The 288,358-nt window shown below is 41.9% G+C and overlaps 6 protein-coding genes and 2 pseudogenes across 30 annotated transcripts; 5 read left to right on the top strand and 3 right to left on the bottom strand.

Moving 5' to 3' along the window:
* Positions 1–10,532: 10,532 nt before the first annotated feature.
* On the bottom strand, positions 10,533–68,765 carry LOC113915098 (annotated as a pseudogene).
* Positions 49,265–51,507, top strand: PATE3 (prostate and testis expressed 3). Its single transcript, XM_027580832.1, has 3 exons — positions 49,265–49,313; positions 50,746–50,868; positions 51,383–51,507. The coding sequence occupies exons 1-3, from the start codon at positions 49,265–49,267 to the stop codon at positions 51,505–51,507; spliced, it is 297 nt and encodes a 98-aa protein (XP_027436633.1).
* Positions 68,766–84,929: 16,164 nt separating the features above from the next.
* HYLS1 (HYLS1 centriolar and ciliogenesis associated) lies at positions 84,930–99,952 on the top strand. 13 transcript variants are annotated; one of them, XM_027580827.2, is made up of 5 exons: positions 87,161–87,204; positions 90,210–90,259; positions 90,713–90,790; positions 95,654–95,771; positions 98,652–99,952. In XM_027580827.2, exons 4-5 carry the CDS (start codon positions 95,758–95,760, stop codon positions 99,574–99,576), a joined length of 939 nt encoding a protein of 312 aa, XP_027436628.1. In that variant the 5' UTR covers positions 87,161–87,204; positions 90,210–90,259; positions 90,713–90,790; positions 95,654–95,757; the 3' UTR covers positions 99,577–99,952. The 13 variants fall into 13 exon arrangements, with proteins under 13 accessions (XP_027436630.1, XP_027436623.1, XP_027436621.1 ...); XM_027580825.2 differs by lacking the exon at positions 87,161–87,204 and adding an exon at positions 87,379–87,584; XM_027580826.2 differs by lacking the exon at positions 87,161–87,204 and adding an exon at positions 88,059–88,205.
* Positions 92,376–102,066, bottom strand: PUS3 (pseudouridine synthase 3). The gene is made up of 5 exons (XM_027580818.2): positions 101,964–102,066; positions 94,724–95,148; positions 94,046–94,611; positions 92,963–93,153; positions 92,376–92,819 (listed from the first exon to the last, which is right to left on the bottom strand). Exons 2-5 carry the CDS (start codon positions 95,096–95,098, stop codon positions 92,509–92,511), a joined length of 1,443 nt encoding a protein of 480 aa, XP_027436619.1. The 5' UTR covers positions 95,099–95,148; positions 101,964–102,066; the 3' UTR covers positions 92,376–92,508.
* Positions 102,067–103,288: 1,222 nt separating this feature from the next.
* DDX25 (DEAD-box helicase 25) lies at positions 103,289–122,448 on the top strand. Of its 2 annotated transcripts, XM_027580816.2 has the most exons (13): positions 103,306–103,437; positions 103,642–103,854; positions 104,058–104,124; positions 104,428–104,472; positions 104,986–105,121; positions 106,883–106,975; positions 107,060–107,162; positions 108,629–108,743; positions 109,719–109,896; positions 117,123–117,360; positions 118,432–118,594; positions 120,673–120,861; positions 122,151–122,448. In XM_027580816.2, exons 4-13 carry the CDS (start codon positions 104,445–104,447, stop codon positions 122,210–122,212), a joined length of 1,305 nt encoding a protein of 434 aa, XP_027436617.1. In that variant the 5' UTR covers positions 103,306–103,437; positions 103,642–103,854; positions 104,058–104,124; positions 104,428–104,444; the 3' UTR covers positions 122,213–122,448. The 2 variants fall into 2 exon arrangements, with proteins under 2 accessions (XP_027436616.1, XP_027436617.1); XM_027580815.2 differs by lacking the exon at positions 103,642–103,854 and having other exon boundaries at positions 103,289–103,437.
* A 6,001-nt stretch (positions 122,449–128,449) lies between these two features.
* LOC113913719 lies at positions 128,450–132,702 on the top strand (annotated as a pseudogene).
* Positions 132,703–145,925: 13,223 nt separating this feature from the next.
* Positions 145,926–155,028, top strand: VSIG10L2 (V-set and immunoglobulin domain containing 10 like 2). Its single transcript, XM_035723117.1, is given in 15 exon segments — positions 145,926–146,007; positions 147,487–147,593; positions 147,595–147,842; positions 148,070–148,314; positions 148,317–148,346; positions 149,905–150,138; positions 151,041–151,170; positions 151,172–151,272; positions 152,570–152,893; positions 153,254–153,370; positions 153,373–153,551; positions 154,220–154,343; positions 154,646–154,670; positions 154,749–154,801; positions 154,931–155,028. Coding segments are annotated over 15 exon segments (2,097 nt in total).
* A 1,059-nt stretch (positions 155,029–156,087) lies between these two features.
* On the bottom strand, positions 156,088–254,435 carry CDON (cell adhesion associated, oncogene regulated). 12 transcript variants are annotated; one of them, XR_003517588.1, is made up of 22 exons: positions 237,693–237,827; positions 219,132–219,259; positions 217,182–217,454; positions 215,566–215,712; positions 214,570–214,713; positions 213,641–213,928; positions 211,642–211,911; positions 205,574–205,924; positions 199,654–199,943; positions 198,171–198,345; positions 196,257–196,385; positions 192,493–192,696; positions 190,538–190,719; positions 189,640–189,745; positions 184,268–184,390; positions 180,745–180,966; positions 178,559–178,839; positions 175,623–175,702; positions 165,735–165,918; positions 162,692–162,723; positions 162,471–162,604; positions 160,697–160,818 (listed from the first exon to the last, which is right to left on the bottom strand). XR_003517588.1 is itself a non-coding variant. In XM_027580811.2 (21 exons), exons 2-20 carry the CDS (start codon positions 219,208–219,210, stop codon positions 159,778–159,780), a joined length of 3,783 nt encoding a protein of 1,260 aa, XP_027436612.1. In that variant the 5' UTR covers positions 219,211–219,259; positions 254,237–254,435; the 3' UTR covers positions 156,088–159,561; position 159,777. The 12 variants fall into 12 exon arrangements, 7 of the variants coding, with proteins under 7 accessions (XP_027436612.1, XP_027436609.1, XP_027436611.1 ...); XR_003517589.1 differs by lacking the exon at positions 160,697–160,818 and adding an exon at positions 161,529–162,296; XM_027580811.2 differs by lacking the exons at positions 162,471–162,604; positions 162,692–162,723; positions 165,735–165,918; positions 237,693–237,827 and adding exons at positions 156,088–159,561; positions 159,777–159,941; positions 254,237–254,435 and having other exon boundaries at positions 160,544–160,818.
* Positions 254,436–288,358: the final 33,923 nt, after the last annotated feature.

The raw sequence follows: 288,358 nt of genomic DNA on the forward strand, positions 1-288,358 counted from the left end.
CAGCTTTGCTTTTCTCTTTCAATATTCCTCTGGCTATTTGGGGTCTCTTCTGGTTCCATACAAATTTTAGGATTATTTGTTCCATTTCTTTGAAAAAGGTGGATGGTATTTTGATGAGGATTGCATTGAATGTGTAGATTGCTCTAGGTAGCACTGACATCTTCACAATGTTTGTTCTTCCAATCCATGAGCATGGAATGTTTTTCCATTTCTTTGTGTCTTCTTCAATTTCTTTCATGAGCATTTTATAGTTTTCTGAGTACGGATCCTTTGCCTCTTTGGTTAGATTTATTCCTAGGTATCTTATGGTTTGGGGTGCAATTGTAAATGGGATCGACTCCTTGATTTGTCTCTCTTCTGTCTTGTTGTTGGTGTATAGGAATGCCACTGATTTCTGTGCATTGATTTTATAGCCTGCTACTTGACTGAATTCCTGTATGAGTTCTAGCAGTTTTGGGGTGGAGTCTTTTGGGTTTTCCACATACAGTATCATATCATCTGCAAAGAGTGAGAGTTTGACTTCCTCTTTGCCGATTTGGATGCCTTTGATTTCTTTTTGTTGTCTGATTGCTGTGGCTAGGACTTCTAATACTATGTTGAATAGCACTGGTGAGAGTGGACATCCCTGCCACGTTCCTGACCTTAGGGGAAAAGCTCTCGGCTTTTCCCCATTGAGAATGATATTCGCTGTAGGTTTTTCATAGATGGCTTTTATGATATTGAGGTATGTACCCCCTATCCCTATACTCTGAAGAGTTTTGATTGAGAAAGGATGTTGTACTTTGTCAAATGCTTTTTCTGCATCTATTGAGAGGATCATATGATTCTTGTTCTTTCTTTTGTTAATGTATTGTATCACGTTGATTGATTTGCGGATGTTGAACCAACCTTGCAGCCCAGGGATAAATCCCACTTGGTTGTGGTGAATAATCCTTCTAATGGACTGTTGGATCCTATTGGCTAGTATTTTGGTGAGAATTTTTGCATCCATGTTCATCAAGGATATTGGTCTGTAATTCTCCTTTTTGATGGGATCTTTGTCTGGTTTTGGGATCAAGGTAATGGTGGCCTCATAAAAGGAGTTTGGAAGTTTTCCTTCCATTTCTATTTTTTGGAACAGTTTCAGGAGAATAGGTATTAATTCTTCTTGAAATGTTTGGTAGAATTCCCCTGGGAAACCATCTGGCCCTGGGCTTTTGTTTGTTGGGAGATTTTTGATGACTGCTTCAATTTCCTTAGTGGTGATAGGTCTATTCAGGTTTTCTATTTCTTCCTGGCTCAATTTTGGTAGTTGATACATCTCTAGGAATGCACCCATTTCTTCCAGGTTATCTAATTTGCTGGCATAGAGTTGCTCATAATATGTTCTTATAACTGTTTGTATTTCTTTGGTGTTGGTTGTGATCTCTCCTCTTTCATTCATGATTTTGTTGATTTGGGTCATTTCTCTTTTCTTTTGATAAGTCTGGCCAGGGGTTTATCAATCTTGTTAATTCTTTCAAAGAACCAGCTCCTAGTTTCGTTGATCTGTTCTACTGTTCTTTTGGTTTCTATTTCATTGATTTCTGCTCTGATCTTTCTTATTTCTCTTCTCCTGCTGGGTTTAGGCTTTATTTGCTGTTCTTTCTCCAGCTCCATTAGGTGTAAGTTTAGGTTGGGTATTTGAGACCTTTCTTGTTTCTTGAGAAAGGCTTGTATTGCTATATACTTTCCTCTCAGGACTGCCTTTTCTGTATCCCAAAGATTTTGAACAGTTGTGTTTTCATTTTCATTGGTTTCCATGAATTTTTTAAATTCTTCTTTAATTTCCTAGTTAACCCATTCATTCTTTAGTAGGATGCTCTTTAGCCTCCATGTATTTGAGTTCTTTCCGACTTTCCTCTTGTGATTGAGTTCTAGTTTCAAAGCACTGTGGTCCGAAAATATGCAGGGAATGATCCCAATCTTTTGGTACCGGTTGAGACCTGATTTGTGATCTAGGATGTGATCAATTCTGGAGAATGTTCCATGGGCACTAGAGAAGAATGTGTATTCCGTTGCTTTGGGATGGAATGTTCTGAATATGTCCGTGAAGTCCATTTGGTCCAGTGTTTCATTTAAAGTCTTTATTTCCTTGTTGATCTTTTGCTTAGATGATCTGTCCATTTCAGTCAGGGGGGTGTTAAAGTCCCCCACCTTATTGTATTGTTGTCAATGTGTTTCTTTGCTTTTGTTGTTGATTGCCTTATATAATTGGCTGCTCCCATGTTAGGGGCATAGATATTCACAATTGTTAGATCTTCTTGTTGGATAGACCCTTTAAGTAGGATATAGTGTCCTTCCTCATCTCTTATTACAGTCTTTGTTTTAAAATCTAATTTGTCTGATATAAGGATTGCCACCCCAGCTTTCTTTTGGTGTCCATTAGCATGGTAAATGGTTTTCCACCCCCTCACTTTCAATCTGGTGCTGTCTTTGGGTCTAAAATGAGTCTCTTGCAGACAGCATATTGATGGGTCTTGATTTTTAATCCAATCTGATAGCCTGTGTCTTTTGATTGGGGCATTGAGCCCATTTACATTCAGGGTAACTATTGAAAGATATGAATTTAGTGCCATTGTATTGCCTCTAAGGTGACTGTGACTGTATATTGTCTGTGTTCCTTTCTGATCTATGCTGCTTTTAGGGTCTCTCTTTGCTTAGAGGACCCCTTTCAATATTTCTTGGAGGGCTGGTTTTGTGTTTGCAAATTCCTTTAGTGTTTGTTTGTCCTGGAAGCTTTTTATTTCTCCTTCAATTTTCAATGACAGCCTAGCTGGATATAATATTCTTGGCTGCCTATTTTTCTCGTTTAGTGCCCTGAAGATATCATGCCAGTCCTTTCTGGCCTGCCAGGTCTCTGTGGATAGGTCTGTTGCCAATCTAATGTTTCTACCATTGTAAGTTACATATCTCTTCTCCCGAGCGGCTTTCAGGATTTTCTCTTTGTCTCTGAGACTCGTGAGTTTTATTATTAAATGTCGGGGTGTTGACCTATTTTTATTGAATTTGAGAGGGGTTCTCTGTGCCTCCTGGATTTTGTTGCCTGTTTCCTTCCCCACATTAGGGAAGTTCTCTGCTATAATTTGCTCCAATATACCTTCTGCCCCTCTCTCTCTTTCTTCTTCTTCTGGGATCCCAATTATTCTAATGTTGTTTCATCTTATCGTATTGCTTATCTCTCAAATTCTGCCCTCGTGATCCTGTAGTTGTTTATTCCTCTTTTTCTCAGCCTCTTTATTTTCCATCATTGTGTCTTCTATATCGCTGATTCTCTCTTCTGCCTCATTTATCCTAGCAGTTAGTGCCCCCATTTTTGATTGCACCTCACTAATAGCCTTTTTGATTTCAACTTGGTTAGATTTTAGTTCTTTTATTTCTCCAGAAAGGGTTTCTCTAATAACTTCCACACTTTTTTCAAGCCCAGGTAGTATCTTTAAAGTCATGATTCTGAACTCTAGGTCCGACATCGTACTAATGTCCCTATTGAGTAGGTCCCTGGCAGACGGTACTACCTCTTGTTCTTTTTGCTGAGGTGATTTTTTTCGTCTTGTCATTTTGTCCAGAGGAGAATAGATGAATGAGAGAACAAAATGCTAACAGGTTAACAATGTCCCCAGCAAATATACTCTATACAAATCAAAGACCTTAAACAAGGTGAAAAGAAAGAGAAAGAAAGAAAAAAGAAAGAGAAAAGAAAAAGATAAAAACAAACAAAAACAGAACAAAACAAAAAAAACAGAATATGATCAAATATGATCAGGCTAGTGCATAGATCAGTGCCACACACTAGATTTTGGGTGTATTTTGGTCTGTTAGAAGAAAGTGCCTCCTAAAATTTTAAAGGAAGAAAGACTTATCTATGTACAAAATAAGGGTTGATACAATGAAGGGATGGAAGATGACTGTAAAGATGAAAATTATAAAAGATTTTATAAAAGGAATTGATAAGATAAGAAGTTGTTTGAAAAAAGAAAGAAGATTTAAAAAAAAAGAAAAAAAAAGGGAGAGAATGTGATCAGGCAGGAGACTAGAACAAAGCCATACACTAGTGATTTAGGGTATATTTTGATCCGTTAGAAGAAACTGTATCTCAAAATTTTAAAGAGAGAACAACTTATATATATATATGCCAAAAATAAGGGCAACTACTATGAAAGGATAAAGTATGAGTCTAAAAATGAAAAATAAAAAATATTTTTTTTTAAAAAAGGGATTGATAAGATGTTGGTTGAAAAAGGGAAAAAGAAAAATTCAAAAAAAAAACAGCTAAAAAAATATTAACTTTGAAAAACTAATGAATCATGGTAAAAAAGCCATGAATTCTATGTGCAGTATTTCCCTAGCGCTGGAGTTCTCCCATTCTCCTTGATCGGTAAACTTGGTCTTGGCTTGCTGGCTGTTCGTGCTGATTTTCTGGGGGAGGGGCCTGTTGCCGTGGTTCCCAAAAGTCTTTGCGGAGGCAGAATTGCCCCGCCCTTGTCGGTCCAGGCTAAGCAAGCTGCTCGGGTTTTCTCTCAGGAGCTTTTGTTCCCTGCAAGCTCTCGGTACAGCTTTGGAGGACTAGAGTGAAAATGGTGGCCTCCCAATCTCCACCCGGAGGAGCTGAGAACTCAGGGCCCCGCTCCTCAGTGCACCCCCAGAGAAAAGCAGTCACTCCCGTGTCCCCGGTCTCCGGCCGCACTCCGTGCTCACCCGGCCTGTGACTGAGCATTGCTATCTCTGGCACCCGACCCCGTGTGGAGTCTCCAAACCCAGCAGATCCCTGCGGTGCGTTCCCGCGCTGCTCCTCCTGGGGGAGGAAGGGGAGTCTCCCTGGATCTGCTGCTTGTTGGGTCCCTGCTGGCGGAGCAGTAGCCTGACTGGGCCGCGGATCACAGTTTATGGCAACCCCGAGCTGAGAGCCCGCACCTCGGCTCCGTCTCTGCAGCCGGCTTCCCCGCTCCGATACCTGGGAGCTCTGCCGCACTCAGGCACCCCCGGTCTTTCTGTGACCCCGAGGGTCCTGAGACCACACTGTCCCGGGAGGGTTCCACCCTCAGCTTAGCCACTGGAGTGATGTCCCTCAGCGGAGCCGACTTCTATAAGTTCCGATTTTGTGCTCCGCGGCTCTATCACTTGCCAGAAGCGGCCGATGGCGACCCCCTCCCCCGCCATCTATCCTCCCGAATATTGCCTCAGATTCACTTCTCCGCACGTCCTACCTTCCAGTAAGTGGTCGCTTCTCTGTTCAGAGAGTTGTTGCTACTCTCTTCTTCGATCTCCTGTTGAGTTTGTAGGTGTTCAGAATGGTTTGATCCCTATTCAGCTGAATTCCTGAGACCAGAGGAAATCCAGGTCTCCTACTCCTCCACCGACTTGCTCTGCCCCCCTACAGAATACACATTCTTTTCAAGTGCACATGGAACATTCTCCAAAATAGATCACATATTAGGTCCCAAAACAGGCCTCAACAAATACAAAAAGACTGAAGTCATAGCATACAACTTTTCTGACCACAATGCTATGAAACTAGAAGTTAACCTAAGAAAAAATGTGGAAAGGCCACAAATACACAGAGGTTAAACAACATTTTATTAGACAATGAATGGGTCAACCAGGAAATCAAAGAAGAAATTTAAAAATACATGGAAACAAATGAAAATGAAAACCTTTGGAAGTAAGAGGGAAAGTATATGGTAATATAAGCCTACTTCAAGAAGCAAGAAAAATTTCATATAAATAATCTAACCTTATATCTGCAGGAGGTAGAAAAGAAGAAAAATGAAGCCTAAAGCCAGAAGAAGGAAGGAAATAATAAAGATTAGAGCAGAAATAAATGATATAAAAACTAAAGAAAACAGAACAGATCAATGAAACTAGGAGCTGATTCTTTGAAAAAAAATAACAAAAATGATAGATCTATAGCCAGACTTACCAAAAAGCAGAGAAAGGACTCAAATAAATAAAATCATGAATGAAAGAGGAGAGATCACAATTAATGCCATAAAAAATACAAGTATAAGAGAATATTATGAAAAACTATATGACAACAAACTGGGCAATCTGGAAGAAATGGATACAGTCCTAGAAACATATAAATTACCAAAACTGAGGGGCACTTGGATGAGTCAGTTGGTTAAGCATCCAACTCTTGGTTTCAGCTCAGATCATGATCTCAGGGTCATGAGATCCAGCCCCCTCTTTGGACTCCACACTGGGCATGGAGCCTGCTTAAGATTCTTTCTCTACCTCTGCCTCCCCTGCCGCTCATGCTCTTTCTCTCTCAAAAAAAAAAAAAAAAAGAAAGAAAGGAAAAAAATTACCAAAACTGAAAGAGGAAGAAATAGAAAACTTGAACAGACAAATAACCAGAAAAGAGATTGAATCAGTAATCAAAAACTCCCGGGGCACCTGGGTGGCTCAGTCGTTAAGCGTCTGCCTTCGGCTCAGGTCATGATCCCAGAGTCCTGGGATCGAGCCCCGCATGGGGCTCCCTGCTCGGCGGGAAGCCTGCTTCTCCCTCTTCCACTCCCCCTGCTTGTGTTCCCTCTCTTGCTCTTTCTCTCTCTGTGAAATAAATAAATAAAATCTTAAAAAAAAAAAAAACTCCCAACAAACAGAAGTCCAGGACCAGATGGCTTCGCAAGTAAATTCTACCAAACATTTAAAGAAGAGTTAATATCTATTCTTCTCAAACTATTCCAAAAAATAGAAGTGGAAGGAAAACTTCCAAATACATTCTATAAGGCCAACTATTACCCTGATACCAAAACCAGATAAAGACATCCCTACAAAAGAGAACTGCAGGCCAATGTTTCTGATGTACACAGATGCAAAAATTCTCACTAAAATACTAGCAAACCAAATCTAAGAATACATTTAAAAAAAACATCCATCACGATCAAGTGGGATTTATCCCTGGGTAGCAAGGGTGATAGTAATGTGATATACCACATTAGTAAAAAAAAAGGATAAGAACCACATGATCCTGTCAACAGATGCAGAAAAAGCATTTGACAAAGTACAGTATCCATTCATGATAAAAACACTCAACAAAGTAAGTTTAGAGGGAACATAAAACATACTAAAGGCCATATATGAAAAACCCACAGCTAATATTATCCTTAAATGGAGAAGAACTGAGAACTTTTCCTCTATAGTCAGGAATACAGGGATGTCAACTCTCACCACTGTTATTTAACATAGTACTGGAAGTCCTAGCCACAGCAATCAGACTATAAAAAGAAATAAAGGTCATCCAAATCGGCAAAGAAGTAAAACTTTCCAATATTTGCAGATGACATGATACTATATATAGAAAACCCAAAAGATTCCACCAAAAGACTGCTAGAACTAGTAAACAAATTCAGTAAAGTTAGAAGATAAAAAATCAATGTACAGAAATCTGTTGCATTTCTATACACCAACAAGGAAGCAGCAGAAAGTGAAATTAAGGTATCAAACCCATTTACAATTGCACCAAAAACAAGAAGATACTTTGGAATAAACCTAACCAAAGGGGTGAAAAACCTGCATCTGAAAACTATACAACACTCATGAAAGAAATTGAAGATGACATAAAGAAATTGAAGGACATTCCATGCTCATGGATCAGAAGAACAAATATTGTTAAAATGTCTATACTACCCAAAGCAATCTACACTTTTAATGCATCTTAGTAGCATTTTTCACAGAACTAGAACAAACAATCCTATAATTTGTATGGAACCACAAAAGACCCCCCAAATAGCCAATGAAACCTTGAAAACAAAAAGCAAAGTTGGACACATCAAAATTCTGGACATCAAGTCCTATTTAAAACATGTAGCAATCAAAACAATATGGTACTGGCACAAAAATAGACACATAGATCAACAGAACAGAATAGAAAACCCAGAAATGAACCCACAACTATATGGTCAATTAGGCTTCTACTAAGCAGGAAAGACTATCCAATGGGAAAAAGACTGTCTCTTCAACAAATGGTGTTGGGAACACTGGACAGCCACATGCAAAAGAATGAAACTGGACCACTTTCTTACACCATACACAAAAAGATATTCAATATGGATTAAAGATCTAAATGGGAGACGTGAAACCATAAAAATCCCAGAAAAGAACACAGGCAGTAATTTCTTTGACATGGGCCATACCAATTTCTTTCTAGATATGTCTCCTGAGGCAAGGGAAACAAAAACAAAAATAAACTATTGGGACTACATCAAAATAAAAAGCTTCTGCACAGTGAAGAAGCAATCAACAAAACTAAAAGGCAACCTACTGAATGGGAGAAGATATTTGCAAATGACATATCTGATAAAGAGTTAGTATCCAAACTGTATAAAGAACTTATAAAACTCAACACCCAAAAAATGAATAATCTAATTTAAAAATGGGCAGAAGACATGAATAGACATTTTTCCAAAGAAGATATACAGATGGCCAGCAGACACATGAAAAGATGCTCAACATCATGCATCATCAGGGAAATGCAAATCAAAACTACAATGAGATATCACCTTACACCTGTCAGAATGGCTAAAACCAATGACACAAGAAACAACAGATGTTGGTGAGGATGCAGAGAAATGGGAACCCTCTTGCACTGCTGGTGGGAATGCAAACTGGTGCAGCCACTCTGGAAAACAGTATGGAGGTTCCTCAAAATGTTGAAAATAGAACTACCCTGTGATCCAGCAATTGCTCTACTAAATACCTAGTAAGGTATTTAACCAAAGAATACAAAAATACGAATTCAAAGGGATCCATGAACCTCGAATGTTTATAGCAGCATGATCTATAATAGCCAAGATGTGGAAACAGCCCAAGTGTCCTTTGACTGATGAATGTATAAAGAATACATGGAATATTAGTCATAAAAAAGAATGAAATCTTGCCATTTGCAGCAACGTGGATGGAGCTAGAGAGTACTATGCTTCATAAAATAAGTCAGTCAGGAAAGACAAATGCCATATGATTTCACTTGTATGTGGACTTTAAGAAACAAAACAAATGAGCAAAAGGGGGAAAATAGAGAGAGAGGGAGGCAAACCAAGAGACAGTCTCTTAACTATAGAAAACAAACTGATGGTTACCAGAGGGGAGGTGGGTGGGGGGGTTGGGGGAAAATAGGTGTTAGGGATAAAGGAGGGCACTTGTTGTGATGAGCACTGGGTGTTGTATGGAAGTGTTGAATCACTATATTGTACACCTGAAATTAATTTTAACACTGTATGTTAACTGGGAATTTAAATAAAAACTTCTTAAAAAGCCACAAAGCTCACTGTTCTTACCAAAAGTCTTTCTAAAATAAACTTCTCAGAGTGTTGCAAGCCTGTGGTTAATATCCACAGTTTGAAAAAAGTTGATTTCGGCCATTTTTGCTAGTGTTCTCACTGCTTTTATGGAGAAGCACTCTATTGGTGGTTCTTACTTTACCATTCTGGAAGAGCTTCTCAGGACAAGCTTTTGAAAGGAGGAAGAAAGAATAACATTTTGTTTGCCAGTTCAGTTAACTTTATAGCTTCATTGATGAGAAGGTAAAATATTCAATATAAACATGAAGTCTTTTTTTTAAATTTAATTTTGTTATGTTAATCACCATACATACATCATTAGTTTTTGATGTAGTGTTCCATGATTCATTGTTTGCGTATAACACCCACTGCTCCATTCAATACGTGCCCTCTTTATTTTTTTATTTTTTAATAATTTTTATTGTTATGTTAATCACCATACATTACATCATTAGTTTTTGATGTAGTGTTCCATGATTCATTGTTTGTGCATAACACCCAGTGCTCCACGCAGAATGTGCCCTCTTTAATACCCATCACCAGGCTAACCCATCCCCCCACCCCCCTCCCCTCTAGAACCTTCAGTTTGTTTCTCAGAGTCCATAGTCTCTCATGGTTCGTCTCGCCCTCCGATTTCCCCCCTTCATTTTTTCCTTCCTATTATCTTCTTCTTCTTCTTTTTTTTTTTTTATAACATATAAGGTATTATTTGTTTCAGAGGTACAGATCTGTGATTCAACAGTCTTACACAATTCACAGCACTCACCATAGCACATACCCCCCCCCAATGTCTATCACCCAGCCACCCCATCCCTCCCACCCCCCACCACTCCAGCAGCCCTCAGTTTGTTTCCTGAGATTAAGAATTCCTCATATTAGTGAGGGCATATGATACATGTTTTTCTCTGATTGACTTATTTTGCCTAGCATAATACCCTCTAGTTCCATCTACATCATTGCAAATGGCAAATTCCGTTTTTGGAGGTTCCTCAAAAAGTTGCAAGTACAGCTACCCTACGACCCAGCAATTGCATTACTGGGTATTTACCCCAAAGATACAAATGTAGTGATCCAAAGGGGTATGTGCACCCCAATGTTTATAGCAGCAATGTCCACAATAGCCAAACTATGGAAAGAGCCAAGATGTCCATCAACAGATGAATGGATAAAGAAGATGTGGTATATATTTACAATGGAATATTAAACATGAAGTCTTTTTTTTTTTTGGTTGTCAAATGATCCTTTATTGAAACATTTTCCTTTGTAGTTAACTAGCTGGGCATTCCACTGCACCACTGTTGATGTCATGAGGGTGGTGGCCGTCAACATTGCAGCCCACAGACTGGGCAGTCCCCAGTATTTCTTTAATGGTTACAGAGAGTGCTCTGGCTAAAGATGGTGTTGCATCTGTCAGGCAATATTGACAATCTCATCAAAAGTAATATTTCTACTGTGCTTAATGTTTTTCTGCTTCTTTCTGTCTCTTGGTGGTTCCTTGAGGGCTTTGATAATCAGGGCAGAGGCAGAAGGCCACTTCAATCCGTGCCTGTCTGTTCTGAATAGTCAGTTTCACCGTAATCCTTAGACCCTTCCAATCACTGGTTGCCTTGGCGATGTAATCACCAACCTTTTTTGGAGACAGACCCAGCGGGCCGATCTCCGGGGCCAGGGCAGACGTGGCACTGACTTCGCCACCGGTGCACCTCAGGTACACAACTTTGATCTTGTTGGGGTCGAACTGAGGCGCCATGGTGGAGGTGGCTGGTGTCGGATGAACCCGGATTCGGGACGACTGAAGAAAGTTGCACCTTTGCCTCCCTGAGCCGAAAGCCAAAAGTAAACATGAAGTCTTAAATAATAGATCTGTAAAAACATGAAATAGGTTGCACAGGTAGGTAATTAAACTGGATTATCTTTCAGTTACAATTTAACTCTGATTTCCTGTGAGTTTTAGTGCCTGGTTTTATTCAAGTACTCAATAAGTATTTTTTGGAAAGAATCCTCATTAATATTTAGAATATATCAGTTTGTTTTTCTAATTTCTTCCTAACCTCTCACTAAAATCTAATTCCATAATTTACTAACATAGGTAGGGTTGGTTATAAGAATCTTTATTATTTTATATGTGGAGATGAGACTGACTTGTAAAATCTAGAACAATGAAATTCTTGTTTTTAAAATTGTCTATTACCAATAGTCAAATTTTGGGGCACCTGAGTGGCTCAGCCGCTAAGTGTCTGCCTTCAGCTCAGATCATGATCTCAGGGTCCTGGGATTGGGCTCCCTGCTCGGCGGGAAGCCTGCTTTTCCCTCTCCCACTCCCCCTGCTTGTGGTCCCTCTCTCACTGTGTCTCTCTCTGTCAAATAAATAAATAAAATCTTTAAAAAACCCAAATAGTCAAATTTGGTATTTGCCTGTCTCTATCTTGTTTAATGTCCACACCACTGACTAGAGTTTGGCAAAGAGAATTTTCCATAAAACTTGGGATGCCTGAGTGGCTCAGTCGGTTAAGCATCTGCCTTCAGCTCAGGTCATGATGCCAGGGTCCTGGGATCAAGCCCCACATTGGACTCCCTGCTCAGAGGGGAGTCTGCTTTTCCCTCTCCCTCTGCCCTCACCCACACCCCCAGCTCGTGCTCTCTCTCTCGCTCTGCTCTCTCACTCTCAAATAAATAAGTAAATAAAATCTTCAAAACAAAGAGAATATGCCATAAAATTCAAGAGCATTCATTGAACATGCTATGTGTTAATTTGCCATTTGTTGCTCCAAAATTTCAAAAGGAAAATAATTCATATATAACTTGTAGGTTTTGAGTACTGTGAAATAATATTTTTTTGCAATGGTATATTCTCATAAGTTATAACTCACTATTCAATTCCCACTTTATAAAATATTTGTCAAGTGAAAGGAAACTACATAATCCAGCTACTGATCTGTTTATCATGATTGCTTCTGATCAATACCGAAGAAATGTCACTTTAACCTCAGTAGTTTGTCAAGAACATTTCACATATTCCTTATCTGGAAAATCAAAGTAGTTGTCTCTTATAAGAGATTTGTTCATGCTTCCCAATTCAAGATTGGGAAGCAATCAGTATAGCTTCCCAAGCTATATTCATGCTTCCCAGTTCAAGAATGAATATCTAATTTTCTGGGTTACTGGGCAATTTAGTGGAATTGTTAATAACAGGGAATCTAGGTCAGACAGATATTGAATGCATTCTGGCAGTGCCTTTGCAAATTGTTTTTTTTCCTTAGAAAACTTCAATATCTGGGGGCACCTGGGTGGCTCAGTGGGTTAAGCATCTGCCTTTGGCTCAGGTCATGATCCTGGGGTCCTGGGATTGAACCCTGCCTTGGGCTCCCTGCTCAGTGAGGAGTCTGCTTCTCCCTCTCCCTCTGCCCCTCCCTCCCACTTGTGTTCTCTCTCTCTTTCAAATAAATAAGTAAAATCTTAAAAAAAAGAAAGAAAGAAAACTTCTATATCTATAAGACTCAGTTTCTGCATCTGGGTAGTAAAGACGATGAAAATACCCATCTGTGTTTTAGAAGGTTGAGATGAGATGTATGTACATTGCTAAGCACTTGGAAAGTGCTCAAAATACTTTAAATTATTATCTGGTTCCTAGAGCAATAAAAATGATACTGAAGTTGGTGTGAGTTGGCTTTATACATACCTATACAATGATAAATGGAACTGAGGAAAAATTTTGGTAGTTCCAGGGTTTTGTATTATTGACTGGTCTTTCATCGGTACCTTTGCTATGCTTGCGACATGAGTGATGATTTTATTATCTGTTTTTACCAAGCCTAGCAGATTACCAGCAGTATCATAACTGAAAAGAAAGCTAAACAATCTTCTACTTTGATGTCTCTGATTCACTGAATAATATGGTGTATTCCTATTTAAATTATTTATATCCTTTATTTAATTTTTAAAATAAAAATCAAGCTTCTGTTTTGGGGGGCAAGACACACACAGACTGCCCTGAAGTGTCAGAACCCTGGGAGGGCTCCCAGGGAGTCCGCCTGTGTGTTCAGATGGACCAGCTCCTGAGCACGTTGCTTCTTCCTGCACCTGCTGCCCTCCTGTTTCTATCCCCTCTAGAATTGGTATGAGCAGGGGGGCACACAGCCCATTAAAAGAAGAAAAGAAAAGAAAAAAGAAGGAAGGACAAAAATGTAGAGTACCTATCATATTACTATTATAGGAGATTTTTGGTCAAATGGTTCCTTATTATACTTTTTCACCCCTCTGTTGAGATTCCCTACTGTTCATTCATGTCTCTCTTTTGCTATAAGTTCTTGAGAATATAATAGGAATTTAAATTCCTTTTCTGTTAATTCCACCATCTGGGTTGCTCTAAGGTCTTTTTATATTGATTCTCTGAAACTTTCTCCACGGCTTTACTTTCATAGGAAAAGAAAATAAACTTATGCTAGAAAAGTGTATCACTCAATGCTTAAAACTACATTAAATAGATAATGCATTAAAAATGTACAATTTTCCACTATTAAAATTTGATGAATTAAAAAAAGTTGATTGAGAGAGAGGTAGGTAGATAATAGATTTTAAATGAAAATGGGATTAAACTAAACTATTTTAAAACCTTTTTTTTTACTGAGCATATTCTAACATGTTTTCAAATCAATAAATTTGTATTGAGGGGCACCTGGGGGCTCAGTTGGTTAAGTGTCTGCCTTTGGCTCTGGTCATGATCTCCGGGTCCTGGAATCAAGCCCTGCATTGGGCTCTCTGCTCAGCAGGGAGTCAACTTCTCCCTCTCACTCTCCCTCTGTGCTCTCTCTCTCTCTCAAATTATAAAACAAAACAAAACAAAATTTGTATTGATATTATATCACTTCTAAGGATGCATGGTATTTCAGTATATGGATGTATCATATTTGATTTAGGCAATCCTGATTATTTCTACTTTTTGACTTTTATTACCAACACTGCCATAAAGCTTGTTTCCTCACGTGTATTTTTTTATCTTGTCTCATTCTTTCCCCTCAAATTAAAATTATTTTCTTGTGATTTGTTTTTAATTGAGGTATAATTGACATACAAAGTTATACTAGTTTTAGGTGTAAAACATCATGATTAGATATTTGTATATATTGTGAAATGATCACTAAATAAGTCTAATTAATATCCATCACCACATACACAATTTTTTTCTTGTAATGAGAACCTTTAGGATTTACTCTCTTAGCAACTTTCAAATATGCAAAACAGTATCATTAACTGCAGTCACCATGCTGTACATTAGATCTCCGTGAGTTACTTATTTTGTAACTGGAAGTTTGTAGCTTTTGATTCCCTTCACCCGTTTCATCCATCCCCTACCCTCTACTTCTGGCAACCACCAATCTGCTTTCTTGTTCTTTGCATCTATGAGCTTGTTTTGTTGTTTTTGTGGGTTTTCTTTGTTTTGATTTTAGATTCCACATATATGTGAGATCATGTGGTATTTGTCTTTCTCTCTGTCTGACTTATTTCACTTAGCATAATGCCCTCAGGTTCCATCCATGTTGTTGTAAATGGCAAGGTTTCATTCTTTTTTATGGCTGAATAATATTCCATTTATATATATATAGTGACTCACACATACACGCACACATATATATATGATTGATAAAGCTTCACCATGTCAATTTAAGGAATTATGGGCTCTTGACGTTGCCAGTTGTTCCTGATTGGCCCTTTGATATATGTGCATGTATACATACACACCCACACCCACCCACACACACACTTCTGTATGTGGTCAAATCTATCAAACTTGTCCTGTTTTGTGATTGATGTTCTGATTAGAAAAGCTTCTCTGTCACTAGATTATATGAATATTTATAAATATTTTTAATATAGTAATGAGCTTAGAATAAGAGAGCACTTTGGGATTATGTAGATATTGGATCCAACATCAGCTGCGCCATTAACTAGTTGTAACAAACTGTATTTTCCGAAGATGGCTGCAACAATTTCTCCCATACCACAGGCTCTTCTATAACTTTGCTATGCTCCCATCAAAAAGTGGAACTTGGCCAGGCTTGTGACTCACTTGTAAGCAATAGACTGTATCAGAAGTAATGATGCATGATTTCCAAAGCTAGCCTATAAAATGTGATGCAATTTCCACTTTGTTAGAATACACACTTGCCTTTAGAGCCCTAAGCTTCTGTTTAAGAAGTCTGGAGGCTCCATGCTGTGAAGAGGCCCAAGAAACATGAAGGGTCCATATGGAGGTATTCTGACCACCAGCCCCCAGTGACATCACAACTTATACCAGCATCAACTATAAAGACATGTGAGTGATCAATATGATTCCAGTCTCCAGTTCTTGAATCACCTCCACACTCTGAGTCTTCCCAGTTGAGGTCCCAGACATCATGGAGCAAAGACAAAGTTATCCCCACTCTACTTTCTGAACTGTGACCATAGTACCAGTCAATACAATAATATTTTTATTCAGCAATAATAACTGGAAAACCATGTGACACTTGTCAAATTACTAGACTTGTCCAGACTTGTCAACTTATCCAGTTAGCATCTGGGAAACCAATCTGTTCTTCAGGTTTCTCCTCTATTAAATTGTCTTACAATAATAGCTACTTCATAGGGAGCTGTGAAGATTAAATGAGATCATACATGAAAAGTACTTAACATGTGTCTAGCACACTCTAAGAGGTCAAACAATAATAGTCATGACAGTACTTAAAAGTAAGGTTTTTTGCTTATTATGTTTAAATCTTTAATGCATGTGAAATTTATTTTGGTCTAATATGTAAGGTTGTATGAATTATTTACCAGTTAACTCTAAGCTAACACTTAGATTAGTAGTCAAATTACCACCTTTTAAAAGATATGCAAAGAAGTTCCTAGGTGGCCCAGTCATTAAGCATCTGCCTTCAGCTCAGGTCATGATCCCAGGGTCCTGGGATCGAGCCCTGCATCGGGCTCCCTGCTCAGCAGGAAGCCTGCTTCTCCCTCTTCCACTCCTCCTGCTTGTGTTCCCTCTCTCGCTGTGTCTCTGTCAAATAAATAAATAAAATCTTTTTAAAAAAATAAAAGACATGTGAAGAAAATTCTCCTGCATCACTATGTGCAGATATGGAAGAAGAGCATGTGTGTATCAGAGGAGTGATACTTGGGGGTCGTATCATGTGGATAAAGAAATTTTCACCTAGGTCTTATTGTGTTCATTTGTTCAAGTTGGAAAATGGAACTAAGAAGAAAATCCCAAGATGGGGTGAGCCAAAAGAAAATCTCCAAGCTTAGAGCACTTTTATCTAGGCAGTAAGGAAACCCAATAAGAAAGATTCTCCTCATTCACGAGGAGGAGTGCATTGACACACCTGTACACACTGTCACTCTTAGGTGTCAAAATATAACTTCATTTTCTAACCTAACTTATCTTGTTTTAGAGCTCCATTCCTAGTGATGGTGGAAAACATTTGGTCTTCTCAGCTTACAATTTTGAGGGGGTGGGAACGGAAGCAAAAGAGGTCAGGGAGAAAATGTTAATAAGAACACGGTCTCAGCTGGAGATGGGCTTTAGCCAAATCTCATGGAAAAGCTCTGAAACACAAAATGCGCCACAGACTTAGTCCCATCTTGATGCAAGGAGTCAGCCGTTTATTGGCTGAGGTCTTTGCTCACGTTGGGAGCTTAGCATCTGGGCAAGGCAGCTCCCATTTGGCAGAGGGCAAATCTACAGAGTAGTAAATAGCTATGAGATACCATGAGCTAACTATCAATGCAGCTGGATGGCAGAAGCACTGATCAGCTAGGAGGATTTGGGCTGGATACCAAAACTAAATGAAAATCATTCACTACATTAAAAAAAAAAAATTCAGTGCTCTGATGCTGAGAATGCCAACATTTACTCTTGGACCATCGAGGAAAGATTTTATAACTAGAACCCTCTTTTCGTTCAACAAAGCCAAGCTTTGTCCAAACACTGATTCACAAATATTTTTAAAGTCTGTTTTGAGACCCAATGCAAAACAATGATCTCTCTCTTTTTTCCCCTAGACTGATGTCTCCCATCCCCAATGATTCAATGGGTGAGTGAGCCCATACACAACTAGGAATAAAAACATGTTGTTTCCCTAACTCAAAATATCCATGTTACATTGGCTTTTCCAATCTGCTTGTCCATTTTCAAAAGGTTGTCTTCGTGTCTTTCTTCATCCTGGCTCCATAAAAAATCCCAATTGAGAATTCCTCAGAAAGGATCATATTCTCAGACGCAGACAGAGCACACCAAACTACTCAAGTAGAGGGGTGGTTGGTTTACTGTTAAAAATTTTATGTGGCCTAATGAGGGAGGAAAAAGCTCATGGAAATCCAGGACCAGGAACTTCAGTGTGCCTCATAAGGAGAGAAATGCCAGAGTTATTCTGTACCCAAGGAAGCTTCACCACCTTGGCCACACTCCATCATCAGTGCTACTCCATTTATCTCTGCCTATTTACTTCACTCAGTGTCTGCTGGCTTCTCTTCCCACCACTACTAACTTCTGCTCTCTTACACCCTCCGTTTACTCATAACTTCATCTTATAGGGGACACTTTCTAACTATAACACTACCTATGGCATCTCTGTTCATTCTATTATCTTCAACTACCATGCCATCTGCTTTATTATTCACATTTTCTCCTTCATTCTTCCCCTGCTCCTTCATTCTTATAAGGAGTACTGGCCATCTTTGCACAAGGTTTCCATTCCCAATTAAATCACCTAATTCAATCTGCAGCTGGATGGCCACCTGGCCAGCCCGGGCCCTGATAATTCAAGCCAATTTTACCCACACCAAATTGTCTCTCAAATCTTAGTTTCCACAAACTGAAAGTTCCCTACAATTTTCTTGATGCCTCATCCCTATGCCCGTCCAGGTTCTTTCTGCCTGAGATTCCCTTCCTCCAAGAGCTCTACCAAAGAAAGATATGACTCATGTTGCCAACAAATTGGGAAGCCAGCGTTATTCCTCTTTTATCTCCATAACCCATGGGTAAAAGGAGAGCACCAAGAGATGTTAGGGCTAATCTAAAGAGAATCTCAACTCCAACCAGAGGAGTGGATATAGAGGAACATAAAGCATGGTCACAGAGTTCTCAGTGCAAGTTTTGGATTATTTTGACCCAATTCTTTGCATTACCATATAGGAGATAATAAATAACCAGTTCCAAATCGAACCCTATCTGTGGCAACCCTATTTCCATCATAAGGAAATCAAAACTGCCGGATGTGAGCAACAGAGATTTGCAAAACTTCAGTCTAGTCTAGTCCTCCATCATTAATGAGACTCAGCTACCTTCCACTCTCTCTCCTTGTGACTTTCACCAACTGGCTTTCTCACTCTCTACCATTGGTTGGAAAAAAAGATCAAAGTACAGGTTTGGGGGAAGAGATAAAGGGGATGGTTGCTTGAAGAATGAGCCAATCCAAGAAAGATGCAGAACTAGACTCCCTCAGGGAGGTTGCAATAGTTACTATGTTTGCAACATATGAGCTCTGTTCTTTTTTCAAAACTCAAGAAGTTGATGTCCTCACAATTGGTCATACATGACAGTTTGGAATAATAATACATACTCCGCCCTGAGGAAATGAAAGAGAGAGAACAGAAGTGTAATAACTCTATTTCCTCCTATCATGTTCCCAGGCATGACCTCTCCTCAGAGCTTCACTAACCTTTTGCTAAGCCCAAATGAGCTACAAGGCTGAGTCTATTCAGAAAATGGATTGTATTTCCCCAACTGATAAGAGACACCAACCTTTCCTTTACCCAATATTGTCTTAAGGAAAAGTCCATCTTTGCCATCCCCTCCTCAGGACCATCCCATCTTTACCCACCCACTCACTCATGCACAGGTGGTTATTTCTTGGCCACTCTCTACCGCACCTTACCTTTTCTCGTAAGGAAGTAAAGGTTCTCAACAGCACAGGACTGTTGGTACTTTAGGGTACAGGTCTTCATGATGTCATAGCATAACCCAAGATGATATTTTTCACATTCATAGCATGCCTTTGTAGTCTCTGCCAGACACAGAAAGAGGTGCTTAAAGGATGGAGTCTGAAGATTCTCCAGGCCTGTGGGTTTCTCTGTAGGAACTTATTATTGCCTAGGGGTTCCTAATCTTTCTTTGACCATTGACTTCTTTGATAATCTTTTGAACAACAACTTATACAGACATGAATCAATTATTGTATCTGATCTCAAAAGATCAGAGTTCCTATGAAATTTATCTATGGACCCATTATTTAACCTGATGGTATCATCCAGTAATGCAGAAAAGGAAGCAAAGAAAGAGATTTCAGCTTCCTTCTTCCAAAAATGGACTAAATTAGTTTGCAAAGAGATAAAACTCCTAGGATTGTAGAGTAAGAATGGATTATAGCCCTCTCTGAAGATTGAGAGGTTTTGTCTTCAACATGTCACAAATGACCTGTTTCCCGAGGACTGTAGATTAGACATAGTTGTACCTCTCAGATATTCCTGCATTTCACCTGGGGGGAAAAAAAAAGAAAAGTCTTCTTTGTCATAATCTCACACATATCTGCCAAAGGCTGAAAAACCAACTGTGGAAATTTCCCCTTCCCCAGCCCATCTCTTAATCAACAACCAGCTCTCCCTCTACCTCTAGGACTTACCCTTACTTGAGCAGACCAGAAAGATTATGCCGAGCAGAAACACAACAAACATCCTGGAACTTTTGTCATGTACAGTTTTCTGTGGAAAGTCCTGGTTGATCTCCACCAGTGATCTGTCCTTGGGCTATTCATCCAAATCACATAATCATAAAATTTCAAGGACAGATAGTACCTCAATGTTCCCAGACTAAGCCACCAACTTGTCTCACTACCCCTAAGGCATCTAATTTTTTTAGATTATTTATTTATTTGAGAGAGAGAGCATGAGCAGAGGGGAGGAGTGGTGGGAGAGGAAGAAGCAGATGCCCCGCTGAGCAGGGAGCCCGATGTGGGCTCGATCCCAGGACCCTGAGATCATGACCTGAGCTGAAGGCAGATGCTTAACCAATTGAGCCACCCAGGTGCCCACCCCACTCCGCAAAGCATCTATATTTAAAAATTCTCCTGAATGATAAGATCAATGGTACAAATTATATAATCTATACTATTATATAGAATATATTATAATATGTAACATATAATATTGTTATATTTTATGTTATATATTATTGTATTTATCATGTTATTATTTTATATATTGTTACATATAACAATAATCTATATTATAATCTAAAATATAATATATACCATACTCCACTATAATATATAATATACATGTATATAATTTCTAAGCCTTGTGCTTTGCAAGTAGAATCAAATTTCTCTCCTACATTTTAATCTTTCAGGTGTTTCAAGACAGGATTTGGACATCTAGTTCTTTTTATCTCTCTTCACTAACCTGGTCACTCTCCTCAGAATAATTTCAGATTTGTCTTTGTCTCACAGAGACTGAGGCACCAGGGACTAAGCTCAGACTCCAGGTGTAGTCTGGATGTGGGGGGACCATTGGAGTACCCCTTTTGTGGTGGAGGAAAGGGAAACTTCAGGAAAAAGGTGAGGGAAGGTAAAATTTGTCTAGTTTGTCCTCAGGTGTTGTCAACTAATTGATTTTTTTATTGATATTCTAATTAAATAATTTCTAAGCATATACCAAATGCCAATATCACAGGAAGAGAAGATGCCAAGCAACCAGGACATGAATCAGTGGCCTCACAGAGGTTAAAGTCTAGTTAAAGAGATCAAAAGGACATCAAGCACAGTTGGCTGCAGACATCTAGATGAGGGACATTCAAACTTGACTGCCTGACCGGGGAAAGTTTCCATGAAGAAGGGGGGTTGAGCAGGACTTCGAGGGCTAGCAATGTGTTAGCTGGAAAAGGTGAGTAGGGACAGGCACCCAAAGGAACAGAAAAGTCAAAAGTACAGAGATGTCAAACAGCCTGTCACACTGCGAAGAGAGTGGGTCATGTGGCTGCAGAGACATGAGTGAGCTAGAAACTCACACCCAGAGGGACACCGCTTGGTGGATGTGATGGTGTATGGGTGAAGGGAGGGGTTCAAGGGGACATTGCACTGGTCTTGCTGCTGAGACTCCTCGCTTATAGGATGAAATTTCTTGCTCACTACTGTGCAATTGCAAGATGTCAGTGAAAAGAGCCATTTTTCCTAGAGTGGGGAAAGATAGGAAAGTACCCACTCCTCTGCACCAATACTGAATTCTGGAAAGGACCTCCCTTAATCCCAAACTTAAGTTTGTGACACATATAGGCTCAAATTCTGACTCTGCTGTTTGCCAACAATGTGTCTTTAGGTGAGTTACTGATGTTGAGACTAATTGTCGTCTCTCATAGGATCAGTATTAGGATTATACTAAAGTTTGTGAAAAAAAGAAGCTCATATCTGTTAAGGTCCTAGAAACCATCAAGCACTAACTCCCTGTGCAGTGCTTACAATTTCAGAAGCAGCATGGGCCCTTTCACCAGGATAGGCCTCAGAAACTTCCATCATAAGGGGTCATATACAGGAAAGGACATCTGGCTAGGAAAGGCATAGGGTTATGGCTTATAGCTGTGGTTTTGGCATTCAAGGGGCAAGAGCCTGGCTGTGAGGGTGGTACCAGGAGCATCATGTCAAGGGTTAACTTTCAATAAGGCTGACATTAGGTTTTGGGCGTTCAAAAAGATGGGAAGTTAGTAACCATCTCTTCTAGAATGGACTTTGAAGACAGAGAGTCAGATTCAGAACTAGCTGTCTAATTTGCCTTGGGTAAGTGAGCAGCGAGGAACAAGTTGAGTTCTGACTCACTAAGATTGGGTAAGAATTGGGTCCATTCATATAGCTTAGGGTATGCTCCATATGTCGATGACATGCAATTTTACAACTGTCTCAGACCCCTATTCTGAGTTCCAGACTCCCGTCTACAAATAACCCTTCCACTTCAGAAGGCTCCCAAGTACCATAATTTCAGACTGTCTCAAAATGAAATTGTAATCCTTCTGATTCACTAAACCTACTCCTACTTCAGAGTTTAAGAGTCTCGATAAACCTGGGAATAATTCTTTATAGATCCCTTTGCCTCATCCTCAAAGAGAATCTAACAGCAAGTCTTCTCCATTCTACCTACTAACTTCTCACATGGGTTTATTTTTCTCTGTCCACTGCCACTATTATAATCCAATCTGTCTTCATCTCTTGCCTGGTCCAAGCAATAACCTTATTTTTTGGCCTGCCAGCTTCTACTCTTGCCCTATTATAGTCAATTCTCTATAAGGGAGTCAGAGAGCCCTTTTATAGATCATACATAAATGCCGCACTCCTGCTCAAAACTCTCCAGTGATTTTTCCTCACACTTTGAAGAAAATCCAAAGCTGCTCCCACAGCCTACAAAATCTTCCCCAATCTGAGCAAAGGCGACTCTCTCTCTCTTATTTCTTGCCACAATCCCCTTGCTCACTCATATGTCACTCTCTCAGTCCTGGTGAATCTCTCTGTCTCTGAAAGACATGTATCATATGTCTCACTGATATGAGGAATTCTTAATCTCAGGAAACAAACTGAGGGTTGCTGGAGTGGCGGGGGGTGGGAGGGATGGGGTGGCTGGGTGATAGACATTGGGGAGGGTATGTGCTATGGTGAGCGCTGTGAATTGTGCAAGACTGTTGAATCACAGATCTGCACTTCTGAAACAAATAATGCAATATATGTTAAGAAAAAAAAAGAAGATAGCAGGAGGGGAAGAATGAAGGGGAGTAAGCTGGAGGGGGAGACGAACCATGAAAGACAATGGACTCTGAAAAACAAACTGAGGGTTCTAGAAGGGAGGCGGGTGGGGGATGGGTTAGCCTGGTGATGGGTATTAAAGAGGGCACATTCTGCGTGGAGCCCTGGTTGTCATGCACAAACAATGAATCATGGAACACTACATCTGAAACTAATGATGTAATGTATGGTGATTAACATAACAATAAAAAAATTTAAAAAATATCTCTGTCTCTGTTTTAAATATTTTATTTATTTATTTATTTGAGAGAGCGCATGCACAAGCAGGGGGAGAGGCTGAGGGAGGGGGAGAAGCAGACTCCCCACTGAGCAGGGAGCCTGACGTGGGGCTTGATCCCAGGACCCTGAGATCATAACGTGAGCTGAAGGCAGATGCTTAACTGACTGAACCACCCACGTGCCCCTCAGTCCTGATAAATCTTTAGAAAATGTCAACATCCCTTCTCCATCCTTTCCCCTGCTTTACTTTTTAATTGTAACTCTCACTACCTGACCTTACATAACTATTTGGTCACTTGTTTGATTCCTTGACTAGAACAAAGCAAGAACTTGGTTTTATTTACCACTGCATCCCCAGCATCTGGAGGCTTGGAACATAGGAAACACCCCCAAAATATTTGTGGAACAAATGACTCATAATCTTCCCACATGCACTCTTGCATCCTTCTAGTCCGTTCTTACAGAGCAACCAGGTTTATCAGATTGATTTTTTTAAAACTATAATAAGGAGGTAAAAGTGAGGCTCTGAGTTCCAGCTAGGATCCCAAAATGCTTGTAGGTGGCAAGTATTTTTACATTTCAAAGTGAAGTGTTGTGCTACTTGTGCAGATTGACAAAGAAAATAAATGAAAACCAGTTTCAATATCTAGGGCCCTTTGACCACCTAGAAGGAGTAAAGATATAAACACTAATGTGTCAAAGATAACAGGAGGGTTTTTTTTATAGTCTTGGGGGGGATGCCTTTCAAGATATGGCTCAAAATATATAACCATAAAAAACTGTATATGTTTGGCTACATTTTAAAAAACTTCTGAAGCCGGGGGTGGGGTGGGGAACCAACCACTAAATCGTAAGCAAAGTCCAAATAACAGCTAAGCAACCAGTTACAAAATATTTGCAACTCATAATGCAGACTGAGGACTAACTCTTCCTATGATACAACAAAATCCTAAAAATTGATTAGAAAAATATTAACAATTCAAGAAGAAAGGTAGATGGTTAATGATAACATTAGCTCACAGAAAAACAAATAAAAATGGTTCTTAGGCATATAAAATGTGCTGAGCCTTACTTATAATTTGAGAAATGTGAATTGAAACTAAACTCAGATACTATTTTGACATTACAGATTGGCAATCATCGGAATCTGATAACACTCCCAAATTGGTGAGATTGGAATAAAGCCACACTCTCAGACATTGCTATTGGAGGGTAAGTGAATACATCAGTAAAGAGGAAAATTAGACAGTGGTTATCAAAATTATAAAAATCTAGTGATCTGACCCAAGTCATTCTGTGGAGTTAGCCTTGCATATCTGTGAAAAGGTGAATATACCTAGTTCTTTATAGCTTGATAATTGCAAGATTGAAAACAACTTATACTGATCTCATTTACATGTGAAATCTAAAAAGAAAAAAGTCAAACTCATAGAAATAGAAACTAGAATGGTGGTTACGAGGGGCTCAGGGTGGGAGAAATGAAGATGTTGGTCCAAGGGTACAAGCTTTTGGGTATAAGATGATGTTCTGGGGATCTAATAATGTACAGCATCGTGATGATTGTTAACAATAGTAGATCTTATAGCAGGAGGGGAAGAATGAAGGGGAGTAAGTCGGAGGGGGAGAGGAATCATGAGAGACGATGGACTCTGAAAAACAAACTGAGGGTTCTAGAGGGGAGGGGGGTGGGGGGATGGGTTAGCCTGGTGATGGGTATTAAGTAGGGCACGTTCTGCGTGGAGCACTGGGTGTTATGCACAAACAATGAATCATGGAACACTACATCAAAAACTAATGATATAATGTATGGTGATTAACATAACAATAAATATATATAAATAAAAAAACAATAGTAGATCTTAAGCATTCTCACCACATATATATATACATGCACACATGTGTGCACGCACACACAAAGGTAATTATGTGAGGTGATGGATATGCTAATTAACCTGATTACGTGATCATTTCACAATGTTTATGGATAGCAAATTATCACATTGTACATTTTCAATATGTATAATTTTGTTTGTTACATATAACAAACAATAAAGCTGGGGGAAGAAAGAAGAGAAAGTCTATGGACCAGTTGGGAATAGCTAAATAAATTATTATACACCCACACAATGGAATGTTATGCAGGTAGAAAAAAAGAATGAAAAAGGTTTTTTTGAAGTGAATTTTAGTAACACATCAAATATACCTTTTAGGCTAAATGAGCAACATCTTATTCAGCTGAAGCTGAATTTAACCATCATAAAATAATCTAGGAAATGAGGATAAGGCTGAAATTTTATCAAAAAATCATTATGAAACTATTACATAAAAATAGAGATTGATTTGAAAAGCTTGCTATTATAGTTCAAGTACAGTACTTTCTCAACACCATCAGCTTTTAAATTACTCCTCTGGCCACTATTCTGTATATTTGCAATACTGAATATCAGCCCATTTTTAACTGAATTTAGTAAAGGAATAAAAAAAACTGTAAGCCAGCACTGCCAGTCATAGATACTGATGAATGTCATATTACTATCTGGATTTGGGGCATTTCTTTCCTTCTAATAATAATTAACTAAAAAACAATGATCTCTTCAACTCCTGGTCAATGGTGATGATGCAATCTCACTGAAGTCATCCCATAAACTGAAACTCTGCATACTGCTTCATCATCCAGGTTAAGAAATAGAACTTTGGGGGCGCCTGGGTGGCTCAGTCGTTAAGCGTCTGCCTTGGGCTCAGGTCATGATCCCAGGGTCCTGGGATCGAGCCCCACATCGGGCTCACTGCTCGGCAGGAAGCCTGCTTCTCCCTCTCCCACTCCCTCTGCTTGTGTTCCCTCTCTTGCTGTGTCTCTCTCTCAAATAAATAAATAAAATCTTAAAAAAAAAATAAATAGAACTTTGCCAGTACCCCCAGAAGCCTCTCCATGTTGCCCATCCCAGTCTCAGCCCTTTCCTTTATTCCCAAAGTATCCACTATTCTGAATTTTGTAGGAATCACTTTTTTCTGTTTCTTTATGATTTTATCACCCAAATATGTATCCCAGGAAACTATAGCTTAATCTCACCCAGTTGTTGTTTTTCTTTAATTTAGTACGCTTTGGAGACTTTTAAATTATAGGTACTTGAAATTTACCTATTGAAAAATCAAGACTGTTTGATCTGTACAGTTTCCCACAGCCATATTTTGATGACAGCAAACTCATGGTTCAGTTAAATACGTTCTTATGTCCTCATATTTCTAGTTCAAACCAGATCCATAGGCTTGATCAGACTCAGATGCGATCCCTTTGGAAAGACAACAGGTGATGCATTGTTGTTTAATCAAGGGACAGAATACATCTGGGCTTCTCTTTCTTTGTGATGTTAGCAGCCATTTGTGCTTATTATTTAGATCCATAATCCATCAGATTTTCAAAATGGTGATTTTTTTTTCAAGTTTTTATTTAAATTCCAGTTGGCTAATCTACAGTGTGATATCAGTTTCAGGTGTACAATTGAGTGATTCAACACTTATGTACATCATCTGGTGCACATCACAAGTGCCCTCTCCTCCGGTAACCATCAGTTTGTTCTCTATAGTTAAGAGTCTGTTTCTTGGTTTCCCTCTCGTCCCCCTCCCCCACATCATGTTCGTTTGTTTTGTTTATTAAATTCCACATATGATTGAAATCGTATGGTATTTGTCTTTTTTCTGACTGACTTATTTCGCTTAGCATAATAACTCTCTAGTTCCATCCATGTCATTGCAAATGGCAAGATTTCATTCTTTTTGATGGGTGAATAATATTCCCTTTGTATATCGATACCACATCTTTGTATCTCTTCATAAGTTGATGGACATTTGGGCTCTATCCATAATTTGACTATTGTAGACAATGCAGCCATAAACATCGGGGTGCCTGTATCCCTTCAATTACTATTTTTGTATCCTTTGGGTAAATATCTAGTAGTGCAATGGCTGGATCATATGATAGTTCTATTTTTAACATTTTGAGGAATTTCCGTACTGTTTTTCCCAGTAGCTGCACCAGTGTGCATTCCAAAATGGTGATATTTAATCTCCCAACTTATTTTTAGTTGTTAGCAGGAATAATTTTATAAAGAGACACTTTCCTCATCTACAATTTGGTTATCCAGTGGTTCCATTCTATGGCTCTCTTTTTTTTAAGACTTTATTTATTTATTTATTTGACAGAGAGAGACACAGCGAGAGAGGGAACACAAGCAGGGGGAGTGGGAAAGGGAGAAGCAGGCTTCCCGCAGAGCAGGGAGCCCAATGTGGGGCTCGATCCCAGGACCCTGGGATCATGACCTGAGTCGAAGGCAGATGCTTAATGACTGAGCCACCCAGGGGCCCCCATTCTATGGCTCTTGATTACCCTCCAAAAGTAACCAATTTTTTCTTTTTCTTTTTTTTTAATTGTTTATTGTTACATTAATCACCATACATTACATCATTTGTTTTTGATGTAGTGTTCCATGATTCATTGTTTGCGCATTAACACCCAGTGCTCCACGCAGAATGTGCCCTCTTTAATACCCATCACCAGGCTAACCCATCCCCCCACCCTCCTGCCCTCTAGAACCCTCAGTTTGTTTTTCAGAGTCCATCATCTCTCATGGTTCGTCTCCCCCTCCGATTTACTCCCCTTCATTCTTCCCTTCCTGCTATCTTCTTCTTTTTCTTTTTTCTTAACATATGTTGAATTATTTGTTTCAGAAGTACAGATCTGTGATTCAACAGTCTTGCACAATTCACAGCGCTCACCATAGCACATACCCTCCCCAATGTCTATCACCCAGCCACCCCATCCCTCCCACCCCCCGCCACTCCAGCAACCCTCAGTTTGTTTCCTGAGATTAAGAATTCCTCATATCAGTGAGGTCATATGATACATGTCTTTCTCTGATTGACTTATTTCACTCAGCATAACACCCTCCAGTTCCATCCACGTCGTTGCAAATGGCAGGATCTCATTCCTTTTGATGGCTGCATAATATTCCATTGTGGATATATACCACTTCTTCTTTATCCATTCATCTGTCGATGGATATCTTGGCTCTTTCCACAGTTTGGCTATTGTGGACATTGCTGCTATAAACATTGGGGTGCACGTACCCCTTCGGATCCCTACATTTGTATCTTTGTGGTAAATACCCAGTAGTGCAATTGCTGGATCGTAGGGTAGCTCTATTTTCAACTGTTTGAGGAACCTCCATGCTGTTTTCCAGAGTGGTTGCACCAGCTTGCATTCCCACCAACAGTGTAGGAGGGTTCCCCTTTCTCCGCATCCCCGCCAACATCTGTCGTTTCCTGACTTGTTAATTTTAGCCATTCTGACTGGTGTGAGGTGGTATCTCATTGAGGTTTTGATGTGGATTTCCCTGATGCCGAGCGCTGCTGAGCACTTTTTCATGTGTCTGTTGGCCATTTGGATGTCTTCTTTGGAAAAATGTCTGTTCATGTCTTCTGCCCATTTCTTGATTGGATTCTTTGTTCTTTGGGTGTTGAGTTTGATAAGTTCTTTAGAGATTTTGGATACTAGCCCTTTATCTGATATGTCATTTGCAAATATTTTCTCCCATTCTGTCGGTTGTCTTTTGGTTTTGTGGCCTGTTCCTTTTGCTGTGCAAAAGCTTTTTATCTTGATGAAATCCCAATAGTTCATTTTTGCCCTGGCTTCCCGTGCCTTTGGCAATGTTTCTAGGAAGAAGTTGCTGTGGCTGAGGTCGAAGAGGTTGCTGCCTGTGTTCTCCTTTAGGATTTTGATGGACTCCTGTCTCATGTTTAAGTCTTTCAACCATTTGGAGTCTATTTTTGTGTGTGGTGTAAGGAAATGGTCCAGTTTCATTCTTCTGCATGTGGCTGTCCAATTTTCCCAACACCATTTGTTGAAGAGACTGTCTTTTTGCCATTGGACATTCTTTCCTGCTTTGTCAAAGATGAGTTGACCATAGAGTTGAGGGTCCATTTCTGGGCTCTCGATTCTGTTCCATTGATCCATGTGTCTGTTTTTGTGCCAGTACCATACTGTCTTGATGATGACAGCTTTGTAATAGAGCCGGAAGTCCGGATTTGTGATGCCGCCAGCTTTGCTTTTCTCTTTCAATATTCCTCTGGCTATTTGGGGTCTCTTCTGGTTCCATACAAATTTTAGGATTATTTGTTCCATTTCTTTGAAAAAGGTGGATGGTATTTTGATGGGGATTGCATTGAATGTGTAGACTGCTTTAGGTAGCACTGACATCTTCACAATGTTTGTTCTTCCAATCCATGAGCATGGAACATTTTTCCATTTCTTTGTGTCTTCTTCAATTTCTTTCATGAGTATTTTATAGTTTTCTGAGTACAGATCCTTTGCCTCTTTGGTTAGATTTATTCCTAGGTATCTTATGGTTTGGGGTGCAATTGTAAATGGGATCGACTCCTTGATTTGTCTCTCTTCTGTCTTGTTGTTGGTGTATAGGAATGCCACTGATTTCTGTGCATTGATTTTATAGCCTGCTACTTGACTGAATTCCTGTATGAGTTCTAGCAGTTTTGGGGTGGAGTCTTTTGGGTTTTCCACATACAGTATCATATCATCTGCAAAGAGTGAGAGTTTGACTTCCTCCTTGCAGATTTGGATGCCTTTGATTTCTTTTTGTTGTCTGATTGCTGTGGCTAGGACTTCTAATACTATGTTGAATAGCACTGGTGAGAGTGGACATCCCTGCCACGTTCCTGACCTTAGGGGAAAAGCTCTCGGCTTTTCCCCATTGAGAATGATATTCGCTGTAGGTTTTTCATAGATGGCTTTTATGATATTGAGGTATGTACCTTCTATCCCTATACTCTGAAGAGTTTTGATCGAGAAAGGATGTTGTACTTTGTCAAATGCTTGTTCTGCATCTCTTGAGAGGATCATATGATTCTTGTTCTTTCTTTTGTTAATGTATTGTATCACATTGATTGATTTGTGGATGTTGAACCAACCTTGTAGCCCAGGGATAAATCCCACTTGGTCGTGGTGAATAATCCTTTTAATGGACTGTTGGATCCTATTGGCTAGTATTTTGGTGAGAATTTTTGCATCCATGTTCATCAAGGATATTGGTCTGTAATTCTCCTTTTTGATGGGGTCTTTGTCTGGTTTTGGGATCAAGGTAATGGTGGCCTCATAAAACGAGTTTGGAAGTTTTCCTTCCATTTCCATTTTTTGGAACAGTTTCAGGAGAATAGGTATTAATTCTTCTTGAAATGTTTGGTAGAATTCCCCTGGGAAGCCATCTGGCCCTGGGCTTTTGTTTGTTGGGAGATTTTTGATGACTGCTTCAATTTCCTTAGTGGTGATAGGTCTATTCAGGTTTTCTATTTCTTCCTGGTTCAATTTTGGTAGTTGATACATCTCTAGGAATGCACCCATTTCTTCCAGGTTATCTAATTTGCTGGCATAGAGTTGCTCATAATATGTTCTTATAATTGTTTGTATTTCTTTGGTGTTGGTTGTGATCTCTCCTCTTTCATTCATGATTTTGTGGATTTGGGTCATTTCTCTTTTCTTTTTGATAAGTCTGGCCAGGGGTTTATCAATCTTGTTAATTCTTTCAAAGAACCATCTCCTAGTTTCATTGATCTGTTCTACTGTTCTTTTGGTTTCTATTTCATTGATTTCTGCTCTGATCTTTCTTATTTCTCTTCTCCTGCTGGGTTTAGGCTTTATTTGCCGTTCTTTCTCCAGCTCCTTTAGGTGTAGGGTTAGGTTGTGTATTTGAGAACCAATTTTTTCTAATATCATTTTGAACTCATGAATTCAAACATATTTTAGCAGTTTCAATATACTACATTTCTCATCATTACTAAACCTCAAATTATCACATCTTTATGGGAGCCATTTGAAGTTGCCTCTATTTAACCCTTGAGCTGTTTGATAATTATCCAATTATATGGTATGGAAAGATGTTCCAGTCATCTTGTACATTGCTTGCCCCTGACTTGAAATTCAAGAAATTCTGTTCTTTTGTAGTCAGAAATGCTATTTCAGGACCAGAATCTTTTTACCTCTGAATTGATCATTATTCCTAAAATTTTTCAGGGAATAAATAGATAAATAGATGTTAAATACCTTGTGAGTACCATCTGATATTTTCAATTCAAATACAGGACAACAAAGGTTTTACTCAACTTCTTTTATTTTATAAGTATATCTCTCTTGTTTCACACTGAAAATTCTGGTTTTCAAAGACATAGAATAAAATTAGAATTATCTATAACATGCATAACATAAAATTATATTTATATGAATTATAATATTGGAATATATAAAATAGAATAAAATTAGAATCGAATACAGTTAGAATATCCCATAATCAATTGTTTGCTTTATCCCACATTACACACACAACGGTCTAAAAATAACAATGTTAATATTACCACCACCAACTATGATTACTAAAATAGTTTTAAAATTTTGCATATGCTCTCCACTTCCCAACAATCATCACTTTTTTTTAAATGATTGTATTATATCTGCCTCCTATCCTAGAGCCATTACATGCTATCCTCTCTGGCTTTTAATTTTCACTGAATCTTTGTTCTACTAGCAGGTTTACACTGAAACTCCACCAGTAATTCATATGTTGAGGTCTCTCTAGTCATTTCCTTTATTCAAAGCATTTTTTTTCAATGGATTCTTTAGAAATGGCTTATGGGAATAATAATTCTGAAATTCCTGTATGTTCAAACAATGTATGTTTTTTGCACTTGAAAGTGAATTTTGCTAAGTACAGAATCCTTGGTTGACATTTTCTTCCCTTACATACCATAAACATATTACTTCCTTCACAAAGGTCTAATGATTAACCAATTTTCTGTCCCTTGTAAGTTATGGACATTGGTCTAAAAGCTCAGAGGATATTTTTTTCCTTTTTTTTTTTTTTAAGTTTGGTAATTTTACAAGAATATGTCTTGATGTTGAGCTAAGTTGTTGTCTAAGTTGCTAGCATCAGTGACACAGTGGGCTGTTCCAGTGTGAAGTTTCAAGTCTTTTAAAGTCATTTCAGAAAAGTGTTTTATTATGATTATAAATTTTTATTATTCTGTTCTTTTTCCTTGGTTTTCTTTTTTTTAGGAGCTTCTCTTATCTGTATATTGAAACTTTTTGTTTATTTAAAAAAATTATAATCTTTTGGGGTGCCTGGGTCTCTCAGTCGTTAAGCATCTGCCTTCAGCTCAGGTCATGATCCCAGGGTCCTGGGATCAAGCCCTGCGTTGGGATCCCTGCTCCGCAGGAAGTCTGCTTCTCCCTCTCCCACTCCCCCTGCTTGTGTTCCCTCTCTTGCTGTGTCTCTCTCTGTCAAATAAATAAATAAAATATTTTTAAAAAAATTATAACCTTTTAAAATCTATAAACCTCATTTCTTTTAGATTTTAAAATTTCTACCTTTCCCACTTTCTATTTTTCTTAGGTCAATATTTCACTATTTATGCTTATATTCTTTAACTTTGGTTAGTAGAGATGGTGCACCATGGACCCTGAGCATCACAAGGGTCTTCTTTTTGGGTGTATCAAGATGCAAGGCCTTGACCATGCTTTTCTCAAGCTATCACTCAGGGTTGTGTTCACAGAGAAAAATGTTGAAGGATGCACTAACATCTCCCCCAGGACAAAGAGCAGGCTTGCTTCTACTTAGTAGGTTAGTGGTTGATTCCTTAAGCTCAGTATTCCCCAGCTGTGACACAAACCCACGGTGAGTGACATCTACCTGGCTCTCAGCTACACTGCACTGTGGGACTCAGGTAACCTGGGCAAAATGGCGCTCTGGCTTCTGTTTTCACCATGAGAATAAAGTCCTTTGTCTCAACATCTTGCTCCCAGGAAAATAGGGGGGAAAAGCCACAGTAAAAAATTAAGTAAACATGTAGACTATAAAAATCCCACTTCTATGATCATAGTATAAAACTGTAACCTTTTACGTCTGCACATGGACTAAAACTGGAAGTTGTATTAGAAAAAATAAAAATACTATCTTTAACTTCAAAAAATAAATAAAGTCCTTTGTCTCTGATCCAAGAGTTTTGTTTCTCCTACCAGCATCTCTAAAACAAGGACAAGCCAGCTTGTTAGCTTGCAAGTAGGGTAAAACCCTAGACCCTTCACTGTTCTTGACAGTCTGGCAGATGAGGATGAGATAGTGACAGGGACATGGCTTTCTGGAAGATGAAGGACAAGGGTTCCAATGGGATTGGGTTAAGAGAAAGAGAAGACAGCTTGGGGTCCATTAGCAGGTGCTCTCACCCCAAGTGGAGGGAAGTAAGGGAACCCCCCCTTCTCCTAGCTGTTGGTATTACTTTTCTATTGTTGCCTAACACATTACCATTCACACAGTGGCTTAAAACAGCACAGATTTATGATCTCACAGTTTCTGTAGGTCTGAAGTGTGGGCACATTGTGACTGGATTCTCTGCTCAGGGTCTCACCAGGCTAAAATCAAGGTGTGTGATTCTCATCTGAAGCCAACAACCAGGGAACAGCTCAATCTGTCAGCCACTATGTGAGCGAGCTTGAAAGTGGATCCTCCCCAAGTCGAGCCACAGATGACTACAGCCTGGCCAACACCTTCATTATGTTTGTGAAAGGCTCTGAAGCCAAAGACCCAGCTAAGCCACACCGATTCCTAACCAAAAACTTTGAAATCATACATTTTGTTGTTTTAAGCCTCTAAGGTTTGGGAAATTGGCTATGGGGCAATAGGTAATGAATATATTAGCATGTGTGGGGACAAAGGCACAGAGCCCCAGAGACTGGGAGTTATGTAGGCGTGAGGGGGGCACCTACAATAATGAGACAAGGTGCCGAAGAGGGAGAAGCCTCCCACTGCTCCAGCCATCCCCTGCAGACGAGCTTCTCTTGCTCCCTGCGTGCACCACACTCCTGACCAGAGAGAAGCAATCTCCTTGCAAGTGTGTGTGTGTGTGTGTGTGTGTGTGTGTGTGTGTTAAACAATCTTGTCTTTTTCTTTTTCTTTTTTTAAATTTGATTTCATATGGATTTTTTTTTAGATTTTATTTATTTATTCATGAGAGACAGAGAGAGAGAGAGAGAGAGAGAGAGGGAGAGGGAGAAGCAGGCTCCCAAGGAGCAGGGAGCCCGATGCGGGACTCGATCCCAAGACCCTGGGATCATGACCTGAGCCGAAGGCAGACGCTTAACCATCTGAGCCACCCAGGCGCCCTTGTCTTTTTCCCATAGGGGAAAAAAAAAGCACCTGGATTCAAATGGCAAGATTTGGGAAAAACTTGCAGTGGGGCCCAAACAACCCAGCTGTGTTGGAAGATGTGCACCTAACTGTGGTCTACTCTCCACCTCTGAGCCCACAACACTAATGGCCTCTTTGAGCTACAGGTGCTATGACCAATGACTGTCAGTTGGAGCTTCTGGCAACAAAGAAGCAACATCCACTGGGAGATACTCTTTGGAGATTTGAATTTGTCACCTCCTTGACATGGCTCTAGCTCTTTTGAAAAGCAGCTATTGACCTGCTACAGAGTGCTTATGAAAACTGAAGGCGGATCCAAGGGAGCCTTGTGATATATTTTCTGGCCTGATATTCACATATGTGAGTGAGTCAACTCAGACTCAATAACTCGGTAGGTGGGCAGGGCCCCAAAGGCCTCACTAATCAAAGGAAATGGTATATTCATGAGACATGGGAGATATCTTCTCCTCAACTGTGGCTGACCTTTGTATTTTCTTAGTAGTGATTTTTAAAAATCAGAAGACTTACCTTTTGATGAAGTTAAATTTATAATCTTTTTCTTCTGTAATTTGTGCTTCCAGGTTCTGTTATAGAAATCTTTGTGTACCTGAATGTTGTGAATATTTTCTCCTAAGTTTTCTTCTAGTGGATTTATCATCTTAGTTTGTACATATCAGTATATGATCCATTTAAAGTTAATATTTCTGTACAGTGTAAAGGAAAAGTTACATCTTTTCCCATATGGATATCCAGTTGTTCCAGCACAGTTTGTTGGAAAGACTACTAATTTAATAATTCACCATTAAGTGGATTTTTATAGACACTCTTTATCTAATTTAAAAAGTTCTCTTCTACTGTTATCTGATGATAATTTTATTATAAATTGATATTCAATTTTATCATCGTAGTTTTGTTTTTCTTCTTCCAAGAATGTGGAGAATTAAATTGATTCCTTCCTCTAATGTTAAACAACCCTTGCATTCCTGAAGTAAATCTTTTTTTTTTTTTTTAAGATTTTACTTATTTGGGCGCCTGGGTGACTCAGTTGGTTAAGCGACTGCCTTCGGCTCATGTCATGATCCCGGAGTCCTGGGATCGAGTCCCACATCGGGCTCCCTGCTCTGCAGGAAGCCTGCTTCTCCCTCGGCTTGTGTTCCCTCTCTTGCTGTCTCTCTCTCTCTCTCTGTCAAATAAATAAATAAAATCTAAAAAAAAAGATTTTATTTATCTGACAGAGAGAGGGAACACAAGCAGGGGGAGTGGGAGAGGGAGAAGCAGGCTTCCGTGCAGTAAGGAGCCCAATGTGAGGCTCAATCCCAGGACCCTGGGATCATGACCCGAGCGGAAGGCAGATGCCTAATGACTGAGCCACCCAGGCGCCCCGCATTCCTGAAGTAAATCTACCTGGTCAAAGTAGATTATCCTTTTTGTATATTACTGAATTAAGTTTGGTAATGTTTGTTTTGGAATTTTTGCATCAGAGTTTGAGAGATCAGTCTCAAAAAAATTTTCCAACATCCTTATCATGTTAAGGTTATCCTGGACCCATAAAACTAAGTTAGGGAGTGCTTCCTAATATTTTGTTCTTTGAAAGAATTTGCATGAGGTTTTTCCCCTTGATGTTTGAGAGAAGTCACCAGTAAAGACATCAGAGGCTACGATTTCCTTAGCAACAGAGTTATAATTATGGATCCAATTTCATTAGTAGTAATATTTCTTCTTTTGACAATTTTCACAAGTTAATTTTTTTCAAAAATGTTGTGTTTTGGGAAATTGTTAAATTTGTCAGTATAGGTGGATGGTTATACTATTCTCTTCGTTATCTTTCAAATGTCTGCTGGAAATGTAGTGATATACCTCTTTATTCCTGTTATTTCTTTTGTTTTGTTTTTTTGGGTTTTTTGCATTTGCCTTTTTAAAAATCTTGTTTTTAAAATTTATTATTCATTTCTTTTTGTTGCAGTAGAACTGACGCGCAAATGTTACATTAGTTTCAGGTGTACAGCATAGTGATCTGGTAGGTTTATACATAATGTTAGGCTTGCCACAGGTGCAGTGGCGACCACCTGTCACCCTCCAGCGTTATTAGATACCACTGAGCAGCCCCTGCTGTGCACTTGATCCCCGTAACTTATGTTCATTCTATGAATGGAAGCCTGTATGTCCCACTTCCCTTCACCCATTTTGCCCGCCTCTTCCCCCTTCCCATCTTCCTGGTATGCTCAAGTTTTGTGTTCTCTCCATTTTTCTTCATTCAAGCTGTGATTTTCAATTTAGGATTTGTTGATTTTGTCCTTTGAATATTTACCTCTGCTCTTCTCTTTATTTCCTTTCTTAACATTTTTGCCTGATATGATATGCTCTCCTTTGTCTAGCTCCTTGAGGTAGATATTTATATAGTTAATGTTCTGCATTATTTCTTTACTACTATATCCATTTTAAAACTATAAACTTTCCTTTTAGCCCTGTTTTAGCTGCTTCCCATAATATGAATGTCACATGTTCATGAGCACTCACTTCTAATTTCCATTATGATTTCTTCTTTAATCCATCAGTAATTTAAAGGTTCTTTTTGTTCCAAACAGTAGGGAAATTTTCTAGTTTTATTTTTATGATTGATACATTCCTTAATTCCACAACGGTCAAAGAATATATCCTGAATTATTTCAATTTTTTGGAATTTTTACATCTTGATTTATTGTCCAATTTTAGTAAATATACCACATGCACTTAAAAAGAATAGGTACTCTGGGGGCACCTGGGTGGCTCAGTTGTTAAGCATCTGTCTTCGGCTCAGGTCGTGATCCCAGGGTCCTGGGATCAAGCCCCACATCGGACTCCCTGCTCAGCGGGAAGCCTGCTTCTCCCTCTCCCACTCCCCCTGCTTGTGTTCCCCCTCTCACCGTCTCTCTCTGTCAAATAAATAAATAAAATCTTAAAAAAAAAAAAAAGAATAGGTACTCTGCCTTTGTTAGATGCACTATCCCGTAGATGTCAACTAGTTCAAGTTTTACTACCCAGATAACCTATATCCTTACTGATTTTTTTGTATGTTTATTCTATCAGCTATTGAGAAAGGTGTAATAAAATCTCCCCTAATGAGATACCTCGTAATGAGATGAGAAATAATACCTAATTCCCTTATTAGTCTTGCCATTCTTTTGGTTTCTATATTCTGATGCCATGTTATTAGGTGCAAAAACACTTTGAATTATGGTATCTTCCTGTAGGTTAACCTCTTTTTCATTATGAAAAGTCTCTCTTCTTTCTTGCCTGAAAGTATACTTTTTTGATATTTGTATAACTATGCCATTTTTCTTTTTTTGAGTTAGGGTTTTCATGGTATGACTTTTTTTAGTCTTTTACTTTCAACCCTCCTCATTCTTGTTTTTGATGGAGCTCATAAATAGCACAGGGTTGGGTTTTTGAAAATACCATCTGACAATCTTGGACTATTAATTAGAATATCTAATCTTTTTATGTTTAATTACTGGTGTATATAGAAGAGTATATTTAGCACCTAATTTTTTTTTCCTATTTGAACTGTTTTAGGTTCTTTTAAAATTGTTTCCTGGACTGCTTTTGGATTTCTCAAAAATATTTATTATTTCATTTTCATGTACTTATTTATTTGCTGTACTTTTTATTTAAACTCTTTCTAAATTGTTACCTTGATATTACTGATTACATCTTTAACTTATTACAAAAAATAGCCAATTATTCCTTTTCCCACTTTACCAGTAATTCTAGGACCTTAGCATACATTCATGTAGGCCTACCTGGCTTTTGCCTTATTGTTGTAATTATTTAAATGCTACACAGCCAAGGAATAATCAGTGAGCTTGGAAGATATGTCAAGAGTAACTTCCATAACTGAAAAGCAAAAAGAAAAAAATGAAAAAGATAGAACAGAATAACCCAGACTGTGGGGTGATTAGAAAAGGTGTAACATGCCTAGTAGGAATACCAGAGGAAAAGAAAGAGATAAAGGAATGGAAGAAATACTGCAAGTAATGACTGAGAATTTTCCAAAATTAACTAGAAACACCAAACCACATATCCAGGAAGATTAGAGAACACCAAGCAGGATTTTAAGAGATAGTAATAACAGACAGCTGCTCCGTGAGCCACAATTCCCAGTCCTCCTTCCCTGCTGCCCACATTGGCATTCCCCCAGACTATGAGATGCTCAAAGAGGAGCACAAGGTGGCTGTACTGAGGGTACCCCAGAGCTCGGCTCTCATGGCGACCACTGTGATCATCCTAGAGATAAAGAGGGGCATTATAGACTTTTAAATGGGTCAATTCTCCAAGAAGACATAACAATCCTTAATGTGTATGTGCCTTGCCACAGAGCACCAAAATATGTGAGGCAAAAACTGATAGAACTGCAACGATAAATAGATGAATCCACTGTTATCGCTGCAGATTTCATTTCCCCTTTATCATTAATGGATGATCCAGTAGGCAGAAATTCAGAAGGACATGGCTGAGCACCAATCAATCAACTAGATCTAATTGACATTCACAGAATATTTTATCCAACAGAATACACATTCTTCTCAAGCTTGCATGAACCATTCACTAAATAGACATATTCTGGGCCACAATACCTCATTAACATATTTAAACGAATACAAGTCATACAGTGTATGCTCTCAGATCTCAATGGAATTAAATTAGAAATCATAACAGAAAGATAGCTAGGGAAAAAAATCCCCAAATACTCAGATTAAATAACGTACTTCTAACTTCCGTATGGGTCAAAGAAGAAGTCTCAAGAGAAATTTAAAATATTTTGAACTGGGGCGCCTGGGCGGCTCAGTCGTTAAGCGTCTGCCTTTGGCTCAGGTCAGGATCCCAGGGTCCCGGGATGGAGCCCGGCATCGGGCTCCCGACGCAGCAGGAAGCTTGCTTCTCCCTCTCCCACTCGCCCTGCTTGTGTTCCCTCTCTCGCTGTGTCTCTCTCTGTCAAATAAATGAATGAAATCTTAAAAATAAAATAAAATATTTTGAACTAAATGAAAATTAAAATATATTATCAAAATTTGTAGGATGCAGAGAAAGCAGTATTTAGAGGCATGTTGAATATTGCAGGATTGAATGCATATATTAGAAAAGAATGAAGATTTAAAAATCAGTCATCTAAGCTTCCACCTTAGGAAACTAAAGAAGAGAAAATAAAACCAAAGTAAGCAGAAGAGAAATAATACAAATTAGAACAGAAATCAATCAAATTAAAAATCAATAGAAAAAAATCAACAAAATTAAACACTGGTTCTTTGAAAGAATCAACAAAATTGATAAAGCTCTAACCAGAGTAGCTGAGAGGAGAGAGAGAGAAGACAAATTACTAATATTAGAAATGAAAGGGAGGCCAGGATTCCTGATTCCATGGACATGTAAGTGATAATAAAAGAATATTATGAGCAACACCATGCCTACAAATTTGCTAACCTAAATGAAAAGGACCAATTCCTTAAAAAACATGATCTGTCAAAACTTACACAAGAAGAAAGATATAATCTGCATAAGCCTAGATCTATTAAAAATATTGAATCAATAGTTAATAACCCCCCAAAACAGAGAGCCCCCCCATACTCTCTATAGGTTCACTGGTGAATTTTACCAAAAACTTAAGAAATTATACAGATTTTCTACAATCTCTTCCAGAAAATAGAAGCAGAGGGACTATTTCCTTAAAAATATGGAATAAAACTACTTATTCTACAGATTTTTTAAAACAATAATAATGAGCATTATTAACAACTTAAACATACACAACGTTATATGTCAAGTATGTGCCAATAAATCTGAGAAAATATTAATGAAAGGGGCAAAAGATTGGAACTCATTAGGGAAATGCTAATTAAAACCACTTCACCCATTACAAAAGCTAAAATTAAAAAGTCTGATCCACGCAAGGGTTGGCAAGGATGGGGAAGGGCTAGTGAGTGAGCACTCTTGGTGGTTATGTAAAATGGTACAACTTCAGAGAATAGTTTGGTATTTTCTTAGAGTTAAAATTATATTTACCATTTGACCCAGCTATTCCACTCCTAGACAATTCCTTAAGAGGAAAGAGTGTATGTCCATACAAAGATTTATACATGAATGTTCATAACTGCTTTATTTGCGATAGCCAAAGTCTGGAATCAATTCAAATGTCCATCAACAAATGGATAAACAAATTGTGGTAGGTCCATTGGATAAATACTACCAGGCAATATAAAGGGATAAACCATTGACTCAATAATGTGGATAAATCACATAAAAAATATGCTGACTGAAAGAAGCCAAACCAAAAAAAGTACTTGCTGAATAATCTCATTTTATAAACTTCTAGAAATGCATACTGATCTGAAAGTACCAGAAAGCAGCAGATGTTAGGAGGCAAGGCAGAGATAGGAGAGAAGCATTACAGAAGAAATTATAAAGGGTTACATGGAAACTTCTAGACCTGATGAATGTGTTCACTGTCTTGATTTTGGTGATGGCTTCACAGCCATGAAATGCCAAATATTATCAAATTGTACACTTTAAATAAGTGCAGTTTTTTTGGATGTCAATGACACCACAATAAAGCTATTATAGAGAAAAATATTTTAAAATAAAACGTAATGTATTTTAAAATTATCATTGAGAGACAGATGGACATTTTGTACTCCCGATATGTTACAAAGAAGGACACAATATCACCTATGCAGTATTTCAGCCTAGAATGCATAGTATCTAAGACTAATGATGAGGAATTATCAAATGAACTCCAAATGAATGTTCCACATAAAAAGGAGGGAGGACTGTATAATATATATGTATGTACGTAAATGCCATGGAAGACAAAGAAAGCCTGCAAAATTAGAATATGAGTGATCAAACAGATAAAAGTATTGTATCAGTGTTAATTTACCAAAGTTGATAACTGTTACTATGGTTGTGTAAGACAATAACTCTATTCTTAGAAAATAAACACTAATAGAATTTTAAGCGCTCTAAAGCCATGATGCAGGGTGCCTGGGTGACTCAGTTGGTTGAGCAACTGCCTTCGGCTCAGGTCATGATCCTGGAGTCCAGGGATCGAGTCCCGCATCGGGCTCCCTGCTCAGCAGGGGGTCTGCTTCTCCCTCTGACCCTCCCCCCTCTCATGCTCTCTCTCTCTCTCATTCTCTCTCTCAAATAAATAAATAAATAAAATATTTAAAGCCATGATGCTGGTAACTTAACTAAAACAGTTCAGCAAGTGGGGAAAGAGGTGGGGCTGAAGGGGGCAGCAAATGAGAAAGAGCACACAGCAACTGGAAAAGCAAATGGGATTAAATGTTAACAATATGTGAACCTGGGGGAAGGAGAAATGGTGTTCTTTTTTTTTTTAATTTTTTAATTGTTATGTTAATCACCATATATTACATCATTAGTTTTTGATGTAGTGTTCAGGAGAAATGGTGTTCTTTGTATTGTTTTTATTTTTGCAACTTTTTCTGTAGGTTTGAAATAATTTCCAAATTAAAAAAAAATTTTTTTAATTTTAACTACAATAGGAGAAAGTGTTTTATCCTCAAACAAATGAACCCATCTTCAACTCTTCTATGGCATTTTAGAAATGATTTATACCAGAAATATATAAAACATAAAGTATTGTGGGGGCACCTGACTGGCTTAGTCAGTGGAGCATGTGACTCTTGATCTTGGGGTTGTGAGTTCGAGTCCCACATTGGGTGTGGAGCCTACATAAAATAAAATTTTAAAAAAATGTTTTAAATATGAAATAGTGTGATTCCTGGACTCAACATTAATGTCATCAAGATTGAAATGACTTTCAAAAGACTTCTGGGGAATTTCCAGATGATCATGGATTTCTCCTTTCAAATAAATTGACACAGAATTTTGTATCTCAATTCCATTCTGGTAAAACTTTTTCCACAGCACTTGAACATTTGCAAGGGGGAAAGGGGGGAGATACTGGTCAAAGAGTACAAACAGAGTTAGAAGATGAGCAAGTTCTAGGAATGTAATGCACAACATTGTGATTACAGGTAACAATCCTATACTACATTATTTGAAAGTTGCTAAGAGAGTAGATCTTAAATGTCCTCACCACAAAAAAGAAATGGCAATTATGTGTGACACAATGGAGTCATTAGCTAAGGCCATCCTACTAGTTAGCTAACAACCACCACTGGGTTGAATCCTATCGCAATATGTAAGTGTATCAAATCAACACACTGTACACCTTAAAGTTACACATAGCTGTATGTTAAAATTATATCTGAATGAAGTTGGGGGGAAAACATACATTTGCAAGGATATTGGCCTCTACCTTTTTCATTCATATTGGCGATTTAGCCAAGAAAGCTTTGATTTTTTCTTTTTTTAAAAAATTTTTAATTGTAATGTTAATCACCATACATTACATCATTAGTTCTTGATGTGGTGTTCCATGATTCATTGTTTGTGCATAACACCCACTGCTCCACGCAGAATGTGCCCTCTTTAATACCCATCACCAGGCTAACCCATCCCCCCACCCCTCCCCTCTAGAACCCTCAGTTTGTTTTTCAGAGTCCATCGTCTCTCATGGTTCGTCTCCCCCTCCGATTTACTCCCCTTCATTCTTCCCTTCCTGCTATCTTCTTCTTTTTCTTTTTTCTTAACATATATTGCATTATTTGTTTCAGAAGTACAGATCTGTGATTCAACAGTCTTGCACAATTCACAGCGCTCACCATAGCACATACCCTCCCCAATGTCTATCACCCAGCCACCCCATCCACCCACCCCCACCACTCCTGCAACCCTCAGTTTGTTTCCTGAGATTAAGAATTCCTCCTATCAGTGAGGTCATATGATACATGTCTTTCTCTGATTGACTTATTTCACTCAGCATAACACCCTCCAGTTCCATCCACGTCGTTGCAAATGGCAAGATCTCATTCCTTTTGATGGCTGCATAATATTCCATTGTGGATATATACCACTTCTTCTTTATCCATTCATCTGTCGATGGACATCTTGGCTCTTTCCACAGTTTGGCTATTGTGGACATTGCTGCTATAAACACTGGGGTGCACGTACCCCTTCGGATCCCTACATTTGTATCTTTGTGGTAAATACCCAGTAGTGCAATTGCTGGATCGTATGGTAAAGCTTTGTTTTTTTCAGTAGCAGTTAACAGTAACTTCAGGACCTTGAGTGCAAACATTTATCACATTCAGATGGTTTACCATATCTTTGAGATGAGCCAGGCCATGAATAAAGTTCTCTTTTTCAAAATGCTCCAAGCGTGGGTTTATTTTTTCTTTAAAAAAATAAACAAATAAATAAAACTTCTTTTATCAAAATTGATACTAAATTTTGCCCCTTCGAAAGCCAGAGAACTTCTGTGTGATAGAGATTTTCTTATTTTCCACAAGAATATTTTTTAAATGTGATGATTTAGAAACTTACTTTGGATAAAGTTGATGGCTCTTTCAGCTGATGACAGAATTTCTTTCAGAGTTGTTTGAATAGTCTGTTGTCTGTTGTGCATGTAAGTCCTAAAACGAGTGAGTGGCGAGGATGTGAGGAGATTCCTTTCTCACTGAAGTAGGAAAACCAGATGGTCACCAAGCATTGTAGGAGTTCCATCTGCAAAAAGGGAAAGGAAGCTTTTGTTTCAAAGTTCTGCATGATAAAACCACCTTTTTACCATTGCCAAAAAGTCATTGACTTTTAGAGTTGCCAAAAGAGACTCATGATCTAAGAATTCTTTGACGGCTTCAGCATGCACAGAGCAAGCAAAACCAAAAGGAAAAGGAAAACTGGTAACACTGAAAAAATTTCCTTTAGTTTTATCCAATTGTAAAATGAAGGAGTATGGCAAAAGTGCCAATTCCTCAATGACTGCTTCAAATTTTTAAAGAAATATCAACTATCCTATTTGACAAGGAAAATGGATTATGGATTTTTTTTTCCTTTGTTGCAGGACACAAATCAGTGCCAACATGGTTCATTAAAGTTTATCCAATATAAGTAGAGCTTCTTTTCATCTAGCAAGCTGGTAAGAAAATGTATGGAAGGGGCACCTGGGTGGCTCAGTCGGTTGGGCGACTGCCTTTGGTTCAGGTCATGATCCCCGGGGCCTGGGATCGAGCCCCGCATCCGGCTCCCTGCTGGTGAAAGTCTGCTTCTCCCTCTCTCTCTGCCTGCTGCTCTGCCTACTTGTGCTTTCTTTCTGTGTGTCAAATAAATAAATAAAATCCTTAAAAAAAAGAAAGAAAGAAAATGTATGGAAGCCCCAAGAAAAGGGTTTTGTAAAATGGCACAGCTCCATTTAGAAACATGCCAATTTTTTCTCCTTTTTTTAAAAGCTTTTTTAATTTACTCATTGGAGAGGCATGAATGGGGGGGAGGGGCAGAGGGAAAGTGAGAAACAGACTCCCTGCTGGGCAGGGAGCCTGATACAGGGCTTGAACCTAGGACCCCGAGATCATGACCCTAGCCAAAGGCAGATGCCCAACCCACTGAGCCACCCAGGTGCCCCAGAAACATGCGGTTTTTCAAACTGAGCTTTCTTAGGAAAAATTCCTAATCTTCCAGACAGACAGAAGTGAGATGCACTTTCATTTTATCTGGCTTCATACTTGCATTCATGAGGATATTTATACACACACACACAACCACTGTGGCCTTGTGTCCTAGTAAGTTCAAAGATGCAAATGAAAACATCTAATTCCTGTTCTTTCACTTACTTCTATTAGTAATAAAGTCTTGGGCACTGTTAACATTTTGCAGTTTGTTGCCAACATTAAATATGGAAGGAAATGATAAATATCCTTTAAAGTGTAGGAGCCAAGAGCAGGCCACCCCAAGATGGACTATTTTGGCATGAAGATTATTTTGAGTCAAAAAGCAATCTGTCAGGGCTCCTGGGTGGCTCAGTTGAGCGTCTGCCTTTGGCTCAGGTCATGATCTCAGGGTCCTGGGATCCAGCCCCACCTGGGGCTCCCTGATCAGTGGGGAGTCTGCTTCTCCCTCTCCTTCTGCTCCTCCCCCCTAATCCTGATCTTTCTCTCTCTCAAATAAATCAATAAAATCTAAATTTAAAAAAAGCAATCAATCACAAGCCAGCAGATTCAGGAAAAGTTCTTTACCCACCTCTCAACTGCCTAAAAGAATTTAGATGGAGCACCTGCTCCAGGAAGAGAGCTATCACTGTAGATAAAACTACAGTATGATAAGAACTGGGTATGGTAGATGGGGAGGAACCTAGCCCTCATGTCCCACTGTTTCTGAATGACCCAGCAAACCTGTTTACTAAACATTTACTCTTTTTTTAATGTTCCAGTAAATTGCATTCCTTTCCTCTGAAGTCCCAGACTCCTACCTCCTTCTCCTTAGTTTGGGTGGACATATATACCTCATTTTGCCTGTCTGTCTTTGGAATTTCCGTGTCTGAGGGGTTCCCCATATGTATGCTATTAAATTTGATTTTTCTCCTGTTAATGTTTCATGTCAATTTGCTTTTTAGTCTGGCCAAAAGGACCATGAAAGGGACAGAAATTCTTGCTCTCTGACAAGAAGTTAATGAAAAATATAAAATTTTCTATCAAGGTTCATAGAACCCATGAAACTAAGAGGACCCTAGACCCCATATTAATAAATTTTGCTCAGGAATGAAGGTAAGGTGCTAACAAAAATCTGCAACTCACCTGCATAAGATCAGTCCATAAGCAGTTCTGAAAGGGTTTTTTGAAATTTTTCATTAGCCACTGGGACTTTTCATCTAAAGCATTATATTAACAGCAATATTGTGAATGAAGCTAGAATTTTAGTGACACTGATCTATGCTTGAACCTCAGCTGGGCTCCTTGATAGACACTTCACCACCAGGGTGTTGTGAGGGCTCCATGAAACGATCTAAGTAGAAGTGGCTAGCATCGTGTGTGGCACATAGCAAAGCACTCAGTAAATGCTGGTTTTGTTCTTCTTTCCTTCATCTCTTTTCCCACCAGCAATTGGAGTGTAAGGGTAATTTCCCTCTCCACCGGAGTTTTTAAATGATCATTATCTCACACTCTAGTCTCTATATACCCTCTGGAAAGTCATTGCTGCCCCTGGGAGCCCAGGAACAAAGTAGCCCGGTTTCTGACGCTGTGCCAAGGTCCATTCCCCAAAACAAAGGGCAGCACTTAGAAGTACAAGTTAAGAGGGTTGCTCATCTGTGGTATCATCAAGATCTCAGTTACCCACCCTGAAGCCAAGAGAGACCATGAATATGAGGACACAATGTTCTGCTTTCTCCTCCCCAGAGTGGGGCAAATGGCATCTATGCTGAGTGGATGGCCGTCTTATCATGGAGTGCATTAATTTGGGACTCTGTATCAGTGGGATAGTGGATAATGGTATCATGTGTTGTTTATCCTTCACTCATTCCCTCCTTCATTGAGCTATCATATGTTCAGCACATCATCACGTGCCAAGCAAACTGCTAGGTCAGAATAACAGAACTTGGTACCCATCCTCATAATTTACATTATGAAACCATAGAATGTTATGGTTGAAATATAACATCACAGATAAATGCCTTGCTAAAGATGCCGTGAATTACATAGTAATCAACCAAAGGTCTCCAGACTCCCAGGAAAATCCTCTTTCCATTGTACCACACTGCCTCCAGTAGTTCTAATACTTATTCTTTCCTATGTCATACTAAATTAAGAAAGAAATTGTTTTCAAGAGAAAATCTGATGGATGAGGTACTGGGGGAAGATGAGGAATAAGTCAGAGGACCCCAGTGTTTGGGTAGAATTGCAAAATTCCACAATCCTAACTGGAAATAATCCAGTAGAAAAGAGATTTAAAACTCAGTGGGCTGGGGGAGATGAACCATGAGAGATGATGGACTCTGAGAAACAAACTGAGGGTTCTAGAGGGGAGGGAAGTGGGGGGATGGGTTAGCCTGGTGATGGGTATTAAAGAGGGCATGTTCTGCGTGGAGCACTGGGTGTTATACACAAACAATGAATCATGGAACACTACATCAAAAACTAATGATGTATGTATGGTGATTAACATAACATAAAAAAAAAAAACTCAGTGGGCCTTTCAGAAAGCATCTGCCAAGGAAGAAGAGTAGGCACTGAAAACCAACTGCAGTTTAACCTAGAATGTCCTTTGCTTCCTTTGCTATGATTTTAGAGTCATTCTCTTTAAACAGATAAAGCAGAGAAAATGGGTGACAAATGAAATGCTCCGATAGCCTTGTAAACCCAAGCACCAAAGGCTTAGGGCTTTGCCTTCTTGATAAGCCTCTGGAAAGTCGTGAAAAATGCCATCCAGTTTCTAAGATTCTCTCCTACAATATGACAGAATAGAAAATTAGGTTCACCATCTTGTTCTCCATTCTACAACCAATTCTTTTCAAAGAAACCAATTCCCTGTCTGAGGCTTTTGGCTCTCTTCTTAGGCAAAGATGGGCTCTACACTCCGAGTGGTGATAGAAAAAGAATATTGTCAACTCTGTGGCATTTGAACTAAGACGTATGTCACCCAATCCTCACCTGATGTCTAAAAATGTCAGACTTGATATGTTTTAATGAACATATTGTTCCTACAGAAAAGAACATGTCATTAAATTAGCTGTGTATGGAAGATTCCTATATTCCAGCCAAGGTGCCATCAGCTCACTGACAGGTTTAGGAACCCTAGAATGCCAGGACTGGCCAGCGCTTTACCCATGGTGAACCTTAACTGAGTTAACTTTTGTAGAGACAGATACCTAAATCATAGAAAAACCAGCTGGTTTACAATATAAATTTGGTAAAGATCATGTTGTGTGTTAATTCTAAGGGGGATTTCATAGCCCTACAGAATAAATGGTCTCTGGCTGTGGAGAACAGATTTCTGCTAAGGTGAAGTAGTCCTGGGCTGAGAATCAGAAGTTCTAGGTTGAAGGCCCAGCTTGATCATAGATTCTCTTTCACTCTGCTGTTTCTCACCCATAGGGTGAGGAACTACATAAGCTTTCCTGACTTATACATTGTCCTACTTTCACACATGGGACTGTGCCTGGAACACAAAAGTTCCCAGTAAATGTTTGCTGAATGTATGAATAAATCTTCAAGAGGCAGGGGCGCCTGGGTGGCTCAGTTGGTTAAGTGACTGCCTTGGGCTCACATCATGATCCCAGGTTCCTGGGATCAAGTCCCACATTGGGCTTCCTGATCAGCAGGGAGTCTGCTTCTCTCTCTTCCTCTCCCTCTGTGCTCTCTCTCACTCTCTCAAATAAAAAAAAATAAAATCTTTAAAAAAAAAACCTCCATGAGGTATTGAATCAAGGTGGTTACAAGTGTGGCCTCCACTCACTATGTAATCATGGGTAAGATGCTAGACCTCACCAAGCCTGTTTCCTCCTCTGTAAAATTAGGATAAGAATGATAACATCATAACTATAACACTAATTACTATGAGAAAGATTTTATTAAAAAAACAAAGTTAGCTTAATGTAAACCCCCAAATTTATCAATTATCATTATAATTTACTATGGGGGAGAGAGAGAATAAACTTGAGCTTCCAGAGGAAACCTTGTGTGATTGGTTCCCTTTAGGCATGAATAATCCCTGCCCTATGATGAAGGTTTCGTCCCTATAACCTGAAGAGCCGTTCTTGCAGTTCCTGGCTTCTTCCTGTGCAAGGGACTTCTGGCTCAGAATGGACAAACATTTCTTGATGGTTTTCTTCCTTTTCTGCTTCATTGTAGGTGAGTCACAGACCTGAGAAGTGGGCTCCAGAGACAGGCTGTAGGGAGCCCCTGGAAACTCTACATGTACTGTAGGTACCCATGGAGGGCTGAGCCTTGACCATATTTATGAGGGAGGGGAAGCCATTCTTCAGAATGCTCCTTCTGCCTTATGGGCCATCTTTTCTGACCTCAACATTCTGCCATTCCTCACCAGGGGCTCAAGCCTCTATGGCTGCCCCTTCATATTCTTTCTCCATTCTGTCTCTACCATTCTCTATAATTCAAAATCCCAGCAAGATTTTTCTGAGGACATCTTTTCATTCATAAATCTGTATCCCATCTGCTGACATAGCTGGTCAGTCTATAATGGATAATTTTGTAGCTTGTTTCAGTGCTGAACAATGGCTTTTGATACCCTTATCAGGGACTTTATATGAAAACAAATGATTATAGGAGAGGAAATATCGGATGCTCTAGAATCAGAGGTGTTTTGTTTGTTTGTTTGTTTAATGCTTCAGTCGCTGTCTTAAAATCTCTGTACCTTTGGTTGCTCATCTGAGAAATGGGGAAATACAAAGTTTTTGTGATAATTAAATCAGATACAAAGTAAGAGAACATGGCCCAATGAAATGCTTGATAAAAGCTACTTTCCTTTTGCATTTAGGCGCACCAGGGAGAGGTTTTTTGCTTATTTATTTCTTTTATTAAACCTGTATTTCAGGGGCACCTAGGTGGCTCAGTCATTAAGCGTCTGCCTTCAGCTCAGGTCATGATCCCAGGGTCCTGGGATCGAGTCCCACGTTGGGCTCCCTGCTCAGCGGGAAGCCTGCTTCTCTCTCTCCCACTCCCCCTGCTGTGTTCCCTTTCTCGCTGTGTCTCTCTCTGTCAAATAAATAAATAAAATCTTAAAAAAAAAAAACCCTGTATTTCAATGAGCTCACCCCACAATACCACATAAAATGCCACTACCTATGTCCTAATTCATGAGGACTTTACATATTCAGTTCGAAGTTCAAAATTACAGAGTATATTACCTAACATTATCTAAACAGCAAATGTGAGCAACACTAGCTTGGCGTAAAATATTTTCAAGCACTCACCCTCATTATTACACTCCCACTGATCTACAGTGCTGTCAGTCAGGTAGGCTAGGCCATCATTCATAGAACCATTTTAAAGCTGGAAAAACCAACGCCATGGAGGCTAAATCACTGCTCTAAATCACCCCAGTTAGAAGGGCTGAAATAGGGACAAGAAGAATCCTTTTCTTCTCACAATGGCATTTCTCTGGGATAGGAAGTTGGTAAGAGCTCCCAACTTTTTACTACCCACCACCAGCTCCTCATCTACCCCTTGGACCCCACCCCCACCTCCCACAATCAGGTCTAGATAATTCCAGCTCCTGTGAAAGTCCCCCTGGTCTCACTCACAGCAGCTCTCCGCTCTCCAGCAGTGACACCACTGAAGTGCATGACGTGCCACCTTCGCACACGGACAGATCGTTGTAGAAGAGGCTTTGGTTACTGTGTTGCCCAGAAGTTCGAGTCATGCATGACTTTAAAGATCTTCCAGGGTAAGTTAGAGGGTCAGGGGAGGTAATGTGAGATTCTTGGAACATTCTTAGGCGAGTACTTCAGCAATTTCATATCTCTACCCAGGGTAATCCAGGAGAGGAACCAAAGAGCAGAATGCCCCTGAGCTCAGGTCGCTGTGCATGCAGACAGAAGAGGATGGGGGACAATGAGACAGGAGGAAGAAGGGTGTTCTATATTCCCAATAAAACTGACCAAACAGATCTGAACTCTGCAGACACTGAAGCACTAGTTGCTAATCTTCTACCAGGAATAGGAATGAAGCAGCTATAGAGAATTGAGCGTTGTTAGGGACCCCAGGCAAACAACTGTGAAGGGGGTCAGTGATTTCTGCATCTCCCTGCCTCTGTCCTTTTGGTAGGTGTAAGCTGCAAAGCCATCCCTTAACCTACCCTGATGCCTAATTAAATTTTCAGACAGGACTAGTGTCAGGTTTGACCTGTCTTTACAGAACTTAGATCACTGGGTTATTTTCTATGTTCCTTCTTATTACAGATAACGTTCTGCAGTTATCATATATGGTGTGTCAGAAATTCTGCAGAGACTTGACCTTTGATCTCAACAATCGGACTTATGTTCATAAATGTTGCAAGCACAATTTTTGTAACCTCAAAATCTAAAATATTGGCCCTCCTGAGGTCTCACTTTAGAATGTTGTCGACATTTCTCCCCCTTCATGCTCTGCATGCCCTTGCTTTCCCGTCTTGTCCATCTTCGATGTACGGCAGCTCTCTTTCCTTCAGTGTCATCCTTCCTGGTGCCTCCAGCTTGGTTTCTACCTCAGTCAGAGGATAATGATCCTGAACAACAGATTTCTCCCATGACAGGGAATGGTATTTCCATGCTCCAAGAAGCCTGTCCCAAGAGGCTCAGTACAGCAAAATTTAAAACATGACTGTTTTCAAACCTTATGATTAGCTTAAATTAGTTGAGGCGGACTAGAAACACTTCAGCTGATATTTGGATCTAAAACTCCCATTTACTGTTTACTGAAATTAAGCAGAAATAGCAGCCAAATGGATGGTGGACACATGATATTTTCCTCTATGGACATATTACTTTCCCAAGTGGACCATGTTCCCTTCAAACTCCGTTATGACTTTCTTGGCCTTTGCAGAGTACATCCATATACAATGTCTGTACAAATCAGAAAATAAGGAAATCCCTGGCTCTGTGATAGTCATAGCTCACATGCGGCCACCTGTAGGTCTGTCAAGATGTGCACTCAAGATACATCGCAACTCTCCCTTCTTCTCCTTCCTCTCCTAATCTTTCTCTGTTCCTTTCCTCTTTTGCTATCCACTTCCACTATCACCTCCCCAGCGACCCACACCATTGCTGTACAAATTCTCCCTCTCTGAATACCCAAGTCACCTTATGGATACCTTTTTTGACGCTCTCTCTCAATGAATCATTTCTCTGTTTGTCTTATTTGCCCAGTATGTTACAAATCACAGCAAGAACAGATCCCGTGTCTTACTCATTTCTGCTGCCTTTAGTGGGCCAGTGAAAGTTTACTGTGTTTAACTGAATGGCCAGTGATGTTGATGAAATTTTTCTTGTGCATCTACTTAGTTTGCAGGACTTATGATGCTTTTATGCTTTTTCTGGCTGCATACCTATTTTTTTGAGTGTATAGTAATGGTAATCTCTACTCCCTACCAAACAAAGAATGTTCACTATATTATGTTTTCCTTGAAGGGATTATGCCAAAGACATTTATTTTTATGGGACACTTCAGTATTCAAATATCTTTAAAGTTTTTTTTTTTTATTTATTTGACAGAGAGAGAGCAAGGGAGCACAAGCAGAGGGAGTGGCAGAGGGAGAGGGGAAAGAAGGTTCCCTGCTGAGCAGGGAGCCTGTTGTGGGGCTTGATCCTAGGACTCTGGGATCATGACCTGAGCCAAAGGCAGATGCTTAACTGACTGAGCCACCCAGGCACCCCAGTATACAAATATCTTAACCAAAAATTATTTTTTTAAAGATTTTATTTATTTGTCAGAGAGAGAGAGAGAGAAAAAGAGCACAAGCAGGGGGAGCAGCAGGCAGAGGGAGAAGCAGACTTCCCGCTGAGCAGGGAGCTTGATGCAGGGCCGGATCCCAGGACCCTGAGATCATGACCTGAGCCCAAGGCTGACGCTTAATGACTGAGCCACCCAGGCGCCCCACCAACAATTATTTTTGATGGGATTCTTCCAAAACTCATTAGTTAATCTTACTTCAAAATTCATAATCAATACTACTATTATAAAATAGAGGTGTAAGTTTAGAAAGGGTAATCTGACCCAATTCTATTGGAAATATCTGAAGGCACAGGTTTTCCTAGTTTTAATGATGTCAAGATTGATCACGTAGATATTTTTGTTCTCAGATTTATTTTATACAATATACAGTTTCCCTTCAATCTTTTATCTGACAGCCTTAGTCTCCATTGATTATTATTAACTAGATCCAACATTCATTATGAGTTGAAATATAACTATTTTATCTTCTTTTTTTTTAGAGAGGGAGGGGGAGGGGCAGAAGCAGAGAGAGAATCTTAAGCAGGCTCCACACCCAGCATGGAGCCCAACGTGGGGCTCCATCTCACAACTCTAAGATGACCTGAGCCAAAATCAAGGGTCGGATGCTTAACCGAATCAACCACCCAGGCACCCCGAATTACTTTATCTTCTTAATTGGAGTATAATTCATATATAATAAAATAACTATATGTTAAGTATACAGTTTGATGTGATTTGATAAATGTATAAACCTATATAACCACCATCCCAGATAAAACACAGATTTCCATTAACCCAGTGAGTTTCTTCAGGTAACCACCCACTCTCAAAGTTATTGTTCTAACTTCTATCATCATAGTATAATTTTACCTGTTCTTGAATTTATGGACTTGAACAAATGAAAGTATATGAAAACTACTCTCTCAAGTCTGGCTTCTATCAGTCTCCAGATATTTTTAAGATTAATGCATGTTTTTCCTTCCACGAAGAGTTCTTTTTTTTTCCCATTGTATACATATACAATAATTTATTAAATCAATTCTTGTATTGATGGACATGAAGTTGTTTTGAGGTTTGGGTTATTGTAAATAAAGCTATTATGGACATCCTTGTAATAAGAGTTTTGGTGGACATACACGTTCATTTCTCTTGCGTAGGTAAAAAAAAGTAAAATTTCTAAGTCATAGGGTAGCCATATAGGCATATACATAATTTCGAAAGAAACTGCCAAAGAGCTTGTGAAAGTAATGATACAAATATATAGTACTACCAGCACTGTATGAGAGTTCCACATACCTCCCATCACCAATTATTATCAGTCATTTAAATTTTAGCTGTTCTAGTGGTTGTAAAGGGTATCTTTCACTTTCCTGATAATTAATGGAATTCAGCCACTTTTTATGCCCCAGTTAGAAAATAATTTATGCATGTTTCCTTCTAACACTTACATTTAAATTAACACTCAAATTCTCCATTTGGAATTTATCCTTGTAAGAAATTGATCCAATTTTATGTATTTCCACATAGCTATCCAATTAGCTCAACAATGTTTATTTAAAAGTTTATATTTTTTTTCAACTAATTTGAGATGCTCCTTTCATAGTACACTGCATTTCCCTTAGCACTAATACTAATTCTGGGTCCTCTACACAGTTAAGTTTTTCTATCCATTACCTCTATCTTATAACATGCACAAAGAACAAATTCAAACCGGATTATAAGCTGAATATGAAAAGTACACAATAAAACTAGAAGAAACCATAGCATGCATTTATAACTTTGGAAGAGGCAAAGGTTACTTACTTAAACATAACCTAAAAAGCAAAACCATTTTTAAAAAATGATAAATTAGACCACATTAAAATGAACGATGTCTGTTCATCAAAATGCATCTCTAAGAGAGTAAAAGGCAAGCTAAAGACTTACAGGAGATATCTGCAATACTTATATCTCCCATAGAACTTGTATCCAGAACATAAAAGTAAGTCTTACAAAAAACTGAGGGATTTTGTCACCACTAGACCTGCCTTGCAAGAAATGCTGAAAGGAGCTATTCAAGCTGAAATGAAAAGATGCTAAAATGGCATCTTTAATGGCATCAATGGCATAAAAACATACAAAAATATACAACATGCTGCTATAGGTTAATATAAAAGTCAGACTTAGAAAAAAGACAGAGGGGCAAAGAAGCAATATAAATACAAACCAACCAGAAAACAATAAGATAGCATTAGTAAGTCCTTACATATCAATTAACAACTCTAAATGTAAATGAATTGAATTTCCCAGTCAAAAGACATAGAGTGGCTGAATGGATAAAACAAGACCCAATTATATGTTGTCTGTAAAGACTCATTTCAGTTTAAAAAGAAAAAGAAGACTCATTTCAGTTTTAAGGACACACACAGGCTCAAAGCGAAAGCAAGGAAAAAGATATTCCATAGAAGTGGAAACCAAAAGAAAGCAGGGTAGCTATACCTATATCACACAAAACAGACTTTAAGCCAAAAACAGTAATAGGAGACAAAGAAGGTCAATACATAATGATAAAGGAGTCAATTCATCAAGAAGATACAATAATTATAAATACATACAAACCTAACATTGGAGCACCTAAATGTATTAAACAAATACTAACACATTAAAGGAGAAAGAGACTATGATACAAAAGTAGCAGGGGACTTTAATACTCCACTTTCAGCATTGGATAGGTCATCCAGACAGAAAATCAACAGGTAAACAATGGACTTAAACCATACAAGATGAAATGGACCTAACAGACATTTATGGAACATTCTATGCAACAGAAACAGGATACACAGTCTTCTCAAGTGCACATGTAACATTCCCCAGGATAGACCATATGACAGGACATAAAATAAGTCTCAGTAAATTTAAGGAGACTGAAATCATACCAAGTATGTTCTGACCACAATGGTATGAAACCAGAAATCAATAACAAGATGAAATTGAAAAATCTACAAACATATGGAAATTAACACCATCCAGAACAACCAATGACTCAAAGAAGAAATCAAAAGAAAAATTAATAAACCGACAGCTAGCAGAAGCAAGGAAACAGCAAAGATCAGAATAGAAATAAATGAAATAGAGACAAGAAAAACAATCTTAAAATCACCAGAACTAAGAGCTGGTTTTTCAAAAACATAAACTAATTGACAAACCATTAGCTAGACTAAGAAAAAAAGAAGATTCAAATAATAAAATCAGAAATGAAAGAGGAGACATTACACTGATAACACAGAAATAACAAGAATTATAAAAGACTACTAAGAACAATCATATGTCAACTAATTGGTGAACCTAGGCAAAATGGGTCAATTTCTAGAAACATACAACCTACAAGTCTAAATCAGGAATGTCTAAAAAATATCTAAATGTCTAAATAGACATTTTTCCAAAGAAGACTTCCAATGGCCAACAGGTACATGAAAAGATGTTCAACATCACTAATCAAAGAAATCTAAACCACAATGAGCTATCACCTCACACCTGTTAAAATGGCTATCATCAAGAAAAAAAAAACAGATAACAAGTGTTGAGAATGTGGAGAAAAAAGGGAATTCTTAGGCACTGTTAGTGGGAATGTAAATTGGTACAGCTACTATGGAAAACAGCATGGAGGTCTTCAAAAATTTAAAAACAGAACTACCATATGGTTCAGCAATTCCACTTTTGGGTATATACCCAAAAGAAATGAAAACAGGGTATCAAAGAAATATATGTACTCCCACATTTACTGCAGTATTATTTATAATAGCCACGCTATGAAAATAACTTGTGTTCCTCAATAGATTAATGTAAAAATAAGAGATGTGATACCCTCCTCCCCGCCACACACAGGAATATTGTTTAGCCATGATAAAGAAGGAAGGAAATTCTGCCACTTGTGACAACAGGATGAAACCTTTTTTATTTCAGTTTTTAAAATTTTTAAAAAAGATTGTATTTATTTATTTATTTGACATAGAGAGAGGAGAAAGCATGAGCCGGGGGAGAGGCAAAGGGAGAAGCAGACTCCCCACTGAGCAGGGAGTCCAACTCGGGGCTTGATTCAGGAACCCTGTGATCATGACCTGAGCCAAAGGCAGATGCTTAACTGACTGAGCCACCCAGGCGCCCCAACAGGATGAAACTTGATGGCATTTTGTGAAATAAATTAGAGAAAGACATATACTGTATGATCTCACTTATATATGGAATCTAAAAATTCCATACTTATATATGGAATCTAAAGTAAGAATAGAGTAAGAAAGGTGGTTACCAGGGTCAAGGGGGTGGACGAATTGAGGAGATGTTGTTTAAAGATACAAATGTGCAATCAGTAAATAAACAAATCCAGGACATCTAATGCAAAATTAGTGATTTCAGTGATTACAGATGATACTGTATTATTAACTTTAATGTTGCTAAGAGACTAGATCTTAATTGTTCCCACCACAAAAAAGAATGATGATAATGTGACATAATAAAGGTGTTAGCTAATGCTTCGGTGGCAATTATATTGTAATATATAAATGTATCCAAATTGACACATCATACACCTTAAATTTACACAATGTTCTATATCAATTATATCTCAATAAAAATTTTAAAAAGAATTCTTACAAATCAATTTGATAATGAAAAACTACCCAACAAAAAAAGAGGCAAAAGACTTAAACAGGTCCTTTACCAAAAAGAATACCCATATGGTCAATAAGCATCTGAAAAATATTGATGAGACTGTAAATTGGTATTTTGAAAATAATATGATAAGTATATTCTCAACCTCATTATTAGGTGCATCCTATGATTTAGCAGTTCTACCCTATGTAGCAAATGAGTGAGTGGTCCACCAAAAGATGTTTATAAGAATATTCAGAGGAGGAACAGGACAAGAGAAATGACAGAATTAACATAAATCACACAATCTGAAGTCATAATTATAGCTCTAATCCCTCCGATTCTAAAGACTCATCTTTGTTTCATGTCACTGTGGGCGACTGGACAGACTTACAAATTCCCCAGAAAGTATTTCTTTCTTCAATAGAAAGTAGCTCATCGGAGGGCCAATGTGTAATTTCCATTTGAATTCCCCTATGATAGGCATGTGACTAAAATGTGTTACATTTTAATCTTTAAAACCTGTAAGGAATTATTTAACAGTTTCATTGCCTGCTACTTTTCAAGAATGCAATTTCATTTAAAACCCTAAGATTCTTGAGCCCTTTAACTGTTCCCAACCATGTTCATCCTAAATCAAATTAGGAAAATTTTTAATCATTATTTCTCATGCGTTTAGAGCACTTGATATAGCTATTTTGCTTCCTCCGAACAAACAACCCACATAGAATCAATTTTTTTTTAATCAGTGCTATTTTCTAATGAAGGATTTGCCATAAAAAGAAAAAGGAGGAAGGAGGAAGGGGTGGGAAGGTTGGAGGAGTAGGAGGTTCATGACTGCTTTATTTGTGACAACTAAAAACTAGAAACAACCCAATTGTTCATAGACAGCAGAAAATATAAAATGTGGTGTATTTATACAGTGTAACACTACACAGCAGTATAAGGACTGAACTATTGCTATATGCAACAACATAGATAACTTCCAAAGACATAAGGATGAAGAAAAGAAGCCAGGCACAAAAGACTACAGTTCATATCACTTATACAATTCCACTCATATGAAGTTTAAAAACAAGACAGAAATATGGTGATAGAATTCAGAAGTGTAGTTATATTTGAGGGTTATGACACAGGAAGGAACAGAGAAAGCATTACTTCAATAAAAATTGTTTTGACAGCCATTTAAATCATCAAGGAAATCTTTTCAAGAAGTTGTCCTCTTTGTCTATTCATGTATTAATACCATGTTGTCCTAATTATAGAAGCCCCATTGTTGATTTCAATATTAGAAAAAGCGAGCCCTCCTTCATTGCTCTTTGTCTTCAGCATTTTATTGACATTTCTTGTTTGTTTATTCTTTCAATTGATCTTTATAGTCAACTTGTCTAACTCCAGGGTAAAAAGTTATGGTATGCTTTTATTGGTATTTTTCATTGGTATCTTTTATAGGTTTTTTTTTAAATAGTTTTTTTATAGTTTTCTTTATATGGGTTTTTTTCTGCTCTAAACGAGACATTCCATTTTATATTCTAAGTAGTTATTATATATGTGAATGCTATTGATAAATGAATGTTAATTTCATGTTCTAATACTTTAATAATTTTTCTGTTATTCATAGCAGTTTGTCTATTGATTCTTTGGTTTCATCAGATATACACCCTTTCATTTGCAAAAGAAAATAGTTTTGTCTCTTCCTCTCAAATTCTAAGGCCTCTAATTCCTTTTTCTTGTCTAATTACATTGATTAATTTTCTAATATTATACTAATTAGCTGTATATGTAGTGAACGTCCTAGCCTTGTTTCTTATTTTAGCATGAAACCATCTAATATTCCCTATTAAATAAACTACTGGCTTTTGAACTGAGATATATATAATTTTATCATGTTAAAGGCATTCATCAATTCCACTTTTGAGTTTTTTTATAGATGAACAGGTGTTGAATTTTGTGAAATGACTACTTGTTACCCTTTAGGATGATAATCTGATTTTTCTGTTATTATATTATTACTTGATATTTTTAACACTGAACCACTCTTGCATCCCTAGAATAAGGCTCACTTGGCCATAATGTGTGGCAGATTGCATCATCTGGCCCCAATTCTTCACCCCTCCTTTATGTGTACATCCTTTAATGTGCAAATTTTCAATGTCCTCCCATTTTCGGTGAGATTACCTGCCCAGTTTCCTAACTCCAGGCATGGCCATGTAACTAGCTTTGGCCATTGGAGTGTTAGCAAATTTAATGTAAGCAGAGGTTCAAATGGGTTTGGGTCTTGCTTTCTTATGCTTGTGCCATTGCCATGAGTAAGACATGTCTAAGCTAGTCTATTGGTCCCAGGAGAAGATGAGCATGCAGAGCAGAGCTCAGTCACCCTAGTTAAGGCCAGGCTAAATCAACCAATCTCCAGCTACCCACTAGACATATGAGTGAGCTTGGTCTCACTGAGATTAGCAGAGCTGCCCAGCTGAGCAAATCGGGATCATCTGAATTCCTCAGACACAGGAAAATAATTTATAATTTTAAGCCACTGAGTTTTGGAATGGTTTGTTACTCAACAGAAACGAAATAATTCATTTTATGTTATCCTTTTAACTGATATTGAAATTTGTCTGCTAATACTTTGTCAAAGATTTTTAAATTGATGTTTATAAGTGAAATTTTTTTATGTCAGACAAGATAGACTTTTTTTCATCATCGAGTCTTTTTAATGACAATCTCTTCCAATTCTTTTTTTTTTTATTATTATGTTCAGTTAGCCAAAAAAAGTGAGATTTTTATAATGCTCTGTATTACATAAACTCATTTGGATTTGGATATTATTTGTTTAATAAAAAGAATGTTTCCTTTCCTTATCTATACTCTGAAATCGTTTAAGTAGCATTGGAATCATCTACTTATTAGTTTTTTTGGGGGGGCACCTGGGTGGTTCAGTCGGTTAAGCATCCAACTCTTGATTTTGGCTCAGGTCATGATCTCAGGATTGTGGGATCAAGCCTCACAGCAGCTTCCATGCTGGGCATGGAACATGCTTAAGATTCTCTCTCTCCCTCTCCTCTAACCTCCCTAAAAAAAAAAAAAAAAAAAGGTTTTTTGGAATTCTTCCGTGAAACCATATACATGTAGTGCTTTTTTTGGGAGGTGACAGGAACTCTTTTATAATTTTCTCTATTTTTTATTTTTTAAAGATTTATTTATTTTAAAGAGAGATATATAATCAAAAACTAATGATGTAATGTATGGTGATTAACATAACAATAAAAAATTTAAAAAAGAGAGAGAGATATAGAGATCAAGCACATGAGTGGGAGGGCCAGAGGGAGAGGGAGAGAGAATCTCAAGCAGATTCCGCCCTGAGCACAGAGCCTGCAGCAGGGCCTGATCTCAGGACCCTGAAATCACGACCTGAGTCGAAAGCAAGAGTCAGTCATTTAACCGACAGCACCACCCAGGCACCCCAATTTTCCCTATTTTTTAAAATAGAAATGAGTTGGTGTAGCCTTTCTAATTCTGCTTGGGTCAGTTTGGGTAAAAATTCTATTTTCCTAGAAAATTACTTATTTCAGCTAGATGTTTATATTGATTTGCATAGGATTATACAAATTAATTTTGAAATTTAAAGTAAATATTTTTTAAAATTTCCCCAGTTTGGATGTTTATTTCTCCTTCGCAGTATCTAATATTTTGTATTTGTGCAGTCTCCTTTTTAAATAACAGGTTAACTTTGTGATTTGCTTAAACTTTTTATTTGTTGTATTTATTTCCTGTTTTCTACATGTGGCGGACATATCCTAAGGTATGGGATATACCCAATGAGTCACCCCTTGAATAACACCCTCCCCTTGAGTGTGGTCACAACTTGTGACTTGCTTCTAACCAATAGAATGTAGCAAAGGTGATGGAATATTATTCATATTATTATGTTACATTATATAAGACCGGATTTTAGCAAACAAGAGAGAGACACTCCCACTGGCCTTGAAGAAGTAGTGATGTTGTAAATTGACTATGGGGATAGCCACGTGGTAGAGAACTATGAATGAATGGCCTTTTGGAGCTGAAAGAGGCCTTAGCCAAGAGCCAGAAAGAAAATAGGAAACTCAGTTATACTACTACAGAGAGATGAATTCTACCAACAGGCCAAGAAGAGTTTAGAAGTGAATTCCTCCTAAATTAAGTTTTCAAATGAGAACATGGCTTGGTCTACCCCTTGACTGCAGCCTTGTGAGATTCTGAGCTGAGGACCCAGCTAAGCTCTGTCTGGACTTCTGACCTATAGAAACTGTGAGATAATGTGTGTGTTTAGGCCACTAAGTCTATGGTACACAGCCACAGAAAGTACACGGCCATATGGAATGAATACACTATCTCTGAGATTTCTGCTTTTAATTATTGCTAGTTCTTTCCTTTTTTCTGCTTTGTTCTTGGTCTGCTATTTTGAGTTGAGTGTTTAATTAATTACTTTTTAAATTTTATGTGTAATTAATGCTATGAATTTTCCTCTGATAAATGCTATAGCTGTATTCCATAGTTTTTGATATGTTTTCTGTTAAGAAATTCCGCATTTTTTGGAGAAAGGGGAACCCTCCTACACTGTTAATGAGAATGCAAGCTGGTGCAGCCACTCTGGAAAACAGTATGGAGGTTCCTCAAAAAGCTGAAAATAGAGCTACCCTATGACCCAGCAATTGCACTACTGGGTATTTACCCCAAAGATACAAATGTAGTGATCCAAAGGGCTATGTGCACCCCAATGTTTATAGCAGCAATGTCCACAATAGTCAAACTATGGAAAGAGTCTAGATGTCCATCAACAGATGAATGGATAAAGAAGATGTGGTATATACATACAATGGAATATTATGCAGCCATCAAAAATTGAGATCTTGCCATTTGCAATGACATAGATGGAACTAGAGGGTATTATGCTAAACGAAATAAGTAAATCAGAGAAAGACAATTATCATATGATCTCATTGATATGAGGAATTTGAGAAACAAGACAGAGGATCATAGGGGAAGGGAGGGACAAATGAAACAAGACAAAACCAGAGGGGGAGACAAACCATAAGAGACTCTTAATCTCAAGAAACAAACTGAGGGTTGCTGGAGGGGAGGGGCCGGGTAGGAGGGATGAGGTGGCTAGGTGATGGACATTGGGGAGGGTATGTGCTATGGTGAGCACTGTGAATTGTGTAAGACTGATGAATCACAGACCTGTACCCCTGAAACAAATAATACATTGTATGTTAATAAAAATAAATAAAAATTTAAAAAAATTCTGTATTTTTTTTTTTTTTTTGCCTGGATTTTCCTATTAAGAGCTCCTTGATAACATCTTTCTGTATTTCCAGGTTGGGGTACCTTTCTGGTCTTGTTTTTAACTTCTACTTTATTGCATGTGGTAAGTGAATACTGCTTATATTATTTCTATTTCTTGGCATTTATTGAATATTTCTTTGAGGCCTTGCAAAGATTTCCCAAATTCAGATATCTGGAAAACCTCATCAGACTTCATAGAACACACTTACTCTAGGAACATATTTATAGTGCATATTGAATACAGCTTTTATTTAAAGACAAAGGATACAGTGCAGCAAAAGGAGAGTGCGGACAAAAATTGGGAAATCCAAGAGACATTCCATGCACAAGCTCCCAGGAGTCCTCATTTACATACAGATGGCTCTCTGTCACTGGATTGCACAATCAAAATCTGTGTGAGGAATCTCAGCTTCAGGGCTATTTTAAACAGTTCTTTTTGTTGTTGTTGATTTCTTTTTTTTTAATTTTTAAAATTTTATTGTTATGTTAATCACCACACATTACATAATTAGTTTTTGATGTAGTGTTCCATGATTCATTGTGTGTGACACCCAGTGCTCCATTCAATACGTGCCCTCTTTAATACCCATCACCAGGCTAACCCATGCCCCCACCCCACTCCCCTCTAGAACCCTCAGTTTGTTTCTGAGAGTCCACAGTCTCTCACGTTAAGTTCTTAATGAGGGTGCATGTGGTTGGTGGGGAGGGGTGGGGTTATAATGTCTCTGACCACGTGATCAAGCCAGGCTGGAAAACAGTTCATTTGTATCAGTAAATAAAATGATGCTGGGAGTCACCAGGGGAGTTTCAGACTTTAAGGAGCACGTCATAAAGGTTTTTATCCTGGCCAAAATTCCAAACATGTACTGAGAAAAATATGGACATTTTACAGTTCAGATGTAAATCAACTCTATCCTCCACAGGGCAAATATATGTGACCAATCTTTGTGAATGTTCCATGTGCATTTGAAAAGCCATGTTCTCTATTTCTGGGTTCAGGATTAGATATAGTTTTATAAGATCTACCTTAATAGTCATGTTGTATATGTCTTCAATCCCCTTGCTAATTATTTACCCACATGATCTGGTGATTAGCATGCATTTCTTTTTCTCATCGTATCTCCTATAATTTCTATAGGAGAGTTGTTAAGAAAAGTTGTTGCTGTGGTATTGGCTGCCTGTTTTTATTTTTTTTTTTTAAAGATTATTTTATTTTGAGAGAGCGAGAATGAGAGAGAGAGAGAGTACATGAGAGGGGGCAGGGTTAGAGGGAGAAGCAGGCTCCTCGCTGAGCAGGGAGCCCGATGCGGGACTCGATCCAGGGACTCCAGGATCATGACCTGAGCCGAAGGCAGTTGCTTAACCAACTGAGCCACCCAGGCGCCCTGGCTGCCTGTTTTTAATAATCTATATCTTTATTGTAGATTAGTGACTTTAATAATGTAAAGTATATTATCTCTTTTGATGATTTTAAACCCATAAATAGGCTCATAATCCATATGGGTTTTTAATATGTATTTTCCCATTCATTTATATTTACACATTTTGAATTGTTTTGACTTGGTCATATTTCTAAATCATCAGAGTGTTAATTTGGTTGATATGTTTAATCAATGCTGTTATAATGTTTTATGGTGTGTGTGTATTTGTGTGTATCTTTTCTACTTTTTGGTCTATTCCCTTTTATACTATCTCTTTTTCTTTTCTCTTTTTAAAAGTTTATTTATTTAAGTAATCTCACACCCAACATGGGGTTTGAACTCACAATCCTGAGATCAAGAGTCCCATGCTCTTCAGACTGAGCCAGTCAGGTGCCCCTATACTCTTTCTCTATTTTAGGGGGAGGGGAAAGTATTATTTAAGAAGACATGTGTTCCCATATGGTTTAAAATCTTAAGCATGTGTTTATCTTCTGTTTTGTATCACATCAGTCATGTTATCTATCCCTTTTCCAAATAAAACTGTAGTATCTAAATTTATGTGGCCATTATTACAAAAGTCATTATGATTGCAGCAGTGTGTTTCTCTCAGTAAGTCATGGTATACTTGGACCATTCCCTCTTCACAAGGTTTACAAGATAGTTGTGTGTAACGATACAGAGATCTCCCTAAAGAGAGAAAAAAAGCAAATGTGATCACCTTGCTTAATCACACCATTTTCCTAGCAATGACATCTCTCCAAAACCTCATTGGTTTTCTGTGGACAGGAATGAGCCCCCAAAGCTGTGCCTACATCTCATCTAGGTCTCTCTAGATAGAACCAGGCAAAAGACATCTGCCTCCCACACAGGCACCACCCCAGGTGGGTATATGGAGAATTCCACTTTCTCCAGTCTCTCCCGTGATCCCAGTTTCCCTCTACACCTTGACTCCAGGGAAGGTGGGCACCATTGGTAACGTTTTGTGTCTCTCTATAACCTACACTTACCTGTAATTCGATCACTATAGTAGTAGTGATCTATGGAACAACTCCTGTTGTAAACTGTTAGGTTGATCTTCCAGCACCTTCTCAAGCCAGTGAGGCATCTGTATCCATTAAAGTGGGCACACTGATAGCAAAATCGAATGACTAAATAGAGGAAAAATTTAAAGCAGAGCTCTAGGGAAAATAATTCTGCTTCAGAAGCCTACCCCACTATCAACACATACACTGGTGAGGTGTAGACCTCACAAAAAGGAAGTTAACACCCTTCCCAACTTCTGCCAGGGGTCCTTACTCCCTTGAGTAGGTGACAGCTATGACCCCAGGGATTCAAGCCTCCTCCTCCCTTCACCCAAGGCTGGGGGCAGAAAACAGACACAAGAACAGTGAGTGAGGATAGCAGAATGTAGTCAGGGAGGATAGAGAGACAATGTTTGAAAAAATCAGGAATGTCCCCTCTCATTGTGGCATTATTTATCCAAAAATTGCAAACCAACTGCACCATACATTTCGATGTCAGGACTCTGTCTCCTATGAAGAGAAGAAAAAAATCTCCTTAAGCCATTTTACAGCAGCCCAAAAAGTCAAGGTTAGAAACCTCCTTTTTCTCCCCACATAAGCTCTCACCAACCATCACTGCCTCCCTCACCAGGCTTTACCTTCATCCATGAAGAGCACTGTGAATATGCTCAGCAGAAGCAAATGGAACATCCTGGGGCCCATTCCTGAGACGGTCCCAGAGGGAGGCTCCAGCTTTATTTATTCCCATCACGTGCCCTCAGGCATCCCACTAGATCACAGAATCATAAATTTCAGATCAAGCCACCTGAATCCTCTCTACAATGTTCCCAGAAGACGGTACATCCTGTCTGCATTTGCATTCCTCCAGATACTTAGAACTCAGCCCATCCAGACACCCCATTTCATTTTATTAGATCTAGCATAAGGTACTAATTAACACTGGCAGAGAATCTCTCTCGCTAGTACCTCTTCACTTCGCTTGTAGTTCTGGATGTTGGCCTACAAAGAGCGTGTCTAACCCCACATCCACAGGACTGCCTTTCACATATGACAAAGCTGGGATCACTGAGCATCTGTGAGGGAATTGCTCCATCCCTTTCAAGTAGAACCATCTGGGACACTGGCCTCAGTGTGACCTCCAGCGGTACTACACCCCTGCCAAAGTGGGTCATCAGGACCAGAGCCTGATACTCCAGATGTGGTCCGACTGCCCAGTGTAGCACCACTCTGAGAGATGGATGGGACACTTCAAGAAAGAGGGGTGAAGAGGTTTAGATGATCTGTTTCCCTTGAGCTTTATTCATTAATTTGTCCAAGGGAGACAAAGACCAGAAATGGTTACAGTGGGAGAGACTTACACTGGGGATGATGGGGAGAGAGCAACACATATTTGGATTAGTCACTAGAAATGGGGTATGAGGGAAGGAAAGGAGCAGGGAGGCCTGGAAAGGAGTTTTCTCATCAGTTCTCTGCCTTTTTACCTCCCTCTTTCAACTACTAAGTGTCACTTGATTAGTGAGACTTGCCAACGTACTCGTGGGTAAACAGGAAATACTTGGACATATGTGCAAAACTCCCTGACCACGCTCGCCATGTCCCTTTCCTGTTTTCTCCCACATGTTTAACCTGGTTTGTCATTTGAAGGCTTTTCCTTATTTATGTTTCTTGTCTCTTTCCCCTCTCAAGGATGAAAGTGCCATGAATGCAAGATATTTCTGTGTTGTGTTCACTGCTTTCTCCTCAGCACCTAGAAAGAGGCCTCGCACCTATGAGATAATCAAAACTATCTGGTGAAAACATGAATGCATCGTTGGCCTGGTTAACCTGAGAGGCACAATAATTCCCAGTTCACAGGATGACACTCCTTGCCTACCTTGTGGTTGGTGGTCACCATAGAGAAGACAGACATTGATAATGGCAGGTTCCCATCTTGCGGGAAAGAGTGTGGGGCCCATTTATCTTGAGTGAATTCATTCCCAGACAGAGTCAGACACAGGCTGCCCCAAGTGTGATCCCCCACCATAATCTTCCCCCGCACATCGGGGATGGAAGGTTAAGTGTGCTACCTGCCTACTATGTGATCTTAAACAAGTGACTCCCTTCTCTGTGCCTCTGGGACCTCACAGGTGGAAACAAGAGGTACTCCCAGAGGTACATCAGATGTAGTTGTTAGGACTTAAGAAATTCACATATGAAGGGGTGCCTGGGTGGCTCAGTCGGTTAGGCATCTGCCTTCGGCTAGGGTCGTGGCCTCAGGGTCCTGGGATTGAGCCCCACATCAGGCACCCTGATTGCTGGGGAGTCTGCTTCTCCCTCTTCCTCTGGCCCTCCCCTGCAACACATGCTTTCATTCTCCCTCTCTCTCTCATAAATAAAATCTAAAAAAAAGAAAGAAAAAAGAAATTCACATGTGGATAATGGTCAGGACGACCCTACTTGGTGTCAAACATTCTTTGGGCATGTTACGCACTTGATTTCTTTGAATTCTCTGAACAATCACATAGGTTAGAAAGAAATGACCTCATCTTCCAGTTGAAGCCCAAGGGCACTTAGAGAGAAAGTATTTTTCCCCAGGGAACAAGGTGCATATCTGTTTGATTGGGTTGGCCATTATCTTTCCACTCTACCATGCTGTTTCTTTCTCTTTACAATCTGGAGAAGGGTTCCCAGGATTGGAGATGACTGTGGGGAGAGAGGAAGGGAGAACAGGTAAGAAAAAGTCTGTCTCCATTAAAACATAAAATAAAAAAAGAATCTCTCTCTGCCTGGCAGAGACAATATTCACAAACTAACTCCCACTGAAACTAGGGCGTCCTGCAAGCCTGCCTGGGATCTCAGGGACCACATTCATGAGTCTTGCATTGGGAGCATGTGAGACACAGGCACCAATCCATGGATAGAAGTCCGGAGGGTCTGAGTTGGGAGAACCAAGCTTATGCTTGGAAGCAAAGGACCCCGTGTTCTGGCTGGGAAGATGCTCCTGCACCATGATCTGGCAACCAGGGATTAAGATCGGCCGTGAATTCCAAGCTTTGTGCATCGTGTCTCTCTCCCTGTGTTCATCCAGGCAACTTTGAACAACATTCTATTTGAAATAGAAGTAACAGAAATTGTGGAAACACACCAAACTTCTAAGAAGTACATAAAACTCCCTTTGTGCTTCCAAATCTGAGAAAAACTGTGAACATTTGCCATTACCTCCATACGAGAATACTTCTGTGCATATACCACAAGTTCACGTTCCTAACAACTGTCATAGTTGACACGGTATGTGTGAGGTTGTGATTTGTTATTGTGGGAAGGGTGCCTTTATCACCGGACCTCTCTTCCCCTCCTAGAATGTGAGGCCCAGAGATGGCGGGAGGTTCAGGAGCTGGTGCCCTGGTAACTCCCTTTAAAAAGGTTAACACCAGAGTCTGCCTTCCAGACTCAGCCAGGAGCTTTGGCCAGCTGCTTAGCCCTTCAACACCTCTCACCTGAGGATCTCAGTGTGGGCCCCAGACAGACCTTGGACACCTGTGGCCACCTCTCCCTCCCACAGATAGAGAGGATGTGCTCTGTAGCCATTCTTTCCTCCCGCCTCCATATTTGAGCCCTGGAAGCAGGTTCCCAGCCCTCCGCGCTCGTGGAGCTGAGAGTCTGCACCTTCTCCCCCCTCTTCTGGCTCCTGTTCAAAGCCCTTCCACCCTGCTGTCCCTTCCTCCATGGGAGGTTGTAGGACATGCTGTCCTGCTCCTGCCCTGCTCTTGCCCTGGCCAGAGGCTCACTCTGTACCCATGCTCTGTGCCTGCAGATGGAGAAGGCAATGGACTTGAGTCCACATTCATTTCCTTTGTAGTCAGCCTGAGGTTGGGCTCACCTTGCCCCTGCAGGAGGACCCTGAAAGGGCAGGGGATGCAGGGAAAAAGAAATCGTTAGCCATCAGGGAAATTCAAATCAAAACCACACTGAGACACACCTTACACCAGTTAGAATGGCAAAAATTGACAAGGCAAGAAACAACAAATATTGGGAGAGGTTGTGGAGAAAGGTGAACCCTCTTACACTGTTGGTGGGAATGCAAGTTGGTACAGCCACTTTGGAAAACAGTGTGGAGGTGCCTCAAAAAATTAAAAATAGAGCTACCCTATGACTCAGCAATTGCACTCCTGGGTATTTACCCCAAGACACAGATGTAGTGAAAAGAAGGGCCATATGCACCCCAGTGTTCATAGCAGCAATGTCCGCAATAGCCAAACTGTGGAAAGAGCTGAGATGCCCTTCAACAGATGCATGGATAAAGAAGATGTCCATATATACAATGGAATATTACTCAGCCATCAGAGGGGATGAATATCCAACTTTTCCATCAACATGGATGGGACTGGAGGAGACTCTGCTAAGTGAAATAAGTCAAGCAGAGAAAATCAATTATCATATGGTTTCACTTATTTGTGGAACATAAGGAAGAGCATGGAGGACATTAGGGGAAGGAAGGGAAAAATGAAGGGGGGGCAATCGGAGGGAGAGATGAACCGTGAGAGACTATGGACCCTGAGAAACAAACTGAGGGTTTTAGAGGGGAGGGGGGTGGGGGATGGGTTAGCCCGGTGATGGATATTAAGGAGGGTGAAAACAATGAATCATGGATCACTGCATCGAAAACTGGTGATGTATTATATGGTGACTAACATAACATAATAAAATAAATTTTAAAAAAAGTTATTTTCAGGGCTGTTGACCTCAAACAGTAAATAAAGAAATAAATAAAAGAAAATAGAAACAGAACCCACCTCCCCACCGATCCCAAAGAAAGTTCCCTGCAGTCAGCAATATCCTCTTCCGCCAGTTCTGCCAACCTCCAACCAGCACTTCCCTGGCCCTGCTCAGCAGGGAGCCCACCCAAGTGGGATCATCTGATCCCAGGTGAGCTCATGAGAAGAGGGAGACTTGCTCTGTGACAGGGCTCCCTCCGAGCTCCCACACAGGCAGGAAGAAGGAAGTGTGTGATGGATGTCCAGTCCCATTTCTTCTCCTGTGACCATTTCTTCTGCACGTGACAGCAAACCTGCCTCACTCCCAGGCCTGCAGGGGACATGGGGTCTGGCTGACTAGCTCTCCTGGCCTGCAGTCCACCTAGGCCTGCCTCAGACCCACGCTCCCCCTAGCGGCCGGACCCACCCCACCACACTGCCCTGCATGGCTGGGTCTCACCCCAGAAACCCTTGGCCCCCTCCCCCTTCCTCAGCCCAAATCAGCCTCCTGACCCAGCCCCACTTCCCCCTTTAACTGTCCTCCAGACTTTCTAGCCATGGGTGGCCTGGAAGGTACCATTTTCCCAAACGAGTGAATGAGTTGGGCATAGAAGCCACAGAGCCCCATGTCTTTCTTTTATGCCTAAGAGACAGGACTGAACTGAAATTTCGTGACAATGTCAAGGCAGAGGGAGATCCTGAACTGGGTCCTCTCAGCTGTGAAGTCAGGGATCATGTCTGACCGGTGACAGAAGCAAGGAACAGGAATTCGGGCTCAGACATGGATTTTTGGTCACCCCTTCTCATTGGTTCAGCTCCTACCACATGTGCTGCTTAGGACCTTAACTCACCTAACATAGTTGACAGGGGATCGATTGTGGGGAGGCCAGGAGTAACGAGGGACTTCTTCACCAGGACTCCTCCTAAGCTTTCTGCGTGACCCCCTTTCCTGAGGCTCTTCCTAGATGGAGTCAGCAGGATCTCAGTCTCCAAGGCAGAGAGGGCTTTGCCCTGAGGCATTCCCCAGAGCCCTGTTCCACTGCCCCAGCCTACTGCCTTCCAGCCCCTTGCTCCGGCCGTTGCCCACCGCATTTCGGAGTAATGAGAACAGAATGGGAGGCTCCTGTCAGCCACCCCCAAACAGCAGTTCTAGACCAATTTCCAGGACTGCAGTCATAGATGCTCATATGCTCTTCCTTTTTTTTTCTTTTCTAAGTTTTTATTTAAATTCTAGTTAACATATAGTGTAATACTGGTTTCAAGAGCAGAATTTAGTGATTCATCACTTACATAGAACACCTAGTGCTCAACACAAGTGCCCTCATTAACACTCATCACCCTTTCAAGTCTTCCCTCTACAGGCTGCTGGGACATTGACAAATCAGGCTGGAGAAGTGGGAGGGGACGTTATACTGCCCCCTTGCTGTCACTTCTGTCGTCTACCAGAGAAAACTCAGGTGTGATGGCAGCTGAGAGAACACTGACCCACAAACTTGTTATAGAGTTATACTGGGGAAAGGTGGACCCACCACTGTGCAACGTAACTGTATGAAATTCACTATTTCTCTTTCCCCAAGCAAAAGTGAACAGAACATTCTGTCTTATATGCTCCTGTAATGCCAAAGCCCAAGAACATAACTGCGGTAAGATAATGGAAGATTTCAGTGTGTGAGAATCTCGGGAGCCACACACCCCCGTAGCCTGAGTAGGTGGCAGATGACTCAGCCAGCAGACTACCCTCAGAGGTCAGCTGTCCAAAGAGGCCATAGCCCAGGGGCTGCAGCTGAAGCTTTGTGCCACGCAGGGAGACAAACCTGGCACGGGGCTAGTGTAGGACTGGCCTGCTAAAGTTTAAGTGTCTCGGAGGCTTATATTTGTCTCGTCTGGGAGTAAGCCCTAAGATCAAGAACAGTTTCTTCTAGAATGGCCTTTGAAGTCAGGGACTCAGGTTCAGAACAGACTGGTTTCTCTCAGATAAGTGAGCAGCATGGAAATCAACAGAGTTCTGACTGGTCCTAACAAGGTGAGATCTAGAGTTCTACAAGCCAGCAGGACCCTAAACTGAAGAAATATCCAAAGGATTGTGTAAATCCCTAAAAGGAGCTCAACTGAATTGTTCTGGGGATGTTCTCCTTGTATCTCTTTCCCCATCTCCAGATCTCCCTTCCCTTTGTGATTTTCTGGGAATTTCCAAATGCCTTTCTAGATGCCAAACTCCTAGGCACCAGTAGTTTCTTCTAGAAGGCACAAGGAGGCTAGTTTGGGATGGTTAGAAAGGACTCCATTCCCAGACCAAGCCCAGAGTCAGACACAGCTTCCGGGATTTTGAATGCTGAGTCAATTCCACCACTCCCCGTTCGCTTTCCCAAAGGCCTGACCCTGGGTCTCTCAAATCTCCCTATTTGGGGAGAGACAAAATTCAGTTCTTCAACTCTTCCCACAATGAGTGACCGCATGAGAGCATCCAAGTCAGAGAACGACTGATCACAGAGGGGCACAATTCCTAAATGCTGCGCTTCTGGCACCTGTAAGGGCATGCTGCATGCTGCTCACCTTCCGGGGACTCACCGAGTGACACTACAGCAATCTCTGTTTTGTATCCCTGCCTCAGCTGCCTGGCCTTTCTTTCCTGACAGGGGCTTTTGTCTCTAATTAATAATATACCTCTTCCCACTGAAACCGGGCTGCAGCAAGGGTGATATTAACGATAGTTTCTTCTCTGCTTACCTGGCTGCCAAAGGGGAGGACTTCTGGACCACAAATTGTTCCTGTTATTACAAACAACATGTTCTGCCCTAGGGCACAGAGATACCATTTAAGAATCAAAACTGTTACTCTCTGGACAGCCAAGTTCTATAAATTTAAAGCAGCTGCTCTGGAAGCTTTTGGTTGCATAAGAAAGTTTGGATGGTCTGATAACCACTGAGTTACCAATGTTTATACAACTGCAAGAGCAGCTCCCACTTCTACCTTTCTGACTTGTGAGAATAATGATCCATCTTGCTGTCTCCCTTCTTTCAAAGAGAATATTAAGAATATCCAGTCTTAAAATGTGGTTCAAAAAATAGCAGTTTCAGGATTTCATCCAGGCCTTTTTTGTAGCCATGGGTTAGCAATCAATCACCAGAGACTCTGTTGCTTGAAAAGGATAGGATCCACTGAGCAGAGAGCCAGCTTCTTCTTCCTCTTCCTCTGCCCTCCCACCCCGCTCGTGCTCTCTCTCTCTCTCTCAAATAAATAAAACAAATCTTAAAAAAAGAAAAAGAATTACACTAATTATAGTAGAAATTCATACTAGTAATTAAGTTAATTAAAAAATAATTACACTAACCTCAGGGATTTTGTGACAATGAAATTTGATGATTCATGTAGATGGTTTAGAATAGCATCTACTATAAGAATATGTTCATTAGATGCTTATGATTATGATTAGGACAGCTGACCCTTGAACAAGAGGTTCAAGGAGGTTAGTGGCACCAACCCCTGAGCAGTCAGAAATATGCATATAACTTTGACTACCCCAAAACTTAACTACTAATAGCCTACTGTTGACTGAAAGCCTTACAGATAACATAAATAGCTGAGTAATACATTTTGTATATTATATGCATTATATACTGTATTTTACAATAAACGCAGAGAAAAGAAATATTAAGAAAAACATAAGGAAGACAAAATACATTTATAATACTATAGGTATACTTATTGAAAAAAGTCTGCATATAAGTGCAGTTCAGACCCGTGTTGTTCAAGAGTCAACTGTACAGCCAAAGAATTCCAGAAGTGGCTAAGATCGAGTTGAGTAAGAGTTCCAGTGGAGCAGAAGCTAACATGGAACATCAACTACTGCATTTAACTGGCATAGAAGTGAAGATAATACAAGTCCCCTTTGCTGTCACATCAACTTGCAAGCGAAGCCCTCTATAGAAGTGTTTACAAGAAGCACAGACACCAAGCCCAGGGAAGAGATGTTCGAGACGTTCCCGGATCCAGCCACTGAGGTGGTCAGCCCTGGGGCCGAGGGGCAGCCAAGAATGGGAGGAAGCCTCTGAGACCTGGATTCAACACTGCCTATGTTCCAAAGCAGCTGATGGCAACCACTTAACAGCCCTGGGATGAGTATCTGGTCTTACGAAGAGTAGCAGATATCAACCTGTTCCATTTCTGACCACGTATCTGAGAGAGAGAAAAATGCTCTGTGTAGTTACTGAGGTTTGAGAAATGGTGTTACCTACACAGAGGAGAGAGGGCAGTGCACACAGCACTGAGGAAAGTGATGGCTAATGGTTTTCACAGTAAAATATCATTATGGAAATTTAGATTTCTGAAGAGCTCTGATAATTTCTCACTGTTAATCTGAGAATATATAAGGCTTAGAACTGATATCCTAGGCTTAAGCTTAGCTTTCTTTTTTAATTTTTTATATTTTATTTTGCACTGCATTGCACTACATTTTTCATCATGATAAGTGTACTCTATAATCCCCTATATCACTTATTTTACCCATCCCCCCACCCAGCTCCCCTCTGGTAACCATCAATTGGTTTTCTAGTTAAGAGTCTGTTTCTTGGTTTCTCTTCTTTTCCTTTGCACGTTTGTTTTGTTTCTTAAATTCCACATACGAGTGAAATCATATGGTATGTGTCTTTCTCTGACTTATTTTATTAATATTCCTCCCAGCCTTGCCCAAAGGGACCTATGGCTGTTTACCAGGGGAACTGTGCACTGGGAAAAAGGAAATATTCAGGGGCGCCTGGGTGGCTCAGTCGGTTAAGCGTCTGCCTTCGGCTCAGGTCATGATCCCAGGGTCCTGGGATCGAGCCCCGCATCGGGCTCCCTGCTCCACAGGAAGCCTGCTTCTCCTTCTCCCACTCCCCCTGTTTGTGTTCCCTCTCTTGCTGTATCTCTCTGTCAAATAAATAAATATTTTTTAAAAAAGGAAATATTCAAACCTTTCAGGGACTACTAGAAACTGGCTCTGAATTGACACAAATTCCAAGAGACCCAAAACATCACTGTGGCCCACCAGTCAGAGCAGGCACTTAGGAAGGCCAGATGATTAATGGAGTTTCAGCTCAGGTCCATCTCACAGTGGGTCCCGTGGGTCCCTGAACCTTCCTGTGTTCAGATAAGTGATTTACCTGATAAAGAGTTCAAAATAATGGTCATAAAGATTCTCACTAGGTTTGACAGAAGAATAAATGAACAAAGTGAGAATGTTAACAAAGAGATATAAACTATAAGTACCAAACAGAAGTCACAGAGCTGAAGAATACAATAATGCACTGAAAAACACACCAGGGGGTTCAAGAGCAGACTAGATGAAGCATTAGAAAGTATCAGTGGAACATACCCACTGAGAGCATCAAAACAAACAAAACGAATTAAAACAAGTGAAGATAGCTTAAGAGACTTATGGGAAAACATCAAGCAGGCCAACATTCACATTATAGGATCCCCAAAGAAGAGAGTGAGAAAGGGACAGAAAATTTATTTAAAGAAATAATGGCTGAAAACTTCCCTAACCTCAGGAAGGAAACAGACATCCAGATCCAGGAAGCCCAGAGTATTCCAAGTAAGATAAACCAAGAGACCCCACCAAGACACATAATTAAAGTGTCAAAATTAAAGACGAGGAGAGAATCTTAAAAGCTGTGAGAAAAAACAACTTGTTATGTAAAAGAGAACCCTCATAAGACTATGAGCAGATTTCTTAGCAGAAACTACACAGGCCAAAAGAAAGTGGCATAATATATTTAAAATGCTGAAAGCAAAAACCTGCCATCCAAGAACACTCTTCCCAGCAAAATTATCCTTTAAAGTTGAAGAAGAGATAAAGAGTCTTCCAAAAAGCAAATGCTAAAGGAGTTTATCACCACTAGACCAGCCTTGCAAGAAATGTTAAAGGGACTTCTTTAAGCTGAAACAAAAGGGCACTAATTAGTAACAGGAAAACATGTGAAAATCTCACTGGTAAAGGTAAATATATAGTAAATTTCAGAATAATCTAATGTTGTCAGGGTGTTGGGTCAATCCCTTATAAAGCTAGTATGAAGTTTAAAAGACAAAAGTAATAATAAAAAAAAACCTGTAACTACAACAATTTGTTAACGGGTACACAAGATAAAAAGAAATAAAATGTGAGATCAAAAACATAGAATGTGGGGGTGGAGAGTAAAAATGTAGAGCTTTAGAATACATTCAAACTTAAGTTATCAGCTTAAAATAGATTGTTATAAATATAAGTTGTTTTATGTAAGCCTCATAGTAACAGTAAACACAAAGTAAAAACATATAGTAGATACACAAAAGATAAAGATAAAGGAAACTGAGCATGCCAGTACAGAAAATCATCAAAGTACAAAGGAAGAAAGCAAAAGAGGAAGAAAGGAACAAAGGGATTACAAAATAGCCAGAAAACAGTTAAAAAATGGAAATCAGTATATAACTGTCAATAATTACTTTAAATGTGAATGGACTTAATTCTCTAATCAAAAGACACAGATTGATTGAATAGATTTAAAAAAAAGCCTATATGCTGCCCAGAAAAACTCACTTCAGGTATAAGAACACACACAGACTAAAAATAAAGGGATGGAAAATGCTATCCCATGCAAACAAAATGAAAAGAAAGTTTGGGTAACTAAACATATCAGAAAAACAGATTTTGAACAGCCAGACTACAGGGACACCTGGTGGCTCAGTTGGTTAAGCATCTGCCTTCGGCTCAGGTCATGATCCCAGAGTCCTGGGATCAAGCCCCTCATCAGGCTCCCTACTCAGCAGGGAGACTGCTTCTCCCTCTGCCTGCTACTCCCCCTGCTTATAGGTACACTCTCAGTCTCTCTGATAAATAAATAAAATTAAAAAAAAAAAAGACAGACTGTATAAAAGACAAAGAAGGTCATTACATAATGGTAAAAGGCTCAATCCAACAAGAGGATGTAACATTTGTAAATATTTATGCACTCAACATAGAAGCATCTAAATACATAAAGCAAACATTTACAGACCTAAAGGGAGAAATAGACACCAATACAATAATAAGTAATAAAGTAGGAGACTTTAATAAAAATAAAAAATAAATAAAGTAGGGGACTTTAACACTCTGCTTTCACCAAAGGATAGATCATCCAGACAGAAAATCAGTAAGTATACACTGGCCTCAAATGACACATTAGACCAGATGAATTTAAGACACATATACAGAACATTCCATCCAAAAGCCACACCCTTCTTAAGCACACACGGAGCATTCTCCAAGACAGATCATAAGTTAGGACACAAAACAAGTCTTAATAAATTGAAGGAGACTGAAATCTCATCAAGCATCTTGTCCAACTACAATGGTATGAAACTAGAAATCAATTACAAAAAGGAAACTGGAAAATTTACAAATATATAGAAATTAAACAACATGCTACTGAAGAGCTAACGAGTCAAAGAAGAAATCAAAACAGAAATCAAAAAATACCTTGAAACAAATGAAAATGGAAATACAACACACCAAAACTTGGGGGATGCAAAAGCAGTTCTAAGAGGGAAGTTTACAGAGATGAATGAAAGAAACAAGAACAATCTTAAATATACAACCTAACTTTATACCTCAAGAAACCAGAAAAAGAAGAAATGAAGCTCAAAATTAATAAAAGGAAGGAAACAGCAAAGATCAGAGTGGAAGTAAGTGAAATAGAGACTTAAAAGGCAATAAAAAAGATCAATGAGGAGCTCGGGTTTTTTTTTTTAAAGAAGCAAAATAGACAAACCTTCAGTTAGACTCAAGAAAGAAGAGGGAATGCAAACCGATAAATCACAATGGATTTCTAAAAATTGTTCATGTAATCTACATGAAGGCAGGAAAAACTAAAAGACAAATGAAAAACAAAAAAAATAGAAAACAAAATAAATCAAATGGCTGACTTAAAGCCTAAAATAACAATAATTATCTTAAATGTAAATGTTCTAAATACATCAATTAAGACACAGAATGGCAGAGTGGATTAACGAACATGATGCAATTCTGTTATCTATAAGAAACTCACTCTAAATATAATATTAACAGTAAAAGGATGAAAAAGACATAGCATACAAATAATCAAAAGACAGCAGTTCTTAACAGTAGATAAAGTAGGCTTTGGGTCAAAGAAAATTACCAGAGACAGAGAGGAACATTCTATAAAAGGGCCAATCCATCAAGAAGGCAGAGCAATTCTAAATAAGCATACATCAAACAATAGAGTGACAAAATATGTAAAGCAAAAACTAATAGAACTGAAGGAATAGACAAATCCATAATTATAGCTGGAGACTTCAACATCTGTTTCTCAAAAATTGATAAAACTACACAAATATTTAGCAACACCACAATCAACCAAAAGAACCTAACTGACATTTACAGAACCCTTCAACCAATAGGAATTCAGGTCACAGAGAACATATACTAAGGTATACCACATCTGGGCCACAAACAAATCTAAACAATTTAAAAGACTTGAGCTCACACAAAGTGCATCCTCCAACAACAATGGAATCAAACCAGAAACTCATAACAAAAAGAAAATCTACAAACACTTGAAAACTAAACAACTATGAATAATCCACAGATCACATAAGTAAGTAAATAATCCATGGATCAAAGAAGTTTCAAGGGAAAAAATTTTAAATGCATTGAATTGAATGAAAACTAAAATATGTCAAAATCTGTAGAAAGGAGCTAATGCAGTGATCCTTTTATAGATCCTTTTATAACACTAAATGCATACATCTGAAAAGAGGAAAAGATATTAATACTCTAAGCTCCCATCTGAAGAACCTAGGAAAACAAGAGCAAATTAAACCCTAAGCAGAAGGAAGGAACTAGTAAGAGAAGAAATCAATGAAAATGAAACAGAAAAACTGAACAAAAAAAGAGCTGATTAAGGTCTATAAACTTTAGAAACCTCTAGTAAGACTGAAAAAGTAGAGAAGAAATATATTTCCAGTAACAGATCAAGAGTCACATGCTTTACTGACTGAGCCCGCCAGGCGGCGCTATTTCCAGTATCAGGAACGAAGCATGAGCTATCACTGCAGACCTTGCTGATATAAAAAAGATAAAAAGGTAATACTATGAACTACTCTATACAAATAAATTTGACAACTTAGACAAAATGGACCAATTTCTCAAAAATTAGAGACTACTTCAACTCACCCAATATGAAATTATTTTAATAGTTCTATAACTATTTAAAAAATTAAATTAGTAATCAAAACCTTCGCATCTTATTCTATGAGGTCAGTACTACACTGATATTAAAACCAGACAAGGGCACCTGGGTGGCTCAGTCGTTAAGTGTCTGCCTTCAGCTCGGGTCCATGATCCCAGGGTCCTGGGATCGAGTCCCACATCGGGCTCCCTGCTCGGCGGGGTGCCTGCTGCTCCCTCTCCCACTCCCCCTGCTTGTGTTCCTGCTCTCGCTGTCTCTCTCTGTGTGTCAAATAAATAAATAAAATCTTTAAAGAAAAGAAAACCATTACAGACTTGTCAAATCATATGTTGTACACCTGAAACTAATGTTACATTGTGTGCTAACTGTACTTCCCTGAAAAATGTAATAAAATAAAAAGAAATTGGGCGCCTGGGTGGCTCAGTCGTTAAGCGTCTGCCTTCGGCTCAGGTCATGATCTCGGGGTCCTGGGATCGAGCCCCGCATCGGGCTCCCTGCTTCGCGGGAAGCCTGCTTCTCCCTCTCCGACTCCCCCTGCTTGTGTTCCCTCTCTCGCTGTGTCTCTCTCTGTCAAATAAATAAATAAAATCTTTAAAAAAAATAATAAAATAAAATAAAAAGAAATTATTGACCACTATCTCACATGCACAGAAATACAAAAAAACTCTAACCGATATTAGCAAATAGAATCCAGTAATATATAAAAAGAATTATGCACCATGACCAAGTGGGGTTTATTCTGGGAAGCAAGACTGGTTCAACATTCAAAAACCAATCAATGTAATCTACCATATTAACGGATTAAAGAAGAAAAAAATCATATGATAATACCCATCAATTCAGAAAAAGCATTTAATAAAATTCAAAACCCATTCATGATTAAAAAAATAAACTCCCAGAAAAATAAAACTAGAGAGGACCTTCTTCAGCTTAATAAAGAGTAATCCAGGCGTCTGTTAAGCGTCTGCCTTTGGCTCGGGTCATGATCCCAGAGTCCTGGGATCGAGCCCCACATGGGGCTCCCTACTCAGTGGGGAGCCTGCTTCTCCCTCTCCTTTTCCCACTCCCCCTGCTTGTGCATGCGCTTGCACTCTCTCTCTCTCTGGCATATGCATATACATAAATAAATAAATAAAATCTTAAAAAAAAAAAAAGAGTATCCCCCCCACACACAAAAAACCCCTACACATAATATTATGCTTAATGGTGAAAAACTGAATGCTCTCACCTTAAGATTGGGAACAAGGGAAGGATATTCTCTTTCACTACTCTTATCAATATAACACTGGAAGTTCTACACAGTGCAATAACGCAAGAAAAGGAAGTAAATGGACTACAGATTGGAAAATAAGAAATAAAACTGTCCCTATTGGCAGATAATATGATTGTCCATGTAGAAATTCCCAAAGAATCTACCTAAATAAATAAATAACTAATAAGTAAATTTAGCAAGGCTGCAGATACAGGATAAATACATAAAAGTCTGTTGTATTTCTGTACACTAACAATGACTATGTGAATATCAAAATTTAAAACATAATACCATGTATCATTAAATAAAACAATGAAATACTAAGTTGTAAATCTAACAAAACACATTCAAGAATTATTTGCTGAAAACAAAATACTGATGAAAGAAAGCAAAGAAGATCTAAATAAACTGAAAACATACCATATTCATAGATTCAAAGATTCAAAACAGTAAAGATGTCAATACTTCCCAAATTGATATACAGATTTAGCACATTTCCTATCAAAATCTCAGAAAGATTTCTTGTAGCTAGAGACTAGATTATTATAAGATTTATATAAAAAGCCAAACAAACTAGAATAGCCAGCTAGAACAATTTAAAAAAATAATAAGGGCAGGAGGAACCTGATTTCAAGACTTATCACATAGTTACAGGAATGAAAACTGTAAGATACTGGTGGAGGGACAGACACATAGATCAATAAAACAGAACAGAGATGCCAGAAAGAGACTAACATCATTATGACCAACTGATTTTTGACAAAAGGGCCAAATCAATTCAATGAAGGAAACCTTTTCAACAAATGATACTGGAATAATTGAACATTCATAGGAAAAATGAAATTCAACCTAAGTCTTAACACTTTATACAAAAATTAACTCAGAATGGATCAGAGATTTAAATATAAAAGGTAAAACTATAAAACTTTAAAAAATATTTGGGCTCTAGGGCTAGGAAAAGATTTTTTAGACTTGAAACTAAATGTATGATCCATAAAAGGGAAAACTGATAAAATGGACTCAATCAAAATGTAAAACGTTTGCTTGGTGAAAGACCCTATTAAGGGGGTGAAAGACAAGCTACAGAGCAGAAGAATGTATTTGCAAACCACATGCAATTGACCCTGCAACAACAAAGGGGTTGGGGCACCAATTTCCCACACAGTCGATAATCTGCATGTAACCTTTGATTCCCCAAAACCTTAACTAGTAATAGGCTACTGTTGACCAGAAGCCTTACTGATAACATAAACCATTGACTAACACGTTTTGAACGTCATACGTATTATATACTGTAGTGTTACAATAAGGTAAGCTAAAGAAAAGAAAATATTAAGAAAATCATAAGGAAAATATATTTACAGTACTATATTTAGATTAAAAAAAAAAACCCTACATTATCAGTTGGCCTGCACAGTCTAAATCTGTGTTATTCAAGGGTCAACTGTACTATATACTATCTATAATGCAGCCAGTTGTTATTTGGTAGACACTACACTAACATGCATTTTCCCACTTAATTTTCACAACAACCATATGAAAGAAGTCAGATTATCATCTCCATTTTAAAAGTGAGAAAACTGAATCAAAGAGAGGCTATATAACTTGCCCAAGTCACAAAACTAGGCAGTGGAAGAGTCAGAGTTTGAGCCCAAATAATAAGACCTCAGAGCCTACACTCTTAACTATTATGCCATATCCTTCCCTATCATTAAATGTGTTACTGAAGGAATCTAAAAATGAAATAATTAGGGCTGAACTAGTAATTAGTAGTAAAAAGGGAATGGAAGTGAGAGAGATGAGGCTTTAAAAGGAAATAAATGGCAGAACTTAATAACTGTAAGATATATGGGGATGAGAAAGCGTAAAAAATGATAATTTCTTAAGTGTTGGAAGCCTGGGGAAATGATGATACCACTGAAAGGAATATGAACATCATAAGGGTGAGTCCAGAGGGAAACGATGAATAGTATTTTAGATATGTTGTATTGGGAAGACAAAGATATTCATGTAGAAATCTTAGTACACAGCTAAGATACATTTTAGAAACCAGGAAAGAGGTAAGAGTTGGAAATAAAGATTTTGAAATTTTATCTCACATAAAACGAGTAGTGGAAGCAATAAAACTATGAAGCTCTTGGGGCACCTGGGTGGCTCAGCCAGTTAAGCGTCCAACTCTTGATTTCAGCTCAGGTGATGCTCTCAGGGTTGTGAGCTGGAGCCCCACGCTGGGCTCTGCACTCACTGGGGAGTCTGCTTGAGATTCTCTCCTTCTCCCTCTGCCCCTCCCGCCACTCTGTCTCTCTCTCAAATAAATAAATAAATCTTAAAAAAAACAAACAAACAAACTATGAATGCTCCCGAAGGGGGTGAAAAAGGACCATACTTTGGAAACCAGCAACGGTTGACAGTCAGAAGGGGAGAGGTGAGAGGGGAACCACGACAGGGTAGTCTCAGAGTTCACCGGATGAGTTTCAAGAAGAGAGTAGGCCGCCTTCTCCTTTCATTCCATATTCTGTCTTGGAGATCTCATTCCCACCCATTACTTAAATAACTACCCACCCACACACAAATATCACAAGGCCATACCTCGCATCTAACCTCTACACTCGGATTTCTAACTGCCTGATTTTACCTCCACCTGGATATCTCAAGGGCATCTCAAATTCACCATGCCCAAAATCTAACTCTGTCTCTCAAAATGTGGTCTTCTTCCAGTATTCCCTATCTCAGAAAATGGCATCCAGTTGCAAAACCTAGAAACTTACAAATAATTCGTGACCGCTTTCGTACATCAACCCCAGCCAATTCATGGTCACGTCATTTAGGGTTTTATCCACTAAATCTATCTGTCCTCTCTTTGCTGTCTCTGGCTATTACCATCCTAGCCTAAGCCACAACCATCTACCGCCTAGAATACTGCAACTGCCTCCTATTTGGACTTCACATCATCTTGCCCCCCTCAAATGCATTCTCCTCAATGCAGCCAAGATAAAATTTCAAATGCACACCTGGGTATGTCACATAACACTTCTCAATCTTCACTTTAGTGAGTTTCCATAGTTATTAGGACAGAGAGCGAAGTCTTTGTCTTGGCCTACGTGACCTACATAATCTGGCCCTTGCCTACCTCTCCAGTCTCATCTCTACCCTGTCTCTTTGCTGGTCTTTTTTCAATTTCTTGAATTTTCCAAGCTCCCACCCCCAATAGGCCTTTGCAAATGCTCTTCCCCCTGCCTAGAAATCTCCTTTCACCCCCACCTCTCCCCTCCACAACATTTCCCCTACTCATCCTTTAGCTCTTTGTTCAGTGGCACTATGTTAAATTTCCCCATTATTAGATGTTTTTATTAGACCATTTGCCTCTCCTTAGCACTGAACACAGTTGTTATTTTACAATAATTTGTGATTGTTTGATGTCATTTTCCTCAATCCAACTGGAAGCTTCATAAAGGAGGGGGATCATGTCTTTTTATGTATCATCAAATCACTAAGACATTGCATAGTATCTAACACAGGTATTGTGAAACCAAATAAAGGATACCTCATTTAAAATGGAGCTGAGGGGCCAGAAAGGAAAGGTCTCGTGTCCTACCTCTACTGTCAACTGTAGATCCCCAACAAGAAGAGATGTGTCTTGCATTCCCAACAAGAAGCCTATATTTGACTACACCAGAAAGAGGAAGGAGGCTTTTCCTACAAGCCTGGCAACAGCCTGGCCAATGAGAGACTATCACAACTCAGCCAATGAAAATCCACAATACTTCAAACTCCCAGTTTATCCCAATAAACTTTTTGCTTAAAACAGCCCCTCCCAACTTCCTCCTTTTCTTTATAAAAAGAACATTCCTCTCCTTTGTTCTCTGTACTTGCCCATCATTTTGCTATACCTTGCATATCCCAAGTTGCAATCCCCGGCTATTCCCAAATAAACATGTTTTTGCTGGCAAAATAACTGACAGTTTTACTTTTAAGGTCAACAGTGTTCAATAAATATTTACTGAATAAATTATCAAACACTCTCAAAAAAAAAAATAATAAAAGAGGATGGGAACCGAGCAAAAATACTGGAGATGACCCTTAGGAAGATCCTTAGCAACATCTGAGAGTACAGTTTGAATATACTGATGAGGGTGGAACAACAGCAATGAATATAGAGCGAGGACAAGTGTGGGGGGAGGGGCAGCAGCATCCAAAGAGCTGTTTTCATTTTGCTTTTCCTTAGGCCAGTGTTGTTCTATTTCCAAGACTAAAAGAAGAATGAATTGCAAATGTCAGAGACAGGAGATAAAGAGTCAGATAAGAGAGGGCTACTTTGAAGGAGTTGGAAAATGTCAGCAAAGGGGTGAGGTAAGCAAACATATCATAAAGGGGGGATTAACTTAAGCATGACAATATAACCAGTTGAAAGTAGTATTTCAACACAAAGATAAAGATGTTGCTGGGTTAATAAACAGCTAAACCTAAGCAGGGAAAGCATCTGAAAGAGAGCTGAGCTATAACCAAGAGGTAAGGAAACCATATTAAACGGCATTAATCAGCAAAATCCAGATTATGGGAAACTCCACAGGACCAACAACATGGTTCCTTCAACAAACTGCACAAGAAGAAAGTGGAGGAGGAACTTATAAAAGAAACTTAAAAGACTGATCAACCAATCACAACGTGTGTACTAGACTGGATCTTGGTTCAAACAAGCAAAGTAAAGAAAAAAAAGGGGGGGAAGGTAGAAAATTAAACACTGGCTATTTGATGATATTAAGGAAATACCTTAGATATTTTAGGTGTGATAATAGTATTGTGGTTATGCTTTTAAAAAGTCCTTTTTTAAAGAAATCATACAGTAATGTTTATAGATTTCAGATGCCTGATATTTGCTTCAAAATAATACAAGAGGAGGTATGTGGATAGTGATGTAGAAGCAACAAGATTGATCATGAGTTAATAATTATTGGAACTAGGCACTGAGTTCATGGGGCTTCCTTATATACAACTTTTTTAGGTGTCTGGAAATTTCCTTAATGTTTTTAAGGATGCAATTTGGTTTTCAAGAATAGGATTTTTTTCCCCATATACTCTTATTTTAGATGGCCTTGGTTAAGGTTTCTTGACCTAGGTTCAATGGATTGCAGAGAATCATGAAGATTATTAAATCACAGCTAGGCAAATTTGGAGCATGAAGTGATCCACCAAAAAACAAGAATTGAGTTGAACAAAAGATACCACTTGAAATATGACAGGAGTTAGATCCTGCAGGTTGTTATCGATTAAAGGGTTTCAAAGATCAAACTTTATCATAAAGGATAACAAGAAAATAATTGGGGGTGGAAATAAGGAGCACGTTGAATGATCAAAGCAGTAGGTAAGAAAAATGACTGCTCTTGTTTGTACAAATTGGGAAAATTTTGTCAAAGAAAAAGTCATACAGGTATAAAATGACCAAACTAGAACAAGGGACATTTGCTCATGAGGAAAGAAAAGAATGTGTGGCACTAAAGTAGTGTTGATAGTGGAGATCTAGGCGTAAGGGTCATTCAAATCTTTACAACCTACATTGTGCCATCTTGTTTATTCCTTTTTCTTCCCCCACAACAAATCCAAAGTGACTTAGAGGTCGTCCAAAGGCCCCGAGACTAAGGGGAAAAGTGTTTGGAGAAAAAGGATTAAATATTATACTCTCCCTCTCATTGAATCCTGGATTTAAGAAATAATATAAATTTGTCAACCAGCACCTGCCTATCTGTGTGAAGTGAGATACAGAACGCTCAGACGGGGGAGGACCAATTGTTTAGCTATGTTGCAGGACAGTGACTAGAATACTGAGTCCTGGGGACCTCTACGCATTTTCTTTTCTAGGTCTCATCCTCAGCGATTCCCAAAACGGGTACATATACCAAAAAATTTTTTTTGTTCTTTAAAGAGTGAGATATGGAAAGGGGGGTAGACGGGAGCATTCTGGAGGAAAGCCGCGAGTGCTGTTCTAGCAAGGAAGTCAGTGTGGCTGGAGCACGGGTGCAGAGGGACGTCGAGAGGTGCAGAGGGACAGGAGACACAGCAGGGGGTCAAACAGCCTTGTGAGCCACGGAAAGGGCTCAATGCGCGCCTCGGTTTTTAAACAGAACCTGTGTGGGTCAGACCCCAGGTGGATCTTCTAAAGAGGCGGACCGCTGGAGATGGCTCCAGCTGAGCTCCAAGAGCCTTCCCTTCCGACGCCACCCACCCCCTCAGCCGCCTGGAGTTGGGAAGGGTGGAGACGCAGTCCACTCAGGTGGACTGAACGCTAAGGCGCCCCTGCCAAAACCCAGCTAACTAGCGTTAAATAAGTTTAAAGCGTCCCCTCCTTCCCTACCCGTGCTCCTGAAGGCGACGCAGATACGGTTCCGGGTAACGCGCCAGTGCAAGGCGGGGTTGGAGCACTTCCGAATCCATGCCTCAAATCCCGGGCTTTCTCCCGCCTGTGGGAGAAGGCCAAGAGAAAATGAGCACCAATCAGAATGTAGACTTGGAAGACGCTCTCCCTCAGAGCCAATAGGAGGGCTGGAGGGCGGTGCCGAGGGCTCGGGTTCGCTCTTCTGGTTTAAACCGCGGCTGCCGGGCGGTTAACTGCGGCCTCGGCGCGTGGGCGGGCTGTGCGCCTGCGCGAGCTACCGGACGCTAACGGAACCGTGCGTAGCTGCGCTAGCCGGGGGGCTGGACTTGGTGCCGCGAGCGGACCTCGGCGGGGCGGGTAAGCGGACAGGGGCTGGAATAGGGGGCGCACGGGCCCGGGAGGGCCGGCTGCCCGCTGCTGTGGAGAGGTCGGGTTTTGAACAGGGCGGAATGGGAGTTCCCCCCGCCCGGCGCGGCTGAAACGCCTGAGATCCTGCTGAACCCAGGTTTACTGCTCCCCAAGGCAGGTGTAAGCTCTGTCGTGCTGTGCCCTTGGAGTGCCTGCGTCCCTAGAGGTCACTGTGGGCGCCCGCGGCGCGTCCGGCGTCCACTGCCTGCCTGGTGGCTGCAGCGGTGGCCACGTCCCTGGCCCAGAGGGTGGCGGGGGCGGTGCCGCCGAGGGAGCCGGGTTCCCGGGAGGCCGCGAGCATCCGAGGCGACAACCACGCCCGGGGCCAGGTGGGCACACGATTGTCTTTGTTGTCGTGCGGGGACCAGAGTCTTCCCAACCCCTGGTTACGCCCTTTGTGAACTTCTGGGTGTAACCGTGCGTGCACCTCTCTCCCTAATGAGTTAGGATAGCGTGGAAAATCTAAGAACTCTATAGTCCTACCCCAGATGAAAATACACCTTTTTTCTGACTATAAAGTTATACAACCCCATTGTTTTTAGAAATAAATCCAAGAAGTACGAACGTATAAAGAAAAAAAGGGAAGGGAAGAAAATACTAGATATATTCCATCGGCCTCAGATAACCGTAAAAAAAGAAAACTTCATATTTGGGTTTCCTTCAGATATATTCGTTACGAATATATATTTACATGATTATGCTCATAAAATATTTTTATATAATTGTCTATTTTGAATATAATAAAGCATATTCATCTTAAAAGCCCATTATGCCTTAGAATTTTCGGAACACGTGTCTGTCAAATACAGATATGCTTTACCATTCTTAATGGATGTATGGTATTTCTTGCAGTTGCTGTACTGTACAGTATATTATTTAACCAATTCCCTAATGATGGACACCTGTTTTTCCAGTTTCTTCATCATAAAATAGCATGATGGTTGTTACGTGTATGTATACATATTTGCATTCTTGTTCAGTTTATCTCCTTGGGGTAATTCTTGGAAGTGGATTATGGCTTAGAAATTGTGGTGCAGTTTAAATTGTGATTCATGATGCTAAGCTGCCCTCTAGAAAAATTGATATCCTCCACCCACCCAGGCATACAGTGTAAGGGTGCTTTTTTCTCCACCCTCTAACTGGCACTGGATATTGAAAAATCTTACCAATCTAAAAGGGTATCTTAATGTGTTTGTGTTATTAATGAGATTAAACATCCTTTTCTATGTCTATTAGTCATTATTTCTTAAATAATCTGTAAATGATCTGTCTTTATTCTGGTGTGTGTACCTTTTAATAGCTTTCTAAGAGGAATTTGAATTTGTCATTTTTAATCTGTTACAAGTGTTCCCCCCAGTTGGTTGTTTCTTTGGATTATGGTTGTCTTTTGTCAGTGTTTGTTTTGTTTTGTTCTAATGTTGTGGTTCTTTAAGCTGCGTGCTTACCTCCCCAGAGTAGAGGAATTTGTTGTAACTCTGCAGTAGCCGCCCTGTAATGGTTAGAATCCAACTACTATCCCAGTTTAAAATCCTCCCCTTCCACCCTTGAAACCCTTTCACTTGCAACTACTAAGCCTGGGACACTGACTTGCCCCAGATTGTTGAAGAGAAGGTACTGTTGGGTATTTTGGTCAATATTATCAGAATCTGCAAAATATAAGCTGCTCTAGCTTCTATGTGAAAGTTTCCCCCTAAGGGAAAGGATTATCAGGTCTTTATAGAAAAAGAAAGAATGAACAGTTACCTGTGGGCCTTAGTAAAGTTTGTATTTTGTTATTTATAAATGCCCATGTTCATACATTTAAGAAAAAGAATGGGAGTGTGCCATAATTTAAATGCAAAGAAGATAACAGGTTAATCACTCTACAGTATAGGACATATGCCATAAAAAAATCTCTTTGGGCTTTAGTGTTGGAGATCCTCCTAGCCCAGAGTCCTATTCCATTTCTATCCCTGCTTTATTATCTTTTTAATAGGTAGTTTTGTATTACATGAACATTGAAATAAATGGTGTAATACTTCTCACAAAGCACCATTTTATTTATATATATGTAGGTTACATATATATTACATGTTATATATTTATATATAACATGTATAATCTCATTTAAACCTCACCACCTATTGGAATAATTCCATTTTCCCAGAGAAGAAAGGAAGATCTAAGGCCTATTTCTAACAGTTATTAGTCCCTACCTTGAGTCAGAAGCTGAAATTTATAACAAATCTTCCCTCAGATAACTTAGGTACTTTTGCAAAGTTACATTTTGGGATTCATCATTGCTTCATCTATGACGATTGTCCTGAGTTTATCTATAGTAACATGTTATCAAAAAATATTATCACTAAATACTTATTCTACTAGATTTGATAGTATAGTCTTGTTAACCTTGAAAGGATTTTACTTAAGATATAAGACCTTGATATAACTCCTTTGCTTCTATAGAATCTCCGAAGCATGGCTTTTTAGTTAGTGTTTTTTGTCCCATGTATCATTTCTTTAGAGTTGATGTTTTTTATTTTTAATTTTTTTTTTTAAGATTTTATTCATTTGACAGAGAGCACAAGCAAGGGGAGTGGCAGGCAGAGGGAGAGGGAGAAGCAGGCTGCCCAACGTGGAGCTCGATCCCAGGACCCCGGGATCATGACAGGAGCTGAAGGCAGTCGCCCAACCGGCTGAGCCACCCAGGCGCCCTTACAGTTGATGTTTTTAAAATAGTGATTTCAGGGGCGCCTGGGTGGCTCAGTCATTAAGCATCTGCCTTCAGCTCAGGTCATGATCCCAGAGTTCTGGGATCGAGCCCCGCATCATCGGGCTCCCTGCTCAGAGGGAAGCCTGCTTCTCCCTCTCCCACTCCCCCTATTGTGCTCTCTCTCTGTCAAATAAATAAATAAAATCTTAATAAATAAATAAATAAATAAATGGGGATTTCATAAACGCTGTTCTCGTTCCAGGTTTTTCTTTAACTCAAAAACTAATGGCAGTGGAGGTACACTGAAATAAGGTAGGAAGTTGAAAAAAATGAAGTGTTTTGGTTTGTCCTTACATCAAAATAAAGGAGAAAGCAATACTTTAAGAACATTCAAGGCATTATGAAATGTTGGCAAATCAGGTTCCAAAAACCAATGACCTGATTCAAAATCCAGATGACCTGGATTGTGCAATTGGCTAGTAAGAATAAACCTTAAGTTATTTTGTACCACAATTTTTCCATCTCTAAAATGAGGATCTTTTCCAGTTCCTACTCTGCTAGAATGTAAAAGCTATTGTGTGTCTTCTTTAGTACTACAAGGTCACTTGACTTTAACTTACACTATTTTACATCCTAAACCTGGAACTTTTTCAGTTAAGTCTTGTTTCCGTGGCCCACCCACTACTAAGCTTCTGTGGCACTTACACAGTCTCAGTTTACTCTATATGTTAATATTGTTTGTAATTATCTCGTATGTTGTCTTAGCCAGCAGCTTGAGGATATAAACCATATTTGTATCCCTATGGTTTTGAACCTAAGTAGGAACAAACTGTTTGTTGATGGGTAAGTAAAACTTTGAATCTCGAACATACAGTATAAATATTTCATAAATGTACAGAAGTATTACACTCTGCCGTGATGAAAATTGTTATTGAGGCAGAACGTCTGAGTTCATTTGATGTTTATTATTTTAATGGCTATAAGAGCTAATGTACCATTTTAAAAGAACTTTGAACTCTTTTGAGTAAATATTGGGGTTAATAATATTTTGAGGATTACTTCTCATCTTTGAGAATAAAGCCCCACCTTATTTTCCTGACCCTTGGGTCTCAGATGTGCTTAAGTCTGAAACCTAGGTGTTATCCTGAAAGCCTCCCTACTTTTGAACCTCTCGTTCACTCAACCATAAAACCCTGTTGCTTCTCCTTTCTTAATTTCAAATTCATCTACTTCTTTCCATCCCCCTTACTACAAATCTAGTCTAGGCCATTATCATCTAATTCTTTGATTACTCTAACAGCCTCCTAACTGGTCCCACTGTCTTGCCCTCTTCCAATCCACACCATACCCAGAGCAATATTTTTGCTACACAGTCCCGGCTTGTTTTTTTTTTTTTTCAGTGGCCTCTCAAGATAAAATGTAAGCTTTTTTAGGAAGGCCTACACGACTCTACAAACATGATCCTTGGTTACTTTTCTAAACTATGCTCTTGTCGGTGTCAAGCTGTACTCCTGTATTTACAATTACCTGCAGGTAAATCTCTCAAGCTTTATACAAACTGCATCTTCTGCCTCGGACACACTTAAAGTTCTGCTTCTTTATCCCCACTTTAATGGGCTCCTACTTGTTCTGCAAGATTTAGCTTGGAAATCTCTTTATAAGAATTCTCCTAAACCACTACATCAGGGGGTGGTAAACTCCATGGCCTATTTTTGTATGGCCCCTGAACTAAGCTAAGAATGTTTTTTTAACATATGTAAAAATGTTGTGAAGAAGAAAAAGATGGGGGCACCTGGGTGGCTCAGTCAGTTAAGCATCTGCCTACAGCTCAGGTCATGATCCAGGGTCCTAGGATCCGAGTTCCCAAATCGGGCTCCCTGCTCAAGGGGAGTCTGCTTCCCCCTCTCCCCCTTCCAGCTGCTTGTGCTCTGTCTCTCAAATAAATAAAATCTATATAAAAATTAAAAAAAAAAAAAAAAGACTGTAACCAAGACCATTTGTGGCTCACAGCACTAGACTGATAAGCTTTGTAAGAGATGCTGTGCTTTTATTCAGTTAGGTCACTTTCAGGTAGTGTGCCTTTCGTAAACTAATGTATGAAATATTTAACTGACTAAATTTCTTATTTTTAATTTCTCTTAAAAAATAAGACACTCAGGCAAAGCTCTTTGGAGAATTCAGATGAGTAATGAATATTTCATTTGCTTTTTAAAAAGACAGCATAACAGATTAGACACTTGCAGAAGCAGGCTTTAATGAATTTGAACACAAGGCACAGGTTTCCATGTGTATGTAAACTCCTCTCCATTTCACAGTTGCTTCTTGCTTCTTCTATCTCTTAATCCTTCTGGGGAAAGAATGAGAATGTTTGAACTCTTATTCAAGCTAGAACTTCCTTTATAGGGCTTAATGGTCTTTGGGTTTGGGAGGGGGTATTTTTTTTTTTTTTTTCAAAGAACTGATCATCTGAATTTTAGGACTTCTTGAAGTACATATTATCTTGTATTTCTGTTCTATTCATCTACTACTAGCTAGTTGTTGCCTCCTAGATCCTGTTATGGTTAACTGATGCTTTTAATTTCTGTATCAACACAGACTCTCTTTGTTGGTTTCTCCAAAAGAGTATTTTCTTCCTCCATTGTATCATTACAGTCCCTTTTGGCTTTTGTTTCTTCCTCATGGAATAAATGTGGGTGCTCAATGCGTCCCCTACGTGCAAAATGCTGGATCCGGGTTTCTAATCCTTGGCATTTGGGACGATCCATTAGGGGTTTATATGTGCGCATTTTCACTCCTTCTACAAAGGCACTGGTCTGCTTTATGACAGAGGGCTTAACATTTCTCCATTCTATCACTCCATCCATCTTTGGTCCTATAATATATACAATCAGATATTACACGGATGCTTTACCACAATAGAATCACCTCCAAACTTTATATAAATCTACCTCTCCCCATGCCCCACATAACTTTGGTTCTAGTAAATAACTGTATCCTAGGATTTTCCTGTCATACCTGTCCCACAGGGTACTGCAATGGAGTCCAGTCCTTGTAGCATGCTATACAACATGTGTGTTTTAACAGCATGATTAGCCCATAGTTGTTGTAGATGGGTAACATTGAACTCCTGAACCTCCCGGTCATAAATCCACTTAATATTTTCAAACTTACAATCATACAAGACTAGAGGAAATTCTACGGCCATACTAGAGAGAAAAAGAGACAAGAAACAGTATGAAAATACACAGCAGCCATCCAACAACCTTGTATTTTAAGATGGGGGGAGGGTAGGTAATTGGGTTAAAAGGAGGGGAAAAACTTTGTCAGTATTGATAACAGATTAAGGAAATAAAAAGACGATCCCTAACCTTGAACAGCTTTATAATTAAAAGAAAAAAAAATCAAACCATGGATCAACCAGTTAGGCTTGATCTATAGTAGGGTAAATTTCAGTGGTAACAGGTCACCTGGAAGTGAGCTGACTTGTCTCAACCATAATGCTATAAAATTATTTTTTATATTTTTCCAAACTTGTTAATTTTGTATGGTATGAAGTAAAAAGTAGATCTCATTGCTTAGGAATGAATTGTTGGTTTATCTGACCTCAGCCTCCTCTCAAAATAAAAGTCTGACTATTCTTCCCATCTTTCCTACCATTTTAGACACTGAAAATTAGGAAAAATTCAAAAGTACAATAGTATCACTACCCAATAATATAAAACAAGGAAGATTTAATATGAATAGTTTGCTCACTTTTAAACTTCACCTAACAGAACCTAACAATAATACCTCTCAACATAAATTCAGGGGAAAAAAAATTTAGAAATGAAGGTTATTTTATTTAAGGGGCCTGGTCCAAACACCTATTTCTTACTAATGGGACAGAACAAGAGAATAAAAAGATAGCCCTCCTGTGTGTTCATAACATTCTACAAGATAGATTAAATTCTTCATGAAGACAAAATAAGTGACCTAGTTAATCAGACAACTGTTGGGAGAGGAAGATATGTTAACCTTCAATCATTTAAAATATTTAATATATTTAAAAATATTCTAAAGGCAACACTTGTTTTTTTGTTTGTTTCATTTTTAACTTACCTGTACTGAGGTTTCTGTGGGTTTTTCTCTATGTTCAGCAGCTCATCAATAATCTCTGGCTTCTCCATTCCTTGGCCAATCAGAAAAAGGATAGCCATCATACAGCGGACTTGATGATAAAGGAATGCCTGCCCAATCACTTCAAACTGACATAACTGGAAAGGTTCTTGCCATCTCTCATTATCCAGGCTCTGGCCCACCAGCTGTACTTGAGCAGACAGAATAGTCCTCTGAAAATTAATGACTCCATTGGCTACATCCATTTTACATAAGTTCCTAAAATCATGTGTGCCAACATACTTCTGAGCTGCATAGTTCATGGTTACAATGTCTAAATCAGCACGAGGGAAAAAATAGCGGTAAGTCCGCTCCAGACAGCTGAATCTAGCACTGAAGCTGGGTTCCACAGGGGCCCAGGCCAGTACACGGATGTCTGGGGGGAGTACCCGATTGAGAATGTGGGTATAGCGAATCTCTTTAGCAGCATCGTTGATTTCATCTTTTACATTAAAATCCTCTGAAGTCCTGCCCTTCAGAAAGTGAGAACGAAGGTCAAGAGAAATCACCTGTAGAATTAAAGAGAGATGTTTGTGTTGGAGACACAATCTGAACCCTTAATATGTACACCTAGAAGATGTTGGTATTGCTTACTTTGAGAAAGAGTATAGTGGCCCTTACCTGTCCAAAGGCACTAACTCCTTTGTCTGTTCGCCCACACCGGTGATAGTTGGATGTCTGTCTGCTTTCTACTAGTCGAGTCTTGGTTAGAGCCTCAAACAGTTTCTCTTCAATTGTATTGTTTGTGTTTTCCTGACTGGCAAAGCCCTGGTATCCCCAGCCCAGATAGGCTATCTTTAGGGCTACATGTCTTCGACCATGAGCACTGAAATCAAATGCACGCTTAGCTTTTCCAGCTCCTAAAGAATTTTCTCTAACGTGCGAGTTTTTGTTGTTGGCCTGTTCTTTTTTAAGTCTTTGTACCTCCTGCTCCAGTTCTTGTACTCTTTTTAGGAGTTTCTCAGTCTGGATTCTATCTATGTCATTTTCAGCCATGATAAGACAAGCAACCCCAGGAATAAAGGAATCATATAGGTCCACTCGACCTGAAAAGAGAGTAAAAGGATAAAAGTTTCAATGTGGATTACTTTGGTGATGTCAGTATCATTCCATTATGTGCAAATAATACCTAAGATTTAATTTAATGCCTAAAGGATATATTTTGCTTCTGTCCAGGGAGACAAGCATTAGCCTAATTGTTATGGGTTGATCATCCACAGATACTCTTCTTTTCCATCCTGTCTGGCCAGTTCACAGGGGAAGAGGAGGGGGGAATAAGAAAGAGCTAGCATCGTTAAAGTTTAATCAGGGAAAATGTAGATCCCATTTCTCTCTTTTTCATTAGCTGAGATTATTTAAGGACTGATGTTACTGATATTTCTTCATTAAAACATTTCCTTTTGACTTTTCATTACACTTGTCCAATCTTTTTAATCATAAAATCTGTTCGTATAGAATATATGTGTCTATTTTTTTTCTAATTTTCCAATATTGCAGATAAAATTAGTGGCTTGTATGTTCGAACATGTAACACTCAGCTCTGTCTTAAAGGTGCTACAGTGGAGACTAGCCTGATTGATGAAACTTATCAATGATTGTACTTCATATTGGATATAGAGCCTGAAGTCGAGATTTTCCCATTATAAGCAGTTTTGATGGCAGAAAAAAGGTAATTAAGCATCATGATCCTTTTTTTAAGTCAAATTTATGTTCTGTACCTCCAGCAGTTAGAAGAGTCAGTCAGGAAAATGTAATTAAGATGTTGAAATTCCTGTAGTACGAATGTACTACATCCTTAAAATTGGGACAGTGCTAGACAATCTATGACTGACAGTCACTTTAGTTATGGATTATCTCCAAATCTCTTCTAAGGCCATGTTATCTAATTCTTGGTAGCTCATTTAGTTTTTAGCCTTTGAGAGTTTCTTATATCTATGATAGATTAAAAGTTTAAATACAAAAAAATGAAACTATAAAAGTACTAGAAGAAAACCTTTTTTATAGTCTTGGAATGGGAAGGGGATTTCTAAGTAAGAACTGTAGAATCGCAGAAACTGTAGAAAACCAAAATTGTGACTACCTGAAATTGAAAGTTGTACCAGCAAAAAATAAAATCAGAAGGTAAACAACAAACTTGGAAGAAAAATAATTATGGCAAAGGGCTAATTTGCTTAATTAAGAAGTATTTTATGAATATATACATTAGTTTTAATTTAAGGATCAAAAAGTCCAACAACCTGAGAGGTGAATGGGAAAGGAAAAGCATTTCATACAAAAAGGGGGAAAAAAAGCTTATAAAAATGTATGAAAAGTTGTTCAGGTGTACTCAATTTAAATGCCATTCATATGAGAACTATTTTTTACCAAACTGCAGAGAAGGTTCGATAGTGCACCACTTTGGAGAGGGAATGAAGAAAAAACAGGCTCTGGAAGATGCCATCAGTACAGCTTCTTCAGAGGGCATTTGACAACAGCCAGCAAATTGAGCACACACATCTTTTGACCCACCTACTCCATTTCTAGAAATTTTACACATACACTTGCACAAGTATGAAAAAACTTAAGAAATACTCATTGTAACATTCGTTTTAACAAACTGTAACCTAAATTAAATCAGGGACTGAATGAATAAATGATGGTATATCCATATGTCAGAATTCTGTGCAACTTTAAACAAAATGAAGGAAGTCTACATGTCCTGATAGAGCTGGATCACCAAGACTGTCTTTAAGGTTCAGAAGAGTTGTATAATATGCTCCTTTATGGTGTAAAAATGTACATGTGAGGGGTGCCTGGGTGGCTCAGTTGTTAAGCGTCTGCCTTCAGCTCAGGTCATGATCCCAGAGTCCTGGGATCGAGCCCCACATTGGGCTCCCTGCTCCGCGGGAAGCCTGCTTCTCCCTCTCTCCCTGCTTGTGTTCCCTCTCTTGCTGTGTCTCTGTCGAATAAATAAACAAAATCTTAAAAATGTACATGTGAATATGGAAAGATTTTTACTAGAGAAAGCATAAGAAACTGCCTTTGAGAGTGAGACTTGGTAAGGGGAAGGGAGATCCTTACTTAAATTACATGTGCAGGACAGCACAGGGAAATAAAGTCTGTGGTATTGTAATAATAGCGTTTTTTGGTGACAGATTGCAGCTATACTTGTGAGCTTAGCATAACCTTGTCAGATGTACACCTGAAACTAATGTAACATTGTATGTCAACTATATTTTATTTTTAAAAAATTACCATGTGCATGTACTAGTTTTTCAGTTTAAAAAGAAAAATTACAGGGTATAAAAATCCTTTAAAAACAACAACAGCAAAAAAGAAAAATTGTAGGGATATAGGAAACAGTGGGCAGTAGTTATCTATCCTAGATCCAGTAAGGAAACGAGCACCGGTATTTGGTTGATTTGGGTTCTAAAATTTATTTCAGTGACAGGGTACCGGGATGAACAGATTTAGCCTGGCAACTGAAGATGTATTAAAATCACTTAAACATAGAGGGGCAACTGGGTGGCTCAGTTGGTTAAGCATCCTACTCTTGATTTTGGCTCAGGTCATGATGTCATGGGTTGTAAGATCAAGCCCCATGTTGAGCTCCATGCTCAGCGCAGAGTCTGCTTGTCCCTCTCCCTCCTCCCTTCCACTTGTGAGTGCATGCGTGGGTGCTATCTCTCAAATAAATAAAATCTTTAACAAAAAATTTCTTAAGCATAGGAGTGTTTATATGTATATCACTGCTTTTGTGATGGTTTTGGATTATGTCACTCATAGTCAAAAGGACTCTGAAGCCAGACTGCCTGAGTTAGACTTCCAACTCCACCTCTTACTAGCTGTGTAACCTTGTGCTGTTTAACCTCTTTATGCCCCATGTTACTCATCTTTTGAAAGTAGATAATAAGAGCACCAGTTCCTCACCGGTGAGGATTACATGAATTAAAAAAAGTTAAGCACATACAACAGTGCTGGATATATAAAGTGTCCTCCTAAGTGTAAGCTGTATAATGTCTATTAAGCATTATGCCCCATATCATGTAGTCGCAAGTTTTGTTTTTTGTTTTCTTTAAGATTTTATTGAGAGAGAGAAAGAAGAGCGTGAGGAGGGAGGTGGTTACGGAGATAGAGAATCTCAAGCTGACTCCTTGCAGACGCAGGGCCTGATCTCAAGACCCATGAGGTCATGACCTGAGCCAAAACCCAGGAGTCAAACACTTAACCAGTTGAGCCACCCAGGTGCCCCAAGTCACAAGCTTCTATAATGCCAGAACTCACCTGTCCTGTCCTTGGAGCCACTAAAGGTAGCAGGAACTGCCAGGCATTAGAAAGTGGGAGCAAATAAGAAGAGAGTGGAAATGAAAGCAGATGATGGTTTCTCTGGAGCTGAGTTAATGCTCCTCCAAACTGCTACCATATGACCCTGTACTATAATCTATATTTTATAACTATTAGTTTATGATTGCCTTAGCCATTCTTTCTTCATCTGACTACAATAAAATAGGGAATTAATAATTTAAGAACTGGGAATTACCAGAAATCTGATCAGTATTTTTTCTTGCAGAAGGTCCTACAGTGGAGGGGAAGCAATGGAGGAACTCATGGGACCCAATGTACAAAAATGGGCCAATGTAGATCCAGAAGAACGAATGTTGGCAGCCGCTACAGCTTTTACTAATATCTGTGCAGGGCAGGGTGAGGGAGATGTCAGGAGAGATGCCCAGCCTATCCAGTATGATCCCTACAGTAAAGCTTCAGTAACCGCAGGAAAGCGACCTACTCTTCCTGTGCAACTGCAGTACCCACATATAGAAAGTAATGCAGCTTCAGAAACATTCTCCGAGGCCTCCCAAAGACTCCGAAAGCCAGTGATGAAGAGAAAGGTGTTGCGAAAGAAGCCAGATGGGGAAGTATTAGTGACCGATGAGTCGATTATCAGTGAATCAGAGTCTGGTACAGAGAATGATATGGATCTCTGGGACTTAAGACAAAGGCTCATGAGTCTACAGTTCCACGAAGATAGGGAATCCCCAGATGACATTTCACAAAAATTTAATTTACCACATGAATACCAAGGAATTTCTCAAGATCAGCTCATTTGCTATCTACGAAGAGAAGGAATGGGCCCTCCGGCTTATGAACAAGACCTGATTGTTGCCAGCCGACCCAAGTCCTTTATTCTCCCAAGGCTGGACCAGCTGAGCAGAAACCGGGGCAAGGTAGACCGGGTAGCCCGATATTTTGAGTACAAACGAGACTGGGACTCAATGAGGTTACCTGGTGAAGATCACAGAAAGGAATTACGCTGGGGTGTGCGAGAGCAGATGCTTTCTCGAGAACCCCAGTCCAAGCCTCAGCACATATATGTTCCAAACAATTACTTGGTGCCAACTGAGAAGAAAAGATCTGCCCTTCGCTGGGGTGTTCGCTGTGACCTTGCAAATGGTGTCATGCCCAGGAAGCTTCCCTTCCCTCTTTTTCCTTCTTAAATATTTTTTTAACGTCTTTTATGGGATTGTTTGGGGGTAACCTGGTTCTTTATCTCTGTCCTATTTAAATAGAAACAACTAACTTGAAAGCCCATGGAACATTATACAGTAAGGACTTCACCCATCATTGGTCTTTCCTAGGTGTGTACATTGGTATCAAATACCACTTCACTTCCAAATTACCACTCTCAAATCCACTAATTGCAAGAGAAGTCATGCCAAAGAAAGAAAAACGGACATAGTCTTTCCACTTTGTCAGCACCGTTTCTGTTCTCTACTGTTTTTAACCTTTGGCCAATGTGAGTTGCTGTTTTTAAAGTTGCTGGGCATTAAGCTTTTTCATTAAAGAATTGGGATTTTGTGAACTTGATCTTATTTTTACTTACTAATACTTCGCAAAGTAAGATGATCTCAAAACTGGGTTATGACTCTGCCTCCAATCATTACTCCCCATCACACTCTCACCACTTAAATATTGAGAGCCAAAGGAAAGGAACAAACAACTGTTTATGCACACAATCCTAAAGGAACAAAGAAAAGTAACATATCTCCATTACTAAAGGAACATAGTAAATCCAGAAAATTTAAATGTTTTTTAATAGACAATAACAGTATTACATGACATACAGGATTCTAACCCAAGTTTTATTTCAGAATTACTTCAATAATTTATTGCCCTCCAGTTGTCACTTCTAGAATACCATGCTTTTTATAATTTGCCACTGAGATTTTCTTGGAGATGATGCCTGTCACTGAAAAAGAATTTACTAAATCTGGAACTAGATGTAGACACAAATACCAAAATGAACATGGCATATTTGGGTGCAGACCAAAACAGTAATTCTGTTCACCTTAAACTGGATCTATTCTTGATGCTTCTAATCCAGTGAGGATTATCTAAAATCTGGAGGTTGTGCTTTAGCATCTGAAGCCATTAGAGTGACAGCAGAAATAGTTTGCTTGTTCAAGGGAAAATAGCTATACAATGTAGAAATGAGTTACTTTGACCATTACTCTCTGCTAAAATATATCCTCTCCGTAATATTCAAGCTGCATCATTCATCCGGTTCCACTGTGAGACATTTATCAGGAAAGAAAGAATCAGTGACTCAAATATAGATGTAGGATCTGCTCACTGCAAATAAGTAAAAACTGCAAACTATCCAACAATAGTGAAATGATTCAATGGAGTATCAGTCATTGAAAATAATGGGAAGCTAATGAAAAAGTGCAAATTAAATGAAACAGGTTGTGAACTATACGATCACAGTCATGTGCACATACAAAGCACAAGGAAAAATCAAAATGTAGTGGGATTAAAGGTTTTATGCTTTTAAAAAACTTAAAAACCACATGGCATTTTTATATGCAAATTACACCAAAGACTTAACTCCTTTAGATTATCTCAAAGCCCAACAATTACCAACGCAGAGATTACCTAGTTTAACCCTTTTTAACCAAAGAACTAGTTCAAAGGGTTTAACAGGTAGTTAAGATTTGTGGCAAAAAGGACTTGAGCTCAAGACTCATGACCCAGTAGAGCTTCCTCCAGCACACCCTAAGCTGACCTAACGCTTGGAAAGGGGCTGCCAAATTACCACAACGAGGGAATTGGTGTGTGCGCTGAGCATCGACTGTAAACAAGCAGCTATCGCTAGAGTTTCAATACATTTTTTTAAATTTTCTATTTATTCATTTGAGACACAGAGATGGAGAGCGTGAGCAGGGAGAGAGGCAGAGGGAGAGAGAGAAGCAGGCTCCCCGCCGAGCCAGGAGCCCGATGTGGGGCTCGATCCTAAGACCCTGGGACCATGACCCGAGCCGAAGGCAGACGCTTAACCATCTGAGCCACCCGGGCGCCCCTCAATACAGTTTTTGAAGTTAAAAGATTTAAATCTCAAAATATTTGTAACTAGTAGAGTAGGAGAACGCATTTTCCATGATAAACCTTATTTTAAACCAAAGAGGGAAGGAGGAGGAATAGCCATAAGGATCAGGAGACACGCACTATTTATCAGTAACAGTGAAAAGCAATCTCCTAATTTGAAAAAAGTCGCCTCGCCTCCCTCCCCACATACTACCGGAATCCTGACCTCTACCGGTATTTAGTTTTATGAGCAAACAATTGTGAGGCAGCCGACTTAACTACAAGTCCAAGGGCCCTCTAAGAATCCAATTGAAGTTTCTACTGCTGTGAGTTTCTGCCAGGAGCTGCAAAAAGCACCAGATACAAAAACACGGTCCTAAGCAAGATCCCACTTCCACCCATCAATGCTTTGAAGATCAAGATACGGAAAAGGGGAAAAAAAGGTCCAGCTCTTTGTCCATTTATCCGTTCCTCTTTGTATAACCCAGAAAATAATTCATCCCCAAATCCCCTTCCTTACCTTCCGGTTGTCGACCACGCAGCTTTTAGCGAGACAGGAAGCTGTCTCTTTGCGTCTTCCGCGCGCGCGCCCACAGTCTCATGGGAAATGTAGTCCATCCTTGTGGGAAATGTAGTGCCAAGAGACGGAGGTGTAGGCTTGACGCTGAAATCTGCCTAATATTTTCTAGTCTGGCCACCACTTCTCCACCTCCGACAAAGCAGAATCTGGGGCCTATAATAATACAAGAATAAAAGGATAAATTCTAGTGCGATAAAATAACGGAAAAGCAGTTTTTCAAATGTCTGCTATCCTTATGTGAAATTAACATTAAAGAACCTGAACCGATTTTATACCTACTCAAGTTAGTAGAAAGTTATCATTGCGAGAGAAAAACATTTGCTGTTAGGATCCACATGTGAAGTTTGAAAAGGAATTTGATAACCTCAAAACAAACGATTGAGGTGCCTGAGAATGACCGAACACAGAGGGGGGAGTCTTGCTTCAGCACCACGGAGAGATCATAACTAGGTTTTTGGTTTGTGGGTTTTTGCAGAGATGCTGATCTAAATCTCAAGATTCCAGTTAGAAAACTGAAAGAAATCTAGTTCTTCTGTCCAAATTTAACAGTCAGTAACACAAGGAATCTATGGCAGATTATGCAGATACGGGTAGGAGGTAGAGGTTGTACCGCAAGGAAAACCGTTATCTCAGGATTGCATTAGCAAAAGGGCATGTACCAGCATTAAAATTAAAACAAGCGGGTATGTGGAAACATCACAGGTATTAGAACAGGGGCAACAGTTAGAACTTGAACAACTTTACTTCCTCTTCTCATCTTTCGCATTTGAATTAATTTGTCAGGTGAAACTCACCCATTTTGACCCTCTACTTTCCTATGAAATTCTCTGGTCTTTCTGACATCTAGTAACGTAGAAGCGGATATTTCGGGGAAGCATGGGCAGGAGTGCTTGAAGCCACCGGGCGGGGGCGGGGAGCGGGAAGGGTCCAGCCTCATCGCCCGGAGAATTGCATAGTAAGTGGTGGGTAAGGGAGGTAGGTCTCTCGAATCAGTGCGAAAATTGCTGCGGCTTAGAATCTCAAGCTGTTGCTGGCTTAGCAGAGGTCAGGAGCAGGCGAGTGTTCACGACACTGGCGCCCCGTCGCGGGTTTCTAACACCTGGCGCCGAGGCGCGGCTGGTCAAGTGCAAACTTGCCTCTGAAGGCTGTTCTCCTTCCCCCGCAGCCCCCACCTCCTCTCCTGGCTCCGCCCCCCTCTCTGGAGCTCCCGCGCCTGCGCGCCGCGCCGCGGGTGGTCGCGGGCGCGTCAGCCTGCCCCCAGAGGAAGCCCATTGGCCGCTGGCTGGAGCCGGGCGCTGCCTCGTGCCGGGGGAGGGCGCACGTGCTGGGGGCGATAGCTGCGATCGCGGCTATGGCGTCGTTACTTTGGGGAGGCGACGCCGGGGCGGCGGAGAGCGAGCGGCTGAACAGCCATGTAACCGCCGCTGAGCCGGGGAGGGCAAGTGGGCGGGGGCCACAACCGCACTCTGAGAGGGAGATGTGCCAGGGAGGGCGGGAGGAGAGAGCCCCGCTAGCGTGTGGAATGGGTGTCAAATGGTGCAGGGGAGATGTGGCAAGGATGTGGGGAGGGCCGGGGGCAGGAGACCTCGAGAGAGACACGAGACCTTTGGTTTGAAAGGGCAAAATGAAGACCCCTAGAAGTCCCGGGAGAGAAAGCAGCTGATAGTCCCAACTAGACCTTGGAGTTTTCTGCTCTCCCAATTTGACCATTGGGCCTCGGCTAGCTTCCATCTTACCGACCACCACGCTTTGCTACCCACATCCCTTCCTCGTGCTGTGACCCCCAAGGACTGCCACATTTAGATTAGAGGACTATAAAGAGGAACTTAAGGTACAGGGGCAGCAGAAAGTCTCCTTCGATTTTAGCATAATTCATAGCGGTGACCTATTCCTGAAAAGAATCCAGTGTCAGAATTAATACCTGACACTGCAAAGGAGACAATATTCGGGTGGGTCCCTCCCTGCTAGGGGGGTGCACTGGGCTGCTTGGTGGCTTGCTTCCTAATATTGGTTGAAATTTGTGTCTTTCAATAGTTTTCAAACCTCATCCATCCCCGGAAGAACCTTCGGGGTATTAAGAGTACTACAGTCTCAAACATAGGTGAGTGCTATTAGATAAAGCAGATTGGCTTTTTATTAATTAAAATTAATTTTATTTATTTATTTATTTATTTATTTATTTATTTATTTATTAAAAAGCATTGCTTTCCTCAGGTCCCTGGCAACTGAAATGCCTCTGGCTCCCATTAACTGTCAAGGTCCTCCACTACCTTCCCAGTCTTTTAACCCACTCCCTCATTGAATGACCCTTGCTGTCAGTGCATACTGTGGAGATGGTGAGATACTGGGATCATACACTTTAAATTTCTGTTTGGTATTTATTGTTTCTCTTCCATTCTTTTAGATGGTTCTATTAATAACATGGAAGAAGATGTTGAAGAAGATGTAGGTAGGAGATAAATTTATTTGCGTGTAACCTAGCACTCTGTATGAGTTAATCATGATTTTTCACAATGGGAGCGAATAATATAATCTCAATTGGAAAAGAACTGTCTTCTGTTTTCTTTATAAATAGTGACTATCAGAAGAAATACTAAATGAGGAGTAGGCCATATTTCTTTAGGGGAAGTTGAGATGGAATAATGCAGCAATGGGTTAAGAGTTTTCAGCTGGCAAGGAAAAATTAGGTCTGGTGGTGATAGATTAAAATTAAAAAATTAGGTCTGGTGGCTTGCTCAAGGTCAGAGGTTGGTATAGCAGCAGAGCATAAGAAACTGGATTCTTGTGTAGAAAGGAATTCTCAGTGTTGTCATTCTTTCTAGAACCTCCTTTTAGAGGGAAGATGGGAGTAGGAGCAGTTGCTTGACACACAGTCTCTGATTGGGAAGGAGCAATTTATTAGATTCATCTAGGAGGCTAGATTTTCACCTGCAATATCTCCTTTTTAATTTTTGCTTTCTAGTGGATTTGGCAGCTAATTCACTCTTAAACAAGTTAATCCGGCAGTCCTTAGTGGAATCCAGTCACCGAGTTGAAGTCTTACAAAAGGATCCCAGCTCTCCACTCTACTCAGTGAAAACATTTGAAGAGCTGCGGCTGTGAGTATTTTTACTCATTTATTAGGGAGAAATTCCAGAAAGAATGGTACAGAACAAAAAAAATCTAACAATAAAAACTCTCAGAATCCCCTTCATGTTCTAATAGTCAATATTAAAATGAGATGTGTACATTTTGCATGCAGTTGAAATATTCAAAAAGGAGGACTAGGGTACCTGAGTGTGCAGCAAATTGAGAACATCTTGATGGTAAAATATTTTAACCTTGCCATGCTAAGGGGGATAGTTAAGCTCAACACAGCCATATTGCTATTCTCCGTACCATAATATGGATATAGGGACATTGATGGCCCACATACCCTCCCTCACCCCCTTTAGATAAGTTATAAGCTTTTAACTTCCTAATTATATTTTGTTTCAGATGGTATTAAAATGAGTAACTTTCCCAAATGGGTTTGCATTTCCTAGGGATCTATCAATTAGCATTAAGGAACTGTATTTTAACAGGAAGAGTTACTGATAGGGACCTATGTAGAGGGGAAATATCCAAAATCCCAATGCCCCAACATTTTCTAAGTGGAAGAAGAAACTTACCTATGATTAATAGTTGGCTGCCAGTAATCTGCCAAGTAACCAAATACAAAATATACATGTTGTTGAAGGTGGAAGTGTTCCAACCTAATTCATTTTCTCTTCTTTCCATCATCTATCATGAGACCCCAGGAAAGATGCATTTAAAAATGCTGGCTCAGGGGTGTGTGGGTTGCTCAGTCGGTTAAGCATCCAACCCTTGATTTCAGCTCAGGTCATGATCTCAGCGTTGTGAGATCAATGAGCCCTCCGCTGGGGTCTCCGCTGGGCATGGAGCCTGCTTAAGATATTCTCTCTCTGCCTCTGCCTCCCAACCCAACCCCCACTCATGTGTTCTCACTCTCTCTCTCTCTCTCAAAAAAAAAAAAAAAAAAATGTTGGCTCAAAAGGATGAGGTAGTATTGTGTCTTCTGCTCCTAGACAGAACTGATGTAAGAATTACCTCAATAAAATTTTGTCTTCTCTGAAAATTACTTTAAAGAATCAAAGATTGTCATTAATTAAAAAAAGTTAAACAGTATAGGCATCTGGCTGGCTCAGGTGGAAGAGCATGGGACACTTGATCTGGGGGTCATGAGTTCGAGCCCCATGTTGGGTGTAAAGATTACTTAAAAATAAAATCTTTTTTTTTAAAGATTTTATTTATTTATTTGACAGAGAGAGACAGAGCAAGAGAAGGAACACAAGCAGGGGGAGTGGGAGAAGGAGAAGCAAGCTTCCCGCCGAGCAGGGAGCCCGATGCGGGGCTCAATCCCAGGACCCTGGGATTATGACCTGAGCTGAAGGCAGACACATAATGACTGAGCCACCCAGGCGCCCCTTAAAAATAAAATCTTTAAAAAAAAAAAGAATTAATACAGTAACTCTCAGTTTTCTGCTTGTGTGGAAAATAAGACTCTTCTGGCAAATTGATATACTTCTATCAGATGAGTTTTTCCTTTTTTGCTTGGGTCAACCAAATGTTCCATGTTAGGCTATTATTACTGTCCTCAGCCTAGGCTTAAAGCATAGTTTATTATTTGAGTGGTCCAACGGTACAGGCATGATTGTGTATGTTTGGGAGTTGAGGTGTAAATTGTATATTTCTAGATATTACCTTTGAAGCTTAGTTGCAGAGTGGCTTAATTTAAAAATACACCTTTTGAGTTCATATTTCTGAGGCTACTGACCAATCATAGGGGCTTTAAGTATGTGCTTTTTTTTTCTTGATAGGAAGGAAGAGTTATTAAAAGGGATCTATGCAATGGGATTTAACAGACCATCCAAAATCCAAGAGATGGCCCTCCCTATGATGCTGGCCCACCCGTGAGTTTCCAGGGCAGTGCTGTTCCAACTTGGTTTTTAGTCTGCTGTATGCAGTTTATGCCCAGGTGTCTCTCTTTTCTACAGACCCCAGAACCTCATAGCCCAGAGCCAGTCTGGAACAGGAAAAACAGCTGCTTTTGTCTTGGCAATGCTAAGCAGAGTTAATACCTTGGAATTGTTCCCACAGGTAAGAAAAGGTTGAGGGAGAAAGGGGAATGCTTGCAATGCCAGTGATATTTTAGTAATGGGCGATATTACTGCCATGGTGTGATAGCATTTCAAATAGACATTCTTTCATAAAATCCCAGAGCATTGGGCAGCAGGATGGAACAGTGATAGGAGCACAGGCTTTATAGTTTGGTTTCAATCCCAGCCTCTCTACTTACTAGTAGAATGTCTTAGGTGAGTTAGTAGAGCATTTCAAGTCTGTTTCCCTGTCTGTAAGGATAACATCTATAAAGGCATGGATCATTCCTGACTCTGAGCACAGTGCCTGGCTTGGTGAATGAATGAATGCCTCATAGGATTGTCCTATAGATTAAATAATGTACCTCTTTCACACTGTGCTTGGTCTGAAGTAAGCATTCACTAGTGGTGGCCGTATAGCTGTCGGACCAAAGAATCACCCCGTCCGCTGCTTCCTTTAGCAGAGGGGAGACTGAGGCTTGGAGAGGCACGTGTCTCACATGAGGTCACAGATGTCCGAGAGTGGCTGAGCAGGGACAGGGAGTGCACTTGCCCTTCTCTTGGTCTAGCTTCCACTTTTGGAAAGTGTCTGGTATTCTTTCCCTGTTATTTCCACGCTGTGCTCATCAAATCATGTGACAAGCTGACGACCTGAGTATTGAGCGCACCCCATGCAAAGGGTTCTTTCGGGAAGCTTACAGTTTGATCAGCAAGATAAGCTGTGGGCGTGGGTGACTGATGCCTGGTGTATGAAATTTTGTGCTTTATTAGATAGGTTCACTGAAATACATATTCAGGGTTTGGTACTATGAATAAAAATTCTTCAGGAAAAGCTGGGCTTAAACCCATGTTGAGAAATGTGTGTGGAAACAGTTGTTAGTACCTTGTTTTCCTTTTCTCTGTATCACAGATCCTTAATTGAAGCCCATAAATGCATTAAGTATCATCAGTTTCTTCCATCAACATTTTCCTTCCTCAGCAGCCACCAGATATAGGGGGTTGGAGGTAACAAAGGAAAGAATTTTAGGGAATATTCTGCCAGAGGTGTATACAATCGATTGGATCAAGCAGGGAGTGTTCTGGAAACCAGCAGACTTTTAATAGCAGGCAAGAAATGTTGGGGGTGACACTCAAGCAGTGATTCACCTTGCATTTCCTTTTCTTCTTGACTCCCAGCCTCCCTGCACCCCACTCTCTCCCACAGAAAAAAGCAGGATCTGTGGTTCTTCATAACTCTTTAGAGAGGAATATATAAAAGGTATTTCTCTGTCCTTCAGCCCCTTCTCCCTTCCCTTACTCGACATTCACCTCAGATCTATCAGCTGCTAAATTGTGTTCAACTGAAAATACTTTATTCAACCAAAATCTCCCAGTTTCACCTGTGTCTCCCTGTACGAATTTTAATTGTACTTCAGATTTGTACAATGGCTTTTGTGAGCCTTGTGACTTGCCCCTTCTCTCTCGCAGTGCCTCTGCCTAGCTCCTACTTATGAACTGGCTTTGCAAACTGGTCGTGTGGTCGAACGGATGGGAAAATTCTGTGTGGATGTTCAAGTGATGTACGCCATTCGAGGGAATCGCAGTATGTACCAGTAAGCCAGGCCTGGCGGAATTTTTAAATCCCGACTCGACCACCAGCAAGCATGTTCTGTACCTTCTCGGCTTTCTTGTCTCTAAAATGGGAGCTATCACAGCACCTGTGCCAAAGAGCTTTGACTAGAATTAAATGAACTGATGCAGATGCAGCACTGTGTACATGCTTGACACGTAATAAAGACCCTGTACATGTTAGCTGCATCACTTCCACATCCTGCAAAGATGATGGTTTTGGCTTTTTTTGAGGCTCAGTTGTTTCGTGCAGAATAACTTGTACTGTGTTACGTTTTCATTAAAGTATTATGTGCGTGTAGCTGGAAAAGAAAGTCTTTAAAACAGAGAAGGTCAGAAGGTAAAGGTCTCGTCCTCCAAAAACCTGTTTCCAAGGATAGTAGTTTTGTTCACAGACTTTTGTGGTTTGCTTTCTTTTTTCGGTTCATACACATGTGGATGTACATGTATGTATTTGTTTTTGTAGAGTGTTTATGAAATTGGGAGCATTTTTTTCATAGTGTCTAAAAACGTACATGTTTTGGACATCATTCCATGTCCATTCATATAGTCCCACCTGATTGTTTTGACTAGCTTCATAGTATTCAATAATTTATTTAATGTAACCCATTGATAGACATTGTGTTTTTTTTCCACTTGGGGACAGTTGGTAGGTTTCTCACCACTGTGCCGGTGTTTCTGTAAGGCGGTGGGATTGCTGGAGGGTGGCTTTTTAACTGACCATGGCGCAGAATCCAATAGGCAGGACTATTACTACCCTAAACCTAGAAACGGGGGGTTTATCCTAAAGCTCTGCAAAATCCAAATCCGCGATGACTCTCAGGGTTCACACCTGGAAAATCGTCACGAAATATACCTGCGCTTCACAGCCCAATGTTGCATGGCCCTGAATTGTGGACTGTGAGGGTCCTTTGCATCTGAAGGAGTCAATCAACCCTTTTCTCTCTAGTTCCCAGAGGCACCGACGTCACCAAACAGATTATAATTGGCACTCCTGGAACTGTCCTAGATTGGTGTTTCAAGCGAAAATTAATTGACTTGACTAAGATTCGTGTGTTTGTCCTGGATGAAGCAGACGTGATGATTGACACACAAGGATTCTCAGATCAAAGCATTCGTATTCAGAGGTAAGTTTCACATTCATCCTTTCTCTTCCTGGATCTTCGATCTGGAGGGGGAGTTTGATTTGTCTGCTGCTCCCAGTTGTCTTCACTGCTTGATTCCCCGCTTCCTTTGCCTCTAAAACAAATCTGGGTGTTCAGTATTTTCACCAGCTCAGCGGGCCCTTAGACTGCTGTCATTTTCCCACTTCTTTAGTTTGTCATCTTGCCTGATTGCTTTCACTGTTTGCTTTCATTGTTTTCACTACAGGCCTGTACGTGGAACCCAGCAAATCGTGCCACTAATTTTTCTAGTAAGAGCAAAAGTCTAAAGAGAATTTATTGAAGTCTGAGACGGCTACTGTGAGGCTAACTGCTAGAGAGAACACAGTAACCTGGAATCAGGAGCCCCGTGATCTAGTCCTGACTTTGCCTCTCATTTGTCAAGTAAATCCTCTTGTTTTCCTAGGCCTCTCTCTCAGGATCACCCAAGGGCCTTAAAATTACAGATTGCTGGGGCTAACCTGAGCCTCACTGGTTTAGAATTCTGGGATTGGGCTCTAGGAATCTGTATCACTTATTAAATTCAAATAGTACTAAGGGGTGCCTGCATGGCACAGTCGGTTAAGCATCTGACTCTTGGTTTCGGCTCTATCTCCCTCGGCCCCTCCCACTCATGCCCACCCCCCAAATAAATAAATAAATCTTAAAAAACAAAAAACAAAAAACAAACAGTACTGGAAGACCTGTAATGAAAAACAGTGCAGTGGTCCTTCTAGAGAATGCCTCTCTGTTCTGGTATTAACCCTCATAGTTTAAAGAGTATGCTCAAATGGCTATTTCTTAATGTGTCACTGTCTGCTGACTGCTAGTATAGGAAGTGGGAATCCAGCTCTTTTGTCCCACACCCTCTCCCCACCTTCCTGTCCCCTCTCCCACCTTGCTGTGGTTACAGTATAAGAGTTGGCTACATTAATAGTGTTGTTATCATTAGGACATTATATTGTTCATTGTCACACAGCACATTACTATGATTATGTTTCTTCTTGTACAGCTGTTTCCCCTAGAATTAATAATTGCCTGTTTTCCTTCGTTTGGTTAGCATCACTGGGTAGGGACCCTTAATTTTTCTCTGCCCATTTCATCATATGTGTCGTGTGTCAGTGATATCTCCAAATAGGCAAATACATTTACAAACTCTGTCAATGTCTTTTTTTCCTGAAACTCTCACAATCTCTGTCCAGTTTCAGTCCACACTGGTCATACAACAGTCACTGTAGGTCTCCCTGGCCCTCATTTACGGTTTGGAATCTCCTGTTTTCTGGGTGTTTTTCTTGGTTTACTGTCAGTTCACTCACTATCCAGGAGTATATCCTCTAGTGGCTTCCTTAAAATAATGTTGGGAAGTTCACTTTCTATCTCCCACATGTTTGAAAATGTCTTCATTGTGCCTGTAAATCTGATCTTTTGTTTGCTTGGATGTGAAATCCAAGTTAAAGAATTCTTCCCGTAAATTCAGAGTCAATGTTGAAAACAAAATTTTTTTTTTAAATACTGTAGTTAATACTCTCAGTTCCAGTGTTGTTGCTGACAAGTTTAATGTCTTCCTGATCCCCAAACTTTTGTAGGTGATCTGCTTTTTTCTCTCTAGAAGCTTTTGGAATCTTCCTTCTTCACGGTACTCTGAAATTTCTCAATGATATGCATTGGCTTGGGTCCTTTTTATTCTCATCCCTTGTTCTAGACGTATAGTGCACTCACCCTGTTCATTTGTAAAACTTGTGCCTGTCAGATCTGGGAAAATTTCTTAAGGTCATTTCTTTCCCTACAGTGACCAACGTTTTAGAAAGCAGGACACAGTCATGGCAGACAAAAAAAATATATAATAATATAGAAAAAATAGTCATACACGTGTGTTATTAACATAAAAATATGGGAAATATATGTTTCTTTTAAATTATATATCACCCTATATTTTCTGTTACATAAATGCTACTATTTAAGCAAAACAACAGAACTAGTTAACAGTGGCAATTAGTCGTAATTATTAGTATGACTAATTAAATGAATAATATGTATGAGAAACATAATGATATTTTATAATGTCATCTTTGACAGCAGTTTATTTTAATCTTTTTAAATTCATTATTGGATGCTTAAATTTTATACTCTGTGCTGTTGTATATTCTTAAGATACTCAAATATAAGACTTCTTACAAGGAGAATGTCAATACAGTAGGACTAATTAAAGAGCTGTTACCTGTGTTTAAAGACCCAACCAGCGGTGACCTATTTCTTTTTGTCTCGTAGTGAGGTAGGCTATTTCTACTCTTTCCCTTTCCTCTTCCAGTAATAATTCTTTGAACTACCTACAGCCTTCTTTTTTTGTATGTGGTGGGAAAACTGAATACAGTCCAATGTAAAATTCATTTTGACTTGGTAGCTCTGCTCTTAGCAAGTTCATGCTGACTCCTGCTATTAGTCCAGTGTGATGTCCTCTTCACAAAAGTGTTCAAGCATGGATTATTTAAGAGTTTACTTTCTAGCAACACTAGGTTTTTAAACACACAAGAATTCGTGTCTAGCTTTCTAGAAATGTCCACATCAACTCTGCAGGCTTGTTTAGTAGATCAGTTGTTTGTCGCTCTGATCCCTTGTGCTGAAAATCCACCATTTAGGTTACCCACATCTAAAATGTCCATCATTGGGTTGCCTGGGTAGCTCAGTTGTTAAGCGTCTGCCTTCAGCTCAGGTCATGGTCCCAGGGTCCTGGGATCAAGCCCCGCATCAGGCTCCCTGCTCTGCGGGAAGCCTGCTTTTCCCTCTCCCATCCACCCTGCTTGCATTCCCTCTCTCGCTGTGTCTCTCTCTGTTAAATAAATAAAATCTTTAAAAATAAAATGTCCATTATTTTCAAAAGCTCTGAAGTACATTAGCTACCATTGTGGTTCTCAGGGAAAATAGTGGTGAAGCACGTAGGCAATTTAGGCTTGGGAAGTCAAAGATGGATTCCAAGTTACAGTTTTTAGCAAAGGAATGAGAACGTCTTGTTCAACTGGGCTGCCCTTTCTTTCTTTCTTTCTTCCTTCCTTTCTTTCTTTCTTTCTTTTTTAAAATTTATTTATTTGACACAGAGAGACACAGCGAGAGAGGGAACACAAGCAGGGGGAGTGGGAGAGGGAGAAGCAGGCTTCCCGCGGAGCAGGGAGCCCAATGCCGGGCTCGATCCCAGGAGCCTGGGATCATGACCTGAGCCAAAGGCAGATGCTTAACAACTGAGCCACCCAGGCACCCCTGGGCCGCCCTCTTCTGGTGACATTTTTGAGTTCTGCAGCCACCTTATTTCCTAAAAAATGAGTAATTTTGTTGCTACGAGTGTAGGTAACACCAGATAGCTCAGCTTATCGTTTCTGTTTTCCTATCATCCTTTCCTCCATTCCCATCTTCAGTGTATTTTCAGATGATTAGAGAAGGACATTCTTTTTTTCTCATACTTTGAAGATACGATATTATGACTGGCCAACATTTTAACTCTTTTACATGGCCTCAACAGTGAATGTATCTTATAGGCAGATGTTCAAGGTGACGCCCTTCTTCCATTTCCGTACAGGTAAAAATCTTACTAAGTGTCTCAGCAAGTTTTGAGGAAGCTGAAAAGTAAGCAAAAACTTTGATAACGAAAGCTCAGTATCACAGTTAAGCAAATGATTCGCCTTTTAGAAATGCTATTCTCAAAGTATGTGGGGTATTTAGCTGGCAAGATCTTTTCCTTTTCTTTGATAAGTTTATAGGCTGAGTGGAAGCTGCCAGAATTTACATTTGCACTGTCCGCTGCACGTGCAGACAGTTGCTGAGAAGCTAGTTTGTATTTGGATGTGATGTCAGCAAGATTTAGATTTTCTGTCTTATTAAAACTTCAAAGAAGTCAAGAAGATATTTTGAACTCCCATTTTTCAAATCCTCAGAGATAGGGGGAATATATTTTTTGTTGCTGTGATTTGACATATCACCTGGTATAGTGTACAAAGCATGATCATTGGTAAGATCTTACAGAATTAGCTCTCCACTGAAAGCGGTAAGACCATCGCTGCTCAAAATGTCTCCATCTGTTCACCTGCAGGACATTTTATTTGCAAGTGCTGAAGCAGGCAATGTAACTTTACTCAGCTTCCTAGAGATTTCAAGGGAGGAATGCAGTGATGCACGTCTGTCTGTGCGGTATGGCCAGACAAGTTCAGTATCCACTGTTTCCAGCTGAGCACTGTGTGCTTTCAAAAGGCAAAACAACTTTGAATTTAGAAATGTTGCCTGTCTCATCCCGAACTCGGGAGGTTCAGTCTCCCTATCCACTTTTCACGCCACCTTGCCCCCAGTTCTTCCTTCATGCGGTACAGTTGCTCTGGTTCTGGTCTTTGCCTCTTGCACCCAGTTGAATGTGTCCTTCTGTCTGTCGTTAAAATAACAACAGTCGTTTGCCCTTCTTTTTCTGTCTTGTGTGGGTTATCCTGCCTTTCTCTGTTTCTGTTCTGTAACTTCCTTTTCTTGTTATGGATGCAATATGCTGCTGTTGTCTCTCTGAGAATATTAATTATAGTATTTAAAATTTTTTTCTGCTCTCAACGTTGGTTCTGAGTTATCTAAGTTTCTTCTTGTTTCTTTGCTACGTCTGTCTCTTGTGGTGGACCATCCCCCCTCGTGTCTGGTGATACCTGGCTGGCCTTTCATAATCTGTGGTTAGGAACCAAGAAGCTTATTGACAGCTCGAGTGCATGGTGGGGCTTGTGCCTCGGGCAGCTCCCCTCTAAGATGATCGTTACTTGCAGGTCATTAGAACTATGGAGTATCTCTCCTCTCCTCCCTAGGAGACATACACTTGGTTGCTGGCCTCCCGGGAGCAGGGCCAGGGAATGGGCTGCATACTCTCATATGCATATTTTCACTTACTCCCTATTTTCAGCTTTCTGCTTTACTCTCACCTTCGGCTGAGGCTGGCATCCCCAAGGCTGGGATTTCTGTACAAACTAAACCTCTAGTCTCCTACTTGTACATGCTCACCTGCCTGAAGTAAGGTGGGATACAGCTGTTCCTTATACACATTTTCAGCCAGCCTTCCTATTTAAAATAATTTTGGCCAGGGGCACGTGGGTGGCTCAATCAATTAAGCGTCTTCCTTCAGCTCCGGTCCTGGGATCGAGCCCCGCATCAGGCTCCTTGCTCAGTGGGAGCCCTCTGCCTGCCGTTACCCCTGCTTGTGTTCACTCTCTCTCTGTGCCAAATAAATAAGTAAAATCTTTAAAAAAAATAATAATAATTTTGGCCAAAGATCAAGTGAGACTCCCTTCTTGCTATCCCTTGCCAATAAGTTGGTATATTTATGTATAACCAAGAATGAAAGATTCAGAATTCTGGGAAAGATGCAGTAGTCAAAAAGGGCTTTCTCTTCAAGAGAATATTAAGTAATAATTAGGGCATTTATGTTGGTTGTTCATCCCTTCGTTGTTGATTTTCTTCTTTTGCTTAAAAAAGATTAAATTATAGTATTGTCCCATAGAAATATAATGCAAGCCACATGTGTAATTTTAAGTTTTCTAATAGCCACATTTTAAAAAAGGTGAAATTCATTGTTATATTTTATTTAACCCAACATATCAAACAATAGCATTGTAACAAGTAATCAATTTAATCAATATAAAAATTATTAATGAAATAGTTTACATTCTTTTTCTCATACTAAGTCTTCGAAATCCAGACTGTTCTGTAGACTAGCCCATGTTTCCTTCCTTGTGCAATCTGTGTACATTGTCTTTTTGGAATGAAATGGGCAAGTCTTGGGATGCCAGTCCTGGCGCCATCTTTTTCCAGATGGAGGACTGTGTTACGGTAGACAGCCAAGAGGTCCCCCCCTTCCTCCCGGCCCCCACCCCCCACCGCAGCAAGCTAATGCAGAATTTTCCTCATATCTTCTCACACACCACTCCTGCTTTCTCTGGCCCCTGGTGCTCGTAGCTCCGAGCGCTCTCACAGGTTCTGAGGGAGCCACTGCCTTTGCAGCCCAGCCACCATCTGCATCACTGTTTCCATCTGTACCACTCACATGAGGGCGTCATCCGCTTTCTCATTTACCATGCTTTCCCATCTTCCAGAAATACGTTGACATATCTCCAGTTTCTCCTCTTCTGTTCTCTGTGTTGTTGTGGGTTCATATCTTTCTATCTCTTTATAATCGTACTCGTGGTGTGTGGGAAGCTGGGGAGGTACGCATGTAGACAGTCTACTGTAGTTGCCCAGAAGTCTGTCAAATCATTACGTAGAAAAACTCCCCAGATGACCCACGCCCCAGGCTTGACGTAGTGCCTGGGAGTCCCTGGACCCCCTGATCTCCACCACTCTCTTTTAGCACTAATGCCGTATCTTCTAGGTGGTGTCTTCTCAAAAGTGGTGATTTCTGTCTGTTGAAATCAGATTAAATTCAGATTTATTGATGTATAAAATATGTTCAGAGAAATACATGAATCACAAGTATGGAGCTGAGTGAAAATTCAAAGAGGCTGTGTTCAGACGATGGCCCAGACGGAGAACTAGAACTTTACCAGCACTTCTAGAGGTCCCCTATGGCTCCTTTCCTGTCACCAGCCTCCACCCACCCCCATCCCCACCTGCTCCTCCCCAGGATTAACCTCTGTTCTGACTGCTGGCTTCATAGATTCATTTTGCCCATTTTTTAAACTTTATGTGAATCAGCCCTGTGTTTGTTACGGGTTTCAGCTCACATTTTGCATGCAGTAGCATTTCCCCTTTGTTCCCCTTTTGTTTCTATCCAGGTCCTTCCCATCCCAAAGAAAGTTAGTGTGGCTGTTGTTCTTTCCCTCCCAAGATATATAACACCTGCCATCGAATGACTAGCCTGTTTCTTTCCTCCCATTTCACTGTGTGTGAGGCGGATACCATGAAACAGTATCTAGACCAACACTCGGGGCTCCTGATTCTGCCTTGCTTAAACAGAAAATCGGCATGAAACGCCCCAGACCCTCCAAAATACACATCTAAACTTTGCTCTTGAGCTCCACGCTCAGCTCCTGTGTGTTCCCAAATTCTTGGTGGCAAGGAGGGGCAGGACACGTGGCCCTTTGCACAGAGGTGGAAGGCGGCACATCCCCTGCTGACCCTGGTGGCAGTGGACAGGACATGCTTGACGCCCCGAGGAGAGCGGCAGGGATGGCAGTGGCTGACGGCGTCTTCCCTGCCCCTTACAGAGCTTTACCTTTGGAGTGCCAGATGCTTCTCTTCTCAGCGACCTTTGAGGAGTCTGTGTGGCAGTTTGCAGAGCGAATCATTCCAGACCCTAATGTTATCAAGTTACGAAAGGAGGAGCTGACCCTGAACAACATCCGACAGTATTACGTGCTGTGTGAGAGTAGGAAAGACAAGTACCAAGCCCTGTGCAACATCTATGGCGGCATCACCATCGGGCAGGCCATCATCTTCTGCCAGGTGACCATGTCCCGGTCTGTCTGCGCCGTGCCCGGGCTTACCCGCAGAGAGTCCGACAATGGAGGGGTCAATGATGCCAATAAGGGCCAGGCACCCCCTTCAGCAGTTTGGGTACAGGAGGCTATTTAATCTTCAGAACAAGTTGGGACAGAAATGAATCTGTATGGAAAGAGTAAGTGATGGAGTAAGACTTCAAGATGATGTTAAAAAAAGGACATCCTTATTTCAGAAGGATGGCTTCTGACGTTTCTCCATATAGGTTGATGTTTATTGTGGGGTTTTTATAGTTCTCCTCAATCAGATGAAGAATATTCTTGTCTAGTTCCTAACTTACTATGAGGAAAGTAGCCACTCAGTCACTATTAATATTACCCTATTTTTATTTTCGTATTTATTTTTTGCTCTCCGACATGTTTCACGTTCACGTGTTGGTTTTATTTTCTCTCTACCACGTGAACACTGTAAACTCCATGAGCGCAGGACCTCATCTGTGTTACTTACATAGCCCCACTAGAATGGCACCCTCCTGGCACAGGGACGGCACTGAAAACCTTATCGAATAAAAGAAAGCTCACTTCTGCCACGGACTAGCCATGAAAATCTTGGGCAAGTGACTCCATGTTTTTAAGCTTTGGGTTTGGGGTTTGTTTGTTTTTTTATTTTTTAAATGAAATCAGGTAGCTGGTTCATCAAATTGTTGTGATAACAATGACCATAATGCATATAAAGATCTGGACAAGACACCAGGCAGACAGGAAGCAGTCTTACAGTGCCTGAGGTTGTCTTCACTATGTTATCCCATTTGGGCATCATCCTACCGCGTGCGGTAAGTGAGCATTTTATCTCTCCTTCATGGCTGAGAAGGCAAAGTTCACACAGGTTGAGAGGACGTGACCCTGAGAAGCACAGGAGGTACCGCATTAGAAGGTTCCTCTAGGGCTTGAGGGAGAGGTAAAGCAAAACTCCTGTGCAGCCCTTTCCGTCTTCCTCACCATGCATATGTGAGCATTGCAAACACAGCCGGTCTGCTTGGACTTGGGGTGCTATGCTGGGTTTTGTGTTTTCATGTAGACTCGTCGAAATGCCAAGTGGTTGACTGTGGAGATGATGCAGGATGGCCACCAAGTGTCTTTGTTAAGTGGAGAGCTGACCGTGGATCAGCGAGCCTCCATCATTCAGAGGTTTCGGGATGGGAAAGAGAAAGTTCTTATAACAACCAATGTCTGTGCTCGAGGTGTGTGTGTGTGTGTGTGTGTGTGTGTGTGTAAACATTTAAAGTCAAGTTTATTGAAGTATAATTTACATATGATAAAACTCACTGATTTTAAGTTTACAGTGAGTTTTGACAAACGTACAGTCGTGTGACCATCACCATACTCGAAGTACAGAACAGTCCACGCTCCCTCCAGAACTTTCTTGTGCTCCTTTGCCGACAGCCTCTTCCTTTTATCATCTGACCCCTGGAAACTACTGATCAGATTTCTGTCTCTGTATTTTTGTCTCTTCCAGATGCTGTGTAAGTTAAATCATATAGTAGTTGGCCTTTGTGTCTGACTTATTCCACTCGACATTATGCTTTTGAGTTCATCCGTCTTGTGACATATATTAGTAGTTCAATCCTTTTTATTGCCGGGTAGTATTCCTTTGAATGGATGTACCACACAATTAGTTCGTCCATTCACCAGTTGATGGACATTTGGATTATTCACAGTTTGGGGCTATTTCGAATAAAGCTATAATAAACATTCATGTATAGGTCTTTCAGAGACATGTTCTCATTTCTCTCGGATAAATACCGAGGAGCAGGATATCTGGGTCATATGGTAAATGGATATTTAGCTTCGTAAGAAACTGTCTTCCAAAGTGACTACCATTTTCTATTCCCACCAGCAATGTAGGAGAGTTCCAGTTGCTCTGCATCCTTGCCAGCAATTGGTATTGTCACTCTTTTTAATTTTAGCTGTTCTGGTAGATGTATGTGGCATCTCATTGTGTTTTTAACTCAGGTTCCCTAATGATGTTGATCATCTCTGAGGTGTTTTTAATTTCAAAACTATTGACTACTGAGGGGAAAAAAATCTTTGGTTTTTTTTTTAAGAGAAGGGCCTTCCTACGGCTTTCAGCCTCCCTATGCCCTTGCCTAGACCCCATACTTGAACCTTGTTTCCTAATTCATTCTTAGTTCAGCAGATAGAAATGAGGACCTGCCGTGCGTGTAGAGCTCGGCACTGTGGAAGAGTAGCCTGAAAAAGGATGAGGTCCCAACCCCTTGGGAGCTCAGTGCCTGGACGCTTACTATCTAGCCCAGTGATACCCAATAGAACTTTCCACATTAATGGAAATATTCTACTCTGTGCTGTTCAGTTGGTAGCCACTGGCCATATATGGCTGCTGGGTACTTGAAACATGGCTAGTGTGACTGAGGAAATGAATTTTTAATTCGGATTAAAGTTAGATGGCCATATTGGATGGCGTGACGCTGGACCTAGGAGGAAAGAGAGCACCAAGGGCTCCAAAGAGGACAAGGCTTGTGACCCAGACAGCTTCCTAGTGCCGGGGGCCGGAGGTACTGGGGGGTCACAGAAGTCTTCCTAGGGAACATCAGATGTGAAAGGTTTTGAAGGAAGGGTAGGGAATCCAGTTTGGTAAGAATTGACAGTTTGCTTGGGAAATGGCAAGACCATGTGACTGCAGCGTTGGATTTGAGTCAGGAGAGGAAGAGATGAGACTTCACATGGTGTGGAAATCTGGAACTGTTTGTTCTTCATCCTGTGCAGTTGGGGCAGTCAGGTCCTGAACACAAGTGTTCTGGACGTTGCCATGGTGACTGTGGTCGGAGAGATCAGAGGAGGAGAGAAGAGGGGGAACCCGGCTGGAAGCTGTTGTAACAGTGAGGCAGGGGATAAAAAAGACCTGGGTGGGATGATGACCAGGGCATGGAGCGGAGTGGGGTCCCCTGAAGGGTAGAGGACTCTAGACGGGGGGCCTGCTGGGGACTTAGCACGGCAGGAGGGGAGAGGAGGCCTGATCTCTGTGGGCTTGGTGAGAGCCCCTGTCCACAACACACACACAATCTCTGTACATATTTAGACTTCTGTGGAATGAGCTTCTACTGGCACTCTTAAATCTAGCATCCTAGACATACTGTGCAAGCAAACTGCCTGACCAAAGTATCCACTTCCATGATGTAAAACCAAGTTTTATTTGTAAATTGTGGCTGTTACATGAGAATTCCCTTGGCAGATGTGGTTTGCGAATAGCTATGTCCTAAGGAAACAGTTGCAGGACCCTACAGCATCTCTCCTCTTCTAGGGATCGATGTGAAGCAGGTCACAATTGTTGTGAACTTTGATCTCCCTGTAAACCAAGCTGAGGAGCCAGACTATGAGACCTACCTTCACCGCATAGGGCGGACAGGACGCTTTGGGAAAAAGGGCCTCGCCTTCAACATGATTGAAGTGGATAAGCTGCCCCTGCTTATGAAGATCCAGGATCACTTTAGTAAGTAGCACCTGTCACAGTGGGAACCGTGGACCCTGCTGATGTTGACAGTGATGGCGTGTGTCACAGACCTTATACCCAGAGGCTTAGGGTAGCTCCGGGACAGGAGCCAAGGAGTGGGGGGCTTTTAATTCACAGTGCCAGGGTCCCTACAGAGCCCCTATGGTTGATTAAATCATCCGTATATGGTAGCTAAAGAACAATGGAAGAATCCAGTGGAAGGAGTATGAGTTCAGGTTTGTGTTATTGCCCATTGTGGGACCTGGGGCAGCTTTCCACGTCCGGTAAAGCACCGCCTAAACAAAGTAATAAAGTCCTTTAGGATTATATTCTGTCCCCAGCTTCCTCTCTTATTTACATTTTTCCCTTCCTCTGGCCCCACCCTAACAGCTAGGATGGTCCTGAATTCTGAGATCTGCTGTCCTTCCTCCAGCCCCCCATCCAACAAGGCATGCTCCAATAACCTGCTGGGGCTCTTGGACTGGCAGCTTGCCCTCTGATGGAAACTGATGGAAAGCGCAAGAGTGACCTAAACTGTGGTGTCCACCTCTCAAATTACCCCATACCCCAAAGCCCATGGATGTGGCTGGGGAACAGGGGAAGAGGAACGCCCAGATGACCCCAAATATATCTTCACCTTTTGGGAAATTGGTACTTAACTTGGCGGGAAGCAGTGGACTCTGTCCTGGGGAAGTGCACAGAGACATGTATGCAGTCTGAAATACAATTTTGAAAAGTCTACAGACTGTAGCACGTCCATGGCCCCTTCAGGGAAGTTGATTAAGCACCCCTGTGTTAGGAGAAGCAAGGAGGGATGGGGGAAGAAAGAACGTTACGATCCACTCTTGCTATGGTCAACGCCGTATGACCTAGTCTTGGGAAGTGACCTCAGTGGAGGAGCCCCCCTCCCTGTTGCCATCCTGCACCCCACCCTCCCTGATACACTCACCCCCACACACAGGCCCACTTTATTCCTCCTAGCACGAGCAGGCCCCTTCCCAGGCTCCCCTCCCTTGCACTCTGGCCTTTTTCCTGCCCAAGTATCTAGACACACATGTTCTATTGTTTGGTGCATTGGATGCTATTTTAGTCAGTATTAACTGGTTATTTTGATACCATCTCTTCCTAAACTGATCTCGAGAACGTTCCTCTCTCAAGGCTTTCCATGCAAGGGGTCACAGGAACACATATTTGCAAAGGTGTCACTGTCTTCAGAAATTCACAGTTGAGTGGAAAGAAATTCCATTTAGACCCTGGGCTCAGACTGATTCCATTCTCTCTCCTTCTAGACAGCAGTATTAAGCAACTCGACCCTGAAGACATGGATGAAATTGAAAAGATTGAATATTGAAGATAGAACTCTATTGCTTGTGAAATATCCTAGTTTATGTGAGAATGTCCCAGTGGGTTTCAAAGGTAATTTTTTTCCGTTGGGGCTTTTACAAAGTGAAACTGTTAAATATGGCAAAATAAATGTCATGGTAGCCTTAGTCTTAAGACCTGAGGTCTTTCTGAAACCAGATTGGCGTGAAGCACATGATCTTTTTGAATAAAAAAGCAAGATTATTTCTTATTCTAATCTCATTTACAGGTAGACATCTTTGTGTGGGCCCTGGGATGTTGCGGGACTTCATTTCCAGGATCTGAGCACACCGTGCCGCCTGTGAACATGTCAGGGTCCACGAGATGGCAGTAGGACCTCACTGGTTTGGGAAGGTGAGCTAGCGGGCCAGAGAAGCCCTCCAGCTCCAGGCCTCCCTCCCGGGCCTGCTCTCCCATGCAGGCACGTGCGCGCACATACACCCCTTAGGTGGGAGTGCAGGGTGAAACCTTCAAAAAGTAAAACAAATTTGAAAGAGAACATTTTGCTTTTTTAAATGTTTCAGTTGACATACAGAATGTGAAAATATTTTCTCTGCTTGGTTTCTTAATGTCTTCAAAATAGAGTAGGTTTAATCCATCATCAGCTATCTAATAGTCTCTGAAAATGTGTCTTTGTTATAGACATTTCTTCAAAACAGGCCAGGGAGGGGAGGACCCATTCGCCTTATTAAAGAAGCCACACTTCATTCAAGGTATATCTGAGAATCCCAGACGTTTTCCTATAAGTCCCATTGAGATGCTTTTCATTTCTCACATTTGCTGCTAACAAGTGAAACAGTGGGCTTGAGGAACCCGGGGAAATTGATACTCCCGCAGAAAGCTGGAGCAGGTCTGCAGTCTGCAGCTAGAGCCCAGGCCCTGGCTCTGTCTGTCCCACTGAGCCCCACCGACAGCCACAGAGACTGCCCCCATCACCCGGGCCTGGAAAGGTGTTTCTGGCATATCTGTTTTGGTATTCCACGCACGGAGCTCTCTGCCCGTGTTTTATCCCCATGAGCAGGGCTCAGAAATACATGAAAACCATCCAGCTGCCTCGCTCCCTGGCGGACGTTTATTGTGCACCCTTTACGCCAGACGCCAGCGAAAGGGAGATGAAAAAGAAGTTACAGTCGTCTCAGACTTCAGAGTAACGGCAGCCTCAGAGGAAGACAGCAGGGTAACAGACTGTGCCGAAGGAGGGAGGGGTGTGCAGGTCACTGGTGCTGCTCGGAGGAGGGGCCCCGAACACCAATGGGGCCGGCTTCCCAGAGAAGACACTGTCTTCTTTCACGAGAGGGAAATACGTATTGAATGGTGCCTCTGGTCATGTCCTCAGGGCCGCCTTACGCTTACCTAACATGGGCCCAATGAGGCAGCCTTCCGGGTCCAGCTCTCCCGCATGTGGTCAGTCTTCCTGTCCACTCAGTACCCAGCCCCCCAGCACAGTGCCCAGCACATAACAGGTGGTCACTAAATATTTGTCGAGGAAATAATCCTTTGCCATTTCTTCATTCACTAACATTCTTCCCTGAGGTTTTCCATCCAGAGTTTTGAACTGCAGTTGTATGGCATAAGATGACTGTAGGAAGTACATCAAGACGTCCTGCTCTCTCTCTTTGAAGTCAGTGGGACCGTGTGTCATACTCACCTCTGCACTGGGGAGTTCTAAATGAAACTACCATTTCCCTATCCAGTTCAGATCTCCCACAGACTCTCTACCGGTTACCCTCACAAACGTTTTCAGGGATTTCCCTTTGGCAACTGTTCCCACAGGGTCTGCAAATAGTGGGCATTCTTCAGCCTTCCCCTCAGCCCCTCTCCTCACATTCTTTTGTCTCCAGCAAAGCCGTCCTGTGTTCTGTGTGCATCACAGCTGTCTTAACACTATAGCTGTCCAGTTTGGTGAGTCAACAGTCTGGAGGCTGTTTTGCAGGGTGCAGCTCCTTGCTGGGAACTGCAAGCAATTTCACATCTCCGTGCAAGGCCTGGCCAAGGTCATCTCTCAGTTGATGCCTGCCTGAGGAAGGAGTCCATGGAGAGGCAAGGAATAACCAGATGATTTCAGTGCCTCTGTGGGCTGGGTTAATCAGCTGTGTATTACTTGGCACCAAATACTAAACCAAATCCATTAAGTTGATCTTGGCCAGCTTGATACTGTTAGCATATTGAAATTCACAATTACATAGAGCAGGGCTGTGACTCCCAGTGGGAGTTGTGAGTGAACACCTCGCCTGGGGCACAGCTCCTATGATGTTAGGTGCTGGATCTAAGGCAGCTAAGTTGGTCATCATCTGGTAGGATGTCTGACAGCCCTTCTCAAGAGACGTTACTGCTTTTGGTCCTGAGGAAGTGTGGATCCCCCTAGCAAAGCTTGGTCCCAGCGGTCTCTGCACATGTGACCAACAGTGGAACGTCTCAGAGGATCGCTGGCGGAGGGGGGACGAGCAGTACCTTCCAGCTCTGGGGAGGGGAGCTGGTTGGGTCCAGCCTTGCTTCTGCTCTTGGTCCTCTCCAGGGCCCCGTCTCCTTCCCTTTGATTCAAGGAGGGACCGCACTGAAAAGAGGACCCGAGCAGAGACTCCACAGCTGTTGGAGTGGAAAGTGAGATGGGCGTTCAGAGCAAGGACCTCTCTGTGGGCCTGCACTTCTCTGCCCTCTGAGCTTGAGGGCCTTCCCCTGATCTTTCCTGCTGTTGTAGGGAGCCCATGCTTGCTGATCCCGCGGGCACATGGGGCCCAGCAAGTGGGCCTAGGTTAGTTTTACCACAGGACTAACAGAGTTGGGTCCTCTTAAATCCTACCTCCCTCACTCCAACCCTCCCTCCGTGATGGCAGGGAACCATGTGTATTAAAGACACTCATAGCATTGTAACCCATGGACTATGAAATATCTTGGTCTTGCTTGAAATATCTCAGACTGTGCTTCAAAGAATACCAACTTTATATTCTTGGAAGAATCCCAAAACAACTCGCCCCAGAATTTTGTATACTTTTTTTTTAACCCATGGCTGAGAGGAGAGTTAGACCTTGCCCTTCTTACTTTTCTGTCTGCTGACCCCCTGGCCCCGCTAATGTTTTCGGTTCTAGGTTCTGCATTCTCCCGGGTTCTTGGCTCTCCCGTGCTCCCTGCTGTCGAAGGAAGGATGGGTCAGCCAGGCTCTAGCCTTCCCACACCCCTCCCTCCTACCCCAGCTGGACTGCCTGGTGCCCCTCAGAGGCAGGCTGTCAGGGCCATGGTCTTGAGACACTGCCCTCTCCCCCTGGTATTCCTTATTGCTTTGTGTCTCAGTCAGCTCGGGCACCAGAACAAAACACCACAGACTGGGTGGCTTAACAGAAATTTCTTTTCTCACAATTCTGGAGGCTGGAAAGTCCAAGATCAAGGTCCAGCAGCGTTCAGTTTCCGGCAAGGACTCTCTCCTCCCTTTGCACCGTGTCCTCACGTGGCAGAGAAAGAGAGCGCTAGCTCAGTGCCCTCTCTGGTGTCTCTAATCCCATAATCCCACCACCAGGGCCCCTCCATCACGACCTAATCACCTCCCCCAAGCCTCACTTCCAAATGTGGTCACATTGGGACTAGGGCTTCAACATAAGAGCTTGAGGTGGGGGTGGAGAACAAACGTTGTGTCCCACCTGCCAAATAACACTTAGCAATCTCCCATTTTAAAACTATCCATATCCAGAACACTCCATTCACTGTCATTTAAAACTTGCGGTGAGGTTGAAGCACCATTATCCTCTTACAACGTGGTTTTCTACCCCACCATTAAACAAGCAACTCTTAGACCCTTCTAATGTAATACAGGGACCGCACCAGAGATGGGATGATTCTTGGTGAAGAGAAGGAACAGTATGTCCTGAAAATCTACAGAGAGTCCCACTGCCCCGGTAGAGCTGTCAGCCCTCCTCCCCCGGTTAACTTCCACTTCTGCTTGGGTTAGAGACAACCAGAAGCTCTAATATATTAAGAAAGATGAGCACTGAAAAGTTGACCCCCCCCCCACTCTTGTATTCCAGAAGAAATGAAAGAATTTTTTTAAGAGATTTTATTTATTTATTTATTTATTTGAAGGAGAGAGACACGGCGAGAGAGGGAGGGAGAGGGAGAGGGAGGGAGGGAGAGGGAGGGAGAGGGAGAAGCAGGCTTCCCGCCGAGCAGGGAGCCCGATGCGGGGCTCGATCCCAGGACCCCGGGACCATGACCTGAGCCGAAGGCAGGTGCTTAACGGCTGAGCCACCCAGGTGCCCCGAGAAATGAAAAAATTTTCTAAATGAGAATCTTTACAGATCTAAAGTCTTTAGTCCTTAAAGAGAAGTGTGGGCCACTCTCTCACTCTCTTCTTTGGGAATTCATCTTTGCCCATGATTTTTTTCTATTCGGTAGAATGGCCATGGGTTTCTATATTCCCATTGCTAGAATATATTTTTCATGAGGGAATAAAGTCTTATTTTTTTGTAAAGATTTTATTTATTAGAGAGAGAGAACATGAGTGGGGGGAGGGGCAGAGGGGCAAGCAGACTCCCCGCTGAGCAGGGAGCCCAACTCGGGGCTCCATCCCAGGATCCTGAGATCATGACCTGAGCTGAAGTCAGATGCTTAACTGACTGAGCCACCCAGGCGCCCCTAATGTCTTATTTTGAGCTTGGTATCATGTTAGGAAGAATGATGTGGTTTCACTCTAGTCCCGTAGTTTGTGATTTGTGCCTTGGAATCCCAGTTGGAAGGAAATGATTGACCAGGACGCTTTGCTTTTTGTGAGGTTTAGAGGCATGGTCAAGTATAACAGCCTCAGGCATGATTTAGAAGGTAGAGCCTGAGCAGGCTACTTTGTGAAGTAATGAGCTCCCCATTCATGGGATGATTGTTCCATCACTCAGAAGCCTCCACTAGGGTCACTTGCAATGGAGACTACTTCTGGTTCTTGAATTAGCTGGGAGTTTGGAATACAGTGATCTCAGAGACCCTGTCCATCCTAAAATACCATGTTTCCATGACTGCACACAGCAGAGCTATACACGTGGAAGAACATGAGCCATAGAAGCCTTGCACAGAAAATTGTTTTCCACAAAGGAAAAGAAAATGGAGTGATTAAGTTGTAACTGCACTCTGTCTTAACTTTCAGATTCACGGGCTTCTTCCCCATGGGACCATCCCTTTATATCTATCTTCATCAACTCATGCAGAATGTGGATTATTTTTCACTTAATATTTATATCATAAAAGCAATAAAACAGCAAATAAAAGTAGGAGGGGGAAATTACCAAAAATATCATTACTTCATCATAACAATTATCTTGATGTAGTCCTTTCCATCTTAGTATGACTATTTGTAGTTAATCATAGTGCATATATGTTATGTCTCTTTATTTGAAACATTCAGATGTTTTTTCCTATTGCTGCATAGTCTTTGGAATTATTAAAAATAATAATGGACCAAACTACTCTGTCAGGTGAATATAACACAGTGCATATTCCTAGCTTTGTTAAACATTTATGCGGTGTCCAGTTTTTTCAACATATCGTAATGATAAATAATCAGTAAATCTTCTTGCCCATTATTTTGAATTACTTCTTGGGATTGGAGATGTTCAGTTTTGAGTATTAGGTAAAAAACAGGCACATTTTTATGGCTTTTGGTAGATGATGGCAAATTGCTTCCGGAGGGCCATGACCACACCAGTTTATACCATCCCTCTGATTTCACCTCATCTTATCAGCAAGGGGTATTTTCATTTTCAAATTGCTAGGTAACTTTTTCTGGTTCACATTTCTTTTAATACAAACAAGAGTGGATTTTTTTTTATATATGGTTCATTGTCTGAAAGTCATCTGTGGTGTCCTTTGCCCGTTTATCTTGTGAGAGCTTAATGTCCTTATCAAGTTGTGCAAAATACATGTGTGAATTGATTTTTCCAAATAAAGATATTAACCATTTTTCCTAAACCACATCTTTCCAGTTTGCCTCTTTTGTTTATATTATGGCTTACCCACAAAATTATCTAATTTTTATAGTGGAATGTATCAATAATTTTGTGAGTTTTGACTATTGGTTCAATAGCACTGCTCTAGAAAATACTCAGTCTTGGGAGCGACGGACCAGTAGGGGAGCTGACCCCAGCGGTTTGCTCCACTCTGTGGAGGAGAGATGGGGAGGCGCTGGGCCTGAGCTGAGGTAGGAAGGAGCCCGCCCCTCGATGCCTCCCGCAACGCTAGTCCCTGAGCCGTGATGCGAGCGTGGGTCCTGCTCTCCGCGGTGCTCTGGTACCTCCCTGGAGGTGGATGGCAACGTTCTTCTGAACGTACCGGGAAAGGCCTCATTTATGGCAAGCCCGGCACCCAGTGAAATATATGTAAAATTACATCACAATAGCCCAATCCTCGCCTATATGGATTTTAAACGTGCTAAAAAAGAAGCAGTGGACCCCACCTACTTATGGATTGGCCTAATGAAAAGCCATTAACAGGAAATAAATAAATATAACTAAAACAGGAAAGCTGATGATGGAAGATTTTCTGGAGGCTTTGTCTGGACTTTACTTACAAATGTACTCTCATAAGACTGTCAGAGCGGAAACTCAAGAAGAAATGATAGTGAAGCAGAGATATGACTTTACGATCTTTGCCTATCGGGAACCTGATTATTCATATCAGATGGCTGTACGTTTTACCACAAAGTCTTGTGAAGGAAGATACAATGACCTGCTTTTTAGAATGCTGAAGAAAATCTTGGATAATTTAATCTCTGATTTGTCATGCCATGACATAGAACCATCATATAAATGCCATTTTGTTAAAATTCCCAAACATGGCCTCATGCATGAGCTATTTATAGCCTTTCAAGTTAATCCTTCTGCACCAGGGTAGAAAGGTACATGTAATGATTCTGCTGATTGTGAAGATATCACTAATCATAATATCCTCCAGTGGTTTGTAGTCCTGGGACTTTTAGTCCTGATGTTGATGTTACTTGTCAGAGCTGCATTTCCATCTGTATTTATGGAGCTAAATCTTGCACATAAACTTCAAACAAAAATCATATTATGAAGACCAGAAGTGAAAGTATCGTTACTTGCTTGTGGAAGTGGGGAACATAAGATAATTTGTTCACATCCTGGAGCAACAGAGATTCATTAAGACCAATAAGACCAAAACATTGGAAAACATACATTTTATAAACTTCAAAATGATAGTTGACATGGCATTTCTAAGAAGGAATCTAATATCTCCAGTGGACAAAAGAAAGTGTATTAGTGGATGATTTTCAATGAAATATGTTTTGCTGTTGGGCGCCTGGGTGGCTCAGTTGGTTAAACGACTGCCTTCGGCTCAGGTCATGATCCTGGAGTCCCAGGATCGAGTCCCACATCGGGCTCCCTGCTCAGCAGGGAGTCTGCTTCTCCCTCTGACCCTCTTCCCTCTCGTGCTCTCTATCTCTCATTCTCTCTCTCTAATAAATAAATAAAATCCTTAAAAAAAAATGTTAAAAAAAAAAAAAAAAAAAAAAAAAAAAAAAAAGAAATATGTTTTGCTGTTTACAAACTGAATCTGTTGCTCTGTACCTAAGCCTATATTACGGTCAAGAAGAGTAGCAAAGTATAATATAATAAAAACTTTATACTTTCCATATATTAATTTGTTTGAAATCACTCTGATATGCTATAAGGCGTATATATTACCTTTGTAATTAGAACCAAAAAAAAGTTGTTTCTTTTGGTCCCTTTGCTTTTAGTTTGTTTTTTAAATAGTTTTAAAAGTATAGTGTTAGATTTATAGAATAATTGGGCAGATATTACATAGAGTTTCGTATACCCTGACCCCTCCCCAGTTTCCCCTACTATTAACCTATTGCGTCAGTGTGATACATTTGTTACAAGTAATGAACCAAAGTTGATACTATTATTAACTATAGTTCATAGTTTACATTAAGGTTCATTCTTTGTGTTATACAGTTGTATGGGTTTTGACAAATGCATAATGCCTTGTGTTTATCATTACAGTTTCATACAGAATAGTTGCACCACCCTAAAAATCCCTTGTGCTTTACTTATTCATCTCTCCCTCTTGCTCCAGAACCCTTGACACCACTGATTTTTTTAATGTCTCTCTGGTTTTGCCTTTGCCAAAATGTCATGTACTTGGAATTATACAGTATGTAGCCTTTTCGGGCTGGCTTCTTTCACTTAGCAATATACATTTAAGATTCCTCCATGTCTTTTTGTGACTTGATCATTTTTTAGTGTTGAATAATATCCCATTGTATGGATATATGAAGGACGTCTTGGTTGCTTCCAGTTTTTGGTGATTATGAATAAAGCTGCTGTAAACATTAAAAAAAATTCAGTCTTAGTCTCCATTATTATTGTGATTTTTATCTTTAAAAAAGATATTTGACTTTAATCCATCTGAAATTTATTCTGGTGTGAGGCATATCAAACCAATCTCCTCTTTTTTAAAAGTGTTAATAATTCCAACACCATTTATTGAGCGATCCTTTCCTTTTTCCATTTTCTTCTGATATCTCCCTTATCACATTAAATTTCTATACATTTATGCACATATAATAGGATTCTGACCACCTACTTAATTCCAGTTTTTTCTTGTGCCAGTACCACAGTTTTAAGTATTGTTACATAATGTGTTTTAAGGACTTGCTCCTCCTCTTGGTTACTGCAGTTCCCTCTCATTTTTTAAAAAGATTATTTAGAGAGAGCAAGCACGCACTCGTGAGCCAGGGGAGGAGCAGAGGGAGAGAGAATCCCAAGCAGACTCTGTGCTGAGCCCAACACAGGATTCGATCTCACAACCCTGAGATCACGACCTGAGCTAAAATCAAGAGTCGGACGCTTAACCGACTGAGCCAACCAGGCACCCTCTCCTCATTTTTAAAAAATATCATTCCCAGTTTTATTTTTCAATATTAATTTGAGATCCATTTTATCAACTTCCAAAACACCCTCTAGATTTGGTTTGACTGCATCCATTTGGCAGTAATAATTATTCAGTCCATACTTTAATTTGTGGAGAATTGACTTCTTTGCAGTATTTTTTTTAAGATTTTATTTATTTATTTGAGAGAGATATCTCAAATAGAGTCTCAGCAGACTCCCCGCTGAGCAGGGAGCCCGATGCAGGACTCAATCCAGGGACCCCAGGATCATGACCTGAGCCGAAGGCAGTCGCTTAACCAACTGAGCCACCAGGCGCCCTTCTTTGCAGTATTTAATTACATGGTAGGTCTTTTCTGTCTCAATGTGCAGAGGCCTGCTGGGGGTACGGACACAGAGGGAGGCTGGGATTGCTAGGGGATATGGGTGTTGAGAGGACTCAGCGGGCTGTACCTGGGCTGGGCCATGCATGCCTGCATGCCGACCTGTCTGCCAGAGAGGGAGTCCAGGCAAGGGACACCGGTGTAATCCTGCCGAGATCAGGAGACCTGGCGACTCTGATACCTGGCATATTGTTAGCCCATTCTGCTAACCGAGGATCCTTCCAGCTCTAAAACCCTCTTCACCTCTGCCCCATGTGGTGGAAGACCCCGCAGTGCCGTTCCTGCCTCACCTCTGCTAGACCACGGGGCGGTGGGGGGGGAGGCGGAGACCCTTCTCCAGGATCCTGTGGATCCTAGCAGCCCACCGAGGGCCGACCCCTCACAGGTGTTTCGCGCCGGCGGGGAGAAGGGGCGGAGGGCAAACCTGTGCAGCCCCAGCGTAGAGAAGAATTTTGTCTTAGCTGATGCGTTTCAGTGCACCCGGTCTCGGACTGCAGTGTAAACAGAAATCACCCAGAGACCGTGGGACTCTGCAGCTCCCTGAGGAGTAGGTCTGGACGGCGTCCGTGCTGTTTGTCTGTAGACCACACCTTGAGGAGCAAAGTTTGAGAACACAGATCTATGTGGGAATTCCTGGCTTAAAAAAAAAAAAAAAAAGTGAGTTAGGGGACAGGGGTGGCTAGACTCCTAGTCACCATTGTGCTTTCAAAGTATGTGTATAGGCAAGGAACACAAAGCCGTTTGATACATTATTGGGAGAGTAATGGGATGGGAGACTTTCTTCTACGTGTGTGTTGCTTTAAAGTGTTTGCAAAGAATAAAAACTGTAAAAAATATTTTAGTGAATGGGAAAAACAAAAGTGGTTCATCTTGCAGCCACAAAGGATTAGCTAGGCCACATCACTTGCTGTCCCTTCTCTGGGTGACTGTCCTCCTGAGGTATGCTTTCTCTTTTGCTGGGGTGGTTTTCGAACAGCCTGCTTGGATTTGCTCTCGTCTAGAAGCATCTGAGGCTGTACCCACTGCCCAAAGGGTGAAGATGAGGCCTTTAGAGATGTCAACAATTCCCTCATTCCTCATCTAGGGTTAACCCGCTGCCAGACCCAATGACCAGTGACGCCCTCCACAACCACCGAAAGCATGAAGGAAAATCTCGGAGTTCAAAGTTTGCCTTTCTTACTGGAAGAATTTTTATTAGGCCAAAGCGTTGACAAGTTTGTCATTCCCAGAATCTGCTAACACCCTCCCTCCATTCCCTTCAATTTTTAGTGCTTTTCCCCTCCTCATTTTTAGAGGGGAGGAAAAACTGTCTTGAACAAGCAGAAAGTTTTATCCAAGGTGTTTGGCAATGAGTCCATGTGCTGGGAAAGATTTATGTCTCCGTTCTCTGGCACTGCCTGGTGTGAGCTCACTTAAAACAACTGAATAAATGAGTTCACTTTATCCTGTCAAAATGGAACTGAGGGCGGCATGGTACCCAGCTGGGGTCCACGGGGACCCTGAGGCAACGTTCATGTCTCACTCACTTGTGCTGAGCTCAGCCGTTTTTATGTCTGTCTGAGATCATTAAAACGAGGAGGGCAGGGAGCAGAAAGACCTGTGGAATGAATGGTGTGATGGAAACACCACTCAAAGCCCACAAGGCTCAGCCAAAAGCCTGAATTTAGGGGTTCACTTACGAGGCTGCCTCCCTACCAGTCTTGTCTCCACCAGTTAGCAGGCCTTCAGACGGGAGCAAGACCCGTTGGCTTGACCAGAGCTCCTTGAAGGGACTCCCCAAGCGAGATTTCTTCATGCTGATGGTCACAAGAGTATTTGTTTCCCTTAAGTCCTATTGTGTCATTCTTGTGGCCCTACGACCATTAAGACTGGACCCGTTGAGACAAGGCCTTATTGTAGAAAAGGAACATGGATTCTTTCCTGGATGGATTGTCTGGGCCAGGCTCAGTTCCATCCGTTTACATGGGTTGGGGCTCGGGATGCTTTGTTATTAACTCAAGGCAGCTGGCCCCAAGGGAGGGCTGGTGCTGCTTAGTCCCGGGCAGAGGGCACCTGGCTAGCTGGAGGGCCCAGGATGGCCCATCTGGGAAGTGACTGCATGACTCTCCACTCTCCCCAATGCTAGGACTTATTCCTCCTTCTAGAGTCCTCCAGCTTCAGCCAGAAGGAGGGGTGGTTTCTGTCTTAGGGTGGGGAACCTGGGGCTGTAATAACCCCTAAAACTTTCTTGGCATTTAAAGGTGACAGAGTGTGTCCCCTAGACTGTAGAGGGACCATAAGGGTGTGGGGATTGTGCCTTCTTCCAAAAGAAGGAAGGAGGGGGAGGGAGGGAAGGAGGAAGTAGATCCTCTCAAGTCCTGGGAAATTCCTGTGGGAAGGTAATAATGCCATTTTATAAATGTGGAGGCTGAGAGGTTGTGATTTATATATGTAAATATATCCTTTAATCGATTTTTTACTTAAAAATGCAACTAGTTTGATGTGTGCTGGTTATATTTTTCCAACATGCATTAAAGCACAAATATGCCTGAGACAAAAATTGTCATGGGTGTATCACCTTGGATGCTGTGCAGAGTGCCCTCATCCCACGAGGGCAGTGGCTCTCAGAGTGGCCTCATGACCACAGAGCACACGAAAGCACCACATAGATGTTAACTCAGACCCAGCCTTTCACAGCTTAGTTAAGAAAGACAAGCAGTGTCATGTGAATAACATCTGCATCAAGGAAGACAACCTGAACCTTACACATACGGGTGCAGGGAGCCAATGCTGGCTCATTTCTCTCTGACTCCTCTGGTCAGAATTCACAAGAACTGACAAGGAGGACTTAAGCAGCTAGCTCCCCATTGTTTAGAGCAGCTCTGTCCAGCAGAACTCTCTATAGTGATGGAGAATTTCAGTATCAGCATGGTACTGGAGACAATTCTCCACGGGTCTTTTGTATGTCTACACAGTTTTCAAGCAGAAGCACTGACTACCTTTTTCTGTACAATTTTCAAGGACATTTGTGTAGCCAACAGCCTTGGACAGTAGAATTAATGTCTTCCTCCAGAGCACAAAAACAAACAAACAAACAAAAACAACCAGCTGGCTTCCTGCCCATTATAAAAGATTCGGGTTCCCTAAAGTAGGGTTTCCTCTCTTGTATTGCTACCCACTGCATATGCAAGTATCCTCTGGCCCCCCCTCATGAGAACCAGAGCTCAGGAAACTGGAGCAAGAAAATGCTGATACTCTGGCTACCGATGTTGCTATAAATAATAACGTCCTTAGTCTTCTGCGAGCATTTGTGAAACTGGCAGATTAACTTGTTAGCTTGCACCTAGGGGAAGATATGAGATTCTTCACCTTCCCCAACACATTGTCCAACACATGTGGCTATTGAGCTCTTGAAATGTGGCTAGTGTGACTAAGAAACTGAATGTTTAGTTTGAACTCATTTTTCCCCTAGTTTTTTTGAGGTGTAATTGACCAAAAAATTGTATCTATTTATTTATTATTTTTTAAGATTTTATTTATTTATTTGACAGAGAGAGACAGTGAGGGGGGAACACAAGCAGGGGGAGTGGGAGAGGGAGAAGCAGGCTTCCCGCTGAGCAGGGAGCCCGATGTGGGGCTCGATCCCAGGACCCTGGGATCATGACCTGAGCCGAAGGCAGAAGCTTAACGACTGAGCCACCCGTGCGCCCCGGATTGTATCTGCTTAAAGTGTACAATGTGATGACCTGATACAAGTAAACATTGTGAAATGATCACCACACGATCGAGTTAATTAACATATTCATCTCAAATAGTTACCTTTTGTTTTTGTTTTTTTTGGTGAGGACTCTTAACTACTCTCAGCAAATTTCAGGTATATAATACAGTATTATTAATTATAGTCACCATGCTGTATGTGAGATCCTCAGAACATATTCACCTTGTAACTGAAAGTTTGAACACTTTGATCAATATCTCCCTCTTTCTCTCAACTTCCAGCCTCAGGCAACCACTATTCTACTCTGTTTCTGTGAGTTTGACACCCGCCCCCCTTTTTTAGATTCCACATATAAGATTCCATATATACCATATAGTATTCGTCTTTCTCTGGCTCATTTCATTTAGCATAATGCCCTCCAGATTCACCCATGTTGTCATAAATGACCGGATGTACTTTTTTATGGCTGAGAAATATTTCACTGTATAATTAGACTGCATCTTCTTTACCCCTTCATCCCTTGGTGGACCCTTATTGTTCCCTTATCTTCGCTATTGTGGATAATGCTGCAGTAAACATGGGGGTGCAGATATATCTTCAAAATACTGACTTCACTTTCTTTGGATGTATACCCAGATGTGAGATTTATTTTTAAATAGCCACATGAAGCTGGGGACTATCCTATTGGACCACATAGCTTAGAAGGTTCAAGCATCAACCAACCTGACCAGGTAGAGGGATTTTCTACATTGAGAAGAAGTTGAGACTTAAGGCAATCGCTATTTTCAGTATTTGAGCGTTGATGATTCGGCAGCTCTAGGAAGAATGGAATTTTTTATTATGTCTGGAGGAGTTTCCTGGTACAGCTCAGAGGTGAAAGGAAAGAGAAATTGGGGCTGAGTTCGAAGCTTGGGGATGGGGAGATATTCTTGCTACAAGATATATCTTCTGGAAGAGGCTTGGAGGCTAAGAGAGAGACGATATGGACACAGGAGACAAGCAGACCAGTGGCCCTTAAGGAATTTACCCTGCCCTCCCCTCTACCCCTCAGCTTGAGAATATTCCCCATTCACCCCTGGCTGGTCAGAAACCCCTCTGGGCCTTTTCAGCTCCCCAGGCTCTTGCCCCCTTACCTCCTGGCTCAGAACAATCACTTCTTTGATTGCTGGCTCAGGTTCTGCTGACAGGTCAGGTCATATGTACCTAATCAGGAGGAGCTGGGGCCTGAGGGATGATAAACGGGGCTTCTCATTTCAATAAAGTTTGTACAGAATATTGGAAACAGCTGTGGGCCTTGGCTGGCGGTGCCAGAGCCCATGGGGGCCTGGTGTTTGGGGGAGGAGGGTTGAAATCGGGAAACACCAGGGTGAGAATCTAAAGGGTGCTTTGCCACCCGAAAGCTGAGAAAGCTAATGAGCCTAGTTCAACACCAGGTCCTGCTGGAATCCTAGGCTTTGCGGGGGGGGGGGGGGGGGGGGATGGGGAGCACTCTGGAATCAGAGGGCTCAGGTCACACCAGGCAGGTCTGGGTTACCCACCAGGCATTTATTCACATTTATGTAAATATGCCATTCATTTCCCAAATGCCACCTAGATTTCTCTGCAAGCTGCTTTTCTCACCTAACGTCGTGAAAATCCTCCAAAGTGTTCTTTTCCTTAAATTGTGGTAAAATATATACAAAATTTACCATCTTAATCATTTTTAAGTGTACAGGTCACTAATGTTAAGGATATTCACATTGTCACGCAACAGACCTCCAGAAATTTTTTACCTTACAAAACGGAAACACTGTACCCATTCAACAATTCCCCATTCCCCCTTCCGCCCCAGCCTCTGGCAGCCACTTTTGTCTCTCTCTCTTCTTTTTCTTTCTTTTTCTCTTTCTCTCTTTCTCTCTCTCTCTCTTTCTCTCTCTCTCTCTTTCTTTCTTTCAAGATTTTATATATTTATATGTCAGAGAGAGAGCACAAGCAGGGAAAGTGGCAGAGGGAGAGAGAGAAGCAGGCTCCCTGCTGAGCAGGGAGCCCCACATGGGGCTCGATCCCAGGACCCCAGGATCATGACCTGAGCCTTTGGCTCAGACGCTTAACCTACTGAGCCACCCAAGCATCCCAACCACTTTCCTTTCTGTCTCTCTGAGTTTGACTACTTTAGAGGTCTCTAAAGTAGAATTGTACAGCATTTGTCTCTTTGTAATTTACTCTCTTTGATAGTTGCATAACATTACAGTATGTCTATCGTTCAACCACTACTAGTATTTTTGCCCCTGCAAAAAAAAAAAAAAAGGTATCAAAACTTTTTATGCGTATCCTTGCATACTGGAATTTGCTGCCTTTGTTTGTTTGTTTGTTTGTTTGTTTGTTTTTCTGTAGGATAAATTACCAGAAATGACATAGCTGGGTCAGAGAGATACATATTTTTAGGTTCCATCCAGATCCCTTTTCCAGAAGTCCGGGTAATCCCCATATTCACAGGGTGATTGCTGCTTCCCCCACATCTCCTCCAGCCCTGGCTCTCCTCACTCTAAGTTTTGCTATTCTGATGAAGGAAAAGTGGTGTCACACTTTTATTTTATTTTATTTTTTAAAGATTTTATTTATTTATTTGAGAGAGAGTGTGCATGAGAGAGAGAGAGCTCATGAGCAGGGGGCAGAGGGAGAAGCAGACTCCGCACTGAGCAGGGAGCCCGATGCAGGGCTCGATCCCAGCACCCTGGGATCACGACCTGAGCCGAAGGCAGACGCTTGACTGACTGAGCCACCCAGGCACCACGCTTTTCAAGTGCACATTTCTCTAACTACTGCTGAGGTCGTGCACCTTTCCCTAAATGCATTGGCCGTTTACAATAGAAATACAGATGCATCGTATTTGTGTGTTTTGTCCATTTTCCTGCTGACTTTTTTTTTTTTTCATCGTGTGGAGGAGCTCTTTGTGTGTTATCCATGTCAGATCTCTATTGCTGGTAGATCCTGAAATATTGTCTCCAGTCTATAATTTGTTTTTTGACTCTCTGCGATCTTTGAATCCTTTGAAACTTAAAAAAAAATGTACATTTATCTTTTCCTCTCTGGCTTCTGGATTTTCTGTTTTGTTTAGAAAAATCTCCTCAAACCGGAGATTGCATAAATATTCTTCTAATGTTTTCCTCGTTAAATTGCTTCAAACAGTGTTTAAATTTGTTTAAAATATTTCCTCATGAAATTGTTTAAATATGGAGAACAATACATAAATTGTTTTACATGTATAAATTTAAATACACTTAAATCTTTCTTCTATTTGGAATTTAGTTTTAGTAACTTGTGAGATACAGAGGTGAACCTTGTTCTGTTTTTTCAGGGAGCCAGTGGTGCCTACACAATTTATGAAATAAACCATCCTTTCCCCCACTGGTTTGAAATAGCACTTTTATTGTATATTATCCATATGTACTGGGGTAGATTTCTGGACTTGGTTCATTTTCTGTCCCCTGGATCTGTTTATCTTGTCCTTTACCCTTAATGTATGATTTGATCACAGTGATTTAGAGTCAGTGTTCCTAAGGCCGCTCTTACCTAATTTTTCATTGTTTTCATTGTTAAGATTATACAAGTCCTTTCCAGCTGTCACAGCCCGTGAATGTCGGTAACTTTTCAAGACAAGCCAGAGTAAGTCCGGGAAAGCCTGCCCATGTGCGCGCTCAGGAATCAACCATGGCAGAGGCTGGACGATATTAGATGTGCATCTACTATGTGCTCGGCACAGCTCTTTTCAGTAAAGCTGGGGCTGGAAGACCGGAATTTCCCACACTGCAGTGACTCATAATACTTTAAGGTTCTGGCTTCTCAGCTCCAGACCTATCCTCGATACACTGCTTTGGGAAGGTGGCCTTGGGCCCTGCGAATCCCATTTCTGCTTGCCTGCTGTTCCCTATTTGATCCTTGTGACCAGAGCCACTAGAGGGAGGCTTGCGGGCCAGAGGAGGAAGGGTGAACACGTTCCTTCCCTTTGCATCTGAGTGTTCCCTGTAAGCAGAACCCCAACCACCTTCACCCCAGCAGCAGGCCCGTCCCGAGATAGCAGCTGAATGCTTGCAGCTTCTCCAACACTCACAGCTTCACCATCCACCACGCACCCCATACTCCTCCTCCAGGTGCCCCTTCCTCGGAGTCTGGGCACAAGCCCGGAGGTCCTTCCTTCCCATGCAGAGCCTCCTCCCCAGAGCTCTGGGTCCCTCCTCAAATGTCTAAGGGCTAGTAGCGGCAACCTCTTCATCTGGTTTCCCGAGGACACCTGAGCACTAGTTATCAATTCTTTATCCTTTTTTCTACTGACTGGTGTGATTTCTGTCTCCTGACTGGACCCCAACTGACACAGGTAAGGGGGAATGGAAGTTTTCTGGGGGCTGAGGGTTGCTTCTCTTGGCCACCCCGCAGGGAACTCTCCTCCCTCCTCCTTTCCCAGAATTATTTGGCCGCTGGTTGTCAAGGAGATGGCTGACAATTTCCAGTTTGCAAGCCTCCCCCAGGAGCTCTACAGAGACATTCTGGAAACTCCCTACTCCTTCCTGCTCCCCAGCCAGGGAACTTGGAGAATCTCGCCAGGTTTGGGCCGGGGGTGGGGGGCCAGGGCATGGGAGCGGGAGAGGGGTGCTGGCCAGGCCTGCAGATGGAGAGGGCGAGACAAGCGGTTTCCTTGGGCCCTGGCTTCATCCATGGACTTCAAGTGCCCGGCCAGCTCTGCTGGCCCTGTCCAGACAGATACCTACTGGGTCCAGACAAGGCCAAGTTCTCTCACCAGGCCCTGAGCCACGGCAACGTGTCTCCTGCCATGACTCCAGGCATGGCGGGAGCCCCTTTGCCAGCTACGGTGAGGAAGAGCCTGGAACCTTTTCTGGGGAGGGACCTCAGCCATTCCTAAGTTCCTGTCCCTGAAACAGGGAGCCGCACACACTGTTGCCTGGCGTCATGCCCCCGGCTCTGGTCTATTTCATAGTAATTACTGTGGCAACACGATCGTCATAGCAGGGAGGTGGGTGTGAATCTCACTCTATTAAATTCAACTAAAGCTGACTCCATTCCTGGGATCCTGCCCCCACACCAGAGCCCCACCAGAATCATCGAGGCTTATGTACAAAGTACCAGAAATAGGGAGACGGTTCTAACCCCGGGCCCATTGTGGTTGCTGCTGACCTTTTCAGTGGCCGAGCTCTGGGGGGCTTTCCTTTTCTCTGCCCTTGTGGGTCATGGGCCTGGCCTCTCAAGGTTCATCCTCTCCCAGGGACCCAGGGACCTCTGACCTCTCCCCAAACTCAGGGAAGTCTCTTCAACTGCCACCAAAGGCATGCTCCTTACTCCGTCTTACCACTTCACGGAGAACACCTAACACAACTTTTCAGTGATTTCATGCTTCTAAAAAAATAAAAAAATGTTAACTTGGGGATGAAGCAGCTTTTTTTTTTTTTTAAGACTTTATTTACTTATTTGACAGAGAGAGACAGCGAGAGAGGGAACCCAAGCAGGAGGAGGGGGAGAGGGAGAAGCAGGCTTCCCGCCGAGCTTGGAGCCCAATGCGGGGCTCGACCCCAGGACCCGGGGACCATGGCCTGAGCCGAAGGCAGACGCTTAACGACTGAGCCACCCAGGCATCCCTAAGGCAGCTTTTTTTTTTTTTTAAAGATTTTATTTATTTATTTGAGAGAGAGAATGAGAGAGAAAGAGCACATGAGAGGGGGAGGGTCAGGTCAGAGGGAGAAGCAGACTCCCCGCCGAGCAGGGAGCCCGATGCGGGACCCGATCCCGGGACTCCAGGACCATGACCTGAGCCAAAGGCAGTCGCCCAACCAACTGAGCCACCCAGGCGCCCCTAAGGCAGCTTTTGCATCTGCTCTGCAAACATCCTCGAGGCAACACAGAACCGAAGACCTGGCTAAAGCTTCATCTGTTTCATTTTTGCAGAAGTCTCATAGAGTAAAGGAAGACACCCTTACATCTCATCCCCAAATGTTACAGTATTAAGAAAAGTAGAAACATTGTCTTACGTAATTGCAAAACCATTATCTCACAAAACAGAACCTTTCTCTAGCGTTGTCTCATAACGAATCAGCCTCATTTCCAGGGAAGACCTGAGACCTGCAGCGGGGAAGGAACGTGCTTGGGGGTGCCTCGGCTGGTGGGCCACAGAGCTGGGATCTGAACACTGACCTGGTTCCAAGCTCTGCTCTTTCCACACCCCCATGTTTGCACAGTGCTCCGCGCACCCACTCCTCCAGCTCTTACAACAGCCCCGAGAAGCCCCTGGGCCAGCATGACAACCCCGTTTTTAACGGATCGGGAAACAGAGACCTGGAGAAACAGAGTGTCCTGCGCACAGTGGCACGGTGGGGGGGAGGGTAGCTGGCTGTGAAAGTCTCCGGGAATGGTAAAGCAGACAGAAGGAGGGTTAGCTACCAGGCAGAACTGGCATGGAAACCAGGCCTCCTTCTTGTGCCCCAGGAGGGGCTCTAGCCACCATCGCTGCGCCTCGATCTCGTCCTCCCCTGCCTCCCCTGTCTGCCCGCCCTGGTCTGCTGGTCTCCCTTTCTTCACCCCTCTATCTAGGGCCTCATTCATTTCCTCTCTGGTCTCCAAAGAGCAGTTAACAAAGTGACTAAGCAGTGACCCCTGCAGGGCCCTCTGTCCCTCTTGCCCTTCCCCTCCTCCTCTCAGCCAGGAACACAGTGGGAGCCGTGTAGGGCTGCGGAGCCTCTGGCCCATTTCCTCTCCAGTCCTCGGCTCATCTCCTGCCGGGCTCCCCAGGGGGCCTCCGACAAGGCACACATGGACACATGTGGAAAAGCTATTTATTTCCAGGAGCATCTGCTTCCTCTGCTCCAGGCTAGCTGTCCCTCTCCTTCCACCCTCTGCTCGCCCCAAAGCCTGAGGTTTCAGAACCAGGATTCAGAATGGTCACAACCGGCTGGAGCAGCGGGACACGCCGCTGCCCATAGTGAGGCCCACGTCTGCCAGAAAGTGAGGCGACAGCCCGGAAACCTGAGCGCCCGTTGTTGCCAGACCACTACCTCCTCAAAAGACCTGGGGAGCCCCCATGGAGCCGCCATTTCCTCTCAGAATACGAAGTTCTGTCCAGACTTCCTCGTAGGCCTGGGTGAGGACGCAGGCATGCAGAAATAAATGTTAACTGGATGGAGAAACAAAACTCCAACACAGTGTGTGACTGGAGAGGGATTTTGAGTCTTCTTGTCAGAGAGAAAAGGGCCCTAGTGGTTCCACAGGCCCCTGACCAGCCCGGAGGGGACAGTCTCAGGTGGGGACCAGCTGGAGAACAGCCAAAAGGGTGAAGCTACAAGGGGCGCTCGGGGGAAACAGTGGAGAGGGCCTGAGCCCGTTGGTAAAATGTGGAGAGCAATACTATTACATGGAGTGTGGAGAACACAGCACGTGCCGGGCGAGAAATGGTAACTCGTATTATTATTCAGGCAGAGAATAAAAAGCCTGGACACGCTGTTTCAAATTTCGAATGACTTTCATTTGGAAGGGGGTAATGAATAGTTTTGCCAAGTTTCGGTGAAAGAACTCAACCCAGACATTAGAAGTATGAGGGAAGCAGATTCTAGTTCACCCTAAACAGAAAGAGGGCAAGAATGAATGTTTATTGAGTGTATGCTAGGTGCTAGGTGCTTACAAGGTGCTTGATATGTGTGGTCGCATCTTACCTGTCCAAAAACTTGAAGGTGTAGTCAGTATTATGCTCGCTTGAAAGATGCAGACAAGGAAGCTCAGGGCGCGTTGCTTGCCCAGGGTCACGTGGCTCTTGCGGTGCCCACCCACTGTTGGTCAATGGGAGGGCTGAAGGGCCATCTTCCCAGAAGGCTGCAGATCTCACCCATTCAGAGCCCTCAGCCTGGTTCTCCAAAATCTCCACTCAACTCAAGAGTCTGGATCCTCAAGTCCATCCTTGTAACCTCTTCTCTTCTAAGTTGAGCTGGGAGAATACTCCACTGTTGGCCTCTCATCGCTCCTAACTCCACACCAACCCCTCTTCCTCCCTCCAGGATCTCCCACAGCAATGATGCAGGTGTTGATGTGAGCCCTTGGGACACAGGTAGGCTGTCAATGGAAGCCCCACAGTGAGGGGGCCTGCGTCCACTTGAGCAGGAGGGGAAGATGGGAAGCAGGCACCAAAACCTGGGGGGCCTACAGCCTCACCTGCCCCTGGGCCTAGGCCCTGAGCATGCCCAGAGCAAAGCACAGTACCAGGTTACCCTGGCTTGGCTGACGTTTTTTGGGAAAGAGGAGTAGGGAGAAAGGGAGGGGTCCTGCCATATACAGCATGGTGCCTTGCACTTAGCAGATGCTCAAGAAATGTTTGTTGAATTAATTGTTCACATTCTTCAGGTCAAGACGCATAAATAATTTTAATAGGCAGGTGCTCTATGTGCATAACCTCATTTATTCTTCTCAGGCTCAGAGGGGATAAGTTACATGCTAAGATCACATGATAATGGAGAGGCAAAGCTATGTTCTGACCACTGTACTTTCTTGTCTTTCCAAAATGGAAGACCTTGCCTCTCCTGGTCCCTGAGCTCCCACAGCATCAGAGACAGGAGATCTGGACCTGCTCTCCCATTCTGGTCATGCCTCCTCTTCCCTTCCAGATGGGACTGCAGCTCTGCCCTGGCCGGGGGCGGGGGGAAGGCTAATTTTATATGTCAACGTCACTGGGCCACGGGGTGGCCAGATACTGGGTCAAACATTATTCTGAGTGTGTCTGTGAAGGTGTTTCTAGAAGAGATTAACATTTGAATGGGTGGACTAAGTAAAGCAGATTGCCCCCATCCATACCATGTGGGTGGGCCTCATCCAATCAGTTGAAGGCCCGGATAGAACAAAAAGGTTGACCTTCCCCCAAATAAGAGAGCACTCCTTCTGCCTGACTGCTTTGAGCTGAGATATCAGTCCTTTTCTGCCTTTGGACTAGGACTGAAGCATCAGCTCTTCTTGGTCTGAAGCTTGCCAGTTTTCAAACTGGAACTTACATCATAGGCCCTGCTGGGTCTCTGTCAGCTTGCTGACTGCAGATCTTATAATAAATCTCTTTTTCTATACACACACACATCCTATCAGTTCTGTTTCTCTGGAGAGTCCTAATACACCTTCTTCCCTGACTCTCCCTTCCAGAATCTCCCTTACATGGGAGCCTGAATCTCAGGGACCATCTGCCATTCTGTTCGAAGCCAAGTTAGGAGGGACTAGGGGCTCATGACCCTAAGGAGGGCATGGAAGGGTTCAATGAGAGTGGGACAGGGGTCTGTCCACTAGCCTAAGACAAGTGAGAAGCCGAGAGAGCCATGGTGGGCACCTCTGGGCCCAGGAGGAGCCTGCGGGGCACTCAGCTCCTGTCCCAGCTGAGCCCTGATGAACCTGACACCAGACATCAGAACCCCCATCTCACTGGGGTCCGGGAATCTCACCCTATACCCAACCCCAGAGGATGGAAAACTGACCTCATGTCAGGCTGTCTGTCAGAGACCGCCAGGGAAGCAGGAGAGCTGGTCTCTGCTCCAGCATCAGGGTCTGCACTTCGTAGATCAGATCTGACCGGGGAAGTGAAGGATGGTGCACCGACTACATGCTGGGCACTGTTTGCCCTAGTGCGTGCGTGCATGTGTGCAAGTGTACGTGTGTCCGTGCAAGAGAGAGACAATTTTATCAAACATTTGTAAAAGTTTATACAACAAAAATGTACAGCTTGATGAACTGTAACCCCGACCCAAGTCAAGAAATAGGACATTACTAGCACCCAAGAAGGCTCTCATATGCTAATACAAAGTTTTCACGTGATATCCACAATCATCTTTACAAGAAAGGAGGTGTTATTATCCCCATTTATCTGGAAAGAAATGAAAGTTCAGAGATTCTGAAAGTTCAGAGATTCAGAAATTTCCTAGTTTCGTAGTCCATCAGTCAAACCCGAACTCTGGCATTGTGTTTCACCCCCGAGCTCCTTCCACCCTCTACCAGCTTCTCCCAACAAAACGTGAGCAAAACACAGAGGGGAGGAAGGGCATTTGAAGGTGTGTTTGAATCTCCTCGACGCTGAGGTCTGGAGGACTGCAAGCAGGGCTCCCACGCCGGGCAGGTGGCTGGACTCGCTGAGACTGGGGCCTCTTTCAACTCTATGCTCAGTGACTTATTTTGTTTTATTTTATTTTATTATTTTATTTTATTTTATTTTATTTTATTTTATTTTATTTTATTTTATTTTTTAAAGATTTTATTTATTTACTTGTCAGAGAGAGAGAACACAAGCAGGGGGAGCTGCAGGCAGAGGGAGAAGCAGGCTCCCCGCTGAGCAAGGAGCCCGATGCAGGACTCCATCCCAAGACCCTGCGATCATGACCTGAGCCGAAGGCAGCCGCTTGACCGACTGAGCCACCCAGGCGTCCCTCAGTGACTAATTTTATACTATCATTAAAATGAAAATGCAGGGAGCTCAGGGGGTGTCCCGTAGATCTGTCCCCGCCAGATCTTGCCCTCCCCAACTCCGCATTATGAATGGAGTGAATCATCTGGTAAATAATTCACTTGTCATCGGGCCAGTGAGGGTAACAGGAGAGCGGGGGTGGAGGTGGCAGAAGGCTGAGGTTGGCAACCCGAGCCAGACCCCCAATCCTTCTGGGGCTGGGCTTTGCTCTGGAGAGAGAGTGCCGAGTGTCAGGCAGGAGCCCCAGATGGACAGCCACCCGGGGAGATGAAGCCATGGTGGGTCTGAGGGCTCTGCCCAGACCTCTCTGGCTCCTGCTGTTGACACCCCTCTGCCTTCTGCATGTGGGGGCCTCCGGTGAGTGACACTCAGGCCCATTCCCCACTCACATCCTGCTATTTCTCCGCCTGCCTTCCTCGGGATCTCCCTTTAACACTTGCGTGGCCATTCAATGAAGTCCATCAACTTTGTTTATCCACTAGACCTTAGCCAGCGTGCCCTGAGTGACCACTCTATGCCAGGCAGGGGAGGCAGGGCTGGAGCAGAGAGAGCATGCTGCCTTACCCTCCCAAGTCTGGGGTTGTCCCGACGGTCCCTGTCGGGTAGTAAGCATGGAGCGACATGGTCAGATCTGGGCTTCCAACTGTTCCCTCCAAAGCGGATGGTCTTCAGGTTGCTGAGAGCCCTTGGGAGACCAACAGTCTAGCTGAGAGATGCTGGTAGCTTGGGCCAGAGCAGTGTCCACAGGGTTGGGAAGAAGCAGCTTCCTTCCGGGTTAAGTGTTGTTCTTGATCAAGTGAATGGCAGAATTTTGCCCTCGGTCCCTCCCCTCCAGCTTAATGCCTGTCTTCTCTTCTCTCTCCGGAGAAGCTGCGAGCAGTGGGGAGAGCCTGAGATCGGGAGCTAGGCTCCACTCCCAGCTCCACCACCTACCGTGTGGTTCTAGATGAAGTGACTTCATGCTCAGAGTCTGAGGGGGATGTGATTACTGGGTAAAGGTAACGCGGGTGCAGGGCCTCACACAAAGGAAGCATTCAACAAATGGAAGCTAGTGTGAATCATTCCTGTGCCTTGTTTGTCATCTGAGGCATTTATTGTCGTCCATGTGTGCTGAAGCTCTGCACCTTATAGTTACCTGGCCACGGGGGGACAGGAGAATGTGGGGCTCAGGCACATGCTGGCGTTCCATGCTAGGTCCTGAGCAGAAAAGAACACCGTAATGACTAATGTCACACTCCCTGATAGACTGAAAGCTCCAGGGAGCAGGGATGGGGCAGCTCATTTGTCATCGTTAACCCTGGCACCTGGTACGGGGCAGGCACCCCATAATTGGCAGTTGACCACTGAATGCTGGATGGGCTGACGGCAGGCTGGTGTCACCTTTCTCTGCTGTAGTGGGTCTGGAATCCCCCGTAGAATCTTTACACAGAGACCCCCAGAACCTGAATTGCCAGTGGCCGTGCAGAACTCCCAATCTTGGGCTGATCATCAGATTGACTTCCGGAAGCTTGTTAAAAATACAGATTCCTGGGCCCCGATGCCCTGGGGATGCTGACTCTGTGGTCTGGGATGAAGCCCGGAGTATTTATTTTTATCAAGCCCCCACACTGGTCTGATGGCACAGGGGATGGGAGCCTCAGCTCCAGTCTGTTCCCTGACCTCAGTCAAGGATTCCCCCAGGCCGCCAGCTCCCTCAGCACAGAGAGGAAACTCCGAAGCTCACTCAGAAACCGTCTCTTCCCCACCAACTCAGAGGAGAAGGAGGAGGGGCCCAAGGAGGGGAAGGAGGAGAGCCCAGCCCAGCCCCGATGTCCTGCATCGCCGCTCTGTCCCTAGGGCAGCCCCGCCTGACCCACCGAGCCCCTGACTAGGAGGCCACGTCCATTCAAGGAGTGCGGGGTGGCTCTGTGGAGCTGGCCTGTGGCTCCGGACCCTCACCCCGACCCCCCCCCCCCCCCCGCTCCACCGCCAGTGGTCTTCTGGAGCTTCACTCCCCTGGGCTCGCTGACTCCCCGGCCTGTGGCTGTCACCAATGGAGCGGAGTCCAAGGGGGAGGCCGGGGCCTTGGCTCTGGGGGCCAAGAGTCTGCGGGAGCTGCAGGAGGGTGCCTGAGGCCGCTTCCCATGCCAGGCCCTGCACTCGGCCAGGGGCCGGCTGCACACCCCCTACTCCGGCCTCACTCTGGCCGTGCTGGGTGAGGGGCCTAACTGGGACCTGGCTGACCTGAGTTGCTTTGCCTCTACTTGCATGTGCTTCCCGTTGCATGGGGCTGGGCCCACGTTCCACAGGGCCTCACGTCCAGGGACGGAGAACACCTGGACTCACAGGGAACAGAGGGCCAGGGCCCCGTGGGCAGGCCAACCCCCCAGCCGGGCATGGGTCTGTAGTAACAAATGCAGGGCCTCTCCTGCCTCTGGCCTGTGCCCGTATCAAAGCCTTGGGTGAGGCTGAGCGACCTGTCCCCTGTGGAGGGGACCTCTGTGGTGGCCACATGTGCAGTCTGGGAGGGCACAGAGCCTGTGACGTTTGCCTGGCGACATCGGGCACCTCGAGGCCTGGAGGAGGAGCTGGTGGAGGTGACGGAGCGATGGCTTCAGCTAGACCGGATAAACAGGACACACCTGGGCTGGTACATATGCAGTGCACACAACGCTGTCAACCGGCTGAGAGTGATGGGACCTTCCCTGATGTCATCTGTGAGTCAGACTGGGGAGGGGGGGCGGGGGGTGTGGTCAGGGCTGGCCCCTACCTTCCCATCTGCACCCTGCCTCCCGACACACCGCAGGGCCCCCAGCAATGCCCCAGCCCGCTGAGCGGCTCCAGTAAGCGAGAACCTCAGGGCACTGTACCCCCTGGGACCAGAAACGGATCTAGTACAGGGGTTCCAGCCTTTTCCAGGTCGTGAGCCCCTCTTCCCAGGAAAATGAGCATACATTCAGAGTCACAATTTTACCTATAATTATGGTAAAAGGGGTGGCCCATGGAGCCTGTCTTTGGGTTGAGCCGGAAGGCCGGGCAGGGACCAACTGAACCCTCAGGAAACCAGGGAGCAGTGGGCAGGGAGGGCAGCAAGTTGGTCCCAAGTCAAAGGCTGAGAGACTCAAGTTAGAAATCAGAAGTCTGTCTTTAAAGCACTTGAAGAGGGGCGCCTGGGGGGCTCAGTTGGTTCAGCATCTGCCTTCGGCTCAGGTCATGATCCCAGGCTCCTGGGATAGAGCCCCACGTCGGGCTCCTTACTCAGCGAGGAATCTGCTTCTCCCTCTCCCTCTGCCCCTTCCCCTGCTCCTGCACTCTCTCTTTCTCTCAAATAAATAAATAAAATTAAAAAAAAATAAAGCACATGAAGAGCAAACAAAGGATCACTTCTCAGAACTTATAAGGAACCCCAAAACAAGCAAGGAGAAAGAAGTAGCAACCGAATACAAGAGTGGACAAAAGTTCTTTCAGTAAAGAGAACAAATAAAGCTAATGAACTTTTGCAAATTAAAAAAAAAGTAATTTAAAAATGGAATGAGAAGTCTGTGAGAAGGAAGGAGACCAGGATGGCCTAGAGCTACGCTGTCCAACGTGGCTGCCGTTCACGTGGCTCCGAGCGCGGCAGATTTGCCTGAATCAAACAGCTGTGCTCAGCCTACCAAATGCACGCTGGATTTTGGAGACTTAGTCTAAAAAAGAACATAAAATAGTCAAATAGCTCATCAATAATTTTTATAATCGATTACACATTGAAATAACATTCTGGATGTATTTGGTTAAATACAAAATATTGTTAAAATTATTAAAACCCATTGGTGCTTTTTGCTTGGTTGGGTTTATTTTTTCTTTTCAGGATTTGGCTACTGGAAAATTTTAAAAATCTGTGGCTCGTATATATCTGTTGGACAATGCTGGTCTAGAGGATGTAAAAAGCCAGGACTAGCGACGTCTTGTCTTGTGGGTGGTGGTTTGTGGGATTGCAAACTCAGGACCATGGAGGAGGGAACCTTCCCAGGTGGGGGCTTCCAAGGGCCTCTGGGATTCCTCAGGGACTCCGAACTCCTGCTCACCCACTCAGCCCCTGCCCCCCTGACCTGAGAGCTCAGCTCTTCGCTCACCAGCCCCTCAGAGGAATCCATCTTTCCCCGCCCACCCACTTCTCCCTACTTCTCCTATCCTTCACCCTGTGACCTCTGGGCCCCCCGGGTGGGCCTCGGGACCATGGTGCACTGGTAGCGAAGTCTGTCCAGCCCCATCCTCACCCACTTCTCCACCCAGATCCCTCCTGTGCGGTGCTTCCCATCCTCGGGGCTGTGACTTTGGTCTGCACCTGGCCTGGGAGGCTTCCAACTGCCCCGCTGCAGTGGGAAGGGCCCCAGGGAACCGGCCCTACCGCCCTTAGCAACGTCACCTGGAGTCAGCCAGCCATGCAGCTCCCAAATGGCAGTGTTTTCACCTGTGCTGGCCGGCCCCCAGCCCTGGCGCTGCCCACCCTCTGCAGGATCATGCTGTGTGAGTGGACTCAGGACACAGCAGGGCTCTGATGTTCCAGGCAGAGGTGTGGGTGGGGGCCAGGGGAGAGCCCTCGAGGGGCATTGGACTCCAAGACTTGCCATGTAACAAGGAGGTGGGCAGCACTCAGCTCAGACCTCCCTCCCAACTGCTCTCCGCTCCAGCCCAGTCTCCACCACACTGCCCTGTCCTCTGCAGCTTGGGCTTGGAGCCCCGTGACACCCTCCTGTCTCCCAGCCTCCAGGGGCAGCAGGCTGTCATTGACCTCACACTATTACTGCCCTCTTGCATGTTGGTTGGTCTTGAAATGTGCCTTTAGCTTTCTCTCTGCTTTGAAAACTTCTATCCGCCTCCCAAGACGAAGTTCAAATGCCAGCCTATTTTCAAAGTCCTCCTCCCTGAAGCCCCGGTTTGTCTCTGTACGTGTACTCTAGCATTCATCAAATTATATTATAATCTTGTCCTTGGTGTCTGTTCCCACGATTTCTCTGGCACACGGTCAGCCCTCCATAAGTGGTGAATGAACAAATGAATGTGTCACTGAGTCAGTGGGGGAATGAGTGAGTGAAGCAATAAACGAAGGAAGGGGGGCACCTGGGTGGCTCAGTTGGCCAAGTGTCTGACTCTTGGTTTTAGCTCAGGTCATGATCTCGGGGTCATGAGATCTGAGCCCCTCAGAGGGCTCTGCACTCAGTATGGAGTCTCCTTGAGAGTCTCTCCCTCTCCCTCTGCCCCTCCTACTTGTGCTCTCTCTCTCTCTCTCTCTCAAATAAATACATGAAAATGTGAATAAACGAAGGAAGGCGGGAAGCGAGGAAGGAAGGGAGGATGGGGGGAAGGGCTAGGCCTACCAAGCCCCTCTTCCTCCTGTAGGGCCATGCTGAGCCATCATTCCCCTCCAGAGGGTCCCCTCTGAAGCCCCACCTGCTGGACCACAGCCACAGTCGGAGACCAGTTCATCATGCTGAGCTGTGAGTGGCTGGGAGGCGAGCCCCCTGCCCTGCTGAGCTGGCTGGACGGACGGCAGCAGCCCCTCGCTGGCCGTCCACCTCCTGCAGGCTCAGGGAGACCTGGCTGGCCGAGAGTTCACCGGCCGGGGCACTCACCGGCTCAGGGCCCCGGACCCCCCTGCCAGCTCCAGCCGGGGGAACCGGGCTGGTGGCTTGGTTCTGGGGTGGAGGCGGGAGAGCAGCCCTTTGGAACCAGGAGGAGGGGCTCGGGGGGCTGTCTGTGCCAGAATGCGGAGTGAGTCAGGAGACCGAGTCATCTCATCTCCCGGGGACTCAAGTTTTTTTCGATCCATAAGATCAGAGGGTTTGGTCTGGGCCTGTGTTGTCCAGTAAAAATATAATGTGAGCCATATATATAATTTTAAGTTTTCCAGTAGCCACATGTGAAAGAGCAAAAAGAAAACAAGAGAAATGTTTTATTGAACTCAATATATCCAATATATTATTACGTCAATGTATAATAATAAAAAAATTATGAATGAGGTATCCTATATCCTATTCTGTCCTCAGAATCTGGTGTGATTTGCTACAGCACATGGCAGTGTGGGCCGGCCACAGCATGAGTCACTCGCGGCCGGGGCTACCGCCGTGGGACAGCTCCCGTCTGGCTGCCCCGGGACTCTGTCTCCCTCATTTGCATCAATTTGCATGAGAGGTGCCTGATCATATTCCTGCCTCGCATCAATCGGTATTTCAGGCGCCAGAGGTCTCTACCTCTCTCACTGCCTCTATGTGTTTTGGGTCTGCTTTCTTTCTGTCTTCATCTGGCCCCGCCAGTCCTATTTATTGCCAGCTCAAGAAAAAAAAAGAGTTAAATATTGAAGTGAAAAATGTGAGAAAAGCACACAAAGGAGCAGGTACATATAAAGGTTCTCACAAAATGATTCACGTCTTGGTCTCCCGGGGCTCCCAGGAGGCCCTCCGCTGGGAATATTTCCCTCCCTCCGTCTCGGGGCTGGAAATTCCATCCTAGGAGATTCACTGACACCTGAAGTTCTGAGTCTTTAGGACTCAGTCCATAAAAACTAAGCACCTGCTCTGGGCCCAGTCCTGTGCCCGGGGCAAGGAACTGATGGGCCATTAGGGAGAAGGAGGCTCCATGGCAGGTGCTAGGAGGGAGGCGGTTAATACAGAGGTGAGTAAGGCAGGGGCCCCACCGGCGGGAGCTGAGACAGGAGTGGGGTAGCTGAGGGGCATGGGTGCACATTGTTATTCTCAGGGAATCTTGGAGCAGATGGTGGTAGGATTCGGGCATAGAATGGGATCCTGGAAGAAGCAGCAGACTGGCCCAAGGCAAGCTTCACTATCAACTCCGCTGGCCCTGTCTTCTCACTCTCTTCCCCTCCCCTTCCCCTCCACGGTTGGCCAGCACCTCACCCCCAAGCCTTCCCACTAGCCCGGGCGCCGGGGACCCCTTCCAGCCTTACCCTCTCTGTCCCCGCAGAAGCTCCGCAGTTGGCTCCGTGGCACAGTGGCTCAGCCCCGGGTGTCCGTGCTGGAAGGGGGCGAGGCCTGGCTGGGCTGCACCCTCCTGGGAGGCATGCCGCCTGCCCAGCTCCTGTGGCTGGGACCCCAGCAACAGCAGGTGGAAGCCGGCACCCCTGGATTCATGCTGCACCCTGAGGGTGCCCAGCTCCACCTTCGCATCCGGGATGCTGACCCAGCGCGCCACAGGGGCGCCTACCAGTGCGTGGCCCGCAACGCCGTGGGCAACAGCAGTCGGAGCGTCCTGCTGGAGCTCCGGAGTGAGTCAGGGGTAGTGGGCGTTTGTGTGGCGAGGGGCAGGGGCAACCTCCAGCCGTGGCCCTAAATTAGGGCGAAAGGCACGGGAATCCTCTGCTCCAAAATTTGGACACGCGAGCTCCGCAGGCCCCGACAGGCCCTCCCAAGCACGGACTCAGATGGGCTTATGTGAACGGGACTCTGCCGCACCCTCGAACGCAGGCAAACGGTTCCCCTTGCTGTCAGAATCATCTTTTGCTCAGTTTAGAGATGAGGAAACCCGTGCCACGCTTCGGGTTGCCTCTCCACGAAACGGGAACAAAGTTGGGTGCGGGGCTTGCACGCACGCCGTGCGGTTGTGGGGGTGCAGGCACCTCCCCCAGGATACCCAGCTCCTCCCAACGTCACCATCCGCCGCCTGACCGACGGGAGACACCGGAGAGACGTGCAGCTGCGGTGGGCCGCCGAGGGCCCCGGGAACCTGACGGGCTTCCTGGGGCAGCCAGGGCCAGCGTCCCAAGCCCGGGAGCCGGGGCCCGGGAGCCGGCAGCCAGGGTCAGGGAGCCTGAGAGCAGGGGCCGGAGGCTGGGGGGCGTGGCCCCGGGGGGCCGCTATGCCTTCCGCGTCCCGGCTCTGAATCGCCGCACGGCTGGACACCCCTCCGAGGTGAAGACACCAGGCGCTGGGGCTAGCGCCGTGGAGGGACTCACCCTTTCTCCACAAAACGGAACCCCAAACCCCGGTTCATCTTCCTCCTCACAGGGCATCCTTTACTCCACTCCTTTGCCTCCATCCCAGGCGCTTTCCTGTCCTCCACCCTCCCCTCAGGCCATTCTCCACTGCTGTCTTTCCCATCCCTCCCTGGGAGGCTCTGGAGGCCCCAGGCCTAGGGGTAGGAGCTACAGTTCAGCTTGAATCAGAAGAAACGGGGATGGGGGCGGGGGGTACAGGGTACTGGTGATTAAGTAAGAGTAGGGGCCCAACTCTGTGCCTCAGTCTCACCGCCCAGGGCACAGGTGGGCTCTCGGCTTCCCACTGCTCCCTCTCCATTCTGGGAACTCCGTATTTCATGGTGTCCTTCCCTTCAGGCCCAAGCTGCCAAGGTAATTGGCCTGCTGCCTTCTGTGCCAGAAATGGGGGACTTGGCTGGGGACTCGAAAGCCCAAGAGCACGAGGCATGCAGAGCCCTTCTTTCCTTGGGAAAGACTTGACCTCCGATTCTGTGGGTCCAGTAAGTATTGCCCTTGATTGCCTACCATGGGGCATTGCCTGCTTGCTGCCCTCGAAGGCTTTGCTGTCCAGTTCAGTAGTGGTTCCAAAACCAGGTAAGCAGCATTCTCCCCTCTTAGCGGAGCCCCTTCCCCGTCTATCCAGCAGTGCTGGGTGCAGCGGGCACAGGAGCGGTGGTGGCAACGGTAGCCTTCCTACTGGTGTTCCAGTATCCTGCCTGGCACCGGAGACTTTCCCCTGTGAGTGGGAAGCTCAAGGGCAGGGTTGCTTGACTCCATAGGGGGCCAGGTCTAGACCTATCTAAGGAGAGATGCAGACCCCCCCCCGCCCCCACCCCGGGCAAGGGATCTAGGCTCTTCCTTAACTGTGACCTCTCCCCAATGCTAGCTGTCCATCCGGGCTCCGACTCCCAACCTTAGGCATTTGCGGCCACCCCTCTCTGGGTTCCGGGGTCTCTAGCACACAGTCTGTTGGGGAAGGGAGGGTTATTTTCCCGGAACCTACACTGGGTTGCTCAAGTACTGCAACTTCTTTTCTTCCTACAGGCCTTGGCCAGTTGCTTGTTCCCATGTGAGTGTAGAACCCCAGTCATCCTGGGGGTTGGGGAAAGGAAGGCCGGGGAGGTGCACTCTTCCGCTTCACCCTCAGGGAGCCAAGTCACCAATACAGGGATTCAAGGGAAGGCCTGGAGGCACAAGCAGGTGAGCATGATTTTATCCCAAAGATAATTACTCATATGTAAGGAGAACAGTCCTGAGTTTCACGCGTAATGCTCAGTCTCTGGTCCTGAGAACAATCTGGGACACCTCTAAGGCGTCTGTCTTTTGTAGGCATCGAACCAACACCCACCACCCCAGGTTCGGATCCTGCACAAGAACCCACGGATGCCCCAGTTAGTGTCACCATCACTGTGACTGCAACGCTGTGAGCCCCAAGGGGAGCACCAGATATGCATGGACGAGACAGGTGGGAGTTGGAAAGATCCCTGTGTCACACTTGGTCTTAAAACCAAGATGGCTAAGATACTGGCTACCTTTCCCTGCTTCATACCCAGTCTTCACAGGAGGACCAGGCTCAGCTGCAGGGCCTCTAAATGACCCGGTTACAAGAAAAGTCCTGGCCCAGCTTGTGGCAGAGAGAGGTGGAAGGATGAGGGAGACACACAAGTGGAGAAAAGACAAGCCGGGTGTCCAAGGCCACGTGAGAAGGGTGGTCCTGGGCACGGTGCCTGGTGCGTTATGAGCAAGCTAGCCGCTTCCACACAAAGCCTGTGAACTGAGCAGTTGCTGAATAAATCCTACTCAATGCAGTCACTACGAGAGGGCTATTTCAACTGCAGCTCCCACAGGGAGAGGCTCAGCCCAGCGTACGTGCTCCCTTCATTCAACGGTAGCAAGAAATGTGCCCTTCTAGTTCTTGATTTCCCAAATCTCAAATTCCTTCCCCAAGAACACAAGCTTCGGTGACGGGAGGGACCAGCTTCATCAGAGGGGCAGTGGAGTCAGGTGCCCATCCCTGGGTCCCTGTGGCTCTTTTCGCTTTGGTAGAGGGGTATCCCCGAGTCTGCAGCAGTCAGAGGGACGCACAGTCACTGGACTGCGAGAGTGTGTGCCAACATGACAGAGCAGAGGTATTCCAGATGTTCCTGCCTGCCACCAGGCCTGGGGGGAGCTCGCTGACAGGGGATGGGGGCTGTTCCGGAGTCGTACTCTGTCAGCTGTCAGCATGACGCATGGGCTCCAGTGTGTGTGTGTGTGTGTGTCTGTGTCTGTGTGTGTGTGTGTGTGTGTGTGTGTGTGTCTGTGTCCCCGAAATCTGGGTGAAACACAAATGAATGCTTGTTCAACCGACTAGAAGAGTCGGGACTCCAAGCTGCCTCGGCAGGGGCCTCAGAGGAGAAGTAGCAGCAAGAACCAGAGGACGACCTTGCCAGCAACGAGTGGTGCCTGAGAGGAGACGGGAAACAGACAGAAACGGAAGTTGCTTCTTAGGTTCTCACAGATTCAGACTTTATTAGAAAAGGGATTTCAAGTTCTCTCAAGGCGCTCAGGACTGGAGCTAAGGTTTAAGGGAGGCTTAGTTCAACATGGGGAATGAAATATGACAAGGCCCCACCCCATGCCAAAGACCCTGTTGGCTGTCTGTTCAAAGCAGCCCAGGCACTTTGATTTTTTCTTTCAGGGCTGCTTTTCTTGAGGAGGCTAAGTGTCTGCCCAGGAGTTCACAGAGATGTTGCTCCAAGCGAATGGTAAACACAGACAGCAGGCCAGAAGGCCCACTCCTCCCCATGCTCCTCAGGCTGCTCTCCGTCCCTCCTCTCTTCCTTCCAAAGAGATAGAGATCCCTACCACCCCCCCCAAGGGGACACCTGGGCTCAGGTATTCTCCCAGCCTCCCCATAAAACACCTGCTGGCCTAGATCCTGTTCCTTCAGGGTCTGGATCTCTGCGGTCAGAACAGAAGGGATTAACTCACGTGGCTCTGGGATGTACGATAGGGATTTTCAGGAGAGGACGGGGATGGCAGTTCCAAAGAATTTCCAAGGAAGACGTACACCCACCCCGACCACAAGCTATAAGCAGCTTTCTACAAACAGGGAGTATCTGACGGTCCCCATCTTCACGTGCTACTCTACAGGAAAGCAGCATTCTCTTTTAATATAAAGTCATATCAACCAGGTAAAACCTGTCAACGCTACATCATTTAAAATATGTACAGTTCCAAACATAACATTACAACTTTCAGGAAAAGAAAACACACTTTTCAATAGGATACAAAAACATGCATCTCAAAGCCATTACTTTAAAAAAACAGAGCAACACAGGTGGAATGCACCACGAGGTCAAGTTCCTGGCAGTACTCCACCTGGAATGAGCTCTCTGTGACATGGTCAGCCTGATACAGACGTAGTGGTCTTCACAGACTCACTGCACAAACACAAAGCCCAGAAAGAAATGCTTTTGGAAAAGACCACTTCACAAGGTGTTTAAACATTGCGAGTTCATGTACATCCTCCACAGCACCTGTCAGCCGACTACCAGTACCTAGTGGGTAAAAGGACACAGTGAAATGATACAACCGGAGCGGGGGCGGAGTTTGACGCTAAAACAAAGAACCACAGAGAATTCTAAGACGAGAAGGAACATGAAGAGGTCTGACCAAAGATGTGCTCACTAAGCCCAGGGACGATCCCGTTCCCGGGGGGGCAGCGGCGGTGGTGGGGGTGAGGGCTGTCACCGGGAGACTCCGGGAAGACCAAGTGATAAGCACGGAGCTCTGCCCGCGTGGGACAGAGGGTAACTTCTGGGCTTCAGGGTCACAGTCAGAGGAACCACGCGGCAGGGGTGGGCGAGAGCGTGCGGAACTGGGCTGGCTCCATCGCAAGAGGGAACCGCATGCTTTTGGAAAGCAGTCTGGAAAACTGGAAGGAGCTCAGATTACGGCTCCGGGTAAATCGGGTTGAAAGGCAGGCTCTGTGGTGGGGGGGACTGTGTTGGAGATTTGTTGGGAGGGTTAACGAGAGAGCACACAGCAGCACCGAAAACGGAGCCTGGTACACAGCAGTCACGCCACAGATGCTGCTGTGTCCTGACTTCCTGGGGAAAGCGACACCAGGCAGGACTGTTGTTGGTGACGGTGTAGGTCATACAAGTTCCGAACAACTCAAGGTTAGGGAGAATGCATAACTCCTCAACGGTAAGGCAATTATATATATATATATATATATATTTATATATATATATATATATATTTATATATTTATATTTATATGTCTCAATATATAAAAGCATTTTTTATAAATAAAATACAATAAAAGGGATAACACTTAAAACAGCGTTACTAATAATATAAATAAAAGCAGTCCACAATGAGATTGCCCTAAAGATAAAGTCGTCTTCTCTTCCTAGTGGACAAATCCCATATTCAAACTCAATCTTTAAAAGCAGTTTATGACCTAAGGCTCATGCTAGTACACCTCTGTTTCCTGAATCAAAGTGACTGCCCACAGATATCTACTCCCCAGTTTTCTAAAACCCCCTTTGTGACAGCATGGCTGTATCTTGGTTGGCAAAACACAGGGTATGTTTTCATATTCTGTGCACTAGGACTCTGTCCTTTGTTAGTCACACAAGTAAGGGAGGCAGCTATCCCCCTCCAAAGCTAATTGCATCTACACCACATGAAGAATAAATTCAGTATACTCTAAGTACGGACATTGGGAATGCAGAACTTGATTCTACAGTATCCCTAAAACCTGACCCTGAAATCATACTCACTACATTCTACTCAAAGTCATTCTTGCATAGTGACCCAGCTCAAACAGCGTATTTCACTAACAGCTCTATTTATAAGATACGTAGGCATATATAAGGGGATACTGATTTACATAAACAGTTGATTAACATAGTATTCTAGTCTATTTCACTGCAATTTCTGGGAAACTGTGAACTTTTTTCATTTATGCTGAAACTGCCTGACTCTACATAAAGAGAATCATTTTCTAATTTTTTCCCCAAAGGGATGCACAATCCAAAAACAAGCAGTGATCTACTGAAGCTTGACTCAAGCTATTAAAATAGCTATTAAATAGGAGTAGTGTTTTCTCGTGGGATTTTTTTTTTTTTTTTTTTTTAGATGTGGAGAAGAAAAGCCTTCCAAAGGCAGCTGCAAATGTCCTTGTCACTCAGAGGGAGCCGTAACTATGATTTATGGGCTCTGCTAACCAAAGCTTCAGGTGTGTGTTTACAATGACGACATTCTAAAAAAAGTCAGGAAATTTCAAACCATACCCCTTTCCCTCCAAATTAAATCTTTTCTGACACTCACATCTTCCAAGTGTTGCCCATGTTGGAAGCTTGAAAAATAATAATTTTCGGGTGGCATGACACCGGGAGCACAATGTGCGTCTTTCTTTCCAAGTCGCCACTTTAAATTCATTTTGTCCTACTCTTAGAAACAGTCAGAAAGAGCCCTACAGTGACAATCTAATAAACCAATCCAATTTTAATGCAGTGGGACCTGACGGCTATCTTTTTCTCTCCAGCCGTGGTCCCCTATCTGCATACAGCAATAACCCCACAGACCTTAACCTCAACCATGTTCATGACACCATCTGTGACTAGTGCCTAGAAAACCAAACATCATTTGTGCTCGTGTGCAGACGGAGAGTCGACAAGTCACCTATCACTTCTGTGGAAGGCACTCATACAATTCATAAGACACCTGCTATTACAAACACTAGGTTACAACTGAGCGTGACTTCCAATGTTCTCAGAAAGTCTGATAACACAATACATCAAAGAATAGCTTTCCATCTGAAAACTTCAGTTCCCTCTTAGCCACACTGGCCAATAGGTTGGATCCTTGCAGGAGGAGCTCTTATGGCCACTGAGGTTCTCAGAAACATGGAATGATCCCACCGCTCTCAGATGATTGAAAACTACACAAAACTAGGTTGTTTCCTACGGGAGGGGGAGGAAGGAAGAGGGAAATTTTAAGGCATAAATAATACAAAAGGGCACACACTTTAAGATACATTCATAGGACATTACTACTACAAAAAATAAATAATGATTTTCTCTGACTTGAATTCATGTCCTTCACACACAGTCCATCCCCAGGCCTGTTTTGTGCAGTTACTGGCTTAAAGTGGGAACATGACTGGTCATTTGCACACCTCAGGTTTCTTGGGGTTGCTGAAGGATCCCTGCAGGGCTGTCTAAAGGAATGCCAGGAGGAGACCAGGTGGTCTTTTCAGTAAAGTCCTTGGACACAAGGGGCAGAATAAGAGGATTCCAACTTAAAATTTTGTTCTCTGTTTCTGAATGGACACAGCTGTCTCCTGAAAAACACAAAGGTTTGGGAGCATTATGAAATCAGAAAGGCAGATTTTGACAAAACAGTCTCACAACATTACTTTGAGCAATAAAGAAAGAGTAACGAGTAAATGTAGAGCCCAGTTACGCTGAGTTTGACTTTGAGAAAGAAAGTAGGTTTCAAAGATTTAAAATAAGGTTGGGCTCTCATGAACAGTTGTACAATTCACCTGAGGGCTAAAGCAAACCCCTGAAAATCCCGCAAATAACCGCTTTAAGGAAAGGCTACAACTCCAGAAGCAACTCAAATGATAAAAAAGGCCCATGGTCATAAAATACATTCTTCCAGCAAGTCTACTGTTCAGGCACAAACCAAATCAAAGCCCATTTGGATTTATTCTCCAAAATGTAATGGGATTAATAGCCTGAGATGAAGGACATGAATAACAGAATTTCACAGAATTCCTTATATAGTCACTTTTTCAAAGTCCCCAATACCTCCCACCCAATTTTTAAAAAATATGTGAGTTGATCACAGAGAGAACATCCTGAAAGCAACTGTCCTCACATAGGTCTTAGCTAACTGAAGACCAGCTAGAAACTTAAGATTTATAATGTCTCCCGGTACCTCTGTTGAACTCTGCTGTATCTTCTGAGCACTCAGAGTTGATCTCATTCCTACTGTCCCGACAGCAAGCATGCTGAGCAGGTCTCGGTGCCATGTCGTCTTTGAAACTCTCCTCAGGTGACTGGCCACCGTCGGGAACTGTGGAAGCCAGACATGCAGGCATCTTCATGTGACTGAGGGGCTTCATTTCCAAACCATCCTGAGGATAAGGTGCTACCACTGGGACCACAGGAAGGGGGCTGACGCTGAAAGTGCTGTTAGTTTTGGTGAAACACCTACGAAATACAACCAAAAGAAACAGAACTGTGTCTAGAGGGATCAATAATTAAAATACACTTAAAAAAATAATTAAAATACGCTTATTTTGAAGTACCACTTGGTATTTTGTATTCACAGATTCTTAAGAAAGATTAGTGCTCAAAAATAATGAAATGATTCACTATGATTTGAAATATTAAGAACTCAAAAACTACAGTTCAAATGGAATACAGCAGAAGAATACACCACTTAAGAATAAAACCATATGTGGGGCACCTGGGTGGCACAACTGGTTAAGAATCCGACTCTTGGTTTCAGCTCAGGTCATGATCTCAGGGTCATGAGATCAAGCCCCGAGTTAGGCTCCGTGCTGAGTGTGGAGTCTGCTTAAGACTCTCTCTCCTTCTCCCCCTGTTCCTCCCCCACATCTCTAATAAATAAATAAATCTTAAAAAAAAAATAAAACCATATGTGAGGACCTATCTCACAGGCTTCCTTTGCCTTCTGAAATTGTCTTCCACTTCATAATTAACTGGTTCCTGAATATAGCACACAGAAGAAAAAGGCCGTTGGCCACTGGAAGGAATGGGGGAGAAAAAGAAGAGAACAGAAAGCTAAGAAACCTATGGCCACATGAGAGGACTAATCTCATGAAAGCCAACAAAAACGCACAGCTTTGAAATCAGATAATACGTTCCCTCTCACCCTTGAAAAAACACTACATGGATTAGACATTCAAAATCCAGGTTTTGTTTATTTTTAAATTTTTTTCTTTGCAGAGCTAGTTGCTAGAATTTATTAGCACTGAGCATTTCAATTCTGCTCTACTTTTATTTCCTGCCCTCATCTAAGATACGTGTTTTCTTTTTTTCTTTCTCTTCTTCAGACTGGATAATTTCTATTGATCTTCTAGTTCCCTGATTCTTTCTTCTGTTGTCTCCAATCTGCTGTTAAGCTCATTCAGTAAATTCTTCATTCCAGTTAATTGTACTTTTCAGCTTTGGAATTTCCATTTGGTCCTTTTTATAGTTTCTATTTCTCTGCTGCAATTCCTCATATGTGAATTCATCATGTGTTTATCTTCCTTTAGGTGCTTGAACATATTTATAATAGCTGCCTTAAGTTACCGCCTGCTAATTGTGATAGCTGTGTCACCTGAGGGTCTGTTTCTATTGGCATTTTTTCCATAAGTCTCACATTTTCCTATTTCTTCACACGTATAGTAATTTTTTTTTACTGTTTTTTCCCCCCTCTAATTTTCTGGTTGTTCTGTTGGTCTTGAACTCCATCCTCTGACACCTTCTGTTTGTGTCCTTTACCCAAGACTGGAGAATGCCCTCCTGCAAAAATCCATGAACAAATGTCAGACATTGTCTTTCAAGTTTAGATTTATTCAGTTTCTGCCTGCTTCTGGTTATTCTCCAATACTTCCAAATGGTCCAGATTTCATCATTATTACCCTTGGATGATTGAGTTATTCCATCATTAACAGAAGCTGGAATTACAGAAATATATTTTTTATTTCCATAATTTTAAGAAGAGTCTCACGAAGACATTTCATTTGGTTTTGATTTAGGTATGTTAGGTAGGAAACACATAGCACTGACTAGTAGTATGATGTAGCTAGGCAATGTTAGGGAATAAAGGTAAGAATTCTTTGGATTTCCACCTTTTTAACATGGAATGGTACATTTCTGGGGCATATGAAAATCAGTAAAAGGAATCCAAGCAAATGTTACTAGCATCTCTGTTGGTTCAAGTTATTGGAAATACCAAATGCTAGACAGGAAGAAAGATCTGAACCTGAAAGAGAGTAAGATATCTGTCAGTAAACCAGATCCTTAATTTAAGTAAGTCCAATATTAATTTCAAATAGAGAAATATACTTACTATACATTTAGTGGAATTCAGATACTCGTCACCTGAAATGAAAGCAAAGTATGTGAGGCATTCATTTGTACAGAATAGTTTGAGTAAAAGATTATTTAATAGGACTGTATTTTAAGTTTTAATAATATAGAAATATATACCTGATTCAAATAAAACCCAACTGTTTCCATGCATGTCTTAAGCCAATAAAAAATGAAGGAAGCACGAGTATAGAAGGAAGTTTGCTGGAGGCAGAATCAGAGCTTTGGACTAGATAGATCATGATTCCAGGAGAGTATGGCATTCCTTATTTGTCCCATGCTACATTTTATTCTATTCTCAATTTTAAAAGCTTTCCTGGGATGCTGGCAAAGGTGAGCACTAATCTCCTGACAGCCTTTAAATAATGTCTGTGTTATTGGGTTCTTTCCTTCTTGGATTTTGTCAGGTCTCTTCCACTGTCCCAACACCCAGGGAACCTGAGAATCCCCCTGAATTGTTTTCAGTTCATGGGGATCAAATACAGACTCTAAGTAAGGTATTTACCCAAAATGTGGGGCATGGTCAGAGGCAAAAACAAAAGAAAACAAAACAAAAAACAAATAAAACAAAAAACCCACAAAAACCCCACCTTTCTGAATTCAGACACTACTAATGAAAATTTAATGGATACTATCCATTTATATAAATAACCTTACCTACAAGAACCTTTTATTCTAAAAGCATCTGCTGAACAACTTCTAAATGTCAGACACTGTGGTAGACACTAAAAATATAAAGGTAAATACAGCATATTTCCAGCTTCCAGTCAAGCAGAGGAGATGGGACAAGTAAACAAATGGTTACAGTGTGATGCAGTGTTATATAATAAGATATAAAAGACACTGTCAGCACTCACCTGTGAAATGGGTAGTAGTATGTGTGGCTGATGAGAAAGAGCACTTCCCATGTGACCAACTAGAGACCAGTGTCTATTCTTTCCTACTCAACTGTCTTATAGTCAAGGAAATTACGTTAGGTAGTGATTATTGAGTTAGAGAATAAGAAGGATTCCGATTTCCCAAAACCAGAATTATCTCTGTTCAGGGCTATCTATGTGGCTACCATGATTTGTTGGAAATAACTTCTAAAAATTAAATTGCTGGTTTCTAGCTATGACTGATTAGTTTGTATCAGAAGAACTCTCCTGCCAAGGACAACTACAAAGGATGGAGAAAGTTTTATTTTATTTTATTTTATTTATTTATTTATTTTTTTTTTGAAAGTTTTATTTTAAATCTGCTGAAGTCATCAGAGGGCAACTACCAAAGCAAGCACCTGAATGGCTGAGATTCCAGAGAGAAGGTAAATGTAAACCTGAGTTTCAATACCACTTTTCCTCTTGAGGCATTTGCCCAATTCAGTGCAAAAAGAAAAGGCTAAGACATCAAGCAAAAGGTGGTGGCTGCAAAGCTAAGAAGCCAAGCAGGACTCCCGACACTTTCATGGCACTGGGAAGATAGAAACTGGAGTTCAGAGTCTCCTAAAGAGAAAAAGATGTTCCACTGGGACCCTTGAAGGTTTATGCTATAAAAATAATGGTGAAGTAGAAATAGACAATGCTTTTATAGACACTGAAACTCATCAGTAAAACAGGTCCATCCCTAATTGGATGAAAATCATTTGCCCCTTGCCAAAACCAATCCTTCTCTGGAGGGAGAAAACCTCCTCCAGAGCCTCTGTGAGTTTTTATATGCAATGCCCAGAATTCATAAAAAGTTACCAGGCATTTCAACAGAAAGAAACAAGAGAAAAATAAGTGATGCATATACTGACTTAGGAGGCAAAGACTTTGAAAGACCTGGATGCATATATTCAAGAAAACCAATGACAAGACAAAGAATTTTAACAGAGACCTAGACTCTACTATTGGGATATCTATACTAAAATGTAGAATAACTGAAATTGAGAACTGAATACACGGGGTGAAGAGCTAACTGGGCACAGATGAACAGAGGTCCACTGCACATGAAGCAGGCATTGCACACCATTCAGACTGAAGTATAACAGAAAGGATGGGAAATATAGAAGGAAGCTTAAAAGACATGTGAGGCATAGTGAAAAGCTCAAAAATGTATATAGCTGGAGTCTCTCTGAAGGAGAGAAAAGAGAATGGGACAGAAGCCATATCTGGAGACATAAGGGCTAAGAATTTGCTAAAACCAATGAAAGCTCCAGCACAGATTCGAGAAGTCATATGAACCTCAAGCAGAATAAATACAAAGACAATTACACTTTTGGACGGGAATAATTAAACTGCTGAAAGCAAAATACGATGTGAAAATTGTAAAAGCAGCCAGAAGAAACAGACGTTATTACTTTAAAAGGGAACAGTACTAGCTGCACAGATGATTCTCTTCACCAGAAATGACAGAAGCAATAATGCAACACTGTTAAAGTACAAAAAGAAAGTAACTGCCAGCCCGGAATTCAATAAACTACAGAAAGGGTCCTTCAAAAAGGAAGATGAACTGAAGGCATTTTCAGACCAAAACACTGGGAGAATTTGTGACCCTCAGATCTGTATTATAAGAAATATCAAAGGCAGTTTTTCAAGTTGAAGGAAATGAATGCCAGCAGACGCAAGAAAGGAAATACAGAAAGGAACAAGAAGAAAGGTAGTGTTAGGAATTCTGAATAAATACTGACTTCAAAAAACAGGAACTGTAATGTCATAGAGGGTTTTAATTATTTGTAGAATGAAGACCTGTGACAAAAATAACACAAAACCCTAGAGAAGGAATGGAGTTAAAAATGGTCTAGGAAGTGGTAAAGTACTATATATACGGGACTCTGATTCAAGTCATAATGTCCAGCACCAAGCACATAGTTCATGGCACACCGTATGACCTCGAAAACATCAGATTTTTTTTTTTTTACTATCCTTTTTCTTAAGTAAATTCACTATCGGGGGGTAGAGGGGGCCATGACTAAACTAATCGGAAAATACCTTGTAATACCTTGTTAATGCCCAATACTAAGGTAAGACATGTCCATTAAAGTGAGAATGAACAGATACACTTACTCCTGAAGCTTCTTGTATCCCTGTAGTAGTTATCTCCGTCTCTGTTGTCTGGGTTTCCTTTTATCTGTTGGTTTCAAAGTTGTCTGACTTAGAACTTCAGTCTCCTTGAGGGCAGGCAATGACTGTCCTCAGTGTCAGAGAAAGCTCTTAAAACAGTGAGACATACAGCACACACGGTCAGGTCCTTAAAAAAAAAAAAAAAAAAAAAAATTCCCGACGGTGATGCTGTAAAACTAACTGAGCTTCTGGCTTGATGCCTCATTTCTCCGCAAGAATCTGGAAGTCACGCAGAGGTCCTAGAAACCTAAAAGACCAAAAGGGGTCATCAGGTCAGAAAGGAAAGTTTTCATTTAAAAGAAGCAAAGTTAAACGGTAGGGAAAACAAAAAAAATACTTGCCAGAATTAGAAAAACCAAGGAAGTTCCCTAAAAACAAAATTTTATAAATTAATAATTTGTTTAGGTAGATAGAAGATGAATGAAATTTCATCATGTTAACATAAAATAATGAAGACTCACCGGATAGTAAGAAGCCTTAAATTCTTCTGTTTCTTTCCTTCTAGTTTCTTTTTTTCTGTTCATTTCTTGCATTTAAAGCAAAGGATGAGATTTTTAAATGAAGTGTAAAGGCGGCCCTAACAGTCTGAGTGTGAGGCACCTCTGTGAGGCAGTGGAGGTGAATTGCATGGGTGGGGCAGGACCGAAGGGATGGCCAAGACAGAGGGGCCATGGCCAACTATGACGGATGATAACCCGGTTTTTCTGTGTCGGAATAAACACACAGATTAAATACACAAGATGTTTTAAAATAAATGACATATATTTAACAAGAAAAAAAAAGTACAATTTTACTATTCCCTGTTCCTTGGTATCTATTTTTCAGCGAAGTGAAATAGGAGATGACAGTCGCCGTTCACTTTTGTTCTGAATTGTGACTCTCAATTCACAGAACGGTGTTGAGAGTAAGATCATCCTTCGAGTTAGATGACCCACTTTCCAACAGGATAAACCAAACTGATTTAAAGTTTTCTAGTACACCAAATCCTGACTCCTAATCATCAGGAATTAACCATTTAGATAACCACATGTAAATAATTCCATTCTATTCCAGGTATCTACATGTGTTGGCATAAAAATGGCTTCAACTTAGGGGTTATGTGCTAAGACACAAGCATAGAGGACAAAGTATATAAAAAAGGAATAGGGGCGCCTGGGTGGCTCAGTTGGTTAAATGTCTGCGTTTGGCTCAGGTCATGATCCTGGAGTCTTGGGATCAAGCCCCGTGTTGGGCTCCCTGTTCAGCGGAGAGTCTGCTTCTCCCTCTGCTCCTCCCCCCTGCTCGTGTTCTCTCTCTCTCCTTCACTCACTCTCTCTTTCAAATAAATAAAAGTCTTTATAAAATAAAATTAAATTTAAAAAAATAAAATAAAAAAGGAATATAATACCTGTTCTGAATAGAATTAGGAATATAGCATGTGAGAACAATTTTACTGATTAATACTTGAACTAAAATTTCCAAAGCTTGTCAGGTAATCACATAAAAAAATATAAAGACCCAAATCTATAGGCAGTGAAAAAGAACAGGTCAAATGAGTCTATCTGCAAATATCTGACATTCATCAAGATGCTCTTATAGTGCACATCTTACAGTTCATATAGTCAAAGAGTTTGTAATTTCACTGCCTTAGGCTTCTCAAATAACCCTTCAATTGCAGTTATTATTGGCTTAAGGCAGAGTGAAGGTTTTCACGGAGTTGTCTCTGGCTCAATGAAACTACTTTTCTTAATTTTAAGTTTAAAAACACCGAGTAAATAGAACTCTGGACATCTTGCCACATACAAAAATGTGTGCTAAAATGAATTCAGGTGGTCTTAGTTTACCAAGATATCTTTCAGTTAACAGGAAAGACCTGACAAACCTGTAAGATGGAAAAATGACTATTATAGTGTCATAAAAATAATATTCTTGAACCCACCATCTGAAGAGCACACACTAGGAAACAAGAGATTGGAGTAGTGGCATAGAATTGTGCTTGGATGAGTATGTTGCTTTAGTATTTGACTAAATGTATTTTGGACATTCTAGCAAAATTATCTAGGACCTCTGAAATATTTTCTAGTGAAGTGTTCCACTTCTGTATACACAGTTGGATATTTGTTAAGCATGATTACATACAGAATTACTCCGATTAGACACCTGCATAAACTGTGAATTAAGTTTCCTCTTTTCATTATCCCTAGAGGGCAAAGACTGGCTATCCATGAATTTCTTGGATGTGTGACACTTACGTTCATGAGTATGTTCTTGAGACTTCTGAAACGGTCACATCTTGGTGGTGGTTTGTATTAATATTCAGCTCACTTCTGTTTCCTCTTGCCTCAGTGTCTCTGTCATTTTGCTGGCCCAGCCCTTATTTTTGGAGGCTCATCAGTTACTATGCAACAGAGCCCTGATGACATTCCCCGGTGGCCATGGCTGTCCCCCACTCTCATGGTATACTCTTTAATGGGAGCTGCCCTTTGGGAATTACCTTACTGGGGATTGTCACATAATAGGTGACAATAAATGACTGAGTACATTACTGAACATGACAAGTTTACACGCATGCTATCTTACAAATAAAAAGACCAAAAAACAAAAACAAAATATCTTATCCTAACCACCTGACTTCCTGACAACGGGCCCTCGGTCTCCATCTTTTAAGTAGGAAATATAGAACTTCCCCAAAAGGAAGGTAATGAGCAATTTTAAAAACCAGACACAGTGCTGTGAAGTTTTTTCCTAGGGGACCAGGCAAGATTACCACAGATGGAAAAGAAACGAAGTTTTAGGTTTTGTGTGTTTTCTGCCTTTGGTTTTTATGGCTTAGTTCTGAAGTAGCTATGTGATCAGCCACAGGAGACGGATTGAGTCATAACAATTCACTTGCTGGAAGAAAGGATTTAGGCATACTCAACAAGTAGTCATTTTCACAAACTTAACAAACCAGCTGGGTAGCTCAACTCGTAGGCCAGAAAGAGCTAGTACTCTAACGAAATGTTTGCATGCTCATCTCTACACACTATTTCTATCTACGTGGAAGGTTCCAAGTTGGTGAAAGAGTGTCCCCAAGCCCAGCAACACACAGACTTTCAAGGTCGTCATCAGCAAAACCTTGGAGATCATTCATGGTATCTGTGCTTCCTAAGGCACTAAGTAATTTTATTTTTCCTTTTGACCATCAGCCATGTATAGCTTGCGCTTTTTTCCCCAGATGGATTATATACATATTTCCAAGCTGATTTTTACTTGGCTACTTCCTGCCCACTTCCAATCTCGTTAGGACCCTTAATTTCTTATTCCTTCCTGATGGGACCTCTCACTTCGTTCGTCTGTGAATTCCATCAGTGTCCTCTCTACTCTTTTACAAATTATCAAGACTGATGGTAAACAGGCAGGACTTAACGTCAATCCTTTCCCATTAAACTCGCCAAGCAGCTGACAAACCCCAGTTGATTACATATCCAGAATTGTGCCACTGCCTTTTAAATTGAGGAGAGGAGAAGAGAGGAAGGAGAATAGAAAGCTTTTGATTTATTTGATTAAAATCTGTTACATTCTTGAAATGCACAAGGATTTCTCAATTAAGTCTTTAGTGTAGGGGTCTGGCTCCTCACAAAGCTGCATTCTATATGCCTCTTTCTAGCTGTCCATGGTGACCTATTACATATCATTCTTAAATTGTGAAAAGCGTTCAAATTAACTGAATACAGTGAAGCAGGCAGTCATTTACAACATGCCACAAAAGCACGAGAAGCAAATAAAACTCCACAGATGCTGGAATGTACATTCCCCTCTTACTTGTTCTCACATTTTCACATCAGTACTCCAATTTAGACAATAAATGCAACATTTTCTCTCCAGACAGTTATTACCAAAACAGAGGGGATGATAAAAGGGGTCTAAGGCTGGCACTGACTTGTTTCTTAAGAGCCCACTCTACAAAATATATTTAAGTTTAAACCCAAGAAGGCATGGCAGGACACTGTGCAGCTAAGATTACAGAGGGGGCAAGCCCTAAGCAAGACTCCCTCAGTTCTTAGGCACCTGTGGAATACGAGAGCCACCCTAGGTAAAGGTGAGTTTGATGTGGTGTCTAAAAGGATGACTCCCAAGGGTGTGCCAAGGGGTAAACAGTTTGTCCTCCTCTCCTGCAGTGATTCCTAGCTCAGTGGGTGCACGCAGTTACCTAGATAGCCCGCTGCCGGCCTCCTCAACCAATCCCTAGTGTCTTTTTTTTTTTTTTTTTTAATTAGCACCTCTTAAATCTTGCAAACTCATGTACTTCTCTTCATGTCTACCGCAACCGTCCTAGGGCACAGCTTCTCCTCTGCGCTATTGCAACAGCCATCTCACTGGTCCCCTGTATCCTCTCTTGCCCCATCCAATGTATTCTCCAAACTCCATCCAGAATGTTCTAGCACAATACTGTCATTCTTAAAATCTCTTGCTGACTCACCACGGCTCTGTATGACCTATTTGCACTCACCTTTTACCTCTGACCCCTTCGCTTGCTTGGTTCCTGCCACATTAGTCTTCCTGAAGCTCTGTTTGGATCCTGGCATTCTGCTTTACAGGTTTTGCATAAATGGTACCTTGGACAGTTTTAAACCTATCCCCTTCTCTTTTACCTAGTTTTACAAATTCTTCAGAGTTTCAGAGCAAAATGTCGCTTTTATGATTTATTTATATCATTTTGAAAAAAGGTTATGTCTCCCCATCAAACTATAAGCTCACTTATAGTGAGCAAACCAGGCAGGGACAATGCCTGATTTGCTTACTGTCCTCCAGGACCTAGCTGGGTGTCTGGCCCACTACAGACTTTCAACAAATGTTTGCTGAATGAATAAATGAACACCTTTTCCTTTCACTCTCCTTATGCTATCACACCCCTTGCATCATCTCCTCGAAGACATTTCAAATAACAGCACCAGAATCTGATGCTTTATTTGTTGTTGTTATTATTACTATTATTATTATTATTTTAATGTAGGCTCCACACCCAGCATGGAGCCCAACATGGGGCTTGAACTCATGACGCTGAGATCAAGACCTGAACTGAAACAGGCGTTGGTGGTATAGTGGTGAGCATAGCTGCCTTCCAAGACCTGAACTGAAACCAAGAATCGGATGCTTAACCGACTGAGCTACTCAGGCACCCCTCCTCGAAGACATTTCAAGCCCATAAGCAAAAAATAATAAAAGAGAGAACGCCTTATAAAAAGGATGTCTAAGCACTTTAAATATTTATGAAATAAGGCAAAAACAATGCCTTAAATAACTAAAAATAATCAGACATAATTACTGTCTCCCTTGGTGATCCCACCCATATTTAAGTTTTATCACTTAGATGCAAATGACTCCTAAGCATGTCTTATAGTCCCGATCTACCCCCTGAACCCAACAGCAGCATTTTCATCTGTGTCCTTGCTTAGATATCCGACTGGCACTTAGAACTCTAAATGCCCAAAACCAAATCCATCACCTTTCCTCAATATGTCATTTTATTAAGTTCCTTCTTTCTTTCTTTTTTCCAAGATTTTATTTATTTATTTGAGAGAGTGAGCAAGCACGAGTTGGGGTGGGGGCAGAGGCAGAGGGAGAAGCAGACTCCCCCACTGAGCGGGGAGCTCAGAGTGGGGCTCAGTGCCAGGACCCTGGATCACGACCTGAGCTGAAGGCAGACGCTCAACTGACTGAGCCACCCGGGCGCCCCTTAAGTTCCTTATTTCTATGACTATTACCATGGCAATTACCATGCCATCCATGCTTGAAACTTTCTATTCATCTTGAGCCTTTCTTTTTTTCTAGATCCCTACCAGACAATGGCCAAGTTCTAAAGATTCCCACTCTACGGGCGCTTGGGTGGCTCAGTTGGTTAGGCATCTGACTCTTGATTTCGGCTCAGGTCATGATTTCAGGGCTGTGAGATAGAGCCCCACATTATGCTCCACGTTCAGAGGGGAGCGTGATTGAGATTCTGTCTCTCCCTCTGCCCCTCAATAAATCTTAAAAAAAAAAAAAAGATTCCCACACTAGAACCCCCTCATCCCTTCGTTTCTATCCCCACTCCTTACACAAAAGCTAAGGTCTTTTGTTATAGAAACCATCAGACTGGTCTCCTCCCTGCAATCCCATCCGTGTACTGCCACCACTAATCAAGCCTAAACACATCTCTCAAATACATGGCTCCTCTTCTCAAAATTCTTCCGGAGAAATATGATGCAATTAGCCCATTGTTTTTCAACATTTAACCAATATCCCCCACTCTTGATTAACACACACAAAAAAAATCTCACATCCCTCCTGCACCTTTATTATTGAAACAATAGGGATTTTTTTTTCCATTCCTTAAACGTAAAACTGCAAGATTTAATGTGCTTCTTCAAACCCTACTCACTGTATTTGGAGCTCTGTTGTGAATCACTATGATTAGACTATGGGCTCTCTGGAGGTGGGACCTAGGCCAGCACCCAGTATGTGGCAGGCGCCCAACAAATGTTTATTAAATAAACTATTAAACCATGACAGGATGACCCATGACATAAACTTGGTCCAGCCTTCCATTTTAAATCCTGCTACCCTGTACTTGTACTTCACCAGCCCAATTATTCCAGTGGTTCTTAAAACATGGTCCCACGACCAGCAGCATTAGCATCAGTAGGAATTCATCAGAAATCCAAATTCTCAGGCCCCACCCTATACCAAGTGAATCAGAAACTCTAAGGGTAGAGCCTCATAATCTGTGTTTTCACAAGTGCTCCAAGTGATTCTAACATATGCTGAGGTGTGATAACCAGTGAACCACACTATCAGCATACCTTGGGGAGAATGAGGTTTGCTTCCAGACCACTGCAATAAAGCAAATATCCCACTAGAGCAAGTCAAATGAATTTGCTGGTTTCCCAGTGCACACAGAGTTATGTTAACACTCTAGTTTATAAAGTATGCAATAGCATTATGTCTAAAGAAACATGTATATACCTTGATTAAAAAATACATTATTGCTAAAAAATGCTAACCATCATCTGAGCTTTCAGTGAGTCGTAATCATTGATCGGGTCACTGTAACAAATAGAATAATGAAAAAGTTTGAAATACTGCAAGAGTTACCAAAATGTGAAAGAGACACAAAGTGAGCAAATGCTATTGGGAAACGGGGGCCAACAGACTTGCTTGATGCAGGGTGGCCACAAACCTTCCATTTGTCAAAAAACACAGTATCTGCAAAGTGCAATAAAGCAAAGCACAATGAAATGAGGTGTGCCCATATTCAGCCTTAGGTAAGCCCTCATATAACTTAACTGAAATTATGTCTCTTTTTGTGCACACATTAGCTCAACTGGCATTAGGAAATGCAAATGTACTGTTAGTAATGTCAATATTCTAAAAGTGTAAATTGACTAAAATTCTGCATAGCTACCTCTCAGCATTCAAAGTTTATTATAAATTTTGCCAGTTGGGGGATCTTAAGCAAAGGTACCTGTTTTCAGTTTCAAAGTCAAAAGAGTTAGAAGCTTTAAATTTAATGATTCCAATTTTCCAGAGTTGAAGGTAGGTACTTACTGATATTTATCTGGCCAATCACTAAGCATCAAACTCACATAAGGGCGGGCGCCTGGGTGGCTCAGTTGGTTAAGCGACTGCCTTCGGCTCAGGTCGTGATCCCGGAGTCCCGGGATCGAGTCCCACATCGGGCTCCCTGCTCAGCGGGGAGTCTGCTTCTCCCTCTGACCCTCCCCCGTCTCATGTGCTCTCTCTCTCTCTCTCTCACTCTCTCTCTCAAGTAAATAAATAAAATCTTAAAAAAAAAAATCACATAAGGGCTCCTGGGAGCCAGGTGAGACATCGGGCTAACCTTGGAGGCAATGCAGGCAAGCCAAGACTTGCCCTAAATAGGCAGACTCTCAGGTAGGAAGAAGTAAATTTAAGCCAGGCAGAAACAGAAGCTGGTTTTCTCAGGCTAAAGAGAATGCACCTATGTTCCCAGATAAAAGTAAAACCCCCACACATGAAATGCAAGAAGTCATCAACTTGAAAAATTAATAGAACTATAATTGTCCATTGTCTTAAAGGAAAAAAAAAAACAACAAAACCAAGTATAACAAAAGCCCCCAATACTATACACATATACTCACTCACACACACATTCACTCACACAAATATACAAATGGCCATGAATGCAAGATGGTACATACTGGTCATAAAAATTCTTTTAAGGAAATGGGATGTCTTATTGGTAACCAGGATGATAACTTCATCATGAAGACGTGATTAGCAGCAAATTACCAAAATCTATCATCAAAGTATGTTGGGATGATTTTACATTTCCTAGGGCAATTTTCCATTTTTCAGATAAGAAAATAGCCACAGAGAGATTATATAACTTTCCCAAGATCACGGATTTAAGCAGTGGCAAAGCCTATGTCTGTCTACTTATTCTCAAGCCAGAGGTTCTCTTGCAACATCGCTTTAATGCCAATGTTGAATTGAGATCTGCTGATGGCCACAAGATTCACAAAAGAAAATACATTACGTTTTTAGGCAATATCATTTGTTTTAATTAAGTCTATTTGATTACTTACCAGGTGTATGAAGCATCTTTAGCATGTTCCTAACAAAATGTGGTAAAAAGCCTACCACCAGCTCAGGACAAAAAATATGGCTTCAATGTTATAAACATCTTAAAATGTGGCTAGGTCAGAACAGAATTTTAAACATGTAACAAACAATCTTAGTGCACAAAATAGGCAGATGGCTCTTGCTAACACAGACACCCTAAGATGGGCTAAGTAAATGATAAGGACAAATCTCCAGGAAGATTTATTGCTTTTGCTCTGAAACTCTCAAAACACATGCTGAGCAATGCATTGCCAAGTCTATAGTTGATTAGTTGACTGGCTACTTCCAAGTTCTGGTTTTGGTAACTTCCAGACAAACTCTTAACCTTGTAATTGATTTAAAAAATATAGGTCGCACCCCCATTTCAATAATGAAATATCCAAACTCCAGTCCACACTCGTTATTTAATGTACTAACTCTAACACAATTGTTAAATTGTAGAGGTTTAGAGCTGGGCAGGGCTTCTGAGACCATGTCACCCAATACCATTGTTACGGGAGAAAAAGAACTAAGGTTTCTGATGGACACAACTTTAATACAACGGAAAATCTGATAATCTTTTGGAGTTACTATGTCTAGAGGCAGCCTGAAAGCTTCCTGGATATTGTCAAAATTTAAATGGACATGTTACTCTACACAGTCCTATCTTGTTTGAAATACTGTGAGTACATAATGCCTCTTACAATTTTTTAAACCCCCCCAAATGAAAAGAAAGGGGAAAGAAAGTGAGATTTTGCTACTTAGTTATCACACAAGGTTTTAAGAATTAAAAAAAAAAAGTACTGAATAATCCAGTAGGAAAATTTCAGTAATATTACCATGAAAACACATTACTTTATACACAGGGTTTGTCCCCTAACATTCAAACGTGCTCTCATTCATAACACAGAGCGGAAAAGAACAGGTGAGAAAGAAGACAAAGTCTGCATATAGAAATGACTCTAAAGATTTCAGAAACATCAAACCTTTTAATAACATCTCAGTGTTATTATTAAAGTGTCAATATTGAAGTGTCTTTAATGTTGTCCATCTATCTCAAGACCCCAGAGCCCAGAAAGGTGAAAATTGTAAAGCAGGGTTAAAAAATTGGGAACAGCCCTACACTTAAGTCTCCATATTCTGAGATTTATAACCTACGTAAACTGTCAAGAACTTCCTTAGGTGAAGGGGGCAAAAGAAGAGTCCTACACTGTATTCCCAACAACCCTTGCAAACAGAGCCGTGTACCTGTTGTTGTTCCGACAGTTTCGACAGCTAACGCACTGCAACGGGTCCGTCCGAGGTACTGCTGTGTACATTGCACCACCCTGGTCAGGGCAGAAGTACAGGGAAAGAGAGAAACACACATTGTGAAGGTACCACAGACTCATAACCAAACAAGGCTATGCTTGTCATTCTTCACCAATAGTTACAAATGAGTTCCATACAACACTGAAACTACACTCTACAAACTAACTGCCATGGTTTTTTTCCATGTATTTTTGTCCTGAAAGGAGCCAAAGAAATGGAGAAATTTAGTCACTTCCGTTTCAGTGGTTCAAATCTACTGGGCCCCAAATACACTGTACATTAGAACCTCCTGTTCATTTTTACTTTTCTAGCAGTCACAGAAGAATTTTACGCGATGCCAGTTGGAGAAACAGGGTGGAAATCTGTTTGAATGATGTCACAAGATAAACCCATCTTCATTTTCCTGTAATTATTTCGATTAGGTCTGTTCACTTGACTACACTAAGTTTTAAAACATGTTTTATTTTTCCAGATGGAGTAGATTCTCAGCCAGCAATGACTTGGAGGGGAGGATTAATATTTTGATGTTGCTTTTGGCGGAAACTGCCCGGCAATTAAGAAAAATGCCCAGATTAACACATACCTCATTGTAAAACACTTGCTTGACATATACAATGGCAAGAGTTCTTCACAACTGATGTTCAGAATTGAACCAGCTTTTGGTCAGAGTAAAAATTCTGCTTTCAGATGAAAAACAGAACTGAGTCTGATAAGGGTGGGAGAGGTTGTCACACTGCACCCAAACCCAGAGCAGTTCTTCAAGGTTAGAGAAAGTTCAGGCAATTGTTTTTCCCAGAATACTTTCCATTTCCATTCATCTCATAACAACAGCCAGAATCTAAGCAAACCAAAAGCACTGAAAATGTCTCTCAACATTCCTGATCCAACTAGCAACAGGAATTTTTAAGAAAACATTGCGAGAAAGAATATCCTCTGCTACGTTCAGTCTGTGAGCATGAGCTCCAAAGCGTCACAAAATGAAGTTAACCTACGGGGTAATGTGATTAGTTGAATCACTAAACATATCAAAGTTAATTTGATGATTTTTATGATCGCCAGTATTTTGAAAATTTCCCCATTTCTTCCCACCCAGAAAAGACAAGAAAACTAGTGAGTAAAAACCACAGATGATAGCCTCTAAAACCGTACACCTAAAGGGGCAACCATTATTTAAATAGCAATTCATTGTTCAAAAAACCCAAACTGCTGTGTCCAAATCCTCAAACATCAGATTTATTTTTTTTCTTCTCATGGAAATAGCATGTGCTATTCAAACCTTAATGTTTTCTCCTTTCGTTTCTTGGACAATGTTAGTAGTCTGGACTAGGAATGGTGACCAAAAAAGTTTACAAAGTCTGAATATGAGCCATGTCTTTCCACGTAAAATAATGAAATCATTATTCTCTTTTGGCAATGAGATGCACTCAAGCAAATTAGGTATTTTTCTACAATACACTAAAACTAGATCACACAAAATGCATTAGATGTCCAGCTTTAAGATACAGATATATATTATAGTTTTGTTCTCCAAATGTAATATTTTAATAAATCTTTGTTGAAGTTGAGGATGAAAAACTCAAAACTTTTTCAAATTTTAGCACCTCGTGGGTTATGGCAAATTTATCTGTAATCAGAACAATGACAAAAACTTCAATGAGTGCTTAATTGCACAATGAGTGCAACTAAACGTATCACCCATTTGATTGAAAAATAACGTGGATGCACATCATCCAAACAATGTAATAAATCAAACTTCCTAACGCAGAGAACCACTAACCAACATAAATGTAAAATATGCTAGTCATTCTATTCCCATTTCAAAAATTAAACTATATCACCGAGTTACCTGTGAAATAAAGTATTTTTCAAGGTCTATCACTCCTTGTGGCTAAAGAACACTAATATTATAAAAGGCAAAAATCCCAGGGCGCCTGCGTGGTGCAGTCAGTGAAGCATCCATCTCTTGGTTTCAGCCCAGGTCATGATCTCAGGGCGGTGAGATCAAGCCCCGCGTCAGGCTCTGCACTTGGTGCAGAGTCTGCTTGGACTGCCTCTCCCTCTGCCCCTGCACTTTCTCTCCCTCTCTCTCTCTCAAATAAATAAATCTTTCAAAAAATAATAAAAAATATAAATAAATAAATAAATAAATAAATAAAAGGCAAAAATCTTACAGGCAACAACCCTACCACACCTTGGACACAACGAACAAAAGAAACTCACTACAGGTCGGAAGTTACAATCTGGTGGCCTGCAGACAGGCTCCACGTGGCCTCCACAATGCTTTCAAAAATTGGAATCAGTTGCCAACATGTAAAAAATCTGGCAATTCCACCTAGATTTACAAGATGTTTTGAAAAAAACCAGAAAACCCAGCAACCCCAGACCCTCAGTCCTGCGAACCAACAACTGGAGTGAGTTGTAGCTGGTGCTCTCCAGATTGTTACCACCTCCACTGCTTCTGTCTCATTCTCAACTTGCTTTGCTCAATTTCATGATCTGCCTGACTCCTCTAAAGCATATGAGTTTTCAGACCCTGCTCTTAACAAGGCAAATTTAAAGTACTGGGTCCACTCTACACCCAATGGGATTTCCATCTCTCAAAAATAACTTCCAGCCAGTTCGTTACTGGTATTCCACTTTCACTGTGAAATAATTTTAAAACATAAACCAAACTGATGAACATAACTATCACCTGACAATAGAAAGCTTATAAAGATTACTCTGTATCAAGAGGTTGCCAGTAATACATACTATTTCCAGTCTAATGAACCCATGAGATTTCTATGTTGACGAAGGCCAAGTAGTCTGACCCTGTTCTTGCTTCCTGGCACCATGCAGCATAGGGAGGCTTTATTTATAATTAGGTCTCTTACATTTACTAGGTGACGGGGATGTTCAAAATCCACATGTGTCCTGGTTAGTGAGCTTGTATGCCCCGAGTAAAGCCCTCCGTTTAAGTTCCCATTCATGATTCCATTGACTCCATTAGGGATTTTATGGTGAAGATGGGAGCAGCCATTGCTGAGACCTCCATTGCTTATGAAGCTTCCATGAACATTCCCATTTATCCGATTTGTGCCAGGCAGAGTGGTGTATTCCACCATCTGCCCATTAATATCTGACCCCTGGTAGAGATATCCTGGAGGGTCATATTCTGTTAAGAGAGAACAAAAAAGAAAAAAAAAGTAAGATAAAGAAAAAGACAATCTTCTTGCGTAGGCAGTTTTATTAATAAACGCCTAAGAAACTACAAATACCCTAAAATAAAATGCCTTAAATGTGTTCACTTAAAGTCTAATTATGAGATATGCTTTAAGAAAGTTATAGCTCTTTCCTTGTGTGGAGATAGCTAGGAATTTGGAGTTAATTAAGGCTTTGTTAATGGGAAGAGAAATTAACCAGAGAGAAATTACTCAAGAGAATTAATATATCATGCAAGTTGAAACTATCTAAGTACTGGCAACATTAAGAAAAAGTGTTTAGACTCCCACACACTTCAAAGTGCCGAGAGAAACTATAAAACAACAACAAAAGGCAAACATTAGGTAGGATATTTTAAATAGTAATAAACAACACTTTTAAATGAAAGGACGGAGTTGCTTATATGTTCACTGACTATCAGTTCCTTCGTTAACATAGTCCATGTGGAAGTTGTGGGGTACTAAAGGCAAAAGGCTAATTATTCCATTTCCTTATATTAAAAGCACTTAAATAGTTGCCTCAAAATACCAATTTCCAGAGGCACACTTGCTAGATTTATTTAGAACAAGTGTAATAGCCCTTAGAAAATACAGCACCTAAACTGTACAGGACTTGTTGGCAGAGTTTTGATGAATTCTTCAAAGGTATCAGAGCAAGCCAAGACTGGATTAGGTGTCCTTCCTCCTATTACTGAACTTCTTACAGGTGAGTTATTGTCAGCATTCCTGCTTATCTTTTCCATTAAACTATAAGCTGATAGGGCAGGGGACAGGTTTACTTTTTTACCACGGTATCCCCATTGTTTAACACAGGGCCAGGCACATCAAAGACAGCCAATGAGTATCTTCTGAATATGACTGAATGAATATCCCTACCATAAATTTCCATCTTTGAACATATCACCAAGGCACAAAGGAAAACGACCTCAACCAGATTAAGCTTGCTCAGATGACCAGAGAAACACTTTTCTTTTAATGATTCAGTGCACACTCACACAATTGAAGTCAATGACACTGAAACCAATCAAATGATCTCTCCAACCCTTTCAGCCTGGCACCATCCCCATAACCACCACCTCTTTCCCTGTCTACCTCCTAGAAAGCACCAATTCGATAAAAACAAATCACCTTTTTTTCCCCTTGAACTATTAGCTTTGATTCTCTTATTCTGGGGACAGAGGGGAAACCAAAAAAAACCTCCTCCCACCAAAGACTACAGTCTCTGCTTGCTCCAATTCCCCTGTCTGGGAGAATAATAAAGGTGGAAAGGGGAGGGGAGAGAATCAGGGGAAGAAGAGGGAAAAGGGGTTCTAGGCTATCTGTTTCCATGCGGCACCATCACTCCCATTACTAGATACATGTAGGGGCCAGGCTGGAGCAGTACTGGTATATCAGGAACTGAAACAGGACCACATTACCTTCATTTGTGTCATTCAGTAACAGTAACCTAGAAAAGTATTCCTTTCCCTCATTTCCAGCCTTTTCTATTCCTGTTACCAAGACTTGTACCCATACGAAGGTATTCCAGCAACACTTCCAAAGTTCATGCTTCAAGAACGCATGCACTTTGGTGGTCTGACAAGGCCAGAGTTTCCCAGCACAAAGTCGGCTATTTACTTAGAGACCTGCCTGGTTTGGGCTTTGCTGTTTATTTCTACTGGGCAATTTCATGGGATGCTCCAGTTCCTGTGACTGACAGCTAGAACAGTCTTCAAGTCTCCTCCCCTGACCGCAGAGCACCTGATGTGCTTTATACCGTGACACTAACCCATGGAAGTATTAGAGATCCATATTTATCCTGATGATACTTTCCTAGCCCTCTTTAGAAAAAGACCAGGAAATATCGATGAATGGCTTACTCTGTATGGTGTTTTGCTGACGGTTCTTCCAGAGGCACATTGCAATGAAAACCATGAGAATGAGGACCATCACACCTAGCACGCAGCCAACTATCAGATACAACATGTCGCTGCTTCTGGTGGGGCTGGTTGCAGGCCCAACGTTTCGTCCACTTCCCGAAGAATTTGGAGGGGTACTCAAGTCTTTGACGGGATACTCAGAAGCTCCAGGAAGGCGTTTTACTAGTTGACATATAAAGGAAAACATGATGTCAGAGTGAATACAGGCTCTATGAGACGGTTTACTCTCTGAAGGAGGTCTGGTTAGGAAAGCAAGCCAGTCTGTTTACACTTGTTACTGAGATGATCTGACCACCAATGAGTCACAAGGAGGGCTCAAAAGTTTAAAAATCTGATGTGCCAAAGTCTCAGTCCACAAATTCTAGAGAAATCATAAAGTCAGAGAAACAAATGCCCTCGGTCCAACCCAAACTGCTATCTGATTATCTGCTCAACTGTTTTTGGAGAAAACTCCCAGTATTTCAACTTATGGATGGGATGAAAACTCCTTTCTATGTGACACACTTTGAGCTGAATAACATTCAAAGTTACATATTTTATGCCTCTTTTATGTGATTGAGATTAAAGATATGACTGTGGACCATTCAAACAATTATATACACAATCCCCAAAACCTCACACTTAATATTAAGCATTCCCAAACCAACGACCTTTGGAGTCCACATAAATGTGGTTCTTTTACCCAATTCGTTGATATTCTGGAAAAGAGTGACAACAAAAGCTAGTAACAGGTGGGACTCAAATCGCATTTTCTCTGTCCTCAAATAACATGTTCTTCATGCTTTAAATGCCATAGAAAAGCAGCAAAGCATAGTGGCTGACAGCTCGCTCTCTGGGACGAGACTGCCCAGGTGCATACTCTGTTTCACCACATATCCTTAGCTGCATAACCTAAACCTCCAGGAACCAGTTTCTGCATGTGGGAACTCGAGATAAGAATAAAAACTCTATTGTAAGGTTGGAATGAAGAGTAAACGAGTTAATCATGTAAAGCACTTAGAACAGAACACATGGCAGTGTTCACTCAATTTTGTTACTATTAGGTATATTATATTATATTTCCTGTTATGGCTCCTAACAACCCAGTGGAGCAGAGAGGTCCTTAAAAAATTCTACTTCAATAGACACTATGTTGAGGTTCAAATTTCTAGCACCTTTATGCAGAACAGGGCTAGGAATCCATAAAGAAGAGGACAGTTTTCAAAGAAAAGAGGTCTCCAACACTGAGAAGTGGATGAATACTTGGCAGAGACTCTAAAGGAAATTCCTACTTCAGGTGGTATGTTGGATTAGATAATTCTAAGGTCCCTGCCAGTGCTAAAGAAAACAAACAAGTTTCTGAAGCAAAATAGACATTGCAGATCATACATTAAAGATCACATTTACCCATGGGGAAGTCCATCAGGTTCATTCGCTCTTCATTTACTCTTTATTTATTCATAATTCTACCAAGCTTGATGATTTTGCCAGTCTCCAATAAAGTTAAAAATTTCTGTGGCGGATGATGAGTGAGGCTAATACTAGGAAGAAGAAGAGGAGGAGGGGGAGGGGGAGGAGGGGAGAAGGAAGGGAGGAGGAGGGGGAGGGGGATGGAAGGGAGGGGGAGGGGCAGGGGGAGGGGGATGGAAGGGAGGAGGAGGGGGTGGGGGATGGAAGGGAGGAGGAGGGGGAGGGGGATGGAAAGGAGGAGGAGGAGGGGAGAAGGAAGGGAGGAGGAGGGGGAGGGGGATGGAAGGGAGGGGGAGCGGGATGGAAGGGAGGGGGAGGGGGAGGGGGATGGAAGGGAGGAGGAGGGGGTGGGGGATGGAAGGGAGGAGAAGGGGGAGGGGGTGGAAGAAGAAGAGGCTAAGAGCATGAAAGAAGAAAAGTAAGATGAGAAACCAAAGAACTAAAGAAAAATCATGACAGTCTATGATCTTTAAGGGCAGGAGAAAATGGCTGTCATCAACACCTCCATCATTCCTGGAAAACCTTACTGAATTACTAAAGACAAGACAATCATTGTTCATAACAAGAACCTTGACTCGTTTCTTAAAAGCAGAGACTGTGTATCCTACATTCTCTCTTTGAACAGGCTGGGAATTGTGTCATACATTTTAGAAAGTTATTCAATATAAACGGTTAGTGTTTTAAAGAGGTGTTTTCACTTGTCAGTGACCTGAAAGTCTGTAGGTAGAACGTTTTCTTCCCCAGCAAAGTCCACTGATGAGGCATATTATTATAGACACAGTTATGCTATAATACTATTTAAACAATACAGTTACTACACTGTTGTCTGTGTTTTGCCTGGCTAGATTCTTAAATGTCTTGGGGACAGAGATGATAAATTTCATTTTTATTTAATTTTGTCCCGAGTATTACAACACTCTAGAGGCAAGTAAGAAACGTCCATTAATATATCACAGTGACTACTACAAAAAGCCCCTCAAATATATACTAACCAAAGTAAATCTAAAGGTCTGTGTGTATACCTATGTTTAAAGGTAGATTTGGTGTGTGGGTTTTGCAGCAGAAAGTCACATGACTTAGCATTAAAAGATGAAACTATGTCTTGTCTTTACAGTTCAATTCTTCTGAGCCTCAGTTTCTTCATCGTTAAATCGACATCATAAAATCACCTGTAACAGACACTAAAGGGCTGCCTGGCCCATTCAGCCGCCTTTTCCTCCCACACTAGCAGAGCCCCAATTTCATTCAGCTGTCCGCTCAAACCCCGCACAACTCGAGTAGGTCCTGGTCAATTCCAGGGAATGGTCTGGGGAGCGTGTGACTGAGACTAGCCACTGAGACTAGCAGGGGTGGGGAAAGGTGAGGACTTTGGGAAATTTCCTCTTGTTCTTTAAAACAGACACAAGCTAAAACAGTCCCTTTTTGGGGCGCCTGGGTGGCTCAGTTGGTTAGGTGTCTGCCTTTGGCTCGGGTCATGATCCCAGGGTCCTGGGATTGAGCCCCGCATCGGGCTCCTTGCTCAGTGGGGAACCTGCTTCTCTCTCTCTCTCTGCCTGCCGCTCTACCTACCTGTGCTCGCTCTCTACCTCTGTTAAATGAATAAATAAAAAATCTTAAAACAAAACAAAACAAAACAAAACCCAGTCCCTTTTTCTGCCAGATTAACTGTGACTGGACATGAGTTTGTAAATAGCCACGTTAGCTGTTTCTATTATTGACGTGTAGCACCGCCATCCTAAAAACAGAAGATACTTCACAATCTACATATGTCAGCAGAGTTGAGTCACATGGAAATTAATGAATATGATCGATGCTTACGTAAACTAAGTTTTAGATAAGTGCTCTAGCCAACATACTCTATTTTCTGTTGGGACAGTCTTAATGCCTGCACCTAGGAAATGGTCCAGAGCAGACGCTTCCTTAGGTAAACATATCAAGAGTCACAAGGAATAACGCAGAGTTTAATTCCTCTACCATCCGGGGGAAAAAGCACGAGCTCTCATTCCTCTCCTACCTTTAGTTTCGCAGATCATCACGTTGCTAAACTCGCTTTCTCCCCCTTCATTGAAGCACTGCATTTTAATATCGTAGGAGGTTTCTGGCTGCAGATGGCCAATCATGTGCCACTGCTTTGAACCTAGAAAGGAAAAATAAATGCGGATTTTTACATATCGTACGACCTGAAGGGTGATCTCAAAATGAGGTTGGAATAGCACTTATCACCATAGAGTCAGTCTGTGCAATGAAAATGTCCTTAATAGAAGTATTTCAGTAATGCACCACAGATAAACAGCATTCCTGTTACGTGCCACAAAACAAAGAACAAGAGATACACCGAATTAAAACGATACCTGTGCGTTGGTACTAATACTCTGTTTCGTTATAAATAATTAGTGGTGAGTCTTTCATAAAATGCACGTTAATTTCATGCACAGGTGAAGAAAAAAAAAAAACAGTCTTCTGATGTCCCATTTTAGCCTAGCAAGTCAATCCACTCTGCCCACCAGAAAGGAATACTATACACGAGATCAGCAAATGGTGCCTTACCCAGGACAAGTGACCGTTTATTTACAAGACAGGTCTTAGAGAAACTCTCAATCCCACTGGACTGGACGTGACATGAACAGACAGCTCAGCACATGCCTGAATAAATGGTTGAGAATAATCAAAAAGCCGAATTTACTACGGAAACCTCTGGGTTCCTTGAGTCAGGGTCCCCAAGCCATGCAAGCATCTCTAACAGAATGATTCTGTTATCCACAGCACATGGCCAATGTTTCGTTTAGAAACGCTCTTCAACTGAACGCTCCTGTATAAAACACTCTCCATTTTTACTTTTCCATGGGCATGTGACAAACTTTAATAAACAGGGACACTTCTGCCAGATTCAATGAACTCTTCAAGCACCTTTAATCCCTCTTAGAAAATACCTCTTCAAATCGTTTCCACAGTTCCTTAGAAGCTCAACTATATAACACCTACTGATTTAAGAATTAATTGAAGGAAAAACAAAGCCAAACCAAGCATCCAAGTCAAATATACTCGGCTGACAGGACCAAGAGCACTAGGTTCCTTTCTAATTCAACACAGACAAAAATCCTGCGAACCAGAAACACAACCCCTTTTGCAGGTCACCATCACAAAATCCCTCATTCATAAAGACCCATAGTTTATATGGAAGAGAATCTGCTTGTTCTAGGATCAAGGGACTCTGAAAGGCTTGAGAGGTAAGGAATTCTATGCCCTCCTTATAAGTGTAAAGAGGACCTTACAATAAACTTGACTCAAAATCTTGACTCAAAGACTAGAATAGATCTACTTCTAAATTCCACAAACTTTCTCAAAGACTTCTATTTTTTCTCTGTCCTTGGGTATTTCCTTGCCCAGCCCTACCCTCACCTAACTATAAACATTCTTCCAAATAATTACCACACTAAATTTGAAGTTTTCCCTTCAAAGCCCTAGTAAAAATGGAATTAAACTACACTTCTGATATGTTACAAATGAGAGAAAATTGTTAAAAGAACACAAATCTCATTAGATTAATATTCCACTATTAGGGTAATTCTTCGAATGGCTAAATGACAGGAAGCACTAGCAGAGAGAAAGAGTCTTTACTGATCATTGATGAATAAGACAACTAAGTGTATTATCAGGTTGAAAGTCAACCAACCAGCATATCCTTTGCTTAAATGGGTAATTTTTTTTCTCAAAGGATGTTTTAGAAAAGGTGAGAAACCAAAGGAACAGGCTTAAAGATTAGGATGCCTAATACTTTGATTTATTTGAAACTCAACTTAACCTTATAAGATAAAAATATCACACAGAGGGTGCCTGGGTGGCTCAGTTGGTTAAGTGAATGCCTTCAGCTCAGGTCATGATCCCAGGGTCCTGGGATCGAGTCCCACATCGGGCTCCCGGCTCAGTGGGGAGCCTGCTTCTCCCTCTGACCCTCTCTCCTCTCATGCTGTTTCTCTCTCTCTCTCTAATAAATAAATAAATAAAATCTTAGAAAAATATATATCACACAGAGGCACTGGTATGCCAGAAACATTTACAGTTTATCCCAATGTGGAACTTAATTCAGAAGATAGGATAACTTAATATCATTGCTCTTAGCGGATTCTTTAACACTGTAATCGAGTTTCAGATTTTTTCCCAAAAGCTTAAACAATTCTGAGTCAATACACATAAGTAATCTAAAACTTTACTTTAGAGAGAACGTTACGTGCAAAGGGTAAATACTTCTGTTCCTTGGTTTGGGAGAACAGGCCAATAGTTTAAAACTGCCACAAAAAGAATTTCAAATGCATAAACTTGAAAATAAGGAATAAGCAAATTACACAGCACAGTGAAGCCCACTTAAACATCTAACTGCTCCGTCTACTAAGTTTATAAACAAGTTCTCTGTGAACCATAAGGCAAACTCACATTTGCAGACACTACTAATGGATACAAAAGCTCCTGTAAAGTAATTTCCCAGTTCCACACACTATATTCACATCCCCCAAGCTTGCAAAAGTTCAAAGATTTAACTAGAGAGTACCTTGAAAAACTGGTCACCAGTGGATATTTCTTTTTTTTTTTAAAGATTTTTTATTTATTTGACAGAGAGAGATAGCGAGAGCAGGAACACAAGCAGGGGGAGTGGGAGAGGGAGGAGCAGGCTTCCCGCGGAGCAGGGAGCCCGATGTGGGACTCGATCCCAGGACCCTGGGATCATGACCTGAGCCGAAGGCAGACGCTTAACGACTGAGCCACCCAGGTGCCCACCAGTGGATATTTCTAGAGAGTGGAACCAGGAGAGGTAGGGAAAAGAGTGACGAGAGAGAGAGACCAGAGAGAGAGGTGTTCGTTTTATTTACATTTACCTTGTTCAGAACTATTTTATAGCAAATGTTTAACCCCTGTCAAAAGAGTTTAAAAATAGAAGTCTGACAGCCCCACTCTCCTAACCCAGCTAAACTAAAACTAGGACTCGAATCTAGAACAGTGACTAACAACTCTTACTCTTTCTTCTTTTTGAATAGCCTTTCTAGAAAGTGAAATGTGCATATGGAAAAGTGCCCATAACCCAACAGTTCGCTGAAGTTCAGGAACTGAATGTACCCATGGTACCGATACCTAGGTCAAGAAAGGAAATAGTACTGGTACCCCAAAAGTCGTCCCCATGCTTCCTCAGGTCACTTCTCCCTCAAGACAGCTATCTTAACTTCACAGAATATCTGGCCACTAACAAGTCTCTGACTTCATTTCCTCAATTCTTCATGTTTAAAGCAGATTTTAGAAACTGATTCGTTTCCTACTTTTCCAGATGAAGAGAAATAATCACCCTTTTATTCAAAAAATATTTACTGAGCACCTACCATGTGCCAGGTGTTAAAACTCAGATGATAACCTTTTACTACTTTACAAAAGAAATTCCACTGGACAACTATCAAAAGGAATGCTACAATATTTAAAGAAACCTGATATAGCATACTTAAACTAGTTTATTATAAGGCTACTTATACCAAAAACGATACGCAGTATTTGATGTCTGGAAGTCATATGAAAATAACCTTGGCCTAGGGCCATTTTCTGACATGATCCATCTAGGATGTTAGCAGTTCAAAGAGTCAGAATCTTGGAGTGCAAAAAATGATTGGAAGAAGCCTTCTTCCCAAAGCAAGAACCCCTTCCAAGATATTACCAAGAAATAAGCATCCAGGGGCACCGGGGTGGCTCAGTCGTTAAGCATCTGCCTTCGGCTCAGGTCATGGTCCCAGGGTCCTGGAATCAAGCCCTGCATCTGGCTCCCTGCTCAGTGGGGAGCCTACTTCTCCCTCTCCCACTCCCCCTGCTTGTGTTCCCTCTCTCACTGTGTCTCTCTCTGTCAAATAAATAAATGAAATCTTAAAAAAAAAAAAAGAAAGAAAAAAAGAAATAAGCATCTAGCTTCTACGGAACACCTCCAACATCAGGGATTTTCTTATTTTGTTAAAAACACTGTGTTGGAGGGGTCTTCCTTACGCTACTTCCTTTTAGCTCCCCTCCCCCAACTGGCTGAGTTTCTCCTCCACTTAACAGTCATTCAGTATTTGAAGACAGCTGTCATGTTGCTTGTTCATCGTCCCTTTTCCAGCCTCATCATCCCCAGACATTCCCTTGTTCTTTCTGGACTCCAATCATTCCTTCATTCAGTAAATCCCGAACACATTCTCCCTGGGAGCAAAGGCTCCTTGCCTACAGAGAGGCTAATATTTGGTGGGGGAGACAAAGTAAATAATTTCATATATCCACACACATATGCAGACACACCCACTTCTTACACAGCAACCGTGATAAAGTCTATGATAACAGAACTGTAAAGACCACGGTTAGAAATTACACCAAGGGTATCTCATATACAGCGGTGGGGGTGATCTGAGGAAGTAACATCTAAGCTCACAACAGAAAAGTGGAGTGACCTCAATCAAACACTGGAAGAGGAACACAGGAGGTAGCAGGAAGTGCCCTGTGTCACTGTCCTGAGGCAAGAGAGGTCTTGGCACACACGACGAAACTCAGAGGGCCAGTGTGTCACGGAAGAGACACAGAGAGAGTGGGGAGAGGTGAGCGAGACTGGCGGCAGGTGTAGGCAGGGGCCAGCCAGACCATCTGCAGCCTTCAGACCACATGCAAAGTTCTGGATTAGATTTTAGATGCAGGGGAAAGGCGGTTTCAACACCCTTTCACTGTCTTGGCTGGTTTTTACTCTATGTATATTCCAATTTTTTGGCGTCCCTAAAAGCGGATTACATGCTCAAGATGCAATCGTTCTAGTACAGACTTCAATGAAATGGGGACTGAGACATTATTTTTTTTAAATATAGCTACAAGGGGTGCCTGGGTGGCTCAGTCAGTTAAGCATCTGCCTTTGGCTCAGGTCATGATCCTACGACCCTGGGACTGAGTCTCGCATTGAGCTCCTTGCTCAGCAGGGAGCCTGCTCTTCCCTCTGCCTGCCGCTCCCCCTGCTTGTGTGTGTGTGTCTCTCTCTCCTTCTCTCTGAAAAATAAATAAATAAATAAATCTTAAAAAAATATAGCTACAAGTTGCAAGTGACTTTTATACTCAGGTTACTATTCATTTAAATAAAACAGAAAACAAAATTCTTTTTCAGATGAACTACTGACAAATCATATCTCCCCCATACTTTGGTAACTGTTTCTATAACCAAAATGTAAGAAACTGCATATATTAAATTGGAAAAATGGTCGTGCCTTGGGAAAAAGTGAAAGTAATAATGTACATAACATTTCATGCCTTCTCTATCTTAACCTGGGATGATGTTTTTCATAATACTTATAAACCCTCTCCATCCAAAGCTCTTTACTGGGACTCCAGCTTGCCAGGGGGACTTACCTTCTACCACATCCCGCTTGTAATCACTGTCATTATCACTATCTGTCGGCCGGTAGTAGATATAAAATCCTTGAATGGGAGTATTGTTGTTACTTGATGGAATGTACTAAAAAAAAGAGAAGCAAAGACTTGTCAAAGACAAGAATAAATGTAACTTTCACAGCCATGAAGATTCATTTATCTCTGCAGCGATATTTTTCTAGCTTCATTTTGCAAACATCCTTGATGCCCATTTTGAATTTAACTCAAAGGTAGTCAAAGGTATTAAGAGCATTTAGTTTTCTGTTGGGCGGAGCAAAAATAAAGTAGTGTATTTCACAAGGTTCAAAGGCATAAAACATTTAGTTCAAAATAAATAAATCTTGCAATGCCTGGGTGGCTCAGTTGGTTGGGCATCTGCCTTCGGCTTGGGTCATGATCCTAGGGTCCTGGAATTGAGTCCCATATTGGGCTCTCTGCTCAGTGGGGAGCCTGCTTCTCCCTCTTCCTCTGCCTGCCACTCCCCCTGCTTGTGCTCTCTCTCTCTATGTCAAATGAATAAATGAAATCTTAAAAAAAAGAATAAATAAATCTTGAAAGGGCAATTAAGTTAACACTTGGATGAAAGCTGAGGAGACAAGTGTATTTTTAACCCTGCCCCACTTACCACATGTGCTTTTTAGACAAATATCTGTGCCCTTCAATTTTCCCATTGAAAATTTTAACTATTTTAATAGTTAAAAACATGTGCTATTCATAATATCCTGTCATCAGAATAGTAAATCGATCATTAACACAGCCAAACACTTAAAAATTAAAAACATTTTGCTACTCATAATATCGTGTCGTGAGACTAGTAAATCGACCGTCAACATGGCCACACGGGAAAGCATCTCGTTAGAGAAGATGTTCCACTTACCGTCCACTTCAGCATGATCTGAGTATCGCTGACAGCTTCGGTGTATGCGATGTGAGGCCCGGTGATGGGACGGTTAGAAAAGCGATTGGGGAACCCAGCCACCTGATAAGGACGAGACGCTGAACTCCGGAAACTCTCACCATAATGGTTGATGGCAATGACCCTAAACTTGTACGTTGAACCTTTTGAGGGAGGAAAGAAACCAGTTTTTAAAAAACTTGGCCATATGACAGCTGAAGGTACAATACTCAAAATAGGAAAACTGCGCTCCAGTCTCTACGCTAACAAACACATCCTCTGAAGCCTATAGAGTAAACAGATTTCAACCCACTTGCCAGCCAACCAGCAGTGGATGTTCATGATGATCCAGATTCCAAGAGCTTATGAGGAGTCACCGGGAGACAATGCCACGAAAGATTAATGACATCTGTCACGGAAGGGGCAGGTGGAGAACAGGAAAGAGCACGTTTACTTTCCTTACCGTCATGTTCTAAAGTCATAACCATCAAATACAGTATTAGTTGAAGTATCTGTGCTCAAAACTAGGTTCTTTTCCCTTGAAAGAAACAACTGAAGCGAAGTTTAATATGGCGGATACACTTCAGAAGGGGTGCTGTGTGGGTATCAGCAGATGACACTCTGATTTCACCAAGAATAGGATAAGAAGGAGCAGATCTAAACTACAACAGAAGGCATTTATTTGTATTACATACTAAGAACTTAAAAAGAACTCTAAGGATTGTGAGTTTCTGAAGCTCTGCATCTAAAGAATAAATTAGACTCCTAGAGCACGTTTCCTGATGGCTCAGAAATAACCACTGCGCTTCTGAAGACGTTTTCTGTCTATAGAATGCTGTTTAGCTTCACCCACATTTAAAACTTGTCACCTTCTCCCAATGATACCTACAGGCTCCTCTCTTTACCTGTTTAGAGAAACACAGGCACGTGCCGCTAAGTACATCTAGAAGTCCATAAACAAAATGGTCATGAAACCTAAACAAATAAAAGCCACAACAGTGTATTTGTGATTACTGGTTTTCTCTTGTACGGTTTAACTTCCTGCATACAGCCTCAAGATATTGGGGGTGATGGGGGGGTGGCTGGGGGGGGGGTCCTTCTGCTGAAACAAAACTTAGCAAAGAAGCATTAAGTGTTCTCTCGTTTCCCTAAGCCTAAGCACTAAGTATAACTACGCTGTGATTCATCATTAGATCAAACAATTTTAGTCAAATAACAAGCAATTTTCCTCTTCAAACATGTAATCATAGCAAAACACCTATACACAAAGATGTCACCGCAACGCTCTAAGTTATTGACAGTTAAAAATAATCCAAAACCCAGAAAAAAAGGATGGGTTAAGTAAATTATACTATACTTATACAGTAGATATATAGTTATTAAAAAACTGAGTTTTTGAAGAATTTCTAATGACACTGGGAAATGCATATGATATAACATGGGGAAAATGGGGTCACAAAACAGTATTTTTGGCATGATCCCAGTTTGTATTAAAAAAACAAAAAGGCTACCAAAAATATACCAAAGTGAAAACAATGCTTATCTCTGGATGGGTGGGCTTCGGGTGACTTACTCTCTTCTTTCTAGTTTCTTTGCTTTCAAATTTTCACACAATAGGCTCCTATTACTTTAATAATTAGAAGAGTACAAAATCATTACAAATATGCATCTAAAGTCAGCACAGGGTGCTGTGGGTGGCTCAGTCGGTTGAGCATCTGCCTTTGGCTCCAGTTGTGATCCCGGAGTCCTGCATCGGGCTCCCTGCTCTGTGGGGAGTCCACTTCTCCCTCTGCCCCTCCCCCCACTCGTCCTCTCAATCTCTCTCACTCTCATGCTCTCTCTCTCTCTAATTAAATAAACAAAATCTTAACCAAAAAATAATAATAACAATAAAGTCAGCACAGACGGCAAAAAGGGAAATGTTTGAATATTACTACCTGGCTCTAAACTACGAACTTCCACAGAAAGTTTGGAAGGAGGGATGTCTTCAGCTGCCACCAGCCAATCACTGGTCCTCATCCGTTTGTATTCGACCTTGAAGGCAGTGATTGGAGAACCCCCATTGGCCCGCGGAATCCAAGTGACATAGACAGAGGTCTCTGATGCCGTGGAGATGGTAGGCCGGTCAGGTGCCTCTGGAACTAAACACGGAAACATCCATTCCAATAACCCACGGTGTCAGAGACAAGAATAACTCAAATAAACTGAAAGGTATAAATCCCAAGGATCATTTTATTAAAGGTTCGTCACCAAACTTATTACCAGAGTTAATAATATTATGACTATCTTCCTGCCCTCTGTCAAAAGCTAATGGGCAATGAAATGGCCAAAAACAGGAAATAAAAGGAAGGAAAAGCAAGATAATCTATAAACTTGAGAATTAGCTCTAAAAAACTGAAAGTCAATGGTCATGAGAATAGTGACCATGCTACTTTGGACTCACAGCTAAACAGTGTATAAGTAATTATTACTTGGTGCCTCAAGTCTGAATGTGGTTATAATTTACAGTAAATGTTCAAAATTAGGTGTTATTTTGTTTAAATGTTTTTCTTTATCCATCCAAGCTACATAAAACACATTCAGCAAATGATCTACAGATTATTAACTATTGCTACCATAGCCTATCTTAACACACCTCAAGCCTAGAGGAAAGCTACTCCCAGAAAACAGACTGAAAGCGGTAGAGAGAGAGAAAATTTGACTAATAAATCAACAGGGATATTAATGGGAAGGGAGAATGCTGCGCAGGATGAAAGCAGGAAGACAGGGTGTGTAGTTAAACAAAGAAAACTGCTCTCAGCAATTAGATGATCCACCTGATCAGAAAACGGGGATGAGAGAACCAATGTTGAGCAGTTTCAGTTCGCACTGCCAAGGGGAAGGGATGTCCTAGCCCACAAGAGTCTAGAGTCCCGTGGCAGGTAGAAACATCAGGAGTACGTCCATCCACCATTTAAACCATGTACCTAACGCTTCTTGCTAACCAAGCAATCTTGTGGTTATAACTGGCTTCCCACTTGGTTCCTCCAAGGAAAGAATGCTGAGAGAAACCATCTGGTCTGTGTGACGGTTACAGGGCAAATCAGTAAATCACCACTCTGGTTTACATCCATCCCCTCTGAATTTTGTACAAGTGAGCTGGGTCTCAGGAGACTATCTTTGGGCTGGCTAACAGTCAAGTGTCCAGAGCTGAAGGAGGAGGACCAGCTCCGGGCCATGGTTATGCTAAGGGAGCCCTGTCTGTCTAGCCAGTGTCACATTCCTTAAGCAAGACCACTCTGTCTCAACAACTCTTTAGCCCGAACACAAGTGCATTGGGAAGAACACAATGATGTTGCCAATGGTACCTGTATGGAGAAAATGGTGGCATTTTAAAAACAAACTGCATAATGGAGAAAAAGAGGAAAACATTCAAAGCAGGCAACTTCTGAATGATACTTACTGTATTCCTTTCAAGTTAGAAAGCAATGGAAACAGAATGAACAGAACTGTTAGTGAATCTCTTTTTTGGTACTAGATAAACAACCTCCTTAAACTGATTCACAGGAGGTTAAAACTCATCAAAGAAAAAAACACCACAGATCAAATAGAAAAAGGTTATTAGGGAAAAGAATCTCTACAGAGGAGAATCTTCAAGATCTAAAAGAAAGAGCATGTGACATAAAACAAAGACAAGTTGGAGTTTAAAAATCCAAATGTGAAGAACTGCTGGATGCCTGCTGGATGACCTCAGGCAAAGCTGTGTGAGCTCCATGAGTTCCAGTTTCCTAATCTGTAAAACTGATAGGCTATCTCCCTCATCCGGTTGTGGGGAAGATTCAAGAAATCACTTCTTAACAGCTATATCTGCCCGGATAACTCCAAACTTCCAGAACTGAATCCATAACCTGCACCTAAAAATCCTGATTACCTAGCTTGGTAAATGGTCCCTGGCCACCCCAGCCCAGAGTCACCCCATTTCTCCCTTTCATTCAGTACGGATTCAATTCCCTTTGTCCTTCTCCATCTACACTGTCCCTCCGCCCATTATTTCTCTAGCCTCATCCTCAGCCATTCCCCTTTTCCCCCTCCTTAAAGTTCTTTAGAGTTCTTCATAGCTTTCAGGGAAAGGGAAAGGCTGAAATTGGAAATACATCATACAAGGTACTCCCCTGCCTCCCCCCACGCTGGTGTCACTCCCCACGGTAACCAGTCAAACCAAACCAATTCTCTAACCTCCACACCTCTAAATGAAATACAACATGTCCATCATCCATCTCTTTGCATAGGAGCTGTCTTTCCCTAGAACTTCTTTTCCTGTTCCTTCATCCATTCTTGTCTTCACAGCAGTCCTGTCTTCGAGGCTTAGCTGAGGGAGCCTCTCTTACCACCACCTGCCTCCTCTACATTCTCCTCTTGTGATCCCATTAACACCGAGGGTAGACTCTCAGGCATAATGAATCCAAATCATTATCACAGGTTCATTTGTCTATATTACCCCCTATATGGTTATTGACTTATCGTCTAGGTCATCCTCTATGCTCTAAACCCCAGGAAGGCAAGACTTACTTTACCCCCGCTGCAACAGCATTTAGTCCTTATCTACCAGAGTATGTTAAACAAATCATAAGATTTTTGTTTTTCAGAGGGCAGCTTTATTCAGATAAAGCTGATACCCGTGTAAGTAATCTGCTTCAGGCAGCTGAACTGCTCCTCAGAGGTGAAAGTACTCAAGCAGAAGAAGCTCATGACACTGAAGAAGCAGAGGGGTTCCAGAAGGTGTTCAAATGTTATGACTTGCTTTTGTCTGAGACCAATTCATGAAAGACTATAAAAATAGGGAAGAGAAGCTTGAACATTCTCAGAGCAATGAAATTTTAAGCCCTCCCTAGATGTCCTCCTAACACCTCTTAACACAGTCACAGAAAGTTACATTATGTTGTAATTGCAGAATTGATAATGTGAAATTTAAATACTGAAAAGAAGTCATTTGAAAACTGTATTGCTATGACATCTAAAAACCACTCAGTTGGGGGGTGCCTGGGTGACTCAACTGGTTAAGCATCCAAGCCTTGGTTTCGACTCACGTCATGATCTCAGGGTCTTGAGATGGAGCCCCGCATTGGGCTCCGTGCTCAGCGGAGAGTCTGCTTGTCCCTCTCTCTCCTGCTCTGCCCCTCCCTTCTCTAAAATAAATAAGTGAATCTTTAAAAAATAAAAAATTAAAAAAATAAAAATTAAAACCATACAATTGGCATGATACAGCAATAAAACAAAGTATGACACTGACAAGATATAGCAATAAAACAGTATGGCATGTAATCGTTTGGTTAAAAAAAAACTAAACCTTACTATAGGTACCACCATATATTTGGATAAGTCACCAAAAAAAAAAAAAAAAAAAAAAGTTAAAGTATAAATCTGGTTTCTTTGCCAGAGAGAAAAACAGAAAAATGCTTTTTATGAATTATAAAACCTTAGTACCAGAATATTTTGAACCTGTGTTTATTACCTTAAATACCAATCATGACACTGAGTTACCAAGATCTGAGTACAGGACATTAAAAAATGGTTGAAATAGGACCTGGAAGAGCTATATGGTAGGCTATAATCTGAATGACAATCAAATACCCTCTCTCACTCCATCCCTCCAGTAATTTGAAACATGTCAGTTACACTGGTAAACAAACAAAATCAATAAAATGAAGATTCTCCACTTTACCTCCACTATGCCTAGAGGAATCTGTAAGGACCACTCCAAAGTTGTCCATAGCCTCTGAAACAACAGGGCGCCGAGGGATGCCCATGGGGGGAGAGGAAGCCTGCGTGTTTTTTGACGAGGTTGTTTTCTCTGGAAAAGTTAGAAGACATATACTCATCTAAAGCAACATAAACTTCTGTGTTTATGTAGAGGAAGAAAAGATACTATAAAACTCAACTGGTATATAGATATAAGAGCTTCTCTGTTACAGTGTCTAAATTTAAGACCTACATTGTAAATACTTAGCTCATCTGAGGAATTGAACTTGAAAAAGTACTTTGTCTTTCTCTAGTAGCTTTAAGGGAAAACTAAAAGGTGTCTTTCTTCATCAGGCTAACTTTCATTTACACAAAGCTAAATGACTAAAGGCTTTCAAATGATCCACCCATTTTTCTTCTACCTATTTCTTAATTCTAAAACATAAAATTCATGCTTAAAGAGCTTCTGTTTCTTTATGGGAAAATTATTATGTTGAGTTTTAAAATTCCAAGAGGCAAAAAGTGAAAATGGGTGATTATTGTAAAACTGAAATACATGCTTATTATTCGGTATTTACAGGTCAGATTCTATAAACAACTGTGGACTAATTATGAAAATGCAAAATATAGTTCAAGAAAAAAATACAGTTCAAATAAGAAATATTCATTATTTTTCTAGCTAGACTCAATAATTAGTATGAAAGGGTCTTTTCCAAAAGCCAATAAATAAATTTATTCTCGATCATACCTCCTTTTTATTTTTGTGCCATACTAAAATACTCTTCTGTCCCGTTCCCCTCTCTACTCACTGGACTTTTCGTCCATTTATGTCCAAGCTGTAATGGCATCTTTCCCATCAAGCCCACCCTCAACAAGCTACCGCACAGAAAGAACATCCTTTCTTCGTACTCCCCTGGCCTCTTCTCTCTAAGTCTTTTCCTTGTCATATTTTGGCCTCTTTGCTGACACCTTTGCCATCCTCCACTCTATCCTTACCCTGTAGCCAGAACCCCCCGTTGAAACATAGAGTAGACAGTGTCACAACTCAGCTCAAACCCTGCAATGCGTCCGGCTCACTCAGAGTCAAAGTCAATGTCCTTGCAGGGTCGACAAGGCACCGTGCGGTTTGGCCACTCTGTCATCTCCCTGAGCTTTCTCCCCTACAGCATCCTCACTTTGCTTCTGTCACAGTGGCCCCCTCAGTGTTTCTAGGGTACATCAAGCACACCCTACCCCGGGGTCTCTGCACTTGCTAATCTATCAGCTGGGACAGTTTTTCCCCAGATATCCATGTGGTTTTCTACTTCACCCTGGACATTCTGCTCACTCTTGACTGCTCGCTGAGGACTTCTCTGGCACCTTGCTTAAATTGTGTCAACTGCTACCCCATCCACTTCCTATAACCATCCCCTAATTTATTTCTCTTATCAGCATGCATCACTTTTTAATGTACTTATAACTTAGGTGTAAGTCTCTCCCAACTAGAATGTGAGCTCCATGAGGGCAAGGAGTTTTGTCGATTTTGTTTACTGCCCGGCACATAAAAGGCATTCAGTAAATATTAGCAGAACTGAAATCCTGCCTTGTAGTTGGTATTTATCTATGTGTCTTACCCTCCTTAGCAAAGCAGAAGCACCATTAGGATGGGTCTTGTCTTGATCATCTTTGTTTTCCCTGCATCACCTACCCTAATGCCTTACATATCATAAACTCTCAAAAGTATTTGTAGAACATTGGATGGGATGGAATAACACAATATGCATGGCCAAAAACCGTATGATAATAAAATGATTTAGTGAATTTATATACAAGAATCTCTACAACCCAAAAGGACACTTAACTAATGAAGTGACATCAAGTCAGCCAGCTCATTCCTCTTAAGGAAGGTGATACTCACCTTTGCTGGTTCGGAAGGTGAGCATGGCAGGCTGCCCTTCACCTGCTGCACTTCTTGCAACCATCAAAACTTCATAGAGACTAGAGGGCTCCAGTTCAGTTAAATGGAGCTCATTTTCACTTCCTGGGACTCGAACCGTGTGCCAGCTTCCCACCAGGCCAACACCATCATCTAGCTACTCAAGAGAAAATAAGCCATTAAAAAAAAAAAAAAGGAGACTCAGGGCACAAAAACCTTCCATTCAAATTTGAGAAAATCAATTTCAGATGAATTCTGGTATTAAACATACCCTTGGAAGTCAAAAAGACATAATATTTCTTCATGCTAAAAAATAGAAGGAGACCTGTAGCAAGAACTTAGGAATTCTTACGAATAAAAAGACTCCTAGTTCTGCTACTTACCATTAACTTACGGCCTCAAGCAAGTGATCTGATCTTCCAGAGTTTGCTTCCTTTACTAGTAAAGGAAACAACAGTCCTTTCTTACTGGGCTAAGAGGAGCATAAAATAAGTATATAATAATCTGTATTAATGATAATATATAATAAATTAGCGTATGTATGCACATATGAATTCTATAATTATCCATTATCTATTTTCAGCATTCTTCATGTCTTGACACTTTCCACATGTATTAGGGGAAATACATTTTAAAAAGATCCTCTCTGCCGTGTCTTAGTTAATGGAACCAGGAAACAGTATCGCATGGAAGTTTTTGTGTGGGTTAAGAATCCCAGTGAAAGTTTCTTCACCTGGAATCATCAGGTTAGAAACAGTGAATAAACTTTCAAATATCACCATGTTAGTTTTTCCAGATATTAAAAATATTACTATTCAGTGATGGGTACCAAAATGGCTTGGACAAAGAAAAGTATTTTAAATATGAGGGCATCTTTGGTTCATTTACCAGTATCATTAAACAAAGAGAGCAGATTTTCTCATTTTGCTTTAATACAAACCTCTGGAAGGATAAACACTGAAAAATCAACTGAGAGGATCAAGGTTCACCCGAATCAATCACCAAACAACATCAGATTTCAATACAATGACGGAGGACAACTTGAAATAGAAATAACCATCAGAGATTATGCCAGAGGACTTGTTCGGGGTTTCTAATAAGAAACTGCTTTATTTGCTAAATAAACTGTATTTTACTATCTCAGAAAGGGAAGAGATGACTTTTTAAAAAGTGGTTTCTAGAGCTTTATACCCAAGTGGTTAAAGTGTTTGACAAAAAATGTCAGGAAGTCACTGGGCTCTTTGAATTCCTATTTTGGGGGAAATTACGTAAACTTTATTCTTAATTCTTTTATAAGACTGGTAAATCCAGCATGACTGCTGGGATAGCTCTCCCAAACTCACAGTCCTAGAACACTCCTGTTCTGTTTCCTGCTGTTCCATAAATGTCAAAGATAATAAGCATGTGTTACACAACACAATGTTAAGGCATGCAAAGAGAAAGCTGGTAAATGAGAAGACGTTACCTTTCGATACTTCACGAAATAGGCATTGATGGGCAGCCCACCATCCTTCCCTGCCCTCCAGACCAGGTGGTACGTATCAGCTGTGTAGGTCTGCGGAGGGCTCAGAATGATGGGGGCGTCAGGGACCGAGGCAGCACTAGCATTTTTCTCTGGTGCTGAGTCCACTGCACTGGAGTGTTCCTTCACTGGAAAGGAGCTCAATAATCCAGCTTCTGAACCATCTCTTTTATCATTCTGAGTGGGATTGGAAGCTGTGACCATTTCCACTTTTGTATTTGTTTCAAAAGGAACTGCAGAGGATGGGAGAAAGAGAGAAGAGAGAGCTTGAGGAAATTCATTATTTCAGTGCATTTTCTACACAGTGATCTAACTGCCCACATGGATACTGACAATCTGAGCCCAAGAACTGAAAACAGGTAACATTTCAATTTGTAATTCACGGAAACATCTAACCTCCAGGAGCAACCTCTTATTGAAAAATCAATTACAGGATGCAGTAGTTGAGTGACTTGAAGGATGTTATTTTTCCTTGCTCTACACTAGTATTCCCTTTTTACAACAATTTGCTAGTTTAACCTCGGAAGATTTTAAGTTGAAGAACACAGGGCATTAACTCCAGTTGGTAATGAAACAATGCATTTCCTTGGGGACAAGGTGAACTAAATAGTAAGCAAACAGTCAAGAGTTAGGCTATTACCTACTGGGCAGCCAGTCTCCAAAGACAGCCCCGCAGTATTGACACCCTCCGGCAGTCCCCTCCCCGCTAAATCAGGGCTGGCCCCAGGACCGGCTTTAACCAACGGAAGGCAGAAGTGAGACTGTGCTCTTCCAGCCTTGAGTCTTAAGAAGGCTTGGCACTGCTACTCTTTGTGTTGCAACATACAGACAGCCAAGCGAGCCATGCAGAGAGACTACAGGGGTGTGGGGGGATGGAAGGAAGGAAGGGGAGGCAGGTGGGGATTCCAGCCTTCACACATATAGGAGTGAAGCCACTTTGGCTGTTCCAGCCCCAGGTGTCATCTGACTGCAACAGCATAAGAGAGCCAAAGCAAGGCCAGCAGAATTGCTTAGCTGCATCCGGTCAACCCACAGAACTATAAGACATAATAGAGGGGCTGTTGCAGGGGCGCCCAGGTGGCTCCATCAGTTAAGTGTCCAACTCTTGGTTTCGGCTCAGGTCATGATCGCGGGGTCATGATCTCAGGGTTGTGAGATCGAGCCCTGCATCGGGCTCCACTCTCAGTGGGAAGTCAGCTTCTGTCCCTCTGCACCCCCCCACCCATGCTCGCTGGCTCACTCTCTCTCAAATAAATAAATCTTAAAAAATAAATAAAGGGGCTGTTGGATAACTAAAATACTTACCCTACACAAGCAAAACAATTTATATTCAACAAGAGGAAAGAAATGAAACAAGACTAGCAAAGATAAAGGAAGAATTTACTTATTTCCAAAGCAAGCCCTCTTTCCGGATAGAATCGAAGGTTGGCTTAAGAAACTGCCACTCTAGGGCGCCTGGGTGGCTCAGTTGGTTAAGAGACTGCCTTCGGCTCAGGTCATGATCCTGGAGTCCTGGGATCGAGTCCTGCATCGGTCTCCCTGCTTGGCAGGGAGTCTGCTTCTCCCTCTGACCCTCTTCCCTCTCGTGCTCTCTATCTCTTTCTCTCTCTCTTAAATAAATAAGTAAAGTCTTTAAAAAAAAAAAAAGAAAGAAACTGCCACTCTAGTAAATAAAGAAATAAAAGAAAAAAAAAAGAAACTGCCAATCTAAAGAAAAATAAAGCAAGCCCACAGTCTTAATATGACTAAAAGCATCCAGAACATCCAGAGAAGGGAAAATACTTTTATTTAAACTGAAAAAATAAATAGGTTGCATATATCCCCTCACCCCCCCAAAAATTTACTGAGCACATATTATGTGCCAAGCATTGTGCTAGACATTTAATGAATATGATCTCATTAAATTCTCAAAAAACATTCTTAGGTGGATAGCATCACTTCTACTTTACAGATAAAGAAATTAGGGTTCTGGGAGATGGTGAAAAGAGGTGGCTGAAGAATGTTAGTGGTGCCGCCGCCAAAAATGAGAAAGCAGTCTAGGAAAACAAATATGCTGCCAGCACCATGAAACCGAAGTACTGATGGCTTGCTTGCTCTACAGTGCTATTCATCCTGGCGACGAAAAGATCTCCTATTTTTGACCACTTGTGTGGAGGAAGGGAGCAGGGGAAACAATGTGAAAGCGTTTCTTTTGCACAATGAAGTCAGATTCCTGGTTTAAAAAAAAAAAGGTGGTTGTGTTTTTCCAACAATCACCGCAGTTTAGGAGAGAAGCAGCAAAAAACAAAACAAAACAAAACAAAAAAAAACCATAGCTAACGGTGTAAGGTCAGTTCTCAGTTTAAAAGAGAAAAGGTGTCCCAGACGCGTCCTCCACTAAAGAAAATAAAACGCCAGTGAGAAAATCATATAGGAAAAAACGAATTAAGTTCACTGAGACAAACTTCCAAAATATTGCTCCTGGAGCTGCCGTGTTTACCTAGTGAGTCAGAATGTGGGCTGGCTGTGAAGGGTGTGAGCTGGTGCGGCTGCGGGTGGAGGGCCTGGAGCAAGAGCAAGGGGCGGTGATTAGCTGTGGCTCAGGGTGGTGGAGAACGACCTTTTTATCATTAGTACTTTCCTGGATCCTCTGGGCTGGTTACCACTGGGAAGTGGTATTTCGCAGGACAAGAGCTTAAAGACCACATGCCTCATTTGATCCAGAGGCATGAGACAGACTTATGCTCCAGCTGGGGTCTAACCATATGAGGATCAAAATTCTACTTCTGCCATTTCAGAATGCAATGAGACTTTTCTGTAACTTTTATTAGGAAGGGGATTCAATTCCTTCCCCTCTACGACTTCCAACAATGTAACTTGAGCACTCACAAGCTACTAGACACAATTTATAAGGCCCCAATGCTACGTTCAAAAGTTTTTTCACATATGTTATTTCAACTTATCTTCAAAACAACTCCGTGAGGGCACCTGGGTGGCTCAGTCGGTTAAGCATCTGCCTTTGGCTCAGGTCATGATCCCAGGGTCCTGGGATTGAGCCCCATCGGGCTCCCTGCTCAGCGGGGAGTCTGCTTCTCCCTCTACCCCTCCCCACTGCTCGTGACCTCTCTCTCTCTCTCTAACACACACTCTCTCCCTCAAATAAAGTTGGTTAGGCGACTGCCTTCGGCTCAGGTCATGATCCCGGAGTCCCGGGATCGAGTCCCACATCGGGCTCCCAGCTCAGCGGGGAGCCTGCTTCTCCCTCTGACCTTCTCCCCTCTCATGCTGTTTCTCTCTCTCTCTCTCTCTCTCTCAAATAAATAAATAAAATCTTTAAAAAAAAAAAGTAAAATCTTAAAAAAAAAACTCTGTGAAACAGTCAGATGAGAGATCTAGCATTTTTAAAGGTAGAACACTTTTTGAATTGGAAGAGATTGATAAAACTCTGCTTTTAATGGTAATGAGTTTAATGGCTCTGAGTTGAAACTAATTAGACAAGGAATATAACCAAACTTGTCAAAGCCATTCCCACCGTGACCACTCATGGCAGCCACCCCTACCCGGACTATCCCAAGTCAACTCCCATTATAGTTCTGAAGAGTTACAACCCATTCTACAAATATTTGTACATCCAAGACCTCAAAACCCAAGGTCTATGGAAAGAAAAAAGGGGGCGGGGGGCAGTCATCTCTCTCTTTGACCTTGCTTACTGCCCTCTTCACAAAAAACAAAGTAAATAGCTCTCAGTATGCTAGAATTTAATAAGGCTCAGACTCCTATAAAAAGAAATGGGTTGTTCTATATTGTTAGAAGCTTTAATAAACTCAGCTGGGTCTTAATAATTACAGAGCGTGCAAAAGAGGAAATGCGAGGACCACTTACGTAGGATGTTCGTGATGGGGTTACTTCCTATACATGAAAATGGTATTTATCAAGACTTAAAATCCTGGGGAGGGGGGGAGGCAGATTTTAAAGATCTAAGAAGTCCTAACCTAAACAAATTGGCTTATGCATCTTCTAAGGGATTCAGATCTTTCATATTTAAAGTGAGGCAGTTAAACAAACTACCTAGTTCCATCAGCTATGACTATCTCATCATGTCCCCGGCTACCCTGTATTTACATGAAACAATCACTTCAGCCAAAAGCTAACCAAGCAGCACCTGGGTTACACCTGTCCTACAGCTAACACTTTTGAGTAGAGCCACTCTTATTATTGCTTGGCAAAACAGATATATAAACACACACCTGTATACATACACACGCGTGTTTATATGTATAAGTTTATACAACACTCAACTACCTTCTTTATTTGAGGTTTCTTAAAATGACGAAATCAGTAACTATTCCCTCCTTCCCTAACCACTACATGGGATAATTATCATTTAATCATAATTAGATAGTAATAATTAGAACCTAATACTTGGAATTTGAAGGTTTTCTATTGCCAGACACCATTCTAAACACTTCACACCAGACTGCCCAGGTGCATACTCTCTTCCACCACGTATCCTTGGCTGTATGACCTTAACCTCCAGGAACCAGTTTCTGCATCTGGGAACTGGAGGTAAGAATTCCTTAAATTCCCACATCCACCTGAGGAGTAGGGCCTTCACTATGTCTGTTACGCAGATGAGGAAACAAGCAGGAACGAGTTCGACAGTTTGCCCCAGGTCTCACAGCTCCTAAGTGGCAGGGCCAGGACGCTTACCCAGCCTACATGCTTAACCCCCACATCATCCCCACCTCTGCCATTCACAGAGTAGCACAAGAGTATCAATGGAAGACCTTGGCCTTCCCCACTTCTCCCCACCTCCAGCTTCATCTAGAGCTAGAGGGTCCTTGTGTGCATGTGAAGGGAAATACATGTGTACCCATCCAACCTCTGTCTACTTCGCCTCCACTCCTGTGCCAAAGACCGCCCCTTGTCCACTCTCCAGGCTGAAGGGTACTGGCCACTGGTGGTGTGGCCTACACTCTGGAAGATGGGCCAGGGAGAAAGAGCTGTGTGGAACCAGACTTTGAACTAATGAAAGCAAGGAATTCCAGAGCCCCGTCCTGCTGTACAGAAGGAGGAACATGGGCGCCAGGCTTGGGTAAGCACAACCCCTTACCCTCATGGACTCTTTGACCTGTGGGATCTGAGGCCCCAGGCAGAAGAAGGCCACACAAAGCTCTCTAAAGCAGGGACCTCAGTTGCCAAAACCAAGGGCAGTACTCTGCCTCTTGCATGACACATAAGGTGACAGTCTCCACTCAACAGACCACCTGCGGGGGAAGGCTGTTCTAAATACTCACTGACAGAAGGTCTGAATTTGAATTAAGTCCAATTTGAATTAATAATATTGATACTCTATATACTAGTTCTTCAAAAACTGTACAAAGCTTTTAAGACATCCTCACCAAAACTCAGTAGAATATCAAGAATGAATGTTATGCATCCCATTAGAAAGGCAACTTTGAATACTATTTAATAGGACCATGATTCTACTTTCTCAATGAAAGCCAACCCTTGAGACTTTGGATACTGCACTTGTCAAGGGCTCCCCTGAAAAATGTCTGCAATGACCATTTTCAGTAGCTTAAAAAACCGAAAGCATTAATCATGATGAAAAGGGGTCCTAACTGGGGCTTGCTCCTAAATGAGAGCTGTCCACAGAACAAATACAACCCTAACAAAAAGATCAGAAATGGAGATTAAGGTTCATCCGGTTCATGTGAAGACCAAATACCAAAAACCACAGTTCTGTATTTCACTGTCTCTGGGAAAATATATCTACATTTAGAGATTGCTGGACTCATGAAAATAACATACTTCAAAGCACCTTATCCCCTACTATCAGAGGAAGCTAATCACCCGAGAAAAAGAACGAATGGCCACTCACCCACTGTGAGGATTGCCTCCGACCGCGTGGTGCCATGTTCATTCGTAGCTTCGCAGGTGTATTTTCCAGCATGTTCCTGAGTGACAGCCTGAATGTACAGAGAGCTTGAGCCAGCTCGGGACATGATGAGGTAGACAGGCTCCAGGTCAAAGCCCCCGGGTCGTAAGTGGGATTTCCGGGATTTAGATCTAAGCACTTGAGATGGATGGCTGGTTATCAACCCATGCCTGTGGTACCAACGCATGACAGGGATTGGCACTCCAGTGGCATTGCAGGACAAAGTAACAAAGTCTCCATCTACCACCTGTGCACTTGCTGGTGCTGTAATTATAACTGGCTTGAGTCCACCGCCTATTAAAAAGGTAATTCACACATAAAAAGAGTAAGAACACTGTTGTATCTACAATGCAAAATTATGTCAATTCATCTTACTGCATAAATGTTCTCAATGTTGTGCCCACGTAGCAGTCTTAAATGCGTCTTTTATACACGTGTTTCTTAACAGTGTTTTGTTTTGTTTTTTTTATTGAAGTATAACAGACATATAACATTAGTTGCAGGTGCACAACATCATGACTCAACATATATATACACTTTGTGAAATGATCACCACAGTAAATCTGGTTACAATCCCCTAAGCAATGTTTTACATTTACAGTATGGAGAACACATTCATTCACTGAAATAACAGTGTCTGCAAAGTCACGTGCAAATAGTGATACAGTAATGATAGTAATAATTAAAACAAAGATATCACTTCTTATTAGTTCCCTTCTCAACTTTCAGCAAGTAAAACTGTCCATAAAAAGTAGAATTCTTGGGGCGCCTGAGTGGCTCAGTTGGTGAAACATCTGCCTTCGGCTCAGGTCATGATCCAAGGGTCCTGGGATCGAATTCCACATCGGGCTCCCTGCTCAGTGGGTTGCCCGCTTCTCCCTCTGCTGCTCCCCCTGAATGTGCCCTCTATCTCTCAAATAAATTTTTTAAAAAAGTAAAATTCTTCATTGTAGGCTCCTAGACATTTCCTACTTAGACTTCTGGTCCTTTAGGAAAAAAGGAATGTATATAAAGGAATCTGTTGAGAGCTTTCCACTATGTATCCCCTACACATCCAACCACTGTAAGTAAAGAACATGTGAAGCCAAAACCTCAGACTTGAAACATGAAAACAGTATGAAATAGCATAAAACAAAATAATAGTCCTTCACAAAAAAATAGTTAATCTGGGGGAAACATCTGATTACAAAAATCCTGGGAGAGAAACCAGTTCTAAAAGCTGATGAACGTTTTTCTTGCCATATACATGAACCACACTTTTTTCCCAAACTATAGTGATGCCAACTCTCTTTCCTTTTGGTTCTAGGTATTCATTCTCTGGAGGTCTTCTTTTTCTTTTTTTCTTTTTTTTTTTTAGGATTTATTTCTTTATTCCAGAGAGAGAGCACACGCACAAGAGGGAGGAGGAGAGGGAAAGGGAGAGAGAAACTCAAGCAGACTCCGTGCTGAGCACAGAGCCAGACGTAGGGCTCAGTCTCACAACCCATGAGATCATGACCTGAGCTGAAACCAAGAGTCAGGCGTTTAACCGACTGTGCCACCCAGGCGCCCCTGGAGCTAATGTGAAGTGCACCTACAGTGGAATATTAATTACAAATGGCATTTTCTCCAGCGCACCCTTTCCTTCCTCTAGTCCTACTTCCTACATTTGACAAAACCGTGCATGATTAGATTTCTGAACTTTTGCCAATCTAGTAAACGTTAAGATTTTGTCTCACTGGTAATAAGCTGTACCTCCCTTGAGTATTAATGAGATTGAACATCTTTTCACCTGTGTCACTGATATTTTTCCTTCTTTGTGAAATGCCTTTTGTACATTTTTCGATTGGGTCATTTATCTTTTTGGTAGTGATTCAGAGTTTTTGTACATTCCAGATACTGTTCCTTTATTAGTTCTACATGTTATTAGTATCTTCTCACAGTATATTGCTTTTCTTTTCATTTTTAATGCTATCCTTTAATAACAAAGATGTTCTAATATCAATGTAGTCATATCAATCTTTTAAAAAAAAAATTAGCTCAAAATGTCTTAAGTTTTGAAGCCCAATCAGATAGATACTCAACTATATTTTTTTCAAAAATCCGCCATCTCGAGGCACCAGGATGGCTCAGGCAGTTAAGCATCCAGCTCTTGATTTCGGCTCAGGTCATGATCTCAAGGTTGTGAGATCGAGCCCCACATCAGGATTCATGCTCGGGAGGAGTCTACTTGGGATTCTCTCATTCTCCTTCGGCTGCGTCCCCCGCCCCGCCCCACTCATGCTCTCTAAGTAAATATATAAATAAATAAATTTTTTTTGGTCATTTGCCTTTCATAGATAGGACTTTAATCTACCAGGAATTTGTCTGTATACATTATGGGCTAGAGATTTAATTTCTTTTTGTCCAATTTGACAACTAATTATCCCACATCAAAACTTGAAATGGATAGCCTCCTCTTGGTGATCTGCAATGCCATCTAAGTCAAGTCCTTGGGTGCAAATGTCTTTGGCTGTCTCTGTCTCGTTCTAAGAGTCTATTTGTTCCTGCACCAATACGTCATATTTTAATTACCACAGATTTCTGTATACTAATGTCTGTAAAAACAAGTCCCCCATGTTCTTTTTCTTCTTTTCCTATGTTTTAGCTATTCTTGGGCCTCTGCTCATCCATATAAATTTCAGAATCAGTCTGTCAAGATCCTCAAAGTATTTTGATAGGATTTTAATTGAAATTGCATGAATCTACAGAAAAGGGTTTGAAAAGACCTGACAGCTGTCTAATACTGACTTTGGGTATCTACCAGCTGGTATACCTTTCCAGGTTACCTAGGTCTTTTTAATGCTGCTAATATTGAAAGGTGACTTTTTTAAATTATATTTTCTGTTTGTTGCTGGTTATAATGATTAATTTCATGTGTCAGCTAGACTGGGCGAAGGGATGTCCAGATAACTGGGTGTGTCTGCAATGATGCAGCATTAGAACTGGTGAACAGAGTACAGTAGATGGCCCCATCCAACATGGTGAGCACCATCCAGTCTGCTGAGTGCTCTGTAGAATGAAAATGCAGAGGAAAGGTGAATTTTCTCTGCTTAAGCTGATTCATCTTCTCCTGTCCTAGGTCACTGAACATCAGTGCTTCTGGTTCTCCAGTCTTGGACTTGGGTTAAGACTTACACCATCAGCTCCTCCTCCTCCCCACAAATAGATTACACTACTGGCTTGCCTCCTTCTCCAGTTCCATAACCATGTGAGCCAATTCCTGTAAGAAATCACCTCTTCTTTGTATTTTATATATTCCCTTGGTTTTGTTTCTCTGGAGAAACCTAATACACTGTTATGTAGAAAGACATTGATTCTTGCTTGTTGGTCTTCATCCAGCCATGCTGCTAAATGTTTTTATTATTTCTAATAATTTGCCAGCAGTTTGAGAATTCTCTATGTTGGCAATCATGGCAATTATAAATTAATAATGATTTGGTTTCTTTCTTTCTTATCCTTACATAGTATATTTTTCTTGTCCGTCTGTGCTGGTTAGAATCTCCAGTATGATGATAAATAAAAGAGATTTTTAAAGAGAATCTTTCCAATATTTCACCACTAAAAGTAATGTTTCTTGTAAGTTTTTGTTAGATACTTTTTATCAAATTAAGAAAATTCCCTTCTATTTCTATTTTTCTAAGAGTGTTTAACATGGATACTGAAATATGTCAAATTTTTCTGCCTCTATGGATATAATCATATTATTTTTCTTTTTTATTCAATCAAAAGGATGAATGACACTTTAAAATTTTCTGACAGATTCCTGGGATGACTCCTTAGTCAAGATATATTTCCTTTTCTTATATGTTGATGACTTGCTAATATTTTATATAGGATTTTTGCATCTATGTTCATAAATGAGGTTGGCCTTCGATTTTCCTTTCTTGTGCCATTCCCTTGTGATTTTTAGCATCAAAATCATACTGCCTGGAGAATTCCCATTTTTTACTTTTCTCTGGAAGAGTTTGTGTAATATTTGGGACGGTCTGTTACTTGAAAGTTTAGTAGAACTCTCCATAAAACCAGCCAGCCTGATGTTTTCTCTGTGGGAAGATTTTAAAACCCTAATCAGTTTCTTTCTGATAGTATAGGACTATTCAGGCTTTTTCATTTCTTTTAAGTCACAGCTTTACTAAGTTGTATTTTTCCTAAGAATATGTCCATTTCTGTCTATAGTTGTAAAATGCTGGCATAAAGTTTATCACAGTCTTATTACTTTCCATCTCTACAAGACTTTTACTTTTTATTCCTATTATTGTTTATTTGTATTTTGCCAAAGATTCGCCCATTTTCTTAGATTTTACAAAGAACCAACTTTTTTCTTTATTGATCCTCTCTCCCTCTTAATTTTCTATTCAATTGATTTCTGCTCCTATCTTTATTATCTCTTTTCCTCTACTTTCTTTAAATCTCTTCTGTTTTTTCACTTAGCTCACTAGTTTTTAGTCTTACCAGTTTTCTTTTATAAGCATTTAAAGCTATACATTTCCTTCTAAGTTCCATTTTTGCTATATCCTACACGATTCGATCTGTGATATTTTCATTACCAAAGTATTTCATTTTATTTTATTTTTTAAAAGATTTTATCTATTTATTTGACAGAGAGAGACACAGTGAGAGAGGGAACACAAGCAGCGGGAGTGGGAGAGGGAGAAGCAGGCTTCCCGTGAAGCAAGGAGCCCAATGCAGGGCTCGATCTCAGGACCCCGGGATCATGACCTGAGCCAAAGGCAGACACTTAACCAACTGAGCCACCCAGGCACCCCACCAAAGTATTTAAAATTTCCATTATAGTTTTTTTTTAACTCCACTATTGAGAAGTATAATTTTACATTTCCAAATACATGCCAATTAAAAATTGTTTTTTATTATTAACTTCTAAAATAACTGCATGAAGGTCAGAGAACTGATCTGCATGACAATGATTCTTTGACATTTGAAATAGTTATAGACAAAAGATTGATTTCCTAATATATAAAGAACTACCAATCCACAAGAAAGAAGACCAACAATCTAATTTTTAAAATGGACAAAAGAAAATGAACAGTCAATACACGGAAAAGCAAATTCAAATGACTCATACACATGAAAAGAAGCCTAATTCACTCATAATAGAAGAAACATAGATCCAAAGGTACTTTTTTTTAACCTACCAGACTGGCAAAGATTTAAAAAACAATTGACAACACCCTGCCTTGGTAAGGATAGGAGGAGACAGGCAGTCACACATTGCTGGTCAGTAAGAATATAAAGACAAGTGACAATTTTGCAGAGCAACTCGGTGGTATCTACCCACATTACCAATGCAACCTGCTTTTATTCAGCAAGTTCATTTCTAGGAATTTATTTTACAGATATAAACACCTGTGCAAAATAATCTATGCAGAGGGACATTCACTATAGAACTCCTTAAAATGGCAAAAGATTAGAAATAGCCATCAATAAGGTACTAGCCAAATCATTACAACCATATCATGGAATACTAATAATCAGCAATTTGAAAAAGGAAGGAAACACTCGTTAATACAGGAAGATAGCCAAGATATGTTAAGTGAAAAATTCAAGATAAAGAACACACCACCATTTAGGGGAAAAAAACAAACAGATGTTATTAAATGCACACAGACATGTTATGTGTAAGTGATCATAAATGCACATACAAGGATATTCAAGAAACTGATAAAACTAATTAGTTCTAAAAGCAATATGGTTGTCTGGGGAATAGGAATGAGAGACTTTTACCCCATGCCTTTTAAACTACATAGTAACTGTTAAAAAAAAATAATTTAAAAAAATTTTTTTAAATGAGGTTGATCTTGCTTCATCATGGAAATACTGACCTGCAACTAGAAAGGAACGTGGGAAATAGGCATTAGTTCTGTTATGGCAATAGGATTATGCCCTTTTAGTGAAAATGATTTAATTTTTAACCAAAACAAAAGCCAACTGTAAAGTGAAACTTCATATGATTGTAGAACCCAAAAGCCTACCTTTTTCAATTTCAAGTCTCCCAGTAGACTGTATGAATCCAATCCCATTATCTGCTACACACTGATACAGTCCCGAATCTTCCATGGTCACACCACTGATTTTCAATCCGTTTCCTGCAGTGAGATGTCGTGGGGAAGGATGAACAGGCTGCGCATTATGGAACCAGGTACGGTTTGGAGTTGGGTTCCCGTGCACCTCACAAGTGAATTGCACTGTGGCGCCCAGAGAGACAGTCTGATCCTGCAGTCCTTTAGAAATCGAAGCATTTTCTGAAAATAAAACATATAAATCAAACTCAAGCCCCTAAGAGGTACCTTTTTAAATTATCACACGAGACACAGAAAATCCTCCCTCTACTAGTAACTAGTTGAAACCAAATTGCATTGTTCACTCAACATTCTCCCATCTGCTGTGGTCATCCAGACAAAATTAGAAATGTATTCGAACTTTCTTCTAATTCAATAAACCGTATGTTACTAATATGTCATTGTCTCTTTTTCTAGATCTCTCCACCCACTTAATTCCTGCCAACACACACACACACACACACACACACACACACACACACACACACACACACACACACACCCTTGGGCTTCTCTGAGCATTTGATTCAGGTGATTTCTTTAAAACAAATAGTTTCCCTGGATTTCACACTAAATAAGAGCCAAAACAGAAGAATGCTTATTTGCAAGTTAAATGCTTTCCATGGTCAGTTCTGCCTTAAGGTTAGACGGATGCTTTACTATCCATCAAGTCACTTACACCTAGACAAAGTAAATCATTTACCAACATTTGTAACATATCCCCAAATTATTTGACTATGCATATTAATCTAGACCTGATTATCATTGCACTTTAAAGTTCACCTCCCATACCCTGCCTTGCTTCCCATGTTACCTATGTCAGGCCATTGTTGCAAATGAACACACACAGAAGTCTATGAAAACTATCTTTATTATGAAACCACTTACTACCTACTTTTTCTGGCTTTCATGAAAATCTGGTTTTTTTTAAGATTTATTTATTTATTTGAGAGAGTGAGAGTGAGAGAGAGAGAGTACATGAGAGGGGGGAGGGCCAGAGGGAGAAGCAGGCTCCCCGCCGAGCAGGGAGCCCGATGTGGGACTCGATCCCGGGACTCCGGGGTCATGACCTGAGCCAAAGGCAGTTGCTTAACCAACTGAGCCACCCAGGCGCCCCTTTGAAAATCTGTTTTGATAAAGGAAAATATTTTCTGCTGCTAGACATGACAGCGACGTAGGTAGCTGGAAGAAAGAAAGGAGAAGCTTTGAGATAAAGACTGTAAATTTAGAATGTGGGTGGAAATAATGCAAATTTTATGAGCCAGATACAGTGAAAGCATTCCAAAAGGGAAAATAAAATGACACCGATTTTTTTATTTTATTTTATTTAACCACTTGACAGAGAGAGAGAGAGAGAGAGAGAGAGAGAAAGCACAAGCAGGGGGAGGGGCAGAGGGAGAGGGAGAAGTAGACTCCCTGCCGAGCAAGGAGCCTGATGCGGGGCTCGATCCCAGGACCCTGGGATCATGAACTGAGCCGAAGGCAGACACTTAACCGACTGAGCTACCCAGGTGCCCTGAAACAGATTTCTTTTTGAGATGACATCTTTTAGTCAGTACTCTTAGTTACTACTACTGGGTCCTACACACTGATACAGCCCAGAATCTTCCATCCTACCGAATTCCCGTCTCTTTCCTCCATGTCATTAGGAAGGAAGAACAAGCTCTGCATGACATAACCAGGTTGGGGGTGAGGTTCTCACGAGCATCCCAGGTGAAATGTTCTATGCCACAAGAAATACTGCCAAATTCAGCGGCCTTTAAAAAGATGAAGCTTGTTCTGACTACTGGTATAGGTGTTTCTAGCTAGTCCCTGTTTCATTTGTAGTTCCCAAATAGATCCTCTAGTCTAGCATCAGTTAGACCAGAAAATTAGCCTGACTTGAAAAACAATTTAATAAGTAACATCTTACCAAGTACATTAACCATGTAAGTCACATGTTGTATGTCTCCAGACTTGTTTCCCACTACACAAGAATAGTTTCCCGAGTCCGTTGGGTCAATGCTATCTGTGGCAAGATGAGAATACAACCTTCTCCAGTTGCTTCCCCGCAGAGCGTCCTGACCATCCTTCAGCCAGTGCACTTGAGAAGCTGGGACCCCACTCACCACACATTCCAGGGTGACAGGGCTATGAGAAAGGACAGCTAATGCCTGTGACAGTGTGGGGTGAAGAATATGAAAATCCTCTGAGGAAGGGCCTGGAAAAAGAAAACAAAAAATTTTTATAAACTATTCACTTCCAGTCTCTTCCTTAGCAAACCTGTGAGCCTTCCCATCTTCCCATTTATTCTTCTTTACACTACACAGCCCTACTCGTTAGCTAAATCATTTTTAGTTGAGAATTAAAATTAAAACACTTTGTGACCCTTGAGAGCTATTTCTGAATTAGCAGTTGAGAAATGTCGAATTTTTGACAAGTCCAGAAACCACTATTTTGTTGTGCTTTGACTATTGGTTCTATCTCAGTTCAGCTACCATAATCTGTAAGAGAAAAGATATATATTTTTTTTCATAATTCACAGTTAGCCACCATTTTGATTACCAGGGATATAAAGTTATATTTTCTCTATAATTTCTTCTTATTTGAGCAAAGGGTCAAGTTCTCCATATGCTTTCCACTCTGTCAATCTTGACCAAAATTCTCTTCTAAAAATTCATTATCTTTTAAAAACACGTACAATACCATTCTATAACGCATTTATGTATTTAATTTTTCATAAGACTCTCTTAGGATAAGCAAACAGGATCTGAAAGAAAAATGAACGCTGCTTTCCCAATGTTTTATAAGGAATGCTTCTGAGGACTCTTCCTAGTCACAATTATTCTCCCAAATACTTACGACTCACAAGAAGCTTTCGGCCAATGGGTTCAACTTTTAATTCATGTGTGACAGGATTAAAAGCTGCACATTTATATGATCCCTTGTCCTCTAAAGATACATTCAAAATCTGAAGATTCCCTGATGGAAGGATTAAGTAATTCTCTGAGGAAAGAAAAGAATGCAGTTAGGCCTCCGTAAGGAGGACACCAATCAAAACAAATGAAGGGTGATAGTTGTGCTTTAAATTTAGATGTAAGAATAGCTGCAAAGAAGCAATTGGGGAAAATGTATTAAGTGAAAGAAAGGGAAAGTCGAGGCAGGGGAAAAAAGAAGTCAACAATACTAGAGGAACAAAAATCAAACCCAGCAGAAACATCTGACAACAGATCATTTGTTGAGAACACTGAAAACACAAGCATATTTAGGAAAAGATACAATGACCGTAGCTACCGTCTTGAGCAAACTTCCACCTACAGCACTGAGCCCCCCAGTGTCCATTTATGTCTATCTATTCATTTTTTTCCTCAACAAATCCTGCCAGCGAGGGCCCAGCCACAGGTGCTACACCAATCAAGAAAGCAAACAAAAGCCCCGCACTCATGCAGCCAGCATTCCAGCGTGAGAAATGGGGGTGGCAGAGAAAGGGGTAAATAAGATACTAGCAAACAAAAACATGTATAACACCATGCCATGAAAATTAAAAAAAAAAAAAAAAAGGCCAAGTAAAGGGGACAGAGAGCAACAGGACATATTATTTTAGATGGGGCCGTGAGGGAGGTCTTCTCAGAAGAAAAAATATCCGAGTGGAGACCGGAATGGAGGAGGGAATGTGGGGTTGTAATCACATCTACAATGTAGCCGTTTGTCCTTGTCTCCGCTTGACTTCTGAGACTTACGCATTTTTTTGGTATCCACAGTCACTAGCATACAGAGCTCAAAAGTAGGTGAAGGACATTTGTTCCGTGGGTGTCACTGGTTTTGTTTTTTTTTTTTTTTTTTTGTAAAAAGTCTCACCTGTGGAATGTTTCAGCCACTTTCCCCGGATTTTATAGCGCACCTCAGCCTTGGGGTTACTATCTGGTACCTTGCAGCCAATGAAACCAGTACTTTTTTCTTCTGCTGTAATAACGTGCTTTGTTGCTGAACCAAAATCACCAAGAACTAAAAGAAATAAGTAAATAAGTAGATAAATAAATAAATGCAAACTTGAACTCTCTTTCCCAAAGGAAATTTAAAGCCAGAAGCCACATGGGCAAAATGACCATTGGTAACAACTGATCCCAGTTCACAGAGTGGCGTGATATTTTTTATCTCAGAAAGTAGATGGGGTAGGGGTGCATGGTTGAGCGCTAGAGCTAAGTCATGGCACCCTTTTCCAGAGGTCACTGCTTCCAGGAGACTACAAGAAAAGCAAGCAGCTCTTAAAAACATCAGCATCTTAAAAACACCTTAAAAACTATAAAAATATAGTCCTTCCCATTCTGTCAGGATAAACCCTTTTCAAATCCAGTCCCTCATCAAAACACACTTTCCTTACGCATCTTTATTCTGTGGGTAGCTACTCACATTGCAATAAAATGGTTCATGGGAACGAACCTAGGACATCGAAAACCCAAGCAGTGTATCGTTTCTCTCTCAGTTCCTCTCACTACTACTTCCAGTTCACTACAGATGGAGCCGCTTTATTATCTCCAAGGCTGAAAGCCTTCGGCCGCCTGCCACTAGGAATTCAGCCTTCCAGTGCGTGTCCTGAAGCTGTCCATGGGTCATAGCTTTACAAAAACATTTACTCTTCTCAGTTATGACAAACTCACGACTCCTGGGGAATCCAGATTTGTTCTGTAAATAGGGGTGCCCTAACAAAGACATTTTCCATTACTGGAAGCCCTCACCATTTGAAAGGCAGATGGCTCAAACCTACTGAGAAAACCACCACATCCAGATTTTCCATAAGTTCAATACTCAACATTCCTTTCTCTACGGTCAATTATTTTTTTTCCTGCTTCGTTAGCCTGGTTTCAATCACATAAATTAAAATCATTCAGTAATCAAAACAAATAAGACAGTTAGATATGAAAGATAAAGGACGGCATGAAACAACTAAGTGTCTAAGGAGACAACAGCTTTTTTGTTGCTGTTGATGTTAAGGACTTTTATTATTTTTTTTTAAGATTTTATTTATTTATTTGACAGAAAGACACAGACAGAGAGGGAACACAAGCAGGGGGAGTGGGAGAGGGAGAAGCAGGCTTCCCACTGAGCAGGAAGCCCGATGCGGGGCTCGATCCCAGGACCCTGGGATCATGACCTGAGCCAAAGGCAGGCGCTTAACGACTGAGCCACCCAGGCGCCCCGATGTTAAGGACTTTTAAATATTCACAAAGGAATTCAGAGTTCGCATTAGAAAACGGTCCTAACTATGGAAAAGTTGTTTCCGTGCCCCTGTTATAGATGGAGACACGAGGCTAGGCTCACAGAGGTTCAAGTATATTTCCCCCAAGAGTCAAGGCTGGGATGAGAATGCCTGTGTGTTTACTCCAGAGCCCATGCTCTTCCCTCTGTTGAGCAATGCAAGTACTAACAGTAATTCCAGGAAAAAGCACAGATATCAGAGACAAAATTCAACTCACCAGCAGTGGAGACTGTTGCAGGGCCGCTGACCACGGCACCGATGCTACTATTGGCTACGCACTGGTAGGAACCCGAAAGGGAGGGATTAAGAGACAGAATAGTCAAAGTCCCCTGATGAATCTCAATCTGTTCCATGTTTCTATCCAATTGTTTTCCATTATGCAACCATGAGATATGAGCGGTCACAGGTTTAGCAGAACAATGTAGTACTACGGGTCCACCAAGTTTCTGGATGGCAGACAGTGGCTCAGAAACAAAATAAGGTGCCAAGTCTACAAGGAAACATTCCCCACGCGCCAATGGGCGGGGGGGGGGGGGAGAGAAAGGAGATAAGGGGAGAGAGAAAGAAGAGTATAATGAATACATTTCATCTGAAATCTATATAACTACAGGCAAGCCCTTATTTCATCATGCCTCTTACCGTTCTTAATGCTTGTAAAAGTTCTAGCAACATTTTTATACGCCCGTTTTTGGAAGGAAAAAAGGGCAATACGTTAACCTAGGACTTAATGATTAGGGTAGAAGAGATGAGAAACCTTCTGATATAAATCAGACAACCTACAAATTCTGTAAGTGAGAAATGGCAAATGGCTCTTTTCATGAAGTACCTTCTAAGAAATGCAAGTTAAGAATCTGGAAAAGTGAAGACAACTTGCAAAATAAAAAGAATTCTCTCATAAATCACCAAGAATTTAAGACTAAGTTATTCTATAAATAATGGCTACAGTCTTACTACTTCCCTTTAATATAAAACAATGTTCAGTCATGCTGAAATACAAAGTCTATCCTTTTTTGGATGTAAGGCTACGTAGAGTGTCAATTTTAAAATTTTATTTGGTGTTTAGTTTCATTTGTGACATCATTTCCTCAGCAACTTGGGGGGCAGGGTGGGTTCTCGCACTAACGGATCAAAACAGATCACCCTCCTCCACCCAAAAGGGTGAGGGGGGGACAAGAATACTGTTAATCTGGGGGAATAAACTACTTCAAAGAAAAAAAATTCAATAGATCGCTAACCCTACTTTCTCAGGATATTTCGTCAGAAATATGAGGGACGTGCCTCTCTTGACTAAAACCTGAGGTGGTTGTTCAGCAAAACAAAAACAGAAATAAAACCAGCTGATCAGCTTTTTGGCTTACAAAAAGTTATACAGTATTCTTAACAGAAATAATAAATATTACTTAATGAATAAACATCACTTGTATTTCTATATTACTTCTATAGGAATCTGTACACGAATCTAAAATTAAAGAAACACACGTGGGCTGTGCACTGGGTGCGGGCTTATATACGCAGCTGACAATCAATGCTTTTAAGCTTGTCAGTAACAGAGGTAGAGAAAAACGTAGACAAGGTCATGTGAGAAAGTGGCAGATCTGGGATTTGAACCAAGTTCTCTCCAAGCTGAGTACTAATACATGCTGATTCTAAAATTTCTTCAGTGGTATGGAGTCAGCATCTTATTCCTGTTATAATTTCCAAATTCAGACTTTTGTAACATATCCTCTTATTGAAAAGAACATGATAGGACGATATTTGTTTTTAAGGCAACAAGAGGAATAAATTATAAGGACAATGCTAGGAAGGCCTGCCAATGCCCAAAACACTACCAAGAAATCCTGAAATTGCTGAATGAGTCAGTTTTTAAATCATTCAGCTGGGTCAAACAAATCTTAGAAATGTCTTTGGAAACCATGACTATCAGTAAGGATTTAAAGCTGAAGTTTTTTTTTTTTTTTTTTTTAGGATTAAGAAGAGAAAGGCTTGAGTGTAGACATGACCATTCTTGAGGATTAAAGAGCACACTTATGGTGCCAAGCATGGAGTCATGTATAGAATGGCTGACTCGCTGCATTATACTCCTGAAATTAATATAGCACTGTATGTTACTGGAATTAAAATTTTAAACTTAAAAAAAACAAAACCACAACCATTCTTCAACTCTTACCTGAATTCACAGAAGGCCACAGAATCGTAAGAGTAACAACATACAGCAGTGTCTGTAAGGGCCAAGGAGCTGGATGCATAGCGCCAGATTACAGAAGCAGGCAGGACAGACTTCCGGGCTTTGTCTCACTAAAAGACGTCCAGAAAAAGAAAGAAAGATCATCTAAACCCCCAAAACAGCTGAGATCTCGTATCTCAATCGTCCCAGTTGTGAACACAATGGCTACCATCTATTTTGAAATCTCTGTTAAGAGTGTGGCAAATACAAGGTACTTGATGATCCATATCTCCCCAATTCATAAACTAATCTCTAGACACTAAGTTAATGTTGGAAGTTTTGCTCATCCTTCCAAGGCAGTCCTCCCATTATACAGAATCAATCACTTTACATGAATATTTGATTCAACTGCCTTTAGTGCCTTTGTTTGTACATTTTACAAGCATCTGAAACTCAACACCACCAAAATGCACACCCCCTTTACCGCCCTAAAATAGAAACAGTAACCAAAACAACAAAATGGTAACATTTACATAGTGCTTAGTATGTGTCAGACACTATTTCAGTGCTTTTTGTAGACCCAAAGACCACTGTAGTGAGACTAGACGGACCGGTGGCAGGAAGGGAAGAGGGAGACCAAGTAGGAGGTAATGTAATCACTCAGGAGAGAGATGAGCACATGAAGGGTCAGACCAGTGAGTCAACTGTGGAGGTGGTAAATAGTAACTGGACTCAGAATATATTCTAAAGGTAGAACCAACAGAATTTGCTGAAGACTTGGCTAGAGTATGATCAAAAGATGTGTCAAGGATAACTCTTAGTTTTTGGTGTAACAGAATCCATAATAACTCTGTTTACTGAAATGGAGAAGACCAGCAAGGGGGAGATGGATTGAAGGGTTTCGTTTTGGGAAGGTAAGTCTGAGATACCCATGAGGCATCCCAGTACTATTGTCAAGTCAACAGCTGCATATAGGGATCTGGAGCTGTGTGGAGAAGCCAGAGCTGGAAATATAGATGTCAGAAGTACAGACATCAGACCTATTAAAGCCCCAGCACTAGATGAGCTCTAAGGAAAGTATGACAGAGGAAAGGAGAGACCAGGCAGGAGCCTTGGGATACATCAACCTCTAGAGACCAAACAGAGAAGGAAGCAGTGAGGGAGACAAAGAATAAGTAGCCAATGAAATAGGAAGAAATCCAGGAGAATGTTGTGTCCAGGGAGAAAAACAGAAAAAAACATTTCTAGAAGGAAAGCGTGAGCAACTATTGCGAACACTGCTGAGAAACACAGTAAGGCGAGACAGCACCGTGAAGGCGCGATAAAGCACAGGTGATACTGACAAGAGTGGTTTCGATGGAGCGGGGACTAGCATCTGATGGTAGGTTCAGGACAGAATGGGAAGGGAGGAAATGAAGAAAGCACAGAAAATCCCTTCTAGGGCTTTGCTACAAAAGGGCAGTGGAAAAATAGGGAGAATTGCTGGAGACACACAGCAGTCAAGGGAAGGATCCTTTTTGTGTTTCTTTAATGTAGAGACAGCCTAGCACATTTAGCTAAAGCTTAAAAAAAGTGTCACAAAACCCAGCACTGGTAAAGGATGTGGGTAGAAATCGCGATCGTCTACTGTTGGTGGAAATATAATTGGTAAATTCTTTTTGGAGGGATTTTGCATTATCTATCAAAAATCATTCATTCATGCGACAAATGCTTATGGAAAGCTTATTACATGCCAGGTACCATTCAAGAAGCTGAGGAGAGAACAATTTAAAAATATATAAATAGGAATAAGTGACACAGGCAAAAACATACCCCTTCTATTCTAGTGGGAATGGACGACAAACATGATAAATAAAATTACTACAATTAACACTGTCCATGCCATCCTCCAGATATGGTTCATTCCTCCTCTATGCTTCCTCCACCCCGGGACACACATCTACCACTGCACTCATCACTCTGTTCTGCAATGTATCTGGTTACATAACTATGTCCTCCTTGAAGGCAAGAACAATCTCATATTTAACGTGGGAAATTCTAATACCTAGCCGAAAACAGGCACTGAAGAGACATTTTTCAAAATGAAAGGAATACCTTAATAATATAATTTCCAGAAGTACCTTAAAGAGTAGTATTTAATGAGACCTGTCATCTCACATGAATTTGGCATATTCTAGCTATATTTTGTATTCCTTCATTTATTCACTCATACACATGATTTTTAAAATCAGCAAGAACATAATAAGTGCCTACTATATGCCAGGCACCCTGCTAGGCTAGGGATCCAAAGAGTGGTTATTATGTCTGCAAATTCTCCCCCAAATTCCTACTTGGCCAGCGTTGGCCACAGAATTCCTACGACTACGGAATATGACAAAATGTAACGAAAGAGCTAGATGAATGACATTTTAGAAATGGGAATTTTATGTGTATATTCACTTATGCAAAGGTTAATTCTAACCACTGATAAAACTGGGTAGAAATACAAAGCAAGGCACCTTAAATATGGCTTCTAATTAATTCAAAGAATGTCTCCCGGTATCTGTTCCCTTCTCTATGCCATGCACTCCAAAATCTGAGTTGCCAACTCAAGTTTATCTAGATCACAGATCATCAGATCATGGACTGCCTTTTAAGTTTTTTCTTGCTGACCTCTTTTAAAAAGTGGGAGAGGATATTTTGGTACAACTCACTGGCAGAAGAGGCCAGCTATGTGAAAACGTTTTTTGGTTTATTTGAATTCTCACTTGGTTCAAGGGCAAGGACTGACACATCCCTGGTAAGCAGTCAAGGCAAAGTAAACATCCAAATAACTTGTTAACAGGAGCCACTGTCCTGGAGAATGAGGACGAGGGGCGTTCTTCCTTTTGCCAAATCTTTCCTCAGCTATTTATTTATTAAAAAGCAGTGAAACAAATACCAGAGTCAACTTTAACCCTAGCACATGATCCGCCGAGTTACTTTACAGCTGTCCTTGAAAACTTCACAGCTCATGATTGCTACCTAAATGATCCCACAGGACCATCCTTTATGAATTCTATCTTTCTCTTAGGTTCCTTGCAGCAGGCTGACAGTTGATTTTGGAGGCTGGGAAGAACTTACAACCATAACGTAAATATTTGTTGACTTCGTTTATACTTACCCAAGGAAAGCTTGCTGTGTTTGTTAAAGAACTATGATGACGAGAACAAGGACCTGGATTCTATTGCATTAGGAGTCAGGTAGCTTGAAATTACATTCGACAGCCACCAATATCTGTAACCTAGGTCCGATCTCACAAATAAACACTGCTGACCACAAGGAAAGCGAGATGACGTATAAAGCAGAATACAGCCATTAGCACTGCTGGAAAACTGTTTAACGCTATGTCACTTACTATCTTTGTCCAAAAAAAAAAGTAAACTCTTAATATTAGCGTTACTGTTATTGAACTAAGAAGTTATTGGAAAACAACTATATTTATATTTACATATAATGTAAATATTTATGTATTTTCCCTGCATTACTTTAGCAAATGGACAATTTTGTTTGTTTGGCCAAGTTTACTGCAACTGAACGAGGCTCCTGCTCTCCTCTTAGAAACAGGCCAGTAGCCTTAACATGTATTTTACTTTTCTTACCTACAGAAATTTACCTTGGCAAGAGAGACAACAGCCTTAATTTCCTCTGCATAGAAATTGCTAACCCATCCTCCTCTTATCCCCTCTTCTGATCTGGAAACAGTGGGCAGCAGAGAAAAGGTCCACGGTAGGATCATAACTGCCAAAGGCTGTCTGACCTCTGTTCTAGCACACATATCATCCAAATATTTTTATGCAAAAATTAAAAACAATTCTGATCTAAATCATATCAGATGGAAGAAACAAATGATTTAAATCACAATGTCATGTTTTAAACTTCAGTGTTTTTCTCATTTAAAAAATTTTTTAGGGACACCTGGGTGGCTCAGGCAGTTGAGCATCCGCCTTCGGCTCAGGTCATGATCCCAGAGTCCGGGGATCGAGTCCCACGTCAGGCTCCCTGCTCGGCTGGAAGCCTGCTTCTCCCTCTCCCACTCCTCCTGCTTGTGCTCTCTCTCTCTCTGACAAATAAATCTTTTTTTTTTTTTTTAAGCACCTAATGTGGGGCGCCTGGGTGGCTCAGATGGTTAAGCATCTGCCTTCGGCTCAGGTCATGATCCCAGGGTCCTGGGATCGAGCCCCACATCAGGATCCCTGCTCGGCAGGAAGCCTGCTTCTCCCTCTCCCTTTGCCTCTCCCCACTGCTCCTGCTCTATCTCAAATGAATAAATAAAAAATTCTTTAAAAAAATAAAATAGGGTGCCTGGGTGGCTCGGTCGTTAAGTGTCTGCCTTCGGCTCAGGTCATGGTCCCAGGGTCCTGGGATCAGGTCCCGCATCGGACTCCCCGCTCAGCGGGAAGCCTGCTTCTCCCTCTCCCACTCCTTCTGCTAGTGTTCCCTCTCTTGCTGTGTCTCTCTCTATCAAATAAATAAATAAAATGCTTAAAAATAAATAAAATAAAATAAAGCACCCAATGTGGTTATCATACCAGATGATATTTTATTTTGTAATTTTTTTAAAGATTTTATTTATTTATTTGAGAGAGAGAGAGCATGAGAAGAGGGAGGGTGAGAGGGAGAAGCAGACTCCCTGCTGAGCAGGGAGCCGGATACGGGACTCGATCCCGGGACTCCCGGATCATGACCTGAGCCAAAGGCAGTCGCTTAACCAACTGAGTCACCCAGGCGCCCCCAGATGATATTTTTTAAAAAAAATGCTCAAGTTTTCTTCACATATTCTACAATGTTACTTTTACAAGTAGAAAACTCTTAACGAAGTTTCCACAAATATTCATTGAAAAAAAAAACCCCTACACATTTAGCACAGAACAAAAGCAAGTAAACAGAATTCTACCACCTAAACATAACACATCAATATTTTGATGCATTTCCTTCTAATCCTTTTCATATGTGTATATGTACATAACTAAGACTATAACATATATGCAATATAGTTTTAAATCCTGCTTTATTCATCTTTTCTCTAATGATTTTTGCTCATTAAATAATTCATAAACACAATCTATAACAGCTATAGATATTTTATTGAATAGATGTACTTTAATTTACTTAGCCACTTCCTTTTGGGTAATTAGGCTACATTTTTTATATGGGTGGTGTAGCCATGTATATTTGTCTTGCTATTACAGATAATGCTGTTATGAATATCTTTGTCCATAAATCTTTAACCACTCTTTCTACTTACGTCTTTAGGATAGATTTTTTTAAAGTAGAATTACTGAGCCAAGAGCACAAACTTTTTAAAATATCTTATTTGTTTATTTTAGAAGGAGAAAGAGAGAGAGAAGCAGACTCCCTGCTGAGCACGGAGCCCAACATGGGGTTTGATCTCAGGACCCTGGGATTACAACCTGAGTCGAAACCAAGAGTTAGACGCTTAACCAACTGAGCCACCCAGGAGCCCCAGTACAAACATTTTTAATACTCTTAACGTATATACTGTCAAGTAGTTTTCCCCCCAAAAAAGGCAATAATGTACAACCCTATGCCCAAAAGTCACCATCAGCATAGTGGAGGGCAGACACGCAGTCACCAAAGTATGGTTTGCATCCTTACCCTGTGGTGAGCAAAGCATGGATGTCACACACGAATTTGAGCAATTAATTAAGATATTTGATAAGGCACAGAGCAACATTCACTGTTTAATCTATTAGGGACTTTTAAAAACAATCTTCTAAATTTACATAACAGTAACTACAACAAAGGGAGCCCATCTGAGTGGCTCAGTAGGTTAAGCATCTGATCTTGGTTTTAGCTCAGGTCCCGATCTCCTGGTGCTCCTCAGCACGGAGCCCTACTTGAGATTCTCTCTCTCTCTCCCTCTGCCCCTTCCCTCCCCTGCCCACCACACACACACTCTCTCTCAAATAAATAAAGATTTTTTTAAAAAAGGAACTACAAAAAAAGGTAAAAGGAATGTGGACCACATTTATTAACCCTTGTTAATCTCTAAACTTTCAATTACAAAAAACACCATGGACATAAAAATCCCTGCTTTTCACCCAAAATTTATTGTAAAGTAGGATGCAGGGTCACTGTTGTTATACTGGGTGATTTTAATTTATAACATGCATTTCTCTAAAAATAAATTTGTATGCGAAAACTGCTGACAGACACTTTTCGGCAATATTTGCTGGCATTCAAAATAGTAAATTACCATTCACTTCCAAAACTTTATTCTCCCTTCCCTACTGCTTTTCTTGCTGAGCAGGGAGCCTGATGTGGGGCTTAATCCCAGGACCCTGGGATCATGACCTGAGCCAAAGGCAGGCGCTTAACCAACTGAGCCACCCAGGTGCCCCTTGTCCATAACGCATTTAAACACCTCTACTTCCCTAAACTACTAGAGGTAATAAAATAACTCTAGGCACTGGATTTTAAATTGGGTTTGTTCTTGCCTTACTACTGGACTTGAGCAAAGACATGATCAATTCCCAGTGTGAAAATCAGAACTCTTGAGGCTTACCCAAATCACTGGTCTCATAAGAAATTAACAGGACCATGAGGAAGTTCTTCTACCTGCTTCCTATCTTCAGAGGAAGTTAATGGCCAACACAATTCTATTATTTTCACTGCAGTTCTGCATGGCTGATTTAAGTGAGAAGATGGTCCCAAGAAAGCACCTGATAGTACCATCTCTCCAGGGAAAAGACTATAGGGTACAAAAACCCAAAAACAAAACAGAACGGCTAAGCGTAGTACCCTATTAAAGCTACAAATCAGGGGACAACTCTTTCCTCCAAGCTATAAAAATCCCTGGAGGGCTCCCCACTTTTGCACTGGATGAGTACTGCTCCCTGAATGCTAGCCTAATGTCCCTAAAGATGACTGGTATATGTCCCAAGTTACAGGGCTTCCTTTAAGCTCTCCCTCACATCTATGTAGAAGGCAATTTGTCTTATATAACATACCGTACTTTTATGCCAGCCCAGGCTTAGCAGCGTTTCTGTTGGCAAAAGCAAGCTAAAGGTATGCCTAGTCTTAGAATAAGAAAGGAAATACTTCCCTAACATTTACTTAACTTATTGTTCAGGTTGTGAACTTGATGCTTTTATAACCTCTTTTCAACATGCTGCCAGAATAATCCTTTGGGAAAAGTCTTTCCTGAATTTCTAGATTTGATTCCTTTGTTTTTGAAGCAATGCATTTGCTTTCCTAAGGATGATCAAAGCTGTCTCTCTGAATTACCCTCCTCCCTAGACACCCATATCAAACTTTCTTATAGTTTTCTTTCAGGTTTAGGGAATAACTGTGATTAATCTGTGAACAAAAACTCCGCTTGGGATCCATGTAGGTCTTCAAAACAGAAAATTCTTCAAAGTTTCCTTTTTGAAAACCATCTTATTCTGCATGACACACAGTAATTTCCTTCTTTAAAAACAAAAGGTTGGCCTTTATTTTCAAATAATCTATTCCATAACATGCTACTTCTCCTGTTGATTTAAAAAATGAGTCTTCTGGGCACCTGGGTGGCTCAGTTGGTTAAGCGACTGCCTTCGGCTCAGGTCATGATCCTGGAGTCCCGGGATCGAGTCCCGCATCGGGCTCCCTGCTCAGCAGGGAGTCTGCTTCTCCCTCTGGCCCTCTTCCCTCTCGTGTTCTCTGGCTCTCATTCTCTCTCTCTCAAATAAATAAAATCTTAAAATAAAATAAAATAAAAAATAAAATAAAAAATGAGTCTTCTGCAGTAACTAAACAAAAGAAAAAATAGAACATGTGTTGGGCGCCTGGGTGGCTCAGATGGTTAAGCGTCTGCCTTCGGCTCAGGTCATGATCCCAGGGTCCTGGGATCGAGTCCCGCATCGGGCTCCCTGCTCCTTGGGAGCCTGCTTCTCCCTCTGCTTCTCTCTCTCTCTCTCTCTCTCTCTCCCCACCTCTGTCGCTCATGAATAGATAAATAAAATCATTAAAAAAAAAAAAGACTGCAACATCCTTTTTAAAAAAAAAAAATAGAACATGTCTACTTAAAAATTTTTGAATAAGTGCTCTCAAGATTAATTCAGCACAATTTCAATGAGGGAAGTCAAACATACGCTTTTTTTTTTTAACTCATTGAGCTACCTTGACTTTAATCACATCGAATTATAAATCTCTAAAAGTTTTCTTTATTCTGAATATTTGAATAATTTAGCTAAGAAGCTAAATTGTTTCCTGCATGGACTTCTCAAAGAACCCTACTTTTTCTAGAAAATACTCAGTCCATTAATTCCATACACAGCGCATCTACTTTGGGCAAGAACCCATGAGGGGGTACAGAGATTAAGGAAGATGAGGTAGGCATAATTCCTGAACTAAACGATACTGCAGTCTAATTGAGAAAAGAGGGCGTGAACATGATTAGCTTTGGAATAAAGTGTCATCACCCCAACAGGAGCGTGAAATATATTCAGAGGAAGCTATCTTGTATGCATCAGGCTCTGCTGGGAACTCAGCCACAGACAGGATGTCTGCCTCCCTGTGGCTCGTGCTCAGGTGAGGGAAGTGACAACTAGCAAAGCCACCCAAGCACACACTCACCTAACAGAATGACTAGTCTTTTTGCCACAAGGGCCCCTGTAGTCATTCCACTTTTTGGACGGCTTCTCTTTATTTGGCACCACAACTTTTCCAATCAGAAACGAAAACGCAGTACTTTGATATTACAGCTTCGGGCAAAGATACACCCACTGGTTTCCACAACCCCATGGTTTTTAGTCAGAAAGTCTCATCTAGGAGAATTGGAATGGCCTGCTGTATTTGCGTGAACATTGTGCTCTGTGTAGAGATGCCAAGTGAGTGGGAGGAAGGGGAGCGTTTTCTGCTAAACTCTCTGCTCTGTGTGCACCATTTCTATGAGTTGGGGAGCACTCCCCTGTTTGACCTGATTTTGCCATCAGGTGTTTTTCTGTGCTGCAACGCTGTGATTCAGTTCCACGTGAATGCAGATCACTCCTTAAAAGGACCTGCTGTCTGAACGTCGATTTTCCTGCCTCTCTACCATCTTGGGAGGAGGACGTCCTCACGGCCCTCCTTCACCAGCCACCAGCCTCAAGTCTTCTCTTCCTTGGTTGAGCACAGTAACTCCACTGCACTGTATTTAAGAACATTCTGTATTTACTTTCAAAATACTGTTTATCACCTATACAACTTGTTTGTTTGCTTGTTTAGAAATTTGTTTTTATTGCTCAGTTTACTTGTTTTTCTCTCTGTAAAGACTGTGGCTATTGGATCAGGATGGAATACATCATGACTTTTCCCCATCAAAATCAATGGAAATGGTTTTCACTAAGAGGCAACGCTTTTAGGAAATAAAGGCTATCAAGAATTAAAGTAGTTGGGGCGCCTGGGTGGCTCAGTTGGTTAAGCAACTGCCTTCGGCTCAGGTCATGATCCTGGAGTCCCGGGATCGAGTCCCACATCGGGCTCCCTGCTCGGCGAGGAGCCTGCTTCTCCCTCTGGCCCTCACCCCTCTCGTGTACTCTCTCTCATTCTCGCTCTCTCAAATAAATAAATAAATCTTTAAAAAAAAAAAAAAAAGAATTAAAGTAGTTAAGGGAGGGGGGATGGGTGAGCCACAGAATAAAGCAGAAGTGCTACCGGAAACAGAAGGCTCACTTCACCTGGACTTAGAAGGCTGAAGGAGACTTCTCATGGAAACAAGGATCAGGCGAATCTGAATGGATGAGTCTGGGGGTCAGGAGGGAGGAAGGGAGGGAGAAACAGCAAGGGGAGATGGTGCTCCAAAGAGAAGGAACTACATGTGCACAGAATTAGAAGGAGAAAGGAAGTATGGCTGCAGAGCCGAGTAGGAGGAGGAAAATAAGGGGAGGGGGGTAAGGCGGCATAGGGGAGTAGAAGCTACAGCACACAGAACAATATAAATCAGGTCAGGGTATTTGGCTTTTATCCTGAGAGGGGAGTATTAATGGCTTTTAAGCAGGCAAGGGACAAGATCTGACTTGTGCCTTTGAAAAAATCATTTATGCTGCCATGTGGAGTATGGCTGAGGAGAGGAATGGAGGTTAGGAGGCCCTGGGGAAGGAAGATGGGGGCCTGTACTAGAGAAATAGTAGGGAACAGACTTAAAAGATTAAAAAAAATTTTAAAGACATGGACATATTTACCAGGTGTTATTAAAAGGAGGCACTGATAGGACTTGGATAGTGAATGATCTGGACTGGGAAAGAAACAATCTCTTAGACGTCTTTGGAATATATCACCATCCACTTCTGTTTCCCCACTGCTCTGACCTTAAATAAAGGAACAAGGCTGCTGTCCAGATTTCTACTTGGACAAGTGAGTGTGGGACGTGCACTAAGTACAGGAAATACATGAGAGGCAGGGGGGCTTTCCATGGCTTGTTATCGCTGTTCTGATGGCAGCAGGGAATGCAGAGCATGTCCCTTAAGGCGCAGAGAAAATGAGCTGAGTTGGCCGTAAGTGGAACTCGAAGACAGAGGAGGCAAGCAGAAAGAAGCCTGAAGTGCCTCAGAGATTTGAGGGGACAGTAACAGACGAAACTGTTGCTCCCTTTTCAGGAGGGGAGAATCCAAAAAAAAAAAAAAAAAAAAAAATCCACCGCATTGGAAGGCGTAGCAACGCCTCTTTTGAAATAATCCACGTGACCAACACCATTAATAAAAACTTTTAAAAGAAAAAGAAAAGGGGGATGAACTAGGGAGGAACCCTCAGATTTCCTAAAAATGAGTTTCAAAATGTCACTGAGTTTCATACGCATCTCCGTTTTTTTTTTTTTTTAATTTAAATTCAATTAGCCAACATAGAGGACATCATTGGTTTCAGATGGAGAGTTCAGTAATTCATCGGTTGTGTGTAACACCCAGCTTAGGGTAACCAGACCCATTCCTTAACCGTTGACTCCTCCGGGATCACTTGAGCCTTTGATCCGCATGTACACATGGGGCCTCAAAAAACTGAGAATAGTAACTGCCACACACCTTTCAGTGATTTCACTGGAGGAGTGGGTAGGGGCGGGAGGAGGGTGAGGAAAAGCTGCCAAGTGCCATCATGAGTCCACTTGCAACAAAGACACCATCTAATTGTCAGCGTGTTACCCTACAGGGGTGATTCTGCTTCGTTCAGAAATGAAAGAATGCCTTAAAGCAGTCAGTCATGTGCAACTGACAAGGACGCAAGCATGCCCTGACCGGCCAAGGAGCTGGGAGGCAGTGGGAGCAACATATAAATCTTCTAAATGTAGGGCTGTAGGACATCAAACAGCCAGGTCCCCATCAGGAACGTGTAGCAGTCTCTCCTCAACCAGAACTCAGACCCCTCCACATGAAACACAGCTCTTCAGAGGGCCCATTTGATGAGTACATAACGATAGCACCCTCACTCAGAGCGACTCCTTAAAACTGTGCACACCTCCAGACCTCACAACCCTCCCCCCACCCCATCCCCCGAGTCTCCATCGAGTCAGCCAGGCATACACACTGATCCTGCTGCTGCAGAAGCATTTCCTTTCACTGTGGACCGTCAGAAGGAGAGGAAGAAAATGGAAGTGACTTCCAGTTATGGCACCAAAAAGGCCAAATGAGCAAAGAGATAATCAACTCCACATGAGCCACTTGGGCTCCAACACAATGAAAAGGGCCTAGGACTGACCCCAGGAAAGGTCACTGAGGTCAGAAATCACCAGCAGAAAGGGGCAACAGTGAGGGGCTGGAGGAGGCAGTGTGGTCTTAATTACACACCAAAAGAGAAGGGGTCTAAGTGCGCAGTTAGGTTCTATTCACAGTATTTGTGTGTTTAAAAAAAAAAAAAAGTCAAGTGTTCCTGTTCCACTGTCTTTCAAAGAGACTATTTCTTCCTGCTTCTAGAACACAGGAAACCAAAAATCATGGAGATAAGATAATTCTGGCATCTACTGTGAGCTGTATGGGCACATTACGAATATTTTTAAAACACAGCTGCGGACAAACAGCGAAATTCTACAAAGTGACTTGGCAGAGAATATTAAAAAGATAAAATACAGCAAGTTTCAAGAGGATTACTTTGCAGGCACCTAAGAGTCAGCACTTGCTGCAGATCAACACTCAGTAGATTTTTCAAGGTTGCCACTGGCATTGGCTTCACAGGGTGGGGGGGGGGGGAAATAACAGGGTTTTTTGGTAACCACGAAACAAAAGCTAGGTAAGAGCCGAAGTTTTTTAAGTTTGCTAAGAACTAGTTAAACTTGAACAGACTGATCTTATAAAGGTCCAGACAGACATTTGGCTAACCTTTTTTTTGATGAAGGATGAGGAGGAAAATGAAAACATTTAAAAAGGGGCTCTAGATAAGTGTTAGGTAATAAATTTAATATAGTTGTTATTATGTCCAGAGCATTGCTGAGACGTTACCAAATGAAACAAATTTCTCCCTGGATGTTCCAAAAGACTCACCCTCCTGGGGTTCAGTTTAGATTTCATTTTAATAACAAGGAAATAAAACCTCAAGGAGAAACTCATTGTCATGAAATGGATTCTAATGTATACAGTCAAACATTTAGGAAAAAGCAAAACAAGAAAAAATGAGAAACCTAAGAAAACTATCTGCACTGCAAATACACTTGAATCAATGCTGGCTGAGCACAGGAACTTCCATCACGGTGACTTTTATATTCTGCTACCTGCTGAGCTGGAAGCTTCCTAGAGACCTGGGACGTAGTGACCCTGGTTTCCAAGGACTTCATTCCACCTTTAACCATGGCTGCATAAAATCATTGAAGACTTGATTTCTCAGGTGTCACTGCTTGGTTCAACTCGTGATGGGAGTTAGGTCAGACACAGCTTCATCTCAGCTGCCCTAGTGCCATGGAAGAGTGGCCATGCCTTGATCATGGGACGCTTCAAGCACATTCATAAATGGACATACAAGCCCATCACAGATTACTATGTAGTCAGTACCTAATCACCTCAAATGGACTGTTAAGTCTCTAGATATGTAAAAATACACACTGGCCTGCAGGAAGAAAACCTGCAACCCAGAAAACTTTGCTAGGCAGTTAGAATCAAAGAAATGATCAGGATACAATGCCCCGATGAACTAGAAAATAGAAAAATCAATTAAGATCACGGTATCTTTGCAAACACAGCACAATATCACAGGTCATTTTAATCCAACTGGGAGAGCTGAAGAAGCAGCTTTAGCATTAGGTTCAGCCTGTCTCCCAGAAATGAAGCAAAGCCTGCAAGAACAACTCTGCTAAACTGTGTATGTAGCAAACAACAGTGACTGCTTTTTGACATTACATGAGGCAACAGTAAACAGGATGGTCAAGACCATTCAAGGACACGCTGACACACACACACGCACACACGCACACACGCACACACGCACTAGATACACTACTGGGGAAAACACAAGGGCAGACTGGCCCAACTTGGAAGACACAAAAACTTATTCCACTGATAACTCCTCTGTGCATAACTTCTCTGAAAATCCTTTATTTTTACTATAAATGTATAAACCAGGTATAAAAATCATCCTTACTATGTTATGATTACAACTGATTTTTAACACCACAGTTGCTTTTTTTAAGATTTTTAAAATTTATTTATTTGAGAGAGAGAGAACACAAGCAGGGGGGAAGGGAGAAGCAGACTCCCCTCTGAGCAGGGAGCCTGACGCAGGGCTTGATCCCAGGACCCCGAGATCATGACCTGAGCCGAAGGCAGACGCTTAACCGACTGAGCCACATGCTTAACCAACTGAGCCACCCAGGCGCCCCCAACACTACAGTGTCTTAACTCCAACATTATCAACCAATTTATTCATTAATGGCTATTTCCCAACAAATTAAGAACACCAAGAATTTTCTTACATTGCTATAACCAGTAAAGATAATTCTCAAAGAGCTCCAAATTTCTTGGCACAGTAACAGCAATGTGAGATTGAATACACAGCTGACAGACTCTGACTTAGATATATAAGTTCTGGCATATTTCTTAAAATTTTTTAGATTACACTATACTCAACGTTTCCTATGTATACTAGTCACACCTTCCATCTGTAGAATACATTTTGTATGTTGCTACATTTATATACCCTCATAGCCGGACTCTTCTTGGAAAGACCTGTCATCACTGGCTTCTATGAACAACATGAGGAGGTTTGTGTCTTGTTTTCTTATGTTTTTTTGGTGAGATTTACAGGAGCATTACAGCTTCATTCTTTCTATAATGACATAATGATTGTGGGTCTTGGAATTTTAAGAGCGCTGTGGGGTGGGGCGCCTGGGTGGCTCAGTCGGGTAAGCGTCTGCCTTCAGCTCAGATCATGATCCCGGCGTCCTGAGATTGAGCCCCACATCAGGCTCCCTGCTCAGTGGGGAGCCTGCTTCTCCCTCTCCCTCTGCTGCTCCCCCTGCTTGTGCTCTCTCCCTCTCTCTCCCTGTCAAATAAATAAATAAAATCTCTGGGGGGAAAAAAGAGTGCCGTGGGTTGTATCCTTAGCTTAATATTCTGAAATTTTATTAGACCCACTTTCTAAGCCAGATTGTGGGCGCGGTTGGAATCTGCAGCCTAAAAACACAAAAAAGCAGTTTCCCATTTAAACAAAGAAAGTGTAGTGTGTACTTATATTCAAGGTAACTGGGGAAAAAAAGAAGGGTGGGGGGTGATAAGAGTAGAATAAGACAATAGAGACACCATGATCTCATTTCCTAAGTCTCTGACATCCTTAACTCTTGGATTACGTACAAACAAGAGCATTTAAAACCATTTTTGAGGCATAAAAAAGTTTCAAAAAATGGCAGGAGCCCTCATTTTAAAAACAGATTTTTTTAAATGTTATAAAATGTCTAAATATATTTTAATAATTAAATATATGTTAAATATATTTTTAAAAAAATAAGTTAGTGGCCTAAACGGATATATTTCTTTTTCTTAGAGAATGTCAGTCAGGTAGAACATTTACTAATTTAGTGTGGCTGAGGTTCTGTCTCTAAGGGAGGGAAAAAAACTCCATAATTTTTTCCAGCTTTATGACAAACATTTTACAAGTGCTGTGTTTAGGCGAAAAAAAAAAAACGTAAAAGCTCAGGTGCACCTCTTACACAAGTTTTGCCTCATCTTTGGCAAACTCCAAAAAGGACTGTACCTAATGAAAGAGGGAATGGTGGGAAAATCCAGCAAAGGCATCCAAAATCAACACAATTTCAGCTCTCAAAATTAAGTCAAAAGCATATAGTTCACTTCAGTTTGCAAACAGAAAAGAGAGTATTTGTGTTAACTCAAAAAAAAGCCAAGTTGAAAAGAAAAAAAAAAGTCAGAGACTAGTTTACGATTTCATTGTAAAAACTTGGAGAGGTGGCCCCTTTACTTTATATCCAAGTTAAAAAAAAAAAAAAAAAAACTGGAGAAATTACCCTAGCAAACTTTCTTGCATTGTGAAAGCGTCATCCACTATTTTACAGTCAAATTATCTCTCAGGTACTCACAGGACCCCGAAAATGGTTAGAAAGGCAGGTAAAAAACGTGAGCAACATGCAAAACAATGGAAAAGATAGGTCTTCTTGTGAAAACTCAGTATTTATCTTAAAAAAGGAACCACTGCTTATGAAGAAAATGGCATTACCAAGCTAAAAACTTGGTTATCAAGCTTTCCAAGAATTTACATTTAAAACCTTTCATAATGCTACATAATCATCTCCTTTTTCTCTTCCTAGCTTCCCTACCAACCTAAGTAAGTATACCTTAAGAGTAAAGGCCCAGATGGCAGGTGTGGGTGTTCCAAAACATCAGATATTATTTTGTTTATTTGAATTACATTCTTTGCTTGAACAGCCTCAGGGCGCACATAAAACATACTACTAATTAAAATAACCAACAGCAGTACTAATAAAACATCTAAAAAGCTGCCTTTATATGAAGAGACTTTTTAGGTGCTTGCCTCCTGACCTCAGCACAGGGAACAATGAAGGTGCACTTAACACTAAGTGAGGCATTTCCATTTCTGCTGGAGAAGGATCAAAAGCCAACTTAAGGCTGTGGCAAGGAAGCAAACGCTTCTTGATAATGATGCATCATCAACACTTGGACATAAATCTCACAGATGGACAAAGAGCTAGCATGAGAAACCGCGAAGAAGCCATATCCCAGGATGGACAACTGCATACTGAGAATTTGCTAGATTTAATCTACAGCAGCGGTCCCCAGACATCTGGATGTCAATAAGCAGGAATACTGAAAAATAAAGCAAAGCACCTGCATGTCCCACGTAAGCTTGCCAACAATTTGCCAAGTAAGAATACTTTAAAAAAATAAAAATAAAAAACGGTCATCTGCTGTCACTGTCTCATTACAAATAGGCAAAACACTTTCAGAATAAATTTGGCTTTAGGAAGCAATTGCCGCATGTCTTTTGGTCGGTTGTTCCTCATTTTACTCCAAATATAAAATCTTCATTATAAACCATGCTGCTTTGAAGATCAATGTTGAGAAACAACTAATGAATAGACCTAAGTTTTCACTGTCTTAAATCAGTATGTTTAATATTATATAAGATACGTAATACATATTATACATTTGGATACATATATATGCATATATTATACATTATCATGTGTCATATATTATACACAATTAGATAATTATATGTTAAAATATATTACACATATATATCATAACAGCTCAATACATTCGGTTTCAAAATAGGCTAAATCATGCGCCCCCTAATGGACCATTTAAACACAGACATCCTGTAGCTTTTCATCGTAAACTGTCAACCAACAAATGTCCCTAAAGCAGCATTTTTAATCTTCTGGGTATTGACAGGTTTCTGCCACTCAGAGATACCCAACTGGTCCCAGACTGCCATCCCTACTCTTCAGTAGTAACACTCCCCTCCAACATAGGCCAAACTCGTAGACCTTGCCGGGAAATTGGTATTTCAGAGGCAGGAAACTGACACACACACCCCTACATTCAACGAAAAAAATTCGCATGACTCTCCCCACACACCACTCTAAAACTTGATGCTTTAAAACTTTTTTCCTCCTTCAGGAATGGGTGTGATTTTCATTTTAGTCTGACTTCCCCTGGGTCAAAATTACAGCCAAGGAGGAGTCCTTGAACAGAAAGTGCAGAATTTGGGTTCATCTGACTCTTCATACAGTGGGGAAAAAAGAATGAGACAAGATATTTACTGGTCACATAAATGCAAAAAAAATCCCACCAGACCTGGATTAACCACTAGTTTGTCAGTTCCATGAAGGAAACGAACCATGTCTATTTTGTTCACCACTGTCTACCCAACACCTGGGAAGTTTCTTGCACAAAATGAGTGCTTAATAAATGTCGACAAAGGAATAAATGTACATTGAGAGAAACCCAGCAACGTTCCCTGGGAATTACGAAGTTATTTCACAAAAAACTAACGTAATATGCTTTAAAACATTTCTAGTAAGCCAAAAGAGATAATGAGAATGGTCTCTCATTACTAAGCAGCAGTTTAAGAGAATCAACACTAATGGTCTATGACCTGTTTACTGAGTTTATTTGGTTTTCCATGGAAGTAAACTCCCCTATTTACTTATGTTTTATTATGTAAATTTTTAAATCAATAACTGATAGCTTTGTGCTATATAATTTAATAGGTACTTGAGCCAAATGACTAACAAAGTGCATGACCCAGCATTACCAAAAAGCCACAGGCAAAAAAGAAGAGTTAAATAACAGATGTTATCAAAAAGTCCTTTTAAACCTGAAGAGAAAAGGACACTATATACAACACCAAAATCACTCTTACTTTGCTCACACACAGAAATGACCCAGTAGGGGGTCTGCAAAGCATTCATCATGATCTTGAATGTTCTAAAGGCATAGGACCAACAGCGGGTAAACGGAAGTCTCTGCTTTTAGGATTGTTATAAGGATTTGTAGCTAACACAATAGACTCTTCATAGACTTATGCCAGAGATTGGCATTACAGACTAAAATATCAGGGTTTTTACTGTACATAGTCATGTTTCCCACAATGTGATGTGAATTTTTGTAAGGTCAAAATCATGTAAATAAAATCCTACCACATAAAGCATTATTAAATTTAAAAGACAACTCTCGAGGAATTTCAAATATACTTAAAGAGTATTGGCCAAGTTAACTGGGTCACACCACAAATAGTTTTATAAATGTCCTTAAAACTATCAAGGGCAACCCTCTTGGGTCCCCTCCCTCCTTGGGAGCTTTGTGCTATCATTTTGCTGTCGCTCAATAAACCTTGCTTTGCTGCCCCCCCCCCAAAAAAACTATCAGATAAGTCAATCTGTCCCACCTCTTAGTAATACTTTTTAAAAGTCCTGAATTTGGTAAATAAATATCTAAGGAAAACAAGCACATTTTTCAAGCCAAATGCCACAATGCTAATTTATACATACACATGAGGTGGATTAAACACTCCCTGTCAATATCAGACAAATCAATTTGCTAATTTATTTGTATAAATACATAAGTTCATCTTTATAAGTACTTATAAAATTAGGATTTTAAAAGATCGTACCAAGTATTTAAATCAGAGTTACCAGAGAAAGACTCAAATGTTTCAGTCAGTAGATCTGTCATCCTTCTGCCCCAGCACCGGAGAGCAATGTTCCAATGCCAGGGGTAATGGTGGGTCCCTTGGAAATGATATAAGCAGGAGGGGCTCTTCTTTTTCATGCTGCAAAACCTTGCCAAATAATTCTGATACTCCACCCCACCCTTGCCTCTTGCTTCCACTAGGCAGGGAATAATTGGTTTGTGTGGAAATACATCTATTTGTACATCTTACCAAACATCCGTCTTATGAGATTAATTATTCCAAAGAATAACAACAACTACCATTTATTAAGTTTATAGGCAAAAGATTTTATGTGTATTATTAGCGATCTTCACAACAATCCTAAAGATAGGTATTATTTCCATTTTACAAATGAGGTTAACAGTAAAGAAGAAAGCTCTGATAGCCTGCCCAAGATTCTACAGCTAATAAATGGCCAGGGTAACATTTGAACCCAGGGCAATCCCAGGCCTACGCTTACCCCTTTCTATACACAGCTTCTTGAATAAAAGACCTTGAGTACAATCTGTTTTTATGTCCACTGACTTCACTGTGAATCCATAGCCACTTCTCATTGAAGAAGAATTCTTATAGCTCTCTTTCTCCATTTTAATCTGCAGATGGGTTGTTGGAGGCATGAAAATTATTTTTTTATAAATTTCACTGTTTCTGTGCTGCTGTATCTCAGTTACCGTAGGCTTATTATGGGTCATCGGCCAGACAAGGAAGACAGGACACAAGATATCAGTGCCCAATCGGCATTTGTGTTTTTGGATTGTGGTCCATGACATGTGAAGGTCAAGTGATGTTACAGAATACAGGGGGACAAGGGAAGTTTTGGAATCGGTAAGAAGAAAAGCAGATGTGAATTATCTTCTAGCTCATGGCAGCTGTGTGACAAACTTGAAAAGCATGTGACGTAGCAAACAGCCTTATAAACATCATGAAACCACTTATTACAAAGCTCGCATATTACTCTGGTTCATCAACAGTAAGTATTAATACACCCATACATTTCATTCCATGGGTTTGAAAGTTCTCAGTACTATACATAACAGTGCACTTTGAAAGTGACTGTCCACAAAATATTGGGCCGGTAAAAACAAGGTCGTTATTAAAAAAAGAAAAATAATATTAATTGTGCTTCAAAAGAGCCAAATCAAATGGGCAAGTGAAGTATAAAATAAGCATAAGAATCTTTCTACTATTAAACAATACTGATAATCTAAAAAAAATTTTAAGGATTTTAAATGTTTCAGTTATATTGGTTTTGTGGTTATGTATTTATTTTGTAAATTTTAGTTTTCTAAGAATTTTGCATCTAGTTTATTTTGTATATACTTAAGAGATTAGTAATAAAAATAATTTAATCAACATTAGTTTACAGGAATTTTTCCCTTTGAAAAAGTCATACATTATCCAAGTTTGAGCCCTAACCCCTTTTTAGCAAAATACAAGCCATTATCATCTCAGTTAAGACACTGTTAACTACTCACACAGCTAATTTCCTTGATCACGCACATCCCTACAGATCTGAGCTGAGAGTGGGGGTGGGAAATAGGACAAGAATTATAGTTTCAAACACAAGATTCACAGTCCCCCAAATCAAAACAGTTAAAAGAATTCTATAAATGCTACCTACCTCCATAGCCACCAAGACCACTACCCTAAGAACACTATAAATGCAATACAATCAAGCTTTATCCTCTACGTTACAGGTCCCAGAAGGAATATTTTAAGTCTGTGCATTTGCAGTTGTGGCATGATGTTTTCTCCTGCAAACACGTTCAGTATCACTACAAACATTACTGTGCTTCCCTGGAAACCCGGATTCCAGTGATAAAAATCCAATAATGAGGCCAACCTGTGGGGTAAAAGAAACAGATGGAATCCTCAACACCTAACTGATTCTACAACTCCTTCTTTGGATGCCCCTCCACACTTGAGGGCAACATATTGACCTTGGCGAGCCAGAAACAAAATAGGGGAGTTGCCGGGTGGGGCTGACAACAGTGTGCATAACTGGCCCAACTCCAAGTCAAACATCTGCATCTGATGCTCCCACGTCTATCCTATCTCTTCTCTGGGAACAACTTGGGAATGGCACTTTATTGGTGGTCGTTGATGCTACCAATCCCAGTGAAGGGTTTATCTGTTCTGACCACATGTAGCCCAAAAGAAAAGAAATGTAAAAGGACATAAGATTCAAGCTCATTCAGTAGACATATAAGAATTCCAGAAAGCACTGGAATTTCCCTTAGATGACAACACTTGTTGGAGAAATTATCAAGAGAGAAGTTAGCAAAGGGTTCCAAGGACAGGTAGCCCTTGCTTCTAAGAACATGTCAAAAAGGGTAGGTATGAAGTACATCTCTCACAAAGTGAATTTTATTTTCCCGGTATTAAACTGCTAAGTTTATTTATACTGAGTTTGGGGATATAGGAAGGGGAAAGGGGAGATCACAAAGTCACAAAATTGAACATGTGGAGCAAGAAAGTCAAATGGCATGCAGTTATTTGGAGAATCACAGAAATTTACCCAAAAGTTCCCCGTTAGCTTTCTTTGCTACGTAACAGGTTCTAACCTTCGCTATGCACCAGGTTCTAACCAATCCAAAACCAGAAACATATCATTAGTTCTAGCTTATTCCCACATTTGTAGCTCCGCAGAGTTTAATCTCCACTCATTTGATTTTGATTCAACAGTCTAATTCAGCGATGTCACAATAACATCCTATTTTGTGGATATAAACCCCCATCTCAGAGACAGCAATTCTATCAGAATAGCAACTCTCACCCTCCAGGAGCACCTACCACACACTGATCACAGGGTCTGAACACTAAATGACAGAGCCCAAGAGCCTGATGAGCTTTCATTCATTCCCATTATACAGGTGAAGAAACTGAAGCAGAGGGAGGCTATGTCATGAGACTATAGAAGAATCTGGCTTTGACACCAGGTACTCACACTCTTGAGCTTACCCTCATCCAAACCCTTACGATACAATGCCTGAAAATTCCCAGATTAAGAAAATTCCATTTACAAAAAACTAATTCACTCTCAATTCAGCTGTTTCATTAATCTGGAAATTGCACATGCTAAGTTCACTTAAAACAAGGTGTAGGGATGGGGGAGGTGTCTGGCAGTCCAGTACTGACTAGGCAGCCTATGAATGACAAGACCGTATGTAGAATCTTGGTTTAAAGCATCTCAAGAACATTGGGCACATTCAAGTCACACTTACTATCAATCTGTTGGGAATGAGAAGAAACAACGCAACAAAGAAATGAACCACAACACTCCATGGGGCCCAAATATGCTATGACAATTGTCCAAACTATTTTCGTACAGTTAGAGAGCAAGGGGTTGAAAAAAATTAAAATTAAAGCCAAAAACTTTTTCAAATAACTCAATTTCATAAGAGAACAAAGAGGAAAATTCTTTATTGGTTAAAACTTCCACTAAAGAATATCAAAGAAACAGGGCACCTGGGTGGCTCAGTCGGTCAAGCGGCGGCTACCTTCTGCTCAGGTCACGATCCCAAGGTCCTGGGATCGGGCCCCACATCGGGCTCCCTCCTGGGCGGGAAGCCTGCTTCTCCCTTTCCCACTCCCACTGCTTGTGTTCCTGCTCTCACTATCTCTGTCAAATAAATAAATAAAATCTTAAAAAAAAAAAAAAGAATATCAAGGAAACATCAAAGAAAACTACATTTAAAAGATGTAAAAAATATGAGGCAGGAACTCTAAAATTTCAAGAATTTAATCATGTAAAAGCCAAATTAACCTGCTGACAGAAGAATATTATTTTGAAGCCATTTAATCATTACTAAAAAAAAATACAAATTAATACATATTAATCGCTATAGACAAAACTACATGATAGACTTGGCTTATACTTGGTAATTAGAGATCTGAACAAGTATTCATTCTTGTTCAGTTTTTCTCCTTTAAAAAAAAAAAAAGGCTTACAGACAAGCTTCATCAATCATTAAGAGGGCCTGGTTCTGATATTATATGAGCTCTGTCAACTTTAATCAAATTGCTTGCCAGATTGTAGATAAGTAATGACTTGCTTAGGTTAAGCGAGGCCAGAGTTTTCCTTCTGTAGTATATACATCTCCAGAGTGAAAATAAACAGCCTCACACCTCTTACTGGGAGCTGGTCTCTGTTGGTATTACAACTCACTCTTCACTCCAATGAAGGAGGAGGGGCAAGGATTTGCCTTTAGGAATATCTATGTTTCCTTCTTTCCTTCGCAATCTGGTCATCAAAACCATTTTTAAACCACTTCATTCAGTAGTAACAACCGGTTTGATTTTCACCGAAATGACACAAATTGGCTGTCACTAAACGCCTTGGCACTTAATATTTGTTTTAGACAACATGATACAGTGATATAAAATGAAAGGGAAATAACAACGGACCAAAACAACATTAAAAGGCTCACTTAAAACTGCAAAGCGTGAATTCATTTTCCTACATATCCAAGAAATGAAAACCAAATTATGTCTCGATATCATCCGTCATGTTTTGGATACAGGGGTATCGTGGAACAATTGTTAAGAGAAAGAGCATATCAATTTAGAGTTTATACTCATTCCATAATCAAAGACCCAAATATAAAATGAGATTTATTTCTAAAAAGCTCCCTTTGCTATTTTGCTTACTTTACATGGAACTGGAAAGGGCTTTCAAACTTCATTTTCAGCTGGGACATTCTATTACAGAATTTCTAAGCACCCAAGTACCTGCTCTAAAGAAATGTGCTAGAAAGCAAGGGTCTCTGGCTAGAAATAAAAATAGTGACCTCTGTAAAGGAAAGAGTTTAAAAATCCAAGACACCAGGAAATCCATTTTTACCTTAGGCAAAATTCACTTCCATTACTTCCCTTAGGTCAATAGAATGTATAACACAGGGCCTGTGGCCGAGAAATGTCAAAGAGAAAAAAAATAACCAATTTAGAAGTATTTTATTCTAATCCTAAGCACAGACAAGTGTGCAATTATAACCTACTTTAAGCTTTAAAAGAAAGACTACAGTTTCAAAGAACCTCTTTTCCCAACATCCAAGAGATTTTAAAGATCATCTAACTTTGACCTACATTAAAACTCTCATATCTGATACTAACGCTCAATCGCATATTGTCTTCATGGTTTCCATTCTCATGAAAACTTTACTACCTCATATATTTAAGCTGAGAAGCAAACACACACCAGAACTGTAAAACACTCTGCAAAGTACTAAGGGCTGTATAAAAGTTATTTAAGAAATGATCACCATCAGAAACGGGAGAAAATTATTCTGTGTGTGCAATAAAAAGGACAAGACAGGAGTCGTAATTGCTGGAACGCGCCACTCCCCTGCAAGGAGCTAAGTGAGCATGGGGCAGCGGTGTGATGGTTCTGCCGACGCCCGCCTGTGCATGCAACCCCAGACAGGACAGTCCTTTGCTTTCCCAGGCCTCTGGAGGCACCACTCTTGTGCGTCCGCAGGGCACCCAAACAGAGGGTCCCGGTCTGCAAAAGCAAGACGCCAGTCCTTCGTCACCACATTCCTTATTGTTAAATTGCCCCAGTACACAGGCCGTACATTCACTCCAGGTAAATCAGACCCAAAAGAAGTTAGTTTTTCTCAGTGAATTAGAAGGAACTTTTACAAGTAAATGGGGACTTCGTTTGCCTACTGTCAAGTGGAAGGATTTTTTGCCAGAAGGCTCACATTTCCGCATGAAGGGGGAAAAAGTCTTAATTGCAGAAATGAATGAAAAACTCAAAACTGAGTTTCTCTTTCTAGTGTGTTGAAGGCCTCAGGAGTTTGTTGGACGGGTGGTGCCTGTTGACCTGATTCCATTACCAGCTGACATCTGTGATCACAACTAATTAAGTATTCTGTATCTATGCACAACTAGCTAAGAAAACACGCATCTGATCTTTGTCTTACAGGGTTAATCATTTCCTTATCTTTTCCCTGATTATCTCCTATCTCAAAGAGAGATCCCGAAATGTGTGGGGTGGGATACAGCCCAGACTTAGAAGGGTCACATTTAGAAACCCACTTTGGGAGCTGGTTATAAGAACCCCAACTGACAACAGTAAGATGTATGTAGTCAAATCCCAGAGCTAAAATTTACTTGATGCCACAAAACGCTGATATCAATCTCTGCACAAGCTGTATTGCATGATTAAAAACCCGACTGTGGCTGCTGGCATAATAACAAATGTGAAATTATTTTAAGACCTAACCGCTACGACAATAGCTCTTTTAAAATGCATCCTCAAACACAAAAGAAGTAACAAATAATGACAACTGTGTTTGCTAGCCTAATAGGAGACAACAGTTAACAACCCATCTTATAATGACTCAAAATTGGCTTTAGTTAGCCATGGGATTAAAAAAAAAAATCAGCTCTAAAATGTATGATGAAAATTATATGAAAGACCTATATAGGTCTATAGTCAAAACATGAGTATTGCAATTTCTTTTAAAAGAGAAATCCCACTAAAACACAAATCTAAAACATGATGACTAGAGCTTGGAATGAGAAATTCAGGGTAGAATTTTGATGTCTTTATTTTAATCTCAAAAAGGATTTGACCATAAAAAAAGAAAATATGCCTAACCATCAATAAATAGGAATCAAAAGATTGGATGAAGAGATCAGAACCATTCTAATCTAACTATAATATGACTTGAAAACATGTTAAGTAGAAGTATCTACTTAGAATCAGGTTTGGGGGCGCCTGGGTGGCTCAGTCAGTTAAGCGTCTGCCTTCGGCTCAGGTCATGATCCCAGGATCCTGGGATTGAGCCCCGCATGGGGCTCCCTGCTCAGTGGGGAGCCTGCTTCTCCCTGTCCCTCTGTTTGCACACTCTCTCTCTCTCTCTCTAATAAATAAATCTTTTAAAAAATTAGTTTTGAAATATACTTTAACCCATCAGAATTTTATAGTCCTCCTTACTGTAAAATGAAATCCCTAATTCCATCTTGGATGAACATCCAAGATTTAATGGAAGAAATAAAGTGAGCTTGTTTAAAAAGGTGATCATAGTAAGATGAACCCACAAGGTAAATCATGGAAAGAACGCAGTAGTTAGACTTTAGTATGGTTCTACTCAAGAGTTGAATCGTCTATCAAGAACAATGAAAGTATCTTCTCAGTATTTAGTAATCTCTGGATCTACTGGACTTACTGCTCAGATGCCTGGACACCAAACTGAAATCCTGGTATATGAGCTGTCATTAAATCATGGTAACATCTGAGGCACCTGGGTGGCGTGGTCCGGTCAGTGTCCTCCTCTTGGTTTTGGCTCAGGTCCTGATCTCAGGGTCCCGAGATTGAGCCCCTCATGGGGCTCTGCACTCAGTGTGAGGCTGCTTCTCCCTCTTCCTCCCTCTCTGCCCCCTGGCCCTGCTCTCTCAAATAAATAAATCTTTAAAAAAGAATCATGGTAACATCTAAAAATCTAATTTCACAGCAAGAGTGAATAGGGTAGAACAGGCAGGAGGAAACACTATATTCAATCAAACTGAATTAACTGGTAACACGTTATTTTAGGGGTGATTATAGAAAGGATTAAATAGCACCTTTTCTACAAAACTTTACTGTCGCATTTGTAATGACACCCAGACATTCACCATCACATGACGATTTTATAAGCCAATCATCAAACTTTTTCAACATATTGCAAGCGAGGTCATATCATGCCAGATAATGAAGTTAACTCCACTTTATGGATGAGGATTCTTCATTCCCACCCTCACGTTCTCCTAGTCACCAAACTGAAAGAAACAGTTTAAATGACTAAAACCGAGGTGAGTGATAAACAGCATGTCCGTTTCAGCTGAAATTACGTTCACTCCCTAATTCTTATTGCCTGTTACTCACTGTGTTGTTATACACATACCCCGAGGCCAGAACCATGAAAATAAGCCAAAATACATGGACAAGAAAAATGTCTTATCCCTAGCTTATGATGCTATTTTTGTTTTTATTGTCATAAAAGAGGCTGCCAAGTTCTGATGTCACTACAGTAATTTCATGGCCTGATAAAAGTAGTATTTTATCCATTAAACATTTGTCCCCCTTGCCAAATTTACCTCCAACCAGGCAGTGTGTACAATTACTCATTGAACAGATATCAAATTATAGTAAAATAGAGAATACTAATTACTTTTACTGATACCATAAAAAGCCAATAACTGTCAGGCATTTTCCTGGCAAGAGACAGAAGCCAGAATGCACTTTTTAGTACATATATATCCAAGAAACACCTGCAATGCTGAGTATTTTAAAAACAGCCAGGACTTGACATCAGCTCTCTAGACACCAAATGTAGCACAGAAGAAAAATACACATTTTAAATATAAAAAAATTGTTTAAAACTTCATCCATTTACAATTTTAAAAAGAAAAAAATTTTTCCATTTTTTAAAATTTTATTTTATTATGTTAGTCACCATACATTACATCATTAGTTTTTGATGCAGTGTTCCATGATTCATTGTTTGCGTATAACACCCAGTGCTCCACGCAATACGAGCCCTCCTTGATACCCATCACCGGGCTAACCCAACCCCCTATCCCCCTAAGAAGAAAAAAAAAATTTAAAGAAAAAAATAAAATTCTGAAAACATCATGCATGAATTCCAATAATAATGTGACATTTAACTATTTTTTCTTTAAAGCATTTTCTTCATTATTTGAAGCTGTGCTTGACATGCAGAATCACTGATTTTTTTTTTTTTTTTGTCTCACATTCTGAATCTCCTCTCATCCCTCTCCCAAATTTTAAAAAGAATGCTGGAGGCTGGAGGGGTAAAAGGTAGCAGTAACAGAGAAGAGATGAGAGAGACCTGCTTAGAGCCAGGGAGGGAATGGTTTACGTGTGGACATAAACACAAAACCGTAAAAACTCAATCTACTATACTTTGCTGCTTTATAAAATAAAATTGGTTTTAGTGACCAAAATCACTATTTTGGTGATTCAGGATTCTACACTCCCTTTAATCATTCTAAATATCAATCATTAACATCTATTTACAGATATAAGATGTGTACATGGTTGGATTAAATAACTATGGGTCTCAGAAAATGTCCCAAATATAGTTCTATCGATGGGATAAGTCACTAATATTGGCCTTTCCCCCAAAATTCAAGTATAGAAAAGTAGGGTGGAGGAGACAAGGCAGAGAGCAAAGACATATATTTCTTCATTTTTGACTGTACATTTGTTGTAGGAGTGAAGAAATAACTGGGCTAGTGGATGGCCTCAAGGAAATTCTCAGATGTGCCCCTCCATAAAAAGGAAGCAAATACTATCCTTGTAAAGCATTACCATTTCTGACACTTACATACTTAGAATATTGGAAATGTCCTTATCTCTCTTTAGGTAAGAAAAAGAATACTTGACATTTACTTATTAGTGACAAAGAATTACATTTAAAGTGAAAAGAGCCGACAAGTGGAGGCAATCCTCAACTTTAAACTAGGGTTGGTTTGAGAAAATTTATTTCTTCAGTGACTGTTTGGAAATTTGTAACACATTTTTCTCCCTCTAAAATTACACATGGATGGGTTAATGTAGAATCACTCCTTCAGAAAAGACCATTCCATGGAGTCTTAGTACTGTAAGGGCCATTAGAGGTCACGTGGTTCAATCTCTCACCCAAGGAAGAGATCGCTTCCACAGTGTCTTCAGCAAATGTCTAGTAATAGGAGCTCATGTCCCCTCAAAAGAGCATTTTCTATCATGAGGCAGTACTATTTGTCACAGTTCTTCCTTCTTTTGAACCACGATCTGCATCTTTTGAGTGCCCCTACGGGACAAAAGATGAATCATATATCACTATTTCAACTCTCCCCACCCCCCTGAAATCTGGGCCACTGGTGGTCTGATTTAAGAAGAAAAGGGGACAACTTGCCTCTTTGGAATCCAGGGGAACCCATCCTTGCACACGGCTGTATGTGAAGAATGACCTCATGTCAAGGAGTACGAAATAATAAGATTTAATAAAATTACAAGAGCTGAAAAATACAATGTCTCCTGAGAGAGAAGTGGCTTATGTTCAAGCAGAACATCCAGAAAATCCTTCCTCAACATTTCCAAATACAGAAATACAAGCTATTTACCTCAACCACAACCCCCTCCAAAATTTAAGAAACAAACAAGCGGCCTTCTAATTCAGTGACATCACCTTGTTTTCTTGTTTCACTGTTTGGTGAAATAAATTTTATTTAGCACATTAGGGAATTCCAACAACACGGACAGAAATTTTAAACACATAGGCATTGTCTGACAGCAAATAAGAAGCCAAAACCTTCTCCCTGAAGGGGGGTACAGTCCTGTTCTTCAAAATTTTTCCATAGCATAACAACATCTTAGCTCCACTTTCTTCCATTTTGGGTTTTTGTTTTGTTTTGTTTTGTTTTTTTAAGAATATTGTGTTGCTCTGTTTCCTTCTAAAAGAGTATCACGCTAATGCCGGGCTAGTGGTTTCTTCTGTACATTTCTAAGTATTGATTATGGATTAAATGCTAAGCACGAAAGATATAAGCTACCTTAGGTGGTCCTTCTTCTCTGCTTTGAGGGTCTCTTCCTTCCCTTCTAAAAAAGACACACACACAAGGGGCGCCTAGGTGGGTCAGTTGGTTAAGTGTTCAACTCTTCATTTCAGCTCAGGTTGTGATCTCAGGGTCTTGAGATCAAGCCCCGTGTCAGGCTCTGAGCTGAGTGTGGAGCCTAAGATTCTCTCTCCTTTCCCTCTGCCCCTCCCCCTCCCCACTCACACACACTTTCTCTCAAAAAAATAAAATTAAAAACAAAAAATTAAAAAATAAAACACATACGCACAAAAGAATACAGTTATCAATGGATGTGCTTTATGTAATTGTGACTAAGAGTAATTATATTACCTTCACCCAATTTTATGTACAAAAATAAGGTCATGGTAATTTTTCTAAGCTAGCCACTAGGATCTGATTGTCAAATAATTTAGGGAGAGGTGCTATTTTCTTTTTTTTCCAACAGTCACATACCCAATGTGCCAATAAAATGAACTACTACAAATTTCAAAACACACCAAAGATGCTATAACAATTTAAAAAGCACAAATTACTACCATACACAGTAACATAGATGAATCTCGTAGACATAATGAGCAGTGCGAGAAAGCAGATATAAAAGAGTATATACCATATGAATCCATTTTTATAAACATAGTTTGAGAACAGGCCAAACTAATGTATGGTGAGACTAGTTAGAACAGTGGTGGCAGTCCTAAATTAGTCGGGGAAGGGGCATCAAGGAGCCTTCCGAGGTGAAAGAAATACTCTAGATCCTGATCTGGGTAACAGTTACCACACATATGTGCATACGTAAAACTTCATCTAGCTGTTCGCTTAGTGTACATTAACTGTACACTCATGTACATTCTTACACAATCAATTACAAAAATGCAACATTGTTTCCACGTGCCTTTTCAGTTCAACTGCAAAATTAAGAAAATGGTAGCCTACTACAACTATAGCAGTTGTAAACCACTCTAAACCACTACTTCTGAGAATTCCTTACTAGTTAGTACTTTAAAGAAACTACTCTGAAAAAAGAAAAGAAAAGAAAAGAAAAAGAAACTACTCTGGATCAAAGTAATAGACTAATGTGTATGGGAGGAGTTACTAAAAGTAACAGTAGCTAACCCTGAGACGTTTTAGTATATCCAAGCAATTTACTTTCATTATCCCATGGAGTCCCCACAACAGTGTTAAGAGATATTATTGTTATCCCCATTTTATAGATGAGTAAACCAAGATTTCGGTCAAGCCCCGGCTCACATTAAAAAAAAAAAAAAAAAAAAAAGGTGAGCCGGTCTCTAACAAGAATATGTCCCTGAAAAGCAAGCTTTATGTGTCAACTTTTTCATTCTGTTTGTAGTACGGTAATCTAAAAATAAAACCGACCAGGCGGTTGTCAGCAACAAAACAGAGAGCAGAATGTATCTCAGTTCAGTCATATAACCAGGCTATTTCTTTCCCCTCCGAATTTGGATACAAGGGACTTCACCGTTCCTTCATTCTGTGATTGAAAGGCACATCGCTGGCTCTCCAGAGCTGAAGTCCCTACTCACATTCCAACTGATATGTAGCAGAACAAAATGTGTTTTGGGGTAGTTTTTTTTTTTTTTTTTTTATGATCTCTGGCCATCAAAATATATCACACGGCAAAAAAAAGTCTGAAACAACTGTGAACCAAGACAAGCACACTGCTGACTTTAGTGTTTACTCCAATTCATTCAAGAGTCCTTTCAATGTGGCTGTGCTAGAGAAGGGATACCCGGGGTTAAGGTGGGAAACACTTAAACGTAGTCTCTAAAAGGCTTCTTTATTTTCCCAACACTCAGTATTGTGAGGAGAATCTGGGAGAGGACTACATGGTGGTAGGATGGAAAGCACTGTGACAGGACATGATTTTAATCAGGAACAAAATATATCAAATTAACCACCGAATAAGCTACAGCATTCTGCATCAGTTGAAAACTAGCACTGGAATTCACGTTCATGTTTAACTCTTCTGGGAATATGAAAATCAATTAACGATACCATCCAAGATTCAGAACTGCTCCTCCTGGAAAAGTACACAAGCAACAAACTGGACTAATATCCCAAAAAGTGTTTGTACCCAAAAATTATTTGGGCCAGCTGTGGCGGGGGAGGTAAGGGGGGGAGGCGGGCAGGGAAGGAAGACACACTCATGTTTCTCAAAAATTTTGCTCCCAAGATTTTACAGAATATTTTTGGTAGATATATTTTCATTTACTTGCAGCTGCTAGCAAGTCTGCAAAGCAATGCCTTAAAAGATACTAGAAATCAGAACTCTCAAAAAGACAACAGGAAAGAAACATATATCCTCCATGAATTTAAATCCTGTAATAATGTAACAAGAATGCAATAAAATCATATAAAAACAAAAGAGCACACTAAAATATGCCTGCCCAAATGAGCATTTCATCTCTGCAAAGCAACTGGCTTCCCATAAAAGTCTGATTTTGCTCTCAGTTTAAAAAGTTATTAGAACAATACATCGGTCCTTCCAGGCAAGACCAAACTGTAACACAATTTTACATATTTATCAAAAGATCATTCAGAGAAAACTTACCAAGGCTGCAACGTGTATATGCTTGTGCTTGAGAGGGAAAGCAGAGAAGCGACTTTCTGTACTTTACAGTGGCGCTCGGTTCAGTGCTAAAAACACATCCCCACACAGTCCTGCTTGGAAGAAAGTCCTGACTAGCAATCTGCCTTGGGGTTGGGCTTTTCTCTTACAAGATAAGCTGTTAAGTCATGCCTTGATTTTAGATCTGCTAACATATGGAGTCTTCTAATGTAGCCTCTCTCCACCCCCTCCCTCCACCGCCCCATCACCGCTCAGCTCCACTCCCTCTCCACACACACACATACACACATACAAAAAAGGCACTGCAGGGCAGAAATTCCTCAGGTGCTCGCTAATGGAATTCCCAGGGTCCTGGAGCCGCTTCGGGGATCAAGAGATCTCATAGCCCCTGCTGGGGTAAGGAGCTGCGAGTCTGTTCCATTTAATCAAATACAGAATGAATTTTCAGCTCTATTCACTAGCTTGTCTCCCCGGCTCTCAAAAGGCACCAGGAAGCTAGAATCACACACATGTGGCTCTTTTAGGCAAGTATAATTAGTTTGATTTTAAAAAGCCACATTAATAATATCACCTCAGGACCATTATTCAGAGGACAGATGACAATGATACTGTATGTTTTAAGCCTGACAATGGGGGAAAGAGCACAATGACGAAAAACTTGAAGGTTTAAAAAAAAAAAAACAAATCAACAAACCAGTTTTTCACTTAACTGTAATCCAATAGTTTTAAAATGACATGAAGGATATTCCGTATACCATCTTTTAATTTTAATTGAGAAGAATCAAAGCCCTTCTCCTTAGTCTCTTAAAAATGAATTAGTGCCATATACAAAACAAAAATTTATAAATGGAATGTTTATAAATGGAATGCTTACATGCAATATAAAATCTTGAATAAAAACAATAAAACATTCTCTAATTCAATCAAAGTTAATAAAACTTCGGGGGGGGGGAAGCACTCATCAAAGATCACCATAAAATCAAGTCCTTCAAAGCAATCTATTTAGCAACCAGACTCCAAATTCTCTTTCTAATCTAATTAGTTCCTATTAAGTAGTAAGATCATATATCTAAAGAAAGACTACCTGCGTAGACAACTCATCTGCTCTTCTGATGTGCTCTTATCTAGTCTTCTACATAGTACAAATGCTATTTACAAGGCCATAGCTAATGTCATTACATGTTATAAACAACCAGTTTTTCATTTAGTTATTTTTAATGTCCTATCCCAGCCTAATTTCACTAAGATACTGTTGAATTCCTGAAATCATCTCCCCAGGATATGCTTAGACACAATCACCAATTTTTGGTCTAAATTTGTGCAAAAGAAACATTCCTAGAGAAGAAAATGTTTACTTCAACTTATATTTTGACAAACCCATATATGAGATCATCTAGAAAGTTAATGAGAGCATAAGGGCCAAGTGGAAAACAGAAAAGCAGGAGAACTAGTCAACAAATTTTACCTGACCTCTTTAGAGCAGAGCCCCATGACAGACGTTTCTATTCCCATACAAAGCCTCCATCTCTATATATACCTTGCTGATGGGGGGGGGGGGCCGCGGGGGGGTCCCTATCTTCAAGTGAACTTAATTCCTTTCTTGCAAAGACGGCAAAGGGTAAGATTGATTTAGAAGCCAACCTACACAAGCTAGATCAGTATGCTCCAAGTCCTAAGGGTTTTTTGTACTTCCCCGCTTGAGAGTCAGAGCTGTTTAAGTACTTTCCATAGAAGAGGAGGTTGATGAGAACCATAGCAATCAATCAAAGCATCCCAAGTGAGTTACTACACAAACAATAGCACAGTACTTCTAGTAACTGATTTTCCTGGTTGACTAAACTAGTCAAACAAAGACAGATTTCCAAATACTATATCTGAGTTTTTGCATGAAAGTTAAACAATATACACTTGTGTGTTTTTTACAGAAATATAAATGTTTCTGCTCTACCCACTGCCAAGCACACACCCAGGGCACGTCTTTACAAAATGAAACAGGTTTTCTCCATCCTTCTCATATAACTTAAAGTATGAGGCAGTTTATTTCAACATGTGCATAACAGAAACTACAGTATTTGGTGCCTCTCTGGGTTCCTAAGAATGCTCTCTAGTTAAGCACTAATTTAAAATTTCCAGAAATTTTTTTCTTTCATCTTGTCCTAAAAGTTGAACAACGCCCCCATCTTCAGCTAAAAGACTTTTTTTTAAAATGAGCTATAAAATGTCATAGAATGCTTAGAATTACACTGAGAATAAACCCACTCGTTTTCCAGCTCCCCTCCCTACCTTTTCCTCCTTGACACTGCCCTTCAGGTATGCCAAGCGTCAGCTGGGAGTCGGAGGGCAATGGTATCAGTGAGGCATGGAAACAAGAACTGGCCTCTTTCATTTTGGGGGCCACTGCCCTGAGAATGAATCTCATGTTAGCTTTTGGTTCAATGTTCTGTTTCTTGGAGTTTGTTTTAGGACACAGGGGCTTACTTTCTGTTAACGATGTTCCCTAAATTCTAGATCTCAATTGGAAAGCAGCCTGCCCTTAAAGCACCTGCCACCTTCTGATAGTCCTGACTAGGAAAGGCAGGCATTCTGGAGAAGAGGTCCTTTTGGAAAGCCTTCCGACCTGATTTGGTGGGGTTAGGGAGAACAATGAAGGCAAGGACGAGAGAGTCTATCTATCCTCCTCAGTGATTTATTACTGAAATCCCTAGATGTGGAGAGAAAGCAACAAAGGTCTGTAAGCTGCAGACCGAAATAAATAGCGAGCTCTAATGTATTTAGCAAATGATAATGCAATCCACAGAAAGCTTTACAGAGCAGAAGGAAAAATACACTCCCTGGGGCTGGGAAGTCACTGAGTCTGTGAAGGCAGAGAAAGATACATTGTGCAGGAAATTTCTCTTGCTTCTCCCTACACATAAATCACTGTCTCTCGCGGGCGCTCTGCGGGATGGAGGTTGAGAGGCGAGGGACCCCGCTCCCTTGGGAAAACGTGCCGGAGCCCCTGGATCTCACCTGCCCCAGCGGATCATGGTCAAAGAGATTTAATCGTGTTACTGACACCTCACCCCGCCTCCTCCCACGAGGTGGCTCAGAATCCCCGAGGACGCGGAACGGCGGAGCTCCCCCGCTGGGCATCCGTCAGCTGCTCTTCCCAGACCCCGCACGCAGCCCGGGACCCCCACGCCCTCTGGGGCGCGCCGGCCTGCCCTCCCGCGGACCTCCCGCGCCCAAGCCGCGTGGCCCCCAAGCCCGGGGTCCCTGGACCACCCCTCCCTCCGATCCTGCGGCGGGCCCACCCCCGCACCTCTCGGCGGGGCAGACTCAGTCCCCGGACCTCCTGCGCGGCAGCCGGCTCCGAAAGCCACCCCCAGGTCATCCCCCGCGCGCTGGCGGCGGCTACGGCGGCGGCGGCTGCGATCCGAACGGGCCCCTCCATGCACCGAGCAGGGCAGCAGGAGGGCGCGGCGCCTCGCACGCCAGGGCGGGGACGCAGGGGCGGGCGGGCGGGCTGGCGCGAGGTCCCCGCTCTCCTCGCACCGAGCCGCGCGAGCCGGGCACCCGGGACTCAGGGGAGGGGAGCTGGGGGGGGCGGAGCCACCGGGGCGCGCCCCCGCGGCCGCGCTCCTCTCCGCCAAGGCGCGCGGGCGCGTCACCGGCGGGCGCTGGGCCAGCGAGGAGCACGCGAGGAGCAGGAGGAGGGAACCGGGCCGCAGAGGCCGCAGCGGCCGCAGCGCCCCGCCGGCCCGCGCCCCGCCGGAGGGTGCGCGCGCAGCCTGCCAGATCAGCGGCGGGGGTATGGGCCATACCAATCTGCGGGGAGGAAGGGGGGCGCTCCGTGCAGGAGCTTCTCCCAGTCCCCTTCCTGCTTGCTCTACGGGAAAGCCGCCCCAGGAAAGTCGAGTACGGGCTCTGCTTTGGTTTAGGATAATGAGGATGAGCTGCCTTAGCAACTCAGGGAGACTCCACAGTGCCTGCGCTCACTCTCTCCTCAACTTGCTTCCCCCGGAGAGGCGGCATTTGTGGCCGGTCCGCAAATGGTCTTCACGCTCCCCTGTTTGCCCCCGCCCCGGCCCCGCCCCGGCCCCGCCCCTCGCGCCGCTACCTAAGTTCTCCGTGGAGCCGGCGAGGTCAGCCCTTCTCTTGGCTTCGACCTAGTCTCTGCCTTCTTGGTTCCAGCTTCCCGCCGCTTGTGGCTCCTGAGCCTTTCCAGCACTTTCAGTGTTTAGTTTCTTAGACCGCTCCATCCCGCCCTGCATTCACATACACGCGAGCGGGTAACAAAGCTCAGAGACCAGGAGAGGCTCAGGGTCACCTGGTCAAGCTAACATGGCCTTTGGTCCCAGAGTCCCCAGCTCGTCCTTTGGACTTGCCTCAAGTTATTTGATCTCACTGAACTTCAGTTGTTCAAACAGAAATAGAGAAAAATAATTTCTATTTCAGGGTTGTGAAGCCTAAGTATGATACTTGGTGAAAAGCACCTGCCACTCCCTGGGCCTTGGAGGACTGTGACTTCTTTATAATAATTATTATTACTAGCAGTTCTTTTCTTTTCTTTCCTTTTCTCTTCTCTTTACCACCACTATTATTTATTATTACTTTAACTGCAAAAGGAGTCCTGATGATACTTGAAGTTCAAAAACACTCCGTACTGGGGTGCCTGGGTGGCTGAGTCTGTTAAGCTGTTGACTCTTGATCTCAGCTCAGGTCTTAATCTCAGGGTGTGAGTTCAAGCCCCTAGTTGGGCTCTTCGCTGGGGGTGGAGTCTTCTTAAAAAAATAAAAATAAAAACACTCAGTACTGAACTTCAGAAAAATATGCCAGTCTCCCTTCCCTTCTAACTTGAATTCCACAAAGAAATGCTTTGAAAGTGGTGGTGGTCAAACAGTTTAGTTTTCTGCTCTTGCTATGTCCAGGTCATTGGGAAAGCATTAGATCCTAAGAAAGTCAGTTGGGGGGGGGGTGGGGGGGGGGAAATGAGCTGCAACTCTAGTTTGCTTTCCATTGTCCCGTTTTTTACTTCAAATCACCAATCTATATGTTATTAACTTAAGGTACAGTAAATGATTTTTCATTTAGCAAATAAAACTTACAAACCCTGAAGGTCTAACGGAGAGTGTTTTGTATGAATAGGGTGGCAGTCTCGCAGGTTTCTCATGGCACTCTGCAGGAATCCTAGCTATCTGCCACCACAGCGCTTACACTACAGACACTTCCTGGTTCCTCTCTTGGGGCGCCATTGACTCTGGGCCCCCCCCATCTCACGGTGCCATTTGACTATCACTATGCCTATTGCTCATAATCAGACTGAGAAATAATCCGCTTATTGATACTGTTTAATGTAAAAAAATAATGTTTATTGATACTGATTACTCTCTTTCTGCCTTGTTCATAAAGTGGAGAAATCATTTCCTATATAAAATGGTATTTCATGAATGGATCACTCATTTATTTGTTCAACATTTACTTTAAAAATACTTATTGGTGGGCACCTGGGTGGCTCAGTTGTTAAGGATCTGCCTTCGGCTCAGGTCATGATCCCAGGGTCCTGGGATCGAGCCCCGCATCGGGCTCCCTGCTCAGCGAGAAGCCTGCTTCTCCCTCTCCCACACCCCCTGCTTGTGTTCCCTCTCTCACTGTGTGTCTCTGTCAAATAAATAAATAAAATCTTAAAAAAAAAAAAAAAAACCTATCGAGCAATTACTCTATGCCACTGCTAGGCAAAGAGGTACATAGAGAAATATGACATAGTCCCAAGCTTCAAAGAGCTTACCATCTAATTATGATCCAGACGCATAAGTGGGTAAGTACGCTGAGATGTCTTCAACAGGGAGCTGTGGGAACCAAGGGCAGTGTTGCTGACACTGCCTAGAGTGCAGGGGAAGGGGAAGGTGGCTTGTCAAGAAAGGTTTCTCGAAAGAAGTAACCCATGAACTAAGTCTTAAAGGATTGTAGGAGTCGGCCAGATAAAGGAGAAGGAGTGGAAGGGCAGCTTGGCAGAGGGGACATGATGAATAAAGGCATAGAAATGAGAAACAAGGCGGCCCACAGGAACTGCAGACTCTTCTCTGTGGTTGAAGTGTAAGGGGCTACATAGGGATTGGTAAATGAAAGCACTACAGAACGAAGCTAAAGCCGTATCACAGATGGCCGTGCATGTCCTGCCAAGAAGCTGGGACTTTATCCTGTAGGCAATGGAGAGTCAATGCAGGATCTCAAGTGGGAGTTGATATGGTCAGATTTGTGTTTAGAAACACCTAGGTAGCCGCAGTGATGAGGATAGACTAAGGGAGCCAAGTCTGAGATAAAAAAATTTGGAAGCTTCAGAAGCTGTCCGGACTGTCCAGTTGGATCAAGAGACTGCACTAGGACAATGATGAAATAAGGACAGAGAAGAGAGGGGAGATTCCAGAAGCAAGAAGAAAGTTTGGCAGGACTTGGAAACTGATTGCTTGTGAAAAGTAAAGAAGAAAGGGAACCCAAGGATGATATCAGCCTTCTAGCTTGAGTGCATGGTGGTCATGCCTCCTACCCCCATGGTGCCTGGAAAGAGCCTAATGCCCCGCAGGAGATACAGGTTTTCGGGAAGCAATGATGTGTTCAATTCTGAGCCTTTTGAATTTGAGGTCCCTGTGGAACCTCCATGTACAGGTGTTCACAAGATTGATAAGTCCAAGCTGGAGACACAAATTTGAAAGTCATCAGCATGAAGTATATTTATGCCATGAAAGTAGAAGTGACCCCCTCCGGAAGACTATGGAACCCTATAAAGTTGTGGCCAAGGGTGGATTTCTAAAATTCCAATAACTAAAGCCCTCAGTTATCCTGATGAATTTGGAGGGAATGCTGTTTACTGAATTAAGGTGTGGAATGTGAAAAAGATGTTTGGGGAAGGTGTTTGGAATAGCCATTAGGAAAAATGAGAGGTGAAAATTGAAAGTTGAAAACCAACAACAGGAGTAATGAGTGATGCCGAGAGCCTGGCTGAGGTTGGGGATCATGAATTCACAGTGGAGGAATCTGCATGATTATTTGATTTTCTCTATCAAAGTCTGACCACTCAAGTGTAAAAGAGAGAAGCTAACACTGATCCAAATTTGGAGCTTTGTTGGGTGATGTGGGAGAAGGAGAATAATACAGGTATTGGTAAGAAAGTAATCTAAATCATCAATCCTAGGATCCCTGGTGTGAGCTGAAAAGGAATGATAAACTAGAATAAGATGTCAAATAAAAGAAAAGGAGATTTCTGTGAGGTTAAAGAGCAGTTGTTACAGGATTGAGGAGTGAAAAAGCCACCAGATCTTTGGTTATGATCACCATTTCCAAAGTGGAACAGTTCTGGGTAATGATTAGATCTAGCAGGCTAATGGATGCTGGTGGAGGAAGTGGTGTAGAGATTTCAAGTCATCCTAATTTATGGAATCAGGGCTGGAGAGATGTGCAGCTCGTGAAGGGACCAAGAGTAATGTTAAAAGAAATACCATGAGCCAAGTGCCCAAGTCCACAATGACTGGAAGGTTGATAGATGCTTAAGTGACATGGATGCACATTCAATGACTTTTAGGCCTGACCTGGGTGTTTTTATAATACTAAATAAATGTTAAAACTGGTTCTCCAAGAATAACACGATGGACTGAGTAGAATGAAGCAGACCTACATCAAATTCTGACTCCACCTCATTTGACTTGGTCAAGTTATTTAAACTCTTGGAGTCTTTGTTTCATCATTTCTGAAATTGAGATGATATTAATACCCCCATAGAGGGTTGACAATATGACCTCCTTTCTTAGGGTTGCTAGAAAGATTAATTGAGGTAAAACATGTGAAGTACTTAGTACTGGGCAATAGCAAACACTGAATAAAAGATAGATATTATAATAAGAGTTAATGCTTATGTAGCACTTGTTATGCCAAGTATTATTTTAAGCCTTAGTCCCATATTACAAATGAGAAAACTTGAGGCCAAGCAACATGAGGTGTCCTGACCAGGATCACATACCTAGTCAGTGTCAGAGCTTTGTGTTCAGACTCAGGTAGCCTGGCTCTAGAGGCTGGACTCTTGATTACTGTCCATTAATATACAAGGATAAAGATAAAGAATGTTCCTCTTTATTAATATCACTACAAATTAATGTGTCAATCAAAAAACTTTCATTGAGCACCTTTTCGGCATAAAGTACTAAGTTAAAGAAAATGCCTAGATTGAAATACATCTATGGACTTCCTGAGGATCCCTTGGTCTCGCCTGTCTCTAGGACCCTTGGCTACCACAGTGACCCATCTGAGGCTCTTCTCGCTGTTCTCGGACCCTGCAAAGCTTGGGATCTCACTCCCCCAGCATTGCTGAGAAGGCCAGGTGACCCAACCAAAAATGTGGGTGTGTCTCCCCCATGAATGTGAGAAGGACACAGAGGAGCTCAACCAATTCCTTCTCCCTTCCTCCACCCAGGGGCATGATTTTTCAGTAACTCTCATCTGGAGACATCCTGGTGGCTGAGCCGGAACACCTGTTGAGTGACCAGCTGTGTTTGTTTCCCAACTTTTCCTACCGCATTTCCCTTTTCCCTCACTCTCACCTGATACTGACTTAATTGCCCCAATTTCTGTTTCCTACAGAAACTCTGAACACCAGGACTTCTGTTCACAAAGCGTTAGAAGGATTGGGCCTATCTCTACATAAAATAAGTAACAATACAGATAACTATGTGATAAACACCGGATGAGTAGAATCAGCAGAGCGCAAGTTTGAGTCCCCGCCTGAATAGTAACTACATGATCTTATATTTTTCTGCACCTCAGTTTCCTCATACATAAAATGGAGGTAGTGATACCTGTGCCATACTTTCATACCGTGGTGGTAAGAATTAAAAAATGGTACAACCTCCAGGGAAGAAAATTTGATGACATTTATCAAAACTTCACATGCTTTTACCCTTTGATCCAGTAGTTCCAGTCTTAAAATTTATCCTACAGATACTCTTGCACTTACATAAAATGCTGCATGCGCAGGCCCATTCACTGCAACATTGTTTATAACAGATTAAAAACAACCTGAGTGTCCATCTTGAGGAACTATAGCCACACAATGGAATAGCATGCAGCCAAAAAAAGTAAAAAAGACATTCTAGAGAGTTTCTGTGGAAAAGATTCTACCATTTGCAGCAACATGGATGGACCTCCATGCTAAGTGAAATAAACCAGACACAGAAAGACAAATGCAGGATGATCTCTTGGTTGTGTGTGGGATCTAGGTAATAGAACTAATAGAAACGGAGAACAGATTGGTGGTTACCGGAGACGGGTGGGGGAAGGGGGAATTGGGTGAAGGTGGTCAAAAGGCACAAACTTTTGGTTCTAAGATAAATAAGTACTGCAGAGTTAACATACAGCATGGTGACTATTGGGAACAATACCGTGTTGTGTATTTGAAAGTTGCTAAGAGAGTAGATCTTAAATGTTCTCACCATAAGAAGAAAAATTGTAACTAAGTGAGGTGATAGATGTTAACTTCTTGTGGGGATCTTTTCACAATATATCCATCTATCAAATCAAGATGTTGTGCACCTTCAGCTTATACAATGTTATATGTCAATTATATCACAGTAAAACTGGGGGGCTAAAGGAAAGTACTCTAGGACCTGTCCTGAAATGGAAGACAGGGAGCGAGATGTCAATGCAGAATGGTGTATACAGTGTTATGCCCTATTATATAGAGTTAGGAGAGAGAAGCTAAGAAAATGTATTTGTAATTGCCGATCTTTTAGAACCATTGGAAGGCTCCAAAGAATAACTTAAAAATGATTACCTCTGATAGGAAGTGGGTAAATAGTATTGACAGGAACGGAGATAAAATTGAGGCTTTTTAACTTATAGCTTTTTATAATATTTTGATTTTTGAACATGTAAATGAGTTACATATAAAAAACAAAACAAAACAAAAATTTAATATGAAAATAGTATCTGCCTTTCAAAGCTTAAATGAGATAAAGTGTCAAATTCCTAGCACGGTACCTGAAGGACAGTAGGAGCTCAGTAAAAGGTCACTACAAAAAACAAAAACAAACAAACAAAACAAAAAAATAACTTTCACCTGAAATGGAGGAAGAAAGGCTTCAAGAAGGAAAGAGAACGGGGCGCCTGGGTGGCTCTCTCGGTTAAGCATCTGCCTTCGGTTCAGGTCATAATCTCAGGGTCCTGGGATGGAGCCCCGTGTTGGGTTCCCTGCTCCGAGGGGAGTCTGCTTCTCCCTCTCCCTCTGTCCTCTGCCCCTCCCCTGCCTTGTGCGCATTCATGCTCTCTCCCTCTGCCTCTCTCTCTCAAATAAATGAATGAATGAATGAATGAATATTTTTTTTTTAAAGGAAGGAAGAAAAGAGAACTTAACCTCAGCTCAGAGACTGGGGAAAACTCAAGAAAGAAGTAGAGAAATGGGGTCCATTCCCAACCAGGGTCCATTCCCTTCCTTCCTATGAAAGCAGGATTGCAGGTAGAAGACTCTAGTTAGGGCATGACCCAGGGGTTAGAGCAGCAGAGCAGTGGGAGATGTAGTGAGACAATCAGAGCCACAAAGGGAGGGTTTGAATTGTAAATAAGACGTTGAGACTTTGTTCTTTGGGTCATCATAATAACTAATCTTTGTATTATATTTCATGTTAGAAACTCAAATCTTACTGTCTGGGTTTGATACCAACTCACGTTAACGTTATAAGCCTCTAAAATATCCTTGGGCTAGAAATGATCTAATAGACGTGACAAATGTCAAGAAGTGTCCCTTTTGGCAACAGCAAAATTGGTCAAAGTGGATCATCATTAAGCTGGCTCAGTCTGTGGAAGATTTTCCAACTAAACAGTGATTTCACATGTTTTGCTTTGGGTCATGGCTTTGGATTTTATTTGATCTTATTTGCATAAGATAACCATTAATCCATTTAAAACTGACAAAGAGAAGGCAACACGACCATCGAAAGTCAATTGGCTTAGGGCCTTTCTTTTCACTCTCTGCTAAGGGTTCCAAAGTTCAAAACAACAACTAAACCCCCACAATATGTTGGACCCAGGGGGTTCAATAATAACAGAAGTCGCTTGTTCTATTTGGATAATTTCCAAATTTATACAACAAAGTTCCCGTTAAATATGCAGGAAGTTCTGATTATTTATGATGTAATTTAATATTGACATGTTATTAAATGGCCCAACCCTCCCCCACGCCTTTGGGGTTTTATATCTGATGACTGCAAGGTAGCTAGCACCCCTACCATGACCAGTGTTGGTAATCAACAGTTTGCTCCTGCAGGATATTTTTTTTCTTTTTTTCTTCAAAAAGAAATTCCAATAGCTTGACTGTATTCTCACTGTCTTGTACATTTCCCGAATTATGTGCAAGAGGATTTCACGGAGAGGGAGATTTCTATGGCCTTTTTTATGCTGAACAACCTAAGCCCTGGAGACTCACTGCCTAAACCCATTACACACAGATCACCTAACTCTGTGACTGGGTTTGTGATGCTAGATTAATTTACCCACACACCAGGACAGAAGAAAATGACTTTACACATCTTCTTTGCACTAGCAAAGAATGTGGAGATCATTTTACAGGAAAGAGAAAGACAGGCAGGCGCTGAGCAGATACGGATGCCCCCTTCCATGTCATTCCGTTACATGCGGCAAAGGAGCCCCTGTCTGAGATGTGAAAGAGAATGACCAGTTGGGGATATTTGCAGAGGGAAGCAGCTAACGAATGAGTTATTTGAGACTGGATGGTCTCGTAGAAAAAGCACTGAACTAAAGACTGGGAAACCTGTTCGGTATAATTTATTCCCACATCCCTTATCCTCCTGTCTGTTGTGGGAACCTGGGCCAATCACTTTGTCCCTACAGGAGAATTTCCCTCCTTCCTCTCAAAGAGAAAAAAGGAGCTACAGTACACCAAGATCTCTAAGAGGCTGGCGTTGTGAGGCAAATTCCGGCAACTTTGTAGCTCTAGCATGGGTTGGAACACAAAGATTTTGACATAATATCTTAGCTGCTGCTTGAAGGATTTGGATTTAAGTCCCCCTTTCCGGACACCTATCACCTAGGGCAGTTCGAATTGGGCCAGTCTCTGGAGGGGCTGGAGGTCTTCTGTTCCATCCTATTGTCCATAAGCAGTATGAACTTGGGGGAGTCTTCTCATCAGCAAAACAGGTATCAATGTAACAGGTTGCCAGGTGGTTTTGAGGATTGAAGATGTGTAACATACCTTGTCTAGTGGCTGACACAGAACAGGCAGGCCCCGTAATGACTGGTCTTAACTTTTCGTTAGCTGGGTTGAGACAACCACCGTTCCGTATCAGTCGTGAGTATTCCTTAGAGCTGCAACAGAGAATGGTATGAAAACGAACTTGCACCTAACATGCTTCATGCATCTATTTTCTCAACAAAATGAGCAACAAGAATAGTACCATTTGCTAAGACTTTGTGAGGGTTAAGGGAAGTAATGCATATAAAGAACTTGGCCCAGAAACAAGGACATAATCAAGAATAAAGATGAACTGGTATTATTTTTCTCATCATCATCGTGGTAAGAATCATGGTGAATTCCTCTCCTACAGACCAAAGTTGTCTCTAATTGCTTTAGCTGTGAGCAGCTATCATGTTACACGGGCAGTGAAAGATGGAGCACACATGAATTATTGGTTTGTGTTACAGTCTTTCACAGATTCATAATAAGGATGATGCTTGCTATATATAGCATATAGGTATTTATTCATAAGTGGCATAAATTTAGAACACTGGTAAAGATCAGACAAGCTTGGCACTTGGTAAGCATTTCATTGTACTTGTTAACAAAATAAACACGTACATATATTTAAAAAGAAAATCTCATGAATCACTAGTCTTGCTTTTGCATTATGTAACCAAGTGTTTTCTTCTGGTTAGTTAAAAGTACTCATCGGGAACCCTCTTGCACTGTTGGTGGGAACGCAAACTGGTGCAGCCACTCTGGAGAACAGTTTGGAGGTTCCTCAAAAAGTTAAAAATAGAACCACCTTACGACCCAGCATTTGCATTACTCGGTGTTTACCCAAAGGATACAAAAATACAGATTTGAAGGGGTACATGCACCCCAATGTTTACAGCAGCATTATCAACACTAGCCAAACTATGGAAAGAGCCCAAATGTCCATCAACTGATGAATGGATAAAGAAGATGTGGTACACACACACACACACACACACACACACACACACACACACACACACAGAGGAATATTACTCAGCCATCAAAAAGAATGAAGTCTTGCCATTTACAATGACATCGATGGTAGGGGCGCCTGGGTGGCTCAGTTGTGAAGCGTCTACAATGACATCGATGGAACTAGAGTGTATTATGCTAAGTGAAATAAGTCAGACAGGGAAAGACAAATACCATATGATCTCACTCATATGTGGAATTTAAGAAAGAAAGCAGGTGAACATATGGGAAAGGGGGAAATGAAAAAAGGAGAGAGAGAAACAAGCCATATGACTCTTAACTATAGAGAACAAACTGAGGGGTGATGGAGGGAGGTGGTGGGGGATGGGCTTAGATGGGTGATGGGTTAAAGAGGGCTCTTGTTGTGATGAGCACTGGGTGTTGTATGTAAGTGATGAATCACTGAATTCTACTCCTGAAACTAATATTACACTGTTTAATAACTAACAAAATAAAAAAAAAATACTTATAAGGGGTGTCAGTGTGGATGGTTCAGAACAGAGGCCTCTGCATCGCTACCCCAGCCTTATCAAGTGTCTGGGAGTTTGAGAGACCCTGGACCAGGGCTCCGCAGGGAGAAGATACCATGAAAGGGGACCTGGAACTCTGGCCTGTTGGAGCAGAGCTAACAGACTAAAGAAGTTAGTGGCTCCTGCCTTGGGCAACTCTCCTAGCAGCAGCTTTGGATGCATGCAGGCTTTACCTTCATGTTTATGCCAGAAAAGGAGGGGGAGCAAGGAGGGAGAGAGCACCTGGGAGCGAGACACCTGAATGTGGAGGCTTAGGGTAGGGCAGCAGGGATTGAGAACAACTGAAATTAGGAGCCATTTCCCTTCCCCTTCCAATCCACTCCTCTCTCTCTGATGAGCCATTATACTCTTAGAAAATTGTTGCTCACTGCCTCTGGCCTCCTTGCAGAGGGACTGTTAATAGAGGGAAGGCAACAGAAGAAGGAAAGGAGTTTTCTCCATTTTTCTCCAGGTTGGAGATGCAAACTGGCTGTGGGCTTTACAGGCACGTTTCCGGGCTGCAAGGCTTGAGTGAACTCATTCACTCTAAGGTGTCAGTAACTGATAGCAGCTTTATCATTTTCTCCCAGGATCGAAGGGAATGGCTCTCCAGGGATAGACTTTGGGATACTGCAGCAGATAGATCCCTAGGCAGGTATTTTGGATTTGGGGGACCTTCTGTCTCCTCCACCTTTCAGATCACAGTGTTCCCTGGTGACAAGTGGTTGGGGTGGGGGTGAGATTAGCAACCTTCCCTGACCTGGTCCCAGGCTGGGAGGGGGCATGGGAAAACCTGTAGAAGAGCCCATTCACAGGCCCCTTCCCATTCTCCTCAGACCCCCACCTGCATTCAGGAACACCTCTTCCCCCACCCCTCCTCTGTTGTATTCATTTCAGGATTTGTCAAAAGCTCAACACTGAGCCAATTAGCCCCCCCTGCAGCCCAGCTTCTCTTGGGCCCCTTCACAAAGGGCTTCCACCTTGATGAAAGGACAGTGCCTAAGGAGATACCGTGCTTAACATTCTTCACAAATGCCCAAGGGGGAGGGCAGAGGCCTTTCTGTAGCTGGAAGGAACTGAGGTGGGGGCTTGGAGACTTAAACTCAAAATAGACCAAACCAATACAAAATGTGGGGCCTCAAACTTCTTTCCTGAGTGAGATCTTTTTTTTTTTTTTTTTTTTAACCTACCATCTGGAGCCATGACCTTGGAGACTATATGTGCCCTATTAAGCTCATCAGGCCCGGTCCCTTGCCTCCACACACGGAGGATGGCTCCACGCACAGAGGATGGCTCAGAGACAGCTTGCTCCTCTCTGCAAAAGCCCAAATTTACCCCCCACGCCCACCCCACGAGTCAGCCTTACACTCCCGACCAGGAGGCATGTAATCTGGAGGGCCCCTGCCCGAGTGAGGAGGCTGGCTTGATAGTCCTCTAACATGGGAAATATTTCAGGACCTCTTCGAGATGGTCAACCCAGCTGGACTCCCGTCCGTGAGCCGTGTGATCTGTCTGTGGAGGAGTGATGGTCATTCACTGGCTTCTCTCTCAATATTTGCAGCCACTGTTTGGAGATTCAGCCCTTGGATTTCCTCTAGTGCCTGGGTCTGTGCAGACTTCCACCCGAAGGCTATTCTAGAGATGGCTCAGAAGGTGCCGGATTGAACTAGCCCTTGGAAAAATGAGCCAAAGGCACAAAGGAGGTGGAATAGATCACCATCCCTTTTCTCTCTCTTCCTGTTTCAACCTTTAAAATGCTGACATTGCCATAGTTCTCAAGGCTAATGTTTGCTGATTTTTAAGTATAATAAATTTCTTCAATGACATTTACTAAGCACCTACAAGATATTGTCAAGCAAGACATAATGTTTCTACACTTCTTTGTGTCTGCCTCCTATTTTGCTGCTTTTGCGGGAGAGGTCAGTATGTATCTTTCTACCTTTTGTTTTGAGCCACCAAGGACCCAAGCAAGTCAACAAATGCTTCTCAAGCTTTTTCTCTTTGTTCATCACTAGCCTGCCTGTAGAAGGATGTAACAGCATCTCAGCTCTTGAGACACTTAGTCTTTTTTGATGAGCTAGAACATGCACTGATGTAGTCTCTCTCAACTGGAACAGAGCTGGATTCGAATCCCAGCAGGTGAGCGTCACAACCCACACGCATCACTCTTCTGCAGCCTTTCAAATGCGTCTCCAGAACAGTGAGGAAGCCATGCAAAGTGGCGTAGACACACACGCTGGTTTGTTATGGTGTCCGCTGAGGTTATGGGTTTTAAAAGCAAGAAAGAAACGGTTCTTGGAAAAGAACCGCAGAAAGAGCCGGGTTGAACTGTTTCAAAGCTGATAGAAGACTTCGTTCTCATGGAGAATGAGGGGGACAACCCGGGGATCCGAAGGGAAAGGAAGAGATAGGGCGGGAGGCTTGCCTGACTTTAGAGTCAGGAAAACAGCAAAGTTTCTCTCTGCAAAATGACGGTAATAATAGTCCCTCCCTCCTGGTTTTGTGAGGATTAGAACAATGCCTTGCACGTAGCAATCTCAGTTTAAGTGTTGGCTATACTGTTATTATTATTGTTCTTGGATGAACTTTTACTTCAGGACTGGCTAGAGTTGGGGAGAGGGGAGCCTGGCTTATATTATGGTGTCTTAGGTTAGTGACTGGAATACACTGGAAACCTTTGTTCCTGGCAAAGCAACACTATGCTCTCATTTCAAACCCACTTATAAATTCTGCAATGGAAAAAACGGGCCAGCCCTTAGGGAACTCACTTGTAAGGGCCTGAGGCTTGGGCCACACTCTCACTAAATCCACTGGCAGAAGACCCCGAGCCAGCCAGCCCCACCTGGAGGTGGAAGGCGATTAAATGGGTGATCTCACCCCACCCCTTTGACCAAGGAGAGGGCCCGAGTCTGTGATCCTATAAACAGACTCCTATGCATTGCAAACCATGGGCGTTTTTGTGGATTGTTCTTTGTTCAGAAAAAGCCAGAGCTGTCTTGAGAAGTCTGCAGAATGTTAAGAGCTGTCACTTCCAAAGTAACGTAATTTCTGTCTGTTACCCAGCCGATCGGCAAAGCAAAGCAAGGTATATGTCTCCATGAGTCAGGGTTTATTTAATATTTGCAACCCTGGCAGCTTTTTGACTGATGAAAATGTTTTGCAAACAGAACCTGGGCCTGTTTTTCTCCATGCTCCTGCCCCCGCTGCCAAATGTCGAGTGAGAGGTTGGCAGAGGCCGTGCTAAACTAGTAGGGCCCATGAGATACTATCTCTGTCTCCTTGTAACACAAAACATTTATTTTTCAGGGAGTGAACACAAAATTGAAAGGGTTCCAAGATTTCTGGGAGCAAGAGGCTTGATCTCCCCTTAGCCGGACTGCCTGGTTTGTTGACTTTCTGCCTTTTGTCTCCCCCAAGGCAGGCCACAGGCTCCACCTGAGACATAGGCCATTAGGAAGGCAGTTCTAGAAGCACCAGACAGTCCCCCACCTTGGGCCCCAGCAAGGGGGTGACTGCCTCCCCCTTCTCGTCTTTGCCCTCTGGCTGTCTGTCAGGGGACCCCGAGCCCCCAGTGCAGGCACAGGTCGGGGCCCACGGAGCACTTTGCTGAGGGAACTCATTTCCGCGCAGCAAGCTGGGGATACCTCGAGATCTGCGACCACGGTGACAGTCTCACGAATGACTTCGCTCCCCGGCTGTACTAGCCTCAGACCCTGCCTCGGTGGAAATCCTGGATCTTGCCAGGCTCGTGGCCCTGCACACACTCTTTCCTTTCTGCGTCTGCAAAATGAGGATCATAATTGTACCTGCCCTCTGGGCTATGGTGACAATTAGAACAGTAAGCTCAACGGAGGCCTGAGCTGTGCTATTGCTGTCGCCCTCGGTGGTAAGGTAGACGTCAAGTTCTTACTTCACAATCTAAGTTTGACACCTGCTCTCGGCTGTTTCATTCTGCCCTCGGGCGGGGCCCTGGTGCCTCTCCCGGGGCTCTGGTCTCCTGTAGGAGCTCCTGGCTCTTACCTCGGAGCTGGCTTTGTGTGGTCTCTGAAGCTCCTGGCTTTCAGAACCAGTTTCTTTGGTCCAAGTCCTTCCACGAGGCTCCCAGCACCAGCCCGTACCACTCGGTCTGTCCGTTCAGTTTTTACAAACACAATCTTTGTCCATACGCTACCTTCGGGGAAAAGAGAAATATCTCCAAGAGTTCGTGCCGGGGCTGATTTATAATTGCATTGCTACGCTCTTGCTCTAGAAAATGTGCCATCTCCTTATTTAGTTTTGCATTGAACTCAGACTTATTGAGTGCTGTTTACATCCGAGTTTCTCAACCTGAGCACATGGGCTATTTTGGACTAAATAATTCTTGCGGGGGGCGGGGGGGGGACTGGCCCGTGCCTTGTAGGACAGTTAGCACTAACCTTGGCCTCTCCCCACACTTACTCCTCCAGTGTGACAATGCAAAATATCTCCAGGGATATTGCCAAAGTCCCCAGGGATAGGGTTATCAGATTTAGCAAATAAAAATATAAAGCTTGTTTTTATCTGGCAGCCTTACTCTGGGGCAGATCAGCCCAGGTCGAGAACCACTGGGTCAGATGGCAGGCCCCGTGCCTGGTGCTTTCACTCACATCCACGCCCCCACAGGGTAACTGGGTAAGGCAGCGACCAGCTACCCGGGAAACTGGGTCTTGGAGAGGGAAATAGCTCAGCCGTGGTCCCCCCCCCCCCCGCCCCGCCCCAAGATGCTGGAGTGATTTCAGTGTGCTTTCCAGCGTATCCCAGCAGCTGAATGAGGCTCAACCTTTTGCAGCTTCTTCCATGTTTATGAGCACTGAGGAGCCCCACTCCCGCCTCATTCCACCCCTTCTGCGCTGATGCTCTGATAATTGGGACGTTGATTGTACAAAGGGCCAAACTAGACACTGTCCTACAAACCTCTCCACCCCACACAGCTCTGAAAGCCTCTCTTGGGGAGAAGGCACGGGCAGGAGAGGAGGGTCCCTGCAGCCAAAGCCTGCAGCCAAAGCCTGGAGAGACAAAAGGCAGCGAGGGGCTGCGGGGCCGTGGGGCCGTGATTATTTCCCTTGCTCTATCACCCAGCTCAATGGGGCATTCTGGATCCCTGCCCTCCAATACTCAGGGGCCTTATTAACAGACCTCAGCTGTTGTCCAAAGCCCTTACCTCACCCAAAAGGGCTCTATTTGCATGATAATGCCCTCTTTGGGGGAATTATTGCTTAATTAAAGAACAGCAATCACTTTAATTAGCATGTCTCCTTGCTCCCTAGTACTTTTCATGGATTCAAATGAGCTCCTCATTAGGTATTGGCACTTGGACAAATCTGGGGCTTCTGGCGGCACCAGGAGCCTCTCAGGGCAGGCGGCCCCAGCTAGGACCTCGGAGACGGGGAGGCCCAGTCCTGCCAAGAGCACAACCCTTGCTTTGTGAGGAGAACGGCAGACAGGGGCCCGGCCAGCACCCTTTGGGCCCATGACCCGGCGCTCAGGGGAGGGCCAGGCCCTGGCTGGTGGTGTCTGCAGGCTCTCTTTACCTCCGTTTATCCTCTTGAGCCATGCTTCTCTTTCCAGCTCATTTGCCCTTCATATTCAGCTGCTTTGCCCATCCTTCTCCTCCTGTGAACGGTTCGAGGTTCTTTCTACCACCTCGACCCATCCCTGTCTGTCTGTCTGTCTCCGTCTCTCTCTCACACACAGACTCACATTCACACCCCACATCTCGGCGGTTTAATCTCGGTGCATCTCAGATTCTTCACGCCCAGTTTTGGAGCGCAGTTTTCTCTTTTAACTGGTAGTGTGCAGGGATAGCACATGAAAAACAAAAGAATAAACAAAGACACACAAGCAGGAAAAAACACCTCCCCTGGGGGCGCCTGGGTGGCTCAAGTCCATTAAGCTTCTGCCTTTGGCTCAGGTCGTGATCTCGGGGTCCTGGGATGGAGCCCTGAGTCAGGCTCCCTGCTCAGCGGGGAATCTGCTTCTCCCTCTCCCTCGGCCCTCCCCCTGCTTGTGCACTAGCTCTTGCTCTCTCTCTCTCAAATACATAAATAGTATCTTAAAAAAACAAAAAACAAAGCACACCTGTCCTGATCCAGAGATGGTCTCTTTCCCTGGGCAAGATCGCTACCTTTCTTTTAGCTTCTCTTCCCTGAGATCCAGAAAGCTCTCCAGGGGACTACTCTGTGCCTTTGAGTAGGATTTCCAGAAATATGGACCAATGTGGGTTCTTATTGCCACAGCTCACCCTTTCCTGATTATTAATCAAACAGAAGTTATTTTGTAGACACTGGACAACCACTTTCTACATACTACAAGCAATGTCAGCCTAACTATACTTTGATATTTCTCTTGATCTTTTCTGGGAAATCTTTTTCCAAGATAAGGACAATAGAATACCCTCCAGAAAAAAAAAAAAAATCTCTTTTTTGCCTGGAGGTCAGGGTACCAAAAATCAAATGACCTTTATCCTCTTTCCTACATCACACACATTCTCCCCCCCCACACACTCCAAGGCTTGTATCTATAATATTCTGTTGATTGCAAACAAAGGTAAAAGGACACATTTCAAAAGTGGTGAGGTAGAAATCGTCCTCGATCTGCACTCAAGAGATCTGTCTTCTTGCGTAAGCTTAGCTCCACGGCGGAAACGTCTCTTTCACCCAATTTTCTGGGATTCTCGAGACCAGAGTAAGAACAGGTCCAGAGCTACAGCCCCAGAGGGAGGCCAAAGCCAGCCTGTCATCAGTGCAGGACTATCTCCCCCCACAGCCTGTCATCAGTGCGCACACCCAGCCGCCCTGCCCCCTCCGTCACACCCCAGAGTGAGCAGCCCAGGGGCTCCCCTCCCTGCAAGTCCCCGATTTTCCCTGTGTGGGGGGAAGAGGTGGCTTGGAGCTCTTTTGGGGACTGGGGCTGGAGAGAGATTGGGGACAGGCGGGGTGCCTGGAGAGAAGGGGACTCGCTGGTCCTCTCCCTCGGCATCCTCCTGTGGAGTGAGTAACAACAAATCAGAGGTAAATCCACTTCCTGGCAGGAAGCTGAGCCTGAAACTCGATGAAGCCACAGTGGTTCAAAGGGAGAGTGACACCCAAACAAGAGAGCAGCTCTTAATCCCCCACAGAAAGATGGGAATGGAGAGCTCAGGCCCAGGGGGGAGACCAATGCTTTGTTTCACCAGGATTGAAAACACAGCCCTATTGAGAGGCTGGGACTTTGAGACACAGACCCCGAGGGGCAGTTGCCAAGTTGAAGGCAGCCTGAGGCTGCCAGCTTTCACCTCTTTAGTTCGAGGCTTGGCAGTAATGAGACGAAGAGCCAGGACTTTTAACTGGCTAGGTCAAAAAGGTTTCCTTATTAGACAAACGAGGGGTGGGGGAGGCATTTGAGTCTCAGCTTGAAGCCACCATCATCCAGACAAGAGCCGTCTCCTCCCACACCCAGCCCCTACCCCTGAGCCCCTGGGCCCCTCATTTCAGCCCAACCCCACTCCTGCCGTCTTCCCACACCTTGAAGGCGATCCTGAAGAGGTGTCAAGTGGGCCAGAAGAGGGCCCCGACAGAGAGCAAGTGACGAACAGGTGGCCGGGGCAGAGGCCCGCCCTGAGGCTAGTTCTTGACCTGTGGGTCAGCGCCTGGTTTAAGGTAAACTTGGAGGGGGTGGCCCTCAGTCCCTCAGCTCAGACCGTGGGCAGATGCAGCTACAGGAGGGAGGGGTCACTCTCTCCCTGGTGGTGACAGGATCTTCCTTGTGCAGCTGCTGTGGCCCAGCCCTGGCCCTGGGTTCTGGGGCCCTACACCCTACTGCGTGATCACTGAAGCTATTTGTCAACCTGTGCCCTGCAGAGACCTCAGGCTTAGCAGGTGGTGCCCAAGGGCCAATGGGAGATGGGGCAAGGGACGGCCCAAGCGAAGTGAGGGGGTGTCCCTCCTCCTCTCAACCACATCTCTCAACCAGAGCAGCTCTATTTTTTTTTTAATTTGTTTGATATATCTTTCACATAAGATTTCATTTGAAGAAGCAATCACAGAACCTAGAGAATTTGAAAAGCCCTGCCTATAAGGAATAAGAAAACGTCGGAGACGGGAGAGTCATGCATGCCTGTTTTCGTAACAGCATTTCTGCAAAGTTGGCATCCAAATGTAATTCATTAAATGAATGCTCACATGACACCTGATTTATAAGACCATTAGCTCCACAGAAGATCTGAGGTTGCTTACAAAGAGGTGAGTATAGGGGCGCCTTGGGGTGGCTTAGTTGGTGAAGCGTCTGACTCTTGATTTCAGCTCTGGTCATGATCTCAGCGTCGTGAGATCAAGCCCCACGACGGGCTCCATGCTCAGTGGGGAGTCGGCCTGAGATTCTCTCTCAACCTCTCCCTCTCCCTCTGCCCCTCCCCCTGCTTGCGTGCACACGCTCTCTCTAAGTAATAAATAAATCTTTAACAAAAGAGAGAGAGAGATGTGTATAATAAAACAGAGGTAAATATAAATGAGAATAAATTACCAGGACTAGAGAAAACATACATGAAATGAAATCAAGACTAGGGAAGAGAGGCACAGATATGCAGGTGATAAAGTTCTATGTATTTACTGTTATTGGACTCCAAACTGGCTTCTGAGCTTCTTGTAAGGCAGGGAAGGGGAGAGAGGGAGAGAGGGAGAGACAGAGACAGAGAGAGAGAAGAGAGAGAATCTGGCATCTAATTCTCTTTACCAGAATGAAGGAAATATACCAGCTTCTCAGGTTAAGCAAAACTCTTTTAGAAAAACTTTTATTTTTTTATTTTTATTTTTTTAAAATATCTTCCAGTCATCTTTTTTAAAAAAGATTTTATTTATTTATCTGAGAGAGAGAGAGAGAGAGAGAGAATGAGCAGGGGGAGGGACAGAGGGAGAAGCAGACTCCCCGCTGAGCAGGGAACGCACTGCGGGGCTCCATCCCAGGACCCTGGAATCATGACCCAAGCCAAAGACAGACATTTAACTGATGGAGCCACCCAAGCGCCCCTAGAAAAAAATTTTAGAAGAAATTTCTCACAATGAGCTTCATATAGGAAGGGCTAAGTCATAGAATTGGGTCTTTAGCTGGCTTCCTATGGAAACAGACTCCTGTGGCTGATTCCGGGAATGCTCAATAAAAACCAAAGCCCTTAACATTAAAATGCAAATGTAAAAACAGGTTGGTGAAGATACAAGATAAAACAGCCCAAAAGGGTGCTCTGGTACTGCTTTAGTTTGCCGCTAGCATAGCTCATCCCTTTTAGTTTGGCCCCCCCCAGAAACAGACCTTAAGAAAAGGATTCAGGAGCTCCTGGGTGGCTCAGTCGGTTGAGCTTCTGCCTTTGGCTTGGGTCATGATCCCAGGGTCCTGAGCCCCACCTCAGGCTCCCTGCTCAGTGGAGGGCCTGCTTCTCCCTCTACTCTACCCCCTGCTCGTGCTTGCTCGCTCTCTCTCTCACTCTCTCTCAAATAAATAAATAAAATCTTAAAAAAAAAGAAGGATGCAAATGCAAGTCATTTGTTTGAGATATGATCCCAGGAAACACTGGTAGGGGAGTGAGACAGAGAAGGAAAAGAAGCCCCCCAAAGGTGTGTTATCAGTCTAGTTTCTACTAAGAGAAATTAGAGCTTACCTCATTGGGGGGTGCTAGGAGTATTAAAAAACCTGAGTTAGCCTACCGGAGGGGTGGGAGCTGGGGCATTGATACTCCTATCAGTCATTGGCCGAAGGCAGCTCCTAGGGAGCATTAATTCCATGGCACCATCAGCTGGCCAGGCTCCTCTGCAGAGCGGATCCCAGCAGGCAAGCCCTCAGGAAAGAGACACAGGTGCTGGCCTGGAACCACAGGCCAGTGTGCCCACAGGTGGAGTGCTGACAGCATCTACTACACAATCCTGCTTTGGTCGCATCAGACTGGGGGACACATGGTGACACCCTAACACCAGTCCATGTTTTCCTGGCTCTTGCTCAGATCTGCTGAGGCAGGATTCCTGTTCTCTACAAAGTCTTCCCATAATTATTCCTAGGAGAGTTCAGGGAGTGTCTCTCAGGTGCTCATAAAGCAGACCCATCCGCTAGGCATCTCCTGGGCACAGCTCCCTCTGCTGGGAACTGCCTGTAGTAAGTCCCAGGTCAGCCGCTTTTTCTGGGGGGCCCTGGCAGCATCACGGGTTGCACCAGGCCTGGTCAGTATCATGACCTAATGCGGACATTGACACCCTTGCGCTTCCGAGTGAGATGGAGCTCTCAGAAGCCCTCAGAACACCACACTGTTTCCAACTGGAAAACAGAAAATGCCCTTCTCCACTTAACATTATCTTCTATTAGAGGTCCATTAAAGCAATACAGTCTTCTGTCCTGATATCAACTAAGATTTCAATTAAAACAACTCTTGATTATTATATGAAGCTGTCCTTTTTCCTTCTTTAGGCCCAGAAAAGGCAAGGAACAAACCCCAAAAATATTGTACACAAATTATTCCTCCCTTCCAACAAGTTATATTCAGAAATATTCTCTCTTCCCCTTCAACACCAAGATTAGTTTTGTTTTTGTTTTTTTAAAGATTTTATTTATTTAGTTAAGAGAGAAAGAGCAGGAGCAGGGGGAGGGGCAGAGGGAGAAGCAGGCTCCCCACTGAATGCAGAGCCCAATGTGGAGCTCAGTCCCAGGACCCCGAGATCACAACCTGAGCTGAAGGCAGATGCCCAACCAGCTGAGCCACCCAGGTGCCTCTCAACACCAAGATTTGTTACTGGACCAAACCTGTCACCCTCTCTTTTCCCTTGGGATTGTTTCCTGGAAGGCTCCTTGGTCCTTCATGCAAAAAGACTTCTCAAGGACTTAGCCAACCAGTTTGCCAAATTTGCTTAGACATGTCTCAAACTGCAATGGTAGATACACCTGAGACCAGAACTAGGACCCTTGCTTCAAAAAGATAGAAATTTTGAAATTTGGAGAAATGGGTAAATTCTATGTTTTTCAGAGAAACTGTCATGAACCTCACCTTGGGTGACAACAAAATGGCAGATTGTTCAATATTATATTCCATAAAGAGACCCTGGAATGCTGACATTCTTTGTGGATGAATGAGAATAGACCCATATGCATGGAAACCAGCAGAGCAGAGAATCATTTTGGGCTTGGTTTGAAGGTGTCTGACCAGGACTTCTACCTGTACGGAGGGTCATTCCAGCTCTGTGCAGAGGAAGGGTGGTGGGGTACCTGCAAGTAAAGACAGAGTTTTTCTAAGAACCCGATCTCATTTTGTCACAGTCCATGGACAAGGGATCAGTTAATTTCCCAATGTTCTACACTGTAGCGTGCTTTTCCACTGTTCCCAAAGCATCTTTCATTGCAAAAGCATGTGTACTGGAGTCTCCATTATTTAAGTGTGTCTGAGTCCCTGTAGTTTCTAAGGCTACATAGGGAAGAAAAATGTCATCGAGGTGTGAAAATATTCACTAGTGAATGGACCACTTATAGAATTGGCCTCCTGCTTAACCCCAGCATTCATCTCTATACCGCACACTGCCCCCCAACAACCTTGCATAGCATCTTCCCCTCTCAGGCTCTGCCTGGTGGTCTGAGTGTTAGATGTGGCGAATACCCTACAAAACAATGCAAAGACAATAGCAAAATCTGTGTGCAGTGCAGGATTTCATGAAGTGAACAGAGTAACTATTAAAACATGCACAAAGCCCTTTTAAAATGACAGATCGTTAATGATTACAGAGAAAATCGGCAAAATTCTTGACTGGCTAGGTGCACCGAAAGAGAATTTTTGAATAACAAGGATTTAACTCCCTTGAGGACATGGCTGGACCTTTGGAACATGTTTGTAAACATAACCTACTTTATGGTCATGCTGTGAAAATCAAAAGGGAAAGAAAGACAATGTATCCTGCTGCAGGCTCGCATATCATGGCATGCTGAAAACCTTCCCAAAACGTAAATCATCCTTTGTTCTTTAAAGAAATACTGCATGGTTGCAATTATAACTTCAATTTTGTTAGACATGGGGTAAAACGGACTTATTTTTTGTATTTTTGGTTTAATTTCAATATAAAATTCTAATCTATGCTTTTTCTCCCTACTATTTACTGTGGAATGCTTGGTCCCCCTTTTAAGTGGATTCACTTTATTTATTTTTAAGTGGAGCCCAATGTGGGGCTTGAACTCATGACCCTGAGATCAAGACCTGAGCTGAGATCAAGAGTCAGGCGCTTCACCGGCTGAGCCACCCAGGAGCCCCTAAGTGGACTCACTACTCACTTTAAATGACTGTTTTCCAGGATCCTCTGCCCTCCAATATTGAGAACCTTCTGGGCAGCCCGAGGAGTCTGAGATAGGTAGCCGAAGCAGCTTGTCATTAGCCTGAAATTCCTTTAAAGTTTCACATTTTCTCTTAAAATTTCATGCAAATATGTTTATACTCTATAATACACTTCTGATAAATTACTTAGCTGTTAAATTACACTTTTCACTAAAAGTCTTCAATAAAAAGGATATTCTTGGAAAAATGAACCATATTTATCCTGCGGCTTTATTGACCCCTGTGGCCTGTTGCGTATTTCCCTCAGGATAAATGAACTCCATTTGAAAAGCCTGGCCATAAAGAACCAGCTTTGTCCAGAGGGAATGTTGCCAGTCAACTACTCTACCCAGCCACACAAAAATCCCAAAAATGCCCCCTTAGAGTCTCTAGCTTAGAGCAGTGGTTTGATCACTCCGTGAGGAAAATTAATCATAAATGTACTCTTAATCTGCTGGATTGATTAACCTGATCTATGGGATTATGCTATGTGAGCCGATTCCATTTTGGAGGATGTTATCTGCCAAAAATAATAGTTGTGTTTTAGAACATCGTTAAGTCACTCTTTCCAAGCATGGTGAGATGCCAGGATGACCCCCTGAGCATACTCCCAGCTCATGTCCAACACAAGGCACATCAGATCGCCATGTAGAGGTGTCTTTATCCTCCTCTTTCTGAATATCCATCTGTAGATACTCCTAGTCCAAATGCATTAGGGTATCCATTTTTTTAAGTTTAAAATGTGGAGCAGGACAAAGGAGAATAAAAGAAAAAGAAAAGGCATCAGAATGGTGTTCCAGTTTAGAATGTTCTAGATTGCTATTTGCTCTGTCAGGAAATGATTCCTGCGGACTCCGATTCTCATGGTGGTATCAAAAGGCACGTTTCACATGGACACCGACAACTAGGGATCTATATTGTTCTTATGTGGTCCGTTTCCTATCCACTGAGTCTAGGCAATGAACGACTAGTAAAAACCTCAATCCGATAAAGGCTTTGCCAGATTCCTGCACCACCATAGAGAGAAAATCAGTGATCAACAGGGAGTGGCTGTGCGTGAGAACCCCATTGCTCCCCCACATGAAATATTGGCCTGGGAAACACAAAACTACCATTTGCGAAGAAGACAATGTGCACAGTCTTAGTAAATACAGTTTATTTTATTGTATGCCCATAACAGAAACGATATCCCAATCCATCAAATGCTGCCCACCCCCTATCCCCCCAGAAAAGTTGAGTAAGACAAAAGCAAAGAAGAACCTAGGGTCTCCCTCCAATCAGAAGAGAGAACCTGAGCCCGGGACACTCAGGTAGGAGTTGAGCCTTGAACGGCCATCCACTTCCTTTCCCCAGCCTGCCTGAGACCGTTGACATTTGAAGAAGATGGGCTTGTCACTCATACTCTAAACCTAATCCAGGTATCCTTTAATGTGGTCTGGTTTCATGGAAAGGGGATGAGCCTTATGTGGATTCCACAACCTTCTGACTGTGTGACCTTGGCAAGATCGTTTACCCTTTCTGTTTTCTCACTTGTAAAAGGAGAATAGTAACACCTATCTTGCAGGCCGTCAGGACTAGAGATAATGCATGAAAATCCTGGTCCTATTTCTGACAAAAGCGTGCTGCAAGAAACCCGGGTCTTCCTCATCAGCCGATGATATTTCTAGACTTCATTTCGAGACTCTCTAGTTCCCAGAGAAAAGCCTTCATTAAATAGTGTTTTAATGTTTTGATAGCAATTTTTGTAGAGGATTATCCTAAGACGTTAAGAATTCTGCGTCTTTTGCAAAACTCTAGTTGAAGGTACTGTTCGGTATGTTGTCTATTCAGAATCCTCGTAACACTTTGGATAGGACAAATTTCTTTGAATTTAGCACCAGAAAAGAGTTTTTCTATTTTTCTTTGCTTTTTATCAATAAGAATCAGTGTTTTCATTTTTGTTTAGTTGCTGGGAAGCCTAGAACTAAACTTAATAGAAGCCTTTCCTTTTCTTCTTCTTCTTCCCTGTATGGTTTTTGTTTTTTTTACTTTGATTTTAAGCCTTATTTTATACTACTAATACTTTTATTACTACTGCTGGTAATGGTAGTAGTACATAGCATTTGGATAGTGACAATGTCAAAAGTCAGCCTGAGCCCTGTAATCCTGGAAAACGGTGAAAGTTGAGAAATTCCCCCAACTTCTGTGTTCCAGAGAATGACTGAATGCAAAGGACCACCCTCCCCCATATACTCAATGATGTCCCCCCTGTTTACCTGCAAGGCCAACCATAGACCCTCAAAATTTTCTTTCTTTGCCTTATAAATAATGATCTGAACTGCATGTCCCCACTGATTACTCAGGACAAAATGCTTGTTAATCAAACTTTGGTTACACTTCTGCCCTTCCTCCAGGCCCCTGAACTTTTTGGCCCAACTCCCGCTACCCTACAACTGTCCTGTCCCAAAAATGGGCTGGCCTGGGGTGGGAGGGGGAGACATTCTCTAATCTACTGTCCCTTACGCCCACTTTCTTACACCTCCTTCTTTCTTGCCTTGTTTACTCCTCTCTATAGAAGAAAATCCCTTTTTGCTGAACTCTTGAGATGCTTGCTGATCTTATAGTCAAAAGTATACTCCCTATTGCACAATTCTGTCCCCTGCCCCAAACTTGCAATAGTCTTTTCTGAGTAAAAGTCTCTCCTTACTAGTCTGGATTTGTTTTTTATTTGAAGACAGTAATTTGCCATATAAAGGGTACACACACATTGTAATACATATGTGTATACATTATACATATATATACACATATATAATCTCATTTAAGTTTCATGATGACCAATATAAGAAAGTCAATACTCTTATTATCAGTTTCAAATTACTAGTGAGGAAACAATCTCAAGAAATGCCTTGCCAGTAAGTGAAGCAGAGATCTGAAGCCAGACTTCCTGTCCTTAAGTCCTGAGTTACTCTTGCTACAGCATCATCACTGATCTTTTGGGAAATGGACAAGGTATGAATAAATGTGAGCACAGAATCAGGGAGAATGTTTCCTCTGGTCTTTCTGGTCTTTCACGTTGCCCAGATGTGATTGTTCTCATGCATTATGATGGCTGTTGTTTACTTGTTTCCCCAGGAACATAGTAATTAAGAACATTCTGGTAATTAAGAACATTCTGCTGGTTAAGGTGGGAGGTATTCCCATGCAAAACATTTCACACGGAGAACTGCATGGAGGAAATTCTCTATACACATTCCTGGGCACTATGTTGGATGTGTTACTGAAGTCATATTTTGCCTAGTTCCAAATGAATTTGAGATTTAACTTTGTTACTTCACTTAATCTCTCAACCACTTAATGAGGCAGGTGATTACCTCCATGATCCAGATGAGAAAACTAGGGTTAGTTCTTTGGTGGTTCCAATAATGATAGTTACTATCTATCAGAGACAAGAAAGAACACGGGCTGTTAAGTACTATTATCCTCCTTTTTTGAGGAGGAAATCAGAGAAATTAAATAATGGAAATAACTTGCCCAAAATACAGCAGAGCCCAGTCTTTGCCAGACTCTTCTGAGCTCTCTCTTCTTTTCCTCCACCTCCTGCTTCTCCTTCTGTCTTTTTTTTTAAAATATTTTTATTTATTTATTTGAGAGAGAGAATGAGATAGAGATAGCATGAGAGTGGGGAGTGAGGGAGAAGCAGACTCCCCGCTGAGCAGGGAGTCCGATGCGGGACTCGATCCTGGGACTCCAGGATCATGACCTGAGCCGAAGGCAGTCACTTAACCAACTGAGCCACCCAGGCGCCCTCTCCTTCTGTCTTTTATTATGTTTTTGTTTAATCAAAATTTGTCTTGAAATAGTTTAAAGATACTGAGCGTTTGGGGCACCTGGGTGGCTCAGTCGATTGAACGTCCAACTCTTGATTTCAACTCAGGTTGTGATCTTGAGGTCATGGGATCAGGCCTGTGTCAGGCTCCATGCTCAGTGGGGAGTCTGCTTGAGAGTCTCTCTCTCGGGGCACCTGGGTGGCTCAGTTGGTTAAGAGTCTGACTCGATTTCTGCTCAGGTCATGATCTCAGGGTCATGAGATAGAGCGCCATATTAGACTCCATGCCCGACAGGGAGTCTACTTGAGGATTCTCTCTCCCTCTCCCTTTGCCCCTCCCCCTGCTTGTGCTCAATCTCTCTCTCAAATAAATAAATAAATCTTAAAAAAAAAAAAAAGGATACTGAAAGTTCTGCAAGCCTTGGTAAGAAATACAACAGGGCCCCTACCCTTGCCAAATTCCTGCTTTTCAGAACTAACCTCTTCGGTTCTTTAAAACTGATTCTTTTATCTTCGGAATGCTAGATAGCAAGCAAATAGTACTACTTCTACATTTTTCAACATTAGGTGTTTCTTAAATTTCCTTAATTTAGACATTGTTTGATTCCTTATTAGGGAAGAAGAGGATTTCTCTCTCTTTCACCCAAGTCTCTCGGCCCCCGATACATACCTACCCCACACATGGTTCCTGCCCCACTTAGCCTGCCATTTCCCCAGTCTAATTAGATCATGATTTTGGTTGGATCAACATTCAATATTTATCTTATTATGAATATAGAAGTACTATTCACAGCCAACTCTTTTTTTTTTATGTTCAGTTAGCCAGCATATGGTTCATCATTAGTTTTTGATGTAGTGTTCAACGATTCCTGAGTTGCATATAACACCCAGTGCTCATCACAGCCAAGTCTTAAGTGTATGATGATTATTTTCCACTTTCTGTGAAATTTTCCTCCCGGAGTTAAAAACCATTTTGATTTTGTTTTTTTATTGGTTCGGTTTTCTACGTATTTGTCACTAATTTAGTCCCGAACTCTCCCCCAGATTAAGTGATCGCCTCTCAATCATCTCAAATGCTGAAATTCTTCAGGTGCTTTATCCACCTCATTTTCTTGGAGAGACTGCTCCTGGAGCTGCTGGATAGGCCAGGCTGGATGGGGCGCTCCGCAGGCTTGCTTGCAAAGCTGTTGCCTTGAGACCCCCCTTCACTAGCTAATTGGGGGGGGCCTGGCCTTCCCTCTTGTACAGGACCCCCTTTTTCCTGGGTGCCGTGTCTTCTTTCTTGGTTCATTCCTCAGTTTCTGGTGGAGCATATACTTCTCAGCAGCGTCTCGAGACAGAGTGCATGGCAGGCAAAGTTTGGAGACGTATCTGAAAATGTCTTCATTCTACGTTCACACCATTGAGAGTTTAGAGGAGCAGAACATTCTAGGTTGGGAGTAGTTGTCTTCTCCACTGCCTTCTAGTTTCCAGTGTTATTGCAGTCAGGAAGCCTACTGCTATCCTGATTCCTTCATGCAAAATCTCTTTAATCTCTCTGGAACCTGGAAGATGATCTCTTGGTCCTTCCTCTGCAGAAATCTCATACTGACATAACTTGCAATGTTTTCTTCCTTGGTTGTTCCAGATATTCAGCGGGCTCTTTCAGTCTGGAAACAGATCATTAAGACTGGGGACATTTTCGTGAATTCTACTTTTGATTAATTTTAACCTCCATCTTCTGTATTCTCTGTTTTGGGGATTCCTATGATTCTGATATTAGTCATTTTGAATGTGGTCTTCCAATTTTCTTCCTTTCTTCTCTCCTCACTTTTCCCTTTACTGTCTAATTTCCTCAACTAATTTTTCAATCATCTATTGATTTAAAAAATTTTCTCCTTTCATCTTGAATCTCCAAGAGCACTTTTTTTGTTCCCTGAGAATGCTCCTTTTTAAAAAAAATAGTATCCATTCTTGTCTTTTAGATGCAGTATCACCTCTTTCTAAGAATATAAGGTTCTCCCTTTCCCTGCCTATTCCGTTTTCTCTAAGACTTTTTTGTCTTTTATTGGTTTGTTTGAGCCTTTGCTTTTCATGTTAGAAGCTCTCCTCAAATATCTGGTGCTTCTTGGCTGGCTGCTTAGGACAGAGCACCAAAAAGCTGTATAATGGTGCTTAGCAGTGCATGGGGAGGCTTGTCGTGGCAGCCTGGGCCACTCCCTTGGGAAACTCTTTTTTTTTTTTTTTTTTAATTTCATTCATTTGACACAGATTGCAAGAGAGAGAGAGAGCACAAGCAGGGGGAACAGAGAGGGAGAAGCAGGCTCCTTGCTGAGCAGGAAGCCCGAAGCGGGTCTCGATCCCAGGACCCTGGGATCATGACCTGAGCCGAAGACAGATGCTTACCTGACTGAGCCAGCCGGGTGCCCCTCCCTTGGGAAACTCTTGATGTCATTTGAGAAACTTTATCTGGTCTCCTGCCTGGAGAGTATAAACCTGGCTTTCACCATTCTGGGGAAGAAGGTGGTGGTCTCAACATTCAGTGTGTAAGCTTGCACTTAATTCCCCTGTTTTCACGTACCTCTGTGCATGATATCCTTCAGCCTATCTGTTTTATCTCCTCTAGAGAGGGAGACCTTTCCTCCAGTGAGGTCTAGTTACTTTGCAAAGAGTAGGGTGAAGGATCTGGGGCTTATCTGCTTTCAAGCAAACTTTCAACCAATCTTTAAGATTTTTTTTTATTCTTATTTTCAAGTAATCTCTTCCCCCAATGTAGGTCTTGAACTTACAACTCTGAGATCAAGAGTCGCCTGCCCTACCAACTGAGCCAGCCAGGCACCCCCTCAACCAGTCTTCTTGTCACTGCTTTATTTTGTCCTTCCCCTTCTAGAAGCATTTTATGTCACTAATTCTTGAGTCTCTGGGGGTTCAGAGATAAGATGTGGGGTGTTTGTGTCTGAGTTGGGACTTACCTTTCCCAGGCCTGCTTAGATTGTTTCTACTTACTAGTATCATATGTTTACTAGTATCATATGTACTAAATATGCTTTCTAGCCTCCAGAACTTTGTTGCTGTTGTCTCGTTTGCCATGATTTTGTGAGTTTATGCATTTTTCGTTTCTTTTAGTTTTCATTTTTTTAAAGATTTTATTTGAGAGAGAGAGAGCACGTGTGCATGCACAAGTGGGGGGGCAGGATGAGAAGCAGACTCCCCGCTGAGCAGGGAGCCCAATGCGGGTCTCAATCCCAGGAACCCGGGATCATGACCTGAGCCGAAGGCAGACGCTTAACTGACAGAGCCAACCTGGTGCCCCTAGTTTCATTTTAATGGTGTTTCAGGAGGAATGAAGTTAAAGAATAGGTTTACTTATTTTTTAAAGATTTTATTGATTTGACACAGAGAGGGAGAGAGATAGCAAGAGGGAGCACGAGCAGGGGCCAGGGAAAGGGAGAAGCATACTCTTCGAAGAGCAGGGAGCCTGACATGGAGCTCGATCCCAGGACCCTGGGACCATGACCTGAGCCAAAGGCAGACATCTAACCAACTGAGACATCCAGGTGCCCCTAAAGAGTATGTTTAATTTGTTATTTGTAACTGGAAGTTCAAGCCAATGCTTGAATGTGAACTCCACTGTTCACCTGCCAAGAAACAGCCCTCCCACTACACAATCAATAATAATTAAGCTTTTATGATCTGTCAGATACTATTTTAAGCATGTGGACATTAACCATATGCTAGCCGGGGTCACTGTGAAAGCTTGGTGACCCCCTAATTTTGGCTTCACTTCCAGTAGCTATTTAACTAACTTTTCTCTGCCTCAGTGTTCACATCTGTAAAAAAAAAAAAAAAAAAAAAAAAAATCTACTAAATAGTACTTACCTGCCTTGCAGGGTTATTGTGCAGATTATACAACACATATAAAGCTCTCGGCACAATGTCCAACAAATAGCAAACATTCAGAAAAAAACGCACTAGAATGGAGAGAACAGAAGGACCCTCCCTCCCTCCCAAGAAATCACGTGTGTATGTGCATGTGTGAGAGAGTGCATCAGGGGTGAGTGTGACTTTGGCAACACTGTCTTGGAGACAGACCTGGGGTGGGAGAGGAAGGCGATGTCCCGAGACCCCAAGGACTACCCTGAGATGCCCAAATCTGAGCATGTGTCCCCCTGCCCCTGTGACCTGACATTCCTCTGTGTGTCTGTCTCTCTGTCTCTCCTTTCTTCTTAACTATACTTCCCTCTGTGTCCCAATCTCTGTGTTAATATCTTTCTGTCTCTAGATATACTTGCTAATATAATTAGCAGGGATGCCCCATAAAGAAGGCATTTTTTAAAGGTTTTTATTTATTTATTTGTCAGAGAGAGAGAGAGAGAAAGAGCACAAGCTGGGGGAGCGGCAGGCAGAAGGAGAAGCGGGCTCCCGGCTGAGCAGGGAGTCCGACTCGGGACTCGATCCCAGGACGCAGGGATCATGACCTGAGCCGAAGGCAGATGCTTAACCGACTGAACCACCCAGTCGCCCCTAAAGAAAACATTTTTATCTCCCTTTGCAAACTAGGAAACTGAGACACAAAGAGGAACCATGTCCCAAATCATGGGGTTGCTACCAGGACTCAGAGCAGTAGATCTGACCCAGGGTCCATGCTCTGCACCCACCCTGGCCTCATCTTCAAGTGTCTCACTTGTCAGTCTTTGTTTTTGTTTTTAAGATTTATTTATTTATTTGAGAGAGAATGCATGAGTGGAGGGAGAGGGAGAGAGGGATCTCCAAGAAGACTCCCTGCAGATCGTGGAGCCTGACGTGGGGCTCGATCCCATGACCCCGGGATCACCACCCAAGCTGAAACCAAGAGTTAGACACTCAACCAACTGAGCCACCCAAGCACCCCTGTCTGGTTTTTTAGGATCATTCTCTCTTCACCACCAAACCTACTATTTTGTTTTCATTCTCATTCGATTTTTTTCTCCTCCATGAGCGCTTCTTATGCACGAACCTCCTGCCTCATCACTTTGTCTTTTTTCCTGCTCCCGATGGGTCTTTCAAACAAGCTGGGCTCAGAGAAGCCTGATGTGAAGTAGAGCCTGATGGGGCCGTAGGAATTCTTTCCCGGGTAGGGTTTGAAAGCTGCTGTTGTGGAGCACCTGCCTCACTCAGCCTCACAGAGGAGACAATCAAGAAGTTACTTGGCCCAGGTCCTGCAGTGGGTGCCGGGAGGAGCCCTGCTCTCCTACTTTTTCCCCCATCCTGTTTCCACCATGAGCCAGGATCTCAAAATCCTCCCATTTGTCCTAAGGTGAACTAACTGCAGAGCTCATGACTTGGCCATGTCAGCTATAACCAGGTTCAGTGTTTGCTTGTCTTCCTCTTATCTCAGGTAACATGCACAGGTTTTAAGACCAACACGTGTTCTCCCTGTACTCTTGTATCCCACCGCCTGACAGCTGAGGAAATTGGCCACATCTGTGGGGAGAGCTCTTGTGCAGACCAGTCACATGCCTCCTCTTTTGGGACAACTGGTCTACAGGATCATCATAAACCAGAACTCCTGCCTTTTCTCTCAGTAAATGTCTTCCCCTGATTTAAGCTCCCTCATGGTCTCTCTCCCCAGCTACTTCCCTATCCTTTAGCAGGTCCCATGATTTCCCTTTGCTGACTGTAGGAATGAGGTACAGAGGAGCAGGGGACAATGGGGTGTGATGCTCATCTCGACCATGGACTGAGCTTTACATATATTACTTCATTTCCTCCTTGCTCTAATCTCTACTTTATATTGTGAGAAACCAAAGCCGAGAAAGGTTTATTAAGAAACTTGTGATAACACAACAAGAAGTTGGCCGTCTCCAAGCCAAAAAGAGCTCATATCACAACGTGACCATGCTAACACCCTGATCTTAGAATTCCAACCTATAGAACTGTGAGGAAATATGTTCTTCTGTTGTTTAAGCCACCCAGTCTGTGGTATTTTGTCATGGTGGACTGAGCTGACTAATACACATTTCAAAAAGTTTTTATTTTAGTCGATGAGTCTGTGATAAATTTCAAATTTATTAAGGAGTACTTTTCTGAATCTGTGAGATAGGCCTGAGGAAAAGAACATTGCAAGTTATCATGTTTTTGTTTGTGGGTCTTTCATTGTTTTGGGGGGTGGTTTGTGTGGTTTGGGGTTTTTGTTTGTTTTGTCTGAGGGAATTCAGGTCAAATATACAAATTAATACATTAAAAAAGAAGAAGAAACTTGTCATAATGTTGTAAGGTCATCCAGCAGGAAAATGCTGGAACTGGAATTACCCACACATCTGATTTCAGAGCAAGTGAGACTGGATAAAGAGATAGGATCCTGGGGGTGATTAGGAGGGAAGCTTATGATGAGGAGACTCAGAAGTACTCAGAAAACGCGGAAGAGTGCAGAGGTAGTGGAAACAAAACCACATTAGGCTGGATGGACGTTGTAACCTGAGCACCCTGAATTGTAAAAACATGGCAGTGGGTTGGGGAGCAGGAATCTCAGGCATTTGGGATTAGTGCTAGGGGCTTCTACTCTCACAATTACCCAAGCATCTGATGCCTATCAGAGTCCCCAAATCTCTGTCCGACCCTAAGATGCTGGGCAGAGGCTCTGGAGCTGGTGGGAGATAGCCCAGGCACAATCTGGCTACTGAGGGGTGTCAGCAGAACCCGGGAGCAAGGAGGAGCAGGGGTTAAACTGCCAGGGCTCCCCATATGGGGCAGGACCCTCCCGGAGCAAACAGCTGTGGCCTCCACAAGGCAGCCGCTCCAGAGGCTGAACTCTTCTCTTTGCCGCCCTCTTGGCACTCCAGGACCAGGATGAGGGAAAGGGGGCGTTCGGTGGACAAACTGGTTTACATTTCAGATGGAGACTCTAATTGAGTCGGACCTGGGCCTCTTCATTTCTCATCACCACCAGGAGTCACAGAGCTCCTTTCATGTCCCAGGAAAGTCAGTTCTTTCTCTCCAGCAAGGCTCAGGCTTAACCCATCCCTGGCCCTCCGACGCACGTGTCACTCGCCAGCGCATGTTTGTTGAGTGGGGCGGGGCGGGGCGGTGACGGGGGGGGGGGGGGGGGGGGGAGACTCGCAGCATCAGCAAGATGCAGAAAGAATGAACACCGCTCCGTTCCTCTGCTTCACGCTTTTACTGCTTCCTCGTGGCCGCCATCTGGCCCGGAGTCCCCTTGGAACCCCGCAAGTCTCCTGTCCCTACACCTAGGCTGACAGATTCTTAAAGATAAGTCCGTCTCCCGGGGGATTTGAAGATCAGAATTCTAAATACCACTTATTTTCCTGTGTGTGATCTTGTACTGGTCGTTCAGTGTCTTTGTACTGTGTATTCTTGGACCTTTCCTTTTACATTTCTATTCGTTTATTTTTATTTTTTAAAGATTTTATTTATTTCTTTGAGACACAGAGAGAGAGAACGCACACAGGCGGGGGGGGAGGGGCAGAGGGAGAAGCAGACTCCCCACTGAGCAGGGAGCCCGATGCAGGGCTCCATCCCAGGACCCCGAGATCAAGGACCTGAGCCAAAGGCAGATGCTTCACCGACTTAGCCACCCAGGCTCCCCATTTATGTTCATTTTTTAA

This window comes from Zalophus californianus, chromosome 11 (genome assembly GCF_009762305.2).
Source record: "Zalophus californianus isolate mZalCal1 chromosome 11, mZalCal1.pri.v2, whole genome shotgun sequence".
NCBI lineage: Eukaryota > Metazoa > Chordata > Mammalia > Carnivora > Otariidae > Zalophus > Zalophus californianus.

Bases quoted from the DNA above. Each gene is read 5' to 3' on its own strand.
- CDON (XM_027580811.2), bottom strand. From the start codon at position 219,210: ATGCATCCAGCTCCTTGGCCCTTACAGACACTGCTGTATGTTGTTACT. The intron at 215,713-217,181 runs GTGAGTTGAATT...TATTTCTTTTAG, and splicing joins TGCAACAGTCTCCACTGCTG to TTCTTGGTGATTTTGGTTCA. The intron at 205,925-211,641 runs GTAGGCTTTTGG...CCTTTTTAATAG, and splicing joins GAGACTTGAAATTGAAAAAG to GCGGTGGACTCAAGCCAGTT.
- PATE3 (XM_027580832.1), top strand. From the start codon at position 49,265: ATGGACAAACATTTCTTGATGGTTTTCTTCCTTTTCTGCTTCATTGTA. The intron at 49,314-50,745 runs GTGAGTCACAGA...TCCGCTCTCCAG, and splicing joins CCTTTTCTGCTTCATTGTAG to CAGTGACACCACTGAAGTGC. The intron at 50,869-51,382 runs GTAAGTTAGAGG...TTCTTATTACAG, and splicing joins GACTTTAAAGATCTTCCAGG to ATAACGTTCTGCAGTTATCA.
- PUS3 (XM_027580818.2), bottom strand. From the start codon at position 95,098: ATGGCTGAAAATGACATAGATAGAATCCAGACTGAGAAACTCCTAAAA. The intron at 94,612-94,723 runs GTAAGGGCCACT...TTAATTCTACAG, and splicing joins GAGTTAGTGCCTTTGGACAG to GTGATTTCTCTTGACCTTCG. The intron at 92,820-92,962 runs GTATGACAGGAA...TATATATTATAG, and splicing joins TGCAGTACCCTGTGGGACAG to GACCAAAGATGGATGGAGTG.
- DDX25 (XM_027580815.2), top strand. From the start codon at position 103,375: ATGGCGTCGTTACTTTGGGGAGGCGACGCCGGGGCGGCGGAGAGCGAG. The intron at 103,438-104,057 runs GTAACCGCCGCT...GTCTTTCAATAG, and splicing joins GCGAGCGGCTGAACAGCCAT to TTTTCAAACCTCATCCATCC. The intron at 105,122-106,882 runs GTGAGTATTTTT...TTTTCTTGATAG, and splicing joins ACATTTGAAGAGCTGCGGCT to GAAGGAAGAGTTATTAAAAG.